Raw genomic sequence first — 288,358 nt, 5'->3', positions numbered from 1 at the left:
GTACATGCACCCTAAAAATACATGATCTCGTTTGACCCTCACAGCCACCCTCTGGAATAGGGCAGGTGTGTACATGCACCCTAAAAATACATGATCTCCTTTGACCCTCACAGCCACCCTCTGGAATAAGGCAGGTGTGTACATGCACCCTAAAAATACATGATCTCCTTTGACCCTCACAGCCACCCTCTGGAATAGGGCAGGTGTGTACATGCATCCTAAAAATACATGATCTCGTTTGACCCTCACAGCCATCCTCTGGAATAGGGCAGGTGTGTACATGCATCCTAAAAATACATGATCTCCTTTGACCCTCACAGCCACCCTCTGGAATAGGGCAGGTGTGTACATGCACCCTAAAAATACATGATCCCGTTTGACCCTCACAGCCACCCTCTGGAATAGGGCAGGTGTGTACATGCATCCTAAAAATACATGATCCCGTTTGACCCTCACAGCCACCCTCTGGAATAGGGCAGGTGTGTACATGCATCCTAAAAATACATGATCTCCTTTGACCCTCACAGCCACCCTCTGGAATAGGGCAGGTGTGTACATGCATCCTAAAAATACATGATCTCGTTTGACCCTCACAGCCACCCTCTGGAATAGGGCAGGTGTGTACATGCATCCTAAAAATACATGATCTCGTTTGACCCTCACAGCCACGCAGGGCAGTATCCCAGTCACAGGTGAAGAAACAGGTTGACGGGAGTGGAAAATACCGGAGATTTTGCGATGGCAATTGATGGCTTAGGAGTCAGTCTCAGGCCAACCAGCTTGGCCATCCTGAGGGATGCAGCTACAAGCCTAGGAATGCTGAGGACTGCCAGGAGCCACCAATAGCTAGGAAGGGACAAGGAAAGATTCTTCTCTAGGATCTTTAGAGAGAACATGGCGCCGTCAATACGTTGATATCAATGCTGGGAGAAAATACATTTTTGTCATTTATAATCACCCAATTTGTGAGCATTTATTCTAACAGCCCTGGGAAATGAACACACTTCTTCTCTTCTGCCCTTGTGGCCTGAGAACCATATCCTGCAAAAGAGCCATATGTGGCTGAAGATTATTACAATTGATGTACACAAGGTGAATAGGAATTGTTTAGGGGATGGGAGGGCATTGAAGAAAAGAGTTTAAAAGGACCAAGGAGAAAGAGAGAAAGTGTGCAAGGGTGGGGGTCTATGCCAAGCAGGAGAGGTAGCCACCTGGAGATCTCCTCCAGTCTCCTGTCCTCAGACAGCGTTGGGGGTACAAGATGAAGAGGCCGCAGAAGCACATCCAGATTGTTACCATCCTGTGGGCTGTTTATGATCTAACTGCTTAAACTTGAAAAACAGAACCACATTCAGTGGTTTCCTGATTTCTCTCTCTCTGAACTAGTAACACTAGCTTTCATGAAAACTGTATCCCCTCTCCTTTCCTTTATGGAGGGTGCTGATCTGAACACATCCCCCAAAGGGTGATGCTTTTCCCTTTCTCCAGAGGGTTTTGCCACAAGCTCCAAGGTTGGCACTCACCTCTTGTGTGCTGTGCTGGACACGATTTTTCATGGAAGATTCCAGCACCGTTGCTTGGCAAATCTAGAGCTTGTGTTGTATGTAGGGAGCCTCCTCAGTGTTTCTGTGTGTTATGGTCTGGGAGAAAATTCATATGACAGAATTAATAGCTATGAGACCCATGAGCTTCTTGCCCCACCTCATCCCACCATCCCTCCTATTTCAGGCTGGAGCTCTTGGCAGGACCCCACTCTGCTGGGATAGCAACTCTGCAAAGAAGGGGAAATTGCGCTGTTGCTTGTGGGCACAGGAGCAAAGGTGTACAAGGGTGCTTTCCTGATCTTGCTTCCTTGGGGTAAGATGTTGGAAGCGCAGACTGGTCTGGCTCCATTCTCTTTCCAGCCCCTGCAAGGTGCTCAGCAGACGTGATCGAGTCATTTTTCTTAGCACATTCTGACCGAGACGCATCCCCACCCCCAGACTTCCGATGACTCCTCGTTATGCTGGGGACCAAGTCGAGCTCCTATGCCTACCTTCCCGCTCTGCTGTTGGTGGGATCATCTCCCTCACCTGCTCCCACCACTTTAACCTTTGTGCAGTTCCTCTGAGCATCAGTCAGATCTCCCTGCCGGATCCCAACTGTTTTCTGCCTGGAATATTCCCTCCTCACTTCTTATTACCAAACCAAACTTGAGTCCGCTTGCCCAAGTGTGCAGTAAAGCCAGTCTACTGACATTGGGTGGTGGTGAAAAAAATCCCGTGTTTATTGCAGGGCTCCAAGCAAGGGGAATGGGTAGCTCGTGCTCAAAACACCCAAACTCCCTGATGGAGTTCAGGGAAGGGGTTTTAAAGGCAGTGTGAGGTGTACCTGTGGTCAATTCATGTTGATGTATGGCAAAAACTGTCACAATATTGCCAAGTAATTATTCTACAATTAAAATTAATAAATTAATTAGAAAAATAAAGGCAGTGTAAGGGAGGGGACTGCCGGGTGCATGACCAGCTCATGCACAATTCTCGGCTTGGTTGGCATCAAGGTGAAGTATTCAAGCATCATCAGCCTTCTGGTTTCAACTGATCTCAGGTCTATATTCTTGTGGTCAGCAGTTTCCATCTGGTGGGGGTCTGTGAATATATGTTCAGCTTTTATCTTTATCTTTCAGGGAACTGATCGGGGAGGGGGGTCCCTGATTCTATGATGGGGCTGTTTCATAGTCTAAATTGTTACTTGTTTTTTAAGCCTAACAGCTCTTCTTTTTTTCTGTTATCACCAGATTTCCTAATCATGAACTCTTGAGGCAGCACTTTGAGACACAGAGAAGGCTTGGGAGACTAAAGGAAAAGGCTTTTACTTCAGAAGACAAGGACACAGGGACTTGATACAGTTCCGTTCCTGAGCAGCACTCCCCTCTTCCTCACCCAAAGCCTTTCCAGCGTTTTGATGCCCTTCCCACTCCTTTTGCGCCTTCCTCCCTAAGGCTCTCTCTCTCAGCCCTGCGCTGCTCCCTGCGCGGTGTGGCATCACTCGCGCCTCTGTGCCTCCCCGCTACACTGAGCCTCTGTCTGCCCCACGGACGGAAAGTTCCTAGAAGATGGCGAGAATTGCTCATGGTTTAGCAGAGCACTTGGTGCCTAAGTGCTTCTCAAATGTGTGTTGAATGAATGAATAAATCATGTAATCTTAGAATTAGAGAAGTGGAAAAGATCAGCTGAGTCAATCCTCTCATTATTTACTAATAATGAAGAGTCTTAACGGGTTGGAATATAAATATGAGATGCTTACATTTTTCCCCCTTAACTGCCACCAGCTGTGCCCGCCGCACCCCCCACCGTGTGCTGAGCAGAGGACTCTTGTAAAGACAGCTCGAGTTGATTCCAAGACTGCCAGTTACTTTTGGTCTTTATTAGTCTTATTTTTATCATTCAGATTCAGATCTGCTTATTTAAAAAATTCCAAACTCATATTAGATTTCAAAGCTTGCTTTAAAACCCTAAACGGTCTAGAGCTGAGATCTCAGAGGTCTGGGTGGGGCTTGAAGGGGAGGGCCACATATCACACAGACCCACTCTCTCTCCCGGTGTGGTCTCCTCTGGCACTGTGGCAGGAGCAGAGACGAGAAGGGAGTGTGCTTTCCTCATCTCAGGTGATGATTAGTGGTTCGACTTGTGCCCTGTAAGCTCAGACTAGATGCAACCCCAACAGATCCCCCCGTCAATGCACCCTATCCCAAATGCATCTTCTAGGCTTCGGACGTGCCTCGTGTGGTGTGGTTGAATCCTCCCACTGAGCCCCTCCCGGCAGCCTGGAATGGAAGTACCTCTCGCATCCTCACAGCCACAGTCCTCCTCTGTTCCAGGATCCCAACCCTGAGATCTGCCACACACTCACGACCACCCAGCTAGTACGTTTTGATACTGAGACTACATCCCAAATCTTTTGTGTTCTGATCTCAGTTTCTTTCCATTAGATCACACTCTCTCCCCCGAGATAATGAGTCAAAGTCAAGAAGTAACCACAGTTAATATATACACAGAAGTACACTCAAAGGAAAAGTAATGAAAATAACAACAGAAATGAAATTCCATTTTTCACTAAAGATGAAAGCAATTCCTAATAGCCAGTCCTGGTGAGAATGCAGAAATGGGTCCTCATGCACCCAGGCAGACTCTCAAATGGACATCGCTTTTTGGAGGGTGATTTGGAGATATCTATCAAAATTTAAAATGCACAAGCTGTTTGCTTCTGTAACTCCACTTTTAGGAATTAAATTTGCACATCTAGCTGCCCACTGCCAGGTGGTCTTAGATGTTCACTGTATGTTGTTTGGAATCATGAATGTCAATGTCCTCAATGTCCATCAACAGGGAAATGACTAAATGACTTATCATAAGTGTTCTAAGTAATATTAGGCAACCTGCTAATTCTTTTTAAGTAGCATTTGCCTCTGGATTTATTGGGGCTTCCCTGGTGGCTCAGCAGTAAAGAATCTGCCTTCAATGCAGGAGAAGCAGGTTCAATCCCTGGGCCAGGAAAATCCCCTGGAGGAGGGCATGGCAACCCAGTCCAATATTCTTGCCTGGACAGAGGAGCCTGGTGGGCTATGGTCCATAGCGTCACACAGAGTTGGGCATCACTGAAGTGACTTAGCAAGCGTACGGATTTATTATATTGTCCCTCAACTCTACTTCCCAGATTGTGCACTCAATGCAGATAAGAACTGTGGGTTTGCTTGAGAACCTGAGATCTGGAGTTAGATTGCCTGGATTCAAATCCCGAATCCACCATGAACTAACAGGTGACATCATGTGAGTTAGTTAACTTCTTAACACCTCTGTTTCCTATTCTGAGAATGCAGGTGTTAACAGTACCCAAGTCATGGGTCATTCTGATAATAAAAGAAAGTCAGTGTGAAGGGTGCAGCATGTGTCAGCGGCTCAGATGAAGGTGATGATGATGGTAAGGACTGATTCATTGACTAATGTGCTTGGCACAGTGCAGAGCTCCATAAATAGTTAAAGAATGAATAAACTGCCACCCAAGCACTGGCAGAGGAGGCTGTCTAAGATACATAGTTGGAGGAAGAAAATCAAGCTGTGTTTGTCTAACATAATCCCACTTGCATCAAACATATTACAATTTCTGTGGGGGTCAAAACAGAAATTCCATATGTGGTTACCTCTGAGAAATGGGTTTGGGAGCCAGAGGAGAGGAGAGGGGCATTTGCTTTTTACTTCATTCCCTTCTGTACCACTTGCTATTATAACGGTGTCAGTGCCTTACTTTTGAAATTAAAAATTTAAAAATCTATCATGTTTGAAGGGCCACAGGATTAATTCTTTCCCAGGAATAATTATTTTGATCATCTTAGGATTTTATCTTTGACTTCAGTCTTCAGTGAAATTAAAAAGAGCCACAGGCATCCAGGAAGAGAAGTGGCCGGCGAGTGGGGAAGGCAGATAACAGAGAGAGTCTTCCTCCCCCTGAGCCTGGGGATGGTCAGACCCCGTGTGATGCAGCTTCCAGGGGTGGCTGGGAATGAACTGGCGCTTATTATTTTGTGGCAGAGGCTACATGTGAGATAAAGAGGGGCAGCCCAGGGGCCTTGCCTCATCGGATGACTGTGGCATCACAGGGTGGGGCACATGTTTTGGACTTGGCAAGCCTGGGCTCCAGGGGATGCATTCTTCCTTGACCTAAGCCTCAGTTTCCATGTCTGTGAAATGGAAATAAGTAGAATAACCCTGTAGGTTGTTCAGCAGATTAAATGTGATGATAATTCAATCTGTTACTCAAGAGTCAGCACTCCATAAAAGGCAAATTTTGATAATAACGATAATAATAAGAAGAAATGGCCTTAGAAAGCAAGCTAGCCACAGCTCCGGAGCCTCAATTTCCTCACCTACAAATGGAGGTGATGTATCTATTTAACAGATTGGTGTGTAAACATTTACGTGCTACTTGAGAAGGTGCATGTGCACATTTATAAATATTCGAACAATTTCATGGTGTCAAACACTAGCATCCTCACCATCCTCTTTGTCCAAAAGGCTCTGACTTCTGTTGTGCTGTTAATACCCTCTCAGTGAGGGCAGTACCGGCCTCCCTCTCTTCCAGGCGCCCATCAGAATGTGACAGGACCGAAAAGCAGAGGCCATGAACTCAAATATTGGTTTTGAGTTAACTGACTGCAACACCCATTAGCGAGGTGAGATGCTCCAGGAAAACAATAGCTGATCTGTTTAAATTTTTTGATCGGTTTCCATACTGATGGATCCAATTCCGTCTAGATAGTGGGGTGAGAGAACTCATGCCTGTGGAACAAGAAGTCACTCCAAATGAATTCTGGATGGTTCAACTGGAGACTGTTTACTTCAGGGACCACTTACAAAGGTGTGAGCCTGGATAAGAGGGTAAATGAGGGGAGCTGAAGCACCCAGAGACTAGCATCATGTGAGGAGCTGTTAGCATCTCTGGGGATGAAGGGACAAGGGGAGGACAGAGTGTACCTGGGGGAACTTGGTGGAAGCTGGAATGGTGTGTGGGGGGTGTCACTGATAGCTCAGTTGGTAAAGAATCCACCTGCAATGAGGGAGACCCCGGTTTGGTTCTTGGGTAGGGAAGATCCGCTGGAGAAGGGATAGGCTACCCACTCCAGTATTCTTGGGCTTCCCTTGTGGCTCAGTTGGTGAAGAATCCACCTGCAATGAGGGAGACCTGGGTTCGATCCCTGGGTTGGAAAGATCCCCGGGAGAAGAGAAAGGCTACCCACTCCAGTATTCTGGCCTGGAGAATTCCATGGACTGTATAGTCCATGGGGTTGCAAAGAGTCAGACATGACTGAGCGACTTTCACTTTCACTTTTCAGCCATTGCTAGAGGGTAGTGGTAAAAGAGGGGGGCGGGGCAGTGGGCCGAAGAACAGTGTCTGTTTCCTTCTCCTCCCACATGTTGATCTCCTGGGGGTGGGGTTCCCCGGGGCTGAATGCGGGCAGGAGGAAAGCTGATGGTGAAGTCCTCAGCTCTGAGCTTCCTGGGCCCTAGAAGTGGGGCCGAGGAGGGCCAGCATGGATCTGCAGAGGGGAAGGTGTGGCAGATGGTGAGTTGCCTGAGCCTTAATTAGGTCTCCTGTCTCCATCCTCCCTTCCTTTCCCTCTCTCTCCCTCTCATCCTCTAGCCAGCCTGCCCTCCTATTGTCCTCCCTTCCTTCCTTCTTGCCTTTTCTTACCCACCTTCCTTTATTTGTTCACTAAGTGTACTAACTACAATCCCAGTCCTGCCATTGAACCCTTTTGTGCCTCAGTGGGCTCATCTGTAAAATGGGCATACATCTGGCTGTCTCGCAGAGTTGCAGGGATCAATCAAGATCATGAATCAAAGTGCTTCACAAACTCTACCATGCTGTGCAAATGTAACAAATTATTATTAATATTTTACCTTAGAAGTATAAATGTGACTGGGGTGGGTAATTAGGACAATTTTGCATAAACTTCTTGCTTTGAAAGTGCCACCAGAGACCCCGTAAGATAAAAGAGACCGCTCTCTGTTCCAATTCAGAACTAATGTTGAGGTGATGATAAAGTTCTTTTTTCACCTGGGTCTTTTTTTTTAATTATTGCTGAAGGGTGAAGAAATATTTTTTTTCTTGTTCTTGCGTGGAAGCCACAATAATATTTCATCGCCACTGCTTACCCTAAAAAATAGATTTCCTTTTCATCCTCAGCTGGTGATTTGGTTTGCATTAATGCCTTTCATAACTCATACATTTTGCTATTAAAAATTAATGGTTGGCACTGACATAAACAAATGAAATTTGTATTATTAATGTTTTACATAGGTAAGGCTCTGTAATAACAGATTCATCACAGCAGACTGTTTTAATTAAAAGATTCACTGGTTCCATGAACACATCTGAGAGACTGGTTTGGGGAGAACCAGGGATGTGAAAAATGGCAGGTAGAGAGAGGGCATTTCTGATGACCAGGGATCAAGGAGCTGAAGGCCCGGGTGTTGGCAAGGGCGCCACCGGTGGTTGCCTTTGGGGGCGCACTGAGCGGAGGGCCCTGGCCCACAGCAAGCGTTCAGTTAATGGTGAGACGAGTGTTAGAGGAGAAGAAAAGGAAACAAACATTATTCCTTGGATACATATACCTATCCATGTGTTTATTTGAGAAGTATTTAGTAAACACCTAATGCATGTCAGGAACTGTTCTAGGAACTGGGGACACAGTAGGGAAACGGATGGCTGCTTTCATGAAGCCAGTATTTCAGTGAGAAGAGATGGACGATATATAGGATGTCAGACGGTGACAAGGCTTATGCAGAAAAGTGCAGCAGAATCAGGATTAGGGACGGCTTGGGTGAGTGAGAAGAGAGGTTTGAAAATTTTTTTAATTTAAAAAATTTTATTGGAGTATAGTTGCTTTATATTGTTATGCCTTTTTTTTTTTTTGCATCAGCGAAGTGCATCAGTTACATAGATACATATGTTCCCTCTTTTTTGGGTTTCCTTCCCATGAAGGTCACCACAAGGTACTGAATAGAGTCTCTGTGTTACACAGTTGGTTCTCATTAGTTATCTATTTTATACATTAAAATAAAATAGATGAACTGAGACCCCATGGACTGTATGGAATTCTCTAGGCCAGAATACTGGAATGGGTAGCCATTCCCTTCTCCAGGGGATCTTCCCAACCTAGGGATTGAACCCAGGTCTCCCTCATTGCAGGTGGATTCTTTACGAGCTGAGCCACAAAGGAAGTCCAAGACTATTGGAGTGGGTATCCTATCCCTTCTCCAGGGGATCTTCCCAACCCAAGAACTGAACCGAGGTCTCCTGCAGTGCAGGTAGATTCTTTACCAGCTGAGCTACCAGGAAAGCCCATTATATATGCTTCTGCTGCAAAGTCGCTTCAGTCGTGTCCAACTCTGTGCGACCCCATAGACGGCAGCCCACCAGGCTCCCCCATCCCTGGGATTCTCCAGGCAAGAACACTGGAGTGGGTTGCCATTTCCTTCTCCAATGCATGAAAGTGAAAAGTGAAAGTGAAGTCGCTCAGTCGTGTCCGACTCTTCGCGACCCCATGGACTGCAGCCCACCAGGCTCCTCCGTCCGTGGGATTTTCCAGGCAAGAGTACTGGAGTGGGGTGCCATTGCCTTCTCATTATATATATATACACCATTCCTACTCTCCCAATTCATCCTGCAATTTTAGATGGAGCAGTCAGGTTAGGCCCTAAGAGAAGCTGACCTTTGAGTAAAGACTTGGAGGAGATGAGGGAGAGAGCATATTGGTCCCTGGAGAAAGGTTAACCAGGAAGAGACGAGCAGGTGCGAAGGCCCTGAGGCAGGAGCACGTGGACAGAGTGGAGTGGATGAACAAGAGTCTAGGAGATGAGGTCTGAGAGGTGGGGGCAAGAGGTCACTGGGCTTGGTAGGCCAGGGTGAGGACTTCGGTTTTGATCCTTCCAAGTGCTCTGTGAGGCTGGATGTGTCAGCTCCATCTCACAGCTGGGGAAACTGAGACACAGGTGCTTTCTCCGCCAGGAAGGAGCCCACGCCGTCTTCTAACCCAGACCTGTCTGGCCGTCTGCCTCCCGTGCGCTGTATCAGGAGCCCACGCCGTCTTCTAACCCAGGCCTGTCTGGCCGTCTGCCTCCCGTGCGCTGTATCAGGAGCCCACGCCGTCTTCTAACCCAGGCCTGTCTGGCCGTCTGCCTCCCGTGTGCCGTATCAGGTCACCTTCAAGTGGGGCCTAAGGGACTCAGGTCAGTCATCTTCATCCAACAGCGGGCTCACACTTCTGGCATCTTACTCTAGGAGCTTTAAATGAAAAATGACCTTGGATATCGCCTAGTTCAACACCCCGATTTCACAGATGAGTAACCCAAGGTCTCAAATGTGATCTACCCAAGTTAGTGGCAGAGTTGGAACCAACATCACAGAACTTCTGGGCCATCTGTGCTTTTGCGGCCGAGTTCATCTCACCCCATCTGGATCAAGATGCAGGGTAGCCTGGTGGATAAGATCCTGAGTTTGAACCTGTGTTCTGTCACTCTGTGCTGGGTTATGTCAGGCATTATTTCTTAGCCTCTCTGGCTCTCCTTTCCTCATCTGAATAAAGGGGATGACGGTCACCTGATCTGAAAAGAACTGTTGGGAAGACGTGATGACGCAGGCACTCAGCACTCTTCGTGGCGCCTGATGGACCCTGCGAGTAACATTATTGACATTCATTGCAGGAGCTGGATGTCAGCACCTGCGGTTCATGGGTGGGCAAACTGAGCCCCGGAGGAGGAGTGCTTTATGTAAAGGCTCTCAGCACGCTGGGAGCTGTGGCCCAGTCTCCCAGGCTCCCAGGACAGTGCTAGCCGATCGCTGAGCTGGGAGCTGTGGCCCAGGCTCCCAGGCTCCTGGGACAGTGCTAGCCGATCGCTGAGCTGGGAGCTGTGGCCCAGTCCCCCAGGCTCCCGGGACAGTGCTAGCCGATCGCTGAGCTGGGAGCTGTGGCCCAGTCCCCCAGGCTCCCGGGACAGTGCTAGCCAATCGCTGAGCTGGGAGCTGTGGCCCAGGCTCCCAGGCTCCCGGGACAGTGCTAGCCGATCGCTGAGCTGTGAAGGACCCTTTGGCGTTCTTTGACCACAGTCAAAACCCCTGGGTTGCAAGTGTTGGGGACTCAAGATCGGGGGTTTGAGCAGGACTGAGATCACATTGATATTGGTGAACGCAGTGTGTTGAGAAAGCAATTTACCAGCTCAGCTCCCAATATGCACACATTAGTCCCAAGGTGCTAATGGACTTCCTCATCTGCAGGAAAATGTCAGCCTCACAGCACACGTCCCATCAACTCATTTCCTTAGGGCAGAAGTGGCAGGCTGTGTGGGGAGATTTTGCCTTATGTAATAATAATAACAGCCTCTGTTAATGAAGGCCTTACTATGTGTCAGGCTCTGAGCTAAGTGCTTTATGCACCTTCTTTCCAGTTCCCCCAACAGTCCTGCAGAGTGGATATGACAGTTGCCATTTTGCAAAGGGGAAATTGGAGGATCAAAAAGTATGTTTCCTGAGATCATACAGCCCTGTATTTGGTCATTAATTTATTCATTCATTCAGTTGTTTGATAAATTCTCCTTAAAAGCCTCTGTGCATGGGTCCAGGGTTGCTCTGGTGGCTCACTGGTAAAGAATCTGCTTGCAATGCGGAGACGTGGGATCAATCCTTAGGTCAGGAAGGTTCCCCGGAGAAGGAAATGACAACCCATTCCAGTGTTCTTGCCTGGGAAATCCTGTGGACAGAGGAACCTGGCGGGCTACAGTCCATGGGGTCTCAAAAGAGTCGGACACAACTTAGTGACTAAACAACAGCAGATGTATGGGTCCAGCCCTCTGCTAGGTACTGGGGATTTGTCTGTGAACAATACCAGTGTGATCATGAAGCTTATGGTCTAATGGGGAAGCCAGAAAACAAATAATCATTGCAGCAAGCCTATAATTCTGATCTGGGGGGCTATGAAGGATTCTTTGAGTGAGACCCAGAGAGGAGCTGCATGAGTGGCTTGCAGGAGGTTCCAGAGTGGTAGGAAGACCTCAGTGGGTGAGATGCGTGATCCTGTGGATTAGGAGGAAAGAAGGGGCTATAATTATTGCAGACACTGCCTCGGAAATGCACACTGTTCATTGACTTTGACACTTGCAGTGTAATTATATTAGTAAATGTGCTGTACTCTACTCGGGAAAGGTAATGAAATTTTAATTGCATGTGACTTCTCCCACCCTGCCCAGGGTCCAGGCTCTGCTGGGATGTGTGCGCAGTCAGTGGCATTTCTGCAGAGAAGGACCAGGAAACCTTGGAAATGAGTTGTGAAGAGTTTCAACCACACTGGGGTTCATGTTGTATTGTCATCATGACAGTCCAGGGAGGCAGCGCCATTTGGTAGATGGGGACCCATGACACCAGAAAGGAAAATGTCTCATCCGTGTTCTCAAAAATGAAATTAAAGCAAGTTGGTAGCCTCTGGGTTAAGAATTCTTTCTTTCATATTATGAAGCCAGGGAATGAAGAAGTTGGATCCAGTTTCCATCACAGTTACACAAAGGAAAAGGAGATGGAGCCTGGGGGTATTACCAACTGGAGATCAGGAGAGATAGATACAGAGAAAGGTGAGAAATAGTCATTTCTTCTCATTGAGGAGGTGTTAGTCATATGACATTAGAGACTTCAGAGGAGAGAATTCAAGATGCTGAGGGGTAATCCCGGCAGGCTTCCTGAAGGAGGTGATGTTGGAAGCTGATACCATCATGAAGGATGAGTAGCTCTCCTACCAGAATCTGCCACTCTGAGTTGAGTCCTTGTCTGTTTTATGGTAGACTATGGGCAGGGGCTGCCTTATGTATCTTGGTAGGTGCCTGTCACAGAGCCTGGCACACAGCACATGTTTAATAACCTCAGGTGAGCTCTAGTAAAAGAGCCATTTCTGTGAGAGCCTGGGCAGCTGAGCATTATATTGAAAGAACACCCAGACTTTGGTGGGAATTTCTGGTGGCAGCACTCTTTTTGATAGGAGCTAGATGCACACTGAATGAATAATTACTTCCATGCACAAAATAGATAGCTAGTGGGAACCTGCTGTATAGCATGGGGAACTCAAACCTCTGCTCTGTGGTTACCTAGATGAGTGGGATGGGTGATGGGAGGGAGGTCCGTAGTTAGGGATAGGGCCTCCCTGGTGGCTCAAACAGTGAAGAATCCGCCTGCACTGTGGGAGACCTGAGTTCGATCCCTGGGTTGGGAAGATCCCCTGGAGGAGGGCATGGCAACTCCAGTATTCTTGCCTGGAGAATCCCCAGGGACAGAGAAGTGTGGTGGGCTACAGTCCATGGGGTCACAAAGAGCTGTACAACACTGAGTGAGTAAGCACAGCACAGCACATATGTACACGCAGAGCTGGTTCACTGAATTGTACAGCAGAAAATAACACAACATCGTAAAGCAATTATTCATCAGCTCCAAGATGGTGGAGGAGAACAACATGTGCCCATCTTCTCCTGTGAGAACTCCAAAATTACAACTTGCTGCTGAACAACCATCGTCAGGAGAATGTTGGATTCCACCAAAAAAAGATACCCCACATCCAAGGGAAAAGGGGAAGCCCCAAATTCCCCTTCACCCTCCAAGGGGAGGATGCTAAGAGGGGCGAAATTTCATTTAGAATCAAACCCTATACCCACCAGAGATCCTCAGAGGGCTCAAACAAACCTTGTGGGCACCGGGACCCAGAGACCCCACAGAGACTGAGACAGAACTGTGTTTGAGTGTCTCCTGTGGAGGTCCAGGTCAGCAGTGGACTCCCGCAGGGGTGGGGCTCTGGGTGCAGTAGACCTAGGTATGGCTCTGTGGTGGGTTAATGGCAACTTCCTTCAAGAGGGCTTCAGTTCAGTTCAGTTCAGTCGCTCAGTCATGTCTGACTATTTGCGACCCCATGAATTGCAGCACGCCACGCTTCCCTGTCCATCACCAACTCCCGGAGTTCACTCAGACTCACGTCCATCGAGTCAGTGATGCCATCCAGCCATCTCATCCCCTGTCGTCCCCTTCTCCTCCTGCCCCCAATCCCTCCCAGCATCAGGGTTTTCCAATGAGTCAACTCTTCTCATGAGGTGGCCAAAGTACTGGAGTTTCAGCTTTAGCATCATTCCTTCCAAAGAAATCCCAGGGCTGATCTCCTTTAGAACAGACTGGTTGGGTCTCCTTGCAGTCCAAGGGACTCTCAAGAGTCTTCTCCAACACCACAGTTCAAAAGCATCAATTCTTTGGTGCTCAGCTTTCTTCACAGTCCAACTCTCACATCCATACATGACTACTGGAAAAACCATGGCCTTGACTAGACAGACTTTTGTTGGCAAAGTAATGTCTCTGCTTTTGAATATGCTGTCTAGGTTGGTCATAACTTTCCTTCCAAGGAGGAAGCGTCTATTAATTTCATGGCTGCAATAACCATCTGCAGTGATTTTGGAGCCCAGAAAAATAAAGTCTGACACTGTTTCCACTGTTTGCCCATCTATTTCCCATGAAGTGATAGGACCAGATGCCATGATCTTAGTTTTCTGAATGTTGAGCTTTAAGCCAACTTTTGCACTCTCCTCTTTCACTTTCATCAAGAGGCTTTTTAGTTCCTCTTCACTTTCTGCCATAAGGGGGGTGTCATCTGCATATTTGAGGTTATTGGTGTTTCTCCCAGCAATCTTGACTCCAGCTTCTGCTTCTTCCAGCCCAGCGTTTCTCATGATGTACTCTGCATAGAAGTTAAATAAGCAGGGTGACAATATACAGCCTTGATGTACTCCTTTTCCTATTTGGAACTAGTCTCTTGTTCCATGTCCAGTTCTAACTGTTACGTCCTGACCTGCATATAGGTTTCCCAAGAGGGAGGTCAAGTGGTCTGGTATTCCCGTCTCTTTCAGAATTTTCCACAGTTTATTGTGATCCACACAGTCAAAGGCTTTGGCATAGTCAATAAAGCAGAAATAGATGTTTTTCTGGAACTCTCTTGCTTTATTGATGATCCAGCGGATCTTGGCAATTTGATCTCTGGTTCCTCTGACTTTTCTAGAACCAGCTTGTACATCTGGAAGTTTACAGTTCACGTATGCTGAAGCCTGTCTTGGAGAATTTTGAGCATTACTTTACTAGCGTGTGAGATGAGTGCAATTGTGCAGTAGTTTGAGCATTCTTTGGCATTGCCTTTCTTTGGGATTGGAATGAAAACTGACCTTTTCCAGTCCTGTGGCCACTGCTGCGTTTTCCAAATTTGCTGGCATATTGAGTGCAGCACTTTCACAGCATCATCTTTCAGGATTTGAAATAGCTCCACTGGAATTCCATCACCTCCACCAGCTTTGTTCGTAGTGATGCCTTTTAAGGCCCACTTGACTTCACATTCCAGGATGTCTGGCTCTAGGTCAGTGATCACACCATCGTGATTATCTGGGTCGTGAAGATCTTTTTTGTACAGTTCGGTGTATTCTTGCCATCTCTTCTTAATATCTTCTGCTTCTGTTAGGTCCATACCATTTATGTCCTTTATAAAGCCCATCTTTGCATGAAATGTTCCTTTGGTATCTCTGATTTTCTTGAAGAGATCTCTAGTCTTTCCCATTCTGTTGTTTTCCTCTATTTCTTTGCATTGATCGCTGAAGAAGGCTTTCTTATCTCTTCTTGCTATTCTTTGGAACTCTGCATTCAGATGCTTATATCTTTCCTTTTCTTCTTTGCTTTTTGCTTCTCTTCTTTTCACAGCTATTTGTAAGGCCTCCCCAGACAGCCATTTTTGCTTTTCCATGGGAATGGTCTTGATCCTTTTCTCCTGTACGGTGTCACGAACCTCATTCCATAGTTCATCAGGTACTCTATCTATTAGCTCTAGGCCCCTAAATCTATTTCTCACTCCCACTGTATAATCATAAGGGATTTGATTTAGGTCATACCTGAATGGTCTAGTGGCTTTTCCTACTTTCTTCAATTTAAGTCTGAATATCTCAAAAATGACAGAATGATCTCTGTTCGTTTCCAAGGCAAACCATTCAATATCACAGTAATCCAAGTCTATGCCCCAACCAGTAACACTGAAGAGGCTGAAGTTGAATGGTTCTATGAAGACCTATAAGACCTTTTAGAACTAACACCCAAAAAAGATGTCCTTTTCATTATAGGGGACTGGAATGCAAAAGTAGGAAGTCAAGAAACACCTGGAGTAACAGGCAAATTTGGCCTTGGAATACGGAATGAAGCAGGGCAAAGACTAATAGAGTTTTGCCAAGAAAATGCACTGGTCATAACAAACACCCTCTTCCAAAAACACAAGAGAAGACTCTACACATGGACATCACCAGATGGTCAACACCGAAATCAGATTGATTATATTCTTTGCAGCCAAAGATGGAGAAGCTCTATACAGTCAGCAAAAACAAGACCGGGAGCTGACTGTGGCTCAGACCATGAACTCCTTATTACCAAATTCAGACTTAAGTGGGCCTTAGGAAGCATTATTATGAACAAAGCTAGTGGAGATGATGGAATTCCTTTCAAATCCGGAAAGATGATGCTGTGAAAGTGATGCACTCAATATGCCAGCAAATTTGGAAAACTCAGCAGTGGCCACAGGACTGGAAAAGGTCAGTTTTCATTCCAATCCCAAAGAAAGGCAATGCCAAAGAATGCTCAAACTACTGCACAATTGCACTCATCTCACACGCTAGTAAAGTAATGCTCAAAATTCTCCAAGCCAGGCTTCAACAGTATGTGATCTGAGAACTTCCAGATGTTCAAGCTGGATTTAGAAAAGGCAGAGGAACCAGAGATCAAATTGCCAACATCCGCTGGATCATCAAAAAAGCAAGAGAGTTCCAAAAAAACATCTATTTCTGCTTTATTGACTATGCCAAAGCCTTTGAATGTGTGGATCACCACAAACTGTGGAAAATTCTGAAAGAGATGGGAATACCACACCACCTGACCTGTCTCTTGAGAAACGTATATGCAGGTCAGGAAGCAACAGTTAGAACTGGACATGGAACAACACACTGGTTCCAAATAGGGAAAGGAGTGTGTCAAGGCTGTATATTGTCACCCTGCTTATTTAACTTCTATGCAGAGTACATCATGAGAAACGCTGGGCTGGAAGAAGCAGAAGCTGGAGTCAAGATTGCTGGGAGAAATATCAATAATCTCAGATATGCAGATGACACCCCCCTTATGGCAGAAAGTGAAGAAGAACTAAAGAGCCTCTTGATGAAAGTGAAAGAGGAGAATAAAAAAGCTAGCTTGGAACTCAACATTCAGAAAACTAAGATCATGGCATCTGGTCCTATCACTTCATGGCAAATAGATGGGGAAACAGTGAAAATAGTGACAGACTTTATTTTGGGGGCTTCAAAATCACTGCAGAGGGTGAGTGCAGCCATGAAATGAAAAGATGCTTATTCCTTGGAAGAAAAGTTATGACCAACTTATTGACAGCATATTGAAAAGCAGAGACATTACTTTGCTGATGAAGGTTCTTCTAGTGAAAGCTATGGCTTTTCCAGCGGTCATGTGTGGATGTGAGAGTTGGACTATAAAGAAAGCTGAGTGCCAAAGAATTGATGCTTTTGAACTGTGGTGTTATAGAAGATTCTTGAGAGTCCCTTGGACTGCAAGGACATCCAACCAGTCCATCCTAAAGGAAATCAGTCCCGAGTAGTCACTGGAAGGACTGATGCTAAATCTGAAACTCCAGTACTTTGGCCACCTGATGTGAAGAACTGACTCATTTGAAAAGGCCCTGATGCTGGGAAAGATTGAAGGTGGGAGGAGAAGGGCATAACAGAGGATGAGATGATTGGATGGCATCACTGAGTCTATGGACATGAGTTTGAGTGAACTCTGGGAGTTGGTGGTGGACGGGGAGGCCTGGCGTGCTGCAGTCCATGGGTCACACAGAGTGGGACACAACTGAGCGACTGAACGAGACTGAGCTGAGAGCAATTATATTCCAATTTAGAAATGAATTACTACTACTACTACTACTACTAATGATCAGGATGATACAGATAATAATGACAATATATCCAGTGATCATAGCTACTATTTATTGAGTACTTACTATACACTGGACACCTTGCTATGTATTTTACATAGATTTTTTTCATTTACTCTTCATGAAAGTTTATGAAGCAGGTACTATTATTATTTCCATTTTACAGATGAGGAAACTGAGGCCCAGATATATTATGATATTTGCCTTGAATTCCACGGTTAGGGAAGGACAGAATAAGGGCTTGAATTTAGGCCTGTTGGATGCCAAACCTCACACTGTTTCACTGCTCTGTACTATCTCTGGAGTCACGAGGGCATAAGGAATGGTCAGACCGATTTATGTTGACCTTCAGTGTCATTGAGGGTAAAGGCAGGGTGTTCTCAGAGAGACACGAGTGGAGGTTATCACCAGAGGGCTTTGCTAAGCGGGTAGAAATGTGCTGGTGACGCCGTGCTGTGATTTTGCCTAATTTATTTATTTATTTATTTTTATTTTTTAAATTTTATTTTATTTTTAAACTTTACATAATTGTATTAGTTTTGCCAAATATCAAAATGAATCTGCCACAGGTATACATGTGTTCCCCATCCTGAATCCTCCTCCCTCCTCCCTCCCCATACCATCCCTCTGGGTCGTCCCAGTGCACCAGCCCCAAGCATCCAGTATCGTGCAAAGAGTTCTCAGTTAAGCAAAATGATTTGGTTCCAGAACCCCTGCTGCCTTAGGGTATATTCCCGAGTAGCTGTCTACATTTATTTGAGGTTAAGATGTGAAACGAATCCTGCCTCCACACGGACCTTTGCTTAGTGCTCACAGGCAGGTTCTTAGCATGTCCTCCGAGAAACCACGAGAAGCTTGGAGGAGACCCCTGGGAATGGTACTGGGCCTTGCTCCTCCAGTCTTGCCCAAGGTTCCCCCAACGTTGCCGTGGGATGCTGGTCGCAGTGGTGATGGGAGGAGAAAAATGTCAGATCCGGGGAAGACTGAATGAAGTTGAGCGAGGCTCAGGTGAGAAGTACCAAAATGAGCCTCAGACCCAAGTTGACTACTCTTTCTTTTACAGCTTTACACGTTAGGGAACTAGTGAACAGAAGTGGAATCCCGTTTTAGCTCAGATTCTCTTTAATCACAAATGTGGAGGAACTTGACTCAGGGGGAGTCAATTCTCTTGGGACCAGCAGAGTTGGTGACCACAGAAATGATAGGATCTGTCAGCCTCTCCAAGAGTTGCTGAACTGCATGACAGACGTCACAGAGGGGAGCTCAGGATGGGCTGGACTCATTAGGAAGGCTTCCTGTAGGAGGTGGTATTTGCTAAGCAGGTTCCACTGAAATAGGCCTGGGACGGCCACAGCCTGCTTCCATGGTCAGACTGGCCACTCGGATCTCTGGATCCTACTAGCCAGATCGACCCCTCTCTTCGTTACCCAGAACCCTGAAGAACGAGATAACCGGTGAGGGGCGGGGACACTTGGTACAAGGACAGAAGGCGCGTGGCCTGGCAGTCAGGGGTCTGGGGTCTAAGCCCGGCTGTGCCCCTCTCAAGTGTCACTGTGGGCTTTTGGTCCTCCTCTGGGGTCCTTCAGCCTTGCGTGTGTGACATAAAGGCAGGGGACCAGATCATCTCTCCAGTCCCTTTTTGGTCCTGAAATTCCCTTATCATGATGTATCCATATAAAAATATATGTATCAAACCTGAACAGTGAGGTTTTTTATTATTTTTATATTAATTAATTTTTTAATTGAAGGATAATTGCTTTACAGAATGTTGTTGTTTCCTGCCAAATATCGACATGAATCCAAGTTTTTTCTTTTTTTAGTTGGAGTATCATTGTTTTGCAGTGCTAGCTTCTGCTGTACAATGAAGTGAATCAGCTCGACGTGCTCACATAGGCGCTCCCTCTCACGCCTGCCTCCCACCGCGCCCCGCCCCGCACCCTCTGGGCCATCGCAGAGCACCGGGTCACGCTGCCTGCTGAGCAGCAGCTCCCACTAGCTACCGACGTTACACGCGGTGGTGCGCGCGCGTCACTGCCGCGCTCGCAGCCCGTCCCCCGCCCCTCCCCTCCTGCTCTGTGTCACAGGCCCGTTCTCCACGTCCGCTTCTCTATTCCGAGCAGCAAGTATGGTGTCCGGGAAACGGTGCGGTCTGTTGAAAGGGAAGAAGCTTGGCTGAGGGCACCGTTGGCTTGGGAGCTGGCCGAGGCAGACTCAAGACCTTCCCAGGACAGGTGGTGTTGAGGGGCAGGGGCTCTGGACCATGAGGAGGCTTTCTGTAGACAAAAGATGAAGATGCAGAGGAAATAATCCAAGCAGAGAATCAAGGAAAGCGGGTCCAACAGGCTTTCTATAAACAGTGAAGGGCCAGCTAGTTGGAGCGAGGCTGCTGGGCATCCTCGCCCTCTGCTTCTCAGTGGCATCAGTCTGCCTGACCTCTGGACTCCTAACTTCCTCGGGCATGGAGCCGCCTGTCACCCCTGCATCCCACAGCCTGGCACGGGGGCTGACATGGAGCGGCCTATAAAAAATCCTTGTCTGGTGTAAGAAGGAATTTCTCTGCATCTCAGTGCCCAGCTGCATCTAACCAGATGCCTTTGGTTGAAAGAGGACGTGAGCAGAAGCAGAATTCTGCTAATATTTTAAAATACTGACCATGAGAAACTCAAATAGCATACCGTTTGGAAGACCGTGGCCCCCTTGGATATCCTATAGATTTGGGAAAAAAGTCCCTGGTTGACAGCCTTCAAGCCATTCTTAGATCCTGAGGGCTTTGAGAGTAAGGCTGCGGTGTTTTTTAAATATATACGTGTGTGTGTATGAATTATTTTATATATACTTCTTCTTCCACTTTAATTGTTGCTGAGCTCATGTTTTATTTTAATTAATGTTTTAATTTAGTACACGCACCATGAGGCACTTTCTCTGCGGGTATAATTAAGTTGGAAAAAACTGGCTACTCCAGCATTTGAGGCTGGGAAACCAAGGCTCAGAAAGGTTGGTGGCCCCGAAGTAGGGATGAGTTCAGGAGGTGAAAGGTCTTTAGGGAGCCCCGTAGGAGGTCACCAGCACCTTCCCTTTGCAGCAAGAGTCAGAGCGAAAGTGAGTGGCATTTATGGATCACCGCTACGTGACACGCTCCATACTGCGTGTTACACACAATTTTATAGTGTCGTTTTATCCTCTCGACAACCCGCAAAGCAGTTTTTCTTGTTCTCATCTCTCAGATGAAGAAAGGAAGCCTCAGCGATTCAGTTCCTCCTTTAGACTCTAGCAGACAGTAAAAGATAGAGTCAGAATTTGAATCCCTGTCACCCTGCTCTCTAACCCTGGGTTCATTTTACCAAACCACACTTTTTCATTTGGGGCACACGGGGAATCCTGCATGACCACCCTGGAGCCAGGCACAGGAACCTCTCACTAATCTAAGAAGGAGGAGGCTGTCTGAAGTCTTCAGTAGAATTAAAGTTCACTGGTAATGTTCAAAGTCAACTTCAGTCCCACGGATTTTTGAGAGTAGCTGTAAACTCTCTCAATATTTGGACCTAGAGATTATCCTACTAAGTGAAGTAAGCCAGACAGGGAAAGATGCTATATGATATCACTTATATTTGTGAAATCTAAAAAAAAAAATTGATACAAATGAATTTATTTACAAAGCAGAAATAGACTCGCAGACATAGCAAACAAATTAATGGTTACCAAAGGGGAAAGGAGGGAGAGAGAAGTTAGGAGTTGGGGAGTAACAGATATAACACTGCCGCCCGTGAAACAGATAACCAACGAGGTCCTACTGTACAGCACAGGGAACTATATTCTATAATTTGTAGTAACCTATGGTGTAAAAAAGATCTGAAAAAGAATGTATACAAAGAACTGAATCACTTTGCTGTGCACCTAAAACAAATACAAGATTGTAAATCAACTATAATTCAATAATACAAAAAAAATCCCCAAACTCTCACAATTCTGCTACCCCCACCTACAGCACCACCTCAGTCACTACTAACAGCTTTTCCTGAGCTGTTCGAAGCACAGTCTATAACAACTCTGGAGGCAGCTCTACTATAATCCCTGTGAGAGTCATGGCAGCTCATGTTTGCAGAGGTCACACCTCTCTCAAAGCTAGCCCCTTCTCAGATCATGGGGTCTGAGCACATCCTTGTCTGGAAAACTCTGGGTTCAGATCCAGTTGAAAACTCAGCGCCGCCCCCCCACCCCACCAATCTTCCTGGCCATGTGTCCTTCCCAGATACATTCCATGTTCACTGGCTCCTATCATGGCTGTTCCCCAGGCTGGGAACACTGGGACAACCCCAGCTCATATACAGCTTACCTTCCAACAGGCAGACACAGGCAATGAACTAACAAATATATATATTTACACACACATATCAGACAATGTTGAGTGCTTTGAGGAAAATAAACGGTGGTGCTATAGAGCACCTCAAAGGATGCTTAGGGAAGGCTGTTCTAAGGAGATGATGCCACGTTGAGGTCTAGGATACGAGGTGGACCCAGCCCTGTCCAGAGCTGTGGAAGGCATCCCAGAAGGGGAAACAGCACTGAGGAACATCCATTCACTCGTCCATTCACTTGTTGACTGAACGAAGAACCAAGGGTGTGAAGTCTTCCCACTGCCTTTGCCTTCCATTTCCAGCCTCTTCCTGCATTTCTCTTCCAGGACACACTTACCACGCCAGGTGATCACACATTCACTGTGGGACTATCTCATCAGTACCCACCTCTCCACTGACCGTGCAGCTAGAGGGGGCAGGGGCCAGGTTTGCCACGTTCACCATTGTAACCGCAGGGTATAAATAGGGCAGCTGGCTTGTAAATATTTGCCCAATAAGGGAATGAATGAATCCTCATAGGTGCTATTCCCAACCCCTGTTCACTTCTGCAGACTAAGCGCGATCAACTGAGAGTTGACAAAGGAGGCGGCTGAAAGCTCCAGAGCCCAGTACTCGCCTCCGTCTTGTGGAGCTTTTCACTTGACCATGAGCTTCCACTGCGTTCATTCACTCAAGACATGTGTTGAGTGTCTACTGTGTACCCGACCTTTCGCATTTGAATCTTGTGAGGCACAGGATACGGTGCGTGTGCCAATTCCTCAGGTGGGGAACATGCCCCAGGAATTGTACAGCCAAGGTCATTGATGCGCTAATGCTGCATTCATGCATTTTTGGGTTTCATCCCCTCATCTGTTCTGTCTGGGAAAGCACTTCCTAGAACTAACTCATAGACCTGACGTTTGCCTGGGGGATGGGGCAGGGCAGAGGTGCTTTAGGGGAGGGGGAGCAGAGATGTGAAGGTGTTTTTTTTTTTTTCCCTGCAACCCTTCTAGAACTTTCTTGGTGTCCGTGATATGGCATATGATTGATAAATACACTTCTGCTCAACCCTCTCCTGGGTCCCAGTCACCCCCATCCACTCAGGATAATGCCCACATGTCTGCAAGCCCTTTGCCCTCCGGGTGTGCCCAGTGCCCCTCACCGGGCTCTCCTGTGAGGAAAGCAGCAAGGACAGCAGCAGCATCGCCTCCTTGATTTTCTCTGCTCCCAAGAGACCAGATCCCTACTGCAGGGCCATCACTCTCACCCTGGTGTTTTCAGTGCTCACACAGGGCTTGGCACATAGTAGGTCCTCCATAAATGCCTGTCAGAGGGATGACTGAAGTCAGCACAGCCACCCAGGGAGGCTGGAGGGCTGGGAAGGTGCTCCTTGTTCATTCGCCTCACCGGACATTGGACTCTTCCCGTGGGGGCTACTGGTCTTGACCGCCCCTTCCGAAGTGCGTGGTGTCCTGCGTCTGCAGCTGCGTGTCTGGCGTGAGCTTGCATCCACCGCTGCAATTTGCAAGGCTGAAGTCATTTAATTAAAAGGGACAGAATTGAATCTGTGAGGCTGTGATCACGGATATTGTTTTCTGTGCACGGCCTGGCAGCCAGGGAATCCACAGGAGGCCTGGGAGCGAGCTCTCCAGTCATGCTGGGACTGCGCGCCCAGATGGTGCTGGGAGGCAGCTGAGACTCTGAGCCCAGATCTGAAGTCAGGGGTTCAAAGCCCCTCCACGTGTGCTTCCCCCGTGGTGGATCGGAGCCACCGACAGGCGTGTGGCTCTCCACAGGAGGCCGCCCGAGCTAATGTGCAGAAGGGAACCTTGCCAAGCCTGAGCCAGCTCTCATTTGCCTGAGTTTGCATCAATAATGAAGCCAACCTGGTTTTACACAATACTCCACATAAAGTTATTAGCTCTGAGAGCTTGTCTTCATCTCCCCCCAGAAGAGGCCTATTTGGAGCCTAAGAATTGATGATCCATGAGAGATCAGTGATCGTGGGTTCCAAAATCACTGCAGACAGTGACGGCAGCCGTGAAATTAAAAGACACTTGCTCCTTGGAAGAACAGCTATGACCAACCTAGATAGCATATTAAAAAGTAGAGACATTACTTTGCCAACAAAGGTCCTTCTAGTCAGAGCTATAGTTTTTCCAGTAGTCATGTATGGATGTAAGAGTTTGACCATAAAGAAAGCTGAGCACCAAATAATTGATGCTTTTTAACTGTGTTCTGGTGTTGGAGAAGACTCTTGACAGTCCCTTGGATTTCAAGGAGATTGAACCAGTCCATCCTAAAGGAAATCAGTCCAGAATACTCACTGGAAGGACTGATACTGAAGCTGAAGCTCTAATACTCTGGCCACCTGATGTGAAGAACTGCCTCATTGGAAGAGACTCTGATGCTGGGGAAGATTGAAGGTGGGAGGAGAAGGGGATGACAGAGGATGGGATGGTTGGATGGCATTACTGACTGGATGGACATGAGTTTGAACAAGCTCAGGGAGTTGGTGATGGGCAGGGAAGCCTGGCGTGCTGCAGTCCATGAGGTCTCAAAGAGTCGGACACGACTGAGTGACTGAACTGAACTGAATTGAACTGAACTGCGAGATCAGATGGGCAGCTTGGAAAGTCATTTTCTCCTTCCTCAGTTCAGGCTCCCTCTGGGGCTCCAGCAGGGTCTTGGCCATCGTCAGGCATGACTTTCAGAAGTCCAGGTCCTTCAGTAACTTTCCACCATGCTCCTAATTCAGCGCTGATTCACACTGGCATTTCCAACGTCCTCTGCTTTCTCTCTCACAGTTCCCCTCTATTACTTCTAAAATGCCATTTCTGTGGGTTGAACTCCTTCCTCCTTCAAGGCTGAAATCCAGTGATATCTCCTCCAGGAAGCCTTTTCTGATTTCTCCAGGGATTATCTTCTTCTTCCTGCCTTCTAGTCATCTCTGTTTTGAAAGGTACCCCAATCTGTTCTGTTTTACATCATCTAGTTACATGTTTTCATCCCCAAGGGAGAGTCTATGCTTCCAGAGGGAAGCTAATGAAAATTAATAGCGGAATCCCTGTTCAGTGTCAGCGGCTGTAACCGTGGAAGGAGGCAGAGGCGTGCTTGTTGTTCCCCCTGAACTGGCTTCTGATCTTACTTCCACGTTTGGCCAATAGCATCCGTAGCTTCTCAGTTACATGCACTTAAACCTTGTCCTTTTGACCATTTGCCTTTTTCTTCTTTCTCCAGCCAAACGGTCAGTAAGTCTTATCATTTGTCCTCACAAACATCTCTCAAATCTGGCTTGCTTTCCAGTTCCTCTGAATCTCTTCCCAAGCGAGGAAACAACATCTGACCTGCAGGCCTCACCTGGGGTCCCCACCACCTGGGTCCTTTTCCCATCTCCCCACCAGAGCCCTGTTCTGTTCACAAGCACCCAGCCCTGCCCACCCCCCCCCCCCCACCCCTACTGCCTAAGGTCAAAGCTCTGCCTGCCAAACCAGGCTCTCCTGGACCCATTCCTCGCTACTGACCAACCTACACCAAACCCCACAGAACCTCCATCGCTGCTCAAACATCTCTGCGTTTCAAAGTCTCTCTACAATTTCTTCTGTCTAGAAGAATCTTCGAGGCTCCTCACTCACCTCCCAACTCTCCACCCATCTGCCAAGGCCCATCTCAGAAGTCACCTGCCTTGTGACGCACTTCTCCCTTTGCAGAGTTGAGGAACATTTTCTGGGCTCTAACAGCACATTGCTCCCCCGATGATATCCGTGTTTGTGGTGTAAGTCTCCATGCCTGCGACCTCTGCACTGCATCTTAGCACCCTGATCCCTTTGAGGCAGGGCGGTGGCCACATCTTGGTTTTTATATCTCCTTCCCTAAAAGTCTAGTCTGATATTTGACCCACAGCAGGTGTTTGGTCAACATTTGTTGAATTATTAAGTAACTGCTGGAGAAGCTGGAAATGAGAGAAGGTGGTCTTATGATCTATGGGGCAAGAAGGTATCCACTACCGTTATTGTCTTTGGTTTGGTTCTGTTATTTCTGAGTCATCAAGAAACATGTACACTTGTTCATTTGTCCTAGGTGTTCAGACAAATTTCTGTTTTAAATATTTCGTGATTGGGACTTCTCTGGTGGTCCAGTGGTTAAGAATCCACCTTGCAATGCAGAGGAAGCAATTTCAATCCCTGGTTGGGGAACTAAGAGCCCACACACCTCGGAGCACCTAAGTTCCTGCACTCCAGCTAGAGAGGCTGAGCACCGCAGTGAAAGATCCCACAGGCCACAACCAGGACCAAGGCAGCCAAATAAGTCAATCAGTGCTCAAAAGTCTTTCATGGTTTCTCAAAGGACTTAAAGTAGAAATACCATATGACGCAGCAATTCTACTCCTGGGTATATATATCCAAATAAAACACAAAAAACCCCAAAACACTAATTCAGCATCCCAATGTTCATTACAGCATTACTGACAATTTCCAGGATGTGCATGCAACCTAAGAGTCAAGTAACAGATGAATGGATAAACATGATGTGGTGTGTACACACACACACACACACACACACACAATATTACTCAGCCATAAAAAGAACAAAAAAATGATGGAGAGCATTATGCTAAGTAAAGTAAGTCAGATAAAGAAAGACCAATAATGTACAATATCACTTATATGTAGAATCTAAAACAGCAAAAAGCTAGTGAATATAACAAGAAAGAGACTCACAGACACAGAGAACAAGCTAGTGGCTGCCAGTGGCGATACAAGGACAGGGATCAGAGAGTAGGAGGTGCACACTGGTGGGTATACACTGGGCCCAAGGATGCAGTGTACAAGTTGGGAATAGAGCCAGTATTTTGTAATAACTGCAAGTGGCATGTAAGCTTTAAAAATTGTGTGAAGATTAAATAGATAATTATTCCATCTCCTTGTCCCCTTAAAGAACATTCAGATTGGACATCCCAATATTTTGTTTTGAAATAAAGTCCCTTCAGAAATATATTAAATGCTATATTCTTGGTCCTGGATTCGGCGCTGGGAGAGGTACCCAAAACAGAACGGCCCCTGCATGCGGAGAAGGACGCCCTGTGCTTTTGGGACAGAGCGTGTCTGGTAATGATGCTTCTGATCATAAAGTCAGGCACCGAAAGGCAGCCTCCGTGGAAATTGAGCTGTAACTGTACTCTCGCTTTCATCAGCCGGCAGCAGTGAGAAGCCTTTCAAATGGAGAGTGAAATCACCGCATTTTGAAAGGCATCTTGGAGGTGCAGTTTGTTGAACAAGATGGATCGAAAGTGTCTCTATTTTCTTTGCCGGTTGGGCAGCACACTTTCTCCCACAACCGTCTTCTTTTCTCCCCCTTCCACTCCTCATTCAATCCCAACCGCCTTCTCTTTTCTTTCCAATACATCTCCCTTTGTTTCTCTTGAGATTCTCCTGCCAGCCTGTCAAGAACTCTGCACAAATAGTGTATTTCTGTCAGGAGTTCCGCGTGAAGTGCTAACTGCCTCTTGAACACAGGCGGCAAGCTCGGCAGTGTGTGGGGACAGTCCGGATGCCTGCTGACTGCCTTTCTGGTAAGCTCTGAGCCGACTCGAGCCTGCTGATTCAACACGGAGCCCACGGTCCTGCTCAGCTTCCAGATGCTCTCGCAGGAAGACCCATGGTGAGGAGACGGGGTCTGAGGGCTCCCCTGTTGTGGTCCCCGGAAACAATATTCCCGTTTCAGCAGCGGACAGCATGGCACAAGCAGGCCCAGGTGTCTCTGGACGGAGTCCTGCCCGTCTCCAGTTTCCCCACCCGCATGACAGTGGGAGTAGATAACCCCCAGGGTGCCTGCCTGGTCTGTCAGTGAATCGTTCCACGAAGCTACAGCAGCTACCACTTGTTGAAAATGTAATTCTCTCTCGGGAATCCAAAGTCAATAGAAAAAGAAATGGTCTAAGTAATTCAAAGACCCAGGAGGGACATTTCTTTTAGGGAAGTAAGATAATAATAAAATCTAAGATCACAGTGCTTTTCCATCTCTTATCTGATTCTCCCGGCAGTCCTATGGGAAGAAAGCCAGCTACACGGGACTTTTCCCTGGACCATCAGAGCCACGCTGAGCAGATTTTCCGGTTGGGCACTGCACAAGGGCAGCGTGTCTGAGGAAACGCCGTTTGTACTGGAAATACAGACGAACTTCTCGAAGAGGGTGTGCGCTTGGTCACAAAGACTCCAGGCTTCCCAGCTGGCACACGGGATTGTAGACATGCCTGGGGAACCCCCCGCAATACACCCACCTGTGCATATACATGTGTAAAGCTGTTCCTGACCTGACCACACTCGGGGTTCCTGAGAGCATCCAACTAGCCTCTTAGAGGGAAAAAGGTGTTGGGGTCTCAGAAAGTGTGCTCTGCCAAACACGTGTACCTGTGCCAAGTGAGGTGCGAATAAGACAGTGGGGTTTCTGTGGATTTGTTCTCTGATGTCTGATCTCTGAGACCTCCCCTGGGGCAGAGCCAGGCCAAGCCCAGGGGACACACCCAGACAGCTGCTAACGCGACTCACAATGGGACGAGTCTGACACCCTGGCACCCATTGAAAAAGGAGCTGTAGAGATTTTCTGTGATGGAGAATTTTAGCTAATGGGGAAGATTAAAGACAGGCCGAGAACTTCCCCCACCCTGGCCTTGTCCCCTCGCTTCCTTCCTCCACCCTCCCCTTCCTTACCTGAGGGCCATGACGTACCTGGAGGGGCCATCTGCCTCCTTGTCTGCTGTGCCAAAGCCAGACTGCTCATGGTTGCTTGGCTTAATATGCGTGCATGCATGCCAAGTCACTTCAGCCGTGTCTGACTCTTTGCGACCCTGTGGACTGTAGTCCGCCAGGCTCCTCTGTCCATGGGATTCTCCAGACAAGAGTACTGGAGTGGGTTGCCATTTCTTATCCAGGTGATCTTCCCGACCCAGGGATTGAATCTGTGTCTCTCATGTCTCTTGCATTGGCAGGAGGGTCCTTTACCACGAGCACCCCCTGGGAAGTCAATTATATGCTGACTCTGAAAATTGTTGCTGAAGGTTGGATGTCTTTTTCTAATTTGCACAAAGACACCATTTGGGTCCTAGTGGGCAGGCAGGCTATGGTAGTATGCATGGGGATTTCCTCGGTCCAAGCTTTGTTGCAGATACCAAGGATGCCTTCCCAAGACACATAACTCTTCCTACCTCAAACACCTTCTATGGCTCTCCATTACCAGTGAGAGGGTTTTGCAAGGGTGGAGGGAAAATGGCATATCCCAGAATTGCATGGCTCACATTATCAAAATACACATTTTCAGGGTCCCCTCAGATAGAAAATATTGGAGGTGATGGGGAGTGTGGAGAGAAGTTGAGAAGGGAGGGATGTGTATTATAAGAAGTTCTGTCCAGGGATCTGACACACTCCCTAAGAAACACCATTCTTCAGGATACAATTTAAACTCTGCCATGGCATTCAAGGTTTTCTAAGACTCAGTTCAGTTCAGTTAAGTTGCTCAGTTGTGTCCGACTCTTTGCAACCCCGTGAATTGCAGCACACCAGGCCTCCCTGTCCATCACCAACTCTCGGAGTTCACTCAGACTCACGTCCATCGAGTCAGTGATGCCATCCAGCCGTCTCATCCTCTGTCGTCCCCTTCTCCTCCTGCCCCCAATCCCTCCCAGCATCAGAATCTTTTCCAATGAGTCAACTCTTCACATGAGGTGGCCAAAGTACTGGAGTTTCAGCTTCAGCATCATTCCTTCCAAAGAAATCCCAGGGCTGATCTCCTTCAGAATGGACTGGTTGGATCTCCTTGCAGTCCAAGGGACTCTCAAGAGTCTTCTCCAACACCACAGTTCAAAAGCATCAATTCTTTGGCGCTCAGATTTCTTCACAGTCCAACTCTCACATCCATACATGACCACTGGGAAAACCATAGCCTTGACTAGATGGACCTTTGTTGGCAAAGTAATGTCTCTGCTTTTGAATATGCTATCTAGGTTGGTCATAACTTTCCTTCCAAGGAGTAAGCGTCTTTTAATTTCACGGCTGCCTAATGACCCAGCTCCTTCTCCTGCCACTCTCCTTCCCACAACCCACACACCAGATGACTAAGACTCCCCCCACTAGCTAGACACCACTGTCTAGATGCCACCTCCTCTGCGAGGCCCTCCTTGATTTTCCAGTGCAAATGGCTTCCTTCTTCCTTTGTGACTCCACATTCCTACCGGTCAAGAGTTGAGACCTGGGGGATCTGAGATATAAGTGATACTATTAATATTACTCCCCTGGATATCTCCATGGTTTCAACTTTTTGGAGAAGGAAGAGGAAAGAACAATGTGTATGTATATCTGTTTATGTGTTTGTGTGTGTGAGAGAGAGTGAGTTTGCAGGTGTCTGAGTAGGAGGGAAGAGCTAGAGAGAGAAAAATAGCATGAATCCAAGGCCTGCGTTCCCTGCTGTCCGCGGAGGAGACTGGTTTTGAGCGTTGGCGGAGGGAGACAGCTGGAGCTGGAGGTCCAGGCGCAGTGCCATTTGGATGGAGGTAAACGGTTTCTCCTGGCCCTGCCCAAGCAGGCCCAGACCCCGTTGTCCACACTGGGGGGCCCTTAGCAGATTTGAGCCTCACCGGCCGCTTGTGTGCATGGGGAAGTTGGTGATCTCCTGGTGTGAAGTTGGAGAACTGAGCGGAGATTTTCTGTGAACTGGTGTCTGGCTCCCAAGGGCGCTCTGTCTGTGATGGGTGCTTTCTGCCCTATGTGTCACACTGCCCGGGGCGACTGGGAAAGATGTTGTGAGGCAGCCTTTAATCTCACAAACAGTTCGAGATGCTTCTTGCTTCATTTTTCCCCCGGGCCACGCTGCACGGCTTTCGGGAGCTTAGTTCCCTGCTCAGGGATGGAACCCGGGCCCCGACAGTGAAAGACCCAAGTCCTAACCTTTGAACCACCAGGGAATCCCCTTGAGAGGTGGCTTCTTTACGTTGAACGCCTGGCGGAAGCCCGTCTATGCAGACATCATTCTCTCCTTACACGACTTGGATACTCCTGCTCATAAACATGGTGAGTACGACTAACATTTTTTAAACACCGGTGGTGTACCCATCCTTTATGCTGAGCATCTTATTTAATGCTTCTGATAATCCTGCCATATGGTTGTTATTCAGCCCATCTTACAGAGGGGGAAGAATATAGATCAGGAACTCAGTATCTCCTGTGTGGGGCTCACAGTTAGAAAGTGCAGGAATGGCTTAGAAACCCGTCTATTGGACTGAAGATCTGTTTCTTCCATGCTAAATAGGAGCTCGTTTTCCCTACCCCCAAGGTCATTTCTGAGTTTTTACCTGTTCCTACTTGACTCAAGGCAGAGTTCGGTCCAACCCCTTGCGTGTGTACCATGGTCCCAGCCGAGATGCGTCACATATTAGCAGCGTGACCTTGGACAAGTAACTCGACTTTTCTGAGCCTCTTTCTTCATAGAGCTATAATGGGGATTAAATAGGAAGGTAGACCTAAGAATTTAGCAGAGTGTCTGGCACATAGCAAGAGTTCAATCAATGGTGGCTGTTACAACACACACACACGCACACACGCACACACACATGCACACACGCACACACACACGCACACACACAAACACACACACATGTCTGTTGAATAGGCGTTAATGGAGGACAGACTCTGGGCAAGTGTAGCATCCACACCTCAGATGGATGCTGGGCCGTCTGCGTGTATCCTGGTCCATGACACTCTGCCCTCTCTCCCTTCCCTCCCAGTCTTTGCTGGAGCCTGCGTTGCATACAGAGTGGAGAACTTCCCTCCCCCGAAGTCGTGCAGTGAGCTGCCGCTCTTATTTATCATTTAGGAAGCATCTGCTCTTTGGTGAAATACCGCCATCATAAACAAACACAGTGCAGGCATTTGACCTTTCTCTGCCAGCGCCGGCCGCTTTGCTCACTGCTGGGAATGAAGCAGCTTTGAGGAAGAGACACGTGCCAGAGGACCTTTCAAAGGGGCCGCCAGATGGGTGCCTGGGTGATGACCCTGGGGCTGGGAGCAGCAGACGAGATGGATTGGGGGCTGCGAATGAATAAACCTGATCCCGTTACTCCGATGGGCCAAGAAATCTCCCCGCACATCCGCAGGTGACGTCAGCCAGGAAGATGCCGAGAGTGCAGGGCGGGGCCTGGCTGCCGTGACCCTCAGCACCACGCGTTGGTGCCCCTCTTGCGTCCTGGGCGGCAGCACTTGGCACCTGTCAGGTGCGACCAGGAGGTACGGCTGCCCAGGCCCTCTCAGGGGAGTCTGCAGGAGCCTCGCTGAGTCCACTGGGGTTTGCCTGAGCATCTGAGAACCCTCCAGCCCACACACCCTCCCAGGGTCTGTGACCAGTCCTCTGAGCTGGAGGCTGGGATCACCAGAAGAGGCAAAAGAAGCTCTAGACAATAAAACCCTCCGGAGAGCACACCTGGACAAGTGTAATCCTAACAGCTCCACCCAAGGGTCAGCTCTCCTCCTGAGGTCTTTAGAGGCTCTACTGAGAAATGACTCATCCATGATAATGGCTGTTCCAGTGTAAGGGGCTATTATTATCAATTGGCTTCCTTCATTCACAACCACTTGCTGAGACCTACTGTGTTCCGGGTTCTTTGCTAGGGACAGAGGGACGCAGAAACGAACTCATCAAAGTCATTGCCTTTGTGGATCTCCAAGCCTTTTGGGATCGGGGCAGGGGCAGAGGTGGGCAGAGGTGGGCAGAGGAGGGGTGCAGAGTAGCTGAGACAAGGTTCAAGTTACCAGCACAAAAGAATCGACTCAAGAGTCTCAGCGCTCTGTCTGAGAGACTGTGCTTTGGCTGGCTCAGGACCTGCAGAGTACGCTGGTTTGGGACTTGAGAACAGAAAACAGGCAGGAGACAGGTGTGGAGTAGGAAAGCCCTGTACATTCGCAGCAGATAGAATTGGCCGCATTCCTGGGTCGCAGGGTCAATGAGGCGGCAGGGTCTGAGATTTGAAATGTAGGTTGGGGCTAGTGCACTGGGACGACCCAGAGGGATGGTATGGGGAGGGAGGAGGGAGGAGGGTTCAGGATGGGGAACACATGTATACCTGTGGTGGATTCATTTTGATATTTGGCAAAACTAATACAATTATGTAAAGTTTAAAAATTAAATAAAATTAAAAAAAAATGAAATGTAGGTTGTGGCAGAACCACAGATACCCTGGAGAATTTCTTCCCAAGGCCAAAAAAAAAAAAAAAAAGGAGGTTACTGAAAATGTTCAGGTTGTGCTTGAGGGCATTGCAGGGTAGCATTTTATAGGCTGTGCTGGGGAGTGGGGTGCAAGACTAGAGGCAGGAAGGTGAGTGAAGCTGCTCTTGCCTTCAGACACAAAGGCTGGAAATGAATATCCCAGAATCTACCAATTTCTGCGGTCACCTTCCTGACCCATCCCCAGCCAGAGTCTGAACATGGATAAACCAGAACGTTACCAAGGAGGAAGTCAGGTGGCAACCTCCGGGAGAGTGGAGCCAACAGGAAATATTTTCAATACGAGGAACCACTGAAAGGAGCCTGCCTTCGGTCTCTCTGACCCCTCTTTTCATCTGCCTTATTTGCAGCCTGGATCTCGGATTCTGCAAATGCATTAAGAACAAACAAACACAGGAAAATCAATGCAAACTAGACAGGAGACCTTTCTAGGCTGGTGAGTGGAGATGGCAGGTGGTCTTCATTAATCCCCCTTTATCCAAAGGGTGGATGGGCTGGGCAGAAGGCAGGATCCAGGCAGCTGGAATGGAACCCACTCAGGTCTCTGCCACTTGCTCATAGGGTGACCTTAACCAAGTCCCTTAGCACCCTGAGCCTTAGTTTCCTTCTCTGAAAATGCAGTGGTTGCCATCTTATAATGTGAGGGTTACGATGTCTTGAGGAAAGTATACATCAACTGCCCAGTAAATGCTAGCTTCTTTCCCCGTGTCACTTACAAGAGCCTGGTGATCAGTGCTTGTTGTAGCTAAAATACTGCCAGGAGAGTATCCTTTTCCTAGCTCAGCTTTAAGTCAAGATGTGGATCTTTGTTAGGTGATGGTTCTCATGACAGAAGTTGAGTTTTTCAACTGTTAGCAGTCATTTACACCATAGTATGAATAAATCTTAATTTCCAATATGTACCAGCTGGAGAGATCTTTACAGATGATGAAAGACAACACACTTGTTTTCGTATTGGGATTCCTGTAGTCTAGGGAAGAGAGAGAGAGAGGTTCCCAAGATTTTAGAGGGACGTAGATAAAGAACCAGGGTGGAATTCAGGTCTCCTGTGGCCTGATTGCTCCTCCTTCCATTATTCACGATGAACATGTATTTATTGTTTTGATAGCAGGTGGATCCTGGAGCCTGAGATAGAAGCAAGGAGATGTTCATCAGGGAACACTCTTGGGAAGGAAACAGGGGTGGGCAGAGGCAGAAGGTGAGCTGTTCTGCAGTCCTGAGGACAGCAGCCAGGCCACACAGCACGCTGGATCTGGAGGGCCCTTTAGAATTGTCCTGAGTGAGAGCCACCAGCTTCCTTCTCCAGCTCTGCACGGTCACTTGGTGCAGACTGCATGAAGGCAGCATGACCAAAGCCAAGGCCAGCCTCCCTCAGCAGAGGGCAATTTCCAGAAGCAGCAAGGTGAGTGAGGTGTTCCACCAACACTTTCAGAGGCTGAGGGAACTGACCTTCGCTCTTGAAAAAAATTTTTTTCAATCAAAGTATAGTTGATTTACAATGTTGTGTTAGTTTTAGATACACAACAAATGAACATGTGTGTGCATGTGTGTGTGTGCGCTGTGTGCTGTGCTAAGTGGCTTCAGTCGTGTCTACCTTTTGCAACCTTATCAACTGTAGCCCACCAGGCTCCTCTGTCCATGGGATTCTCCAGGCAAGAAAACTGGAGTGGGTTGTCATACCCTTCTCCAGGGCATCTTCCCAACCCAGAGATGGACCCTGCATCTCTTACATCTCCTGGATTGGCAGGAGGGTTTGTTAGCGTTACATATATATGCATGCGTGCATGCTAATTTGCTTCAGTCGTGTCCAGCTCTTTGTGACCCTATGGACCATAGCCTGCCAGGTTCCTCTGTCCATGGGGATTCTCCGGGCAAGAACACTGGAGTGGAAATAGTTCTCTGTGCTATACAAAAGGTCTTTGCTGCTTATCTATTTTATGTATGCTGCTGCTGCTGCTAAGTCGCTTCAGTCGTGTCCGACTCTGTGCGACCCCATAGACGGCAGCCCACCAGGCTGTTAATCCCAAACTCCTAATTTATCCCTCCTCCACTCCTCTTCTGGTAACCATAGGTTTGTTTTCTATGTCTGGAGTCTGTTTCTGTTTGTCAACAAGTCCTTCATTCTTGAGCAGGGGTAGGCTGTGTCAGCTTTGCCTCTATGGCAACCCAGGACAGGGTCGTTACAGAGGGTCATATTCAGGGGCCTCTCACTAACCATCCTTGCAGGCACCCGAGCAGACGAGACTCAAATTCCTCAGTAAGGCAACGCTTATCTCTACAGATTTGGCTTCAGTCTGTGCATATTCTGCCGTCTCTCTTTTTCCTTCCCTGCTTCTTCACCCACAAAGAGCCTTCTGTGAGTCCTACCACATCCTTCCCTACCTCTGTGCCACTGTACACGCTGTTCCTTCTTCCTCCAATGCCCTTCCACCCCTTCTCCTCATGACTTGGGAAACTTATCCTCATTCCTCCAGACGCAGCTCAAATATCACCTCTTCTCATGTTCCATCACACTTTATACATACCCCGGACACTCGTTCATTCTGTCGTTCAGCAGATACTGGTCCCTGTGTCGAGACTGTGCCAGTCTACCACTTCCTGTGCCAGGACACCATCTGCACATGTATCAGCCTCCTTCTATTGAGGCGAGGAGTGTGCTGGATTCATCTGTAAGTTCTGAGCATCTCATCTAGCGCCTGACACAGAGCAGGTGCTGGGTAAAGGCTTGCCTGGTAAATGAATGGGAGGCAGCGAATTGGGAGTCAGGGCAGATGCGTTCCCTTCCCGTCTCCTTCCAGCTGGAATGGCGTGTGTGTTTGCAATCTGCAGTCTGATGGGAGACACGGGGATTATGCTGCCTTTGGCTGACATCAGCAAGCCCCTACTAGATTCCAGGCGCCGTGGGAAGCCTGAGAGGCAATGTCCCTGCTCTCAGAGGGTTTCTCTCTGATGGGACAGACACATTCGTTCCCAGGGTGCCACCTGAACACAGGATGGGGCACGCTCAGCGCCCAGAGACAGGGGCAGAGACAGTGCCTGTGGTTTGGGAGAAGGATGAGTGGCCTCAGGGCGGGCTTCATGGACAAGGGGCTGGTAAGCTGAGACGTGAAGCAGGGACAAGATATGGAGAAGCAGGCAGGCAGGCAGTCCCAGGGTCAGTTGTGGAAAAAGTACGTTTGCCACTTTGGAATGTGAAGTGAGGTGTTGGTCGCTCAGTCGTGTCTGACTCTTTGCAATCCCATGGACTGTAGCCCACTGGGCTCCTCTGTCCAAGGAGTTCTCCAAGCAAGAACACGGGAGTGGGTTGCCATTCCCTTTTCCGGGGGAGGGGGATGCTTTGGAATGTATTTATAGTAATTAGATACATTTTTCCCCTCCCTGTAAAACTGAATTTTGCCTTTAATATCATCTGGCCACATTACCTAAAATATGTTTCCATGGAAAATGGGTTTGGCGAAGTGTTTTTATTTATCTATTGATTTTTATTTGGCCCTTCACAACTTCTCTAGTTGTGGCATTCAGGCTCAGCTGCCCCAAGGCATGGGGGATCTTAGTTCCCCGACAAGGAATCAAGCCCCCATCCCCTGCATTGGAAGGTGGATTCCCAGCCACTGGATCACCAAGAAGTCCCTGGAGACTGTGCTGACAGGTGTTCTTCAAAGAGTAAAAACTTCCAGGGCAAAGAGAGATCCAGCTGAACAGGGCTTTCCTCTGCGAGCCTTACCGGAGCCTTTACTGTGCTGACTGGGAGACAGAGCGAGGAACGTTCCACAGGCTGATGGGACCTCAGAATCCTTTGTTTCGAGCCACGCATTTCTGCAAATGTGTTCTGGGGAGGGATCTGGCTTCTGTCTCTCTCCCTGTCAGTCCGGGTGTGTGTGTCGGGGCAGATGGAAGTCATTTGCTGGGGACAAAGGAGCCAGCTCCAGGTCTTAGCCTCTCAGGCTGATACTGTAAGGAGGGGAAGGGACCCAGCACTGGCTGAGGTCCTCCTTCGTGCTGTGTCTCTGGTTGATCGTGTGGCAGTTTTCTCCCCATCATCCCACAAGGCAGATATTCTTATCACTGCCCCACAGAAGAATGGGATTCAGAGAGGCCAGAGGATTTGCCCAAGGTCACATAGGCAGGAAGCCACAGTCTGGGGCTTGGACATATACCCCTCTGAGTCCAGCATCCATGTTTTCCCTGCAGTCTGCTCCCACACTGTAACTCCAGATTTCTTCCGATGAAAGCTCCCTACATCTAAGAATCAACCCCCCACTGAGCTCTCTGTGTGGTCCCAGACTCCCAAGGACTTCCTTTCCCCACTGGTGGGAGCCCAGCTTCTCAGGGTCTCCATTAGCTTTTGGAGGAAGATCCCTGCCCCCCTCCCCCTCCTCCTGCCAATGGGCTAAGAATGACTCTGCAGGACCAGGGGCTTTGTACCCAGACACCCCCATACTGCCCTTGGCTTCCTCTGTCTCTCCTGACCCCTCACCCCACACTCCAGGGAAGAAATGTGCCTTCATCATGGGGGGCCTGGTGCCAGCCTCCCAGCAGGAGGCAGGACACACCCAGGAGGGAGCCCTCTAATTTCAGAGGAAGGAGAGCAGACGCACTAAATTACCAGGCGGATTAAAGCTCCGTTTGCTCGGAAACTGAGTTGTTTTAGCAAAAGTCCGTCCTTGATTTCTGCATCGTCAGAGGCTGGTTTTAAATTTTATGTTTTCCGGTCTTTTAGCATTCTGCCTGGTTTGCTCTCGCACTTTACTGGGCAATTTTCAGACATTACACCTCAGTCCTGGCAGCCTTTGAAGGTGGGGGAGGGCAAAGCTTCCAGGCTCCAGTGGATGTGGAGGAGAGGGAAGGGGTTGGAGCTTAGGGGGACTGGGGAGCTGCACACCCCATCACCGTGAGAAACCTGACTGCCCTCCGCAGGGGAGGTCAGCTCTCTGTGCTCCGTGCCCCACCTTCATGGCAGTCAATAGGAGAGGCGGTCTAGCCCAGTGGTTAGGGCCATGGCTTTGCATCCCTGTGGGCCACCCTCTTGCAGTGAGGCCCTGGGGGAGGCATTTAGCCTCTCTGCGTCCTCTAATGAGGGGCAACAAGTGTACTTGCTTCACAGGGTGATTTTGAGGCCTCAGTTATTACATGCAAAGCGCCTGGAACGCAGCTGGCACATAGCAAGGCCTCAGTAAGTGTCAGCTCTCGTTTACGGAGCCTGCACTGGGTAGCTGACACATAGTCAGTGTCAGTCCTGTAAACAACGCCGAGTCTGATGTGGACTCCATTTGACAGATGAAGAAAATGTGCCTCAGAGAGACTGAGTATCTTTCTCCACATCACACAGCTGGTTAGGGGGACCTGAGAATGGAACTCAGGTCTCCTGGATTCCCATATCCAAGCACCTTGCCTTTCTTACCTGTGTGAAAATATTTGAGTAGGTGCTTTCTGATTCCTATGAGAATCATGGTTTCCAGGGAACAGAACCCTCTTCCAGCTTACCTTTTTAACCCCATGGCACCTTGCACGGAACCATTGCTCTGTAGGGCTAAGTGAATGGTCTCTGGGAGAAAGGAAACTCACATGCCCTGAGTCCCTACTGTGTGCAGACACTTTATCAGGCATCTCTTTAAAGTCTCACTGGTCAGGTGTTATCTTTGTTTTACAGCCGAGAAAGCGCCAGAGGACTCTCTTAGCTCCAAAGTTAAGAAAGGAGATTAGATGCTCGATGACCTTTTAATGGCCTTTGCAAAGATACACTTAGAAGAAAATGGAATTTTAATATGAAAGGCATGGCAGAAAGGCAAAGATAATGCACTCAGTCACTGCTTTCTAGTAGTGGGCGGCACTGTGGTAAGAAGAGAGGCTTGAGAAGCAATCAAAACTTTCCCTAACCTTGGCTCTGTTACTTTTTAGCTGAGTAGCATCAGACTTAGACTTCCCAGGCGGCGTTGTGGTAAAGAATCGGCCTGCCAATGTGGGAGATGCAAGAGATGTGGGTTCGATCCTTAGGTTGAGAAGATCCCCTGTAAGAGGAAATGGCAGCCCACTCCAGTATTCTTCCCTGGAAAAGTCCATGGACAGTAGAGCCGGGTGGGCTACAGTCCATGGGGTTGCAAAGAGTCGGACACAACTGAGCTACTGAGCACACTCTACAACATTAGATTAGCTCTTCGACATCTTTGAGGTTCACTTCTCTGTAAACTGAAGACGATCAGCCTACAAATACTTATTGAATGTCCATCACATGCCAACCCTAGTGCTAGGTACCATAAGTGCATTAGTGAACCAGCTGGAAGGGTCCTGCTGTCAGTGGGGCTGACACTATTGCAGAAGAGGGAAATCAAACAACACAACCAATCCTCACATCTGTAGTTTCAAGTATTCATTAGTACTTAAGACCAACTGACTAGAGTCAAAATGCCTGGGGTGAACCAGTGGTTCCTTCGTGGGATTGATACTTGCCTTGATCCCTGGATGGTGAGAAGAAGCCAGCCATGCAAAGTGCTAGGTTGGAAGAGCCTGGTGTTGGAAGGAGAGGCGGGCTGGAATGGTTGCAATGGGATGAACAAGAAGGGAGGAGAGAGCATGAGGTTGCAGAGGAGGTGCTGGCTAGGTGGCCTGGCACCAAGTAGACCTCAGCAGGACACATGGATTTCATTTGGGATGCTATAGGAAGACTCTCTAAGAGTTCCAAGATAAATCAGGAGGCAGTGGTAATTTTCCAGGTGAGGGCTGGTTGTGGTTTGGAAACTAGTTGAAGGGATGACAAGTTTTGGATTCACGCCATATCATAATGTTGGAGGTGGAGCCAACAGCCGGCTTCCCTGGTGGCTCAGACAGTAAAGAATCTGGCTGCAATGCCAGAGACCTGGGTTCGAGCTCTAGGTCGGGAAGATCCCCAGAGAAGGGAATGGGTACCCACCCCAGTATTCTTGACTGGAGAGTTCCTTGGATAGAGGAGGGTGACAGTCTATGGGCTCACAAAGAGTCAGACACGACTGAGCGACTAACACTTCCACTTCACTTTCAGAGCCACGAACATTCACTTACTTATTGGACTGAATGTGGAGTATAAGGAAGAAAGAGCAATTTAAGATGACTCCTGGGTCTCGGGTTTGGGCTGAGGGGAGACTGCTGCTCTTTATGAAGATGGGCTAGACTTGGGGTGAAGGGAAGGGGTAGGAATGAGTGGTCCTGATTTGAGGATGTTAAATCTTAGATACTTACTAGACATTCAAATGGAGATACTAGAAGGGCAGCAGATTGGGAAAAGATGTACTGTGGTTTAAACCATGGGGGCAGTTGACACCCTCTAGAGAGTGAGGCAGAGAAGAGGTCTGGACAAGAGGTCTGGTGGAGCAGAGGATCAGCAAAGGAGACTAAATAGGTGAGCTGGCAGAGTCAGGGAGCTGAGAGGAAAACAAAGGTAAGGTGGATGCATATCTGGAGAAGACCTTATCCCAAACAGGGGACTCAACCATGTCAAGTCTTGTGGAAGATCGAGTAAGAGGGGGACAGAGCCCTTGCTGTTGGTTCGGCAGAGATGAGCCACGGAGGACTCTGATAAGAGTCTTAAGGGGATGGTGGGATATAAGCCTGATTGGAGTGGGACAAAGTTAAGACTGGAGGTGAGAAAGCAGACACAACCCTAACTCTTCACCCTAACCCTAATGTGTATGGGCAGATCTTCCATATAATTTTGCTGAGAAATATGATAATATCTGGAAGGTGTTCTGACGTCAACAAGGTTTATAAAGCTATGTGACATTATGAAACATCTATGCCATTCTGAGGAACAAAAGGATTTGTATTTCAGCAAAACAATTAACACACAATGGCCCAGACAAAGAACTTGATAAATAGAGGCCATTATTATCATTCAACACATATACAGTGAACACCCATCGTGCTCCAGGGGCAATTTTTTTAAAGCAGATACATTTGTTAAAAATAATGCTATTATAGTCCTGGAGTCACTGATTCCAAAAGGGTGTTTGCTGGAGATTTTATTATAATTATGTAACAGCTGTATAATAAAGTCTTGTTTTTTTAACTTATAGAGTCACTAAATAATAGAGAGGGAAGATAGAGTAGGGCTGATCCAGTAGACACTGACGCTGGGATCCATCTTTTCTAAGCATCTGTTTGGTCGTCAGCCTTGGGCAAAGCTTGAATCTAAAGGGTTAATCAGGGTCCAAAGTGATTACCAATATTTGGAAGTCTACGCTTTCTGGATCCCTTGTGTAGTCATGGGATCACATGACTAGCTCTGGTCAGAGAACTGTGAGTGGAAGAGATATATAACACGGTTGGGCTGAAACATTTTATTATCAGAGTGAGACACCTCTTCCTTGGGTGGTGATCATGGAAGCACACATCAGGATGGGAATTTCATCAGCCTGACTGCAACGAGCAGAGTTCTCTGAAGACAGAAGTACCATAAATGAGAAATAACCCCCTTTTCCATCAAGCTGTTGTACCTTTGGGGATATCTGTTTCTGCAGCATACTCTAGCCTCTCCTGGTTGAATCAGCAGTGATCACCAGTAAGTTAGATGTTCCTGTGCCAAGATGCTCCCTGTCCAGGAGTCAATCTGGCAGCCTCTACAAAAGCATAGTCAGGGATACAAGTGTTCTTATGGGAGATGTCGGGTGTTTGGGGAATGGATGGAAGGGTGACCACACCTCCCAGGCTTGCAGGGTTGCAATGGCAGGGTTGCAGGAAGGCCTCCCCCAGGAAGGGATGTTCAAGCTGAGATTTGAGGGGTGAGCGGCAGTTAGCCAAGTGATGGAGAAGCTGGGGAGGAGGGGGCATTCTGGGAAGAGGGAATTGATGTCCTTGAAAATCTAAATGCAAGAGAAAGTCCAGCCCAATTCAGAGATAAAAAGAGCAGTGTGTTTGAAATGGGTAGGGTGTGAAGGAGAAGTGACTTAAAGTGGGTGACTCCAGGGCAGACGAAGTCAGGACTGAGATGGTAGATGGCTTTGTCATGTTTAAATGCCTTTTGTACTTTATCCTAGTTTTCCATCTGGGTATAGCACCTAATATTCCAGAATCCCAGCCACTGCCTCCGTCCTAAGTTGAGTCAAGGAGGTAGCTGGAGCAGAAGTGTTTAACAGGAGCCACTTCCCACGTCAACCCACCAAAGGCCTCCTGGTCCCTGCAATGGGAGCAGGAAGGAGCCTTGCGTCCTTGTGGCAACAGAAGGCGTGCTGATAAGTTATCTGCATGGAGCCCTTTGGAGCTCACCCTCATTCCCAGTGCATTGCCTCTAAACCTTGATGGCAGGAAGGCAGGTATTGTCACAGCTTTTCTAAGCCTGGTGGCCTAGATCATTTCAAGGATTTGAAATGCACCCTCTTCCTCTCTGGAACTTTGCACAAAGATCAACAGACAAATGGGAAGTCAAGCTTGACTTTCTGCAAAACAAAGTGATTCTCCATTCCCAGTGTCATTCCCAGCGTCAAGTTGATCTGAAGAATGTGCACATGGAAGAAAAGACAACAATAAAGAGAGCATTGCGGGTTGAGTACCTTCCTAAACCTTGGCACATTCATAATCCCATGAAGCAGGAAGTAAAGTTAAATGGGAAACAGGCCCCCTGCAGGTGAATAATTGTGAAGTATTGAACAAGAGGGTAGACCTTTAACATGCCGGGACCCACCATGCTAGTTAGTGAAACAGGGCCTGAAACTTCCGGTTCCTCCTGCCAATCATAGGAACAACCCCTCCTCCCGCAGGTGGGGCTAAGATAGGTTGGCCAGAGCCCATACCTGCTTCTTCAATGCTGTACCTGCAAGCAAGGCCGGCATCCTTTCCTCAACATAATGGGCTTATCAAGGCCACACAGAGGGTGTGACATTTCCCTTTCTGAGATGGTGCAAACATACTCAAGATCCTGCCCTCCCTTCTCACGACCTCTCTTTTGCAGTTCTCTTTGGACACGACTGAGCGACTGAACTGAACTGAACTGATTGTCACTAACTTCCATGCCCAAGTTCAAAAAGACAGTGAGAAGTGGGGCCCTGGGTTGGGAGGGCTGGTTAAGTAACTGCTCCACTTACATGTTTTGCTCCCACCTCAAGGCCTGGATGAGAGAGGTGTGAAACAGAGCAGCGCATTTCAAGCCCACATGATCCTAAATGTGTTTCTTATTTTTAAACTGGGCTTATTTATATATTCAACAGTTACTTTTTATAAATGCGAATGGAATAGCAATGAACATCCTCTTCTCTTTCTGTATCACGCATGGACTCCTCAAAGTTTTGTACACCCTGGGGTTTCTCCCAACCAAACAGCAACACTCTGACTGAATTACTCCAGGGTCCTTAGAAGTGGTCCTGGGCCTGTCTTTACATAGGCTGACGGAGGAGCCTGGTGGGCTGCAGTCCATGGGGTCGCTAAGAGTCGGACACGACTGAGCGACTTCACTTTCACTTTTCACTTTCATGCACTGGAGAAGGAAATGGCAACCCACTCCAGTGTTCTTGCCTGGAGAATCCCAAAGACAGAGGAGCCACTGGGCTGCCGTGTATGGGGTCGCACAGAGTCGGACATGACTGAAGCGACTTAGCAGCAGCAGCAGGATGTGGTTGGGGCTTCCCAGGGGGCGCTAGTGGTGCAGAACCCGCCTGCCAATGCAGGAGACAGAAGAGATATGGGTTCGATTCCTGAGTCAGGAAGTTCCCCTGGAGGAGGGCATGGCAACCCATTCCAGTATTCTTGCCTGGAGAATACCATGGACATTTCCAGGACTTGGAGATCATGTTGACACTGAGGACTTTCTTTTGTGAAATATCTGACCAGATTTATACTCTGGGAATTTGAGAAAGTGAGGAATGTGGATTTGGATCCAACCAGTGTTCTACTCATCCATGTCAACTGCATTTTCCTTGTCAGAGCCTCTCGGGAACTTCTTGTATTCATTCATGTGCTCTGTAGAGACAGGTTGTGCTCTGGTGTTAGGGGCACAATGTTGCCTAAGGCGGACTGGATCTTGGATTCCTTGGGTCTTACACTGTACTGTGTAAGAATGGACCCACCCAGCAATACAGACCCAGCTGCTCATTGTCATTAAAATAAAAGTCGTTCTACCTTGATGCTGTGCAGAGTACTTGAGGAAACACAAAAGGAGCATAATTATTATTATTCAGTAGGTCTGAACTGTACTGGAAGTAGAGCGTCAAGATGAAATTGAGGCTTTGAATGAGTCAGACTTGAGTTTGAAAGTTGGACTCATCACAAGTGAGCTGGGTGAATGTTGGCAAGTTGTTTCACCTCCTTGAACTCCAATTTTCATCCTTAAAGGAGGATTTGAAAATACTAGCTCTGTAGTGTTGTTACTAAAATGAAATAAGAAAGTGTTTAAGTATAGTGGCTTGAATTCAACAAGCATTTCATTCACATGTCTTTCTGAACTTCCTATAGCATTGTGCTGGGAAGAACTTAAGAACAGTTACCTTCAAGGAGCTCCTGGTCTAAACTGTAAGCTCTGGGAGAACAGGTGCAAGGTCTCCTTAGTTTTCTGTTGTGTCCTCAGGGCTCAGTCCCATACCTGGCCCATGGTTCACAGTCGATACGTATTTCCTACTTACTGACTCAAAGAACATGGATTTAAAGAACATCAAATCAAGGTAGAAGAAAATGACCCGTCTTTTGGGAGAGGTGCTCAGGGCAGCGAGCGGCAGAGACTGCATTAGAGCTTTAATTTCCGTGATGATCAGGGTGTAGCAAGATGAAGAGGATTACAGGGTACAGTATCACGCTGCACGATACTGATGGAGCATCAGGTGCAAGAGGACGGAAAAGGGATTGCGGGAAATGGGGCTGGAGGAGTAGGCAGCGACTGGGACATGGACGGCTCCGAACGTGACCGTTGGGAACCATCAAAGGCTTGTTACTCAAGAGTGTGACATGGCGGGACTTGCATTGTGGAAGACCACCTGCGATGAGTGGGGAGGATGCAAGTGTAGAGGCGAGGGGTCCAGCTAAGAAGCTGCTGCAATGGGCTGAGCAGGAGATGGCAGTGAAGTGACCTCAGGTGACGGCGGTGGGGACAGGGAGGAGAGGACAGTCCCAGAGAAGCGGAGGCTGCTCAGCGGCCACTCGGTATCCACGTCCTTGGGGACGGAGGGTAAAGCTTTGTGATCTGTGTCCCCACCAAGTAGGAACCGGGGATGGGGGAGGCGGTCTTTATTCCGCACTGAAGGATGGGCACTGTCCTGGTGGAAGGACCTTCTCAGAGCGCTCTGTTAAGGGAGAGGAATCCTCTGCTCCCTCTTTACTCACCAAGGCTGTCAGTCTGGTAAACAAAGTGTTGTCAAACTGCCTTATTGAGAAGTAGTTTAAATTAACCTTGACAGTGGATTAATAAATAATAAGGCCTGAATAGCTTATAAAGAAATCAATTACACTATAAATTTTAAAGCAGCACATGCTCAGCTCCAACTTAGTGGAACCACGGCATTCTTGAACCATTCAAAATGGGCCCAAACTCCAATTCCAGGCAATTCTGTCCCTCAGGGGATTGGACAGGATGCATTCAGTGTTGCAGATTGCCATGCCCTCTGGGAAGGCTCAGGAACATTCGGTAGGTGAGGATGATTTGTGGAAAAGAAGATAATTTACCTCATTCTGTGCCTGGAATGTATGGCACGTGATCAGGGCATGTTTCCACTTTGCATGATATCCAGACTTTGCAGGAGCTGAGAGGGACCCAGAGTCATGTGACCCAGTGGCTTTCAAATGTTCCAGACTAATATTTTGTGATGTGCCCTTTATTATTCTGAAATGGAATTCATAAATTAGATAACCCAGCCCCAGACATCTCATTTTAAAAATCTATGTAATGCCTGTATGACAAAGTAAATGAAAAATAAAAAGCAGAGTAATTTGTAATAAAATAATATGCATGTTGCTATGCGAATGAGAGGTGATGACTAGATGAGGAGAAGTAATAGCTGTCAGATGATGGAAAATGATGGAAATGGGAGTGAAGACGTGGAACTGGCCACTCAAATACAGGAACGGCCTGGCCTCCAGAGCTGTCATTTTCTCAGTGGAGATCGGAGCAAAGCAAGGTACAATCCTGCCTTCACGGCATGGTAGTTGCATTCCTGGAAAATTCAGGGTATGGTAAAATCATGCAAAAATTCTTCATGTCTGTTTGTGAAATGGAACTAGGATCTGGGCCCAGATAAGCACAGAAGGGATCTTGCACTTACCTGTCAGATGCTTGTGCATGCTTGCACGCCTGTTGTAGCCACGTGTTCCGGGAAACACACACACTCAGAAGGACACCGCAGATAGTGGAGTGCAGTTTATTACACCAGCGAGCCCAAGGCAGAGTCTCCTCTTAGCCAAGGACCCCAACCAGTTTTTATGAAAGCCTTATATACCCTAAGAGTACGTGCCCAAACCCACCTCCCCAAATTCCCTGAAACTAGTTTGAACAAAGGAAAAAGAAAGATACAATCAAAGTTAACCTTGATTCATATGCTTTAAGCCTAGGTAGTTAACAGTGGACAATTATCAATAGGACTGTGGTCATACCCCAATATAGAGAAGGCAGCGGCACCCCACTCCAGTGCTCTTGCCTGGAAAATCCCATGGATGGAGGAGCCTGGTAGGCTGCAGTCCATGGGGTTGCTAAGAGTCAGACATGACTAAGCGACTTCACTTTCACTTTTCACTTTCATGCATTGGAGAAGGAAATGGCAACCCATTCCAGTGTTCTTGCCTGGAGAATCCCAGGGATGGGGGAGCCTGGTGGGCTGCCATCTATGGGGTCACACAGAATCGGACACGACTGAAGTGACTTAGCAGCAGCAGCAGCATACCCCAATAAGTGTAATAGAATGTATGATTCTATTCAGTTACACAGATAATTAGGGTATTCTTTCAGGAGATGGAGAGCCCTGGGGCTCTTCCTTCTGGGGGCCTGGTTTTCCATTTGGTGTGTTGTTTCCATAGATCCTGGGCATATAGCTCACAGTCCACAGTCTGGCCCAAGACGGAGTCTTACTTTCAAGATAGAGCCTGTTCTGTTTCCTCCTTCATGCTCAGTCACTCAATCATGTTCAACTCTCTGCAACCGCATGAACTGTAGCCCAGTTTCTCTTGTTCATAGAATTTTCTAGGCAAGAATACTGAAGCAGTTTGCCAATTTCTCCTCCAAGGCATCTTTCCGACACAAGGATCGAACTCACATCTCCTGCATTGGCAGGTGGATTTTCTACCACTGAGCCACCTGGGAAGCCCATGTGTCAGTTGGGACATCCCCAGATCGAGTCAGGTGTAGTCCTGTTTATTGGGGCAGGCTGTAGGCTGCCTAGCATCCAAATGCCCACAGCGCCCCTTCCATCTTTGATGACAGCCAAAAGTACCTCTGGAAATGTCCAAACTGCCCCTCTTGAGAGCCACAGTTCTTATCCAACCCCTTCATGGTTCTGATGCAGATATAGAAGGCTGGAGATGGAAAAGTGAAAGTGAAGTGGCTCAGTCATGTCTGACTCTGCAACACCATAGACTGTAGCCTGCTAGGCTACTCTGTCCATGGGATTCTCCAGGCAAGAATATTGGAGTGGGTTGCCATTTCCTTCTCCAGGGGACCTTCCTGATCCGGGGGTTGAATCCAGGTCTCCCACATTTCAGGTGGACTCTTTACTGCCTGAGCCACCAGGACATGGGAAGGGACTTGCATGCATTGAGTTCTTGGTGGAGGGAGGCTCGGACTCTGTCCTCCTGTGTGTCAGGCGAGCCTTCCAACTGGCCTGACTTGACTGCAAAGTGGGCTGTAGGATGGGTCCTCCTGTGATGCCTCTGCAACCTGGCCTGTGGAGTGATCCTTTTGTTCAGGGGATGTTTGTCCCTTAACCTGTGTGCTATGAATTCAAGCTTCAGTACTGCGTGCCTACTCCTTAAGTGAGGTTCATCTGCATTTTAAGATACTACTGGGTTTTTTTTTTTCCTTCTTTTTCCCCCTGTTATCTTATTCTAAGCAAAGGTGGGTAAAAAACTATATATAACAATGTACACTTTATCATTTAAGGAATGTTGAAAGTGCTCTTTCTGTATCAAAATGTCTCCCCACCAGCTGCCAAGGATGTCCAAAATACCCCCATACCTTTGAGCAAAGGCATTTAAAATTCTTTAAAATGCAAACATTTCTTAATTGCTCATGTGCATTCTTCAGTAATCTCTCAGGTCCTCAGTTCCTTTATCTTTACAATGGAAATAAACACATATATTTCCTAGGGTTGTTATGAGGATAAAACAAGATTAATGCATACAATCCAAACACTTGCTCTGTAGTAGGTGGTAGAACTATGTTTACCTCCCACTTCTTCAGGAGGCATTCTGGTAGATACAAGGCAGTCTTTCTGCTCTCCTCCCATGCTCATCTCAGGTCAGACACCACTAATCTGTCTCACTGCAGCTCTCCTATGCACAGGTACCAATGTGGCTTCCGATCCCTGCTTGAATTAGAACTCCAGGCAGCCAAGACTAAGTCAGCACAGAAATTGATAGGTTCATTTATTTTTGCCTTACCTAATTGCTGGACATTAACTCCTTTCTTGTGAATGAGGGATGAGAGAATTCCTCCACTACCAGAGCCTGGAAGGATGGAGAAAGTTTCTACAGAGAGGCAAAAGATGGCAGGGGTAGGATAAAGGGGAAGTGCCTGGGCATGTCCATTGGAGGAGGGCATCGAATACATGGCAGAGAGTTGGCATGAACACCTGCCTGGAACTTGCATTGGGAAGTTAGCTTCATGCATGGCACCTAGGCTGTGCCATCACAACAGGGTGCCCAGGAAAGGTTGCCTCTTCTCTGCTCGCCCACCTCCTTCACTGCTTCCTCAGGCTTCTTTGTTCTAAGGCTCCTTGCTGCCATGTTGTCTCCGTGGTTCAATGCAGATTTAATGTGATGATCGTGACTAATAATCACTAATATTTATGACACACTGGAAACTCTTCTAAGTGCTTTCTGCGGAGCCCATCATTTTATCCTCAAAATAGTCTTGAGAGATGGGTGCTATCATGGTCCCTCATTTTACAGATCAGAGACATAAGGCCCAGGGAAATTACGCTGCTGCTCAGGGGGACAGCTAGCCCGTGGTGGAGCCGGGATGCAAAGCCAGGCTTCTGCTGTTGAGGATCGCAGTGCCAGGTGGACATCCAGCCCCACATGGGTCTGGCTTTGTGCTGGGATGTGGGATGGAGGGCATAGTGCTGAATCCAAGGGGCTTTCAGTCTGAGATCAGGGGTTCCAGAAGGAGAAGAGAGAGGGAAAGGGTGGAGAACTTATTTTTGAAGAAGTAATAGCTGAAAACTTCCCCAATTTGGGAAAGGAAACAGACATTCAGTTTCAGGAAGCACCAATGTAACATTAATAAGATGAACCCAAAGAAGTCTGCATCAAGACACATTACAATGCAAAATTCCAGGACCAGATGGCTTTACAGGGAGATTCAAAAACATTTTAAAAGAGTTAATGCCTATCCTTTAGTCATTAGGATATTCCAAAGTATTAAAAAAAATTTGAAGAAGAAGGAACATTTCCAGACTCATTGTATAGGGCCAGCATACACTGATACACAAACCAGGCAGACACTAAATGGATAGTTATAGGCCAATATCCCTGATAAACATAGATGCAAATATGCTCAAGAAAATATTAGCGAAACAAATTCAACAATACATCAAAACAATCATGTACCATGATAAAATAGAATTTATTCCAGGGATACAAGGATGGTTCAATACATGTAAGTCAATCAATGTGATACACCACATTAACAAATTGAAGAATAAATATGTAATCATCTCAATAGATGCAGAAAAAGCTTTTGACAAAATTCAACATCCATTTATGATAAAAACTTCCAACACAGTGGGTATAACAGGGATATAACAGGGATAAACCTCAACATAATAAAGGCTGTATATGACAAACCTACAGCTAATATCTTCCTCAATGGTGAAAAGATGACAGCATTTTCTCTGTGATCAGGAACAAGACGAAGATACCCACTCTTTTCACTTTTATTTGAAATAGTATCTAAAGTTCTATTTGCAGCAGTCAGACAGAAAAGGAATTCAAATTGGAAGGAAGAAGTAAAGCAGTCATTATTTGCAGATAAAAGATACTATATACAGAAAATCCTAGACTTCACTAAAAAATTATTAGAACAAGTAAATGAATTCAGCAAAATTGTCAGTTACAGAATCTTGTTGCATTTCTATACACTATGCTCATGGATTGTTAAAATGACTATTACCCAATGCAATCTCCAAATTCAGTGCAGTCTCTACCTAAATACCAATGGCATTTTTCACAGAACTAGAACACATCACTTGAAAAATTTGTATGGAAACACAAGTGACCCTGAGCATTCAAAATAATCTTGGGAAAGAAGAGCAAAGCTGGAGATATCAAGTTCCTCAATTTCAAACTATACCACAAAACAGTATGGTACTGATATGAACACAGACACACAGATCAGTGGAGCAGAATGGAAAGGTCGGAAATAAGCCCACACGTCTCTGGCCAATTAATCTACCACAAAGGATGCAAGAATATCCTGTGTGGACAGACAGACCTTTTAATAAAGGTGCTGGAAAAAGGGGGCAGCTACATGCAAAGCATCAAACTGGACTACTTTCTCACATCATATAAAAAATAAACACAAAATGGACTACAGATTTCAATGTAAGTCTTGAAATCATAAAACTTTCAGAAGAAAACATGGGCATTGGTCTCAGCAATATTATTTTAGATATGTCTCTTCAAGCAAGGGAAACAAATGCAAAAATAAACAAATTGGACCACATCAAACTGAAAAGTTACTGCATAGTCAAGGAAGTTGTCAAAAAAAATATATGATAAAATGATATACCTGATTTACTATATCTGATAAAAGGATAATATCCAAAATATACAAAGAACTCGTGTCAACACCAAAAAAAACACAAATAATCCATTTAAAAATGGGCAGAGGACACGTATACACATTTTTTCAAAGAAGACACACAGATGGCCAACAGACGCATGAATAGGTGCTCAACATCACTAATCATCAGAGAAATGCAAATCAAAACTACAATGAGATACCACCTCACACCTATCAGAATGGCTATCATCAAAAAGACAACAAATAAGTGTCAATGGGGATGTGGAGAAAGGGAAAGCTTTGTGCACGGTTGGTGGGATTAGAAACTGGGGCAGCCACTATGGAAAACATTATGAATATTATCCAAAAAGTTTGAAAATACAACTGCCATAAGATCTAGCAATTTCGTTTCTGGATATTTACCCAAAGAAAACAAAAACACTAATTCGAAATGATACATGCACTCCAATGTCCACTGCAGCCCTGTTTCCAATAGCCAAGACACGCAAGCAGCCTGAGTGTCTATCAATAGATAAATGAACAGACAAGATGTGGGATATATATATAATGGAATATTACTCAGCCATAAAAATGAAATCTTGCTATTTGCAACAACATGATGTAGCTAGAGGGTATTATGCTGAATGGATAAGTCAAACACAGAAAGAGAGTTACCATATGGTCTCACTTACATGTGGAATCTAAAAAAACAGACAAACAAAACAAAATAAAAACAAACTCAGATACAGAGGAAAAGCCGGGTGATTACCAGATGGGAGGAGAGTGGGTGGTGGGGGAAATAGATGAATGGGATTAAGAGGTACAGACCTCCCAGTTATAAAAATGTGGGTCACGGGGATGTAATAAACAGCATAAGGAATATAGTCAAGAATGCTGTAATAACTTTGCCTGGGGACAGATGGTTGGTGGACGTATAGTGGTGATCATTTCCCAGTATATGCAAATACCGAACCATTACATAGTACACCTGAAACTAACATAATATTGCGGTCAATTGACACATTAGAAAAATAAAGAAAAACTTAAAATTCGAGCTGAAAAAAATTAAAAAACCACCTTGTACAATGTTTCTAAAAACCTTCTCTGCAATGGATTGAGATGAGGCTTTGCTTGATTTCCACAACAAGGCAGGGATCACATGGGCAATAAAATCCACCAAGACTTTATCAGCCGAAAGGGGCCAGAGCTTCAGGGGAAGACGAATACTGATGTGTGGAACATCTGCCGTTCATTTCCTCTTCTGCCAGTGCTGTTGAATCAGTTTCCTAAGGCTGCTATAACAAAGTCCCGTAAAGTGGGTGGCTCAAAGCAATAGTCGTTAATTCTCTTACAGTTCCAGAGGCCAGAAGTCCAAAGTCAACGTACCAGCAGGGCCATGTTTCCCCTGAGGGCTCTGGGGGAGAATTTTTCCTTGCCTCTTTCTAGCTTCTGGGGCTCGCTGGCACTCCTTGCTGTACCTGGCTGGGAAACACACCACTTTAATCTTGGCCTCTTTCATCCCATGGTGTTCATCCTTTTCCCAATCGTTTCATCTTTATTTTTAAAACAAAGCCATTTTCAAAATATAAAAAAAGACCTCTTTTCAAAGAACCATTTAAATATGGCTTTGAAAACTGCAACATTTTATTTACAACAGATAGATGGTAGCACGAAAAGCACTCATAGATGTTTATGTAAATAAAAATTTTAGCATCATTTTGGCATCCTTTGGGGACAGGCTTTTATATTTATGGAAAATTACAATAACTCACAAATAAAATCAATAATGGCCTTTAGGGTAATTTGTATTTAAACTTGAATTTGGGCAACCAATGTAGATTGGTCACTTATCTGGGATCTGAACCCATATATCTGAAATCTGAAGGAGAAAGTTAAAGCATGTTTCTGTGTCCAAGCTTTCCTTTTCTTATAAGAACACAAGTAGGGCTTCCCTGGTGGCTCAGTAGTAAAGAATAGGCAGAGAACACGGATTCTATCTCTGATCTTGGAAAATCCTACATGCCACGGAGCAACTAAGCCCGTGCACCACAACTGTTCAGCCTGTGCTCTAGAGCCCGGGAACCACAACCACTGCAGCCCATGTGCCCGAGAGCCCGTGCTCAACAGGAAGAGAAGTCACAGCAGTGAGAAGCCTGCACATCACAGCTGGAGAGGAGCCTCTGCCTGCCACAACTAGGGAAAAGCCCACACAGCAACGGAGATCCAGCCCAGAGAGGAATAACAAACAAATAAGTAAACAACATGTTTTAAAAAAGAACACAAGTCATTGGATTAGAGCCTTCCCTAATCCGAGACAACCTCATCTTGAGCTCAGGTTTTCTAATCTCTAAAGTGGAAAAATAGACTTCTGCCATTTTCCTCCTGAGTTTGCTATGAGAACTGATTACGGTAATAGGTAGAGATGAGCTTTGTAAACTTCAAAATCTCTTGTACAAATGCGCTGTGAACTTTATGACATAAGAGGAAAGAGCCAGTGGGTTTTAATTTAAAACAAATCATTCAAGAGCGATTTGGTTTGTAAGATCCGAGACTCACAGAGGCTAAGTTGCTGTGTTGAAGGCAGCAGAACAATTCGTTGGCACAGGAGAATCACTGTGCCGCCTCCTGTTTCTGAATTTTTGGTCCTGGCTGTTTGTCCTGTTGAAGTGAGACAACCGAGCCCTTCTGTCTCCCCTACCTGCTTCCTCCCCACTTCCTGGGGTCGTGCTGAGGACAAGGAGGAAGCTTCGCCTTCCCAGCAGCGAGATTGTCATGAGTCTGTCGGAAATCTGTTTGGGGTTTACTTTATCACAGAGGGATGGGGGAGCCGGCCTGTCTGGAATGTGAAAGAACCCAAGGCTGAGAGCAGGGACCCGAATCTTGCCCAGCTCAGGGAAAGGCAGTCAGGGTCAGGGATTGTGGCTAGTGACAAGGATCCAGTGAAATCTCTTGGGGTCACACACCCCAAGCTGAAAGAAGATCTCGAGGCACCAAGGCATGCGTGTGTATGTGTGTCTGTGTATGTGTGTGTGTGTGTACGTGTGTGCCCACTGTTTTGTCTGGTTTCTCCCTGATGCTTCTCCACCTGTCCACAAGTTTTAACTTTCAGAGTATTTTCACATGCTACATTCTTGGTGATCCTCAACATGAGCCCTTGAAGAGGCTGATCTTTTTTCTCCCCACTTTGAAGGTTGGGAAACTGAGGCCCAGTATGGGAAGGGATTTCATCAAGGTCACCCAGCAGAGCTGGGAGAGTTCAGGGTTTCTTCACTATATGGCGGCTTAGACCACAGTCCCTGTCGCTTTCCTGGGGGTACCCTGCAAGCCGGTCAAGAAGATGCTTCCCTGCTCCATCCTGAGCCCCCAGATTGGTGCCCAGAGCCTTCTCTCTGGTTGGCTGCTTTAAATTCCAGCCCAGTCTCCTGAGTTCCGCAGCTTTCTTTGGCTTCTCTTTTCTCTGAACTAGGCACTACACAGTCTTCATTAGATATAAAATCATTCTCAACTTGTGTTATTGCTGTTTTTAAAAGTAGAGCTCAAAGTGCTTGAGAGTAGATATTAACTCAAGGAATGATGCGTTTTTCCACAGCACCTGGTAAGGGCTAAGAATGTATAGATGCTAAGTCAAGTTCTGGGGATGGGTGTTTTGCCGTTCTTGCTGTTTATTCGATAAGTCCTGTCCAACTCTTTTGGGACCCCGTGGACTGTAGCCTGCCAGGCTCCTCTGTCCATGGGATTCCCCAGGCAAGAATGCTGAAGTCGGTTGCCATTTCTTTCTCCAGGAGATTTTCCTGACTCAGAGATTGAACTTACACATCCTGCATTGGCAGGTGGATTCTTTACCCCTGAACCAGGGAAGCCCTGGGGATCAGTATTAACAGTAATAAAAACGGACTTTCATGGGATGCTTATAATAGCGGGAGAGATGTTAGAGCAAGGGTCCTAGAGATGGGTGATGGTTGACTGGGAGCCAAGGCATGCCTACCACCTTGAAACAGCTTTTCAAGATCTGGGGACTAGCATTCTGGAGCATCAAAGCACATCCCCTAGGCTATCATATTAAAGCCTCAGACTTGTAGGTGCTGTGATTCCCAATTTTCAGAGGAGAAGAAACTGAGTTTCAGAGAAGCTGAGAAACTTGGTCAAGACCCATGATTTGGGCAGGACAGAGCCAAGATTTAAACTCAAGCATGTTGGAGTTCAAAGCATTTTCCAGAGGGTTTTCTCAGGTATCAACTTAAGAACATCATCTTGTATGTACGTAGTAGGTACTTAATCTATGCTTATTAAGTAACATTTGATCTTGCAGTAGTTCTTAGAAAAGGCAGTTGGTGGGAGCATGTTTATCCGCATTTGTACTGAAGCCCTTAACACATACTGAGATCTCCACAAGCCCAAGTCATAGCAGAGGAAGCCCAGACCCAGGGAAAGGGGCGTCAAGCGTGCAGCTGGAGCTTGCTCCCAGCGCCCTTCCTCCCTGCCCTGCAGCGTGCTGCTGCCCACTCACCGGCAGAGACAGGGCTGAGCGCACAGTGCCAGGGGAAGGGAGGATTGCATTTCATCTCAGCATTTCTACTTCCCCGGAGTGGAGCCCACTGTGGTCCAGGACGGACATAAAGCACTTAATTGAAATCCGTAATTCCAGCTCTCATTAATAACCAATCTTGGGAAGTGGAGCGCTCCCTATTGCTGATGAGTACGATGCAGATGCAAGTCTTTGGAGGGGTCCAGCAAGTCCCCGGTTCATTTTGCAGTTGATTAGAGTGAGTGAAACTTTGCCCTGCTTGTAAGTTGTATATTTAATGTGAGACGTTGGCAATATGTGAAGTTATCCAAATACCACAGGTGCATTGGCAGGCCTCCAGCCAGCATCGCTCATCCTAAACAGCGTGGTGACCCCGCAGAAATGGGTCTGGGACACCATCACACAAGATGGATAATTCGATTGAATCTCATCAGTCCCAGGGAAATGAGAGGCCCTCATCAACTGACTGCAGATTCCCAAGGATCCTATAGGGTCGGCGAACCAGCCACGGCACCCCTGCCAGCAGAACCTACAGTGAGCCAAAAAAAGTGTGAGGGGGTCCTGGCTTCCTGCCGCTCATGTTCAGCATGGCCTTCGGTAAAGCTTCCTCCTTTGGGGTCCTGAGTTTTGCCATTTATACAATGAAAAAACTGGGTTTGATGGGATCTGACTTGCGGTGATTAAGCATATTGCCTCTGGAATCCACTTTTGTGAGAATGCTGTTCTTCAGACCTTGTTGTTGTTCAGTCGCTCAGTCATGTCCAACTCTTTGTGACCCCACGGACGGCAGCATGCCAGGCTTCCCCATCCTTCACTATCTCCCTGAGCTTGCTCAAACTCATGTCCATTGAGTCGGTGATGCCATCCAACCATCTCGTCCTCTGTCACCACCTTCTCCTCTTGGACCTCAATCTTGCCCAGCATCAGGGTCTTTTCTAGTAAGTCAGTTCTTTGCATCAGGTGGCCAAAGTATCAGAGCTTCAACTTCAGTATCAGTCCTTCCAATGAATATTCAGGGTTGATTTCCTTTAGGACTGACTGGCTTGATCTCCTTGCTGTCTAAGGGACTCTCAAGAGCCTTGTCCAGCATCACAGTTAGAAAGCACTTCTTCAGCGTTCACTCTGCTTTAGGGTCCAACTCTCACATCCGTATATGATTACTGAAAAAACCATAGCTTTGATTATACTGACCTTTGTCGACAAAGTGATGTCTCAGACCTCATGGGAAGTGATTTACAATAAGTAGATAGTGTTTGCTTTTCTCAGTCACTGCCCGCTTTCTGGAGACTTTTCTTCTTTAACATCTCCTTCCCTAACTAACATATTCTCAAACCTCTTAGTACCAAATTGTTTGCATTTTCTAAATACTTTGATGTTCTGGACATTTTGTTCCTGTTTTTGCATCTGTTTTTGATTATCCTTTTCATTCTTTGGACATGATCTCTACCTGGAAGACTCCTATTCATTCTTTAATACTCATCTCAAAATCCCATCCGACTGTACTAGTTTGCCTGGTACAGTGAAAAGATCCTGATGGGTGAGTCATTAGACCCCAATCTGAATCCTGCTTCTGACACTTATGACTTTGGGCCAGTTATCAAAACTTTTAGAACCTCCAGTTCATTAGTTGGAAAAAAATAAGTGTCCACCTATTGAGAGGACTCAGCACACAATAGGGGCTCAGAAACTCTCCCCTCTCCTGGCATCCAAGACAGTTAGCTTCTTCCTTTAAAGACTTTCTTTAAAATGAGTTGGTAAAAATTACCTGTGAAAGGTCCCATAATAGATAATACAGGCATTTCAGGCCATACGGCCTCTGTTGCCAGGACACAACTTCCAAGTTGTGATGTGTAAACAGCCCTAAATAGTGTGTGAATGAATGGGCATGACTGTGTCTTCAAACATATGTGAATGATGGGTGTGGCTGTGTCCCAAGGCAACTTTAGGGATAAAAAAGGTAGAGGGCTGGGCTCTGAACCTGGGTTGCAGTTTGCAGATCAGATCAGTCACTCAGTCATGTCCGACTCTTTGCGACCCCATGAATCGCAGCACGCCAGGCCTCCCTGTCCATCACCAACTCTCGGAGTTCACTCAGACTCACGTCCATTGAGTCAGTGATGCCATCCAGCCATCTCATCCTCTGTCGTCCCCTTCTCCTCCTCTCCCCAATCCCTCCCAGCAGCAGAGTCTTTTCCAGTGAGTCAACTCTTCGCATGAGGTGGCCAAAGTACTGGAGTTTCAGCTTTAGCATCAGTCCTTCCAAAGAAATCCCAGGGCTGATCTCCTTCAGAATGGACTGGTTGGATCTCCTTGCAGTCCAAGGGACTCTCAAGAGACTTCTCCAACACCACAGTTCAAAAGCATCAATTCTTTGGCGCTCAGCCTTCTTCACAGTCCAACTCTCACATCCATACATGACCACTGGAAAAACCATAGCCTTGACTAGACGGACCTTTGTTGGCAAAGTAATGTCTCTGCTTTTGAATATGCTATCTAGGTTGGTCATAACTTTCCTTTCAAGGAGTAAGCGTCTTTTAATTTCATGGCTGCAGTCACCATCTGTAGTGATTTTGGAGCCCAGAAAAATAAAGTCTGACACTGTTTCCACTGTTTCCACATCTATTTCCCATGAAATGATGGGACCGGATGCCATGATCTTTGTTTTCTGAATATTGAGCTTTAAGCCAACTTTTTCACTCTCCACTTTCACCTTCATCAAGAGGCTTTTTAGTTCCTCTTCATTTTCTGCCATAAGGGTGGTGTCATCTGCATATCCGAGGTTATTGATATTTCTCCCGGCAATCTTGATTCCAGCTTGTGCTTCTTCCAGTCCAGTGTTTCTGATGATGTACTCTGCATATAAGTTAAATAAACAAGGTGACAATATACAGCCTTGATGAACTCCTTTTCCTATTTGGAACCAGTCTGTTGTCCCATGTCCAGTTCTAACTGTTGCTTCCTGACCTACATACAAATTTCTCAAGAGGCAGGTCAGGTGGTCTGGTATTCCCATCTCTTTCAGAATTTTCCACAGTTTATTGTGATCCACACAGTCAAAGGCTTTGGCATAGTCAATAAAGCAGAAATAGATGTTTTTCTGGAACTCTCTTGCATTTTCCATGATCCAGCAGATGTTGGCAATTTGATCTCTGGTTCCTCTGCCTTTTCTAAAACCAGCTTGAACATCAGGAAGTTCATGGTTCATATATTGCTGAAGCCTGGCTTGGAGAATTTTGAGCATTACTTTACTAGCATGTGAGATGAATGCAATTGTACAGTAGTTTGAGCATTCTTTGGCATTGCCTTTCTTTAGGATTGGAATAAAAACTGACCTTTTCCAGTCCTGTGGCCACTGCTGAGTTTTCCAAATTTGCTGGCATATTGAGTGCACCACTTTCACAGCATCATCTTTCAGGATTTGGAATAGCTCAACTGGAATTCTATCACCTCCACTAGCTTTGTTCATAGTGATGCTTTCTAAGGCCCACTTGACTTCACATTCCAGGATGTCTGGCTCTAGGTCAGTGATCACACCATCGTGATTATCTGGGTTGTGAAGATCTTTTTGTACAGTTCTTCTGTGTATTCTTGCCACCTCTTCTTAATATCTTCTGCTTCTGTTAGGTCCATACCGTTTCTGTCCTTTATCTAGCCCATATTTGCATGAAATGTTCCTTTGGTATCTCTGATTTTCTTGAAGAGATCTCTAGTCTTTCCCATTCTGATGTTTTCCTCTATTTCTTTGCATTGATCGCTGAAGAAGGCTTTCTTATCTCTTCTTGCTATTCTTTGGAACTCTGCATTCAGATGTTTATATCTTTCCTTTTCTCCTTTGCTTTTCACTTCTCTTCCTTTCACAGCTATTTGTAAGGCCTCCCCAGACAGCCATTTTGCTTTTTTGCATTTCTTTTCCATGGGGATGGTCTTGATCCCTGTCTCCTGTACAATGCCATGAACCTCATTCCATAGCTCATCAGGCACTCTATCTATCAGATCTAGGCCCTTAAATCTATTTCTCACTTCCACTGTATAATCATAAGGGATTTGATTTAGGTCATACCTGAATAGTCTAGTGGTTTTCCCTACTTTCTTCAATTTCAGTCTGAATTTGGCAATAAGAAGTTCATGATCTGAGCCACAGTCAGCTCCTGGTCTTGTTTTTGTTGAATGTATAGAGCTTCTCCATCTTTGGCTGCAAAGAATATAATCAATCTGATTTCGGTGTTGACCATCTGGTGATGTCCATGTATAGAGTCTTCTCTTGTGTTGTTGGAAGAGGGTGTTTGTTATGACCAGTGCATTTTCTTGGCAAAACTCTGTTAGTCTTTGCCCTGCTTCATTCCGTATTCCAAGGCCAAATTTGCCTGTTACTCCAGGTGTTTCCTGACTTCCTACTTTTGCATTCCAGTCCCCTATAAGGAAAAGGACACTTTTTTGGGTGTTAGTTCTAAAAGGTCTTGTAGGTCTTCATAGAACCGTTCAACTTCAGCTTCTTCAGCGTTACTGGTTGGGGCATAGACTTGGATTACTGTGATATTGAATGGTTTGCCTTGGAAACGAACAGAGATCATTCTGTCGTTTTTGAGATTGCATCCAAGTACTGCATTTCGAACTCTTTTGTTGACCATGATGGCCACTCCATTTCTTCTAAGGGATTCCTGCCCACAGTAGTAGATATAATGGTCATCTCAGTTAAATTCACCCATTCCAGTCCATTTCAGTTCGCTGAATTCTAGAATGATGACATTCAGACTTGCCATCTCTTGTTTGACCACTTCCAATTTGCCTTGATTCATGGACCTGACATTCCGGGGTCGTATGCAATATTGCTCTTTACAGCATTGGAACTTGCTTCTATCACCAGTCACATCCACAGCTGGGTATTCTTTCTGCTTTGGCTCCATCCCTTCATTCTTTCTGGAGTTATTTCTCCACTGATCTCCAGTAGCATATTGGGCACCTACTGACCTGAGGAGTTCCTCTTTCAGTATCCTATCATTTTGCCTTTTCATAGTGTTCCTGGGGTTCTCAAGGCAAGAATACTGAAGTGGTTTGTTATTCCCTTCTCCAGTGGTCCACATTCTGTCAGATCTCCCCACCATGACCCGCCCGTCTTGGGTTGCACCACGGGCATGGCTTAGTTTCATTGAGTTAGACAAGGCTGTGGTCTTAGTGTGATTAGATTGACTAGTTTTCTATGAGTATGGTCTCAGTGTGTCTGCCCTCTGATGCCCTCTTGCAACACCTAACGTCCACTTGGGTTTCTCTTACCTTGGGCGTGGGGTATCTCTTCACAGCTGCTCCAGCAAAGAGCAGCCAATGCTCCTTACCTTGGACGAGGGGTATCTCCTCACCGCCGCCCTTCCTGACCTTCAACGTGGGATAGCTCCTCTAGGCCCTCCTGTGCCTGCACAGCCACCACGTGGGGTTGGTCCTCCCGGCCACCACCCCTGGCCTCGGGCGTGGGGTTGCTCCTCCTGCCCGCCATCCCTGGCCTTGGGCTTAAGGGCATGGGGTATCTCCTCCCAGCCGCCGCCCCTGACCTCGGACCCAGGGTTACTCCTCTTGTCGCCGCCCCTGACCTCGGACATGGGGTAACTCCTCTTGGCCACCACCCTTCGGGCATGGGGTCCTCCCGGCTTCTGCCCCTGACCTCGGATGTGGGGTACGTCCTCTCGGCCACTTAACGCGCCCATCGCAGCCGCCTGTGCTTTAGCGCGCCCGTCGCAGCCCGCCCGCAGTTCGCAGACTCCTGCTCTAAAACATTTGGGGAAAGACGGCTCACTGCTTAGCCCTGGTGGATTATGTCAGTCTCTACTGTGCTTCCCTGGAGAACAGAGGTTGCTTTATTTTCCCCTGCATCTCGAGGACTGGGGTGATGCATCGTTTCATTTAACTCTATCAGCAGTCCCATAAAGTAGACGCTATTATATCTCTGTTTTTTAGATGGGAACACAGAGGCACAGAGGGGTGAATACTTTTTCTGGTAAATGTTAGAAGCAGGTTGGTTCCAGAGCTTCAGTCTCAACCATGACCCCACAGTGACCAGGACACAAAGCCGAGACAGCCGTTCGCTAGCTGAGGACTGAAGCCTGTAGCATTGCAATTTTCCTGTCCTGCATCGATGTGTCTGATTTTCAGAACCCAGAAACAGGACTTAGCATTCTCCCAAGCCAGCATTTATTGAGCATCTGTTCTTGTTAAATTCCACCCTGGGACATTGGCCTCATCTCTCAGCCCTGCCCTCTCAGGGGCTTGCTCCCTCTGTCTCTTGCTTTGGAAGTGACCACCCTTTTCTAGGTTGGACTTGCCCAAGCCAGAGATGACTGTTCAATTAATTTTGCATAGGTGAAGACCCGGACAGAGAGTGAGTTAGAAATTGTGCTGGTTCTTCTGGTGATTTGCCAAGCCCATTTCCTGTGGATTAAGTCCTAAATCCTCGCAGTTTAAAAATAAAGATCTGTGCACTTGGCATTGGAGGGCTGAAGGTTCTTGAAATTCTGGTTCAGTCTCTGAACACTCCTGGTTTAAGTCAGCGGGGCGGGGGCCGGGGGCGGGGGGAGGGGGTTGTTGTTTTGATATTGCTGCTGCTACCGCTGCTAAGTCTTGATGTTACAGAGGTGTAAAATGCAGGCAACAGAAACCGACGTGAATGCTGTAGGTTTCAGTGCTCGTGTACTTAGCATTTTTTATGAAGCAAAGCACGCTTAGTCGCTCAGTTGTGTCCAGCTCTTTGCCACCCCATGGACTGTAGCCCACCAGGCTCCTCTGTCCATGGGATTCTCCAGGCAAGAATACCTAGGTGGGTTGCCATTCCCTTCTCCAGGGATCTTCCTGACCCACGGATCAAATCCAGGTCTCCTGCATTGCAGGCGGATTCTTTTCTGTCCGAGCCACCAGGGAAGCAGGGTCTTTACTAAATGTGCTACATTCTGTCTTCTTTCATGTTTCCTGTAGGATATGACATCAGCCCCACTTCACAGATGGGGAAACTGAGGCTCAGCAACTTGCCCAAAGTAACAAATGTGTGAAAATGTGAAGCCAGAGTTCACACCTAAACCCCTCATTTTTATTGCAATCTACTAGCACTTGACCAGTTTATTTTGACTTCTTGGAATAGAAGAGCAAGTAGCATGAACCCAGGCAGTAACTCTAGGAGTTGTGGTGATTTAATGAATGTCTGTTTTGTGTTCTGTGCTCTGCCAGCTTTATTGCATTTGGCTTATCTGACATCTTTACAAGTCAAAATGTTTCTTCCCATTTTATAGATTGGGAAATGGCCATTCAGAGAGGTTGCACATTTCTTTCAAGGTCACAGGACTGGGACCAGAGGAACAACACTGACTCCAGGGATGTATGATGCCAAAAACCCAGCCCTGCTCCTTGAAGTAGAGTGCCTTTGGAAGCATGAGAAGTATTTTCTTTGTTTTTCCTTTCTTTCTTTTTTTGCTGTACCAAGTAGCAAGCAGGAGCCTAGTTTCCTGACCAGGAATTGAACCCATGTTCCCTGCAGTGAAAGTGTAGAGTCTTAACCATGAGACCACTGAGGAATTTATGGGGTTTGTAAATAGAGATGTCTGAGCTTGACCCCAGCAGATTTCTGATTTGTGGGGGGACAGAGGTGAGACCCATGCATCTGTATTTTGAAAAACTCCCAGGAGATTCTGATGTACAACCAGAGTATGAACTGTGCTCACTGGGCTGGGATAGAATTGACTAGGGGAACATCTAGGTTCTTTCTGTTCCCGAGGAGTCTGTTATTATGGGGAATTGAAGCCATAATTATGCTTAGGGTCAAGGTTAAAGATGAAAGAATATAAATGCATGGATTTGAGATTTGTATCCTCAGAGTTTTAATGAGACGCAAAATCTGCAATCATGAAGGCAAGGGCCCTGGAATTCCAAAGGTCCTCCAGGAAAGGGACCTGGAAGTGATGCCCGGGACAGGCAGCAGAGGGCAGCATGGAGAGCTCAGACCTAGACCCACCCACGAGGGCCAAACCTTTCCCAGCTGTGCAGCCTCCATAAAGAGCTCTACCTCTCTGCTTTCAGCTCCCACACTTGCACAGTGAGGCTGGAGATCGTGCCCATCCTGCAGGATGTTTAGGAAGATGGAGGAGATGCAGGGCACGTGTGAATCCAAGGGCAAGACTCTCTCCCTCTTCAACAAACACAAATCCAGTTGGCTCACCCATCCAAGGGTAGGTTGAGCATCAGAGAAACCAGCAAACATCACTGTGCTCCGACAAGGTGTCCCACACTGGGTGCTAAAGATCAGAGATCAGGAAACTGAGGTGTTTATCCTGTGCCAATATCTTTGTTCCTACGAGGGCCAGAAAGCAAGGCATGCAAAAGCTTGGGAACCCCAAGGATGGGGGCTAATGCTGCCTTGGGCCACCTAGCAGAGGGGACAAAGGAGCAGTGGTCCTTAGGGTAATAACCAGTCAATGTCCAGCTTCACTGCAGGAGTGACAGGCACTCTGCTGCGAATTGCTTTAACCTTTGAGTGAATTACTGTATTTAACCTTTTCCCATCCTCTGATTGGGCTTCTCTGGTAAAGAATCTGCCTGCAGTGCAGGAGACCTGGGTTTGTTTGATCCCTGGAGAAGGGAATGGCAGCCCACTCCAGTATTCTTGCCTGGGAAATCTCATGGACAGAGGAGCCTGGCAGGCTACAGTCCATGGAGTTGTAAAGAGTTGGACAGGACTGATTGACTATCACTTTCTTTCATGTTTTTTTCACCCTCTGATCATCTGTGTTTGAGGAAGTCCCCACCCCTCTCTCAGCTCAGGATCTTTCCCCTGTGCACCAAGGCTTTGAGAGCAGAATATCTCATTTAGGGGAGCAGGGGGGCAAGGCTCTTTTGTTTTTATGACCCTTTGCATTTTTCTGAATAAAAATTATAAATGCCAAATGTGCAAGGAAATAGTTTATATAGATGCTGGCTGATCCCTGAGGTCCCTTCTGGTTTCCAGATGGACAGTGAAAACTGTAGAGCATGAGGTTTACTTATTCACTCCTGTAAAGTATTTCCTGATCAAGGACTTTATCCCAAGCAACGTGCTGAGTGTTGGTAGCAAGTAATGACTGAAACTAACATATAAATGTTAGTTGCATATAAATTGTGAACTTGCTGTGTGTAGGCTTCTCGCATACAGTTATGCTTAATCCATGTAAAAGTTCTATGTTATTATCCTAAGTTTGTAAATAAGGAAACAGACACAGAGAGGCTATATGACATCTTTTAGGTCACATATCTGGTGCTAATAAATGGCAGAGTGTGGGCAATGATGACCCCTTCTCTCAGGGAACTTGCAGTTTAACATGGGAAAGATGGGCCAGTGGTTAAACTTGTAGGAAGGTTCAGGCATACACCTGTATGAGGGCGCCCAGAGAGGCAGTGCTTCACCCAGACGTAGGACAGCAGGGAGGATTTCCAGAGGCAGAGATGAATAAGTGGAAAATAAGTTTAAATATAATTTTGAGGGCCGAGGGCTGGGAGAGGTGGATTAGCTGTGTCTTCCAGCCAGAGGGCATGGGATATGAAGTATTGACAAAGGGAAAATCATGAAGCAAGGCAAGGAATAACAACAAAACATCTCGCAGCGCTACTCACAATAGGCAAGAAGCAAACTCAGTGTCCATTGATAGATGAATGCATAAAGAAGATGCGATATAAAATATGCGTGTATATACACACAATGAAATACTACTCAGCTACAAAAAAGAATGAAATAATGCCACTGTCGGCAACATGGATGGAACTAGAGATTATCATACTAAGTGAAGCTAAATCAGAAAGGAAGGGCGAACGATATACGATGTCACGGGTATGTGGGATCTAAAATACGACAGAAATGAACTTATTTATGAATAGAAACAGATGCACAGTCATAGAAGACACGCTTACGGTTACCAAAAGGGAAAGGAAGTGAGGGAGGGATAAAGTAGGAGTTTGGGATTAGCAGGTACAAACTACTATATATAACATGGATCAACAATGAGATCCTACTGAGTAGTGCTAGAAACTAAACTCAGTGTTCTGTAATAAACTGTAATGGAAAAGAAAAGAACAAGGAAATATCTCTATATGACCTGAGAAACTAAACTCAGTGTTCTGTAATAAACCATAATGGAAAAGAAAAGAACAAGGAAGTATCTCTGTATGACCTGAGATACCCATTGGGTTGCAGGAGAGGGCAGAGGCTGGGGATGAAAATAGGAGCTAGGGCACAGGAAGATTTTCAAGTCCTGGGTTCAAATTTTTCCATAACCAGAGTTCAGAGGGCAGGCTGTGTCTCCCTTCTGCCAGAGCCCCTTATTGGGACATGGGTCAGACCTCGAGCTCCCCTGCTTCTCCAAGGGCCATCAGGTTCTTATCTGGTTTCAGAAGCCTCTCCAATCACATCAGCTCACTTCTGCATCTGTTGTAGGCCGTTTGTAAAACTTCAGACAAAAAAAGAAAAAGGAAAAAAACCCTAACTCTAATAAAGAATCAAATTAGAATGTGATTCAGAAGAGAGAATCAAAGACAACTGGATTTTATTTCACAAGGATAAAATAAATTGGCTTCTACAACAGAACAAGCCAGAACCATTACCAAGTACAAGCCTCTGATGCAGGAACATTGAGCTATTGGGCTATAAACTTGATGGCAAGGGGAAAAGTCAGGGGACTTTCTGGATAGATGAACTGTCCATATAACTGAGGTATCAAGCACTTCACACTTAGCAAATCAGTCTATCCAGTGGTCTGGTCTATCCAGTATCATTCATCTGAAAGCAATGACCATTATTCAGCATGAAAAAAAAAAAAAGATGTACACTGTTCTTGCCATAAGACACACGCCATGATATATCTTGGTTTGGAATGAGTCCTTCCATTCTTGGCTCCCATGAAAAACTCCCCACATCTGCCTCTATCAAACACTAATTTTTGTCTGCCTTTTCTTAGAGTTGTGTATTTCATCTGTCTCCTTTAGGAGACTGTACGTTCTTCAAAAACAAGAACTGTGTCTTCTTTTATTTTTCTTTATATGCTCTCTAGCCCAGAGCATCCTCAGAGACCACTTAGTCAAACTTTTCAACTCGCCGCTGAGAACCTGAGAGCTATCAACTAGCCAGTGGGCCGGAATGAAGACCCAGACGCCCTCATTCCCAGATCTGTGATCTCTCACTAATCTCCTTCCCTGCTGCTGTGTCTGCAGCCTCCTCGGGGCTTCTGCATTGCTGTGTCCACAAGGCAGTGAAGGTTAGATCTCTGCTGTCAATTTGGCGCAAATAAACCAAGCAAGAGAAGGTGGTACTTGCCTTGGAACAGAACTCCCAAGCTGGTAGTTATCGCTTTGGGTTGTGAAGCTGCGACTGTTGTATTTTCTGTCTAACCGTGATTAAGCACATTCTGCTGTGGTACCTGGACCACCACCACTGTTTACTAGCTGTGCGGCCTTCATCAAGTCACTCAGGTTCTCTGAGCTTCTGTTTCCCCCTCGGCAACAGGGCTGCTCGTGAGGTTCAAGTGAGATGGAGCTTGTAAGTGCTTGCTGAACCTGTGTCTTTGGAGTTTGTGCCTCTGTGTGGTCCATATCAGGTTCTGAATGGGTGAGATGGTCAGTTTATCTAAATTCCCAAATAGGTGAGGAGTCGCCCTATTGAAAGGTATGTCTGCTGTCTCGGGATACTATCTAATAAAGACTGCCATTTCTGCGCCAAGCTCTCTGCTCTGTTTTCCCCACAGGACAGTGCGCTCAACTGCAGCAGCAGTTTCACACAAGCAGGACCTGGAATGACAATTTTTATTATCTAAACATATAACCCAAGGCTCTGGAAGTGAGCCAGAGTCAGGGAATTTAAAAGTAAGAAAAGATTTTAGAAAATAAAAGTGATTGTTGCTTACGGCTTTGAACATAGATTCCAAGGCTTTAAACATCTCAACTCACTCTGCAACCAGAGAGTAAAGCTGCCCTGTTGCTCAGAAGCTCCCAGCTCACTCTGCCTTGCTCTCCCCTGGACCTGGCCTCTATCCATTTGGAGGCCATATTGCCTGCTGGCTAAATGCATAGAGTTGGCTACGTGCCCGCTGGCACACAGGCTAAGTGCCCGCTGGCACACAGGCTAAGTGCCTGTTGTACCACTTGCTCGCTGTGTGACTGTGGGAATGTTACTTAACATCTCTGAGGCTCAATTTCTCTATCTGGTAACATGGGGGCTGAGTGTCTATGGCATTTAGTATATGAAAGAATCAGGATAAAGCTTCTTTTTTCCTTTTCTTATAGGAGATGATTTAATTAACATTAGCTCAAAAAAGACAAAAATGCCATTGAAAGACGTCCAGTTTCCTGGAAATTGCGGATCATCGCAAGTTTAGTGGACAGAACTTGTCCGCAGGATCTGAGTGCCAGTAGGTAGCAAAACGATCTGAAGAAATGTTGCACTTTTATACTTAAGAACGCAGTGGGGCTAAACATTTACTAATGTGTCTCGGTCTCTTGTCCAAGGAGCTCAATGATCATTACAGACATGATGAAATGCTTCCTCGTAATATGTAGGCAGGACTTGGACATGACTGTCACCATTTTAGAGCCATCAAGGTCCAAAGAGGTTAAGTGACTTACTCAAGGTCACACAGTGAGTCCAGCTTAAATCCCAGGTCCACTGACTTGGAGATGACCCATTAAAGCACTGTACCCTGTCCACCAAATAGAGAAGCCCGAATGAAACACTGATTGTTAAGGAAGGAAAATGGCTATCGAGCTACGGAAGTTGACATTTAGCCAGCCCGAAATCATTAATGTGGCCAGGTTTAAGGAGAGCTCTATTAAACTGTCCATCAAACACTTTACTCTTAAATGGATTTATTGAGAAAGGAAAAAGACCAGGGTAGAGAGAATGTATTAGAGGTGGCTTTTCTTTTGTCCGCTGGCAGTTCATAGTCCCTTGCAGGGAGAAGGTTATGTCTCTAGAGGAGAAGTTTTCTAAGAACAAAGGGAGGAATTTCTCAGCACTTTGGAGCCAGAGAAAACCAGCTTGGAATGTTGGTCATTAAACCAAATAGCTGAGTGTCATCAGATACATTTTTTTACTTCTCTGGGCACCAGAAAAACATTGGGAGGGTCCACTGTGATGATGCGAGTGAAACATGGAGCTTGGCTCGTATATGCATCCCCTGAGGCGTACCTGTCTGATGTTATTGTTTCTATAGTGAAAGTGAAGTCGCTCAGTCGTGTCTGACTCTGCAACCCCGTAGACTGTAGCTTACCAGGCTCCTAGGTCCATGGGATTTTCCAGGCAACAGTATTGGAGTGGGTTGCCATTTCCTTCACCAGAGGGTCTTCCTGACCCAGGGACTGAACCCAGGTCTCCCACACTGTAGGCAGACACTTTACTGTCTGAGCCACCAGGGAAGTCCTATTGTTTCTACAGTGAGTTGAAAATAGAAGAAGGAGAGCAATTGGGTCCCTGAAGCTACAAAGTGGTGGACCCAGCCCAGCCAACTATATCAAGCACGATAATAGGAGATGGAAAAGTCAAAGACTTGCTAGTTCAAGTTCAGGATCATTATCAGAGAGACATAGAGAGAGAGAGTCAGTGTACATCTCATCAGGCAGGAGCAGACCAGACTCAGGGTCCAGGGGGACATCCATTGGTAGAGAAAGGCTTTTAGACTGTTCTTTTCAAATGGCGTGGCAGGTTCTAATCCACCTTCTTGCCCAGAGTGGTCAGAGGATTAAGTTGTGCTGCCCACCATACATGCTCAGTTCAGTTTAGTTGCTCAGTCATGTCCGACTCTTTGCAACTGCAGCATGCCAGGCCTCATTGTCCATCGCCAGCTCCCAGAGTTTACTCAAACTCATGTCCATCGAGTCGGTGATGCCATCCAACTGTCCCATCCTCTGTCGTCCCCTTCTCCTCCTGCCTTCAATCTTTCCCACCATACGTGCTAGCCCCCTGTAATACATGCTGGCAAGGCATAGAAACCAAGTTCCAACCCAAATTGCCATCCTGGTCTTTGTTCTGAACCACTGACCTTAATCCAGTCCTCAATACAGACCTTCATTCTGAATCCAGTCCCTTCGGACACTGATTGTCCCTTCATCAAACACGGTCTGTGCCTCGTGGGTGTACAGGTCAGTGTCGTGGCTGAGCTAGGGGCTATGGGCGCACAGGGAGTTCCTAGTCTGGTCCGGGAGCCAGGAGACGGTTATGACTGGGCAGAGTCATCGAGATGAGAAAGAGCTCCCCAGATAAAGGGAAGGAGTGATCATCACAGGAAGAGAGAGGAGCACAAGTAAGCATCCACACACAAGGAATCGACTGGCTCCTCATGAGATTCAAGGTTACTGGGATGTCAGGGGTGGACTGGAGAGAAGCTGGAGAAGGCTTTAGAGAGGATGCCTGGGCTTGAATGATGGACAGCCTTGTGTGCCGTTATAAGAAGTTTGGGCATTTTTTCCCTGAAGGCACTTGTGAAGGTTTTTTTTTTTTTTTTTTGGTGGAGGGAGAGTAGAATATGACCAGATGTTTTTCTGAGAAAGGTAACCCGAGGACAGTGTGGAAGAGAGCTGGGGCTGGGGGGATGGGGGGCTGTAGTAGACAGAGGTGGGGACCAGTGAGAAGGCTGCCACATCCATCCATCATTCCTCTGGCCCAGCCTTTTCAATCTGACACCTTGCCCTGCGTGTCCTAGCTGAGACCTTCGCTCTGCCGGTCACGGGTCTGGATCTCTTCTCTGAATTTGCTTCATTGGATAGCATCAGGTAGTTATGTCTTCATGTTTGAAGAGGGTTGCCTTCATTAATCCATCCACCCATCCATTCATTCAGTACTAATTTGACATACAAGAATAAATAATGCTGAGACTTTGCTTTCAAGAGGAATTTGAACAGTCAGAATCCGCTAGATGTTAAGACATCGAAGGAGGCAGTGGGGCGAAAGGACGGGGTTAGTTTATCTGGACCAAGAAAGGTTTTCTAAAGGACGGAATGCCTATGGGGCTGCGTCTCTGGTGATAAGAAGATTTCTACCCGTTGAAAAGGGTGAGGGCATTCCAGGAAAAATGAGTTACGTAAATGAGGGACTCAGAGCATGAAACAGCACAGAACGTGAGGGACAAACCAGCCGTAGGACATGGAGGATTGTCGGAGAAATCAAGACCCCAGTGCCGTCCACTTAGGACTAGACTGTGCCTCCATTTCCGCCACTTCCCAGCTGTGTGACCTTCTGCAAATCACTTGACCTCCCTGAATTTTCTTATCTGTGAAATGGGGGAACACGATGCTTAATTTACAAAGTTGCAGAAAGGCATAAATGAGACGACGTTTGAAAAACATCTCACATAGGGCTTGCGCAATAAACGGTAGCTATTATTATAATTATTTTTATTCTGAGTGCCTAGAGGTTCAAAATAGAATCTACATCTGGGACTACAAAGCTGTTTCACCTTAAGTGCCAGTTCTTGTTGATCAGTCCTGGCTGTTTGGAGCAGAGAATGGTGAGGCTGCATTTGAGATCAGCAGGAACACATGCTCTGATCTATTAGTAATGTCTGTTCAGAGCAGGGAATGTCAAGTGTCATCGACCCTAAAATGGACGTTACTGAAGAGCTAGGAGGGGGCTTCACTCATGGCTCAGTAGTAAAGAATCTGCCTGCCAATGCAGAAGACATGGGTTTGATACCTGATCCAGGAAAGTCCCAGGTACTGCAGAGCAGCTGAGCCTGTGTGCCTCAACTCCTGAGCCTGTGCTCTAGAGCCTGGAAATTGAAGCTCCTGAGCCTACGCACTGCAGTTACTGAAGCCCGTGCTCCACAAGGAGAGAGGGCACCGCAATGGAGAGTCCAAGCTCTACAATGAAGAGTAGCTCCTGCTCACCGCAACCAGAGAGAAGCCTGCATGGCAATGAAGATCCAGTACAGACAAAAAATAAACGAAATTATTTTTTAGAAGGAAAGACCTAGGAGGCATGAGGATAGGCTAATGTGTTATGGGAGGAAACATGGGGGGACATTGAGACTTGAATTAACCCCTAAGGGTAGATAGGTATGGGGCAGGTACTGTAGAAAGGAGCCGGGCCTGCGGGGCGGGGGCGGGGCGTGGGGAACTAACCCAGCTCAATTTGGATTTCATCTTATTGCCAACATCACATTCTATTTTGGGGCCCCAGCATCACAAGCCAAAATATTAGATACTCATCCCTATCGAATGGCTACAAAACAAACATTCCTTGGCAATGCAGGGGCTGATAGAACAGAATTTGAGCGAGTAGGGCAAGAGGTACGTGCTTTATTCCCCAAACCCCCAGGTCTCTGGTAACTTTCCGGAATGCTAAGCTGTTTATTTTGGGAGTCTTTAAGCTTAGTCAGTTGGTATTTAGAGACAGCTAGGAATTTTGGATTTCACTCTCATTCCAATAGAAAAGAGAAAAAAATCTTAAATGCCTTCCAAATACTGGTAAGTCAAGTGAGGACAGCCTGGCTCCAATCTGGGCTACTCTCCCACCCTCCACCCGCTCCCAGAAACACAGAATGAAAAGGAAAAGAAACATAATCAATGCACTCAGCCACAAGTTAAAACTTCCCCTGGAGAACGCTAGACAACCAGGCTCCCTCTGCATTAGCGGATGCAGAAAAGCCTCTGTCAGTATTTGTGAGTGTTCAGGGCAGAGGAGGGGCTCGGGAAGCCAGCTGGTCTGAGCCGCGCTCCAATATCCGTAAAGGTGTCTCTCTTGTTCTTCGCATGGGGCTTTGACACAAGCCTTTGAAAGATTTTCATTAGCGATGTAATTGATCTTCTGATGAAAAGTAAGACAAAGTCCAGCAAAAAAAAAAAAAAGAGAGAGAGAGAATGCCTACAATGTACTGAAGTAGACACATATTAAGCTTCAGGTTTCAAGTTTACAGTCACAACCATCTATAAACCATGCTTAGATGTCACTTTCATTATTTCCTGGGAACTGTCCTTAGCTCGCGAGTCCTCATTTCTGCCAGAGGCAGGAAAGTTAATCTTGTACATTCAAATAACTCACTGATTTTCAGATTTAAATGTGATCGATTTAGAATGTAGTGGTGATTTACTCGCTAAGTCGTGTCTGACTCTTGCGACCTCATGGACTGAAACCCGCCAAGTTCCTCTGTCCATAGGATTTTCCAGGCAAGAATACTGGAGTGGGTTGCCATTTCCTTTTCCAGGGGATCTTCCTGACCCAGGAATCAAACCTGGGTCTCCAGCACTGCAGGCAGATTCTTTACTGACTGAGCTACCAGGGAAACCCCAGTTTAGGATGTAGACAGGTCAAAATTTGGTCTACTCCATCCTTCTCCTCATTTCCCCAAAGTGGGAAAGGTGAGCTAATTTCCAGTGGCCCTTACTTTTGTCAATCTGATATTGACAGGTGGAAATTTGGACCTCATTGGCCTCCATCCAGATGCTTCTGTTTTTATTGGTGGTCGCTCTCCCACCCAGGATCGTGGCATCCTCTTATTTCTTCCCCTGCTTCCCAGTTATGAAATATTTTCCAGTGGTGGGGGGCGGGTTGGGGGGGGACTTCCCTGGCAGTCCAATGGCTGAGACTTCACCTTCCAACGCAGGGGTGTGGGTTCCATCCCTGGTTGGGGAACTAAGATCCCACATGCCTCATGGCCAAAAAACCAAACCATGAAACAGAAGCAATGCTATCACAAATTCAATAAAGACTTTAAAAATGGTCTATATAAAAAAATAAAAAATTTCTGGTCCACCAGCACCTCCATGCTCCACTGGTCTGCTTTCTCAGTGTCCCCTGAGGGTGTATGGACTTTATGAGTATGTCCCTGGCTCAGCCCCTGGACATCTACTCAGCCAGGATGCCTGGCCTGTGCTGGGTCCTTGGTGGCCAGGCAACCATTCCCCTTGCTCTATAATCCCCTAGGCTCCCTTGGGTTCCCGCATTCTGCCCTGAGTAAATTGCATTATGGCCCCAAGGTCTTTTGCCACTCTTGATATTCATGCTTGTTGCCAGTGACTCTGGAATTCTTTTCACAAAGGCAGGGCACACACCTCCTCTGCCCCCCATCCCCAACCTTCCTGCTTTATTTGACTTTGAGCTCAGCCATGTGACTCGCTTTGGCCAATATAGTGAGGCAAACATAATGATGTGCTATTTCCAAGCCTGGGACTTCATAAACCCTCTATTTCCCCACTTGCCTTCTTTGCCTCTGCCATTACCAAGAGAACTTTTCTCAGCTTTCACTCTGATTCAAGGAGGATGAGAGATGTATACAGCAGAACCACCACAGACAAGCACAGTCTAAATAAGTTGACCCCTAGTTGACAGATAGATCTGAGAGCATAAAAGCTTACTGTAATGTGTCATCAAGATTTTGTGTTTGTTATGCAGCAATAACTAACCAATACATTCCTACATCCAGAACTTACTTGGGAGGCTGGAAAGCATGTTTTTGGACAGCAAAAAATCATTTCCTCTCTTTTAAAAATCCCGTTTTTGTAAGCTTCAGCTTTCCCATCTGCAGAATCAGTTAAGCAGTAAAAAACAAATTCATTCAGAAAGGCAAATCAATGGCTTTAGTGCCCTTGACTGTGTCTGATTTCCTTCTGAGGCTATAGCATGTATAGAAGTGTCTGCTTCTGCATATTGTCTAAAATATGGGGGAGGTTTATTTACACTGAAACTGGAGCTCTTAGGCACCACATAAAAAAACAACGGTAATAACATCGTGAATAATAATGACTGACTTTTACCAGTTGTTTACTTACTATAGGTTAAGTATCATCGTAAGAGGTTTGTGGACTAACCTGTCACAAAAGCTCTGATGGGAAAGTAATCTTCCCCCATGTTCAGAGATTAACAATTCGAGCCCCTCCCCAATCTCAGCACTTATTTTATCCGAGTGTGTTCATTCATTATTTGATGCAACTGAGTTGTCTGCCACAGAAGGCATTTTAACAGGGACTGGAAGAGTATTTTCAGGAATTTTGTGTGCTGGACAGTGGGGATTTTGTATGCTATCCAGTGACCACCGTGGCGTCTTTCCCTCTCTGACCTTTCTTATTCGATACCTCATGCTCAGTACAACCCTTCCATGTTCATGGACAAAGAAAGAATCCTTTCCACCTGCCGGTTTTCTACTCTGAGCCCGACACTAAGCCAAATCTTGTGTCATTACTGGCGTAAAGGGCAGGCTTTTGGACTCAGTGGGGGAAGGAGAGGGTAGGATGATTTGAGAGAATAGCATCGAAACACCCACATTACCATATGTAAAATAGGTAGCTGGTGCATTCACCGTACAAACCGGGGCACCCAAAGCCGGAGCTCTGTGGCAGCCTGGAGGGACAGGGTGGGGAGGGAGGTGGGAGGGGGCTCAGGGTAGAGAGCACACGTGTACCCGTGGCCGATTCACGTTAATGATTGACAAAAGCACCACAATATTGTAAAGCAATTACCTTCTAATTAAAATAAATGTTTTTAAAAGTGAAAAAAAAAAAACAAAACTCATCCCAATCCCCAGAGCACCTTGTTTTTGCCCATCATAGAAGTTGCAATTTGTTCACTAGACACCCATCTTTCCCACCAGGCTACTACCACTAGAGACAGTGAATCTGCTTATTTTCTTTTGGTCTGTGGCCTGGGGATATAGGAATGCCTCTCTAAGCTGCTGACCAAAGAGCGGGACCCAGGCTCACGGAGAATGACCGTCTTCAAAGGCAGCTGCATATGGTCGACAACAGCAGGGCTCTGAAGCCAGACTGCTCGGATTCATGTTTTAGCTGTGTGAATTTCAGCCAGTGATAAAGTCCTCTGTGCCCCAAGCTTCCCCACGTGTAAAGGAGACTCACATTTTTACTGCACAAGGATGTTAAGCCTGGAGATTACAGTCAGGGCTGTGGAGACACACCGCCTACAGTTGTACTCCAGCTCTGCACTGACCCCTGGGGCCTCTGGGGCAAAGCTGGTACTCCCTGTTTCTCCCCTGACCTGCACATAAGGTTAACAGCAGCTCCTATCTCAAAGAGATGTAGAGTCTAAATGAGCCCGTCCTTGCAAAGCGCTCAGAGCAGGCTCTGGCACTGAGTGGACTATGTGGACTCAAGGACATCTGGCTACGTAGCGTGCTGGTGGAAATTGGAGTCCAAGTTCACCGAGTCCATTGCTCTTCATACGACCCCCAGGTTTGGAGATATGTTCGTAGCTTACATTGCTTTCTCCCAGCCCCTCTTCCCTCACACTGTTTCTCCCATAGACACTTTCACATCCTAGAACTTTTTCTACATCAGTAGAGACGAGAGTATTTTCTACCCAGGGAGAGAGTGGGGCTTCTAGAAAGTAATGAAAAAAGAGTCATCAAGAAACAGTCCAGCCAAGGAAGATGCAAAAATAATTAAAATAGGAAGCGTGCCGTCGTCTTCACAGGATTTCAATTTTGCCATTGCCTGAGGGGAGGGGTGACAGACGTTCGCTTTCTCACACTGATACACATTTTGATAAAGTGTGATAAAGACTTAGAAAAATCGACAGATGAAACTGGAATAAGAGCTTCCCAAAGTGAGGAAAAGCAGCCCGTGGGCTGTGGACTCCAGGAAAACAGGTGCTGTGCTTTCCTGCTCTTGTAAATGGAGGTCTTTTCTCTTAACCTGCCCGATTCCCACTAATCCCTTGGATCTCAGTTCAGACCCCATTTCTTTGGGGAAGCCTGTCCTGATTCCCTGGACTAGCCTGGAGACCTTGCTATAAGCCCTCAGTGCTCACTGCACTTTCCCTCATGGCCCTTGAGGATTGCTGTAACTACTGTGGTTGTTTGAATTTTGTCTGGATCCTATAGGAGATTATTGGCATTGAGAGAATGGAGGATGGGTTTCCTTCCTTCACCACGTATTGCTAGTCTTTAGTACAGTGTCTGATGCACACTAGGCACTCCATAAACGCTGAAAGAAGGAATGAAGGTCCGAGACCTGGGGTTCGAGCCAGCAGGACAAACAGTCTTCATGTCAGGAGACCCACTGTGTGTACTTGTTCCAGAGTGTTCTTTTCTGCATGCCAATTCAATCTGAGCCCCAGAGTCCCACTGAAAATCTCTCTTAGCCAAATGGGATTCAGTGAGAAATGATGGCCTCTGCACTGCCTACAAGAACCAATGTAGACGTTGTCATGTCAGGGGTCAGGGTGAGGAACGGTGCCAGCTGATCTTGTCCTGGGCGTGGGGTTGTGGTGGGAGCTCTTGGCATGCCTGAGGTTGCTGCCTTAATCCTGCTAGATTATATCATAAAGGGGTTTCCAAGCTCTCCAGAATCACATAGCAAGGAGGCTGTGGTGCTCAGGCTCATGCAACAGAGACTTTCTGGGTCAGGGTTTAGAGATGAAGACATGGAGTCTAAGGGATTAAATCCCTTGGTAGAAGGATTTTGGCAGAACTGGAATTAGAACTTAGGTCTCCTCATCCCTGGCCAGTGTTCTTTTCAGTTATCATTCGTTCATTTATTCATCTGTCCATCCATCTATGCAGCTACCCTTCACTGATTTAACCACTGTTTATTAAAGATCCTCTAGTGGATACCAGAAGAAGGCAATGGCAACCCGCTCCAGTACTCTTGCCTGGTAAATTCCATGAGTGGAGGAGCCTGGTTGGCTGCAGTGCATAGGGTCTCTGGGAGTCGGACACGACTGAGCAACTTCACTTTCACTTTTCACTTTCATGCATTGGAGAAGGCAATGGCACCCAACTCCAGTGATCTTGGCTGGAGAATCCCAGGGACGGGGGAGCCTGGTGGGCTGCCATCTATGGGGTTGCACAGAGTCGGACATGACTGAGGCAACTTAGCAGCAGCAGCAGCAGCAGCAGCAGCAGTGGATACCAGGCACTAGATGTGAAGGAATTAGGATCAAGACCAACCAACACTAACGGCAGCTCATCTTCATTTTTATTCATTTAGTTTTATTTTCCTTTGTTCCCCCAAAGACTTTTGTCTTTCCGATTCCCTGACTCATGTGGGCCTCAGGACAAGCTGGTGGAGGTCACCTGAGACTCCCTCTGCCCCCACTGTCAATCCAGCCTTAGTGATAAAGTCTTTTGCCCACCACCCCTTGGTTTTTCTCCCTTTCCTGAGGACCAGGAAGAGACAAGACTGTGCCAGCATCCTTAGGGACTGGGGTCCACCTGTCCCAGGTATGCAGAGTAGACCATCCCTTGGTGTTGATTAGACCTCTGAGTCAAGTTGGGTACTTAAATTCTCAGAGTGCTGAGGCCAGAAGAGAAGTTGGGTGTTGACATCTCTGGCTACCGCATCATTTGTTCCAACAACTCATGTTTATTGAGAAACTATTATATGCCAGCCCTGTGTTGAATGGCTGGGGCTGTAATCTTTAGGAGCTTCCAGTTTGCCAGGGAAGAACTCTCAATAAGCAATGACAACATAGAGCTTAGGAAGACACAGGTGGTCTTACCAGGGAAGAACTCTCAATAAGCAGTGACAACATAGAGCTTAGGAAGACACAGATGGTCTTACCAGGGAAGAACTCTCAATAAGCAGTGACAACATAGAGCTTAGGAAGACACAGATGGTCTTACCAGGGAAGAACTCTCAATAAGCAGTGACAACATAGAGCTTAGGAAGACACAGGTGGTCTTACCAGGGAAGAACTCTCAATAAGCAGTGACAACATAGAGCTTAGGAAGACACAGATGGTCTTACCAGGGAAGAACTCTCAATAAGCAGTGACAACATAGAGCTTAGGAAGACACAGGTGGTCTTACCAGGGAAGAACTCTCAATAAGCAGTGACAACATAGAGCTTAGGAAGACACAGGTGGTCGTACACATCTTTGCATTTCAGGAGTTGGTTCAGAGCCTCAGAAGGTGGCATTTTTTGGAGTCAAATGAACTTGGGTCTAAAACCAGTGAAGACCTCTGTTCTTCCAATGAAGACCTCTGTTTGACTTCAGTTCAATGCAGTTCAGTCACTCAGTCGTGACTGACTCTTTGTGACCCCATGGACCACAGCATGCCAGGCCTCCCTGTCCATCACCAACCCCCGGAGTTCACCCAAACCCATGTTCATTGAGTCGGTGATGCCATCCAACCATCTCATCCTCCATCGTCCCCTTCTCCTTCTGCCATCAATCTTTCCCAGCATCAGGGTCTTTTCCGATGAGTCAGCTCTTCGCATCAGGTGGCCAAAGTATTGGAGTTTCAGCTTCAACATCAGTCCTTCCAATGAACACCCAGGACTGATCTCCTTTAGGATGGACTGGTTGGATCTCCTTGCAGTCCAAGGGACTCTCAAGAGTCTTCTCCAACACCACAGTTCAAAAGCATCAATTCTTTGATGCTCAGCTTTCTTTATAGTCCAATTCTCACTTCCATACATGACCACTGGAAAAACCATAGCCTTGACTAGACAGACCTTTGTTGACAAAGTAATGTCTCTGCTTTTTAATATATTGTCTAGGTTGGTCATAGCTTTCCTTCCAAGGAGTAAGTGTCTTTTAATTTCATGGCTGCAATCACCATCTGCAGTGATTTTGGAGCCCCAAAAAATAAAGTCAGCCACTGTTTCCCCATCTATTTCCCATCAAGTGATGGGATTGGATTCCATGATCTTCATTTTCTGAATGTTGAGCTTTAAGCCAACTTTTGCACTCTCCTCTTTCACTTTCATCAAGAGGCTTTTTAGTTCCTCTTCACTTTCTGCCATAAGGGTGGTGTCATCTGCATATCAGGGTTATTGATATTTCTTCTGGCAATCTTGATTCCAGTTTGTGCTTCTTCCAGCCCAGTGTTTCTCATGATCTACTCTGCATGTAAGTTAAATAAGCAGGGTGACAATATACAGCCTTGACATACTCCTTTTCCTATTTGGAACCAGTCTGTTTGACTTACTCCCTATGAATCCCAGATCCGTCTTCTATAAAATAAGGAGGTAATGTTAGGGGCAATACATTGACTAAAACTGCCCACCCTGGCCAGGCACCATAGTAACTATTTGTGTGAGTTATTTTATGACAGGAGGTCCTGGTAAGGAATATGGAACTAAGAAGCCACCATCAATTGGAAGAGTTCAGAAAAAGTTAAAAGGAGATGTCACAGTTCCTACGACCTCCCAGAATCCTCCTCTCTGGCATCCATCTTGGCTCAGCAATGCATGTGCCACCAGGAAGAACCCGGAATCAGAGTAATTGGCCAGAAACAATCTGGAAACTAATTCCATCACCATAAAGCCTGAGACTGCGAGCCACACGGCAGAGCAGTTCTCCTGGGTTCCCTTTCCCTGCTGCTCCTCGCCCAGGCGCCCCTTCTCAATAAAGTCTCTTGCCTTGTCAGCACATGTATCTCCTCGGACAATTCATTTTCAAGTGTTAGACAAGAGCCCCCTTTCGAGCCCTGGAAGGGGTCCTTCTTTCTTCCGCAGTCATACCTGAGTCTGTGGGTGGTTGTGAGTAGTCACATGAGATCGTGTCGGTGAGGATCCTGGAACACGGTGGGCCCTTGTCAACGCCAGTTTCCTTACCCTTTCCCACAAGAGCAGACGCTCATCTCATGCCTGCAAACTGAACCAGGCCTGGCTGTGAAATGGCCAGCTCCTTGAGGACAGGTGAAGACTCCCTGCTGGCTGTGACCTTGGGCATCTCATCTGGAATTGCAGCATCGTCAAGCTTCATCTGAAGAGTTACGTTGACTAGGTCAGGACCAGGCTGATAGGAGTGAGGCGTGTCGGGCCTCAAGTGTAAGGAGCTGGTCAGGGCTGCATCTGTTTGCACAGGGTCAGCACTTGTCCTGACTGTGACACTGAATCCCCCCACCGAGGCAAGGTGGGGTGCCCCCGGCCAGGGAGAAAATGGGCGCTGCTTTTGTCTGGGGTTATTTTCTGGGAAGAGACAAAACCCCCTTCAAACTATTTCAACAAAAGTGAGTTTATTTTAAAGATAGGTTTGAGGTTAAAATGGGGAACAAGTTCTCATGGAACTCATCACAGATCTAGCATCCAGGAATGGGCCAGGCCGCAAGCATGCTGGGCTAGGAGGCTGGTCCTGGAAGCATGGTGGCCCCGGAGCCGCGGCAGGAGTTCAGGGCCTCCAGGCCCCCGTGGCCTCAACTCGGAGTCCTGTCCACTTTCAGACTGAAACTGAGCAGGACCCTGCTGGGCTCCTGGGAACAAAAGCCTTTTTGTGTTTCTCATTTCTTGATGACCGGAAAGAAACAGCACCCCACTAAAGTACTGTCGCCTGAAAAAGCCAGTGGACGGAGGAGCCTGGTAGCCTACAGTCCATGGGGTCTCAAAGAGTGTGACACGACTGAGCGACTTCACTTTTCTTTCAGCCTCCAAGATCTCCCCTGAGTTCCAAAAGGCAGGTTCAATAGTTGCTGATTAGGCAAGGGAAGGGATGCAGAGACCAAGGAAGGACAGTTAAGAAACAATAGTACAGCCTTGGAACAGGGTCCGGGCTCCCCCTCAAGGAACACACAGAACAATTATCTTTGAGCTGTTTTGCAGATACTGAAACCCCCACCAGGTGGGAGCACAGGGATTCCAGACTGGCGTTTTGATGATGCTGACTCCCACTTACGTCACCATCAACCAGTCAGAAGAACGTCCATGAGCTGATCCCCTCCCCCTCTTTGAACCATTGCTATGAAACTCCTCACTACCCGCTCCAGGCTGGGACACAGTTTTGAGGGCATTAGCCAGATATGGCTCTCTTCCTTCAGCAAACCAATAAAGCTATTTGTTTTTACTTCACCCAAAACTCTGTCTCTGAGATTTAATTCAGTGTTGGGGTACAGAGGCCGGATTTGGCTTCAAGACTAAGCTTCTGGAGCTTCCCTGGTGGCCCAGTGGTTAAGACTTTGCCTTCCATTGCAGGGGGTTCTGGTCTAATCCCTGGTCAGGGAGCTGAGATCCCACATGCCTTGCAGCCAAAACATCAAACAGAAGCAATATTGTAACAAATTCAATAAAGACTTTAAGTTTAATCATCCACATCCACAAAACAAAACAAAACAAAAACCACGAAACTTCAAAAAAGAAAGACTACCCCTCCGTCCACAGCTTTCCTTTAGCCCCTGAGTACCTGGGTCTTTCCTGCCTCCGTGCCTTCCTGCATCTCTGCCTGGTCACTTTTGCCTCTTCTTGCCACCAGAAGATCCTTGCTCCTTTCTCAGGATCTAGCTTCACTGCCCTTTCATCTAAGAGGCTTTCACCGGCCCTCCAAATGATGTAGGGCTTCCCCGATGGCTCGGTAGTAAAGAATCCACCTGCAATGCCGCAGGAGATGCGGGTTCAATCCTTGAGTTGGGAAGATCCCCTGGAGGAGGGCATGGCAACCCACTCCAGCATTCTTGCCTGGAGAATCCCATGGACAGAGAATCCCATGGACAGAGAATCCCATGTAACCTGGTGGGCTACAGTCCATGGGGTCGCAAAGCGTCAGACAAGACTGAAGTGACTTAGCACACACGCATGCCTACAACATAAATAGCCTGCAAGTCTCCTTCAGAGCCCTTTGTGAAGCTACACTTTTACTTGGATAGCTACTTGTTCCACATCTTGTATTTCCCACTAGAACATCAATTCCTTGATGAAAAGAACTGTCTCCATTTTGTTATTTACACTCCAGTGCCTGGCAGAGTGCTCAGTACGTGGGAAATCCTCCATAAATATGTGCTGAATGAAGAAAGGGCCCTTTCTTCACTCCGATAAAGTAGCTATTGCCATGCTTCCAGCTACACGCCATTATCTGTTTTCTGTTGCCGTTTGCTCTTCTCTGCTCCCGCGGTTTCTGAGACCCTTTCCTCCACCCTGAAACTCGCTCCCAGCCCCTCCCAGCCTCTGCAGGTCTTCTCCTCACCTTTCCGCTGCAGCCCCTCCAAACACCAACTGGCAGTGTTCCTATGCTTCTTAGTTTGAATTCAGCTTTCTGTGCTTCTTAGTTTGATTCAGCTCATCTCGTCGGGAGAAATCATAGGGCTGATTCTCTGGTAGACAGCCGATCTATGGACCAGTCACCCCCAGACAGCTGTCAAGCTAACCCCACTCCGTTGTCACCAGCCACATGAGGCTATTGAACACTTGAAATCTGGCTGGTGCCATATGTTGAAACGGTATTTTTACATATTTGTTAAACCAAATATTATTAAAATCAGTGTTGTCTTTTTACATCTTTAACGGGTCTACGATAAAATTTAAAACCACATACCTGCCTCACATATTTTTGCTGCTCAGGGCTGAGCCAGTTGTTGCTGGAGGGAGTCAGGTGACATGGTGTGAACAGGGGCTGTGTAGAGGGGCATTTCCTTTAGAAGGAGGCGCTGAGGGACATCTCAGTTATGTCTTGATGACTACAATTATTATCACGGTTCTTTCAACAATTATTTATTGCAAACTCCACAGTAGTGTTAGGGCTTCCCTGCTGGCTCAGTGAGTAACGAATCTGCCTGCAATGCAGGAGATCCAGGTTCAGTCCCTGGGTTGGGAAGATCCCCTGGAGAAAGAAATGGCAACCTACTCCAGTATTCTTGCCTGGGAAATCCCATGGACAGAGGAGCCGGGCGGGCTACAGTCCACAGAGTCACAAAGGGCAGACGTGACTTAGTGACTAAACCACCATTATCCTACAGTAGTATTATTTAAACATTTTTTTCCTCATTGTATTAGTTATCTATTGGTGTTATCAATATTAGGAGAAGCTTGGTGGCTTCAAGAAGCACATGTTTATGATTTCACAGTTTCTACGGATCAGGAGTGCAGACACGGTTTACCTAGGTCCTTGCCTTTAGGGGCTCATAAGGCTGAAGTCAAGGTACTGGTTGGGCACCCTCTCTTCTCAAGGCTCTACTGGGTGGTTGTGGGGAGTTACGGGCTTGTGCGGCTTTGGAAGAACTCAGTCCCTCGCAGCTGGAGTACCAAGGATAGCCATTCCTTCCTTCCTTCTCATTATAGAAGTGTCAGGTGCACAGCATCCTCGTTTTACTCCGTGTGCATTACAAGGCGCTCATCTTCTCAAGTCTGGTTGCTGTTCATCGACATACAATTGACCCCCTCACCCATTCTGCCCACCACCTAACCCACTCCCCTCTCATAACCACTAATCTGATCTCTGTATTTATGAGTTTTTAGAAATTTCATTTGTTTGCCTTTTTTTTTTTTTTTTTGCATCCCACATAGGAGTGAAGTCATTTGATATTTGTCTTTCTCCTTGGAGATCCTACAGGACATCCAATTAGCCATACTTGGTTCTGCCTCTGATTTCATGACTGTCTGGCTGGAGACATGCTAACATGCTTCCAGAGCCCTGTGGAGTGATCCTCACCACATGCTCAATCTGGTCAGCCAGGAGGATGTGTGCATGTAACCCTGAGAGGTGCAGAGTATCACCCGAGGGTCTGAGCATACGGACAGTCCTTCAGAGCTATCTATCTTTAGAGCATCTATCTAGTCACTTGCTTTTCACTTATACACAGTAATACAGTGCTGAAGGGTTTCCCCAGTGGCACACTGGTAAAGAATCCACCTACATGCAGGAGACTTGGGTTTGATCCCTCGTCAGGAAGATCCCCTGAAGAAGGAAACATACTCCAGTATTCTTGTCTGGGAAATCCCATGGACAGAGGAGCCTGGTGAGCTACAGTCCATGGGGTTGCAAAGAGTCAGACATGACTTAGTGACTAGACAACACCAAGTATGGTTTTGAATACCATGCTCCATGTAGCACAATTTCAATCTCAACAGTGTCCCGCCCTTTCCATTTGCCATATGGGGAAACTGAGGCCAGAAAAGCCAAACAGACTGAGCTGGAGCTGGAACCCAGATAACTTGCTTCCTGGGCTGGCTTTCTTTTTCCAAGCTAATGGCCTTTCTATGTCTCTGGGAGTCCTGCCTCTCCACGGAGAGGATGCAGGATAATTAAAATCCCCCTTTCCCACCCTTCTCTCCCTTTCAACACTTTGTAAACTATTTTTTTCCCCAGTTCTACCTTTTTAGCCTTTCGCAGCTGCTCATTTGGATAAGATCTGGTACCCACGGTTTTCTCTGATGAGCAACATCACAGCCCAGTGCCCTTCCCATGGGAAGCAAGAGGAGGGGACAGGGAGAACAGGGAACATTTCCCATTAAATTGGCCTCCTGCAATCTGCAGAGTTTAATCTGAACTTGAAAGTGTTTTTGATCAGCTTTCAGGCTGCTCCCTCCTTGCAGCCCACCCCTGTCTTTGGGCCCAGCACCCTGTCTCTCCCCTGCATTAGTCTGCATTCAAAGTTATGGGCAATGCGGGGTGGAGGGGTGGAGGGAAGAAATGAGTGGCCCTTCTTTTATCTGCATCTTCCAGCTGCCTTTCTGGACAGACGGAAGTGCTAACTCCAGTTCCTTTTCTAGTAGCCGAGGATCAGCTGCTGTATTGAGAACTGACCTGGTGTTTCTGTTTCAAAGGCATCTTCAGCCCTTCGCTCACAGCAGCTGCTCCCTCCTTCAGCCTCTTTCCTCCCCTCTCCTGCTTTCTCCTCCCACCTCCTTCCTCCTCTCCCCCTACTCCCCTCTCACCCCTGCCCTTGCCCTTCTTCTCTGTTCTCTTACACCATGTTTCCAGCGCTGTCCTTCTATGCTTTGGAACAAATCACTGACACAGCTTCCCTGCCAAGCAAACAAAGACTGATCTCCTTCTAAACGGTCCAGGATTTGCAGGAAAAATAATGTCTGAATGTTTCTGAGGCCTCATTATTAATATATTTGTTTGGTGGAATGTAGGTTTACAGAGAAAGGGAGACCATTTGATTATTCCAGAAGTGAATTCCTGGCAGGGCAATATCTATCCAGACTGAAGGTGCTTGACGATCCTCTTTTCCCCAGAGGTACTGAGAGGTGTTATTATTCCAGATGAACTAAATGCACCTTTACGGTCGCAGGGTGGGAAAACTCCTGACCGGGTAAGGCTAGCCATGTCCTTGGTGTTTACCAGACTTCTGTCTGAGATCTGGTTCTTCTGCCTTCTCAGGGTGACCTTGGGTAGGTTTATAACCTCTGTGAACCTCAGCTTATCATCAGTTTACTGTGGATAAAGATAGTACCTACTTAGATTTGTTCCAGGGAGCATGTGAGGCGATGATATTTAAAAGCTTCCTTTGACTATAGTAAGTGCTTAATAAACACCAGCTCTGTCTTCCCCTTTGTGTGTGCTCAGTCACTAAGTCATGTCTGACTTTTTGCGACCCCAGGGACTGTAGCCCACCAGGCTCCTTTGTCTGTGGGATCCCAGCAAGAATACTAAAGTGGGTTGCCATTTCCTTCTCCAGGGGATCTTCCCAACTCAAGGACTGAACTTGCAACTCCTGCATTGACAGACAGGTTCTTTAGCACTGAGTCACCAGGGAAGCCCTCTGTCTTCCTTTCCTTGGGATCAATTGCAAGGAAGAGGTCTTGCCCCTTGGAACTCCACCCTCTGCCCACCGTCCCCTATCTTGTTCAGCTCAGTTCAGTTGCTCAGTTGTGTCCGACTGTTTGCGACCCCATGGACTGCAGCAAGCCAGGCCTCCATCACCAATTCCTGGAGTTTACCCAAACTCATGTCCACTGAGTCGGTGATGCCATCCAACCATCTCATCCTCTGTAGACCCCTTCTCCTCCCGCCCTCAATCTTTCCCACCATCAGGGTATTTTCAAATGAGTCAGCTCTTCGCATCAGGTGGCCAAACTATTGGAATTTCAACTTCAACACCACCCCTATCTTGATAGCTGTACAATTTGAGGAAGGACTTTGGGCTAGTTACTTTTCTGAAGCCTTGTTCTTTTCTTTGGTAAGGTAAAGTAATTCTACTTCTGATTGTAGGGAGGACTCAACTGCAATACAATCAGTGCATTGTGAGAACAAAACCAATCCAAACAATCATGTTCAAGAAAACATGTCTGCAGTGCTTTCTAGAGCTTTTTCACCAACTTCATCTTATTAATCTAAAGTATCAGAGAAAAATTCAATTTCACTGCTAATTATGAACCATTCTTATGTCTTCATTAAAGCAGGCCTCCTAGACATTTCTACTTTCCTGTGCTATATGAGTCCAATCCACACTCTTGTATATTTTTAAATGTAATCAATTGCCTTTTTTTACATTGCCCTATTGTGCAAAACTTTCACTAGTTTGAGTATTCATATGTATACACACATATACCTTATATTTAGATTTTAATTTTTTGCTAAGAAAAAATTGGGGAAACCATGCCTACTTTTCCTGCAAGCGTCCCCAGTGAAGAAAAGGCTGCTGAGGAGGGCAGTAGCAATGGGAGTTCCGGTGACTCAGGCGCTTCTCCCTTCTGACGGTGATGGTTGACATTTTGCCATCAAAATAGGATCATTTAGACTGCCTTGGATTCCCTGTATGAATGCAGCTGTCGTCAGCCATCTACACTGCTATTCGTCATTCGCACCTTATTTATGCATAGCGTAAAAGGATGGATTGCAGTGAGGGATGTCGAGAGTGAGGACATTGACTTTTTGCAGCAGAGGAGAAAATAGTCCCCAAACCATGAAAATGACTTCAGAAGCTTGATATTTTAGAAGCTTTACTGATGTTTGCTTGGGTCATCCCTTTTATTCTATCCGGCTTCACTTCTTTAGTCCAAGACACTGGTGTTCATTATGTGAATGGTTGAACTGGCCTCTGTACTGACTTCTTTGCCTCCAGAATCAACCTCACTGGTAAAAGTGAGCCCCTAAGATGTGGTCTTTTGAGCCCCTATCACACTATGAGAGATGAGAAGCATTCTAACTTTATGTAGCTTGGAGCGAGGAATCGTTCCTCGGGCTGCTTCCATCTCTGATAACTGGGTGTCTGGGTCATTGGTGTCCTCTGTGTTGAGCGCCATTCACCAGTGCCTCTTCATTGCACAGGAGGAGGGAGCAGAGATTTGACCTGAGTCTCCTTGGAGTCCCAGACTTGCTGCTGCTGGGCCACCTCAGTTTCCTGTGTTTCAGAAGATTCCCACCTGTGTGCCTCTGTGGCCACCTGGCACTTTCTGCCCCCTTCAGAGCTGCTGACCCAGTCCCTGTAATTCATGAGTGTGAATTTGCTGTGAAATCTGCCTCCGTCATCTCCTGTCACTGCTGAGTCCATCATGTGGGGGAGGGTAAGGGTCATTGTCTCTGCTTATTCCCTGCCACATATTTTAGAGAGAAAAATAGGAACAGGTGGGTGATTAAATAAACATGTCACTAGCAGTCAAGGTAACATGAGCAAAAATTTGGTCTCTATTCGATCTAGAAAGGGACTCTTGATTTACAGGAACAATTCTCCTCTTGTCTCCGTTGCTGAACTTGGAGAAGTCATTCCTCCAAGCTGGGCCTCAGTTTTCCTTTCTTCAAAATAATAATGGGAGGATGGGTAGGTCTGACGAATTTTAAATCTGAACTCTGTGCGTCACTAAATTTTGCATCTGCATATTTCATAGGTTGTTTTTCCCTCACATTTTAACGTTTCTCAAGTTGATTTGCCTCTTAGCATCAGTGTCATGGCATAGTTTAATGGCAGCTTCTTTTCTTTGTCAGTGAGACAGAAGATGAGATTGATGACAGTGAGCGTCTGATGAGTTAGGTAATGCCCGTTACGCCTGGCCTCTTCTTGTGACCGCATGAAGCAAATGCAGGAACCAGGTCTCATAGTTGGTAGAATCTCCTTTCTGCATCACTTCTCAAATTAAGACATCTGGTTGTCATCACTAGGGTTAAGGGGGTGTGTGTGCATGTGTGTGTTTAGTCACTAAGTCGTGTCTTAATCTCTGTGACCCCATGGACTACAGCCCTCCAAGCTCCTCTGCCCATGGGATTTCCCAAGCAAGAATAGTGGAGTAGGTTGCCATTACCCTCTCCAGGGAAACTTCACAACCCAGGATTAAACCTACATCTTAACATTGGCAAATAGTTGGAGAAACAGTGGAAACAGTGACAGGCTTTATTTTCTTGGGCTCAAAATCACTGCGGATGGTGACTGTAGCCATGAAATTAAAAGATGCTTCCTCCTTGGAAAAAAAGCTATGACAAACCTAGACGGCATATTAAAAAGCAGAAACATCACTTTGCTGACAAAAACCTATAGAGTCAAAGCTATGGTTTTCCAGTAGTCACATATGGATGTGAGAGTTGGACCATAAAGAAGGCTGAGTGCCAAAGAAATGATGCTTTTGAACTGAGGTGTTGGAGAAGACTTGAGAGTCCCTTGGATAGCAAGGAGATCAAACTAGTCAATCCTAAAGGCTATCAGTCCTGAATATTCATTGAAAGGACTGCTGATGAAGCTGAAGTTCTAATACTTTGGCTACCTGATGTGAAGAGTCGACTCATTATCAAGACCCTGATGCTGGGAAAGATTGAAGGCAGGAAAAGGGGATGATAGAGGAGATGGTTGGATGGCATTACCGCCTCAATGGACATGAGTTTGAGTGTGCTCTAGGAGATGGTGAAAGACAGGGAAGCCTGGCATGCTGTAGCCATGGGGTCACAAGGAGTTGGATATGACTGAGTGACTAAGCAACAACTCTAACATTGGCAGGCAAGTTTTTTACCACTGAGCCACCTGGGAAGTCCAGGATTTGGGCTAGTTGCATGTAGAAGTCCTCTTCCAAGTAATAGTGGCTTTACAGAAATCATATTTTTCTTTCTCACATAAAAAAATTCCAGAGAAAAGCTAGCCAAGTGTTGGCATGGCCACCGTAGGATCCTCAGGCACTCTGCATCCCATTATTATTCTGGCTTTATCCCAGTGCCTGGTTTTGTCCTCAAGGTCGCCTGATGGCCCAAGATGTGGATGGAACTTCTGCTTTTCATGGCTAGGGCTCATGAGGATGGAGAGGGGGGTTGGTTCTGCTCTTGTTGGTTCTGGTTCCATTAAAAGGTCTTCTTGGAATCACCCCACAAAAGTCTACTTATCCTTGGTCCAGAACTTGGTCATATGATCAACCCTTGTTGAAGGGGAGGCTTGGAAACACTGGCTGATAAACGCTCAACATTGGGTAGCAATCACTGTTGTTTTCTACTTAATGGCTTGCTGCAAATGAAATAAGAGTCTGCTACTAAGGGAAAAAAAAGGAAACATAGCTCTTGGGTAGCCAACCAGCTGTCTCTGCCACATCAGTGAGGCGTGAAAACTGAATGTGGGGATCAGGATGCAATTTGTCTAAAACTGGCTTGGCCTCAGTTTTCTCACATGTGTAATGAGGCTCATTATGTTTCTATATAGTGAAAATAATTTTCAGGCAATTTATAGGAGACATAATAATGAAACAATTTCTTAAATAAAATATACTCTTTAAAATGAAGGGATTGGGGTTTTAATTTTTTCGAGAAAACCTATGAGACGTTAAAGACCATCATGAATAAGTTTGCTTCTCATTCTGCTCATCTTCGTTTCCAAACGTTACTCTTTTCCTCTAACATTCAAAGAGGCTTTCAGGCCTCCTAGTCTGTGCCAGTGTCCAACTTGGACCAGATTCAAACTTTCTGGGCTTAAGGGCACCTGTGTCTTTAGAACTGAATCTGTTCTTATTTCCACTCTGGTACCTGCGTACTTTCAGGCCATTTCTTTTTACTCCAATTTTAGTTTCTCATTCTGCAGCTTAATCCCTTCCCCTTCCTTCTGCTAGAGCTGACGTAGGATGCTCTGTGGGCTCTGGGGGCTGGCGGGGACGTTTGCATACACTGTGGAGATAATTCTGAGGTCAGAGAAAATGTTGCCCTAGTCAGACCCCCCTGGATTTAATCCAGTGCTGCCTTTGATATCTGTGTGAATTCGGAATGTTCACTCCCCCTTCTATGCATCCCCTTGCAGTTTCCTTGTCGGGAATATAAGGACTCGTGGGCATATTGAAATCTACAGAGATGTGAGGCTAGACAGCAGACATGAGAGGACCCAGTAGAACTGCTGGCTCAGAATAAGTGTATCTGTTAGTCTACAATGGGGACTTTTGAATATTAGAGCCACATGAGGCTTTTAAAATCGTCAGTTCCTTCCTCCTCACACTGGAATAGAGTACAGAGTGATTGACCTATGCCCACAAAGCTGGTCTGAGTATCTCCAATCCAATCCAGTCGGACTAAAAATCGCCAACTTTTGCCCATGTCCCAGCTCTGAACGCCATTAGCCTGTACATTTGGATCTTTAAATTTTGCATTAAAGCCTTAAGTGCCTGCAGTAGAAAAGAGGATGGACTCCGATTCAGCGCCTGGGCTGCATCTAACATGGGAGAAACGAGTCCCAGTGGCTGGTTTCATTTGTCTTTCTTAGATCATTTGAAGCCATCTTCAGTAATGACGGAAGCCACAGAGCACCCATGATATCACCTGGACCCCCAGGACCAGTGGGGTCAGGGTGGGCTTGTCCACTGATGAGATTCAGAGCAAGGCAGGCATTGCCCAGACCTGTCCACAGGGTGCTAACAGCTGCCGCTGTGGGGAAGTTCTGGGCTGGCAGCTGATAACGGGGTGAGGCTGTGTGACAGCCGTGGCTGCCACTTGGGGCCTGGGCTGGGAGATGCCTGTGACAGTAACGGACTCCCGTGGGATGCTGCTACAATGAAATAGGCATGTCCTGCCACATGTCGAACCCAGGGGCACCAACTTACAGAGAGCATTGGCTAATCAACGGCCAACCTTGGGTAACAACCTCAGTTGTTATTCTGATCCTCCGTCAAGAAAGGACTTGTGGTCCAGCTGCAAGGGCTGCAGTTAGGTGACCACGTCCAATTGCTGGAGACTTTGGGCTGACCTCAGCCTTGGTCTTCTTGTGGCAGCCCCTGCTTCTGAAATGATGTCTTTCTCTTCCTCATTGCTCAATTCATCCAATACACATCCAGTAGACTTTGATTAGGTGTGTGGCACAATAAGAGAAATCAAAGGAGGAGATCAAAGGTGTTCTTGGATCAGGGGAACTAGTGTGTTGTAAGCTGGGTGATGGGGAGACAGAGATGAGGGGGAGGATGTCACAGCCCCGCCCTCAGTGTAACATGTTTGTAACATGCAAAGAGGGGTGCTGAAGACACGTGTCTGCTCATGGCAGAGATGCACAGGGTGAGGGGAGGAGCGGAGTCAGTTCCTTCTAAGAACAGGGCAGGTTTCCTGGAGGTGTTAGCATTAGGTTCGGACTTTGATGTAAAGAGCGTGTACTCCAGGAGTGAGAGGGCATGGCTGGCAATCAAGGGCCAGCCATTGTATAAAGAAAGGCAAGGAGGCAGGGAACTGTGTCTGTGATCAGCAGAGTGTGAAATGGCCCACTTTGCTCTTTCGTTTGGAGCTACCCCTCCAGCTCATTGTGCCTATCTCATCTGCACGTGTAGCTCGAGCCTCAAAGATCTTTCAGTGTGTTGATGGGCCAGCCTCATGTCCACTGCTGAAGCTCATCCGTATCGATCCCTATGCCTACAGTCTTCCCCCTCTGCCTCTTGGTCTCGCAAACTGTCACTAGATTTGAATGTCATTTCCTTGCGGAAGTCTTCTCCATTCTCCAGTGAAGGTTATAATCCCACATGGCATTCCTGTTACACCCTGCAGCCAACTGTTATGACAACATCACACGTAGAATGCTGGAGTAGGTTTCCCTTCTGTCCTCCGGGGGATCTTCCTGACTCAGGGATCGAACCCGTGTCTCCTGGGTCGCCTGCACTGCAGGCAGATTCTTGACACTGGGCCACCAGGGAAGCCCTGTGTGTTGTTATGCCATCTACATTTTCTTTGCCATACACCAGGGCCTATGAGCTCCACCGCTGTTTGTTTAGTGCCCAGAGTGGGCCGTGGAGCACACGATTATTCTTTGGATGATTGAGCAACTAGGGTAACTCTGCACACACAGGTAGCAGCTCCTGGAAGTTCCTAAGCGCGCAGTCAAGGACTTTGGGTTTTCCTACCAAGTACAATGGGGACTCTCGTACTTACTTAGGACAACTTAGTCCAGCAGATCTCTGTGGTAAAAATTAACAATATTTCTTCTCTATGTGGTATTTATTTCATAATGCCTTCCAGGGCCATCTGTGTTGCATGGATTAATTCTTCTTCATCTATGGGGAAGGATTTCCTTCTTTCTTTTGACCGAGTGCTGTGTGTGTGTGTGTGTGTATACGTATGCCACATCTTCTTTATCCATCATCTGTTTGTGGATGGACACCCTTAGGTTGTTGCCATATCATCTCTTGGCTATGTTAACGGTGCTGCGATGAAGATGAAAGTACAGAGACTTTTCAGAATAGCTCTCATCTCCTAGACTATGTACCTCGACGTGAGATTGCTGGGTCCTATGGTAGTTCTATTTTTAATTTTTTGGGTAACCTCCATTTTGTTTTCCATAGCGGCTGCACCAGTTTACATTCCTGCCAGCAGAGCCAAGGGTCCGCTTTTCTCCACATCCTGGCCAGTACTTGTTATCTCTTGGCTTTTTGATGATGGCCATTCTAACAGGTGTCAGGTGGAATCTCTTTGGGGTTTAATTTGCATTTCCTTGATGACTGGTGATATTTGAGACTCTTTTTAATGTACCTGTTGGCCATTGATACGCCTTCTTTGGAAAAATGTCCATTCAGTTCCTCTACTCATTTTTAATGCAGGTTTGAAAAATTATTTTAGTTCTTCATATAGTTTGCTTATTAATTCCTTACCAGACATGTAATTTGCAAATATTTCCTCTCACTCTATAGATTGTTTTTTCACTGTGTTCATGGTTTCTTTCGCTGTGCAGAATCTTTTTAGTCTGATATAGCCTCACTTAGTAATTTTTGCGATCTGAGAATAATAGTGACAACATACAAAGCTGACAAGATCTCAGAGAAACTGAATTACTCAAACGTATGTCATAGAGAATGCACTCATAAGCATCTATTCCCGAGAAAGGAAAGCTTGTGTTCACATACAAACTTATACATAAATGTTCACAGCAGCTTTATTCATAATCACAAGAACAGCCTAGATGTCATTTAACAGGTAAATGGTTAAACAAACTCAAATTCTGGTGTAACGACACTATGAAATTGTACTCATTTTCAGCAGGAAAAAGGAACAAACTTCTCATACATGCAACAACCTGGATGACTCTCCAGGGAATTATGCTGAGTGAAGAAAATCCATTCAAAATTGTTACATACTGTATAATTCCACTTACGTAACATTATTGAAATCAGAAAACTTTGTAAATCGAAAACAGATTCGTTGTTACCAGGGGTTAAGGATGGTGGCGATAGGCTGTCGTAGGCATGCTTATGAAAGGAGAACATGAGAGATGCTTGAGATTTTGGAAATGTTCAGTTTCTTGACTAAGTTGATGGAACTAAAACTGTATAGAGTTTAGCACAAACAAGTACAGTAAAGTGGGGGAAATCTGAATCAAATCAGTGGATAACACCAACATTTGTATCCTGAATGTGTTTTTATACTAAAGTTTTACGAACTGTTCACTGGAGGAAACTGGGAAAAGTCCACTAGAGAGCTCTGTGTTATTTCTTACAACTGCATGTGAATCTACAATTATTTTGTTGTTCAGTCACCAAGTCGTGTCCCACTCTTTGTGAGCCAGTGGACGGCAGCATTCCAGGCTTCCCTGTCCTTCACTGTCTCTTGGAGTTTGCTCAAGTTCATGTCCATTGACTCAGTGATGCCATCCAACCATCTCATCCTCTGTCGTCCCCTTCTCCTTCTGCCATCAATCTTTCCCAGCATCAGGGTCTTTGACAACGAGTTGGCTCTTTGCATCAGGTGACCAAAACATTGGAGCTTCAGCTTCAGCATCAGTCCCTCCAATGAATATTCAGGGTTGATTTCCTTTAGGATTGACTGGTTTGATCTCTTTGCTGTCCAAGGGGCTCTCAAGAGTCTTCTCCAACACCACAGTTCAAAAGCATCAATTCTTTGGTGCTCAGCCTTCTTTATGGCCCATCTCTCACATCAGTACATGACTGTTGGGAAAGTCATAGCTTTGACTATCTGGACCTTTGTTGGCAAAGTGATGTCTCTGTTTTTTAATACAGTGTCTAGGTTTTTCATAGCTTTTCTTTCAAGGAGCAAGTACCTTTTAATTTCATTGTAGCTGTCACCATCCACAGTGACTTTGGAGTCCAAGACAGTAAAATCTGTCACTGTTTCCACTTTTCCCTCATCTATTTGCCATAAAGTTCCGGGACTGGATGTATACAGTTATTTAGATAAATATATTGATTAAAAATGAACTATATCACTGTATCTGGGACTTCTCCAGTGGTCCAGTGGCTAGGACGTTCACGACTGTGGCCTGTGTTCAGTCTCTATGGGTCAGAGAACTACGCTCCTGCAAGCAGTTTGCCACTGACAACAAAAAAGAAAATAAAAAGGAAAATGGAGTAAGTCTATTTTTTTTTCTCCTGCCTGGACTCGGGTCGTTCCCAGCCTTAGAATAAAGCCAACATCCTATAATTAAGGGCAGAAAGATGGGGGGAACATTAGATCCGTTATGACTTTTCTGATCTCCAGATCCAGTCAGTGAAGTGAAGTGAAAGTTGCTCAGTCATGTCTGACTCTTTGTGACCCCCATGGACTATACAGTCCATGGAATTCCCCAGGCCAGAATACTGGAGTGGGTAGCCTTTCCCTTCTCCAGGGGATCTTCCCAACCCAAGAATCGAACTCAGGTCTCCCATATTGCAGGCGGATTCTTTACCAGCTGAGCCACAAGGGAAACCCCAGAATACTGGAGTGGATAGCCTATTCCTTCTCCAGCGGATCTTCCTGGCCCAGGAATCAAGCTGGGGTCTCCTGTATCGCAGGCAGATTCTTTACCAGCTGAGCTATGAGGGAAGCCCCAATCTGTCTCTGTGCTTGTCAGTCACATAAGCCAGTGAATTTCCTTATTGTTAAGGAACTTGTCAAGGGGTTTTCCTTCCCTAATACTAAGCAAGTTCTCACTCCTGCCCCTGGGAAGTGAGCCAAAGAGAAAGGTTATGGAATTCACATTGGCAAGGCAGTGAGAATAAACCAGAAGTACAGTCTTTAGGAGATGACTTGAGCTCGAAGCTCTTTAATAGCAGGTTACCTTGGACTTCCCTGGTGGCTCAGATGGTAAAGCGTCTGCCTACAATGCAGGAGACCTGGGTTCAATCCCTGGTTTGGGAAGATCCCCTGGAGAAGGGAAAGGCTACCCACTCCAGTATTCTGGCCTAGAGAGTTCCATGGACTGTGTATAATTCATGGGGTCCCAAAGAGTTGGACATGACTGAGTGACTTTCACTTTCACTTTTCACTTTCTGAAGAGGCTACTGATACTTCTATAATTCTTTGGTTTAAGTTTCCAAAACAAATATTCACTGTGTGTCTTTTCTAGGTTTTGGAACAGCAAGTTAAATGGATAAAGTCCCCACTGCATGGAGCTTACATTCTAGTATAGGGAGAGAAACATTAAACACAAAACCACAGAAATAAAACACAATACGTGTAAGTGGCTTGCCTGGTGACTCAGACGGTAAAGAATCTGCCTGCAATGCAGGACACCTGCGTTTGATCTCTGGGTTGGGAAAAGTCTCTGGAGAAGGGAATGACAACCTACTCCAGTATTCTTGCCTGGAGAATTCCATGGACAGAGGAGCCTGCCTAGCTACAGGTCATGGAGTCGCAAAGAGTCGGACACAACTGAGAGACTAACAGTTTCCCTTTCAAGGGTTATAAGTCCCAAAGAGAGAGACACATCAAGGGCCAGAGCATCATGGGTGTGAGCAGGGAAAGTGGTGGTTGATATTTTGCTGTGAGGTCAGGAATGATGTAGACTATAATGTGTCATTTGAATAAAGATGGAAGGAAGTGAATGAGTGAGGCCATGTGGATTTCTGGGTGAAGTGCATTCCAGGCAGGAAGAGAAAATGACTTGTCTCTTTGGACATCTGTTTACAAAGCTGTAAAAGATGGATCCGATGATCTATTTAGGAAGTCAATCTGCTTTTTCAAAACATTATATTGACTTGGGGCTTCCCTGGTAGCTCAGCTGGTAAAGCATCTGCCTGGAATGCAGGAGACCCCAGTTCGACTCCTGGTTCAGAAAGATCTGCTGGAGAACGCATAGGCTACCCACTCTGGTATTCTTAGCTTCCCTTGTGGCTCAGCTGGTAAAGATTCCACCTGCAATGTGGGAGACCTGGGTTCGATCCCTGGGTAGGGATCACCTGGAGAAGGGAACAGCTACCCACTCCAGTATTTTGGCCCAGAGAATTCCATAAACTGCATAGTCCACGAGGTCACAAAAAGTCAGACACGGCTGAGCGACTTTCTTGTCACTTGTCATATTGACTTGGTGCAGAGTAAGAAACCAAAGTTTTAATTTAAAAGGTTACTTTTAAACTGCCTGAGTCAGTTTCATATGAATAACCTACATATGACCTCATGACTCAAGGAGGTAGAGAAAATGTGTGAAATTCCCTATGAAGGCAGTGGGCTCAGATGTCAGTGTCTCTTCTTTTTCCATCACAAGAGAGTGGCAGGCAGGAAAGAATAAGTGGGTGTTAGTGGATATGAGCTTAGACATATCTGTGCTCCGTTTCTATGTCTATCAAAAAGTCATAATTGCAAGGGGAGTGCCACAGCATTACAGATGTGTGAATAAGTGAGGAAATGGAGAAAAAGACATTTTATAAGCTTTATATTCGTTAGTGTCTTGAGTGTCAGACTACTGAGATTGTTCCCATGACTTGGTGGTCCAAAATCTCTTTTTTTTTTTTTTTTTGAGGAGAGAGAGAGACATAAGATGAAATCCATAGATATGAACATCGAGGGAAAAAAATGCATGCACACCCAATTTCAGAGGGGAGTGGTTCAGAGATCCTCTGAAACTCATCCTATGAGGTTCAAGTTTAAGAGCCCTATAGAACCATTGGGTCTGACATATCTTGTTTATTAGATAACACATGGGTTACTTCGGGAATAAAGTGGAAAAATGGAGGTAAAAGGACTGTGTGTTGTAAAAACGGTGCATTGACCATTTGTTAAATGCCTAGGAGGATGCATTTGTGTGTAGACATGTATGTTTTTACATTCGTCTGATTTTGTGCTTGCCATGGCGGTGAAGGGGGCAATATATTGCTTGTTTGTGAAAAGATATGCATGAGCACATTTGTGAGCCTTGCTGGGCATAACTTTTCATTCAAATGCATCTGTGTGTGTGTGTGTGTGTGTGTGTGCATGCGCGTGCAGGTGTGGGTGTGTTTCATTAGCGTTTGTTGAAAGTGAAGACTTTTGGATCAATACACCAAAAGATGAATCTCGGGTAGAGCAGGACCTGGCCCCAGGGGCTGACATCCTGCAAGGTTGTCTGAAAAATCCTTTTGCAGGCAGATGCTAGCATAGGCTAAAAAAAACACTGACCATGTCTAGAATCGTGTCTGACTATTTTCTGTAAGTTTTAAAGAGAAAAGGAAGACATAATCCTCTCTTTGGTCTTTAGTTGTTTTCACTTCTTTTGTTCCTTATATTGATGGAGAGCCAGAAAGGAGAAAAAAGTTTCCATCAGGAAATAAATTCCTTCTGCATCTCTGTGATTTTCAGGGCATGGAGCACACTGGCAAGAATTTGAATTTGTGAGTTAAACTAGGTTAGTTCTGATGCTACTCTACCATTACTGTGACACACACTGGGCAAGGCATTGCCCTTCCCAAGCTGCAAATTGCTTGTCACTAAGATGGAGGATAATATCTATTTCACAAGGTTGAGTCATTGTTGAGAGTGTCATATAAGATAATATATATATAATGGTTTGCACAGAACAAAACTATGTTTATTTAAGTTTAAAATACTCTAAAGAGTTAAACAGTGTTTTTTTTTCCCTGTGGTAGACTTTCCAGATTCACTTTGAAAAAGAGCTTGGAAAACAATCATTAAATATTAAAACAGATATTTCTCAGTGCTGACTTTATGCCAGGCACTGTGTTAGGGGTTGGGGATACAGGGGAAAACAAATTCATAATCCTTACATAAAAGCATTTGCAGTCTACTGAGGGAGAGAAGCAAGCAGACAAACAAATAAATATATATTGGAAACTGTAGCAAAAGGAATAAAAATAATAGCAACTCATGCTATGAGGCTGATGAACAGGAAGGGTCTAATTTAGCCTAAGTCATCAAGGAAGACTTCTTGGAGGAAGGAACTGTCAACTTGAGACCCAAAATGTGTGCAGAGCTGAAGTAGTGGCTAAAATCTTCCTCTTAAAAGCTGCTTTTCTGCCTGTGATTCTGTGGAACAAACATGAAATTGAATTCTTTTCCCATGCAGAAAAGTAAGTGAGGGAAAGGGGTGGAAGGATATAGGTTAGGAGGATATTAAGAGACAAATCTTTTTTTTTTTTTTATTGTAGTCTCTTTCCTTCACACTGTGGCTAATCCCCTGATTTTTGATTCATAAATAGATAGAATTTTCCCTCACGTCATAGCCTTGCCTAAAGACAATGAGTGCATTTAACAAAAAATGATTTATAGACTAAAATCTGGAGAGATTCTGCTCGTAAATGTACTCCAGCCGTTTATCTCGATCATCTGCTATATCAGGGCCTGGCTTGGATGCTTTTGAATTAACTGCAGATTAAATGATTCAAGCCAGTTTGAAAAGTACAAAGGCAGAAGGGTGGGGGGGCACATGGAGGGAGGCTGATCATCACTGCGATGGTATCCTAATTAATTTTAGAAGGCAGAGAACTTCTACCACTCACCTCAGGATTAAAAGCAGGAGAGGTGGAAGGGAGTGTCAGATCCTTGGGGGTTAATGGGTGGATGAGCGTTCAATCAGCAATGCATGTACTGAGCACGTATTGTGTGTCAGACATGGAGGGCTCAGTGGGGAGCACCTAAGCCACGGGTGCAGTTCTCAGGGAAAGTACAGTCTGGGGGCAGGAGGAGAAAATACAGCAAACAAGAGAACAAGAGATCTACTGATCTATCTTGAGCCCAGTGTCAGTTCAACCTAGTGGAATCTGAGCCTGGCTCAGATCATGTTGCAGCCTTCCAAATAGCCCGGTTTCATTCCCTCTGCCAAGTTATTCTCCTTCCTCATGATTATTCATTCATGCAATCATCCACCTGCAGTTTGACAAGTGTAGATCTCGAGCTTCTATTCTGCTTTTTATTCTGTGCAACTGGTGGGAGTCCCTGAAGATGAATGAGATGGGACCTCCATCTTCAGAAGAGCTCAGAATCTCCTAGGAGTAAATAGGATTCCTGCAAATCATTACAGTGCAAGACAGATTTGGGTAAGTATGTCAAAAGAGTTGCATTAGGGGAAGTTGTGAGTGTTCACAGGGAACAGACGTCTTATTTAGTTTGGTGAGTGACGATGAATGAAGCCAAGAATTCAACCACTCTATCCTGAGTGTTTTACTCTGATACAGGCTCTATGCTAGATTCTCAGGCTATGTAGATGACCAGCCAGTGGTGCTTCCCAATAGCAGGATTTAGTGTAGAAGATGAGACAGACATTTAGATAATAATTTTAGTAAAATGTGGGGACATTCACCCACTTAACAACTATTTCCCAAGTATCTACCATAAAGCAGTCTTTGTGCTCTTGTATATGGATACAAGGTGAGTAAATAGATATCCCTTGCCCCACGGCATTTATACTCAGGCCTATAGTCTGGTAGATGTATTCTGTTATTTTACTACACAACAACAGTTTTAGTGACTTCAGATGCAGTCGGTGCTGAAGGGTCCATGGAACTATTAGGGGAACTAACTTGTCTACTTCCCTGGAGGCTCAGATGGTAAAGCGTCTGTCTACAGTGCAGGAGACCCGGGTTTGATCCCTGGGTTGGGAAGATCCGCTGGAGAAGGCAATGGCAACCCACTCCAGTACAATTACCTGGGAAATCCCATGGACAGAGGAGCCTGGTAGGCTACAGTCCATGGGGTCGCAAAGAGTCGGACATGACTGAGCGACTTCACTTACTTACTTACTTAACTTGTCTACTGGGGTCAAAGCACTGGATATCCAATGGGCAAGATTCTAACTGGGGATGGTTCAACAAATATCCCAGTGTATGAGGGTTTTTATTTCTTTATATTCTTATTAATATCTGTTAGTATGTGACTTTTTGGTTCTAACTACCTTAGTGTGTGTGAAGTGATAGCTTGTTGCAGTTTCCATTTCTATTTTCCCTATTACTGATATTGAGCCTCATTTCATACGCTTACTAGTTTTTGCGTGTTATCCTTAGAGAAATGTCTGTTCACATCATTTGATCATTTGCTCATTGCTAGTAGGTTAATTGTTAATTTTATTGTTGAAGACTATTTTTGTCTGAATAGTCTCAAGATACTATGGATTTCAGGTAAGGCTAGATCTAGTGGCTCAACAGTATCACCAAAGATCATTTTGTTTATGTATCTTATTTGCAAGGGGTGTCTATTTTACTCTCCTTGTATCCATATACAAGAGCACAAAGACTGGTTTGTGGTAGATACTTGGGAAATAGCTGTTAAGTGGGTGATACATAAGCCTCCACAGTATAGGCTTCCTCTCAGAAGTTGAAAATGGCTACTAACTATGCTGCTTGGTCACATGCTGCCTCAGCATATCCAGTGGCAGAGAGCAAGCATTCTCTTCCCTGCTGTAGAAGCCCTGGGCTTCCCTTTGGTTTGATTGGTTTAGGTCACATGACCACCTCTGATGCTGGACAGAGTGGAATGGAAATTACAGTTAACCTCAGTGATGCTGGAATGGGAATTACAGAGATTGGATTGGGCCACTTAGGATGCATGTGAAGACCTGAGATTGGGTTCAGCTCCTGCTCCCACCCCAAATGCACGTGGCTACTATGCAACGGGGGAGGGTAGAGACAGACGTTAGAAGGGCAACCAACACAATCTACTGTAGAACTTCTGTAATTATAGGTTTACATAGCTATTTGATTAGTGTCTATGTTCTCCATTAGAGCATCAAGGTGGGGATCATATTTCTTTTGCTTGAGTTGCATGTTAATGGATAGCCATGAGCTAGATAATGAATTCTGTGCTTTATATGGATTAAAATGCTATTAATATATGGTTGATATTATTCTTGCATTGTTTTTGTCATCATCCCTATTTTCTCACATCCAACGTAAGATCCATCATCTCACACCCAATAACAGGCAGAACTGGGATTTGAACCCAAGCAGTCTAAGTCCTGGGTATTCATGATTTCTCTCCCCAGGAAATAATTTTTGTCTTTGTAACTCTCAGCACAATGTGTGGCACAAAATAGGCATAGGACCTCAACAAGTATCTGTTGAAATGAAATTATAATTAAATTATAACGTTTTAAAGCCACGGGCTCTTCCCTCTCATGGCAAGAAAAGTAGTAGAAGTCAGAGCCAGGTGGCTGGAAGAATTTCCCAGCGGCCCTTCCACCACACTGATGCTCCTGACCATAGCTTGGAGACAGAATTCTGAGTCAGAATGTCCGAAGGCTCATGTGTCCGTTGAATACATCTTCTGACCTGCCCTGAGCTCTTCTCCCAGTGGTTCAGACCAGCCTCCCAACATGCACAAGTGAGTGTAGAAATCTAGATATCAACTTTGAATCCAGGCCTTAAATGCCTTCTACGATAAATAATTCAAAAGTCCTGTAGGTTTTTTCCCCCTTTCTTTGACTCAAAAGAGAAATAATGTGAGATCAAAACCCCCAGAGGAATATGAAGAAAAGTATTCAGAAAAGACATGGGTGCTTGGAATAGGAAGCATCTTTTTCCCCATGCATCAAAAGAAGCTTTCAGTTTATCAGACATTTCCACGTGGGCTGTAGCACACTGGGATGAGAATAAAAGCAGAGCAGTGAATTCTAGGTCATTAGACTGGAAAGTCAGCTGAAATGAAGCTAAATCTTGTCTTTCCTTTGAGACAGGCGCATTTGCAAAAGCGCTATTCAATTTATGACTGTTCCCTAATTTGTTTTTTCCACATTTGGGATTGAGAGATACCTTAAATGACCTGAAAAAATAAAATCCTTTGGTGGAAGGTATTTTATACTTTTTAAGGAGCATTCATTTGCATTATCTTGTATGCTATCACAAGGATTGTACATCCACTTTGATATAAGAAAGGCTAGTATTATTGGTCCCATTTTACAGCAGATATAATTGAGGCTCATACAGGTGCAATGATGTATTGAGTGCGATACAGCTGCTGAGGGCCAGAGCTGAATTTCTATCAGGTTCCCGAGTTGTTAATTACAAAATTGCTATGTGACTTAGCAATTTCACTGCTAGGTATACATCCAAGAAAAATAAAAACATGTCTACACAAAAAATTTGCATGCCAAGGTGAATAAAAGCATTCATTCATAATAGTCAAAAAGCAGAAACAACCCAAATGTCCATCAGCTGATGAATGGAGAGGCAGAATTTGATATATTCCTGTGATGGACCATTATTAAGCAATGATATATGCTATGCTACAACGTGGATGAATTTGGAAAATGTTATGCTGAATGAAAAATGCCAGACACAGAAAGTTACCTGTTATCTGATTACATTTATGTGAAATGTCCTAAATAGGAAAACCGGTAGCAAAAGGTAGATTAGTGATTGCCTAGGGCAGGGAAGGCAAAGAGTGTTGGGAGACAGTGACTGCTAATGGATTCACGGTTTCTTTTGGGGGTGATGGAACATTCTAATATTAGACTATGGTGATTGTTGCATAGTTCTATAAATACAATAAAAACCATGAAACTGTAAATCTTAAGTGGATGAATTTTCTGGCATGTCAATACTGTCCCAATAAAGAGGTTTTATGTGTATAGATAGATAGATAGATAGATATATCAGCTTCAATTCTTTTGTGTGTGTGTATAGGAGGAAAGAAGAATGATTTAGAAAATATGGCGAGGAAAAAAGATAACCATCAAGCTCAGCTGCTTTAAGCACAGTGAAAGAGAGGACTCTTAGAATAAGCTTCAGGGAAGAGTTCAGGTCATTCCAAAGAATAGCAAGAAGAGATAAGAAAGCCTTCTTCAGCGATCAATGCAAAGAAATAGAGGAAAACAACAGAATGGGAAAGACTAGAGATCTCTTCAAGAAAATTAGAGATACCAAGGGAACATTTCATGCAAAGATGGGCTCGATAAAGGACAGAAATGGTATGGACCTAACAGAAGCAGAAGATATTAAGAAGAGGTGGCAAGAATACACAGAAGAACTGCACAAAAAAGATCTTCATGACCAAGATAATCACGATGGTGTGATCACTCACCTAGAACCATACATGACCAAGATAATCACGATGGTGTGATCACTCACCTAGAACCATACATCCTGGAATGTGAAGTCAAGTGGGCCTTAGAAAGCATCACTATGAACAAAGCTAGTGAGGTGATGGGATTCCAGTGGAGCTATTTCAAATCCTGAAAGATGATGCTGTGAAAGTGCTGCACTCAATATGCCAGCAAATTTGGAAAACTCAGCAGTGGCCACAGGACTGGAAAAGGTCAGTTTTCATCCCAGTCCCAAAGAAGGGCAATGCCAAAGAATGCTCAAACTACCGCACAATTGCACTCATCTCACATGCTAGTAAAGTAATGCTCAGAATTCTCCAAGCCAGGCTTCAGTAATACGTGAACTGTGAACTTCCAGATGTACAAGCTGGTTCTAGAAAAGGCAGAGGAACCAGAGATCAAATTGCCAACATCCGCTGGATCATGGAAAAAGCAAGAGAGTTGCAGAAAAACATCTATTTCTGCTTTATTGACTATGCCAAAGCCTTTGACTGAGTGGATCACAACAAACTGTGGAAAATTCTGAAAGAGATGGGAATACCAGAGCACCTGACCTGCCTTTTGAGAAATTTGTATGCAGGTCAGGAAGCAACAGTTAGAACTGGACATGGAACAACAGACTGGTTCCAAATAGGAAAAGGAATATGTCAAGGCTGTATATGGTCACCCTGTTTGTTTAACTTATATGCAGAGTACATCATGAGAAACGCTGAGCCGGAAGAAGCACAAGCTGGAATCAAGATTGCTGGGAGAAATGGCAAATAACCTCAGATATGCAGATGACACATCACCCTTATGGCAGAAAGTGAAGAGGAGCTCAAAAGCCTCTTGATGAAAGTGAAAGAGGAGAGTGCAAAAGTTGGCTTAAAGCTCAACATTCAGAAAACAATCATGTCATCTGGTTCCATCACTTCATGGGAAATAGATGGAGAAACAGTGGAAACAGTGGCTGACTTTATCTTCTGGGGCTCCAAAATCACTGCAGATGGTGACTGCAGCCATGAAATTAAAAGACACTTAATCCTTGGAAGGAAAGTTATGACCAACCTAGATAGCGTATTAAAAAGCAGAGACACTACTTTGCCAACAAAGGTCCGTCTAGTCAAGGCTATAGTTTTTCCAGTAGTCATGTATGGATGTGAGAGTTGGACTGTGAAGAACGCTGAGCACCGAAGAATTGATGCTTTTGAACTGTGGTGTTGGAGAAGACTCTTGAGAGTCCCTTGGACTGCAAGGAGATCCCACCAGTCCATCCTAAAGGAGATCAGTCCTGGGTGTTCCTTGAAAGGAATGATGCTGAAGCTGAAACTCCAATACTTTGTCCACCTCATGCGAAGAGTTGACTCATTGGAAAGGACTCTGATTCTGAACTGAAGGCTGTGGAAAGAACCTCTAGTGAAGTAGTAGAAGCCGTCAGTTCAGTTCAGTCACTTGGTTGTGTTCAACTCTGCAACCCCACGGACTGCAGCACACCAGGCTTCCCTGTCTATCACCAACTCCCTGACCTTGCTCAAACTCATGTCCATTGACTCAGTGATGCCATCCAACCACCTCATTCTCTGTTGTTCTCTTCTCCTCCTGCCTTCAATCTTTCCCACCATCAGGATCTTTTCCAATGAGTCAGTTCTTCACATCAAGTGGTCAAAGTCTTGGAGTTTCAGCTTCAGCATCAGTCCTTCCAATAAATATTCAGGGCTGATTTCCATTAGGATTGACTGGTTGGATCTCCTTGCAGTCCAGGGACTCTCGAGAGTCTTCTCGAACACCACAGTTCAAAAGCATCACTTCTTCAGTGCTCAGCTTTTTTATGGTCCAACTGTCACATCCACACTTGACTACTGGAAAAACCATAGCTTTGACTAGATGGACCTTTGTCAGCAAAGTAATGTCTCTATTTTTTAATATGCTGGTTTGTTATAGGTTTTATCTAGGTTTGTCATGGCTCTTCTTTCAAGGAGCAAGTGTCTTTTTTTTCGTGGGTGCAGTCACCATCTGCAGTGATTTTGCAGCCCAAGAAAATAATGTCTGTAACTGTTCCCATGGTTTTCCCATTTCTTTGCCATGAAGTGATAGGATCAGATCAGATGCCATGATCTTTGTTTTTTGAATGTTGCATTTTAAGCCAGCTTTTTCACTCTCCTCTTTCACTTTCACCAGGAGGTCCTTTAGTTCCTCTTTGCTTTCTGTCATAAGGGTGGTGTCACTGCATATCTGAGGTTATTGGTATTTCTCCTGGCAATCTTAATTTCCGCTTGTGCTTCATCCATGCACGATGTACTCTGCATGTAAGTTAAACAAGCAAGGTGACAAAGTACAGCCTTAACGTAATCATTTCCCAATTTTGAACCAGTCTGTTATTCCATGTTTCAGCTTGAACATCTGGAAGTTCTTGGTTCATGTACTGTTGAAGCATAGCTTGGAGAACTTTCAGCATTACTCTGCTAGCGTGCGAGATGAGTGCAATTGTGCAGTAGTTTGAACATTCTTTGACATTGCCTTTATTTGAGATTGGAATGAAAACTGACCTTTTCCAGTCCTGTGACCACTGCTGAGTTTTCCAAATTTGGGGGCATATTGAGTGCAGCACTTGCACAGCATCATTTTTAAGGTTTTGAAATAGGTCAGCTGGAATTCTATCACCTCTACTAGCTTTGTTCATAGTGATGCTTCCAAAGACCCATTTGGCTTCACGCTCCAGGATGTCTGGCTCTAGGTGAGTGATCACACCATCATGGTTATTTGGGTCATTAAGATCTTTTTTGTATATTTCTTCTGTGTATTCTTGCCACCTCTTCTTCACTTCAACTTAAAAGCTCTGCTTCTGTTAGATCCATGCCATTTCTGTCCTTTATTGAGCACATCTTTGTATGAAATGTTCCCTTGGTATCTCTAATTTTCTTGAAGAGATCTCTAGTCTTTCATTTTATTGTTTTCCTCTATTTACTTGTATTGATTACTTAGAAAGCCTTTCTTATCTCTCCTTGCTATTCTTTGTAACTCTGCATTCCGATGGATGTATCTTTCCTTTTCTCCTTTGCCTTTTGCTTCTCTTCTTTTCTCAGATATTCATAAGGCCTCCTCAGATCTTTTTGGCAAAAATCATTTTGCCTTTTTTCATTTCTTCTTCTTGGGGATGGTTTTGATCACCACCTCCTGTACAATGTTATGAACCTCCATCCATAGTTCTTCAGGCACTCTATCTACCAGATCTAATTCCTTGAATCTATTTGTCACTTCCCCTGTATAATCATAAGGGATTTGATTTAGGTAATACCTGGAATGGTCTAGAGGTTTTCCCTGCTTTCTTCAGTTTAAGTCTGAATTTGGCAATAAAGAGTTCATGATCTGAGCCGCAGTCAGCTCCCGGTCTTATTTTTGCTGACTGTACAGAGCTTTTCCATCTTTGGCTGCAAAGAATATAATCAGTCTGATTTTGATATTGACTGTCCATTGATGTCCATGTGTAGAGTTGTGTCTTGTGTTGTTGGAAGAGGGTGTTTGCTGTGATCAGTGCATTCTCTTGGCGAAACTCTATTAGCCTTTGCTCTGTTTCATTTTGTATTCCAAGGCCAAACTTGCCTGTTACTCCAGGTATCTCTTGACTTCCTCCTTTTGCATTCCAGTCCCCTATAATGAAAAGGCCATCTTTTTTTGGTGTTAGTTATGGAAGATCCTGTAGTTCATCATAGAACTGTTCAATTTCAGCTTCTTTGGCATTAGTGGTTGGGGCGTAGACTTGGTTTACTGTGATATTGAATGGTTTGCCTTGGAAATGAACAGAGATCATTCAGTCATTTCTGAGATTGCACCCAAGTATTGCATTTCAGACTCTTTTGTTGACTATGATGGTTACTCCATTTCTTCTAAGGGATTCCTGCCCACAGTAGTAGATATAATGGTCATCTGAGTTAAATTCACCCATTCCAGTCCTTCCTAGAATGTCGACATTCATTCTTGCCATCTCCTGTTTGACCACTTCCAATTTGCCTTGATTCATGGACCTAACATTCCAGGATCCTATGCAATATTGTTCTTTGCAGCATTGGACTTTACTTCCATCACCAGTCACATCCACAACTGGGTGTTGTTTTTGCTTTGGCTCTGCATCTTCATTCTTTCAGGAGTTATTTCTCCACTCTTCTCCAGTAGCATATTGGGCACCTACTGGCCCTGGAAGTTCATCTTTCAGTGTCATATCTTTTTGCCTTTTCATACTGTTCATGAGGTTCTCAAGGCAAGAACACTAAAGTGGTTTGCCATTCCCTTCACCAGTAGATCACGTTTTTTCAGTGCTCATAGTTTCATTGAGTTAGACAAGGCAGGCTGTGATTCAAGTGATCAGTCTGGTTAGTTTTCTGTAATTGTGGTTTACATTCTGTCTGCCCTCTAATGGATAAGGATAAGAGGCTTGTGGAAGCTTCCTTATGGAAGGGACTGGCTGTGGAGGAATCTGGGTCTTGCTCTGATGAGTGGGGCCATGTTCAATAAATCTTTAATCAAATTTTCTGTTGATGGGTTGGGCCGTGTTCCCTCCCTGTTGCTTGACCTGAGGCCAAACTATGGTAGGGGTAACGGTGACCTTCCAAAGGGCTTTTGCCAGGAATGTTGTAATCAGTGCCCCCAACCCCATGGCAGCCACTGTCAACCCACATCTCTGCCAGAGACTCCTAGAGACTCCCAGGCAAGTCTGACTTAGTCTCTTGTGGGGTCACTTCTCCTGGGTCCTGGTGCACACAAGATTTTGTTTGTGCCCTCCAAGAGTCTGTTTCCCCAGTCCTGTGGAAGTTCATAATCAAATCCCACTGGGCTCCAATTTCCCTGGGGATTCTCAGTCCCTTTGCTGGATTCCCAGGTTGGGAAATCTGTTGTGGGCTCTAGAACTTTCACAACAGTGTGAGAACTCCTTTGGTATAACTGTTTCCAGTTTGTGGGTTATCTGCTCTGTGGTGGGGCTTACAGGTCATGCCTCCTAGGTCTGTGGCAGCCAGAGCCCCTGTTTCCATGGCAGGCCACTGCTAACCCTTGCCTCCATAGGAGATACTCAAATAATCCAAGACAGGTCTGGCTCAGTCTCTTGCGGGGTCCCTGGGTCCTGGTGTGCAGAAGGCTTTATTTGAGCCCTCTGAGTGTCTCTGATGGGTATGAGGGTTTGATTCTAAATGGGCTTTGGCCCTCCTACAATCTTACTGGGGCTTCTCCATTTTCCTTGGACGTGGGGTATCTTGTTTTTGCTGGGATCCAACATTCTCCTGTCAATGGTTGTTCAGCAGTTAGTTATAATTTTGGAGTTCTCACAGGAGAAGATAAGCACAAGTCCTTCTTCTCTGCCATGGAAGCGATAGGAGTTTTTTTTTTTTTTTTTTTTTTGGTGTGGACCATTTATAGTCTTTATTGAATTTGTGAACATTGCTTCTATTGTGTGTGTGTGTGCACCTCATATACACATGAGGCATTTGGGAGCCCAGCTCCCAGATCAGGGGTCAAATCCACACCTCCTGCATTGGAAGGCTAAGTCTTAAGCAGTGGACCACCAGGGAAGTCCCTATAGGAGATTTTCCTGAGGGAAAACCCTGACTTGCAGAGGGCACTGTGGAAGGGTCTGGGGAGTAGGGAGGAGGGGTGGGATTGGGGGATATATAGAATGGTGAAGAGAGTCTGGTTATGAGAAATGACTTCAGAGTCCCAATTTTCATGGTGATTGATATAAAGAAGGATGCAGGGCATGACAGGATTCAGTCTGAAGGTTTGCAAGGCAGACTGTGACGAGGAGTCTGTGACTATCAGAAGGAAGAAAGCTTGTCCCCTCCTAACTCTTGTTAATGATGGTGTCAAATGAGAGGAAAGAATGGTTCTACCAGAAATAAAGTTATTTATAATGTTGTTTACTTTGATAGGGGAAGAGAACATAGGAGATGATGTAGGTAGGGCTGCTTGAATACAACACCGTGGGTAGCACAGTGGTCCTCTAAGGAGAAAGGACTCCACTCCCTGTGGAACCTCGGGAGAGCCCTTCTCTTCACAATGGCTGGGGTAAGTGGTTTCTAAAGGACGTGTGGAGTTCTCTCTGCATATCCCAGTCCTGTGTTTCTCTCTTGCTTGGTGTACACGGGGTGGTCTGTTGGTGTCTTCTTAATTTGGGAGCTCCCAGAGCAGTAAGATAGAAATACCAAGGGGGATATAAATACTGCCTGGTTCCTCTGAGTTTGGCTTCACATGGGCCTCCCTCTTTGAAGAGGTGCTTCCAGCCTCAGATCCATCTCTTCTCCATGCGTGGGGTTTCTGTAGAAGCAGAGACCAGCTGTAGATGTTAGTGACACTGATTACTGATGTCCAAGGCAACAACTGAGACAGAAGACAATTGCTTAGAAACTGGCAACATTGTTCAAATGCTCTCAGGCCCTCTCATACTACAGGATACTTCTGGCACCGGCAGATGGGTTGATGATGTGAGGTGAAACTATTAGACTGGATTGTATGGTTATCCCATAGCTTCCAAAGGCAGTCCTCTGAACAAGAGAGGAGGAGAGGCCAACCCCAGTAGTCCTGACTGACAGATATCAATCCCGTATTCTGTCACTGAAGTCTGCAATTTACATACTTCTTCTCTTTATAATAAGCCCACAAGGTAGGTATTGTTATATCCATTACACGTGCCTGATGCCTCGGAGTGTTTAAAATACTTGCTGGTTTATTACTGTCAGTAGTGGAGAAATAGAGATTAGAATCCAAGTGCTTTTATTCTGGTGTCCATATACTCAACCATCACACACAAAAATATGTATTCTAACATAAGTCAGGCCACCAATTCAGTTCAATCCCACAAGCATTTATTGAGGAAATGCTGTGCTGAAGAAAAATATCAATAAAACGAACAGTTTGGAGATCCTTCTGTAAGGGATCAGTATTCATCCTGCATAAGTAATATTTTGTACCTTAGACCATATCTCCTCATTTCCCTCTCCCCCAGCCCCTGACAACCATGATTCTGCTCTTTGCTCCTATGAATTTGTTTTAGATTCCACATATAAGTGAGATCACGAGGTATTTGTCTTTCTGTACCAGGCTTATTTCACTTAGCATAATGTTTTCTGGCTTCATCCACGTTGTGGCAAATGGACGGATTTCTTTCTTGCTTGCTGCTGCTGCTAAGTCTCTTCAGTCGTGTCCGACTCTGTGCGACCCCACAGATGGCAGCCCACCAGGCTCCTCCGTCCCTGGGATTCTCCAGGCAAGAACACTGGAGTGGGTTGCCATTTCCTTCTCCAATGCATGAAAGTGAAAAGTGAAAGAGAAGTCGCTCAGTCATGTCCGACTTTTAGCAACCCCATGGACTGCAGCCCACCAGGCTCCACCGTCCATGAGATTTTCCAGGCAAGAGTACTGGAGTGGGGTGCCATTTCTTTCTTAAGGCTGAATAATTTCTCTATGTCTATGGCTGTGTCTATCTCTATATCCATCTCACATTTTCTCACACCTTCATCCATCAATAGATACTTGGGTTGTTTTCATATTGTGACTACCATGAACAATTCTGTGATGAACATAGGAATTCACATTATCTCTTTGAGACACTAATTTCATTTCTTTTGGATATACACCCCAAAGTGGGATTTCTGAACCATGTGGTAGTTGTATTTTTAGGTTTTTGAGGAATTTCCATACTGTTTTCCATGGCAATTGCACCAATTTACATTCCCACCCACAGTGCTCATGGATTCTCTTTTCTCCCCCTGCTCACATCATTTGCTCTTTTGTTGTCATTTGCTTTTGTAGCCATTCCACCAGCTGTGAAGTACTGTTTCATTGTGGTTTTGATCTTAATTTTCCTGATTAGTGATGCCAAGAGCACCTTCTCATATACCTGTTGACCATTTGTGTGTCTTCTTTTGAGAAATACATAATCATGTCTTTTGTTCCATTTTTTGTTTGTTTTTGGCTATTGAATGCATGAGTCCCGCAACATCTTTATATATTTTGGGCTTGACGCGTTGTCAGATAGCGGTCGACAACATCTCCTCCTGTTCCATAGGATGCCTTTTCGGTTGTTTCCTTTACTGTGCAAACGTTTTCAGCCTGATGTCATCACACGTGTCTAGGTTTGTTGTTGTTGCTTATGCTTTTGATGTCATATGCAAAAAAATCTTCGCATAATTCAAGGTCAAGAAGCATTTTCCTCATGTTTTCTTCTACTAGTTTCATGGTTTTAGGTCTTCTATTTCAGCCTTCAGTCCATTTTGATTTCGTTTTGGTATATGATACAGCAGTCTAATTTCACTCATCTAATGTGGATATTCAGTTTTCCCAGCACCATTTATTGAAGACATTATCCTTTCCCCATTGTGTGTTCTCAGCACGCTTTGTTGAAGATCGTTTGACCATAAATTTGTGGATTTGTTTCTGGGTTGTCTATCCTATTCCCGTGGTCTTTATGTCTGTTTTCATGACAGTGCCACACTCTTTTGATTACTGTAGATTTGTAACATGTATTGAAATCAGAAAGTATAATGACTCCAGCTTTTTCCTTCTTTCTCAAGATCGCCTTGGCTGTTGTGGTCCTTTATGGTTGCCAGTGAATTTTAGCCTCATGTTTTCTGTTTCTGTAAAGAATACCACAGGGATTTTTATAGAGAGTACCTCAAATCTGTGAATCACTGTGGGTAGTATGGACATTTTAACAATGTTCCAATCCATGGGTGTCTTTCCATTTATATATGCATTCTATAATTTTCAGTGTATGAGTCTTTCACATTTTTGGTAAAGTTTATTCCTATGTATTTTATTTTTGTTACTGTAATATTATAAATGGGATTGTTTTAATTTCCATTTCAGATCTTTTGTCTAGAAACACCACTGATTTGGTAAGTCAATTTTGTATGTTGCAACTTTACTGAATTTTTTAATTTGCTTTGAATTTTTTGTTGTTACTATTGTTGAGTCTTCAGGGCTTCTACACATATGTTGTCATCTACAAACATTTTAAATGTGCTTTCTCCTTAACTCTTCTCATCGAGTGTTGGGAAGTGAGAATTGTGATGTTTGTTGGACAGAGGGGAAAACTGAGATTTTAAAAGTGAATCTCATGGCAGAGCTAGAGTGGTTCAGGAGTCTTCAACTTGAGCTCTGTGGTCTATTTACCTCCTTTGACATTCACAACTTGCTCAAAGGTCAAAGGTTATATATGCATATAAATAAAGATAATAAATAATATAAATATAAAAATATTTAACACGCATCATCATTATCCCCATCTCAGAGAGCAATTGAAAAGACCAAATTACTTACAAATGAATGTGGAAACACATTATAACCTATAAAAGATTATAAGCAGGTTGTTATTTATTATTACACTTACAGTTATTATTACAGTTACAAAATACAGCTACTCATCTGTGGAGGGTGCTCCTTGACCCACAGCGTGTAGGGTATCTGGGGAGCCCTGGAAGACAGAATTTTGCCTTTCTCACCCTTTCCTGCTCACTTCACAACTCTGCTTCAGCACAAATAAAAAGAAAATACTGATTAAGTGGTGTGATGTTGACTTCAGCTCTATTAAAGTCACAGAGGGATGGTGTCAAGGGAAAAGAGATCAGCCTATTAGAAGCAGGTGGGGAAATGAGATTTGCAGTTGGCTGGCTCACAGTCCTTTCACTGCATTGGACTCCTTCTCTTTCTACCCTCAGAGCTTCTCCCAGGTGCAGAAAATCCCAACAACTGCTTGGAGACATGGTATCTATATAGATTTTGAAGCTGAGCAGGGACTTTTGGAGATAGCAATGGGGAAGATATTGAAGACTGGAGGTAGAGGGTGCCTTACTGACAGGTACAAACAGTTCTGAGCCAGAGTAGTTGTCTTCACACATGGCTTATGGAGGAGGCTCTCCAAATTCAAATCCTAGTTTGTTCATTGTGACTTTTGGGAATTTAGGTAGGCTAACTGCCACTTTTCATCTCCATTTCCTAATTTTTAAAGGATTCTATTAGAATGTAATGCTGTAATGTTGATGGAAGGAAATCACATATGTAAAGTTACTAATGCTGAGCCTCGCACATAGTAAGTACTGAGTGAACGAGCTACCATTACGTTATGCAACCAGCCAGATGTGTCCCACCACGATAAAAGCAAGGAAAGCAGCCCCATCAGTTCCCTTCATGGCGTTTCAAAACGAGATGTGTGAGTGTATCGCAAGGATTCAGAGGTTTGACATCCAATAGGCCTGAGTTCGAATCTCTAACTACCTCACTATTCTCATCAATAAAATGGAAATAATAGCTACTGCTCTTAGAATCTGAACAAATCGAAGATCGGATCCCTCTTTCATTCCTGACATGGGAAGGAGACTCAATCAGAATGAGAAGAAAAGAAGCCACATTTATTCATTGCCTACTGTGTGCCAGTTTTGAGGTCTGACTATATGTGCAATGCCTGCACACAGTAGGCACTCAGGACAAGGTATTGGTGCCCTGGGGGTGAAATTTCAGCAAGACATCCATAAAGGCTTAGATCCTACTGTGCTATCTGCCCTCCTTTTTCCAGGATCCCCAACTAAGGAGTTACAGCTATAGAACAATGAAGAGACTGGAGTCTGGGATCACACTTTGTAAATAATCCCACAAAGTCTGTTCTCCCAGGCAAAGGCTTATTGACCAAAGGGAGAGGTGAGCACATGGCTTAGGCTGCTGCTGCTGCTGCTGCTGCTAAGGCACTTCAGTCGTGTCCCACAAAGAGGGCCCAATACATCCACTCCATCTGCATCAGACCTGCCTCTTAGGAGCAGCAGGCTGAGCAGAGAGAGGGATGACCAGGACTTGAGAGCCACGCTGCCTCTCCGGCTGGTGTAGAAGCTGGGACTGCCAGAGAATGGTGGTCTTCTCCCAAGGGGGAAGCCTTGCCTGAGTGTGGGGCAGGATGTACAAGCAATGGGGAGAGCATGGGGCCTGTCCTGGAGGCTCAGGAACCACCCTCTCTAGAAAAAGCTGGCCCAGCGAGTGCCCAGGCTCTGACTCCTCCTACCCTGTGGATGTGGGTGGGGCTGTCGGAGGGGACTCTAACGTGGAGAGGGTGGTGTCCCCTCTTCCCACGCTCAGTATCATTCCTTCCCACAGGGACCCGGTAGGCTGGTATGTGGGGCATCCTTTGCCCCCTCACGGTCCTTGTGCCTGGATGTTATCTTCTTTCCTGGAATCTGAATCCACCTAGGAGTTGGAGGAGCTGCACTCAGACCTTCCACATCAGCCTCCGACTCTCTCTCTCTGTCTGATGCCACAGGCTTCTAATGCATCTGGTCTCCAGATTTTCAATCCTCTCCCATTCACTCTTCTCATAGTCTCTATGGCTTCTCAGGAATACACTCTGCAGCCCAAGATCTTTACTGGCTGCAAATTCAAGGTCAAATCTCTCTACTCGGTGCTCTAGACCACTGCGTGCTGACTTCATCTAGCCTTTCCATTCAGGGAGTTGTCAATTTAATCCACTTCTCGCGTGTTCCAGGGCATTGGTTTCTCGAAGCAGACTATAAACCCTGTGAGATGGGAACTAGAACTACAGCTTATTAATCTATATAATTCCTACAACACCAAGTACAGTGCTTGAAGCATAGTAGGCGTTTACTCTATTGGAATGGAATCTCAGATTCAGATACAGCTGAACTACTGCATGGCTTTAGAAAAATTATTCAACATCTCTGTACTTTTGAAGTTGTACAGTAATTACCACAAATTTTTGCCATCATGGCAAAAATTTGTAGGTTTATTGCTATCATCACATTTCACATCAACAATTTTAAATTATTTTTATAACCAACTATGTGAAATCCTTTCCTTGAGATGAGGAAACTTAAACAGAGATGGGTTCAGTGGCCTCCCAAAGAAACATAGAAAATGCTCAGGATAGCATTAGATATCTGGTTCATTACTCTTTCCATTACACTGTGACCATCCTATGACTTCCAAGAAGAAATTAAATATCAGTTCTTCCCTGGTGACTCAGATGGTAAAGAATCCTCCTGCAATATGGGAGACCTGGGTTCAGTCCCTGAGTTGGAAAGATCCCCTGGAGAAGGGAATACTACCCACTCCAGTATTCTTGCCTGGAGAATTCAATGGACAGAGGAACTTGGCAGGCTACAGTTCATGGGGTTGCAAAGAGTCAGACATGACTGAGTGACTCACACTTTCACTTTTCTGTGCTAAATTGACTTCCCTTACCCTTTTATTTTTAAAAATGAGATTGTGTATTTCTTGAGTGTCAAGACCATATTTCATTTTTGATCCTCCTGATCTCATACAGTACCTGGGACAAGGCATACACTCAAAATGTTGTTGAAACCAAAAGAAAGAAAGAAAGCAATAAAGCAGAAAATATTTTAGGGTATGAAAAAAATCCCCCCTCCATGTTTTGAATACTTATAATATCACTTAAATTTACTATTCATTACCAGGAATGAAGGTCCTTTTCCTTTATTCTTGTGGATAAATAGGCACTGCTTCCAGGTGGCACAGTGGTGAAGAATCTGCCTGCTAATGCAGAAGACGCCAGAGACTGGAATTTGATCCTTGGGTCAGGAAGATCCCTTGAAGTACGAAATGGCAACCTGCTCCAGTATCCTTGCCTGGAAAATCCCATGGATAGAGGAGCCTGGTGGGCTGCAGTCCATGCGGTTGCCAAGAGTCAGACGCAGCAAAGCACACACAGGCATAAACGGGCATTAGCAATCATCTTAACCCAATTCCCCCTCAAAAAATGCAGAGCAAGTGAAATAATTATCCCTATAACAGTCCTCCATTTCTCTGACATCAGAAAAGCATTCATAGTATAGCTCAGTATGAAAGAAACATTAATTATATTCATAACTCTTGAGTATGTTTCTCAGTTACTGGAGATGAAATTAGCAGACTCCTTTATTTTAATAAAAATCATAAACTCAGAGAAGAGACTCTTTCAGCTGCCTTTCTCAGCCTTGGAAAGTCATCTTAGCCAAAGTCTTGGAAATGAGCACATCTATAAGACACTTCATTAAAATAAACGCTCCCCAAGAGCCCTGTCTGTCTGTGTCTTCTGGCGTCCCAGGTGCCTGGAATAGTGTCCGGGACACAGTCAGAGTGTAGTGATTACTTACTGGGTAAATTAAATGAGTCCAATAAGAACTTTCGAACGAGAACTGCCTATTTAAGATCAGTTCAAGTTAGGGAAACTGGCCTTTGTATGATTATCATCTTTTTTTAAAAACAAGTTAATCCCAATTCTCCTAACCATTCTGTGAAACCAGGCAGATCTGGCTGGATATTTATGGTCGATCATACCAATTAGCAAACAGATAGACTTCCCCATACAAACCATAATACCCGACTTGTGTATTCTGCAAATCCAAATGTATTCAAATTGTTCACACCGCCATGTGCAGCTTACCAGAAGACTTGATTGCCTTCTTTCGAGCAATGCTCGATGGAGTCGCATCTCAAGCTGCTTCCATGAATCACGCCAGCTTGTTCTCTTTGGGGCTCAGAACAAAGGCGTTGTCTTTAATTCTAATTGAGAGCTTCAATTTGGGGACATCTCAAACATTGCAGGTGACACATGCTGTCTCTTCCAAGGCCACATTTCGAAGGGTTTTCTAACAAGGAAGCAGCCACATTTGAATATGGTGACATTAGACCTTGTCAGACAAAAACATCGATATTGGTGCATAATTAATGCTTGGAGCTTATCCGTCATGGACAGAGCAGGCCCAGAGTGCTTTCAAAAATCAATTTGCTACCTGAATTACAAACATCGTAGATACAACCTGACAGGCTGATGGTATTACAACATGGGGGTGTCTAGAGAAACATTTGAGCAAATCAAAGATGTGATCTTTCTCTCACTCTTGATATAAGAAGAGACTAAACAGGATTGACAAAAAAGAATTTACTTTTATTAAGGCTCCATAACAATTGGATGAAGTGAGGGTTGTAATACTAATATTAAAGAAGGGGGGACTTCCCTGGTGGTGGTCCAGTGGTTAAAAAATCTGCCTTGGAATGCAGAGGACATGGGTTCGATCCCTGGTCTGGGAATTAAGATCCCAGGTGCCACGGAGCAATGAACCCTGGGTACTCCACCTATTGGAGCCCACGCAGCACAGCAAGCCCGGAAGCTGCAGCCAGAGTCCTGAGCTGAAAGATCCTGAGCACTGCAGTGATGACCTGACACAGTCACATAAATAAACAAATAAAAATATTTTTTAAAAATAAAAAAGGGAAAACTAAGTCTCCAGGAGCTTGAAGAATGTGACCAAGATCACATTGCTAGTGAAGTGACGGAGGTGAAATTTGAACACAGATAGGCTCACCACGTTCTTGTCCTACATTCCTTCCCAAGATCACACGTGTTTATATTCCTGCATCCTCTAACCTTTCGGCAAAGTTCTTACAAAGCTGGATTCTAGGGAATGGTAGGTACTCCTGTAGGACAATTGGAACTACACAAGTCATAAGTTAACTTTTAAAAAATTTACTTTATAAACTATAATTTAAAATAATGTGCATGGTTCATTAAATCACCCAACAAATTTTCATACAAAAATGGCTACCAAAAAGTTAACTGGTTTTGTATGTGCATGTACGTAGACTTTGAAGTAAATGGAATAAACCTACTTCCGTAGTTTGTGTACATCCCTATCTATTCTCTGGATCTTTGGTGGCTCAGATGGTACAGAATCTGCCTGCAATGCGGGATGCTTCAGTCTTCTTGCCTGGAGAATTTCATGGACAGAAGAGCCTGGCAGGCTACAGTCCATGGGATCAGAAAGAGTCAGATAAGACTGAGTGACTAACACTTTCACTTTCACATCTATTCTCCATCTATCTCTGTATCTATCTGTTTACATACCTTTGAAATGTAAAGTGAAAAGTGAAAGTGAAGTTGCTCAGTCGTGTCCGACTCTTTGTGACCCCATGGACTGTAGCCTATCAGGCTCCTCCATCCAAGGGGTTTTCCAGGCAAGAGTACTGGAGTGGGGTGCCATTTCCTTTTCCAGGGGATCTTCCCGACCCAGGTATCGAACCTGGGTCTCCTGCATTGTAAGCAGACACTTTTACTGTCTGAGCCACCAGGGAAGTCAAACATGCCATTAATAAGAAGACAGTAACCCCATAGTAAGATTTTGTTTTAACCCCAGGACACTGATTTTTCACTCATATAAAACTCTGTAAATGAATATGCTTATCTGTGTTAAAGGTTTTCCTCTTTCAATTAGTACAACTTAAACAAAATACCAAAATATATTAAAACACTCAGGCTGCTTTAAGATCATAACTCCTGAGTTAGTGTTTAATCAGAACAACCTCATTGTTTTTAATGATGGGTTTTAAAATAAGTGTTGTAAAAAAGGAACTTAAGAAGTGAATACATATTGCTAAGATATGCTTTCATTGGCGTTCCGTATTAGGGTTTCTTGTAAAATTTCATTTTTAATAAAAGGGTTCCGTTATTAAAAAGAGTTGAAAATCACTGAGATAAAGGAATTGGGGCACCCATGAGTTCTATTTCCTTTGGTCTCAAGGATTTCGGTTAATTCTGTGTCTAAGAATACATATAGTGTTAACTATAATACCAGAAGTGCCTAAAGTGGATTTTGTATATTCAATTGACTCATCTTCCAAAGCTTAACTGAAAAAAGAACCTCTTGATGAGTTTTTCTTCTTTTCCTAATCACATGGTTTTCCTAATGTGTAAATGGCCCCCGGAGTGGGATTGCAACAGGAGGAAATGTGGAACAGGCTAGATACAGGACTCAACAACATTTTCTCTTTGCATGTCAGTTCAGTTCAGTCACTCAGTCCTGTCCAACTCTTTGCAACCCCATGAACTGCAGCACGCCAGGCCTCCCTGTCCATCACCAACTCCCGGAGTCCACCCAAACCCATGTCCACTGAGTCCGTGATGCCATCCAACCATCTCATCCTCTGTCGTCCCCTTCGCCTCCTGCCCTCAATCTTTCCCAGCTTTAGGGTCTTTTCCAATGAGTCAACTCTTCACATCAGGTGGCCAAAGTACTGGAGTTTCAGCTTCAACATCAGTCCTTCCAATGAACACCCAGGACTGATCTCCTTTAGGATAGACTGGTTGGATCTCCTTGCAGTCTAAGGGACTCTCAGGAGTCTTCTCCAACACCACAGTTCAAAAACATCAATTCTTTGGCACTCAGCTTTCTTCACAGTCCAACTCTCACATCCATACATGACCACTGGAAAAACCATGGTCTTGACTAGACAGACCTTTGTTGGCAAAGTAATGTCTCTACTTTTTAATATGCTGTCTGGGTTGGTCATAGCTTTCCTTCCAAGGAGTAAGCGTCTTTTAATTTCATGACTATTATCACCTTCTGCAGTGATTTTGGAGCCCAGAAAAACAGAGTCTGACACTGTTTCCACTGTTTCCCCATCTATTTCCCATGAAGTGATGGGACCAGATCCCATGATCTTAGTTTTCTGAATGTTGAACTTTAAGTCAACTTTTTTACTCTCCTCTTTCACTTTCATCAAGAGGCTCTTTAGTTCTTCTTCACTTTCTGCCATAAGGGTGGTGTCATCTGCATATCTGAGGTTATTGATATTTCTCCCAGAAATCTTGATTCCAGCTTGTGCTTATTCCAGCCCAGCATTTCTCATGATGTACTCTGTATAGAAGTTAAATAAGCAGGGTAACAATATACAGCCTTGACATACTCCTTTTCCTATTTGGGACCAGTCTGTTGTTCCATGTCCAGTTCTAACAGTTGCTTCCTGACCCGCATACAGATTTGTCAAGAGGCAGGTCAGGTGGTCTGGTATTCGCATCTCTTTCAGAATTTTCCACAGTTTGTTGTGGTCCACATGGTCAAAGGCTTTGGCATAGTCAATAAAGCAGAAGTAGGTGTTTTTCTGGAACTCTCTTGCTTTTTCAATGATCCAATGAATATTGGCAATTTGATTTCTGGTTCCTGTGTCTTTTCTAAAACCAGCTTGAACATCTGGAAGTTCACAGTTCACATATTGCTGAAGCCTGGCTTGGAGAATTTTGAGCATTACTTTACTAGTGTGTGAAATGAGCGCAATTGTGCGGCAGTTTGAGCATTCTTTGGCATTGCCTTTCTTTGGGATTGGAATGAAAACTGACCTTTTCCAGTCCTGTGGCCACTGCTGAGTTTTCCAAATTTGCTGGCATATTGAGTGCAGCACTTTCACAGCATCATCTTTCAGGATTTGAAATAGCTCAACTGGAATTCCATCATCTCCACTAGCTTTGTTCGTAGTGATGCTTTCTAAGGCCCACTTGACTTCACATTCCAGGATGTCTGGCTCTAGGTGAGTGATCACACCATCATGATTATCTGGGTCATGAAGATCTTTTTTGTACAGTTCTTCTGTGTATTCTTGCCACCTCTTCTTAATATCTTCTGCTTCTGTTATGTCCATATTATTTCTGTCCTTTGTTGAGCCCATCTTTGCGTGAAATGTTCCTTTGGTATCTCTAATTTTCTTGAAGAGATCTCTAGTCTTTCTCATTCTGTTGTTTTCCTCTATTTCTTTGCATTGATCGCTAAGGAAGGCTTTCTTGACTCTCCTTGCTATTCTTTGGAACTCTGGATTCAGATGCTTATATCTTTCCTTTTCTCCTTTGATTTTCGCTTCTCTTCTTTCCACAGCTATTTGTAAGGCCTCCTCAGACAGCCATTTTGCTTTTTTGCATTTCTTTTTCTTGGGGATGGTCTTGATCCCTGTCTCCTGTACAGTGTGACAAACCTCTGTCCATAGTTCATCAGGTACTCTATCAGATTTAGTCCCTTAAATCTATTTCTCACTTTCACTGTATAATCATAAGGGATTTGATTTAGGTCATACCTGAATGGTCTAGTGGTTTTCCCTACTTTCTTCAATTTAAGTCTGAATTTGACAATAAGGAGTTCATGATCTGAGCCACAATCACCTCCCAGTCTTGTTTTTGTTGACTGTATAGAGCTTCTCCATCTTTGGCTGCAAAGAATATAATCAATCTGATTTCGGTGTTGACCATCTGGTGATGTCCATGTATAGAGTCTTCTCTGATGTTGTTGGAAGAGGGCGTTTGCTATGACGAGTGCGTTCTCGTGGCAAAACTCTATTAGCCTTTGCCCTGCTTCATTCTGTACTCCAAGGCCAAATTTGCCTGTTACCCCAGGTGTTCTTGACTTCCTACTTTTGCATTCCAGTCCTGTATAATGAAAATGATATCTTTTTTGGGTGTTAGTTCTAAAAGGTCTTGTAGGTCTTCAAATAACAATTCAACTTCAGCTTCTTCAGCGTTTCTGTTTGGGGCATAGACTTGGATTACCGTGATATTGAATGGTTTGCCTTGGAAACCAACAGAGATCATTCTGTCGTTTTTGAGATTGCATCGAAGTATTGCATTTCCGACTCTTTTGTTGACCATGATGGCTACTTCATTTCTTCTGAGGGATTCCTGCCCACAGTAGTAGATATAATGGTCATCTGAGTTAAATTCACCCACTCCAGTCCATTTTAGTTCGTTGATTCCTAGAATGTCAGTGTTCACTCTTGCCATCTCCTGTTTGACAACTTCTGATTTGCTTTGATTCATGGACCTGATATTCTGGGTTCCTTGCAATATTGCTGTTTACAGCATTGGGCCTTACTTCTATTACCAGTCACTTCCACAACTGGGTGTTGTTTTTGCTTTGGTTCTGTCTCTTCATTCTTTTTGGAGTTATTTCTCCACTGATCTCCAGTAGCATATTGGGCACCTACTGACCTGGGGAATTCATCTTTCAGTGTCCTATCTTTTTGCCTTTTCATACTGTTCATGGGGTTCTCAAGGCAAGAAGACTGAAGTGGTTTGCCATTTCCTTCTCCAGTGGACCACACTCTGTCACACCTCTCCATCATGACCCGTCCGTCTTGGGTGGCCCCACACAGCGTGGCTTAGTTTCATTGAGTTAGACAAACTGTGGTCCGTGTGATCAGGTTGGCTAGTTTTCTTTGGTTGTGGTTTCAGTCTGTTTGCCCTCTGATGCCCTCTTTTAGTGCCCACCGTCTTACTTGGGTTTCTCTTACCTTGGACGTGGGGTATCTCCTCTCGGTCGCTGCTCCTGACCTTGGACCTGGAGTATCTCCTCTTGGCCACTGCTCCTGACCTTGGATGTGGGGCATCTCCTCTCGGTCGCTGCTCCTGACCTTGGATGTGGGGCATCTCCTCTCGGCCGCTGCTCCTGACCTTGGACGTGGTGTATCTCCTCAAGGCTGCCTCTGCTGACCTTGGACGTAGGTTATCTCTTCTGGCCCGCTCGCCGCTCCAGCGCCACATAGGTCCATTTTCGTTGCTGCAAATGACAGAATTTCCTTCTTTTTATGACTCAGTAATATTATATTGTGTAAATTTACCCCATCTTATTTATACATGTGCTTTGTCTTGGACACTTGAGTTGTCTCCATGTCTTGCTAATTGTAGACAGTGCTGCTGTGAACGTTGGGGGTACGTGTATCTTTTCAAATTAGTGTTTCTGGTTTTTTTGAGATAATTAGATGCTCCTGTGTTTTTTTCCATATACGTTAACATGTATAATACTTTCTTCCTGTATTAATAGGTTTATCTCTATATAATGCTCTTCTTTATCTTTTGTTATAGCCTTCATTTTGCAGTCTATTTTATCCTGATATGAGTTTTGCTACCCTTGCTTTTTTGTCATTTCTGTTTGCATGAAATATCTTTTTCATCCTTTCATTTTCAATGTCTGCATATTTAGTTCTGAAGTGAGCTTCTTGGACATAGCATATTGAAGGGTCCTTTTAAAAAAAAATCCCATCAGCTACCCTATTTCTTTTGACTGGAGCATTTAGTCCATTGACATTTAAAGTGGTTATTGATAGGTACATACTTGTTGCAATTTTATTACTTGTTTTCTGATTGCTTTTGAAGTTCTCTGTTCATTCCTTTTTCTTTTTACCTCCTCCCTTGTGGCTTGATGAGTTTCTTTGGTAGTAGGCTTGTGTTCCTTTATTTTTAGGTTTTGTGTATGTATTGTAAGTTTTGATTTGTGGTTATCATGGGGTTCATACATGTTGACCTGTAACTATAGCTACTCATTTAAGCTGGTAGTCATTAAAGTTCAATTACATTCTGAAAGATCACGTTTTTTTACCCCCTTCCCCCATATTTACTGTTTTTGATGCTATATTTTATATCTTCATGTTTATCCTTTAATTGTTTATTATAGATATAATTTCTTTTTACAGTTTTTTTTTTTTTTTGCTGTTTAATCTTTGTATTGGCTTATGTGAGTGGCTGATTGTCAATCCTTATTATATATTTGCCTTTCCTAGTGGGATTTTTTTCTTTCCTATAAATTGTTATTTCTTTTTCATTTAAAGAAGACCATTTAACATTTCTTTTAGGGTAGGTTTAGTATTGATGAACTCTCAGTTTTTGCTTGTCTGAGAAGCTTTTTATCTCTCCTTTTGTTCTAAATGGTAATCCTAGACTGCACGTTTTTCCTTTCATCATTTTGAGTATATCATGGCATTCTATAATGGCCTGCAAAGTTTATGCAGAGAAATCAGCTGACAGTCTTGTGGGGACCCCCTTGTATATGACTTTTGTTTTTCTCGTGCTGCCTTTCTCTCTCTATCTTGAACTTTTGCCTTCAAATGATAATGTCTTCGTGTGAGTCTGTTTGGGACCCTCTGTGCTTCTTGTTCCTGGATATCTGTTTCCTTCTTTGGATTTAGAAAGTTTTAAGCCATAGTTTTCTCAAGTACATTTCATTTCTTTCTCTCTCTCTTCTTCTGGGACCCCTATGATGCAAATGTTGGCAGGCTTAATGTTATCCCAGAGAGCTCTTCAACTGTTTTTAGTTTTTAAACTTGTTTTTCTTTTTGCTGTTTTGTTTGTGTGAGTTCCATTATTCTGTCTTCCAGATCATTTATACATTCTTCTCTGTCACTTAATCTGCTATTCACTCCTTCTAAGTATGTATTTTATTTCAGCTATTGAATTATTCATTCCTAATTGTGTCTTTATATTTCCTAGTTCCTTATTCAAATTTTCACTGTATATACCTATTCTTTTCTCTAATTCATTTAACATCATTACCACCAATGCTTTGAATGCTTTATCTGGCAAGCTGCTTATTTGTTTGGTTATTTATTTTGGGGGAGATTTTCTCTTGCTCTTTCAAATGAGAGCAGTTATCACTGACTCAATGAACATGCATCTGAGCAAACTCAGGGAGACAGTGAAGGACAGGGAAGCCTGGCATGCTGCGGTTCATGGGGTCACAAAGAGTCAGACACGACTTAGAGACTGAAAAACGACGAACATTCTGCTTTTTTCATTTTTCTTAGCATTCTCTGCCTCTATGAATTTAGGTGAAACAGTTATCTATTGTGGTCCTGAAGGTGTGTTCTTATGAGACAGTGTCCCTGTACAGGCTGTGTGTGCCTAATGTCTTCAGTGAGAGGGCTGGATCTGCTGTGGAGCCAAGTTCTGTCCTTCCTCAGTCTGTGCCAGTAACTATCGCCTTGGTGGGGGGAGGGGGGCTGGAGACGGGAGAGGCTGGAGCTGGATCCAGGGGTACGGTGGGAATCGCCCTGTGCTCACTGGCCGTCACTGCCCTGTTGGGGGTGGAATCTGACCACAAGTTGCTAAAGCAGAGCCTGGATGTTTGGGCCTGGGTTGGCTCTGCTCTCTTTGGACTGGTGTTCCCCACTCTCCCATCCTCAGGCCATTTGTCCCAGAGAGGTGGAGGGCTGAAGCAAGCGAGGCCTGCAAGAACCGGAGGCTCGGCTCAGGTCAGACGGCAGCCCCAGACAGGGGTCTGGGCTGTCTCCTGTGTGTTGCGATGGCGTCCTTCACTCCACTCAGAGACTCGAGTGTGAGCCCTCCTTGTCCCTCAGAGTGACAGCTGTCCCCAGTCTCCATGGTCACCTCCCCCTGCCCCCCACCCTGTAGCCACATTGCAGGGCTGCGGGGCCCATGTGGACTCTCAGCATGCATCAGGGGATGAGCTGAGGAAGTACCAGCGATGGCCACCAGCACCCTCCTGGCCTCCACCCCGGCCTGGTTGCCTCTGCGTCCCCTGGTCCGCTGGTCCGTCGAGTCCTCTCCCTGCCTGTGGCCGCCCCAGATTCAGTGCTATGCTGTGACCGGGAGTGCAGCCAGGGCACTCACTTGGCTTGGGCATGCTGGCTGAGGAAAACCTGGCTGCCAGAGCAGATCTGTTTCTGCCCTGCCTCGGGGTGAAGCCAGGGCACACGCCCTCCTCAAGAGCAGAGTCCAGGCTTCCCTCAGCCTTCCTGTAGTCCCAGTGTTTCTCCAACCTCCAATAAAGGGGGCTTGAATGCAGAACCCCAGAACGGGGCACCCAATCTACGGATCTCCCCACTCACTCCCGAGGCCAGGTGTCTGCCCAAGCAGTCTCCCTTTTCCTCCGAGTCCCTTCCAGCAACATAGGTCCAGATCCAATCTCTCTTCGTCCCTTCTTACCTGGTTGCCTGTGTATTTTTCTTACAGCCTTGGTTGTACAGGAGCCCTTCTGCCAGTTTCCAGTTGGTTTCCAGTGGTGCTTGTTCCACATACAGGCTTTTGTTTTTGTTTTCATATGTGCTTGCAGTGGGAGGTGAACATCATGCCTCTCACTCTGCCATCTTGATCAATGGCACTGGGCTGGTCTCGTGACTTGCTTTAGCCAGTTACATGCAGCAGAAGGGACCCTGTGCTGTGTCTGTGCTTAGGTCTCAGGAAACCTCATCTACTTTCTCTTACGTTCTTGCATAATTTTCTTTCTTTCATGATGGCCTTGACTTGAGAACATGATAGAAGGAGACGAAAGACACACGGAGGCCAAGACTTACTGAGAGCAGAGCCCCTCTAGCTGACAACCAAGCAAAAACCAAAGGAACTGCCCAGCTGTGTCCAGCATAAACTGACAGCCATCGAAACTGTGGTAAAAACCCAGTTGCTGCTTTCCATTACAAAGTCATAGGATGGTTTGCTATGCGCAAGAGCTAACTGACAGAGCAGTGCTCTTGGACTCAACTCAGCCCCGTTCCCCCAGTGGCCTCGGCTGAGTCCTGCCATGTGCCTGGACGTGCAGTCTTCTAGCTGCCCTTCTTTCATAGGAGCTAGCCTTTTTTTTGCAGAGAAGGTGATGGCACCCCACTCCGGTACTCTTGTCTGGAAAATCCCATGGATGGAGGAGCCTGGTGGGCTGCAGTCCATGGGGTCACTAAGAGTCAGACATGACTGAGCGACTTCACTTTCACTTTTCACGTTCATGTATTGGAGAAGGAAATGGCAACCCACTTCAGTGTTCTTGCCTGGAGAATCCCAGGGATGGAGGAGCCTGGTGGGCTGCCATCTATGGGGTCGCACAGAGTCGGACACAACTGAAGCGACTTAGCAGCAGCAGCCTTTTATTGAGGCAGTGGGTAAAGGATCCACCTGTAATGCAGTAGAGACACAGGAGATGTGGCTTCAATCCCTGGGTCAGAAAGATCCTCTGAAGTAGGAAATAGCAACCCACTCCAGTATTCTTGCCTGGTAAATTCGATGGACAGAGGAGCCTAGTGGGCTACAGTCCATGGGATCACAAAGAGTTGGACACGACTGATCACACACACACACATATATACCTTAAATTATCATATAGATAGACAAGATATAAGGTACTGAGTTGACAAAAAGTTTGAGTTTTTCCTTACCATTTTATCAACACCCAAACAAACTTTTTGGCTCACCAAATACAGGGAGATATATAGATATAATTAAGGTATCTATCTATGTCTTATCTTGTCTACTTGATGGAGAACATCTCGCAAAAGAGATTTGTGCCTAAATCATTCTCCAGCTTGCTCTGTAAGCCCTAATCACATTGCCCTTCTAGAATAAACCCTATTGTATCTTGTCTTGGGCTTGTGGCACTCACGGTTTGGGTTGACAGAAGCACTTTCCCCCAAGCATCTCCCATTCTTCTCATGGCCAGCTTCTTTGCAGCTTTCAAATTTCAGTTTGAACATTACTTCCTCAAAGAGGTCTCCCCAAGGATACTCGCACTGAATCATATCGTCTCCTCAGTCTTGGTGTTTCCTGTTACAAGGCTGTGTTCCCCTACAGGGTCTGACCATGCACAGTTATTTTCTGTGTTTATTAGTTTTCTTATTAATTATGAAGTTCCTTCACTAGAATGTAAACTCCGTGAACTCAGGGACCATGTCTGTCAATTTCTTCACTCTGTCCAGAGTGCTTACCCAGTGCCTGAGATAAGGAGTTATATTGCTAATATTCATCCAATAAGTGCATTCATAGTGCCTTTCTGTATCCTTGCACATTGTAAATATTCAATGTACGTGTTCATTGACTGGTTGACTGGATGATTTCTTTCCATCACTCAAAGCCTTATGAGGTCAATCTAACCCAGAGTAATGCCTTTACTCTCTGGATGAGAGAGGCCCAGTGAGGTTCCTTACTTACCTAGAGTCTCTGGGTAAGGTCGGAAGCAATATGATGAGGATCCAGATTTTCACAGCTCCTGACTCGGACTGTCTAAACCACGCCACCGTGCTTTTGCAGAACAAGCTCAGTGGAAGGTTTGCTCATTTAGAAGAACTAAAAGGAAGCAGTGGTGAATTACTCAAATCTTGTAATTTAATGAAAAGATAGTTCTTAATTTTCAAGTACCCACTACAAACTCAAACTTGGCTAAGCCACTGTATTTAATATAGCTCCTCAGAGGTCCTTTAACAGTGAGTAGATGAGAGTGGTTTCGTAATCTGGTTTTATTTGCATGGGTATCTGAATCCAACCGTAAGCTTTGGCCTTCAGGCCACACCATCACTGTGGTTACGCTGGTCTAGAGAACCTGGCTCACTGAAGCTAGTTAGCTGGTCTTCCTTCCTGTCCTGCTTACCAAAATGTTTACAGCCTTGGTTGAATTTTTATAAAGTCTAAATGAGTTCATTTGAAATTGTGAAGTTTGGTTATTCTTGGAATGTTGGAGGTTGGCTGAGAAATGAGGCAAACTTTTTTAGGGACAGGTTTGGCTGCCTGATGTGAAGAGTTGACTCAGTGGGAAAGACTCTGAAGCTGCAAAAGATTGAGGGCAAGAGGAGAAGGGGGCAACAAAGGATGAGATGTTGGATGGCACCATGGACTCGATGGACATGAGTCTGAGTGAACTCTGGGAGTTGGTGATGGACAGGGAGGCCTGGCGTGCTGCAGTCCATGGGGTCACGAAGAGTCGGACACAGCTGAGTGAACAGCAACAACCACCTAGCCGCACGCCCCCAAGCAGGCGATGGAGGTGGTGCGGACCCGGCTCACAGGCGCTGTCGGAAAGGGCGGCGGGCAGGGCTCTGACAACTGTTCAATCAAACGCACACTCACTCTGCCCTCCAGTTTTAATTCTGTCTGTGGAAGTCAGATGCTTAAGCAACCCAGGCAAAGTGTGTGCTCACTTTAAGTAGGGGTGATTCCAGGCCAGGCAGGAAGGTAGGGAAGGAGTCACAGGCTGTTCTAGTTGGAGGGTGCTTAGCAGCCACCTCGTCAGAAGAACAGATTCAGACCAGAATAGAGGAGATAAATAAAATGTGGTTAATGTGAGAAAGCCAGAGACAGGCACAGACCGCTTTCCTTGCTCTGGTGGAGAGAGTGCTGGGTTCAGAGCCAGGGAACCCCTGCGGCCTCCAGAGCGTCCACTTGTGACCTCGTCACCCTGGGCAGGGTGTGCCCACTGTAGGCCTCAGGTTTGGGGTTTCTAACCTGAGTCAGGGTGTGTGTGCGTTATTGATTAAGGCTCTCGGGTGTCTTCTAATGCTGGCTTTCTTGGAGTAAATCAAGATGATAGAGAACATGTCAAGGAGAGACTGAGAGAACCTGGACCCCAAGAGGCAGAGAGCTCCCAAATCTGGCCTTTTAGCTCTGACCTCACCTCCTTTCCCGCAGAGGTTTGCAGAGACTCAAACAGATATCCTGGAGTGAATAATTCACAAGATTTAAGCATTAAAAAAATCCAGAGAGTTCCCTGGTGGCTAATGGTTAGGATTCTGAGCTTTCACCACTGAGTCCTGGGTGCAATCCCTGGTTGGGGAACTGAGATCCTGCAAGCCTCACAGCATGGGGGAAAAAATGTCTCATTAATTACTTCTTAACTTTCACATCACTCTAGCCTCCAACCCGACTGGCAAGAAGGGGAGAGGAAAGGGAGATATTAAAATTTGGCAAAAATAATGAGAACCTGGTCTCCAGTTTTAAACAATTCATCTTGAGGGAACCCAGCTTCTTTCAAGTTTTAATATCTGTTCTGCCTTTTGGTGTTTCTCTTCTTTCCTCTCTCTCCTTTCCAAGATAGCGGAAGGGTGCAAGGAAGAGCTGACTTATTTGGTTCAGCAGAGAGAGGGAACCTTGGAGAGCAGAGAGCCTTTGGCCTTGCTGGCTCGGGGGTCCCAGCCTGCTTATTTCTGGGCACTTGTCTCTGTCCTCGCTCAATCTTCACAGGTCCCATGGGGCCTCAGGACCTGCACTGCATTGACTGCTGACCTCAGAGTGCCCAGGTGAGATGAGAGGTCCTCACAAGCTGACTGCAGGGAGTCGGCAACACTTGCTGTACTGCGGGTGAGAGCACGGGGTTCCTAGCTCCTTACATCTTGGCATGTTTAGTGATGAGGTCAAACAGCAACCTGAATGCCCTCAGATTCCCCATGACCCTATCTGGGTGTTCTGGTGAAGATTTCATTGTGTTATGTCCTCTTCCTGATCCTTCTTTGGGCTTGGGACCTGGGGGTGGGTGAAGTCAAGATTTTCTTCCTAAGGGCTCTGACCTCATCTTGACCTTTGTCTTATCTCTTCCAAATCTCTGTCCCTTGGCAAAACGTTTTCCCTTCCTTCTCCTGTCTGGTGGAAACTCAAATTATGTCATACCCCAGGTTTTTCTACCTACGATGTAGAATATAACTAAGATTGGTCTGCTTAAGTTGATGTCTAATGGGAGTGTGAAGAATTCAGAAATCCTTTTTCTTTCCAAACAAATATCTGAAGACAACTGCTACACTGAAAAAAAAAAAATCTCAACTGATAGTCTAAGTTGAGGAGTAGCTTCATTATTTTAGCTGGCAACTGTCTTTCCTCTAAATTTCAGCAACCTGCTGATTCCACATCTAGGAAGCAACAGCGCATTATGTGTTGAGAAGCGTGGAAAACACAATGCTCTGTTTTCTCAGAAACACTGTGTCCTTTACACAGAGAACAGAGAGAAAAAGGAGGAGCGTGGTGGAGGGTGTATAAAGAGCCCGCCATCTGGGACTTAGGATACCCCAGTGTCAGTCTGGGCCCCTGACTCTAACAGACTGTTGTTTCAGCAAGTCTGCTCCTCAATTTTCCCTGTAGATGAATGAAATAGTTGGGTGAAAGAATCTGGAAAGTTCTTTTGTGTTCTAACGGCCAAGTCTGTAGATGGCTGCTAGTCTTTCCCGGGTTGAGCAGAACCCATTTTTAAGGACAGGAAGGAGCATGGTCAGGCAATGCTGGTTTTAAATGTCAGCTCTGCCGACTTCCTCTCTGTGTTATGGGCCAGTAACTTATCCTCTCTGAACATCAGTTTTCCTATCTGTAAAATGGATATATTAAAACTTGCTGAGTTTGTCATGAGGCTTAAATGATATTATTGGTCTTTCTCACTATGAGGGCAGTGATGTGTTCATTTTATCCACCTCTACATTTCTAGTGCCTATCATAGAGTCTGATGAATAAAAAGTTCCCATAAATATTTGTTTAATAAGTGAAAAATTGATGCTTTCAAACTGTGGTGCTGGAGAAGATGTTTGAGAATCCCTTGGACTGAAAGAAGGTCAAACCAGTCCATCCTAAAGGAAATCAGCCCTGAATATTCACTGGAAGGGCTGATGCTACAGCTGAGGCTCCAATACTTTGGCCTCCTGATGTGAAGAACTGACTCATTGGAAAAGACTTTGATTCTGGGAAAGATTGAAGGCAGGAGGAGAAGGGGACAACAGAGGATGAGACTGTTGGATGGTATCACCAACTCAATGGACATGAGTTTGAGCAAACTCTGGGAGATCATGAAGGACAGGGAAGTCTGATGTGCTGCAGTCCATGGGGTTGCAGAGAGCTGGGCACACCTTAGTGACTGAACAACACACAACCACACATGAAAGAATGAATGAATGACTTATTTAAATGCATAGCATGAAGCTTAGGCATGCTGAATCTTCCTCTCCTTCCTTCCTTCTCCCCCTGCTTCTCTGTCTCTACCTTTCTCTCTTTCTTCTTTCTCCCTTTTTACTCTATTGGGACAAAACTCTCCCTTACCAACTGCAGGAAATCCTGAGGTGATGGGTCTCTCCAGCTGAAGACCCCAGGGGATACTGTTGGGCTGACCTGAGCTGGGGGACGCTGTCGAGCACTCGGAGGAGGAGCAGCAGAAGTCACAGCTGGGGCTGTTGGTGCCTGTCACCCAGGCAGCGAGCTGCGCTGCAGGTAAAAATAGCCTGCAGGAGTGGAGAGCGCTAGAGCTGCCACCTCGGGAGCGAGCGGTTCTCAGCATAAACAAAGCAGCATATGGTAAGTTGTCGATGGGGAGGGGCAGGCGGGGTTGAGGGGAATGTAGGAGGAATCACGGAGCAGGAGGAAGGAGGCAGGGCAAAAAACTCAATGATCTCTTTGTCCCAGCTTCCCAAGCTGCCTGCTAACGCTCCTTGGCATCATTTTAGGCAGTTAGGATTGGGAGGTTTCTAAATGAACCCAGAGCCTGACTCACCCATTTTACAGATGCAGATGCAGAGACTCAGCAAGGGGCTTGACCTGCTGAAATCACAGAGTGAGATCAAAGAAGATCAATCTGTTTGTTCATTCCGGATGCCCAAGCGGGATCGTGGAGGCCACAAGCTTGAAGGCAGGTGGCCAAGGCTGGCCTGGGCATCAGGAATCAGACACTCCCGGCCTGAGAAAGCACACATAAAGAATGGGCAAGCTTGGAAAAGGACACACTTGAAACACACAGATGTGGCAGGTCCCTGGATATTCCTAAAACTCAGTATCTCTTTCTAGGATACCACACAGTCTTAGAAAGCAGCAAAGCCAGGCTGGGCCAGCAGACTGTGGCTGCAAACAGCCACAGATAATACAATAACCACATCTTATCAGGGTCAGTGACAAAGAATCTGCTTGCCAGGGCAGGAGATGCTGTTTGAACCCCTGGGTCAGGAAGATTCCCTGGAGAAGGAAATGGCAACCCACTCCAGTATTCTTGCCTGGGAAACTTCACGGACAGAAGACCTGGGGGGCTGCAGCCCATGGAGTCGCAAAAGAGTCAGACAGGACTTAACAATTCAGCAAAAACAATTGGGGTCCTAGGTCTGAGATGCTGTGGTTTGGTTTTCTTGCCTGCTGCTGCTGCTGCTGCTAAGTCGCTTCAGTCGTGTCCGACTCTGTGTGACCCCATAGACAGCAGCCCACCAGGCTCCCCCATCCCTAGGATTCTCCAGGCAAGAACACTGGAGTGGGTTGCCATTTCCTTCTCCAATGCATGAAAGTGAAAAGTGAAAGTGAAGTCGCTCAGTCGTGTCCAACTCTTAGCGACCCCATGGACTGCAGCCCACCAGGCTCCTCCGTCCATGGGATTTTCCAGGCAAGAGTACTGGAGCAGGCTGCCATTGCCTTCTCTGTCTCTTGTCTATATGGCCCATTTTAGAGATGGAGGAATCGGTGGTAGTTGGGGGAGGCAAGAAATTTAAAACAGAACCCAGGAGCCCAAAAGCCTCAGTATTCTCTCTCTCTGACTCACTCTCCAGTTACATGGGAGACAAACATAGATTTACAGACTTTGAGCTCTACGAAGATAGAAATTTCTGTCTTCTGTTTGATATGGTACAATCCCAAGGCCTAGAATAGTATTGTAATTGTATTGTAGGTGCTCAATAAATATGTATTTGTGGCATGAATGAATGAATGTGTCCTGGAATTAGGTAAGGTTAAATTCTAACCTCAACTCCAAATTTTATCAGTTGTGTGGCTTGGGTAGGTCACGTCCCCTTTCTGAATCCTCATTTGTTCATTAGGAAGTGGAATCATTACTTGAGCTTATAGAAGTGTTGAGAAGATTAAATAAAATGGGTTGTGGGGGAGATTTTGCCGCATGATCGGTACACAGTTCCATAACTGTAGCCAATGTCCGGGTGTTGTGACCATCATCCCCACTGAGGGAACTTTTCACAGGACTGGGAGAGGGCTTCCCCTTTGGGTAGGGAAGCTCATTCAGAACTCAGATCCACATTGGTTAATATTATGTTCCCCTCATGCTTTTCTAAAAATAAGAAGATCTCAATCTATATTTCCTTTTTCTATTTAACAGGGACTCTTGGTAGCACCCTGGACTTTCTTTTGTCTTAGAACGTCTCACATTTTTCTCATTGACATGTTCTGGTCATAAGAGAGACCAGAAAGTCAATGTCCTTGGAGGGCTCATGACTATGCAGATTGTTTCCCAGAGCTCATGGAGGGGTCGTATATGCCACAAGATGTAAAGAGCCACCAAGAAAAAAACAGTGCCTGAATGGAACCCCTGAGGATAAACAGCTCAGAAGATATTCCTCCTGCCTCCAGTAATGACACGCCCACTCCTGCTGGGTTCGTGGAGATGGACTGGGCTGCTGATAAGGGAAGGGTTATGCAACCTTAAGATTAGTGAAAGGTTTTTGTAGTTGGTGGTACTGTGGTCTGGACTTACACGTGAATTGACCAAAATGTACTCTTTTGAAATTAACATGGGACATTCATTTGGACATAATACAATTTCCAAAGATTCAGTGAGCTAAGTAATTTCTACCTTCCCTACATTATTCAGAATTGAAGACATCTTTTAAGAAAGTTCTCATGCCGGTTATATCACCTACTCACCCATTCAGGCAAGAGGTCATTTTCAGGTCAGTGGAGGAGAAATAAGTCTCTAACTATATAAAGATTTCCAATTTTGATCAGTGTCCTAAAGTAAAAGTATAGGGTGCTATGAAAGAAAGTTACACAGGAGAAAATTTGGATGTGGGTCTCTTGGAGAGCTTCTTTGAGGATATTACATTTAAGCAGGACCTAGGGATGACTAGCCAAAAGAAGAACTGGGGTGGAACGTGCTCTAGGCAGGTGGGTGGATGAGTATGAATCTTCCAGGCTTGAGGTGAGAGAGCACGTGCTGTGTCTGAGTTCAATATTAGCACCGCATGGACCTCACGCTTCTCTTCTGGGAATCTTGGGTTCTGCCTCACCATGAAGCCTTGGGAAGCCCCTGCTTTCTTGGAGCACCACTCTCCTGTATGATACAGTCGCACTGCATGGTCATGGACCGGTCTTCCTCTTCCTCTTTCAGTGATGATATATCCTAGAGGAGCTCTCTTCATAACAGATGTGCCTGTGACCTTTAGCAGGCTGCTCTCAGGGCCATCCTGGTGTCAAGGAGAGAAGCCATCTCCCCTTCTCTAACCTTAGCTGCTGAACAAGACACAAGCTTCTCAGGTTCTGAGCTGTCACAGGTCAGTGTCACCCCGGGGCTCAGCATTGCATTCGGTACCCATGACGAGGGGTAGGGGGGAGGTTTGTTGACTAAAGGAGAGGATGAATTATTGCATGGATGAAAAAGAAGTGCCTGAACTCTTGAGAGGAAGAGGAGACTGTCCAGAGGGGATAGGACTGCTCTTTAAGGAGACGCCAGATGTGCCATAAACCTCTGGAAACATTTCTGTTCTGAGCAGAAACTGACAATTGAGCCATCTTGAATGACCTGTGGGGACCTGGGAGTGTCAAGAAGCAGATGGTCCTGGTCGATTTGCAGCAACCATAAAACGCACAGAGGAGAGCCTGCCGGTGGGGTGGGCCCCATCCACACAGCAGGGATTTACATCCTTGCTTCTGAGACCTGCACATGTGTTCTGGGCTTTCTGACGTGTCCCAGCTGGACTTGCACTCAGATCGCATGCTGCTGTTCTAGCTTGGGTTTCCCTGGCAGGCAGCATCTGACAATGGTCTCAACTTTAACATTCTGTTTCTGATTTTGCCCCATTGGTCAGTTTTCCTAGCCAAAGGAGTCTACCCTTCTCCCCTCTTATCCTTAACAGCCACGTGGAAAGAAGCACTATGAGGCTCAAGTGGGGCTGGGAGTAACTTTCTATACGACCTGACCCAGTCCTGTTCAATGCTTGGGTCTCAGGCTTTCAAACCATAAAGCAGGTTAGATTGGTGGTTTTCAAATTTCTTTCTTTCATCCTTCCTTTCTTCGTTCTCTCCCTCTTTCCTTCTTCTTTCTTTCCTCTTCCTTCTGTCTCTCTCTTTTCCTTCCTTCCTTTTGTGCAGAACAGAATACTTTTATCCTAAATCAATATTTGATGAGTGAATAAATACAACAAAGCTTTATTTGAAATTCAAATATATAGAGCAAAAACAGGGAGCTTCTCTCCTGTAGACAAGTCTGGGGGCCCTGGTGTTCAGTCTCCCAAACAACTCCTAAGCCACTTTCAAAGAGTCCCAGAACTCTGGGGACTGCAATTTGAAAAGAACTGAATGAGATAAATTCCAAGGCACTTTCTGGCTTTAAATTTCTGATTACTCATTGTTGGGCTTCATTTGAAAATATCTTGACTGTTCTGACCACCTCTAAGGTCAGCAGGGAGATATGAATAACCTAAGTCACTCAGCAAAATGTCAGAATCACGGAGCATAGACTTGAATGAAGCCTGAGTTGCCATCCACGGTGGCATTTATGCCATCTATTTGCCACTGATATGTCCATTAACATACACTTAATGCCACATACGGGAACCTAACGCACCAAAGGAACAAAATGTGATTGTAGCCTACAGGTAGCGCGCGGTAGACCTGGAACTCAACCCCAGTCTGTCTGGTTCTGGTTTTCCTGCTTCATAACTCAGAAACCCTGCAGGGCTCTGCTGTTTGGAACCGTGATCACGATGGCGGCAGGCTCTGCTTCTAGCCTGGGTCTGCAGGATGCCTCGGGCGGGGCTCACCGTGCTGACACTCCCAGCAGCTGGGTTCCTTTCTCAGACCGGACTGCTTCTCTTTTTGCACCCTCTTCCCAGGAACCACCAGAAGCTTCTTGACTGCTGTACTGAGGTTCACTCCTGGGTCCCGTACGTCTCTGCTACTACCTTCCTTCGGGTCCTTTCCTTGTTGTCTACTCTTGACTTCTCCATTACTATGCACTCCCCATTCCCGTTCATGAAGAGGATGGGCTTCCAGGTGAAATGGAACCAGTTCTGGAGCCAATACTAGCTGAGCGACCTAGGCAAATCAGTTAAAATCTTTGAACCTCAGTTTCCTCATCTGCCAAATGGGGACAATACTAAAATAACAGTATCTATGCCAAGAATGGTCATTAAAATTTTTCTTTTTGAGACAGTATAAGGTCAGTTTTCATTCCAGTCCCAAAGAAAGGCAATGCCAAAGAATGCTCAAACTATCGCACAATTGCACTCATCTCATACACTAGTAAAGTAATGCTCAAGATTCTCCAAGCCAGGCTTCAGCAATATGTGAACTGTGAACTTCCTGATGTTCAAGCTGGTTTTAGAAAAGGCAGAGGAACCAGAGATCAAATTGCCAACATCTGCTTGATCATAGAAAAAGCAAGAGAGTTGCAGAAAAACATCTATTTCTGCTTTATTGACTATGCCAAAGCCTTTGAATGTGTGGATCACCACAAACTGTGGAAAATTCTGAAAGAGATGGGAATACCAGACCACCTGGCCTGCCTCTTGAGAAACCTATATGCAGATCAGGAAGCAACAGTTAGAACTGGACATGGAACAACAGACTGGTTCCAAATAGGAAAAGGAGTATGTCAAGGCTGTATATTGTCACCCTGCTTATTTAACTTCTATGCAGAGTACATCATGAGAAACACTGGGATGGAAGAAGCACAAGCTGGAATCAAGATTGCCGGGAGAAATATCAATAACCTCAGATATGCAGATGACACCACCCTTATGGCAGAAAGTGAAGAGGAACTCAAAAGCCTCTTGATGAAAGTGAAAGTGGAGAGTGCAAAAATTGGCTTAAAGCTCAACATTCAGAAAATGAAGATCATGGCATCTGGTCCCACCACTTCATGGGAAATAGATGGGGAAACAGTGGAAACAGCGTCAGACTTTATTTTTCTGGGCTCCAAAATCACTACAGATGGTGACTGCAGCCATGAAATTAAAAGATGCTTACTCCTTGGAAGGAAGGTTATGATCAACCTAGATAGCATATTCAAAAGCAGAGACATTACTTTGCCAGCAAAGGTCTGTCTAGTCAAGGCTATGGTTTTTCCAGTGGTCATGTATGGATGTGAGAGTTGGACTGTGAAGAAGGCTGAGCGCCGAAGAATTGATGTTTTTGAACTGTGGTGTTGGAGAAGACTCTTGAGAGTCCCTTGGACTGCAAGGAGATCCAACCAGTCTGTTCTGAAGGAGATCAGCCCTGGGATTTCTTTGGAAGGAATGATGCTAAGGCTGAAACTCCAGTACTTTGGCCACCTCATGCGAAGAGTTGACTCATTGGAAAAGACTCTGATGCTGGGAGGGATTGGGGGCAAGAGGAGAAGGGGACGACAGAGGATGAGATGGCTGGATAGCATCACTGACTCAATGGACGTGAGTCTCAGTGAACTCTGGGAGTTGGTGATGGACAGGGAGGCCTGGCGTGCTGCGATTCATGGGGTCGAAAAGAGTCAGACACGACTGAGCGACTGATCTGATCTGATCTGAATGTGCTTAGTGGGCTTCTCTGGTGGCTCAGTGGTAAGAATCCGTCTGCTAATTCAGGAGATGTCGATTTGATCCCTGCATAGGGAAGATCCCTTGGAGAAGGAAATGGCTGCCCACTCCTGTATTCTTGCCTGAAAAATCCCGGGGACAGAGCAGTCAGTCCATGTGGTCCCAAAGAGGCAGTCGACTTAGTGACTAAACAACAGTGTCTTAGCATAAGGTTGATGCCTGAGAGTTGATTAAGAAATTCTAGTTACTATACTACTAATGATGATAATAATAACGGATAAAAAGTGTTTCTATTGTGCATCATCCTTGACTTCTTGGATACCAGCTTCTCTCTGCTCACATTTTCTTGAAATGGTTATAAATAATAATAGCAAAAAAGCAATTCATAGCAATTCTTCCATTTATCGAGTCTTTACCATTTGGCAGTACTGTACATGAATCTATCTTTCTCTCTCTCTATCTTCCTAGCTTCTCTATATCATACTCTCAACACCCCATAAAGAAGACACTGTCAATCTTATTTTACTAGATAAAAAGGAAGCTTAGAAAAGAGGAGCAACTTGCTTAATGCATATGGTTAGCAACTGGCCATCAGCTGGACCTGCACGCAGTCTGTCTAATTCTAAAGCCTGTGCGTTAGCCATCAGGCTGCACTGCCTTCCAATGCCTACCCAGTCAAGGATTTGGACTTCGAAAGCCCTTTCTCCTAGGTGAATCCAAACCCTTGCCCATCTTTCCCATTTTGCCGTATACTTGTCTCCATTCCTTTTTCCCAACAGAAACAGAGGCCAAGGACGTGCAGCAGCAAAGGAGACCAGAGAGGGGAAGGAACTTTCCCAGCATCTCCCAGCCACCAAGGGGCATATTCTGTCCATTAGCTCTCACTGTCTCTTTCTCACTGGGTGGCAGCTGCCTGCCTTCTTCTTTCGCCAGCATCTGGCAAATGGGAAGCCACGTATTGGATACTTCAGAATGTCACACACCTCCCCGGGGTTCGGATGGTGGTGGGTCCTGTGACATTAACACCACTGTTTCCCCGCCTGTGGAAAGTACGGAGTCAGGGAAATGCCTGGGTGTTTTCAAAGGGCGAGATAATGCCTGTGACCAACAATAACATTTACAGTAATTTAAGCTTAGATAAGGGTAATTAAATCTCACGCTTCATGGGCTCAGCTGATTGCCTGCAGGGGTCAAGGAGGCCCCCCTGCCCAGCTCAGCATCCACAAACTGATTATCCAGGTGCATTGTGGGTCCTCACAGAGGGTCTGGGTTTCCTCTAAGGTGGAGCCTCAGAGAAAGTGGTTCCCACGTCGGCACCTCAGGGGAGGGTCTCAACCCTCCTCTGATTCAGAGCTTTTCTGTACTGGATGGCATTTAGTCTCTGGAGGCAGACAGTCCTGGATTTGAATCTTAGCCCTGCCATGTGCAGTATAACTGTTTAAGCCACTTGACTTCTATTAGAATTAGTATCTTGGCCTGTAAAGTGGAGGGAGCACTACATCACTGTGCATTTAATTACATGAAGAAAAATGAGCATTTTTGGGTGTTTTTTAGAAACCAGACACTGTTTAAGTGCTTTTCCTTACTTAAGTCTCACGACATGCATTTCATTCTCCTTCCTTTCACCATCCGGGTGCTTTCTTCCTCGTTAGGCAGATGGAGGAGATTCAGACTCAGGAGGAGTATGACTCTTCCAGTATCCCATTCTATTTTATTGATTGACTGAGACATTAATTGTCCAAAAACATTTGCAAATTTAAGGAGTACAGTGTGTTGATTTGATAAATTTATATATTGGGAAGTGATTAACACCATAGTTATGCTAACATCTCTTGTCACCTCCCATAATTATCTTTTCTTTTTTGTAGTGAGAATATTTAAGGTTTAGTCACTCGGTGACTTGGGAGTATTTAATGGTGTTGTTGACTGTAATCACCATGCTTACATTAGATCTCAGAACTTGTTTCTCTCCTCATTGCAAGCTTTTACCCTATGACAAGATTACCCCAGTTCCCCATTCTAGAAGTCAGAGGGTAGCTGGAAGTGGATGACACACTCCCATGGGAGTAACTAGGCAGAGTTCAAGCAGGAGTCTATTTACAGGGCTTCCCTGGTGCTGCAGTGGTTAAGAATCTGCCCTACGATGCAAGGGACAGTGGTTCAGTCCCTCGTCCAGAAAGATCCCATGGACCGTGAGGCAGCTGAGCTTTGGTGCCACAGCTACTGAAGCCTGCACGCCATGGAGCCTGGGCTCCTCAGCAAGAGAAGACATCGCAATGGGAGGCCCAAGCAGCGCAACTGGGGAGTAACCCCTACTCTTCACAGCTAGAGAAAGCCCGCCTCAGCAGTGAAGGCCCAGTACAGCTATATACATACATACATACATATATATATATTTATTTATTTATTTATTTAAAGAGTCTATTTACAAAGAGGTGGGCCCAGGAGGCGGGCAGTGAGACATCCCAGGCTGGGGGGTGAAGGGAGGAGCAGTTTCCAGAACATGGAGAGAGCAGCGGTGTCCTAGGAAAGGGCTCCCTAAGCTGCTTTTGTCTTGACCAGGTGGGGAAAGCCCTGGGATGGAGTGTGGATGGTGATTACTCTCCTCCGAGGCACTGGCTGAACCCAACCCCAACCTGATCACAGAGGTCAGCTCCCAGGGAACCGAGCAGGCTAGAGAAAGGTGAAAAGGATTCAAAGGAGCAATAAAAAGTCTCCAGTCCTCTGACTGGTGGTGACAGAGCCCAGAGGGGAGCCGGGCCAAACTCCATGCTATGACGCTACCGGCAAAAGGCATATATTAATAGTAAGTAATGAATTAATGACAGCTGTCAGAGTTTGCCTACATCTTTCCCCATCCCATAAGAAGAAGGGGGATACATTATCGTCTCATCTCAATTAGAGATTAGAGCCACCCCCACCTTAAGTTGAGAACAGAGACTTACTCCTTGTGGGGAATGGACATGAACGTCCACCTCCATGAAGAAGACGGACAATTTCCATCGCACCCCTGGGCTGACAAGCACTCTGACTGCAGTGTGAAGACGAGGGGGACCGACTGGAAGCAAGGTGGGCAGGCATCTGGGGAGGAAGCTCCAAGCCTGAACGCTGAGGCCTGACTCAGGGCAGAGGTGATGAGAACGGCAAGGGAGCAGCAGAACCAAGGACTGTATCATGAGGACTGGGTGCAGGAGCAGAAGGAATCCGGAGTGAGTGAATGAAGAGAAGGGGGATTGTGTCCTTCCCTGGGGCCAGAGAAGAGGGGGATAGTCAGTTCAGTCGCTCAGTCGTGTCGGACTTTGCAGCCCCATGGACTGCAGCACGCCAGGCTTCCCTGTCCATCACCAACTCCCAGAGTTTACTCAAACTCATGTCTATTGAGTCGGTGAGGCCATCCAACCACCTCATCCTCTGTCGTTCCCTTCTCCTCCCACCTTCAGTCTTTCCCAGCATCAGGGTCTTTTCCAATGAGTCAGTTCTTTGTATTAGGTGGCCAAAGTATTGGAGTCTCAACTTCAACATCAGTCCCTCCAATGTACACTCAGGACTGATTTCCTTTAGGATGGACTGGTTGGATCTCCTTGCAGTCCAAGGGGCTCTCAGGAGTCTTCTCCAACACCACAGTGCAAAGCATCAATTCTTCAGCTCTCAGCTAAGTAGACCATCCTTAAGAAAAACCTTAGTGTTGGTGACCCAGTAGCTGATGCCCAGAGAGGGAGATGCTGTCAGAGAGCAGCTAATTGTTTCAGGAGGATGACAGAGTTAGGGGATCGATTGATAGAGACAGGTTTTCCAGCCCCTGCAGGTAAAGGCAATTCAGTCCAATTTATGTCTGGTGAAAATGGACACTTAAAAAGAAAATATTTGCAGATCGGTATAAATTCAATCTTGCCCCTTATGCCAGCCCCAAGCTGAGGAGGAAGCGTTTTCCTTCTTCCCTTCTTTCTTTCTCTCTCTCTTTTTTTAATCTCAGAGTTTGGCCAGTACAACTTCTGGGTGGAAAGGAAGTTCAGTTTGCCTGCCTTCTTTCTTCATCTGCAAAATGGGGAGAATGAATTGGATCCTCGCAGTGCCAGAGGCTTCTATGAAGATGGAATGAGTGGCTGAGAAAGCCTTTTGAGAACCGAGGTGTGGTGTATTCATCCAATGGATACAGTATGTAACTTTTGATATTATTAACACATCTCATGCAGTAACAGAAGAAAAAAATTGGTGACTTGGATACCTAATGAACTGGGTTCCAAATCTTAGCTCTTCCAGTTCCTGGCTGTGTGCCTTAGGATGAGTTTTTTCACCTCTCTGAAACTCTGCTGCCTTATCTGTAATGTGGGAATAATGCACCTTCCGTGCAGGGCTGATGTATCCTATGAGGACCTGTATGTAAACAGGCTAAGACCATGTCTGGCACAGAGATGGGAACAAGTGTAGACATGGAGGATGATCAGTTTTAAAGAAAGCCTCCTGCAGTACTTGCAGCTTGCCTCCTCTGAACTCTGGAGCTTGTCTTTGGCTTCAGAGGAGCTTCTGAAGAAACATGGAATGAGTTCGTTTGGGGAATAAGAAAGTGGTCAGAGATGAGCAGCTTCTGGGTAGGAGTGGAAGAGGAGAAAATCAGATGTCCTAGAATGAGAGTGGGACTGAGGATGGAGACGATTCCTTTGGGAGGCTGGAAGATCACTGAGTCTAGAACCTGTGGGCTAGAAAAGTCATTAAGGTGATTTAGTCCGGAGGTCAGAAGGCTGAGCACATGCAGGGGCCAGACAGGTCATGGGCATAAGGTAAGATGTTCAAGAAGACAAGAGGAACGGTGAGGACTGTGGTCCCTGGTAGCTCGCATGTTGTACTTAAAAGCTCCAAGTGCTATAAAACCCCGTGGAGGGACTTCTCCCCTGGTGGTCCAGGGATTAAGGCTTCCCCTTCTGATGCAGGGGGTGCGGGTTCCATCCCTGGTCCAGGAGCTAAAATCCCATATGCCGTGAGGCCAAAACCCAAAACAAATGAAATAAAACAGAAACAAAATTATAACAAATTCAATAAAGGCTTTAAAAGTGGTCCACATAACAACACTTTAAGAACTCCCTGATCACTGTGGGGCCAAAGCACACAGTACCTTGGAGCACAAGTTTGAGACCCTGATTTACAGCCACACTTTCTCAGCTTCCAGAAAGCAAGGATGACACTCCAAGGACAGTGGCTTTCCAAGAAGGTTAGCATCTGAATGGAGATGTGAAGGATGAAAGAGGATGAGCTATTACAGAAGAGGGACCTCCACCCACCCCGGGAAGCCCTGGACAGATTTAGTGATAGGAGGCGATTTCTAGAGGAGTTTGGGAGGTAAGCTTGGCCAGTGAAACAAAGTAAAGTCGCTCAGTCGTGTTCGACTCTTTGCAACCCCATGGACTGTAGCCCACTGGGCTCCTCTGTCCATGGAGTTTTCCAGGCAAGGGTACTGGTGTGGGTTGCTATTTCCTTCTCCAGGGGATCTTCCTGACCCAGGGATCGTACCCAGGTCTCCTGCATTGTAGGCAAATGCTTTACCATCTCAGCCACCAGGAGTGGGATGGGAATAAACACGCATAACCCCCCAGCAGTCACCAGGGCATCTCCTGTGTTTCAGGTACATCTCTCTCATTTAATCTTCATAGTAATCCTATGGAGACAATGTATCACTGTCTCCACTGATGAAGACACTGAGGCTCAGAGAGGTGAAGTGGTTCCTTATGTCCCCGCACCTGATGGGTGTAGCAGCTGGGATTTGATCTGAGTCTGCTTGGCAACCACACTCCAGTTCTCTTCCTCCTGCTCTTGGTGAAATGTCCTCCCGCTTTGTACAGCCACCCTTTTTTCTTTCTTTGTGCTGTGGACCCTCCATTCCCTGGGCAGCCTCCCCTCGCTGCTATAAAAGGACCGGGGCCTGGTGTGTTCTCTTGACTCTGTCCCTGGGTGGCTCCCCGCCTTTGCGCCCTCAGGAAGGTGTGGGCTGTGGACCACCCCCGGACACTTTCAATGAAATGGAATAAGAACTAGGCCAGTGAGTCAGATGCTGCTGGAAACCTTGCGTCACCATCTGAAATAGCCCCAGGGCAGCGCCGCAGCGAGAGTCAGCCCAGACCCAGGGCTGTCTGTGATTCAGCCCTTCAGGTCCCATCTCGGCTTCTGTGTCCCCCAGCCTTTTTATTTTTCTGGACTACAGTGAGCTCTGAGACATACATCATCATGCCTGCAGAGCTGCCTGCTGGTCAGCTTCAAACATTTTAGAATTCCAGAAAGGCCCTTCTGTCACCAGACTCACGGCTGAAGACAGACCCTGTAGGTCCTACAGTGGAGGACATGTCATCAAGTCCCCTAGCCCAGCCTGCCTGTCTAGGCTTATCACTCACCATCTTCTGTGCACACACACACCCACACACACAAATATACACATAAAACCACACACACACAAATACACACATACATCCACACACCAAACACATGCCCATACATACACCCAGGCTCACATACACATAAACACAAACAGATGCACACCTGTACACACATATACACACCCCACACACACCTTTGGACACACACCCATACACATATGCACTGCTGCTGCTAAGTCACTGCAGTCGTGTCCAACTCTGTGGGACCCCATAGATGGCAGCCCACCAGGCTCCCGTCCCTGGGATTCTCCAGGCAAGAACACTGGAGTGGGTTGCCATTTCCTTCTCCAGTGCATGAAAGTGAAAAGTGAAAGTGAAGTCGCTCAGTCGTGTCTGACTCTTAGCGACCCCATGGACTGCAGCCCACCAGGCTCCTCCGTCCATGGGATTTTCCAGACAAGAGTACTGGAGTGGGGTGCCATTGCCTTCTCCAACACATATGCGCATACACCCACAAATACACATAGATACACATACAAACACATACTTGTCCACACAAACATACACGAGCTTACAGGTGCTCATACAAACACACACATATGTACAAACACAGGTATGCACATCCATACACACATAAGCTCAGACGCATACACACTCATCCTCACACATACACACAACACACACACATACACACAGACACAATATACACACAATACACCCAACACACCCACACACAAATGTGTGTGCACACATACGTGGGAGAAGGCAATGGCACCCCACTCCAGTACTGGGGATGAATCTGGGATGCTGCCAATCATGTGACCTTAAGATGAGCCACAGTCTCTAAAAGATCACCCCACTTTCCTTCCCCTGCCGCCCCCCAGGATGTGCCCCGTGATTGATTTGGGGGCAGAGAGTCTTTCTTTCTTTTTTTTTGAGTCCTGATGCGACATTGAAGAATCCCCTTGCTCTGCAGCCATGTCACTAGAGCTGCCCAGAGATCCGTCTTGTCCAGCCTGTGGGAGATCCCTGACTAAGGATGACGTCAACCAGGGTCAAACTGGGTTGAGAGAAAGAGGGAAGCACCTAAGGACATAATTTCCTTGGATCCAGCCATTGTGAAAGTCAGCTCTGTCCCTTAGACTTTCCAGTTATATCAGTTAATCGATCCTTCTGTGTTTTAGCTTGAGGTACCTGAAGATTTTGTCGTTGTTTTAGTTACTTGTAACTCAGAATTCTGGCGTTATAAATAGTACAGTGCCTATTGTTTTGATCTCTGTTCTGTCTTTTAATTCTCCCAGCAGTCCTTTGACATGGATATTATGCCCATTTTGGTGATTAGACAACTGAGGTTCAGAGAAATGAAGACAAATGGTCACATCTCCCCTGTCCTTCTAACAGCCTCCATCATTTAAAGGCTTCTTTTCTGAAAGTGACACATGTTTCATTGGCTAAAGTCAGTCATGTCTCTGCCAGAGTCCAGTAAGTGGGGAAGAGCAGTACTACCATCTTCTTAGAAGCAGAAAAGCCAAAATATGTACAAACAGCCCTAAAGACTACACATGCCACCAGCACACAACGAGCACCACAAAGGACGGATTTTGTCTTACTCATCCCCGAATCCCCTGCACCTGGCGTGGGGGCTGCTTCAAACAGGAAGACTTAGGAGTGTGTGTTCAACGGATCCCAGAACTTACCATGGAGCGGCCGTCATTCCCATCAATGGCAACTGTCTCTAGGGCATGGGTTAGCATTATCTCTGCTCCTCAGCACCTGGCACAGCACCTGGCGTCGAGTAGATGATCACTAAATATTTACCAAGGGAATGAATGTGGAGTCAGTGATAGGTGATCCCTGCACACAGTGGTGACTGGGGTTTCTTTATGCCTGGTTAGGCACCATCTGAGTTGCTAGGCCAAGGCCAGAGCAACACACTTGGAAATAGGAAGGCATCAAGCTCAGATCCCAGAAAGAGATGGGATGGCATATGCCAGGCCAGAGCAAAAGGAAAGTAGGAACCAAACCAGACACCAGGAGACCAACACTCCACTGGGCTGAGATTAGAAATAAAACTGTGCTGTCTCCAATTTAGAGAAGGTGGAGAGTAAGGGGAACGTGATCAAGGGAACCAAGAATATATGTGAAAACTCAACTGTTCTTTGGTGGAGGGGCTTGTCTATTTTTCATGTGTTCCATATCCTTTTCCTTTTTGCTGAAACTGTGGTCTTGCAGCATCGGGAGAAAAATAGAGGTCTTGAGCTGTGTCTGAATCTGATTCTTTCCCAGATCATCAACTCCTTGAGGGTGAGTGCTGTATCTTATCACCAGTCCCAACTTTTCATAACCCGGCCCAGGATGTTACATACAGGAGTAACTGAGTATGTGTTAGCCTGTATTGAACATGCACACGTGAATCCCCAGAGAACAGGGAGAGGATTCCCTGCCAAGTCAGAAGACACAGCTTCTGCTGCTGCTAAGTCGCTTCAGTCGTGTCCGACTCTGTGCAACCCCATAGACGGCAGCCCACCAGGCTCCCCCATCCCTGGGATTCTCCAGGCAAGAACACTGGAGTGGGTTGCCATTTTCTTCTCCAATGCATGAAAGTGAAAAGTGAAAGTGAAGTGGCTCAGTTGTGTCCGACCCTTTGAGACCCCATGGACTGCAGCCTACCAGGCTCCTTCGTCCATGGGATTGTCCAGGCAAGAGTACTGGAGTGGGGTGCCACTGCCTTCTCCACAGAAGACACAGAGTAGCAGGTAAAACAGAGGGGCCTCACTGCAGCATTACTATGATTAAAAAAAAAACTATTGTGTCCCCATAATCCTCAGGGAAAAGTGAGTCTGCAGAATAGAGATCATTAGACAAATAAGAGCTAACATCTTCGAACACAGAGAATTGAAAAAAAAGGAGGAAGGAAGGGGATAAGGGAGGAAGGGACCAAGAAAGGGAACAAGGGAAAAAGAAAGAGAAAGAGCACGGGCAGGGTATCCCTCCAACCTGAGGTCTAGGATCACATAGTAATACTGCCCCGATTGTTTTTTTTTTTTTTTTTTGCCCCGATTGTTAGACCTACCCTCCACTCCACCATCTTGTGAGGACTCAGCATTGCCACCGCAGTCATCTCATGCTCGAGGAGGCCATCACACATCAGTGATCTCACGGGACTCTTGGTGTGTGTAGGACCGCCAGAACCAACGTTAAACGGGACTGGACCTCTGTGCTTTGTGCATTAATTGGGCTGATGTTTACCATCCTTTGGCTTCTTATTACTGCCCTCTCTCTAAGTCGGCTTGTCAGCTGTTACTCGTCATTTCTCAGTGGTGCTGGGTTCCTTGCTTACCAGTCTCCTGGGACTTGTAAAGGAGAGGCCTTCACAGTCATTTGGACAAACGCCCAGTGAGCACACCTATTTTTGAGACACTGCACAGAATGCAATTTGGAAGCTATGAGGTCTTTTCTCAGACAGCGTAACATCAAAGTTAAGAGTGTGAGTTGTACCTGATGCACTCGGCAGTCTTCTGGTTCTGCCTTTAGTCACCAGATGACCTCAGACTAATTAACAGCCCTTCTTAAGATACAGTTCCCATGTCTGGAAATTGGGGATAATAATAGTGCCTACCTCAGAGGTGTCTTTGGGAGAATTAATTGAAGAATGAGTGTAACTGCTGAATATTGTTTTATTTGTAAGTAGCTTGGAGTCTGCAAGCTAAGACTTTTGAATAAAACATGTATGGGAAAGTCATTTCTTGAGGGGTCACCAAGGAAGAGGTAGTGGATTTGAGGAACCAGAAGATTGTGTGGGAAGGATGGAGAAAACTAATACAGGCAGAAAAACAGGCTGGTGGTACAGAATCTGGACGTGAAGGGGCTTGTGCATGGAAAAGACGACGCTTCATATGAAAAGAACCAGAGGAGCCGTGAGGTGGGTGAGAAATGCAGCTGAGTCTAATCCAGGGTTTTGAAAACTACAATTCCAGTGCTCCCTTGTTACCTAAAGAAGACTGACAGCTATTTTTTTTTTCATTTAAATAGTAGGAAAAAACAATTAAAAGAAGAATAATCTTTTGTAGTACATGATCATGATGTGAGATACACACTTCAGTACCCACACATGAAGTTTTATAGGGACAGTCATGACAAACCGAGCGTGAGTGCTTGATAAGTCGCTTCAGTCCTGTCCGACTCTTTGTGACCCCGAAGACTGTAGCCCACCAGGCTTCTTTGACCATGGGCTTCTTCAGGCAAGAATACTGGAGTGAATTGCTATGCCCTCCTGCAGGGGATCTTCCTGACCCAGGGATTGAACCTGGGTCTCCTGAACTGCAGGCAGATTCTTTACCATCTGAGCCACCAGGGAAGCCCTTGACAAACGTAGAGGAGTATTAAAAAGCAGAGACATTACTTTGCCGACAAAGGTCCATATAGTCAAAGCTATGGTTTTTCCAGTAGTCATGTACAGATGTGAGAGTTGGACCATAAAGAAGGCTGAGTGCCAAAGAATTGAGGCTTTTGAATTGTTTTGCTAGAGAAGACTCTTGAGAGTCCCTTGGACAGCAAGGAGATCGAACCAGTCAATCCTAAGTGAAATCAACTCCAAAGGACTGTTGCTGAAACTGAAGCTCCAATACTTTGGCTACCTGATACAAAGAACCGACACATGTATACCTGTGGCGGATTCATTTTGATATTTGGCAAAACTAATACAATTATGTAAAGTTTAAAAAAAAAAAAAAGAACCGACTGTTTAGAAAAGACCCGCTTCTGGGAAAGATTGAAGGCAGGAGGGGAAGGGGATGACAGAGGATGAGATGGTTGGATGGCATCACTGATTCAGTGGACATGAGTTTGAGCAAGCTCTGGGAGTTGGTGATGGACAGGGAGGCCTGGCGTGCTGCAGTCCATGGGGTTGCAAAGAGTCAGATAGGCCTGAGTGGCTGAACAGAACTGAACTCAATGAACATGCATTTGAACAAACTCCGGGAGATAGCGGAGGACAGAGGAGGCTGGCATGCTGCAGTCCACGGAGTTTTCAAAATGTGGGACACAACCTAGCAACTGAACATCAGCATCATGACCTGTGGTGCACGTTGATTTCTGCCTGCTTTCTGGCTACAAAGGTAGAGTTGAGTAGGTAAGATGGAGCCTAAGGGCATCTGATGCTTCAAATATTTTCCACATTGCCCTTAACAGAAAAAGTTTTCTGGTCTCTGGTTTAGACCCTAAAAGTGACTCGAATCAACTAAAGGATTAGGCTTGAACCCATGGGTGACAGAGAGACACAGAGAGGGTGGAGGTGGCCAGGTCAGGAACGAAAATACAATTTTCTTCTGACGATCACAGACTCTCCATCCTCCCATTAAGCACCCTCTGTAATGTCTTCTAAACATGTGCCTCCTTCCGCCAAACTTCTGTCTTTTGAAGAGGCAAATTTATTCTTCTCCCTTTTCATGTTGGGAATTTTTTTTTTTTTTTGAGAATATTTAAATGGGCTTTCTACCTTACATACTAAGTTCAGAGAGCCCTGGGCCCCGCGCTAATCAGACTGGGTGCCATTCTGTAAGTCATTTTGTGCAATTTCATGTTCTCTTTCCCTGAAAGAAGGAGAATTACTTTGATAGATTAAAGCCGTTTCCTTATTGGAATGGGCATTCTGTCTCTTTCTCCAGGCTCCCGTCCACGTCTCGTGATGCCTCCCAGATAGGAAACCTTCATTTCCCGGAGTTGCTCTTGGGGAAGCAATTTCCTATCTACGCCAGCCCTCCAGGGTCTCATTTGTAGCATGAAGGGGACTCTGGTTAAGGTGGGGAATGGAAGGGGCTAGAAGGTGACCCTTTCCTTTCTACCAGTTTCTTTCTGTGGTTTTATGTTGTAAAATACTTTAGACTCAGAGGCATGTGCTCTTGGTTGTTGGTCAAAGGACTTGCTTGTAACTCTGGTCTTTGCAAGGGCTCTGGAAGGACATATGGAGACTAATTGGGCTCCCACTGCGGATAAAGTGGACGCTGGGCTCAGTGAATTTAAACCTAACTAGCTACGTTTGCAATCCAGCGTAATACACAATGTAATGTGATAATAGCCTGGTTTTAATTGCTATTTCTTCTTTCTGAGGATTTTGATGAACTTTCTTGTTGTTCTGCCGCTTAAGTCATGTCCGACTCATTGCGACCCCATGGACTGCAGCATGCCAGGCTTCCCTGTCTTCCACTGTCTCCCAGAGTTTGCTGAAATTCATGTCCATTGAGTCGGTGATGCTGTCACTAAGTTTGAGGAACTTATCAGTGTTTTAGACTTTAGTTGTTTTTAGACTTACCTGGGGAGCATGTTAAAAGGCAGATTCCTAGTCCCTACATACAGGGATTCCAATTTACTAAGTTTGAGGTTAGAAGTAGGAATCTTTACATTTAACAAAATCCCTGGATGATTTGGATGCTGGTGGTCCCAGAACACCCCTTGAGAAATGCTGTCTCAAGATCACATTTTGTCCTGGATATTTTTTTAAGCATGACGTGAGATACACTTAGTTCCTGGCACATAGAGGGTGCGTAATAAATGGCAATCGTTGCCATTACTGGCTTCCCTGGTGGCTCAGAGGTTAAAGCATCTGCCTTCAATGCTGGAGACCCGGGTTCGATCTCTGGGTCAGGAAGATCCCCTGGAGAAGGCAATGGCAACCCACTCCGGTATTCTTGCTTGGAGAATCCCATGGACGGAGAAGCCTGGTAGGCTACAGTCCACTGGGTTGCAAAGAGTCAGAGATAACTAAGCGGCTTCACTTTCACTTTCACTTTCACTTTGTCATTACTGGAGTAGGTTTTGAGATGTCATCATCGCTACTCTTCTGGTTTTTAAACTTCTGATCCCTGTGGTTTATACTTATGCTCTATGGTGATCAACACTAGGCTCATGCTGAACTATTTGGAACTTCTGTTTCCTCCTCCATGGAACAGAAAGAGGAATACCTGACTTCTAGAGAGTCTGTTGTTAGGCTAAATGCTAGAAATTCTTAAGTAATTAGCTGAACCTCTAATGCATTATTCCAGTTCCTAATTACTTGTGCATAAATTCACATACATGAAGGGAGTTTAGGGCACCTCTTTCCTAGGCACGAGCATGTGCTTTGCCTGGCAAAGCTCTCTGCCAAGTTAAGGGCTGTTTGGGGAACCTCCTCCCACGAAACCCATGCAGTTTTATTAATCACTTTCTGCTCCAGGAGGTGAAGATGATGCTAGGAGTCGGAAAACCCAGGTCTGCCCAGACCTTACCCCTGCTATGGCAGCTAGTTCCTATCCACGCGCAGCCATCAATAACCCACACTGTTATTTTTCTACTCATATCATTTTTTTCTCTTCATACAGTTTATCTTTCTATTCATTACTGTTTCCTATTCACTATTTTGCAACTATTCAGGATTGCCAAACTGTACTCCTGAAAGAAATAATTAGAGCTGGATTTAAATACTCACCTGGGTCCATTGTTATACCTTGCACACTAATCTAACCTTTAATTGTCTCTATAACCACTTCATCCTATCTTGGCTTCCAAATGCAGAGAAATAACTTCATTTGACTCTTTCTTGGAGAATGTAACTTCTCCAAGGTTTGTTCAGGGTTATAATGAAGTTCATTTTTGCACTATAAACCCGTGGAAAGTGTCAGTCACTCAGTTGGGTCAGACTCTTTGTGACCTCATGGACTGTATAGACCCTGCCAGGGTCCTCTCTCCATGGGATTCTCCAGGCAAGAATACTGAATGGGTAGCCATTCCTTTCTCCAGGGAATCTTCCTGACCCAGGGATCAAACCCAGGTCTTCTGCATTGCAGGCAGATTCTCTACCATCTGAGCCATCAGGAAAAGAGTTCTTATACCTGAAAGGGAACCATCCAGTGTTGCCATACTGCTCTGTACCCAGGATTGTTCTGGGCTACAGCAGGGCCACAGAAATGAACAGGCAGCATCTCTGCCTTTGAGGAAGACACATCTAAGAGGAAGAAGAAGTTTGAAGGGCTAACCTACGGATCTGTGCACATCTTTCTCCTGGGGAAGGGAGTGGAGGGAAAAGCTGTTGGTAGGTGATGCCACTTGGAATCAGGTTTGAGAGGAAGAGGAGCCCCTGCACGAGCTTTAGGACTCAGGGAGAGTTCAAGCATGGGAAGGGGCAAGCACAAACGCCCTGAGGCAACTCACCCATTTAGTCATTGACTTAACCATCACACACACACACACACGCACGGCAAAGCGATTCTTCAGGGGGCAGCCCAGATCAGGAACAGTGTTTTGGGTTTGCATAAAGGCAAACTGCACATGTATGAGAACAGGGTGAGGCTTGTTTTGGCAGCAGCGGGTATCTACAGAAGACGAGGGTGATAAAATGCTTTAGGTCACGTTACACAGAATTTTAATAAGTCAGTAGACGATATCTGGGGGGCAATGTAGAGACCTTGAAGAAAGACCGTGAAGAAAAGGAGGGACCCAATGCAAGTAATGCAATGGGTACTGTAGAGAGGCTGATGAGAAATGTGGAAGCAGACAAATAGATCTCTGACATCCTCAGGACTCACCTCCACCTTGCCCTTGTCAATCAAAGACCATGCTTGAAAGTACCCACTTCACCCTGGCTTTGAAGTTATCCCCCCGGAGCCTGGATTCACATCAGCCTTCTTTGGGTGTCTTTGCTATGATTGATAATTTGTACCAAATCCATTTTGGGAGGTTGTTTTCCTCCCCCGACATACATCACAGGATATTTTTATAGCTTGATGAATCTAACACATCTGTGTAATCACACAGTTTCCAGAAATCCAGATGTTCCCCAGAGCACCTCTGGCTCCCGCGCTCTTGCAAACATTTGCTGTAAACACCAAAGGCTGTTTGTTGGTTTTAATGTTCTAGCTCCTCTCATTACCCAGTGAAGGTGAAAGATTGAAGCCAGATAGTGTTGCCAGTAAATGTTTTCGTCCCCAATGCATCTATTTCTAGGGACTGATTAGCATGCAGTGGGGCCCACAGCCCGATGCTGCCTAGATGGCCAGTCGTTCTCTGCCTGCCGTGGTGCAGAGAAGGAAGGCAGGCCAGGTGTGCAGAGCCCCTTCTGTTTCCTGGCCTGAGGTCCGCAGTGGATTAGAGGGCTCAACCAGCTGAGAGGGGACAGGGAGAAACGAGGGGTCAGGATCAAACCCTGTACCACTGGGTTACTGGGATGACTCTAAAAAAGCTAATGCATGTACAATGTTTAACTGTACCTGGAATATAGACACGTCTTAACAAAAGGTGGTTTTTATTATTAATGTTACAGTCATTCAACAGAAGGTGCTCACACCATCTTTAAGAGGCTCTGTGGTAATGCAATTTACCTTTGAAGCTGGGGAAATAGCCCGGGCTGGGAGGCAGGGGCTCAGGCTGGAATCTCCTTTGGCCCTGGGCAAGTCTTCCTCTTCTCCAGGCACCAGCTCATCTGTTTGTAAAGCAAAGAGGTTATTTCAGATGATATCCAACAGCCCTCCTAGTTCAAATGCAGTTAATTCTCTTATCCTAAAGGATGTTATAATGTAAAGCCAGAAGAAGCATCTCTAACCCGAGAGGCTGTTAACTGATTATTTGAAATGGAAAGTATAGTTGCTTTCGTTCTAGAGAGCTTTAAGCAGTAGGTAGGAGGTAGTTTAGGGTGAACAGCATTTCCCTTCCCTGTCCCTTCTGCTGGGAGGTCCCATGCAACCTCCCATCTATGTTCACTCCTATGTCATTACGAGGCTTTATTTTGACTCTGCTCAATGCTTCCCTGGTGGCTCAGTTGGTAAAGAATCTGCCTGCAATGCAGGAGACCTGGTTTTGATTTCTGGTTTGGGAAGATCTCCTGGGGAAGGAATTGGCGACCCACTCCAGTATTCTTGCCTGGAAAATCTTGCCTGGACAGGGAAGCCTAGAGGTATAGTCCACAGGGTCACAAGAGTCAGACATGACTTAGCGACTAAACTGCCAATGAACACCACCCATGGGATAAGTTAGAGTCTCTCTGTTACTGCCTTGCTCATCGCAGCAAACTGAGACTGTATATTTTATAATTTTGATCTCTCCCACTAAACTGAGGTCTCTCCCCCTCTGAGAGAGCTGGGACCATGTCTATCTTGCTCATCACTGTATCCCCCATGCCTGGTGAGCCTCAATCTGCACTTATGGAATGAGTGAGTAAATAAACGAATGAAGTCTCACCTGGAAGAAGGGAGATGGATTAGACAGCTGCCTTCTGAGAACAGAGAGCCTCGGGATCTTTCACAAATATGAGGATGCAAAGTGATGAGAAAAGGCAAAAAACAAAACAAAACAAAAAACAGCCCGAGGAGCAGAAAGAGACCACCTATTATCCAGGGTATAATTGAGCTTTAGAGCAAGAGAGAGAATAGACAGCAAATGGAGAGGAATGAAGACGTCATTAGGGGAAAGAAAGAGAAGAGCAAAGAAAAATAAGTGCAGGGTATCACGTTTGAGTGAGGAAAGAATGAGGAGTGATTTTCAGACTGAAGCTTGACGATCAAAGATGCCACTGAGCACATTAAATATTTCACAATGATTATCAACTTATTAAGACAGAAAGATTGATTTATCTTTATGTTCTTGGGAGAGAATTGAGAAAAGCAATAACCCATCTTGAGCACAGTAAGCTTGCCTTAATCGGAACAGCTAAGGCTTAGAGGATTGAGGAAGCTCAAACAATGAAAGAATCAGTCCCTTGGGTTTCTTGGGAGGCAGTGCGATAGAAGAGCGCGGGGGGGCGGGGGCGGAGTCTGACAGATGTGGCTGGAAGCCCAGCTTTCCGCTGCACAGCTGGGTGACCTGGGCATCTCCTTCTCCATCTTAACCCCAGGTTCCTTTTCTCTAGAACGGAGGTTAACAAATTAGGACCCATGGGTCAAATCCAGTCTTCCACTTTTTTAAAAATAAAGTTTTATTGGAACATGTATTGTCAGCACGTGCTTTTGTGTTACCATGGGAGGTTAATTGTTACAAAGACCCCCCGGCCCGCAAAGCCCCAAATCTTTACAATATGACTTTTTTTATAGAAGAAGGTTTATTCTGTATATTCATTCACTTGGTGTCTGGCATGAGAATGTACTCAACAAATGTTGGTGGGATTTGCTAAAGTCCATGGATCAATGAATCAAGGAATAAATGACATGCTGTACTGGAAGGGTAAAGACAGACGTGGGGTGAGCTTTCAACCTAACTCCCTAAGAGCTGTTACCTCCCCTCTTTCTGTAAACTGGAGACAACAAATCTATCTTGTATAATGGTGGCTGGTAAATAAAACAGAGTCTGATTACTTTGAACATAAACACTCAATAATTTTTTTTGTTCAGTTAAAGGCTTGGACAAAACAAAAATAATCACCATTGGTCAATCGTTGCCTTGGAAGCATCAGAGTCTCGGGGCATGTTGCTGGTATTCTCAGCCCTGGGTTAGAAACCACCTCTGTTAGTTCAGAAACAGGAAGTGTTTTTGCTGGAGTCATCACCTGAGTCTGAGTGCCATGCCTGGCACATAGTAGGAACTGAATATTTGCGAATAAATAAATGAGTGCAGGTTTAGGTATCAGTTCTCATTAGGACTCTCCATTGGGTGAAGTCGTGCCTTTCAGGTCCTCTTAGAGTCAGGTCTTACTCCTCCTAAGCTATTTCAGAACAGTATCTCAATCCTTTCCACCCTGGTTGGGCTGGAAGGGAGTCTGGGGCGATTAGTCAGAGGATCCTCTGACAGGGCTTTCCGGTGGGCATCTATAGTTGGCACTTCCCAATCCTGGCTATACATGGGAATCCTGTTGTGCCTTGTAAACAGAGGACTGGTGTAGCAGCGTCGAAGTTCTGGAAATACATCTTAATTACAGTAAGGAGAGTAACCTGGAGGATGTGGCTATGACATTATGTAGAGAATAAGGGGACTTCTGCAACCCAAGGTCCAGACAAGAGATAATGCTTGCTCTTCCAACAATATGTGAGTGTTTTCCATGTGCCAGGCATTCACTGGGCTCGATTTAGGGAATCAACCCTGGCCGTGGCTCCTCCCCTTGGAGGAGATCAGATTTGGCCGGGAAGACATCATTCAAGGGATGAAGCTGAGGAAGGGTACTGCAGTGAGTGTCAGGAGTGGGAGTCTGTAGGAGGCTCTGTGCACGAGCGCTCTCCACAAAAGGAGACCCGATAGGATGCATTTAGCCACACAGAAAGAACGTTTATGAGAGAGTGGCTCGTGCAGTTACGGAAGTTGAGCCTAAGAGTTTGTTGTCTGCAAGCTGGAGCCCCAGGAAAGTTGGTGGCATTGTTCCCGTCCAAACCCTAAGGCCAGGGACCCAGGGAAGTCAACAGTGTAAGGTCCAGTTGGAGTCCAAAGGCCTAAGGACCAGGAGTCCTGATGCTGGAATGCAGGAGAAGACGGATGTCCAGCTCAAGCAGAGAACAACTTCACACTTGCTTGGGCTTCTGCTTTCTATTCAGGCCCTCAACAGATTGGATGAAGCCCACCTGCACTGGGGCATCTTTACTCAGTCTACCCGTTCAAACGTTAGTCTCAGAAACGCCATCATGGGCACATCTAAGAACAACGTCTCATCAACTATCTCAGCATCCCTGGGCCAGTCGAACTGACGCATAAAGTTAGCCATCGCATCTTGTCATGGTATATTGTTTACTCCAGAAGGGTTTGTGATTGGTGCCCTGACCTCGCCCTTCTTCATGGAAGGGGAGGAGGAGAAAAGTAAGTTGCATTTGACTCTGACCATGACCATGATAGCAGTAGCTGTAATAAAACAGTGACCCTTTATTAAGTGTTTTTAAAATTTATTTAAGATGTATTTATTTTTATTACATACTTTTTAGACGTATTTATTTCTATTTATAGCTGCACCGGGTCTCTGTTGCTGCAGGCAGGCCTTCTCCAGTTGTGGCTAGAGGGCTACTCTCTAGCCACAGTGAGTGCGCTTCTCTTTGCTGTGGCTCCCTTTGTTGCAGAGCACGGGCTCTGGACCTCGGGCTCAGTAGTTGTGGAGTGTGGACTTAGTTGCACCATGGCAAGGAGGATCTTCCCAGACTGGGTATCAAACCTGTGTCCCCTGCATTTGCAGGTGGACTCTTTATGACTGAGCTACCAGGGAAGTTCCTTACTGAGTGTTTTTAAGTGCCGGACATGATGCCATACAGTTCTCGTAAGGTTTTCTATTTAATCTTCACAACAACCAAAGGATTTGGGGTTATGTTGTTCTCATTTGGAGGCTGACGGAAACTCATCATGGTTCAGAGATGTTAGGTAGCTTGGCGAAAGCCTCGCAGCTGATAAGCAGCCGCCCTGGGACTTGAACTCCAATCTAGCCAGACTCAGAGCACACACGCTGTCGCCTGACACCACCTACGTCTGTCTGGCATCAGCCGCTCCCGTGGGCCCATAGACTGGCAGGCTTTTTGATTCCTCCAGGACACTGCACGCGGCTGTTTCTCCTTAGCAGTTGTCTTCCCTTGCTCTGTGGGCACTTGGTTACATAATACCTGAACGTATTAAATTAGTTTTCCTTTACAGGAAATCATGTTCCATTAGGGCCACTGACATAGCTATTCCGAGACCTCCACGAGAGTTGTGTGCTTTTTGGAAATGTCTGACAAGTCTGATTGCTCGAAAGCAAGGAGCTCTCCAAAGGCCTTGTGGCTGGTTGAGTAGTCATTCTTGTTGTTCAGTCGCCAAGTTCTGTCTGACTTTTTGTGACCCCATGGACTGTAGCCTGCCAGGCTCCTCTGTCCATGGGATTTCCCAGGCAAGAATACTGGAGTGGGTTGTCATTTCCTTCTCCAGGGCATCTTCCTAACCCAGGGATCGAACCTGCATCTCCTGCATTGGCAAATTGATTCTTTACCACTGAGCCACCTGGGAAGTCCAATTAGGCATTAAGTGACCTTAATAATAGGCGCATGAGGCCCAGACAAGGGGGTTCCACCTGTGCTCAGCGCTGCCGTGGTTTCCGCTTCAGGCAGAGAAAAGGAAGAGGGCAGAGGCACAGGGTGATCTGCAGAAACCATCCTGTGATGTCACCCCCCACTGCCCGGCCTGTCGCTCAGTGCAGGTGGGAGACTTGCTCCAGGGACCCTCCTTTTCGGCCTCCCTTCCTCTAGGGGATGCTGCGGTGGTCGCTCTAGGATGCTGCTCGGCTAGAGTCATGCACAGGCTCAAATACTTTCTCGAAATGCAGGGCAAAGTTGACCTTGATTATTTGACATCGAGATCCCTCAAGATACGGCTGTGTCTCGTTTTTCGGAATGCTTCTGCACCCAGAGCTGGCGGCCTTTGTGGTGTCCCGTTTCTCCCCACACTCGCCTCGTAACCTATCACCCTCTAGGCCTCGCCTGTTCTGCCTCCTCCGCAGGAAGGCCTTCCTTCTGTCTCTGCCTTTTCAAATCCTACCTAGGATTCAAGTCTCAGCTTCAAGACCACCTCTTCCAGGAAGCTTATTTTAAATACTCTTGCCAAAGAATTCTCTCACTCTCCTTTGCATACCCATAGTGCCTTACAGCATGCAATCTAATCATCTTACTTCCTCTCACCTTATATTAGAATTATCTGATACAAATCTCCTCTCTCTTGATATATGACAAATTCTTCTAATGGAAGGAATATGTTTAACCTCTCTGTCAAGTTTCCCTAGCTTTGCATACAAAGCCCTGCTGGCAGTAGGCGTTGAACAAATAACATACTTTACATATTCATCAGTTTGGTGATAACTGGACACTGAGGTCCCATGGCCATCTGTCCATCCGTTCCTTCTTCAGCTAATGGCCCTTATGGATACCTCTCAACCTTTCTCCACTCTCACGCATGGTATTTTTAGTATCGAATAGTATTGATGTGGGTGGGGAGATGGGCTATGGGATGGTGGAACTCGGGAGGTAGACGTGCTTTGAGCACAAGTCTCAACACACAGATTGATAAGCAGCCCTCTTAAGACTGGATTCCTATGTCCCAAAAAGAGTGTGTTAGTCTCTCAGTCGTGTCGGACTCTTTGCAACCCCTTGGCCCATAACCCACCAGGTTCCTCTGTCCCTGGAATTCTCCAGACAAGAATACTGGAGTGGGAAGCCAGGGACTGAACCTGGGTCTCTTGCATCACAGGCAGATTCTTTACTGTCTGAGCCACCAGGAAAGCCTCTATTTGCCAAAGGGAGCATGCATTTCAAACTTCAGATGGAACTTGATACTTGGTATGGGGGAAGATCTCTGAAATTGTCTGGCAGCTTGGATCTCACCTGTTCCATTTTCTAAGTCCACCTTCCCAGACTCATCTCCACCATTCCTCACCTGCCCATGATCTGCTGCTGCTGCTGCTAAGTCACTTCAGTCATGACTGACTCTGTGAGACCTATAGACAGCAGCCCACCAGGCTCCTCTGTCCCTGGGCTTCTCAGGCAAGAATACTGGAATGGGTTGCCATTTCTTTCTCCAATGCATGCATGCATGCCAAGTCGCTTGTCATGTCCGACTCTGTGTGATCCTGTGGACAGCAGCCCACCAGGCTTCTCTGTCCACAGGATGCTCTAGACAGGAATACTGCAGTGGGTTGCCATTGCCTTCTCCAGCCCATGATCTAGGCACAGCCAATCCTGCACCGCCTCTGTAGCACAGAAGGGGAGGCCAGGCCTGCCACTCCCTGGCTCCTATCCCCCTCCAGACTGAATGCAAAGACACACACAAAGATTCAGGTAGGAAATTAAACCAGAATCAGATTCTCTGAAGGTTCAGCTGCACCTGGAACTTTTTACCTGTGTCTGGACTGTGGAAGTCACCCTCCTGGGACAGATGGACAAGCCACACAGCAAATATAGGTTTACTGCAGTAGAAACACCCACCACTTCTGGGCAGAGGCGGGTTGGGGGAAGCCCAAAGCGATATGTCTTTACCCATCCCTAGAAGACACTGTTCTTGCTCGCTGTCGCCCATAAATGGCCTTTGGACAACAGAACCACTTGCTGGGAGTCTGATAGTTCTAGGTCTAGACTCTTGGAAAGTTCTTGGTGTGAACAAGTGATCCATAAAGGCTGGTTTCCTTCTTTCTTAAGCTGGAAAAGGGGCATCACTTTAATTGGCCCTCATGACAATCCTGGAGAGAGTTGTTATTATTGCCATTACTAGTATTCGCTTTCTCACTGCTTGGTTTAAGTGGATGGAAAGAAAAATCTGTGCTTTACAACAGTGAAAAAGAGAGGATATTTATCCAGTGTTTAGGAAACCAAAGGTTACATTAGATGACACACAGGAAGCGCTTAGCTCGGCTCACAGCGTAGATACTCAGTACACGGGAGCACTGCCATTATCTTTATTATCCGAGGGGAGAGTGGCTCACTCAAAGCCACACAGCTGGTTAATGACAGAGCCGGCCCGGACTCACACCTGGACTGTTAGGCTTTGGATCCGTTGCCTTTCTCTTGCCGTCTCCCTTTCCCATGAACCTGTGTGTACGACCTTCCTGATCCCTTTTAAGTCTTGGCCAGACTCATTCTGCCACTCAGCAAGAAAAAAAAAAAAAAAGGAAAAAACCTCTTCTACCATGATGTAGGGAAAAAATTACCCTTAATTACTGGGGCTTCTCTACAATTATAGGACGTGCATTTGAACTCTGAAGGGTCCTCTCCTGAGGATAACCTTTATTTGCCTGATTGCATCTGTTCAGTTAATTCTAGCTAATTACTATTTTCTTCCTATTAGATTCTAATTATATACAGTATTTTCATTATAAAGCGTAATGTTTCCCAGAGAACCATGTCAATTATACAGGCAATATTACCGGAGGTCTAGTTTACCTCATTAAGCCCAAGCGATGAAGCCATGCATCTGATTAAACCCGCAGTTTCCGAAGTGGACTTTAACCGTGTGTGGGTACCAGCCCCTCTCACCTAGGACTTGCTGGGTGTGAGAGAGGGCTCAGGTGCTTTTGAGGAGGCCCATGAGGAAGGGGGGGCATCCATTTGGTCTTCTTTGACTTTTTTCTGGGAACGCAAGCACTGATATGTGGTGTCCTCGGCGTTTGTGGATTTTATAGTCACAGTTTTGTCTGTTTCTGAGAACTGTATGATTTTAGTTTGGCTGAGGCGTGGATTTAATACTGTGGTATAAATGAAGACTTACATTAAATCCAAGGGCTTCCGATGGGCCTCCCAGCCCCCACCTCCAGCCCTCAGTATGCTGAGCCCTCAGTATGCTGAGCCCTCAGTATGCTGACCATGTAGCATCTTTCTTAGGTCCTGACCCGCCCATCCACCCACTGTCTGCTATCCCTCCTTGGATGTCAGGAGACATCTCACCCTTCACGTGTCCAAAACAGAGTACTTGACTTCTGCCCTCCCTGGACCCAGTCCTCCTTGTACAGCTCCCGTCTCAGTAAGTGTCAAAATCATCCACTCAGATGCTCAAGCAAACTGCCAAGAGGTCATTCTAATCCCCTTCTTTCCTTCATGTCTCATAAGTATCCCATGAGCATTTCCTGGGAACCAGACGCCCCCAAACTCTGGGATCTAATGCCTGATGATCTGAGGAAGAGCGGAGGTAATAGTAATAATAATAGGAAAAAAAAGTATACGATCAACGTAAGGCACTTGAATCATCCTGAAACCATCCTTCCTTCATCCCAGTCAGTGGAAAAATTGTCTTCCACGAAACTGGTCCCTGGTGCTAAGAAGGCTGGGGTCTGCTGCTGTGAGCTCCAGGTCCCAGCTGCATCCTGGATCCGTCCCTCCTTCCCCTCCCCACTGCTGCCCACTGGTCCAGGCCACTGTTGTCCTGCTAGATAATGGCCTCTAACTGATATCCTATTTCCTTCCTCTGCCTACTCCTGCATCCTGTCTCCTAACAGTAAATTGAGGTGATTTACAAAACACACACACACACACAAACCTACAAGGCAAGTGAGACCATGTTACTCTCCCATTTAAAACTCTTATATTTGAGTTAAATCCAACCTTCTTACCATGTTTATAAAACATGATTCTTCTCTTGCCTACTTATTTGATAAATATCTATTGAGGGCCTACTGTGTAGCAGGTACTGTCATGTACAAATGGTTCCTGTTTGTATGGGAATAAAATTGACAAGGCATTTTATTCCTTGCCTTGGAATGGAGAAGGCAATGGCAACCCATTCCAGTACTCTTGCCTGGAAAATCCCATGGACGGAGAAGCCTGGTAGGCTGCAGTCCATGGGGTCACGAAGTGTCGGACACGACTGAGTGACTTAGCAGAGTAGCAGCAAAATTGACAAAGATCACCTTGCTAAGTACCATTTTCTCGTATCACATTGATAGGGCTCAATATTTTACCTGTTTGTCTTATCTAGTTGGCTTGTCTGAGATCTTCCTTGTCTGTTCTCCACACTCCTGATCCAGGTCTGAAAGAGTCTCAAGAAATGTGAGCTACTTTGCTATGATTTAACACTCAGGCAGGAGCTGGAAAACAAAGTTGATTAAAAAATACACTTTTATTGGATTCTAAAGGAATTAATAAAATCCTCCCTTTGGGGATTAATAAAACAGGATTTTTTAATATTAGCTGTATTTTTTCCTCTTTATAAAGGTATTTTAATCAACATTTTAGGCTTTGAAGGGTGGACTCAAGCTATGTTCTTTACTGGGGGGAAGGGGATTTCATCAGCTCATTTGTAGATGACTTACATTTTTTATATTGGCTGCCTTGTCTGAAAAATGTCACTATTAGTTCCCTAGTAAAAATTTCTGAAAACTGTGCATTTCAAGCAAAAAAGGAAGTAACTTTTCCTGAATATCTCATCATCTAAGAGATAGGTTTTTTGCCTTAATTGTAGGCCATGATAGTATTGCTTTTGTTCAGAGAAACTGAGTACATTATTTAAAGTGCTTGCTGAATTCGTTGTAATAAAGATCGACCCTCGGCTCTGGAGCCAGGGTGCCTGGGTTCAAAATCAAGGTCCTCCATTTTTTTCTTGGGTATGACCTTGAGGTCATTTATGCAAAGTGCGCTTCACTTTCTCCATTTGTAAAATGAGGATCGTATCAGTTCCTAATTTCTAGGGTTGTTTTAAGAATTAAATGAGTGAGTGCACTTAAAATAGTGCTTGGCATATTTGTGCTTCCTTAAATGCTGGCTGTTACCGGCAGTGTCTAGCCTAGACTGGTCTTACCCCCGACCACCATTCCTGCCATCAGTAAATACCGCCAGCAGCATCTGTACCGTTCAGTGAGGGCTCGATACAACTCATTCTCTAATCCAGCCGAGACATTTGCAATGCACACGTTACTGTCTCAATTTACAGACAAGTGAAACTGAGGACTCCTAGGTCCCTTGTCCAAGATCAAGCAGTAGGTAAGTGGAAGATCCCAGAAATCACACCTGGCTTGCCTGTCCCCATAGCTCATGTTCTTCCTATCAGGTAAACTGTTTTGTAAACTTTAAAATGTCGCATGTTCTACAGGTGTTACCGACTGAGCTGTGTCTGCTGCACATTCCTGTGTTAAACCTTAACGGGCAATGTGACTGTATGTGGAGATGGGGCTTTTAAGGGTTTAATTCAAAATGGGCTTCCCAGGTGCTAGTGGTAAAGAACCTGCCTGCCAATGCAGGAGACATGAGACAGGGGTTCGATCGCTGGGTCAGGAAGATCACCTAGAGGAGGCACAGCAACCCACTGCAGTATTCTTGCCTGGAGAATTCCCATGGACAGAGAAGCCTGGCAGGCTGCAGTGCATAGATTCAAACAGAGTTAGACACAGCTGAAGCAACTTACCACACATGCATGTAAGTCAAAATGAGGCCATCTGGGTGTTATCGTTAGGAGAAGAGAAAGACGCTAGAATTCTAGTGCCTCCAATAAAATGAGTTTTGTGCTTTCAGTAAGTAACTTACACCAACTTCTCGCCTAAAGTAAAGATGTTACTTGTCATTCTCATCTCTGGAATTGTCGTTGTCACCCAAGCTAGGGCTTCCCTGGTAGCTCAGCTGGTAAAGAATTCGCCTGGAATGAGGGACACCTGGCTTCGATCCCTGAGTTGGGAAGATCCCCTGGAGAAGGGAACAGCTACCCACTCCAGTATTCTGGCCTGGGGAATTCCATGGACTGTATTGTCCATGGAGTTGCAAAGAGTTGGACATGACTGAGCAAATTTCACTTCCCGGCTAGATGAGATCTACAAGTTCTATGCTTCTTCTCCTTAACACTCACTGTATTCGTGATGCCTTGTTTTGAGATGATGCTGATGGGAGAGTTTGTCACGTTACTATCATCTCATAGTACGCTTCAAGAAAGCAGGGACCACACTTTTAGAATTCAGCCGTATTTTCCTCACCTTCCTGGAGAATGCCTGGAACACTGTAGATGTGCAATAAACAACTGTTGATTGAATGAAGAAATAAATATATAAATGGACTTAACCTTTTTGAGCCTTAGTATTATCATCTATAGACTGGGCATAATGCTAGCTGTATCTTGGGGTTTGGTAAAGGTTAACTGAGCTCATACGTACCAAACCCAGCCTCACTTAGTACCTGCCGTGTGACAATCCCACAGTATTAGTTATTTTCTGTCTTGATGGGTAAGGAATTTCTCAGGCTGAGAGGGGAAAGAGCTTTCATGGTGGAGGGAATAACATTGTACAAGGGTGGGGGGACGCATGTTTTTTATATGGAGGCTGATCAGGGAGGGAGGCCCACTCTGCACTGAAGGATCTTTTACATTTAGTGTACAAGGAAGAGAAATATATAGGTCAAAACTCTGACTGAAGTCACCAAGAAGTGATGAGATCACAAACACTGAGCAAACACCTCCATTCTAATAGCCAGGGCATGGAAATAACATGAATGTCCACTGATGGATAAAGACGTGGTACAAACATACAATAGAATATTACTCAGGCATAAAAAAGAATGAAATAGGACTTCCCTGGTGGTCCAGCAGTTAGAAAGCCGTCTACCAATGCAGGGAACAGGGGCTGATCCCTGGTCCAGGAAAAGTTCACATGCCACCGCACAGCTAAGACCGTGAGCAGCAGCTACTGAAGCCCATGTGCCCTAGAGCCTGTTCTTTGCAACAATAGAAGCCATTGCAACGAGGCGTGCACACACCGCAACTAGAGAGTGAAAGTGAAGCTGCTCAGTCGTGTCCGACTCTTCGCGACCCCATGGACTGCAGCCCACCAGGCTCCTCGGTCCATGGGATTTCCCAGGCAAGAGTACTGGAGTGGGGTGCCATTGCCTTCTCCAGGAGATCTTCCCGACCCAGGGATTGAACCCGGGTCTCCCGCATTGTAGGCAGACGCTTTACCGCCTGAGCCACCGGGGAAGCCCGCAACTAGTTAGTAGACCCACTTGCTGCAACTGGAGGAAGCGGCAGGGCAAGGAGACGCAGCGCGGCCGATAAATAAATGCATTTAAAAATAACGAAATAATGCCATTTGCAACCACACGGATGGACCTAGAGACTGTCACACTGAATGAAGTAAGTCAGACAAAGACAAATATCATATGATATTGCTTATATGTGAAATCTGAAAAAAAGAAAATGTTAGAAATGAACCTATTAACAAAACAGAAATTGAGTCATAGATATAGAAAACAAACTTATGGTTACCAAGGGGGAAAATGGGGAGGTGGATAAACTGAGATATTGGAGTTGACTTATGCCCACTACTATATATAAAATAGGTGACTAACAAGGACCTACTGCATAGCACCGGGAACTCTGTTCAGTGCTCTGCCATGACCTATGTGGGAAGAGACTCTGAAAGAGAGTGGATATATGTATGTGTATAACTGATTCACTTTGCTTTACACCTGAAACTAACCAACACTGTAAATCACCCATATTCCAGTAAAAAATGTAAAAAAAACGCATTAATACCAATTCACATGATGAAGCCCTGTGATGTGGAGAAGACCTGCAGGGGATGGGAATTTACTCTGAGCCTTATCAGATTTCTGAAGAGCTGGAGGGAAGTCACACCAAGTGGGAGCTGGAGTCTGGGCAAATGGATAGAGGTTAGGAAGAGTGAGGAAATGCATTTTGGCTGCAGTGGAGCTTCTGTTGCAGGTTAGGAGGAGATTAGACTGCACGGAAGCCTTCCCAGGTAGCTCAGTAGTAAACAATCTGCCTGCCATGCGGGAGACCTGGATTCAATCCCTGGGTCAGGAAGACCAAGACCCCTTGGAGAAGGAACTGGCAACCCACTCCAATATTCTTACCTGGGAAATCCCACGGACAGAGAAGCCTGACAGGCTACAGTCCATGGGGTTGCAAAAGCGTCGCACACAACTTCGTGACTGAACAACAAGGTGACGTGGACCCAGATGACTGGGGACCCCGGACGCCAGGCTGAAATATCTGGGCTGGATCTGGGCTGCACGATGAGCCGTAGGGAAGCCGGAGCTCTAGAGAGCCAAGTGTTGCGAGTATCAGAGGAGGCAGAGGGTTGGATCAGATGTCCTCTAGAAGTTTATTCCAGCCCCGGTGCTGTGTGGTAGTCATAAGACAGATAGAAGAAAAGGAAAACCAGGGACCTTGGCCTGAATCTCTCTCCCTCATAAATCTCCTCTGCTTCCAGGCATCATCTCTCTGTCCACAGATTAATCTTCCCTGGCTTCCTGCAGGAACAGAGGACCTATTGACCTCATCCTGTTCTCCAGGTTGCGAGTGAGAAATGGGGAGCTCAGACTGGCAAAGGCCTTGGCATGGACAGAGGGCAGCTGAGCCCGAGGCATAAGCCCACAGGGGAGGGCAAAGGAAGCAGGTAGACGCTGCAGTTCCAGAAGCTTTCCCCCCAGGACCGTCCCGAGTGTCTGGGCCAGGTTAGGAAGTACAGCCTTTCCTTTGGCGTGAATGTCTTTGTCCCAAAGTTGGTAACTGTTGGAGGAGGTTGCAAACTCCAATCAGATCATTTTCAGATGCAAATAGTCACCTGAGCTCAATTTCCATGGGTTTCTTTTCTCTTGGTTCTTTCTTTCACACCATTGGCGGCTCAGATGTGAGGCTCTGTGGTCGAGTAGAATGAGCAGGCTCTTTAAACAGGAAATCCCATGCTCTGGTCTCAGCCTGTGGGGGGTGTGTGCCTCAGTTTCCTCACCTGTGAAATGGGAATAAGAATAGTACCTGTATCAGACAGTTATAATGAACATTAAAGCTCTTGGAATCTGACCAGGCCGACAGAGTAAGCACAGAAAAAATGATAACTCTTATTCTTGACTTCATTATTAATGTAAAAAAATGAGGACAAAAGTGTCTGTCACACAGGGTTGCTGTGACAGCCACATTCATGCCTTCATTTGTCCAACGAATATACACACAGCACCCATTAGGTGGCAGGCAGTGTTCTGAGCAGGGAGATGCGTTTATAAAACAAGATGACACAGTTCCGCACTCCGGAGCTGATAGACTGCTGGGGGAGGTGGATACGAAACGTGCAGAGGCACAGCATAAATGTACACGTTGTAATAACACTGAGTAGGAGCAGAGCAGGTGCTGTGGAGGGAATAATAAGGGGGGAGGTCCCTGTGGTAGGAGGGTTGCAGAAGACAGCTTCTGCGCTTGCATGTGAAGGATGCGAGGAGTCAGAGCTCCTGGTATTGCTGGAAACACAGATGCAAAGACTCTAAGGGGAGACGGGGTGTGGCTCCCTGGAGGGGGTGTGAATGGGGCAGTGAGGTTAACAGAGACCAGATGGGACAGGAGCTGACGTTTATTCTGAATATAAACTGCAAAAGCAGTGGAGGCAAATGCTTTTGTAAACAGTAAAATTCATGCACCTCTAACTCCCTTTATTTTCCAGCATAAAACAGTAGGACTTGGCATTCATAGCATTAAAGGTCAGGTAAGGAAGGGCTTTGACTCCCTTTGCTTTTAGAGTTGACGCTCAAAGAATTAAACAGTTGCCTAAAAACTACAAATATGGCACCACAAAAATCTGTGTGTGTGAGATTCTAATTCCCCAAGTGGTGTTTGGAGACCTGTCACTGAATCTCGCCTTCTGGGTGTGCATTAGCTCTTCCGAAACCCAGTTTCCTGTTCTGTAATAATGGGGCTGTTTCCTCTTTTTTGCTTAATGGGGTTGCTCTCTAAGAAGGTTGTTGTGAAAGCTCCAACAGATTCTGGTTCCCTTTTCCTCTTCTTTCCTCTGTGGCTCAAGCCTTGCTGTCCGGTGCCTCTGACGGCCGTCTGCTTCGGAGGCGGGTATTAAACATTCATAGCTGACATACCAGTGTGTCCTTCCCACCACGCAATCTTGGAGGACCTATTGGAATCTGACTACTCTAGAAACTGCCCCATTCTTAAAGGAGCCGCCCTCACCTCCCCCGTCCAGTCCTAAAATCCATCAAATTCACACACCATTGCTGTGGAGGTTAAGTCCCTTCTTTAAATTCTGATCAAGTGAGCAAAAAGGGAAAATAAGGGAGGATCCATCAGAACAACTTGTGAAAAATATGTATGTTCCTTAAAGGAAGACGGCATACAAATGGGATATATATTTTTTCCAAAAGGGAGGAAAAAAAAAAAAAAGAAACACGTAGGCTTTTAAGCAGAAGACTTTAAGCGGGGAGTGAGAGAGGAAAAATATGTCTCTTAAATGCATTCAGGGCCATTGCCACAAGGCTGCCGAGCTGGGATTGTTTATTAGAAGATAAGATAGTGAAAAATGTATTTTGCAGAAAGAAAATAGTAAAGTCAGGTCTGAGGCCGATAAGAAACCAAATTTCTATTTTATGCTCAATTGAGTGACTCAGTTACATTATCTGGGAAGCAGGGGTGAAATAACACCCTTCGGAAACGAGGCCTGGGCTGTGCCGGGTCTCCTTCCAGCCTTGGCCACGCTGATCCCAGCCCAGCTGGGCTGCTGCCTCCTCTGAGCAGGATGCTTGCGGCTGGGAATGAGGGGAAGAAAGGGTCGGCTCTTTCTTTTCAGCTCCTTCTTGTCTCCATCTCTTTATGTAAGTGCTTTATTTTGGCTTTGCACCTCCTCTTCTGCTGCTGGAGGTGGGAAAACAAAGACAGACACCCATGTAAGACGAAGCGATGCAAAGGGCAGCAAAGGTTAGAGCTGGACGAGGCCTCACTGGAGACGGGAGGGGCCTGGGGACACAGGTCCTGGCCTGCGGTCAGTGCTGAATTTGGCAAACACAGATATGTGGTTTGAATGCGCTTTATGTTTAATTTTAGGATAATTTTATTTATTTATTTATTTTATTTTAAAACTTGTTTTATTTGGTGGTTCCAGGTTTTAGATGTGGACCGTGGGATCTTCGATCTTCTTTGTGGCGTGTGGTTTTTTTTTTTTTTTTTTTAGTTTCAGCTTGTGAAACCTTTAGTTTCCTAATTTTGGCATTTGAACTCTGAGTTGAAGCCCTTGGGATCTAGTTCCCTGACCGGGGATTGAACCTGGGCCCCATGCACTGGGAACAGAGAGTCTTAGCCACTGGACCACCAGCGAAGTCTTTTGAATGCTTTGCAAGTGGGATGTTGTTCTTAGGTTTGCCAGGATCTCATTTCTCCCTTTCTTTGTATTTCGTTGAATTATAGTTTAATTTATAGTGTTGTGTTGGTTTCTGGCATACAGCAAAGTGATGCAGTTATACATATATATGTATCTTTGTTTTTATATAATCTTCCATTACAGTTTATTGCAAGATATTGAATATAGGTCCCTGTGATATACAATAGGCTCTTGCTTATCTATTTTATTAATACATATAGTAATTTGTATCTGCTACTGCCAGACTCCTAATCTGTCCCCCAACCCTTTCCCTTCGTAACTAGGAGTTTGTTTTCTATGTCTGTGCGTCTGAATCTCTTTTGTAAATAAGTTTCTTTGCATCATAGTTTAGATTCCACGTATAAGTGATATCGCGTGATATTTGCCTTTGACTGACTCCACTTACTATGATAATCTCTGGGCTCATCCGCCATCACAAGTGGATAATAACGCTGAGAAGTTTCAGAGGCTTGGTGGCCGAGTGGTCTCTCTGTCTGCCAGTCTTCTGTCTGCTCAAGTGTGTGCCAGTTTGTCCCCATTTTCTCATTCCAGTGTCTGGGGTTTTTTGGGGAAATATAATTGCTTTACAAGACTGAGTTAGTTTCTGCTGTACAATGGAAATCTCTTTTTGTTCACATGACCCTCAATAAAAGTGCTGAGCTGCCTTGTCCAAGGCTTCTGGTCATCGTGGATTTGAAGGCCCTCCCTTCAGGGAAGTGGGGTTTGGGTGCCCCTTGGAGAGACCAGGACACCATGGCTGTCATTACCAGCGCCTGCTGCACTCAGGTGTGAGGAGGCGGCGTCACGTGAGGAGGCGGCCCCTGAAACACAGCCCGGAAGCTCCATCATCTCCACGCCTGGGGAAAAGGCAGAGAGGCCCTGAGACAGTTGCCAGGTGGCCCCGCGCTGAGCGTATGCTGGGACTGTTTATGCCTTGTAGATAAAAGAGCCTGGAGTAAATATTTACAGTCAGGGATTTGGGCTGATGCACCGATGGAGTGAGAAATTGTGTGTGTGTGTATGTATGTGTGTGTGAGGGTGGGGGGGGGGGAAGAGGGAGAAGAAAGAATTTTACCCCCTTCCTCTGCCTCTGGAGAGCTGCCAGGTGAAGTAGGAAGAGCCACTCCCTGGGGTTCCAGTCAGGCGCCCTTTCTGACCCCTGTCCTGCTGCTTCTCTGGTTCACCAGGTAGGAGGCAAGATCCTTCCTCAGCGGAGAGGGGTTTATTGTTCGGGTGAGTTTGGTGCCATGAAGAAGGATCAACACTCCCACCAGTGGATAAAAGAATAGGAAAACCTAGAACTCATCTAGACTTCCCTGTAGCTCAAACGGTAAAGCATCTGCCTGCGAGGCAGGAGACCAGGGTTCGATCCCTGGGTTGGGAAGTTCTTCTGGAGAAGGGCATGGCAACCCACTCCAGTATTCTTGCCTGGAGAATTCCATGGACAGAAAAGCCTTGGGGGCTACAGTTTGTGGGGTTGCAAAGAGTCAGACACGACTGAGCAACTAACACTCACACACAGAATTCATCGAGGCCCAGACTGGCTGGTGCTTCAGAATCCAAAGACATGCCGGGACCTTTGACAACAGGATTCATAGATCTGATGAAGCCTGCAGACTCCGGGGTCGACTGCCAGGGTTAGAAATGGGGCTCCAGGCTCTGTGAGCTTGGACAAGATATCCAGCCTCTCTGAGACCTTTAACTTCATCTTCTGCACGATCAGAGTAATGGTACGACCTCCTTCAGAATATTGTAGGGTGGGATAATGCACACAGAACGTGCGTTCATCCATTCCTTACATAGCTTGCTTTGTAAAAATGCTACCATGGCTGTGCATTGCCTTTAGAAAAACATCTAAATTTTAGCCACATTCCGAAGGTGGTTATGTGACCCGGACTTTGCCTTCTCTCCAATCTCCAGGACTCCTTCTCCCTCTCTCTCACTGGCCCCCACCCCCCACACCTTTCCACCTTCCTGGCTGTTTTTCTGATCCTTCAGCACACCAAGGACTTATGAGCCTCTCTACTTAGAATGAAATAATCTCCCTGCCAGATCCTTTCTATTCTTTAGGCTTCAACTCACATCTGCCCTCTCTCCCTTAACCCACGGAAGCCTCGCCTTTCACAATATCAGATGAGCTTGTTTCACTGTTACCGAGGGTTTTATTATGACCCCCCATTTCTGAGTTTGTTTCTAAGTTTGCTGACTCTCTTCCTTACTGGAAAATGAGGCCCTTGAGAAGAGGGGCTCTGCCTGCCCTCCTGCCAGTCTATCCCCAAAGCTTAGAGAAGTGCCTGGCACAGAGTAGGCGCTCTATAAATATACGTCAGGAGAATGAGGAGCCGGATGCATGGATGGAGAAATAAAATGGTGGGACGTTCTAGCAGGATGGCGATGGAGAGCTGGCACTTCAGTCCCTGCTAGTCCGTGGTTCCTCCCCTGCCTGGTTTGTTTAACTCACGGGTTTGTACATGTGGCACCTGCCCCCACCCCCACAAAGGCAATTTGAATATGTGGGGCATTTTGCAGCCCTACTGACCAGGGAAATAAGGGCATCAGGCATCAGTGGGTGGGGCTGGGCAGGCTAGACACCCCACAAGAAAAGTTGGATTCAATAATGCAGGGACCCTTGCACTCTGCCCCGCACATGCCCACAGCATTCCGCTTGAGGACGAATGGCTGAGTCTAATTATCCATTTTATAGTGGTTGGAGGAACCCCAGGTGGAACAGTGGTAAAGAATCTGCCTACCAACGCAGGAAACACAAGAGATGCAGGTTCGATCCCTGGGTCAGGAGGATCTCCTGGAGTGCTAAATGGCCAACCACTCCAGTATTCTTGCCTGGAAAATTTCGTGGACAGAGGAGCCTGGTGGGTCCATGGGCTCAGAGAGAGCTGGACACGACTGAGCCCCATCCACACACACACGCACACACGTAGTGGTTGGAAGCTGGGCTTTGCAGGTATTTCAAACAGCCCCTCCTGTTCTGGCTAGGGCCTGTGGAACAGACTTCACAGCTTCCCTGAAGCAAGCCTCACACTGGCTCAGAAACGGTTAACCTGGCTCTGAGACAGCAACTCTTTTGCTTGTGAGATTTTCCTTTCAGTGAGTAATAGGTGAGAGGGACAAGCATCCTCCCGGCCTGGGGAGGTTGAAGCAGAAACGGCGTCTCTGAGGCCCCTTCCTGTGATTACTGAGTGAGGATGAGCGATGGTATGTTGGAGGAAGTAAGAGTGTCTGACCAGCTAATAACCATCAGACGCCAGGATGGGACGGAGTGAGGGTGGGGAGGAGAGGGAACATGGCTCACTTGGAGACAGAGAGGCCCTGGGGGGGAGTCACACACGTGTGCCCGAGCACACTCACAGGTCAGGCACATAGGCAGTCTAGACACTCAGAGATGCAGTGTGAACACTCACACACGCACACACACCTAGAACACGGCCTAAAAACACTAAATGCACCAGGAAACACCGTATTTTAACCCACGGATGCAGACTACACAGGTAAACTCACACCCACCCTATATATATGTACTGTGTATCTATACCCAGAAGACGCACTCCCTAGACACATGGCATATCCACATACAACACAGCCTTCAACACCAAGACACACCCATATGGCAGAGGCATTTAGAACACACCTAACAACCAACTCATGCAACGGATGGGCACACGTTTAACACACACCCAACACACACACAACTCATGCAACAGATGGGCACCCATATAACACACACAACACACACACAACTCATGCAACGGGTGGGCACACATATAACACACACAACACACACACAACTCATGCAACGGGTGGGCACCCATATAACACACACAACACACACACAACTCATGCAACGGATGGGCACACATATAACACACACAACACACACACAACTCATGCAACGGATGGGCACACATATAACACACACACAACACACACACAACTCATGCAACAGATGGGCACACATTTAACACACACACAACACACACACAACTCATGCAACAGGTGGGCACACATGTAACACACACAACTCATGCAACAGATGGGCACACATATAACACACACAACACACACACAACTCATGCAATGGATGGACACACATATAACACACACAACTCATGCAACAGATGGGCACACATATAACACACACACAACACACACACAACTCATGCAACGGGTGGGCACACATGTAACACACACAACACACACACAACTCATGCAACGGATGGACACACATATAACACACACACAACACACACACAACTCATGCAACGGGTGGGCACACATGTAACACACACAACACACACACAACTCATGCAACAGATGGGCACACATATAACACACACACAACACACACACAACTCATGCAACGGGTGGGCACACATGTAACACACACAACACACACACAACTCATGCAACGGATGGACACACATATAACACACACACAACACACACACAACTCATGCAATGGATGGACACACATATAACACACACACAACACACACACAACTCATGCAACGGATGGACACACATATAACACACACAACACACACACAACTCATGCAACGGGTGGGCACACATGTAACACACACAACACACACACAACTCATGCAACGGATGGACACACATATAACACACACACAACACACACACAACTCATGCAACAGATGGGCACACATATAACACACACACAACACACACACAACTCATGCAACGGATGGACACACATATAACACACACAACACACACACAACTCATGCAACGGGTGGGCACACATGTAACACACACAACACACACACAACTCATGCAACAGATGGGCACACATTTAACACACACACAACACACACACAACTCATGCAACAGATGGGCACACATTTAACACACACACAACACACACACAACTCATGCAATGGATGGGCACACATATAACACACACACAACACACACACACAATTCACTCCTCCAGACAATGGTTAGTACATCATCTCCACAAGTAACCACAATACCCAGATACATACCAACACAGAATCCCATGTGATACTTAAGAGACGCGTGCATATAAATGCAGATCCCCTCAGCACAGGTATAAACACGGGCAGCACACATGCACAGGCATGCACATACACACATGCACCCGGCCCACAAGCATACACACGCTCTACAGGTCCACGCATAAGGCACGGCGGACACAGGCCCACACGCCTCTTGGAGATACACAGCCCGCTGCCTGAGACCCGTCCTGTACATGCATGGGTAGCTCCCCTTTGTTTGCACTTTTTAAAATTATCTCTTAGACCCATGTTCCAACAATAACAACCAATCAACACAATATACAAAACGCACTTTGGAAGGGTCAGATTAAAAAAATGATCATGCACAGAAAACGAGTGTGTTGTTTGACCCTCTCTCACTTTTGCGGATATGAATGCTTGCGGCAAGCATCCTTACCAAAGGCAGAAAGTCAGGCCTCGTACAGTGGAAGTGGGGCTGGCTCTTCTCCAGCTGTGGGATGGGGAGGGCCGGAGGAGGAGAGGAGGGGCCCAGGACCCCTAGGAGGCCAGGGCGACCGTGGCCTGGGCAGCTGGACACTGGGTCATGGTTCTGCAGTCTGTGCTGTTCTCCTGTTTGACTTCGGGCACATTGTTTCCCTTTTCTGAGCCTCAGTTTCTTCACCTGTGAAATGGATATGAACCTACCTCAAAGGGTTAAGGCAGATAAACTCCAGGATATAATCCAAATGTGAATTGTAGACGTGACTGCTTCATAATCCTAGGAGAAGATGAACAGGCCTGTGACAAGCTAATTAAAGCATCAGTTTTCAGTTTGATCTTCCTCCTTTGTCTTTTCTCCCAAAGCAACTCTTGGTTGCTGGGCTTATCCACAGAAAAAGCTTTAGTTTGTTTTATTATCCTTATTGAGTCTTTATTAAGTGCAGATCCTATGCTAAGTGATGTAGCTGTGCAAGCGGTGTGCTCGGTCATGTCCGACTCTTTGCAACCCCATGGACTGCAGCCCACCAGGCTCTTCTGTCCATGGGATTTCCCAGACAAGAACACTGGAGTGGGTTGCCACTTCCTCCTCCAGGGGATCTTCCCGTCCCGGGGACTGAACCCATGTCTCCGGCACTATGTAACTTAATCCTCAAGACAACCCACTGAAGTCAGTCCCATTATTGCCTGTCTTTTACAGATGAGAAAATAGGCACCGATTGGTCAGGAGCCTTGCCGGAGATGTCACCAGTTGACGGATTTGGAAGCCAGAGTTCAAACCCACTTGGCTGGGATGTAAAATGCTGTCGCTCTCCCCACGCCCCACCAACGCTGATCACGAAGGTTCTACTGAGTTGGCAGGTGAAACCAGCTTGAAGTCAGAGCTCAGGATGATTCTAAGGAGCCTTCTTATGCGGGCTCATCTAGTCTGGAAGCTCCAGGTTCATCTAGGTTATAACTTACCTCTCACTGAGAGCAGTCTCTAAGTTCATCACATGCTTTCAAGCCTCTTAAGCCCGCCTCCTCCACCTAGAACTCTTACCCTTCTCAGTGGTCATGATATAGTCAATGCATCCCATCTAATAACTCTGGGCAGTAGGTCTTTCTCCAAGTATGCCCTTGGCCCACTCTCCACTCCCTGTGATGGGTGACTTTAAGTTGATCAATATACAGTGTTTCTATAGATGACACTGAAGGCCCATGTGGGAGTTCGGACTTTCCTTTAGGCATTTAATATTGCTTTTTGTATACCCCACACTGCAGCATGGCTGGTGATTCAGAAACGAGAGTTTCGAATCTGCCTCCTTGGGTTCAAATCCTGTTACTCTTTGTAACCCTGAATATATTACTTAACTTTCCTGAATCTCATTTTATTTCTATGTAAATAAGGCTTTCATCCCAGTACACAGACTTTATGGGGTCATTTTGTGATCTCAGTGAGTTAATACTCGTGGAAGGTTTAGGATCGGACCTGGCACATAAACATCAGCCATCTGCATCGTCCATCCAGGCCTGCAGCTTCTTATCCTGTTTCAGTTAACGACGCTCTTCGATCTTTGTTTTCTATTTCAGCTTCTTCGAGTTAGAGTCCCTCCTCTGGGCGAGCGTTTCTCCAGCCACCTTTGTCTTCTTGATCACCATCCCTGACATCTCATTTCCTGAAAATAACAGAAGGTCTCTGGCGCACCTTGACTTCCTCTGTCTCCTTAAGATTCAGTGCAAGCTCTTCTCTAGGGAACTGCCTTGATTCTTTTTCAAGGAACCGAGGGTAAATCAATGGACCCAAATCCAGATGTTCGAGGTGCCCAGTTCCTTGCCTCTGCCGGTGGGCACGTGACACCACAGGTGGCATGGGTCATTTGAGTGACAAAGGGCGCTGAGCGTGTGCTGCTGTTTTCCACTGAACCTATTTCATGATGCTCTTTCCCACCTGCTCAAACCTGAGCGCCTCGGTCTCCATTCTCCTTGCTCTTCCTGAATTACCACCTTCCTTTCCTTCCACTTGCAAAAGCCTCCCGCCAATTTTGCTACATCATGCTGTGTTTTGTCACAACAAGCCTTGTGTTTAAATTACTGTGCAATCCAAAGACTTAGAAACTTTGATTTCTTTGATAACATTTAATCTTATCCACGCCTATACTTTTGGTAGAAAATTCACTGTTTTCCTAGTCATCAGCTGTACTCTCTCAGTGTTCAGAGGGAAGTGACGTGGTTTGGTAAAAGTAAGGGGGCAGCTCCCTCATATGAACAAATTCAGGTCATGCGTGTCTGTGTAGGCATGCGCGTCTGTGTAGGCGTGTGTGTCTGCGTAGGCGCGCGTGTCTGCGTAGGCATGTGTGTTTGTGTAGGCACATGTGTATATGCATTTATGTGTTCAAACCAGTCCAATCTGGGCAGTGTTACGCAGTTCATTCTGATAAGCTTTGCCTCCATCAGGAGAGCACCCAGGATAACAAGGGTGTGGGGTTTCCTGCTTCATAAATAGACTGTACTTGGCCTTATTTCTTCTATTTCCCATATTTTTGACCTTGGCTTCACAGTTCATGTCTTTGTCACAGGACCTCTAAGGCTGAACCCCAACTTCTTAGAAGCCCTATACATATGCAGATCCTCATTGTTTCTTTTTATCACCCTCAGGCCACCTAAGATCATTTGGGAATATTAGAAAATCTGAACAAACTGATATCAAGGATTATTAAAACATAGACATCATAATTGATGCTAGAGAATGCCACAATCTTTCTCTAAATCTTACTTTCTTTATCTGTGAAATGGGTATAAAGATTAACACCATCAGATGTTGTGAAGATTGGAAGGATCTGGGTGAAGATCAGTTCAGTTCAGTCACTCAGTCGTGTCCGACTCTTTGCGACCCCACGGATTGCAGCACGCCAAGCCTCCCTGTCCATCACCAACTCCTGAAGTTCACCTAAACCCACACCCATCGAGTCAGTGATGCCATCCAGCCATCTCATCCTCTGTCGTTCCCTTCTCCTCCTGCCCCCAATCCCTCCCAGCATCAGAGACTTTTCCAATGAGGTGGCCGAAGTACTGGAGTTTCAGCTTTAGCGTCATTCCTATATATATATATCTGAGGTCGTATTTCTGAGGCTGGAACTGAAGTCAGAATGAGCTGAGCTTCGGACAGCACAGGAAGCCTTGGATTGGATTCTGTGGATGATGGGCAATGATGTGCACTAGCTTGTGAATTCTTTTATTCCACTTCTATTCACTGGAAAGATGATGGTGAGCGAGACAAGCAAGTTCCCTGTACTTTTGGAACTGAGACTGTTTACTGCTGAGGCTTCCAAGGTGGTGCCAGTGATAAAGAAGCAACCTACCCAAGCAGGAGATATAAGAGATGCAGGTTCCATCCCTGGGTTAAGAAGATCCTCTGGAGGAGGGTATGGCAACCCACTCCAGTATTCTTGCCTGAAGAACTCTGTGGACAAGCCACCCTGGCCGGCTACGGTCCATAGGGTGGTGAAGAGTCAGACGTGACCCAAGTGACTTAGCATGTACGCACATTCTGTTTAGTGCACAATAGTCACATAATCACACAAATAAATGTGTAACTTGGTAGAAGTTAAGAGAGAAAGGGCGATATAGACCGGGGGTGGGGAAATGGGGAAGATCTCCTTGAAGGAGAAACAGTTGAGCTAAGACGAGAAGGTGAGTAGGAGAAAGGGTGGCTGATCATTCCATAAAGAACAAACAGTATCTTTTAAAAAAATTTTTTTTTAATTTAAATTTATTTATTTTAATTAGAGGCTAATTACTTTACAATATTGTATTGGTTTTGCCATACATCAACATGAATCTGCCATGGGTGTACACGTGTTCCCAATCCTGACCCCCCTCCCACCTCTCTCCCCATATCATCCCTCTGGGTCATCCCAGTGCATCAGCCCCAGGCATCCTGTATCCTGCATTGAACCTGGACTGGCGATTCATTTCTTATATGATATTATACATGTTTGAAAGTCTTCACAAGGTGACAGGTGACATGGCCCATTCACAGAAAGGACCAGGATGATTAGAAAGGATTGTGTTTGAATCCTGGCTCTGTCATTTCCAGTTTGTGACTTTATGTCTTTTCCACCCCCTGAATCTCAGCTTCCTTATCTGCAAAATGGGTCTAGTGATACCGCTCTACCTCACGGGAGTGTTTCTGATGATTAATGGGCAGTGTGAGCACAGTGCTTGATTCTCAAAGACAGGTGGAGATTCCTATGGCTATTGTCGCCTAGCTGTCAAGTCCCAGCTTTGCTGTCATGCACTCCAGTTTTCTAAATTTCCTTTATGATAATTCTGGGGTGCTTTTTAAACCCACAGCTTCCCTACCTCATTTCCTGGCCCTTCATTAGAGATCGGGCATAGGCTATTGTTGATGAACTTGTATGTAAGTTGGTGAACTTGTATATAAGTTGGTGAACTTGTATGACTCCTGAGTGATGCTTATCGTCAGGGAAGTGAGGCAAACACTGACCCTGTGTGCTCAGTTGGAAGCAGCTGTCTCTTTCTTCTTTGATCTAGCTGAGAACTCCTTGTATTCTTGTTAATCCTTTCCTACTTTGCATTATTATTATTTTTGTAATGTACATGTCTTTATCTCTACTAATGATAGCCAGCACTTCTAGAGTGCTCATTAGGTGCCAGACAGGATGTGAAGTACTTTACATACATTATCTTACCTAATCCCTTATCCACCCTTTCATCAGCTGCTGCTGATGAAATTAATAGTAGATGTTCTACCTTGTGCCTTTAAAATGCACCATGCCCAAAGTTAGGCACTTCTTATGCATTATCTCATCATTTCCACACAGCAGCGCCCTGGGATAGGAATTAGGATCCCTAATTTTAAAGGAGAGGTAGTTAGGTTCAGAGAGGTAAAGCGACTTTTCCAAGGATGCTCAGCCTGGGGGAGGGCGATGGTGATGAGAAAGAGTGAAGGAGCTGATCACAAGCAGATGGGACGAGCAGTATAAAGCTCCTGGTGTCTTCAGGGAGAATGCAACTTCTGCAAGCTGACGCCGCTTGTGATAACTTCATAGACGATCCGTACCCAGAGGCAGTAACCAAACAGAGACAATTTACTGCCTGTGTTCGTGCGTCACTGGAGGTGCAGACAGCTGTGGCACCTGGGGAGGCGAATGGGAGAAAGGAAAGAAGCGCCTATGCACTGTTCATTATTGTCTAGTTTAGGGGAGAAAGATAAGAATGGCCTGTCTTGCTGGGCATGGGTCAGGACTGACCCCCATTAAAAGTTTCTGATGCCTTTAGGGACCTGAATATGTTTGGAAAATCTTCATATGATTATAATGGTTTCTTGTTAACAAAGCATTTATTAATCAAATATTTACTGAACACATAAAGCGAGGAATTTGGTGCCAATTCTACCCTCAAGGAACAAGAGAGAAGAATTAACCATCGCTCCTTTTGCAGTTAAAGAGAATAAAAGAGGGCTTCCCTGGTGGCTCAGTGGGTAAAGAATATGCCTGCCAATGCAAGAGACACAGATTCGATCCCTGATCCAGGAAGATCCCACATGCTGCAGAGCAACGAAGCCTGTGCACCACCGCTGTCTAACCTCTGCTACTGGAGCCCGATGCCCTAGAGACCGTGCTCCACAGAAAGGGAAGCTACTTCGATGAGAAGCCTGTGCACCACACCTAGAAAGTGGTCCTGTTTGCCACAACTAGAAAAGAGCCTGCACAGCAAAGAAGACCCAGCATAGCCAAAAATAAAAAAAAATAAATAAGTAATCAATTTTTTTTTTACAAAGAGAGTAAAAGAAAAAGCAAACAACCCTTCTCCCCCCAAATATTTTTTAGTTCTGTGTATATATGGAATGGCAGCTTTCTGCTCTGAACCCTAAGAACTTGACTGTTCCTTCCACACTCTACGTCCTCTGCCTTGGGTCCCTCCGTTCTGGTTGGAGCCTTCGTTTGCCCCTGACTGCCAGGGACCAGCCTTTGTTTGGAGGGAAGCCGAATTGTTGCAGGACGATTCCATACTGCGAAGAAATGCAATCTAAAGCTGTCAATGTACGCAGAGTGTAGAATTTAGGAGCCTTGTCAGTCCTGTATGAGCGACGAGAGTAATTGATCAGCAGCGACCTTCTCTTTAAAAACACTTCACATCCTAAAAGATACTATCATTTACATACGAGACGGCACTCTGGAGTTTCTGAGCACTTGGTGCCCGTTATTGCACTGAGCCACCCAGAAGTCTAGGGAGATGGATTAGGAGAGAGAGACTCCAAGAGGCTGGGTACCTTCCCAGGCGCCTCCTGGAGTCTGGAAATCCATTTCTTCATTCGCCAGCCAACCTGCTGCTCTAATTAAATCACCCTTCAGATTTCTGTTTGCTTGACTGAAAACCCTCATTTCTCATAGGAATATTTTCCCCTGCCTTCAATCATCTCTGATGTGGGGTAGAAATGCAGCTATATTAAAGAATGATTCCATCAAATTCTGGAGCAGAAGCCTAGCAAGAGATGAAGTGTTTCTGATTGAGAGCTCCGCGTTCTTCCGAGTTAGTGCCAAGTCCGAGAGGCTTCTTGTATCATCATCGAGGAGAAGAAATCTCCAAAGAGTCCTCTGAGAGGACCAAGCTCCAGACTCTTCCGATAATTAGAGTCACCAGGTAGAACCACTGACTTCTCAGCAAGCAGCTCACGTTCAAGTGAAACAGATGGTGGGTATATTTGGAAATAGATCTTTCCAGGATTTTCCCTGCAACCAGATCCTAAGAGCCAAGCAGACAGCTGAGTCATTATTTCATCAACTTGGCCTGTGTACCCTGCCAACCTGGGGAACTCAGGATTAGGATCCAAGTCGTGTCTGATAGACCAGAGGGTCAGGAAATGTCTGGAAGATACAGGGCATCAAAGATGATGAGGTTAGCTGTGTTAGGACACCTCAGAGCTGGGATGGTGAGAAGGCAAGTGTGAGCATTCCCGCTGCTCTCCAGGGGGTTCACCTTCTGTTCTGTGTGGTTCGCCTGACAGATAGAGAAAAATGGCAGGGTTTGTGCTGGAATCAGCTCATGAGGATGCCACGGAGATCCAGGGAGCTTCTCTGCAATGTCTCATCCCCTGTTGTCTTCATGTATCTATCGTGATCCTGCTTCTTCACAGACAGACACTGCCCAGCTTTCTCCCTGCCCCACTGCGTCTCATTGAATAGGTTCTTCCGTGGGGTCCCAGCATTTCTAATATCCGAACAGGATCAGTTCTTAGCAACAGATTTTATCCAGAAACATCAAAGGAGTGAAAGCTTTTACAAATATTTGGTGTAATCTCTGACTGCGGCAGGCAGGGTGTCCATGTCTCGGAATCACCAGGACAAAGTTTACATCTGGCGTCCTGGTGTGGTTATTACTAGCATCCCCTTTCATTCTTTCCCGTCAGGATCATAAGTTTTGGATCACTGCACTGATAGGGATGGGATCATCGCCTCAATGGACATGAGTTTGAGCATGGTTAAGGACAGGTAAGCCTGGTGTGCTGCAGTCTGTGGGGTCGCAAAGAGTTGGACACAACTGAGTGACTGAACAACAAACATTGATAGGGAAATGTGGGTGCAGAGAGAGCTAAATGTCCTGCTCAAGCCCCAGGGTGGGTCAGCGATGGACCCAGGGGTGACCAGCTCTCCCTCTCAGATCAAGACCGTCCCCTGCACCCTTCTCTAGGTGTCATTTATTTATGCCTTGCCTCATTCTGGAGAGGATTTGAGGCAGGCACTCCCCCACAAAGTTTAATACCTTGTCGTTACCATTTACCACCTTTGAATCATAGAAGTTTAGAGCTTCCCCTCATAAAACCAACTTGGAAATGTGGTCTGATTGTATATCAGGAACATACATTAATTCTAACCTCTCCGGGGATTTAAAAGTTTTCCCGGAGAAGTCATTCTTTATTCTGGAGTTTTACAATGACTTTGGTCAGAAGCAATAATGCCTTTAGCAGGATTCTAGCTCTTGGGAGGTGCTTCAGAGACATCTGGAACAGTAGTTAGGGGCACAAGACAGGGAACTGGAATTTTCTAAGATAAATCCTAGCCTTACCATGTATTAGGTGTGTTCCCTGGAGCAAGTTTCATTGCCTCTCAGGGCCTTGACTTTGCTGTCTGCACAATGGGGTGTCTGATAACTGTCGGGTTCTAGGAGTTAAACATTTTATGAGAATTACTTCTTTTTTTAATATTTGTTTATTTACTTGGCTGCACGGGGCCTTGGTTGCCACATGCAGGATCTTTGTTGAGGCACGTGAGATCTAAGTCTCTGAACAGGGATCGAACCAGGGACTCTTGCATTGGGAGCGGAGAATTTTAGCCACTGGCCTACCAGCGAAGTTCCAGCATTATCTCTTTTAATCCTTACAACAACCCAATGAGATAGACACCATTAGGATGCCAAATTTATAGACAAGCAAACTACGGTTCAGACTGGCTAAGTAACTTGCTGAAAGTCACACGGCAAGAAGATGGAGAGCTGGGATTAAATCCAGGTGGTGTTTGCCTAGGCCCACTGATGTTCACTCTCATCCCCAGGGTTGTCCTGAACTGGCTGCTCTGAGACGACACCAGCAACAGTCACGGCAGTGTGTACTGAGCACTCACTATGCACCAGGAATTATGCTGCTCACTTAACCTACGTAACCCTCACGCTACGTCTACAAGACATCTACCTGCTAGCGTGTGCTAGCTGCTAGATACAGAGAAATTCACTTTATCTTGCCTGCCTTTTCTGTTTATAGAGGGAGAAACTGAAGCCCAGGGTGGGCAAGTGATCTAATTTCCCAAAATCATACGGTAAGGAATCAAAGCTGGGATTAGAAGCCAGTTCTTGGCTCCAGCTAGGGTGCCAGCTGAGAGCTGGCCTCAGCAGGAGAGGGGGGTACAGGGGCCCCAGGAAGTGGCATGGCTTCTGCTTCCAGCCTTGGTCGGGGCTCATCACTCCCTCTGGATCCTCCCCCCGCCTCCTCGTGCCTCCTTGCGCCCTCCCTTTCGGTCACTCAGGCCCCTTTGAGCTCCCCAAGCCGACCACACACCTCTGGACTGCCAGCCTCACTTCACGACGAGGTCTCAGCCTAAAAAACGCTGTTCTTGGTTTTGCTCCCACAGGCAATGCTTGTTCTTACTCCTAGGGTCAGCCTAACTGCAAACCCTGTTCTGACTCACTGCTCTGCCTCCCGCTGCAGGCAGAATGCATGCCACCTCTGTGCCGCTCTGCAATGCTAGTATCTCGCTTAGAGGAAAGTGGTCAGGCTGGGCGTGAGTCAGTTCTCTCCCATCGGGTGAGTCATTTAAGCGCTCTGTGTCTCAGCTTCCTCATCCATGGAAAGGAGGTCTGGCAACTTTCAGGCTGCTGCCTGGAAGTGAGGTGACTGCTCCACATGTCTCTCATCCTCCAGGAGGCTAGCCCGGCTTGTAGTGATCACATGGTCTCCGAGGCAGCAAGAAAGAGCAAGCTTCAATGTGCAGATGTTTGTGCTTAGTCACTTCAGTCGTGTCTGATGCTCTGCGACCCCATGGACCGTGGCCACCCAGGCTCCTCTGTCCATGGGATTCTCCAGGCAAGAATATTGGAGTGGGCTCCCATTTCCTTCTCTAGGCAGATGATGTTTAAAGCTCTGTTATATCGTGTTTGCTGTGGTCCTTTGGCCAAAGAACATCTTATGGTCGAACTCCGCATCTGTGTGACAGGAGATTATTGGTGTTGTGGATACAGGGAGGGGAAGAATTGGGGTCCATTTCTGCAAATGTACTAATGATATCTTCCCCAGTGGCTCGTATGGTAAAGGATCTCCCTACAGGGCAGGAGACCCGTGTTTGATCCCTGGGTCAGGAAGATCCCCTGGAGAAGAAAATGGCAATCCACTCCAGTATTCTTGCCTGGAGAATTCCATGGACAGAGGAGTCTGGTGGGCTACAGAGTCCAAAGAGTCCTAAAGAATCCAAAGAGTCAGACGTGACTGAGCGACTAACACTTTCACTTTTCACCGATGACATCATCAGAGAAATTTCCTAGCACCTGTCACTTCTATTGCCGTCATCCCTCCACTGAGGTCCAAGACGCCACCTTCTCTTGTCTAGCCACCACTTTCCAACCCTGCTTTGATCCAGCTGGTCCCCTCCTCAGTGGCCAGAGTAACTTTTACAAACCACAAAGCTCGCTTGTCACTCTCCTTCTGAAAGCCCTTTGGGTAACCCCTTCTCATTCCGAGAATAAAAACCAAGAGCCGTACCACGGCTGCAACACCTCACGTGATCTTCCCCTGCCTGCATCACCAGGGTCTCCCTGCTTCCCAGTCACTCTGGGCATCCAGGGACCCTGGTGTCCTGCCAGCTCTTCGAACACAGATGCTCCCCCTGGCCCATGGGCTTTGCCTGTGATTTTCCTTTATCCTGGAGGACTTTGCCCCTCCTCAGCTGGCTGACCCCTAGTCATCACTCTTCAGGTACCAATGCTAATGCCCCCACTTGGGGAGTCTCCCTGACTCCGACTGTATCAAGTTCCAGTTGCAGGCTTTCCTAGCGCCATATCCTTTCCCCCTGGAACAGATGCTCTAGGTTATAATTATGAATGCGGTGGCTTATTTGGTCGTGTCTGTCTCCTCCATAGACTTTAGGCTCCAGGAGTGACAAAGTATCTGTTTTGCTCGTTCTGATATCCCTGGCACCCAGCCCAGGACTCGGCACACAGTAGGTGGTCACTTAATGGCCATTTAATGATGAACAATTAGGCACCCCATACATCACCTCTCATCTCCGCTTGCCTCTTCTCTGTGCTCGTGTGGAATTTGTCAGCAAGAGAGCCGAGAATTTGTCCTGAATTTTAAATAACATTTGACTCTAAAATGGGGAGATTTAGCAGACAAAGCTCTTTCCTTCATCTTTTTTTTTCTCTTTTTTTAAACTAAGGCTGAGATACTGCTCACCCTCTGGGGACACTTCCACCCCCCTCTCTCCCCACCAAATGGGCGCTGTGAACGGCACTCTCGGAAATCTCGTGAAAAGGGCAGGGTATTGGAATTTGAGACAAAGGGAAGAAAAATGAGCTGGCTTGAAAAGTCTGCCGGCATCGTAATGAGCAAGATTATTCCGGGAAATGCAGGAGTCTGCTGTAAAGGCCCTGGTAAGAGGCAGTTTATAACCAGCCTCGGGTCAGACACACAGCCCACCACACACACACACACACACACACACACACACATACACACATGGCCACGCAGTCAGCCTGTGGTCAGTTGCCTCACTCCAAGGTGGGCCTCATTTGACGGGAGAAGGTGCTAGAGGACCGGGCCTTGAACAGAATTTACCTGGAATCATCTGGTGCCACCAAATTCAAGAATTGGGCTCTAGTTTTTCTGGAGCCCAAACACTTCCAGTTTCTGGATCTAAAATGTGGGACTGGCTTCACTGGTGGCTCAGACAGTAAAGAATGTGTCTGGCAAAGCACATCGGACCCCAGGTTCGATCCTTGGGTTGGGAAGATTCCCTGGAGAAGGGAATGGCAACTCACTCCAGTGTTCTAGCCTGGGGGATCCCATGGACAAAGAAACCTGGTGGCCTACTGTTGATGGGATCGCAGAGCTGGACACAGCAGAGCGCCTAGCACTTTCACAATGTGGGATACAGTGGGGAGGAGCTCCGTGGGACCTGGGTCTGGTGGACTCGGCCCGGGGACTTTGACTTGAATTTCAGCTCTGCTATCAGCATGCGGTGTGATGGGTATTTATTTATTTCTTTGGTTGTTCCAGATCTTAGTCGCGCATATGCAATCTAGTTCTCTGGCCGCAGATTGAACCCGGGCCCTGTGCTGGGAACACGGAGTCTCAGCCACTGAACCAACCGCCAGAGAAGCCCCATGTTGTGTGTTCTTGGGCATGCCTTTCTTCTTGCCTTAATTTCTTCACCTTTAATAATTTGTATTTTTAATCTTCATATTCATTGAATACTTGACTGTATGTCAGTGTTATGGACTGAATATTTGGGTCCCACGAAAATTCATATGCTGAGACTCTGACCCCCTGAGTGACTGTTTTGGGAGGTGGGGCCTCTCAGGAAGTAATTAAAGTTAAGTGAGGTCATCAGAGGGCTTCCCTGGTAGCTCAGCTGGTAAACAGTTCGCCTTCAGTGCAGAAGACACCAGTTTGATTCCTGGATTGGGAAGATCCCCTGGAGAAGGGATAGGCTACCCTCTCCATTATTCTTGGGCTTCCCTGGTGGCTCAGATGGTAAAGAATCCACCTGCAATGTGGGAGACCTGAGTTCGATCCCTGGGTTGGGAAGATTCCCCTGGAGGAGGGCATGGCCTCCCACTCCAGTATGCTTGCCTGGAAGAATCCCCATGGACAGAGGACTTGGGCAGGCTGCAGTCCATGGGGGTGGCAAAGAGTCGGATATGACCGAGCAACTAAGCACACAGGAGATCATAAGGAAGGGGTCCTGATCCCTTAGGACTGGTGTCTTTATTAGAAGAGACAGCAGAGTTCACTCTTTTCCCGCCACGTGGGGACAGAAGGGAGAAGGTGGCTATCTGTAAGGTGGGAAGGGAGCCCTCACCAGGGGCTGATCCTGCCGGCACCCTGATCTCAGACCCCCAGCTTCCAGAACTGTGAGAAATGAATTTCTGTGGCTTAAACACTCCCGTCGGTGGTATCGTGTTTTAGCAGCCTTAGCAGACTGAGCCAGCCAGGATCAAGCACTTGGAACTTGCTTCATCTTCAGGACAACGTGAAGGGTAAGCATTCTTTCCATTAATAAACGTAAACACTGAAGCTCAGAGAGGTTGAAATAGTTGTCCTCGGTCTCATAGCAAGTAAGTGGGAGCGTCAAGATTCAGACTCAGGATTGTTTGCCTTTAAAGCCATGCACTACGGGGGAGACTTTGGTCCTTTTGTAGTGAGTCCTGACTCATCCCCAAGGCTCACCTTCCTATCTAAATCTAAGTGGAGCTAGGACCTTCAGGCTCCTTGCTGGTTCTCATTTAGACCCTGGATGTTGCCTGGGTTATTCCCATGGTCTGAAAATCATACTATCTGTGGATATTGGTCTTTTCCCTGAACACAGAGGCTCAGGGGAGTGAACTGAGTTCCTTCAAGGTTTCACAGGACAGCCAGATTCAAACCTGTGTTGATCTCATCCTAATATCCATGTGTATAATCCACACACTGTGATGTAGAATTATGGGAGGGTTGAGCTAGAGGAGGGCTCCGGGTGACATATATGAGATGGTGAGCACAATGGATTAAGAGTCTAGACCAAAGTGGGCTCTTCAAAAGATGCAGCATCCTCCAGACTCTAGGAGCAAAATTATGGAGATATCAAAAAGCTCAGTAATTAAGATAAATCATGTTCAATACTTTTTTGAAAAAGTTAATGCAAAAAGTTGGTTCAGAGTTAATGCAAAAATTATCCAGATTGTTGAAGATGGAATCAGACCCTGCACTGACCAAACTCACCTCCCTGCTCCCCCTGACTCTGCCCCGCACGGGAGGAAGCCTTTTGTTGTTGTTGTTGTTTGGAGGAAGCCTCTTACTCTGAGGCCTGGCTGCTGATTGTGGGCGCCTGTGGTCTGTGGTGGGAAGGGGTTCCCTGAAGCTGTGAGCAGAGCACCGGCCACCTGGCTTCAGAGGACTAGGCTATGGCTGGGCACTGCAAGGACCATCCTTAGAGGGCGATGGTGAGGAACAGGAAAACATGGAGCTTGGTGACTAAGTCTCACTCAACTTACACATTTCTCCCTTAGGAAAAGTGGGTGCACAGGCAAAGATGTCCAATCTATGGACCCTCTTGGAACACCGCATAAGTGCCATATGGCTTTGTCGGGAGCGGTACCCCAGTGGTTTTTAAGCTCCCAGGGATTTCATTTCGCCCAAGAGTGTTGTAAAAATGTTGAATTTGTTGCCTAGAAATAAAAATGCCCACACATGAACACATACAAAATTTGCACGAAAGCTCCAGAAATCCAAGCATACCTAGGACCCCATTCATGGAATTTCAATAACTGCCATTTGGGGAGATTGGTGACGTAGAAAGCCCACTGCATTTGGACAAAGAAAATCAGAACTCACCAGTTATTATCCAAGCAGGCCTCTCTAGTCCCTGAGCCTGTCTCCTCGGCCAGTAAATGCAGGTGTTAGGGATACACCTACCTGGTAAATATGGTGAGGCTCAAACGAGTTAATGAAGGTGAAAGTGCCTTGTGAGCTGTAAAGTGTTTTCTTCCCAGTGGGCTGTCAGTTGGAATGTCACTGTTATCTCTGCTGGTTTTTGAAAACTTGGCTGGCTTAGAGAATCTACTGCCCAGGAAGGCAGGGGGCGGCTGCTTCTCCGATGGGTGGGGAGGGTGGGCCTGGCTGGCTCAGAGGAGGGTTTGGCCCCCCTTCTCCTGTCCCTGTCCCTCTTCACCAAGCACCCAGGGCCCCTTGGTGAGCTCCTCCATGCAAACATGCACCTCTGTCTCCGCAGATTAGTCACAGTAGCAGATAAAGAGGGCTGAGTGACTGAGTGAGGCCACAAATGAGCTCCCATTAGCGTGGGTTGCGCGTCTCTGGTGGAAGGGGTTGGTAAATAGTTCGGACTTATCTCTCTCCTCAGCATTTAGCTGATTTCCATAATGAGCTCCATTGAACTGCTAGGCCCCAGAGGGGTCCCCAGGCTTCCGAAATGCCCTTGTTCTGTAAATCTGATTTCTGCAGAGGTGAACACGTGGGTGAGCAACGGGAAAGAACACATGGATGCCAGGCTGTAGCTTCTGGGGACACTGAGCCTGGGCGTCTCTGGGGGGATAGTGTGGCTCTGCCAGCACTCCTCCCAGAGATAAGGCGGACTGAGGGGTCTGTAGGCATTGACCAGCTAGATGTGGGTCACAGGTTCTGGCTAGAAGAGACTCTGTCAACCTCTCTGTTTATTTTCAAGGGCAAATGACTTAAAGGGGACAAAGTGTACCAATTCCTCCTGTATCAATAATTCAAGTTATGGTTGGCTTAACTGTAGTAGGAAGGGCCAGCTTACAAACTAAAGGCAGAGACCATTCATCACAGGCATTTACCAGCCCTCCCTTCTTTTCTTCCTTCTTTCCTATCTTCTTCCCTCCCTCCCTCCCTTCCTTCTTTCTGCCTTTCAGTCATTTAACAAATATCCATTTAGGCCCTTCAGTGTGCCAGAAACTGATATGTATTAAGGATAACAGATCTGGACCCTGTTCCCATGGAATTTACAGTTCAGTGGGAGAGATGGAAATTAATCAAATCATTAAATAAATAAAAGTAAGATTGCCACTTTGAGAAGAGCTGTAAAGGAGAAACACTTGATAAAATGAGAGCCTCTGATAGGAAAAGATGGCATAATTAAGGAACACTTCCCTGAAGAAGAAGAAATGCTTGAGTTTTGAGCTCTGAGGGAGATATTGAAATGGAGAGGGAAGAGGCTTCCTGAAGGAGGGGCCAGCTTGAGAAAAGACCCTGTGACTGCAGAGAGGATGCTTAGTGTATTAGTCACATAAGGGTAGTTTTTGCTGCAGCAACAAAGAGCCCCAAACAGTTGAAGCTGAAAGTAATGAAGATTTATTTCTAACTTGTACTACATGTTCATTGCTAGTGAGCATAAAAGTTCTGTTTCAAAACATTCCCAGGCTGAGAGATCTGACTTTATCGGGAACTTTGCAAGTTGCTGCAAAGGAGGAAGACCAGGAACACTTGGTGAGCCATGCTGAAGACTCTACAGCTGGTGTGATGCAAAGAGCGCAGATCACTGTGACAGAATTGCAAGGATGAGGGAAACTGTGATGTGAGCTAATCTGGAGAGGCAGACAGAGGTGGGGTCCTGCAAATCTCCCAGGCATTGTCAGGATTTGGATTCTTATAATTGAGAGAACTATGGGCAGCTGTTGAAGTTTTTTGAGCACAGAGATCTTAAGAAGAGGAAGCTACCAGCATTCTCATTTTACAGATGATGGTGTTGCTATGGATAGTAACCAATTATTGATACCTCCTCCTCACCAGAGGATGAGATGGTTGGATGGCATCACCAACTTGATGGACATGATTTTGACCAAGCTCTGGGAGTTGTTGATAGACAGGGAAGCCTGGTGTGCTGCAGTCCATGGGGTCGCAGAGTCACACATGACTGAGAGACTGAACTGCACCTGACACTCATCCCTTTCTCCCCAGCAACTGAGATACTTACTGTTTTTATCTCTGTTTACCAAGGAGGAGATGGAGACCTAAAGAAGGAAAACAACTTACTCAATGTCACAGCTGCTATGTGGTCTGTGCTCTTCCCAGCCCATCATCTTGTCTGAGAGAGAGTCAGGCATCACTAAGGCTTCTGAGGCTGTAGGTCATTAGAGGAAGAACAGCCCTTCAGGCAGAGCCTGGTTAACAGTGGGCAAGGCGGGGGGAGGCAGGGAGGTGGCACTCAGGGCAGCCATGTGCCCTGCCTGTCTTGGTCTCAGCTGCGTCACCAGTCTGAACAGAGTGGACGGTCCTGGAAGGATACTTTATATGTATGCAAGGGGAGTATGGAAGGATGCAGGGAGAGAAGAAAGAAAGGATGGATGTTTGGAGGGACGCATAATGTTAGGCAGCATCAGGAAAGATAATGAGCAGATGGCAGCTTCCCAATCTCAGGATTAGGCTTCATGGACAGCATCTCAGCTCTGCAGATGGGAGGCAGGAACTGAGAAGAACAAGAGTTGGTTTGCATGTTAGGGGCAAAGGAAACCAGTCTGAACAGGCCTACAGTTTGGAGAGTCTTGTGTGTGTGAGGTATTCCAAAACATTGTCTTGTTTAATCTGTGTGTTTGAGGCCCAGAGGGTAAAAACAGACCTGCATTCACTAGAAAGACCAGATTCTGTGTCCCTGAGAGTCACAGAATGATCAAATTTTTGCACCATTAAAAAGCCAAACACAGGAGAGAGGAAACTCCCCTCTGCTCTCTGAGGTTGGGTTCGGTGCAGGGCTTAATGCAAATGAATCAACAAACAAAGTGTTCATCAAAGTGGTGCTGCTGACATTGTTGGGAGCTTTGTATCTCTCACATCTTATTTTAGTCACTATTGATGGGGTTATTGTTCCATAACACCCTTCCAGAATACACACCTTGACATCCTGTGTGATTTCTATCTCTGGCAGCAAAGTAACAACAAAGCGTGTCATTGGCATGCAGGCTGTTTGTTAGTCAACGCGTTACTTTAGGAGAGATGTCCTTCATGCCTCCTGCCCTGGTATGCACTGCTGCTGGGGAAAAAATGCATTCAGATTCCCTGGGCTGTGGGAGAAGGCAAGAAGGTGGAAAGACAAAGGAAGAAGGTCTTGGCATTGTCTTTCCTCGTGAACCACGTCATCCAGTGTCCTAAGTCTTGCCAATTCTCCCCACAGGCACTCAGCCCAGGTCTCACACCTTGAGGTAGCTGGTGGTACTCCAGCTACCAGTATCTCCCTCCCTACAGTCTCATTTGCCTATTTAATTCATCCAGTCACTCAGATACACACTTAGTAAGTGCTTTTGAACTGTGGTGTTGGAGGAGACTCTTGAGAGTCCCTTGGACTGTAAGGAGGGATCTCCAGCCCATCCTAAAGGAGATCAGTCCTGGGTGTTCTTTGGATGTTGAAGCTGAAACTCCAATACTTTGGTCACCTGATGCCAAGAGCTGATTCATTTGAAAAGACCCTGATGCTGGGAAAGATTGAGGGTGGGAGGAGAAGGGGACGACAGAGGATGAGATGGCTGGATGGCATCACTGACTCAATGGACGTGAGTCTGAGTCAACTCCGGGAGTTGGTGATGGACAGGGAGGCCTGGCGTGCTGCAATTCATGGGATCGCAAAGAGTCAGACATGACTGAGCAACTGAACTGAACTGAAAGTGCCTCGTGTGTATCAAGCTGACTGTGAGGGCTGGGTTCCCTTCACAAAGTCCTTCAGTGTTCTGTGTGCAGTCATGGTTTTATTTTTTTACGTTGCTTATTTATTTGCTTGCGGTTGTGCTGGGTCTTCACTGCTGCGTGTGGGTCTCTCTGTTTACAGTGAGCGGGGCTGTTCCTCACTGTGGTGAGCAGGCTTCTCACTGCAGTGCCCTCTCTGGTCGTGGAGCACAGGCTCTAGGCTCACGGGCTTCAGCGGTTGTGGCGCACAGGCTTAGTTGCTCTGCACCATGTGGAACCATCCTGGCCCGGGGATTGAACCCGTGTCCCTGCAGTGGCAGGCGGATAATTATCTGCTGTACCACCAAGGACGTCCCAGAGTCATCCTTTTTAACACGCTCTCCATCGTGGCTTTGCTGAGCTCAGGACGAGCCATGTTGCCTTTCTGCCCACGGGCACTCAGGGGCCGCTGCAGTTCTCTCCCCCAAACCTGCAGTTGGGTCTTGCACTTACGCTACTTCCCTCTCTGCGGCTCCCTGGTTGTTCTTACTCCTATATCTTTACTTATGCATCTCCTGCTTTGTCCGGTTTGACGCTTAAATCCTACCAGGCCTTTGAGACCTGTAGCGATCCTTCACTTTCTTCATAAAACTTTTTCCACCTACCAGGCAGGCTTTCCTTGCTGTGACCCCCAGTGGCAGTGATTTGAGCTTATCACTAGAGATTCAATTACTCTCTTCTGGAGCGTTAGTTTGATTTATGAACTAGAGGGAAGCACTTAGTGGTGGCAAACTAGACTCTGTGCTTTTTTTTTGTTTCATTCATTCATGGTGTAGTGGAAAGAACTCAGTTTTCAGAGCTTGAGAATGTGCGGAGTATTTGACTTTTAAAAATTTACTAGCTGGAAAAAACTGGGTGAGTTATTCAGACTTCTCAGAGCCCGGTTTCTTCTTCCGGAAAACCTGAACAGTAATACTCATCTCAAGGCCTGTGGGACTGCTCTTGAGTTGGTTAAAAGAATCTGGAACATAGTAGGTGTTTATTTCGAGTCAGCTACTTTGGAATACATCCTTCTTATGAGAGCTTACTATGAGTCAGGGTCTCTGTGGGGCTGGCTTCTAATCTTGCCATCAGGAAACCTACAGCCCTCTGTGGACAATGACAGAGGCAAAAAGATTAAATGAGAGTTGAAAGGAAAATGCTTAGCATAGTCCATGCATCTACTGAGGACTCGGTCAGTGGTGTTATGATTTATTGATGTGCATTTATTCCCCCATATCATTGAACATAAAGCATGTGTGAGAAAGTATGGCTTGGTGAGGAGTCAGAAATGGTTGCTTTTTAATCATATCAGGGTATTGAGTTGGAGCTGATTTTGGAATGCAAAGCCGGCTAATGTATATTTGCAGCTCTGCACTGTTAATGGACAGAAATGGTGTGGGTGAGAGAACAGGTTGCTAAGAAAAAATATGATGTCTCCTAGGAGCAGAGTTTAGATGACAAAGAAGTCAGGGTAGCCGATAAGAATCATGCCAGCAGCACCTTGTACCCCTGGGCTGGGACTGTGGGGTTTTCTTTATGGAGCTTCTTCCAGTCAGAATGGGCTTTCAGAGGCAGAGTGTGAGTGTACCTTAGACTGGCCAGCAGGGTCCCAGCAGAGGCCACGGAGTTCCCGGGGACCCACAGCCACCCTCTGATCACCAGGAGGAAACTGACATGGTAGAGGAGCCCAGCCGAGCAATCTTCACTTCTGTGAATTTCAATTTTTCATCCGTGGAACTGGGGCAAACTCATCCACCCAAATGGTTACAGAACTCAGAGAAAGCTAAGTGAAGTGGTTTTGTAGACTGTGGATGAGACTGTGCGTAAGGGATCCAGTGGGGTAGGGGAGGAGCTTCCCTGGTGGTCTAGCGCTTAAGAATGCATGTATCAATGCAAGGGACGTGGGTTCAATCCCCGATCCATCTCACATGCCATGGTGCAACTAAGCCTGTGCACCACAAAGGCTGAAGCCTGCGTGCCTAGAGCCTGGGCTGTGAAACAAGAGAAGCCACTGCAATAAGAAGCCCCTGTACTGCAATGAAGAGTAGTCACCACCTGCTGTCAGCAGAGAAAGCTCGAATGCAGCCGTGAAGACCCGGAGCAGCCAAAAAGAAACAGATAAACCAACAGTAGAAAAATGAAAGGGATGGGGAAGACATTTGAAGTCATATATCTGATAAAAGTTTAAGGTTTGGAATATATAAAGAACTCCTAAAACTCAACAACAAAAAGACAAAAAAAAATTAATAGGCAAAGAACTTGAATAGACATTTATCAAGAATATATGCAAATGACCAATAAGCACACAAAACATTGCCTAACTTCATTAGTCACAGGGAAATGCAGATGAAAACCACAATGAGATATCACTTCACACCTCCTCGGATGGCTACGATGAACAAACAAACAAACAAGATCCCAGAAAATAACAAGTCTTGGTGAGGATGTAGAGAAATTGGAACCTTTATCCACTGCTGGTATTCCCTGTTGGCTCAGGCGGTAAAGAATCTGCCTGCGACGTAGAAGACACATGTTTGATCCCTGAGTCATGAAGATCCCCTGGAGAAGGGCAGGGCAACCCACTGGAGTATTCTTGCCTGGAGAAGTCCATGGACAGAGGAGCCTGGTGGGCTGCAGTCCATGGGGTCACAAAGAATCGGACAGGACTGAGCGACTAGCACTTCAAACTGAAGTTTATACATAGCTGGTGAGAATGTAAATGGTGACGCCACTGTGGAAAAGAGTTTGGCAGTTCCTGAAAAGACCCACGCAGAGAATTATCATACGATCCAGCAACTCCACTCCTAGGCATATACTCAAGAGAAGCGGAAACATACATTTACACCAAATCCTGTACACTAAAGTACACAGGCAGCATTACTCATAATAGCTAAAATAGGGAACGACCCAAACGCCCAGCAAAGAGAAACAATCCAAAAGAATAAACAGAACATGGTCTACACATGCACCATTATTGTCATAAATATGGATAAAATCTGATACGTGCTACAACATGTATGAGCCTTGAAAACATAATGCTAAGTGAAAGAAGACAGATACAAAATGATGAACACTGTCTCCTTTCACTTCTATGAAATATCTAATATCTGCACAGAGTAAACACTCAATAAATGGCAGTTATTATCATGATCTTCACTATTATTATGTAAAATAATTTACAACGATCGACCTAGACTAATAACCATTGAAGTAGGCAGAACAGATATTAATGATTAGTGAAATGGGAAATTATTGGATTTTAAAAATTAATCAGGATCTGCTATGTTCATGACAGGAGGAGACACTGTAAAGTTAAAAAAAAAGAGTGTATCTGCCCGGGGCTGGAGGGAAGAAGAATAAAGAGTGGCTTCATCCTGCGTGCGGGTTTCTTTTTGGGGTGATGAAAAACTTCTGCGACTAGACGCAGGTAGTGCTCACACGACATTGCAGATGAACTCAATGCCACTGCACTGCACGCTTTAAAATGGTTAAACGATTAAATTTTCTGTTAAATTTAATTTAAAATATTCAATTTCCTCTTGCCACAGTTAACACCAGTCATGGATTGGGCAAGTTCTATGTTAAGGTGCTTTATAAAGGCAGAGGGAGCGTGGTTGTCACATGGATAATCCTCACCAAGGTGGTGAGATTTCAGAAGAGGGATGGACCACATTGTGGTCCATAATGTGGTGGAAGGACAGTGGCTCAAGGACGTCTTAAACTCAGCTGGTCATCTTGCCTTTGTAAAAGCTAGGAGTTCTGAGAGATGATCAACTCCACAAGGAAAAATGTGCGCGCGCGCGCGTGTGTGCGTGCGCGCGCGAGTGTGTGTCAGCAGAGGGAGGTGACGATGGGCTGCCTGGGTGTAACTGTATACTCTGAAGTTTGTGGAAACTATACCACGAGCTTTTCTCCCCACCCTCATTTAATATTCCACAAACCCTCGCCACGTAAACAATGCGTTTCTTCTCAAGCCTTATTATCATTCCCAGAACCACTTGCAGGCTTTCAGAAACCCATTATTATAATTATAATCAAGAATCTTAGGACAGAGCCATTTGTGCCAAAAATACATTTACACTTGGAGTTGTTTGCAGAGGAATAAGAGCGAGAGATGCCGGTTTACAGCTCTGAAATCTATTGGCAGGAACTCCTACGCCATTCAATTTCTTTTTCTCTGTTTAATTTCTTAATTTAAATTTTTGTTGTCAAATTCCTAATATTTGCTTTTGTCTGTCTCTCTCTTTTTTTTTTTTTTACCCCCCTTGGGTCTTAATTTTTCAAGGCCAAAAAACGTAGTTGTTATCTTTACCCTCTTGTTACAATAAGGGACAACCGCAGTCAAAGGCAGAATGAGGCTGATTTCAAAAGTATCAGCGGGGTCTCCTGTCACCCTATCCCCCCACTAAAAATAACTGCCTACACCCCTGATTCTTTTATATTAGAACAAAGGCTTTCATTCCATAAATAGAGATAAATCAATGTAGAATTACTTTAATTTGGGTCCCATTTATTTAGGTTTTTTTTTTTTTTTGTCTGTAGACATATATAGATGAATCAAACATAGCTCTTATCCTCAGAAAGAACATGGTTCATTATGGGACACAAACTATGAATAAATATTCGTGATAGGAGGCAGAATGTAATGAAAACTGCAGAAAATGAAAAAAAAAAAAAAAAAAAAAAGAATCCTATGCTGTGCAACGAGAAGACAAGATGAGTTTTGAGCTGAGAGCTAATGCAAGAGTGGGCTCCTCTATTATTGTGTTAACGGGTGCTTACTACTTGGTCAGATTTAACATCAGATCTTGGCTTTATATTTTTCAACAGGGTCACTGCAGGCGAGTTATATAGCATCTCAGAGGCTCCATTTTCCCACCTGCAAAATGGGTATATAATAATACCTACCTCATAGGTATAAACATTGAGAGATATAGCTATCATTTGCCTAAAGTCTCACCAATTCTGCAGCCCGGGGGAGTCCAAAGGTCTTCTGGGGGTGGTAGGTCAGTTTCTCCTGGAGCAGATTCTGAGACAGAGGTTAGCATGGGGGATGCTGAGTTCAGTTCAGTTCAGTTGCTCAGTCGTGTCTGACTTTTTGCGACCCCATCGCCGGGGGAGGAAGCAGCGTTGGGCAGAGAGAGAGACTGAGCTGTGGAGCAGCCCCAGTGGCAGCCATCTCTGACACACAGCAATCTCAGCAGCTAAAAGAGCTCTCAGAATTGTCCCACCCGGACCTAGTTTGGCTTTTATACCCCTGAGCCTGTCAGTCCCTGCATGTGACCTGTCCAGGCAGGGCTTGGTTGTGGACCAGAGGCCTCCACTGCTGGGGCAGTCCTTGCAGGCACGGACTTGCCCAGCAAGTCCTTCCCTGAAGGCACATGGGGGCCGGGGTACGTCAGTGCCATCTCCAACCATCACACTTGGGGACCAGCAGACTTCCTTCCATCATGTGATAGTCACTCTTTAGTCTTACATTCAGAAGTACACTTAACTTTCCTAGGACCTCGCTGATTCCCGGGCTCCTGGTCTCACGTCAGGTTTGCCATTTCGCAGGATTTCCCGAGACGCACACATGCAGAGCATACACTGCAAGGTCACTAGGCTTTACTGACGGCCTGGAGTCCAGGGCATGGGGCACATTTCAGGACGTGAGCCTCTGCCACCTGCCGATGCCTTCCCCTCCTCTGCCTTCCCATCCTCTCTCTGCCTGATGCACAGCAGGGCAGCAGGCAACTTCTGTTTCTGGGGTGGACCCTGCACCTGGAGATTTATCCCGAATACAAGGCCAGCACTTCTGCAGAATCTGGGAGAGTAACTTTTCTGCTACCCAAGTAGAACTTCAAGCACACAGAACACATGAGTTATGAATATGATTTATTACTATGAATCTCTGTTTTACAGGGTCAGGCTCACCCAGCGAGGGGGCATCTCAGCTCCTTGTCCTCTACCTTTTCATCCTCTTGCTTTCTCCCTTCTCCTGACCTCCTGGTAATCATCTGTGAATCCATGGTCCCTCGAACCTGTAAATCGAAGCCAATATAGTTTGATTTGGGGCTTCCCTGGTGGCTCAGTTGTAAGAATCCTCCAGCGATGCAGAAGACATACGAGACACAGGTTCGACTCCTAGGTCAGGAAGATCCCCTGCAGGAGGGCATGGCTACTCACTCCAGTGTTCTTGTCTGGAGAACGCCATGGACAGAGGAGCCTGGTGGGCTTCAGTCCATAGGGTCACAAGAGTCAGACATGACTGAAGTGACTGAGCACACACACGTAGTTTGATTTAGTGAGAGGCGCACTGCGTTAGACCCAGAGCACCTGGGGTGGACGCCCTTGGGCCCTACTATCTATTTTCTTTGATCTCAGTAGCTTCCGCTTGTTCACTTTCAAAGGGGGATGATAATGCTCACCTCTCGGTGTTGTTCTGAAGACAAAGTCATCAAAGTGATCCATTCATTCACCGATTCACTCACTCACCCCTCCTCATTCAACAATCATCAAACACCTGTGGGTGCTGGCACCGAGGACACGGCTGGATGCACCCATTCGCGTTCCTCTGGAGTGTTCATGCCACGGTGGCAGAAAGACAAGAAGCAGTAATTAACTAGTGACCACAGGTAGCAAATAATTCTGTAAAACAAAAAAAATGTGAGCAGGACACACAACAGGGAAAGATGTACAAGCCAACCAATGTAGATGGTAAGGTCAGAAAAGGGCTGTTTAAGGGCACAATTGGGCTTCTAGGGGACGCCATGTCCAAAGACCCCATGGCAGAAGTCCGCATTGAAGCTTCCTCCTTCCCCTGAGCAGCTAAATCACTTGGCACCTTTATGGCAGTGCTTGGCACCTTTCGCTGTAATTATCACATGGTAAACCTAGTCATTGACCGCAGACCGTCCGCCTCACTCCTCCAAGATTAGAAATCCTATTAAAAGCAGCATGGGACAGTGTGGAAAAACATCACTTCCTAACCAGATAGATGTGACTCAAAATCATGTCAATCACATCCCAGCCACATGAGGGATTACAGAAACGGTGCATCGGCATAAACTGGAGATTAATAACACCTATAGAGTGAGGCTGAGAGGGTGAGATCACTTGAATCTATGGACAAGCACACAGTAGGTACCCAACATATGCTGACTGACTCTGTGACTTTTAAGCATTGGCTGGTGTTCAAGGTCAGCCCAGCCTACACCTACCTCACAGGCTGAGAATTACACGAGGCTTGTGATGGTGACAGCGGCTGCGCTTAGTAGGTGCTCAGTAGATGCCACTGGGTGATCTGATTGGAGAGGGTGGCAGAGCCCCAGGGAAGCTACTGCAGCAGTTGCTGGGAAGTCTGGGGTAGAAGAGACTTTGTGGGAAAACACAAATGCAAGCAGTTTTTGGATTTTTATTAGCCTGTCACCCACGTCTTCCCTCTTGAAACACTCCGCAATCAAAAGAGTTTGGAGTGGACTATTTTCAGCCCTCAGCCTTCACCCTGAGCTGCACTAAGAGGAAAAGCTGATTAGGGAAGCTGTGCGGCGTGCACATAAGTCAGAATCACCAATATCCATCCTCTGCAGGATTAGACCGTTAATTTTTCCCCCAGAAACATTACAATCATGTTTTCAATACCCTGGTGTCACTCTGGGTAGAATTCATTATGGCAAAGACCCTGAAATCTATGACTCCTTTTAGCCAACTTAAAACTTCTTTCGAGACCCGAATCAAAACTTCTCCTTGGCTAAGACACCTGCTCTAACTAACCCCTGCCTCCCTGGAAAGTTCTCCTCACTTTTCTGCCGCCCAGAACTTCCAACTTGTACTTACAGCTTATGCCATGATAATTGTGTGTGTGACTAAGTGTTTCCTCTTGGGTTTTCTCTGTAAGTGAAAGCACCCTGGGTTTGGAATGAGACTGCCTGTCGCTGTTTGATCTCACTGACGCTTCATTTCATCATCAGAAAAAAAATGACGTGTAAAACAGGACCTGTTTTTCAGGGTGGTTGTGTTGATTACACACAAGAGTGGATGTCGGTCTCCTCAGGGAACCAGTGAGCACTCCGTAAGTTGGCCAATATGCTTTTTTTTTTTTTTATGGATATATGTTGGATATGACTGGTCTTCCTAAATGACATTGTTGGATTTGTGAGATCCGGGACCAAATGTTCTGTCCCTGGCTTTCTGTGTGGTATTGTGGAAGTTTCTTCATTACAATTATAACTTTGAATTTAATAGTTTTCAAATTTTAGTGCCCACTAAAGTGCACTAGAGGGATTGGTGAAAAACATGCATGTTCCTAGGCCCCCAGGCAGAGATTCTGGTTCAGTAGTACTCAGATGCAGCCCAGGAATATGCATTTGTGCATGCTTGAGAGATTCTGACACATGCTATCTCCAGACACAACTTGAGTACCATTTTCAAAATTTATTTATTTATTTATTGGCTTTCTAGGTAGTGCAGTGGTAAAGAATCCACTTGCCACTGTAGGAGACACAAGAGACATAGGTTCGATTCCTGGGTCAGGAAGATCCCCTGGAGAAGGAAATAGCAGCCCACTCCAGTATTTTTGCCTGGAAAATCCCATGGACAGAGGAGCCTGGCGGGCTGCAGTCCATGGAGTCGCAAAGAGTTGGACATGACAGGGCACACACACACATTTACTTATTTTGGCTGCACCTCACTGTATGTGGGCTGTTAATTTCCTGACCAGGGACTGAACCCGAGCCCCCTGCATTGGAAGCTCAGACTCTTAACCACTGGACTGCCAGGGAAGTCCTGAGTACCATTTTAATGGATGATTCCTCAGCTCTATCTACCCTTCTCCATATTTGAAGGGAAAGTATGACTGGTTCAAGACTGACCCCTGGCAGGCTGGCCGCTTAGGAAAGGAGTTGGCAAAATTCCTTGGAAACCAGAGATAGCTCAGTGCCTAGTCAATCAATTCAGGTAAACCACAGGAGACTCCCAATCATGAGGGAGGCTGGCACTTCCTCAGCCACAAATGCAGAATTGACTAGTATGTCTCAGCCATTATTATACCAGTGTGTGGACCTTAACCACAGAGCTTCAGGAACCATTAGGGAAATGCAAATCAAAACCACAACGAGAGATCTCTGCATACCTGATAGGGTGGCTATTCTAAAAACAAGACAAAACAAAAGACAACAAGTGTTGGCAAGGCTGCGAAGAACTGCAGCCGTTGTACACTGTTGCTGGGAATGCAAAACGGTGCAGCCATTTGGAAAACAGCATGAAGGTTCCTCGAAAAATTAAAACTAAAACTACCTACGACCCAGGCGGCACTAGTGGTAAAGAACCCACCTGCCAGTGTAGGAGACTTAGGAGACACGGGTTCGATCCCTGCGTGAGGAAGATCGCCTGGTGGAGAGCATGGCAACCCACGCTGGTATTCTTGCCTGGAGACTCCCATGGACAGAGGAGCCTGGAGGGCTGCAGTCCACAGGGTCACAAAGAGTCAGGCATGGACTGAAGCGACTTAGCACACACACATGACTCAGCAATCCCACTTCTGGCAATTTCTCTGAATGTGTTGAAGTCCGGATCACAAATAGATAATAGCATCCCCATGCTCACTGTGATATTCATCACAATGGTGAGGTATGGAAGCAATTACATATCTACTGACGGATGAACAGATAAAAGAATGCTGCATATACATACAATGGAATATTATTCAGTCTCAAAAAGGGGAGCGCCTGTGACACGTGACATCCTAGATGAACTACTCCGTCGAGCTCCCTGAATTTCTTTCCCCGATGAATATTATCAGTAAGTCTGGGAAGAGCTGCCTGAACACTTGCCTTAATGTGCATAGCATGTATCTTCAAACCTGACCCTCCCTGTGTGATATGCATGATATCACACTCTGAACTCTGAAGGTGAATTTTGAATTACTATCCATTTCCTTTAGGTCTGGGACCTGGTTCTGAGTGTGTTATTCTTGAGATTTTTCCCATCCTCAAACTCAGTCCTTAATACTTAGCTGAATTATTAATAGTTTTCTATTGTTATTGTAAGAAGTCACCACAAATTATATGGCACAAAACAGCAAAAATTTATTATTTTACACTTCCAGAAGTCAGAAATCTGGATCTTTGGAGCTAAAACCTAGGTGTTGGCAGAGCTGTGTTCTTTCTGCAGGTTCTCCAAAAGAATTTATTTCCTAGTCTTTCAAGTTTCTAGAGGTTACCTGGCTTATGGTTCCTCCACCATCTTCGAAGTGCATCCCCCCAACGTCTACTTCCATTGTCTCATCTCTTTCTCTAATTCTGATCTTTTTGCCTCCTTATAAAGATCATGGTGGTTACATTGGGTTTGTCTGGATAATCTAGAAGAATCTTTCACCTCAAGACCCTTAACTCAATCACATCTGGGAAGTCCCTTTTGCCATGTGGAGTAATATAGTCACAGGATCTGAGATTTGGGAGGCCATCATTAAGTCTACCACATTAATCCAATATCTAATGGGCTATTGCTGTGCGTCAGGTGACTGGGACATGGCAGACAATATGATGAACAAGGTCCTTGCCTTGAAGGGCTGTAGTGTCTAGCTGGGACGACAGAATAACACACAGGCAATGAAAGTAAGGGAGAAGGCAATGGCACCCCACTCCAGTACTCTTGTCTGGAAAATCCCATGGATGGAGGAGCCTGGTAGGCTGCAGTCCATGGGGTCGCCAAGAGGGGTGAGGAAGGTTTGAAAGGGAGGATAGATAAGAAGATCTATTGAGTACCAAAAGGACTTCCTGATGCTCACCACATGCCTAAACTGAATTGTCTCCCAGGCCTGTGTTCTGCATCCCTGGCATACTATCCACTGTCAAATATGGAAAACTGCTAGTTGACTTGAACTACCATCTATTTGCCAGTCTGCCAGTGGGACCTCATGTCTGTCCATCAGATTGGACAGGCAATGCTGAGTTTCCAATACCTACATGGTACCAGAGCTTCTTTTGGGGATCTGCCCTTATCCTCCTCCAGGACACTGGGTCATGTCTAGTCCTAAGCCACAGCACAGCTAAAATAAGACAATCAGTGCAGAATAGTTACAAAATGGACACATAATCACAGGAGATCCTTGTCGTTTCATAGAAGTGTGATTACATCTCCCTCTTGCTTCCCACCTCGTCATGGCTCCATCTCGGCCGCCATCAGTTTTAGCTGCTTACCGCCGTACTCAAGGACTCTCATGTCCCGACACCTGGCTCCCTTCCAGCTTCATTCTCTTGCCACGTACACTTCCAAAACAGATGTCCTCACAATGCATTCATGGCTTAGCACGCCCTAAAAGGCCAGGCTCTTTGATGCCTCTGTATCTCTGTCCTTGCTCTCATTCTCCTGTTGGAACTCCTGCTGATGGCTTAAGCCCCATTGCCAGCTCTCCCCACATCATCCACCTAAAGAACTCCTACCCACTTTTTCAAAACCCGAGTCAGACATCCCTATTGTCAAGATGCCTTCCCTAAACCTCTCAGAGATGGCTTTGCATGCTTTCGGGATATCTGTCTACCCTGAATATGCTTGTATTTCACTCCTGCCACCTGGTTGGTAATTTACGTGCTTCCAATATTACTGCCCTACTTGACCATGAAATTCTTGAGAGAAAGACTTGTATCTTACTCATTTCTGCCTCTGTCTCTTGTAGGGCTGCCGTGTCAGGAAGTTCAGTCCCCGGGTGGTGAACCACCATTTTATAGATCATATGAACAATGCCTCTGGAGTTGTGCAACACGGTTGTTCTGAACAGAGTATAGATTCTCGGCAAGTATTTGTTGGATGAAGGAATGGAGGACTGGCTAGACGCCTCACTGGTAAGTGTCTAATGCTGTCCAAAACTGCATCTGTCTGACTGACGATGATAGTGACACACTCTCAGCACCAACGTCATCTCCACAATCAGTATAAAAAGTCGGTACCTGCTGGGTGCCCTTCTGAACACAGTGCGCCTCACCTGTGCCATTTGGCTCCAGTTCCCAAGCAGACATTGTTTGGAGAGGTGTGCCTGTCTCTGCTGACACCATTAGTGCAGCCAAAGAAGCATCTAAAAGTCACTTTGGCTCCTGCTTCATTAGAAACTCAAAGGGAAGGGGGAGAAAACCATCAGTGTTTGCCACTCAGAGATCATGTCAAGCGAGGAAGGAATTTTCACTTTCCTGTGTTAGTGAGAGGTTATTAAAGCAGCACAAAGTAAATAAAAAGTTGGGTGTCACTGAGACACAGGGTCCCTCCTGACTCAGAGTGACATCCATGGAACACTTCACTCGGATGCCTCCAAACTGGGATAAGCCACCAGCAGCAGAGAACGCTGGAAAATGACTCTCTCTCCTGACTTAGGAGGCTTCAAACAGATTTATTCATTCATTTAGTCATCCATTAAATATTCATGAGCATCTATGCAACCCACGCTGCGTTAGGTGGGTAGGGAATTCAAAGACGACTAAGATCAAACCCCAGAGCTCGAGAAACTCACAAGTCGGTGTAGAAGACAGGGCGATACACTATTGTCATTACACAATTTCAAGTGTAGATGATAACAAACATTGACTGAGTGCTCAATCTGGGTGTGGACCCACTGTCGGCATTTCGAGCCCATGAGCTCAAACAACCCTGTGAGATAGGAACTATCTTTCTCTCAACTTTGCAGCTGAGGAAATGGATACGCAGAGAGGCTGAACAGCGTGTCCAACATCACACAGCTGCTGAGTAGCAGAGGAGGGATTTGCAGCCAGACTACCTGTCTCTAGAGTTAGTGCCCTTAACCTTCCTGCTGTATTGCTGGAATGATAATTTATGCATTAGCTCTGGGATTCATTCATACAAGGATTCATACTAGAATTCATATGAATTCTGGGATTCATACTAGGGAAGTGGGCTTCCTAGTATGGAATCATACTAGGAATCATAACCTAGTAGCTCAGTTGGTAAAAGAATCCGCCTGCAATGCAGGAGACCCCGGTTTGATACCTGGGTCAGGAGGATCTGCTGGAGAAGGGATAGGCTACCCATTCCAGTATTCCTGGTCTTCCCTAGTGACTCAGATGGTAAAGAATCTGCCTGCAATGCAGGAGACCCTGGTTTGATCCCTGGGTTGGGAAGATCCTCTGGAGAAGGGAATGGCTACCCACACCGGTGTTCTGGCCTGGAGAATTCCATGGACTGTATAGTCCATGGAGTCACAAAGAGTCAGACACTACTGAGTGACTTTCACTTTCAGAGGGTTGGACACAACTTCTCAAAGGCCACTCTGGAGTCAGGCATTGATGGTTAAATCAAGGTGCATGTGGGCATGGGAATGGGATGCAGGGAGCCACGAGAGTAATCAAAAGTACCAATGTAGGTGTGTGTAGAATGTGTTCACCCAGCAGCTGACAATACTGTGACCAAAGCAGGAATCATAACCAAAGCAGGAACCGTAACCAAAGCAACCTTGTCTTTCTACACTGTTATATCTAGGGCAGATATTACCAATCATACACAATACCCTTTTTAAAGCAATATTCTGGGCAAAGAAGATGCCCGTTATTAATGATCCATTAGTAACATGTAGAGATGAGCTAGGAGTCAGAACCACCATCCCAGTTGCATTTGCCTTTCCCAGTCTAGGCTGTTGAGTGCTTGAGAGAGATTGACGAAGAATGAGACTGGGAATTAGGCTGAGCGGACTGTAGCAAGTGCTAAGGACCATGTTCAGAACTGGAGGCTCTGTCCTGCAGGTGATGGGATTCAGGGAAGGTTTGCAAAAGTTGAGAGGAGAGTGGATCCATGCGTGGAGGGATCAGATATTTCAGTCATTGCTTCTCTGTCTGTTCTCTCCACACTGAACTCTGCCCAGGAGCAAAGTCAAAGATCAGGGATTCTCAGGAACGATAGTCCAAAGAAGGGGTGTGACCTTGGAAGCGTCACTCTCTTTCTATGACCTCAGTGTCTACAGCTGTAAAATGAAGGGGTTGAATAATAACATGGAGGCATAGCTCTGGCATGCATGCCCCTACTCTGCTAACCAAGCCCATGGCAGACGTTCTTAATCAGCTGTGGCATTCTTTTACCCAGTGGGCCTGGAACAAACTTCAGAATCCTTCTAAACCCAGTGATGCCAACCAGAGTTCGCAGATGATTCCAATTCTACTTGCCAGTCCTGGAACAGATGATCTCAAAATTCCCTTCCACTTCTGATATTCTTGGATTCCTTGAAAGATAAAGCATGGGAGTAGAAGAAGAAAGTTCTGGGAAGATATACTGGTGCCAGGTATTTCAGGAAAGCCTTGAATGCCAGCCTGAGTGTCAACAGCGTTGGCATTACAAGCAGAGCCACTCTTCATCATGCTCAAAGGGACACGGCAGATGACAGCCCAGTGGCTTCATTTTAATCGGCCAGGGCATAAGAGGCCATGTTTCTATTACAAGGAGATCTATAAGAAATCACACCCATTAATGGTTCCCATTAAATTCAGGACATGTGGGGAAAATTGTAGTTTGATTTAGTTTAGCAACACGAAGATATTGGCAAGATAATCACATAAAAGCGACACCTTTTATGACTGGGCTATTTGATTTTATGTCAGCAGGTTTCAATTTCCCTCGTTTTTATGATGGCAGATAGGCTACCCCACCTCATGTATGCATTAGCCCGAGCAAAGGTTACGTGGACTGTTTTCACATTCAGGGTTCAGACCTGATAATATGGACAAAATAATAACACCCCTGGTTCTAGAATTCATCCCCCCACTAAAACACACACTGTATTTCTCACCCAGCCCTAAGCCTTTCTCAGACTGAAGGATGGAGGGGGCAGGGGAGAGACTAGCCAATCAGGGCAGAGAAAGGAAGGAAGAATTTGGGGTGTACAGTCAGAGGCCTGCGTTCCAGTCAAGCAGGGTGACCGTGGTTAGGGTGCTTTCCTCTCATCCATGAAGTGGAGAGTGTGAGAGCTCACCCAAGGGCTCCCATGAGGGTTAACTGGCAGACGATACGCACAGGACGGTGCGGGGTTACAGAAGAAATCCAGCCAAATCCACACTCACTCATCTCCTGTGAGACAGAGGGCAGGCAGAAGTGTGAAAAACATCTTCTCAAATTAAATTTCTTATTAAAAAAAAAAGAGAGAGAGATAAAAGGGTCATTATTTCCCCTTTGGACTGTAGTTCTAAAGGCCCTGGCGGCTTCCTGCCGTGTTTTGGGAGATAACAACTGGGCCGGGTCATCCGACCTCTCGGGGATGCTAGAAATTAGCTCCTTGGTGACAGGGACCAAGGCAGTGAAGTTATTTAACGGGTATTGTTTTGAGGCCTGAAAGGAGGGAAGGCAGAGGGGAGACCCGCAGAGCTATTCTCTTTTAATATCCCTCCAAGTCCTTGGGTACATTTAAGCCCTAATTCACCTTTATGCCTCTTCTTTCCCTGTAAGTTTTGTGAAGAGTCTTTAAAAGAAAGATTGATCTCACCCAGGCTGGATGTAATTGGCAGCCCCCGCCCCCTCCCCTCACCATTGTCACCACCGGCTCCTTTCAGAAGCTTGGTCTCTATCGAGGGCTGAATCTCCAGCATTTATTGGACTGGCTCCTGGAGGACAAGTTGAGCTGTCCCTTTAAAATCCATTCCTCTGACTCTCAGTTTGGGTCTATTTAAATATTCCAGACAATTTCAAGACTTAATAATGATGCATACGATTAAGATTAGGGTTTAATAAGAGTGTTAAGAAAAGATTTTTCATGCCGATGGAGGTGGGTTGCTGTGAAAATTAAATTGGCACCAGGCTTCCCAGGCCACACTGACCGGGATGGTTCCTCATGTCTCCCAACAGCTTTAACTCTCTCGGTCGAGAATCCTAGGAGGAACCCCAGGCAAGAGCTCACATCCCTTGCAGATTAGATGCCCTGCCTCACCAAATCGGCCACCAGTCATCCCTTCACGCTGAGCAACAGTGAGGTCATCCTGAAACACAGCCTCACCTGGGCACTCTGCCCTTAGAGTCCTCTGTTATGATTTAGGGGGAAGCTTGAATGAAGAGGGGCTGCCCTGGTGGCTCAGACGGTAAAGAATCAGCCTGCGATGCGGGAGACCTGGGTTCGATCCCAGGATTAGGAGGATCCTCTGGAGAAAGGAATGGCTACACATTCTAGTGTTCTTGCCTGGAGAATCCCCATGGACAGAGGTAACTTGTACCTTTTGCTTTCATTTGTATACTCAGTCCCCAGGGGCACCATCAACTTTTTAAAATTGCTCTCCAGGGTCCTGAAATGGCCCTCTATCTTGGAGACCAGCTTAAAGAATAGCCTGGTCATATCTATAGAGAAATCAGTGGTCATGCTTTATGCTACATTTATACCCTCCCTCCTCTTTTGCCCATGGGGCCTAGGAAGACTGAACACATAGAAAACATTCAATAAATACACATTGACTTGGATGGTTATTCTATCATACAAATAGGTGGCTTTCCACTGAGCTTAGGAAATAGCTCTCACTGTCTAAGATTATTGATAATGAGACGTTTCATGATCTAGCCCTTGCTTACTTCTCTGGCTTCATCTCCCTCACACCTTCCATCTCTCTCTCCACCTAACCTGAACTTTCCCAGGTTCCTTCCACTCACCATGATCCCTCTTTACTCCATTCCTTTGCACACTGTTCCTGCTGCCTTGCCCTCTTCTCCCTATCACACATCTAATTCTTATTCAAACTTTATGATGTCTATTGAAGAGCTTTTTTGTATAAGAAGCCCTCCCTCCCTGATAGTCACAAGACTCGACCTCCTTCTGAGTCTCACGTAGGTGTCTTGTTTTGGCCCTCCCCTCCTGGTGTAGCAATAACAGGCACTCTGGGATCAGGGGCTTTGTCTCCTCGTTCATTCCTGTATCTTAATGCCTGGCATGGGGTATAGCACCTTTGTAGTTAATGCTTAATAAATTTTTTTTTAACTGAATGAATTTGGAATTTGAGAGTAAAAGGCTGGAAGATTTTTCTTTGTAACATTCCTTCCGGGACCAGAAGAAAGTATGTACTAATAAAATATGAGTACTATGAATTTTTATGACAGTGGGTGATACTTAGAAGGGTAAGCTGGGGATCAGGAGGAGAGAAGGGCTATAGAGCTGATGGTTACCCAGTGAAGTAAAGAGTTTTGCAAATCAGTCCTGGGAGAAATGAAGGAGGCCGATGTAGAACACACCAGGATCTGGCTCACCTTCCTGAAACTCATTCCCTTCTTTGTGGGAAAGAAGCTGAGACAGGGGAGGAGGGTTGGCATGGTCCTCTCTGTACCAGCCACCACACTCTGACCAAGAATTACCAGGCCTGAGGGTGGCAGAATATGTCATATGTCATGTTGTGGTGCAAGAAGAACTTTCTTATTTAGCTGAAGATTGGCTTGTGTTAAAATTTTCAGGAGTTGCAGCACATGGGATCTAGTTCCCTGACCAGGGATGGGACCTAGGCCCCTGGCTTTGGGAGCATGGAGGCTTAGCCACTGGGCAACCAGAAGCCCCTTGGTTCCTCTTTACAGATGAGGAAGCTAAAGTTCAGAGGGTAAAGTTCAGGGTTACCCTGCAGGTAGTGGTGGTGCTGGACTTGAACTTGGGTCTGGTTTCAGAGCTAAGCCCAGCTATCCCGTAGAGTCCTTAGGCTCCAGTGCGGGCAGATGGTCTTCTATTGCCTTCTCACAGGTCTCTGGGGAGAGTCTTAAAGCATCAAGAGCTTATGTATCAAATCCCCAGGTAGGAGGTGAGGTGGGTCACAGTGGTTCACAGGGCATGGATGGAGCTGGTGGAAATTTGACTGGGAAATGGTGACCAAACACCCATGAAGCCCCAGCAGAGGCCAAGAGCCATTGGATTCTGGAGATCAGAGGTGTGAAGATGCCTAGTTCTGGGGTTCAGGAAAATTGGATCCTACCTATAACAGGGTCTGACACCCTGGACAGGCCATAGCTCTTTTCTAGACTTCTGTTTCCCACCTGAACTTCAGGATGTGGTCCCCAAACCCCTTCTTGTTAGACTTTGATCCACCATGATGGTGGAAGAGCAGTTTTGGCACTGGATCCCTTCATGCCTCCTCCCATCCTGTTTTAGTGTCAGAGCTCCCACAAACATTTGTGCATAGTAAGATGTTTAGGAACATATCTGACCTCTACCTGCCAGTAGCACCCACTCCTCCTCCCCACAGTGGCAGCAACTAAAAGTGTCTCTAGATGTTGCCTAGACAGCATATTAAAAAGCAGAAGCATCACTTTGTCAACAAAGGTGCCTATAGTCAAAGCTACATTTCTCCCAGTTGTCACGAACAGGTGTGAGAGTTGGACCACAAACAAGGCTGGTGCTGAAGAACTGATGCTTTCAAATTGTGGTGCTGGAGAAGACTCGAAAATCCCTTGGACTGCAAGGGGATCAAACCAGTAAAGAAAACCCTAAAGAAAATCAAGCCTGAATATTCATTGGAAGAACTGATGCTAAAGCTGAAGCTCCAATACTTTAACTATGTGATGTGAAGAGCTGACACATTGGAAAAGACCCTGATGCTGGGAAAGATTGAGGGAAGGAGGAGATGGGGTCAACAGAGGATGAGATGGTTGGATGGTATCACGTACTCAATGGACATGAATTTGGGCAAACTCCAGGAAATGGTGGAGATCAGAAGAGCCTGGCATGCGGTAGTCCATGGGGTCACAAAGAGTCAGACATGACTCAGCAAGTGAACAGTGATAAGACATGGCCAAGTCTCCCTTGGGTGCAGAGGATCACTTCAAATTGAGAGTCACTACTGTAGGGAGTCCACAGGTGTTCTCTTCAAACTCAGAGGTGTTCTGATCCCACAGATCATTTAGCCATGTCCCTCACTGTGACAGTAAGGGTGCTGTGAAACCAGAGAGGAGACAGGGTTTGCTCAAAGACTCTGCCTTGAGCCTCCTTGCATGCTATTCCCTCTTCCTCCTGAACTTGAACTACACTCAAATGCTCAAGCCATCCTCATTTCTTCAGGCCTCCATGCCTTTGCATGAGATGTCACCTCCATTTTTCTCCTGTTTTTCCCCTCAACTAAAGAATTCTTATATGGACTTCAAGATACAGCTGATACTGTCCTCTCATACCTCTACTAATGCAGTCATCTTGGTGCATCAGAATGGCTCACTCACTCTCTCTTTCCTCTCAACTGCAAGCTCTCAAGGTAGAAGGACCACATCTGACTTGGCTTTTTTTTTTTTTTTTCTGACTTGGCTTTGATTAGGTATGGAGGCTGGCATGTAGCAGGCATTCAGTAGCTATTTATTGATTAAGTAAATTAAAGTTCATCTAGTTCAGCTGCTTTCAAGTTTTGTTTTGTTTTGTCTTGTTTTAAAAACTAGCCCAATCTTCATTCAAATGCATCTCGTATGAGAGCATAAATGAACAGAAGAGATAAAAGGACAGTGCTCTGATTAAAACTGGGAGGGTGTTTCTAGACATTATACATTCCTTCCCATCACCCCTCCCTTCACACAACCTCCTTTGCCCTCATCACCACCGTCGTGCAGCAGCCCCAAAGGAGCTCCAGGAAAGAGCTTGGTTTAAAAATCACTAATTTGGTCCAACATCAATTTGATGCTTGAATTCTTGCCAATTAAATTCATGATTCTCAAACTTAGCTCTCCATCAGAATTACCTGGATCATGGTAATCAGATGGACAGTTAAAGGTACAGATTTACAGACCCTATGGGCAAAGATACTGATTCACTAGGTCTGTGATTGACAGCACAACTTGGTCTTAGGAAACTCTACACACACATCCTACAGTTCCACCAGTGATGACCACATTCTCCTCCTGCAGCCCACTCCTTTTGAAACTGTTCACATTGTTAGAGAGCTCTTATTACCTTTAAGGCTGTCTTGAGCTGTAAATTTTTTTGCATCCTCCATGGCACCTTGGGTTCAGACATTATAGAAAATATTATCTGGTTGGATGAACTTTGTAAGCAAGCTTTAAAAGGGAAGACCAGAAGGAAGGGGAAGAGTTCATTGATGTTATTTTGGTGAATGAACGTGTCAAATATGTGAGGCCAACTTCTGACCAAGAGCCTACAAGGGACAGAATCCCGCCAGCCTACTCGGTGAACTTCGAAAAAATCTTTCCTCACTCAAACCGTAAGATAAAATGACAGGCCTCACTGAGTAAAAAGACCTAGCAATAGATGAAAGGAAGGAAGAATAAGGAGGGAAGGAGGAAAGAAGGATGGAAGAGAAAGAAGCTATAGACCCTTACCTTCAAGACAGGGGAGGAGAAAACGATTTCTATGCATGAAGCTCCCAGAGACTAGGACAAAACAACCTACAATTTAAGATGAGACTCCTTGTTAAGAACAATATACCCCATAGGAACCCAGAGAAAGGCTTAGGATATTCAGAGTGTTGGTTAAAATACAGCATCCTAAGTCAGATGTGGGTTTTAATCTTGCCCTTGGTACACTTAAATGTGTGCAGAAGGACAGAGGGTAAAGCTTCCTGGTATCTGTTCTCTTCTTCCTTCTCCATAATATCCTAAGTGTTAACTGAATTACCTAGTTGTCACTGTGTAATAAATCACCTCAAAACTCAGCAACTTAGAACATCAGCAATTACTAACTAGTTTTCATGGCTTCTGTTGCATCAGGGATTGGAAGCGGCTTGGCGGTGTGTTTCTGGCTCAGTCTCCTGGGTCCTTTGGCACTGTAGTCATCCGAAGGGCTATCCTTCTGCAGACCTCACGTTTCTAGTTTGGCACACTCAAGTGGCTGAAAGATTGAGGTTTACTTCCTCTATATGTGGACATCTCCCTGCAACTGTTAGTGTCTTCATGACATAGGGATGAGCTTTTTCTAAGGGATATTGTTTAAGAGACCAAAGTAGAACCCGAAATGCTGCTTATGCCCAAGTCTTGGAAACCACACACTATTACCTCTATTGTATATCTGTTGGTCACAGACATGAACTCCAACTGGATGTAGGAGAAGACTGCACAAGACCACCAATATCAGGTGTTGAAGATCATTGGAAGCCATCTTGGAGTATGGCTCCCAAAACTGGACACAGTCTTCCGTAGAAGAAAGACTGCATTTCCCAGCATCCTCAGATGTTAGGTGTGACCATGTGACCACATGTTGGCCAATGGGAAGAGAGCTGAGGCAGTGTGCCCACCTTCTGAGATTTGTCCTCAAGGTGATGGACATGCTCTTCTCCTTCCTTTTGCTCTTTCCAGGAGTTTGTGAACAGCTGGAGCTGAAGTAGCCATCTTGGACTAAGGTGAAAGCTGGGTGTTGATGTTGTTTGGAGAATCAAATAGAAAGAGTCAGACCTCATGATCACATGAGGTGATCACAGACTCCATGATGGAGTCTCTGTGCTGCCTAGACAAGAAAAACAGAAGCAAGTTTCTTTCATGTTTAGGTCACTGTCACTTCAGGTTTTGTGTCACACACAGGCAAACCTCTGAACTGATACTGGCAAGTTGCTTGTGTGCTAAGTCACTTCAGTCATGTCCCCCTCTCTGCGACACCATGGACTGTACCTGCTGGGCTCCTCTGTCCGTGGGGTTCTCCAGGCAACAATACTGGAGTGGTTCACCATGATCTCCTCCAGAGGATCTTTCTGACCCACGGATCAAACTCACTTACCTCTCCTGCATTGGCAAGTAGTTTCTTTACCTGTAGTGCCACCTGGGAGTCCCAGAAAGTTCTTACACATTGCTGAACACGTCTCCCTCTTGGAGCTTCCCTGACAGTCCAGTGTAAAGTCTCTGTGCTTCCACTGCAGGGAGTGCAGTTTCGATCCCTGGTCAGGGAACTAAGACCCCATATGCTATGTGGCACCAAAAAATCAAAACAAGCAAGCAAAAAAGGTTGCTTCCCTCTGTACAAAATGAAGACAGTTACATGGAGAGTCTAGGAATGGTAAATAATGCTATATGTATAAAATGCATGGCACAAAACTGAGCTCCTAGGAAACACTCGATACCTTTTTGAGTTATTATTATCCCCTTTTTACAGATAGTAAAACTGAGCCAGGTGACAAAGCCAAGGCTAGAAGAGAGATAATTCCTCAAAACCTGTTCTCCTAACTATTAGGATGCAATGAGTTGCTCTTTGGGTAAAAGAAGATAAATGAAAGTCAAGCAATAATGGTAGGTGAGTCTGATGTGGGTTTGGAATAGGAAACCAGAGTCTGTGGGTAACGAGGAGCCTTCAGATGCTCTTGGAGGAAGAAAGGCAGGATTAGAGCCATGGAAGTGAAGGCCCCGTGTCTTCTCTTATGCAGGCTCTTTCATTAAGCCCAGCCTCACAGTCCCGATGCTCAGAGCACTTTTTGTCTTTGCCATCAGGTTCTTGATTCTGTCTCCCAAATGCCCTCCTAGGGCTGGATGTGGAAGACCAGAAGCGGTGCCTTGGACGTCATGTACTTTTGACTTGGTTCTTTGCCAGCACTCATCATCAACCCTAAAATCAGTCTTTTCACCCTCGCTTGGACGATCAGGTGTAAATATACATTTTAATTATTTACATAATTAAGTCAGTGATTCGCTGCTGATCCGATATGTTTGACAATATTTCGGTGCCATCTGTTTCCTAATTGGACTTAATCTCCAAAAGATGTTATCAAAATAGCCACCAAATAATTTAAAACATAAACCAAGCTACAAACCCCCTGCACTCCCCTTCATTGCATTCATAGATACACGTTAACATGCAAAACACAATTTACCCCAACATCTGTAGTGGTTTTAGGCATCATGTCCGTGTGTGACCTCACGGCTTATGTCATATGTAGAAGGTCTAAGGTGACGCAGAAAAAAGCACTTTGGCCCTGAGAGGCAAGTTCAAGATCTGACTTCCTGTGTGACCTTGGGCAGGTCAGCTTCCCTCTCTGGGATGCAGTTCTGACGTGCACATAACCCTTGTCCCCATCTGGTGCTCAGACTTCATAGGATGCTGTCCCCATCATACGGACACCATTCATAGGGTACCTTTTATTACTAAAAGAGTTACTGGAACAGCGTCTGGAGACCTGGATGCAGGCTGACGGTTGCTCTGTGACCTTGGGTGGCCCCTTTCCCTTCTGTGAGCTTAAAGTATATTTTTTCTATAAAGTGGAAATAATTGTATCCCATATATATTATGTAACCTTGCCTCGTTGGTTGGCAATGCAAAATAGTATTTTGGTCAAGAGGACAGGATGTAAAATCAGAGTTGGAATCCCCACTTCCCATTAAAACAAATCATTCGTTTCTGGCTCTATCAGGTCGTAGCAGCAGCGGCACTCAGGCTTGGTTCCAGAGCGCATGGGCTCTGTAACTGCGGCCCAGTGGCGGGCAGGATCCTAGTTTCCCTGCCAGGGACTGAACCAGCATCCCCTCCATTGGAAGGTGGATCCTTCACCACCGGATCACCAGGGAAGTCTCCCCACTTCCCATTTATTAGCAATAAGCCCTTATGAGAAAGTTACTTAACCTCTCCCAATCTCAGTTTCCTCATCTAGAAAATAGGGTTCAGGATGGTACCCCGCTTCTGGGAATATTGAAGGTTTAAAATAAGAGAATGTCTGGAAAGTCACCAGCTTTCAGCTAACTGTTAATCAAGATTATCACGATTGCAAGGTTGTTGTAAGGATTTCATGTGAAAACCTATTTTGAAGGACTATGAAAAATTTTCTAAAGAATTTCTCTTAAGTATGTGATACTTCTACTTCAATTCAGAAACATTGTCCTATGGACTTTAAAATAATTTTAACTACATTTTTAGGTGAACAAAGAGGCACAGAAGATGCAAATGATGTATGTAAGGAGTGATTTTAGCAGCTGATTTGTTTTTTTTTTTTTTTAATCTACAAACTGACAGCCCAAGAAGACTTCATTTCTGTTTGCCAGAAAACCATTCTCACAGGGCTGCCTTGTTTTCAGCTTTTATTGAGAGATTTCTTTAAATTTCACATTTTTTTGAGAGTGGTCCAGTTTTCTGTGCAGCTCAACCTTCTGGAAAGATTTGATTAATTGATTCAATAAATATTTTTGAATTCCTCTTGTGTAGAAGGTACTCTCCTAGGTGTTGAGAACACAACAATGGATAAGACAGTCCAAATCTCCTCTACTTGTGCACATTTCTAATGGGAGAAACACACACACACACACACACACACACACACATCATGTCTTACAGTAGATCAGGGTGTGGGAGTAGAGAGTGATGGTGGGGGTTACATTTTCAGCAGGGCATTAAGGGAAAGTCTTTAGGAGGAAGGGCTGTTTGAAGAGCTTGATTCAAGCAAGGCAGTATGCATGTGGGTGTCAGGGAGAAGGGCGCTCTAGGTTGAGGCCACAGTAAACAAAGACCCCAAGGTGCAATCTATTTGCTCATTAGAGGACCCCGAGAAGGCCAGTGCAGCTGGAGCAGAGGGAGGGCAACAGTGGGAGGAAATGATGTGTCATTTGACAGCCAGAGACTGAATTTGTGGGCTATGGTGATGACCTGGTCCTTTATTCTGTCTGTACGTGCAGCCTTAGTGATGGTGGTGGGGCGGTTCTTCACCTGAGAAGGGGCGTGGCCAGATTTACCATTTAATGTGATGATTCTGGCTCCTTTGTCAAGACCAGACTTCCTTGGCAGTTCGGTAGTTAAGACTCCATGCCGCAAATGCAGGGAGTGTAGGTTTGATCCCTGATCTATCAAGACAATCAGAGCAGAGGATGGCCCCTACTGTAATACAGTCATGTAAGTGAGATGATGTTGGCCCAGTGGTGTGTGAAGGATGGAGGTGGTTAAAATGATGAAATTCTGGATGTGCTTTAAGGGTGGATGCAACAGGATTTGCTACCGGGATTGGTGGTAGATGTGAAGGAGCTTCCCAGATGGCTCAGTGGTAAAAATTAAAATCCCGCCTGCCAATGGAGGAGACACAGGAGAGTCGGGTTCAATTCCTGGTTCAGGAAGATGCTCTGGAGAAGGAAATAGCAACCCACTCCAGTATTCTTGCCTAGAAAATGCCATGGACCCCGGCAGGCTACAGTCCACAGGGTTGCAAAGAGTCAGACACGACTGAAGCGACTTAGCATGCACACACAGGAGAAAAAGAGGGCTCAAGGGTGACTCCTCGTCTTCTGACCTGAGCAACGTGGCGGGAATGAATTGCTCATTCTTGAGATGGAGGGTTCCAGGTGAGGAGCAGGGCTTTTCTTTAAAAAAAAAAAACAAACAAAACAAAACCAAAAACCAGCTTTTAAGGATAAGACCTAAGTTTCCACTTAGGACACACTAAGGGCATCTTACATACGCCACGTGGGCTCATCAGCATGGGGGCGACAGTAATCAAGTCAAGGCCCGGCTCTGGCCGTTTTGTAGCATCTGTGCTGTTACAGCGTTAAGAAAAAGTTTCCAGACCTTCCACCTGGGGCACTCCAGCATTTAATGGTCAGGAAAGGAACAGCCAGCAATGGAGAGGAAAACTCTGGTAGCCAAGTAGATTAGATTCTCCAGGCCACCATCACAAAATCCCACCAACACAGGCGGCTTGGACCAGGAGAAATGTATTCTTGCATGATTCTGGAGACCAGAAGTCTGAAGTCAAGCTGTTGGCTATACCCCATGCTCCCTTGGAAGCTGCTAGATGCCAGTTTTTTCCGGCCTCTCCCAGCTTTGGGTGGTGACAGGAAATCCTGGTGTTCCTTGGCCTGTGGCAGCATAGCTTTGATCTCGGCTTCCATTTTCACACGGCTTGCTTTCCTGTGTCTGCTCTGAGGGGCTCCACATCTTCTGTTCTTCACAAGGACACCAGCCACTGGATTGAGGGTCCACCCTAAACCAGTATGACCTTATTTTAACTCGACCCAGTTTCCAAATAAGGCCACATTCACAAGTACTGGAGTTTAGGGCTTCAGCGTGTCTTTCCCAGACACAATTCACCCCACAGCAGAAGGTAACACAATCTCCAGTTAACGCTTCATTTTATCTTCTGGTAGCATGTCCTGACAACCACGGTGAATGTTCAGATTTTTATCCTCCCTTCATCAGACATTTTGGGGAATTCCAAACAGCAGGATTTTTTTTTTTAAATAGTAATTATGTGGGACATTAATAAGATGTTAACCTTAAAAAAAGTTTTCTTTGGTTAGACACCTTGGAGTAGTAGTATTAAATAAATATATTTTTAAATTGCACGACTTTTCAGTGCCTTTATTAGGTGGATAGGCATTGGGAATGTCCAAGAATGAGTATAGAATACACAGCATCCCCTGTAGTCCCCGGAACCTTCGGATTACTGAGCGTATAGTGTTCTGATGGAAGGGAAAACATATAGTGTTCTGATGGAAGGGAAAACAAGAGTTGCTGAAATTCGGGATTCTGTGGGGGCTAAAAATCTGAGAAATCAAAGGACATAGCCTTACAAATGACACATAAATAACCTTCAGTCCTTTATCCTTCAATGAATGCTCCTGTGCACACCGCGCCGTCTATTCAAAATCAGCAAATTCCATTATGCAGATGAAATCCTTTGGAAACAAATCTGACACAAGGAGAAAGAGAGAGAGAAAAAAGTTTAATCTACCTCAGACATTTGATTTCATTTTAACCTTCTCAGGAAAATGTTTCCTCTGTAATGTGTCCAATGGATTTGAGCTGATCCTATTATGCTGGCCACTCATTCATTCTTCACCAAATAATATCTAAAATGTTGATCTGAGCCCACAGAGGGCCGAATACATTATGTATATTATTCCATTTAATCCTTCCCATACCCTAAAATGCTTTCCTTTATTTATAAGTGAGGAAAGTGAGGCTCAGAGGGTTGAAACAATTTTCTTAAGACTGCACAATTAGTAAGAGCAGCTATGGTGTTCAGTCCTAAGGCTGTCGCTTTAAAACCTGTGATTCTCCTTTGTGATTCTGAGAGTTTTTCGTTTATTCATTTGTTTTAGAAGGAGGAAGAAGAGAAGGTAACCTTACAGAGAACCTCAAAGAAGAGGAAGCAAATTATTAATGATAATGATAATAACTAATAATGCTTGTGTTTTTACTATTTGGCAGATGTTTTCTGGTTGAAATATCTCAGCTCTCCTACTAAATGGATATTTCTATGATCATTTTATAAGTAAGGAACTGAAGTGCAGAGTAATTCTAGTAAGTGTTACTGTTGGGATTAGTATCCAAGTCTGGGTCCATACACAATGGAATATCACTCAGCCGTAAAGAGGAACAAATCTGAGTCAGCAGTGGTGAGGTGGATGAAACTAGAGCCTGTTATACAGAGTGAAGTAAGTCAGAAAGAGAAAAATAAGTATTGTATATTAATGCATCTACATGGAATCTAGAAAAATAGTACTGATGAACCTATTTTTCTTTGTCAACAAAGGTCTGTCTAGTCAAGGCTATGGTTTTTCCAGTGGTCATATATGGATGTGAGAGTTGGACTATGAAGAAAGCTGAGCACCAAAGAATTTTGAACTGTGGTGCTGGAGAAGACTCTTGAGAGTCCCTTGGACTGCAAGGAGATCCAACCAGTCCATCCTAAAGAAGATCAATCCAGTTTTCACTGGAAGGACTGATGTTGAAGCTGAAACTCCAATACTTTGGCCACCTCATGCGAAGAGCTGACTCATCTGAAAAGACCCTGATGTTGGGAAAGATTGGGGGCAGGAGGAGAAGGGGACGACAGAGGTTGAGATGGTTGGATGGCATCACCGACTCGATGGGTGTGAGTCTGAGTGAACTCCGGGAGTTGGTGAGGACAGGGAGGCGTGGTGTGCTGTGGTTCATGGGGTTTCAAAGAGTCAGACATGACTGAGCAACTGAGCTGAACTGAACTGAACTGAACCTATTTTCAGGGAAGGAATGGAGACGCAGATGTAGAGAACAGACTTGTGAACACAGAGAGGGAAGGAGAGGGTGGAACGATTTGAGAAAGTAGCACTGAGGTAGATACACTGCCATGTCTAAAATAGATAGCTAGTGGGGAGCTGCTGGGTATCCCACGGAGCCCAGCCTGGCACTGTGATGACCTGGCGGGGTGGGATGGGGGGCGAGGGGGAGGCTCACGAGGGAGGGGAGATATATGCAATTATGACCGCTTCGTGTTGTTGTGCTGCAGAAACCAATACAACATTGTAAAGCAATTTTCCTCCAATTAAATCTTCTTTAACTAAATAAACAAAGTCCTTCTTTCGATAGTGTGGGAGGTACTGACATAACCATGGTGGTTACCTGGAGCACTGGGTCAAGAAGGATGCTGAAGCTCCATGTAGGCTCAGTGAGAGGGAGTGACGTTTAGATTTGGGGAGGTCTGCCCTGGGCATTGGGACCACAGGATTCTGTGCCTCATCCCTGTGCTGGCAGAGCTTCTCCACTGCTCGGGGGCACCTGCCAGGTTTCCTCCTATTGCCCTTTTCTCTAAAGCACAGAACAGGCAGTTTGCAGACGGAGGGCTAGGTTAGAAACATTGGGAGAGTAGTTTTGCTTTAAAGATGTGTCTAAATTGTAGACCCAGTCAAAGTGGGGCTCTCAGACAATGATAATGCTACCACTGCAACAGCGCCCTGTCATCTAAGAGCCCCCTTTTAAAAACATTTACTTTTATTTTATATTTGGGTATAGTTGATTTGTGTTGTGCTATTAATAGTTTAGGTATACAGCTAGGCGGTTCAGTTATGGGAGAGTGCATGCTAAACTGATTCAGTCATGTGTGACCCTTTGTGACCCCATGGACTGTCGCCCACCCAGCTCCTCTGTCCGTGGGGACTCTCCAGGCAAGAATACTGGAGTGGGCAGCCATGCCCTCCTCCAGGGGACCTTTCCAACCCAGGGATGGAACCCATATCTCTTCTGTCTCCTGCGTTGGTGGGTGATTATTTACCAGTAGCGCCACCTGGGCAGCCTGAGTGAGTTATGCATATGCATATATGTAATCTACAGGAAATCTACTCAGTATTCTCGAAGGGCGCTTTCATAGGATGAGTTAATCCCTCCAACGGGCCTGCAAGGCAGGCAGGATAGTGTTAATTTTCCCACTTTACAGATGAGGAGACTGAGGCTCCAGGAGGCACCGTGACTCCCTGGCGCTCTCGGAGTTTGTAAGGAGCGGTAACAGGCTTGGACGCAGGCTCTCAGCCTTCGGATCCTGCAGTCCTGCTGCTACACTGGCATTTGTCCTCTTGGCTTACTGCAGGCAGCGTCAGAGTTGGGATAAGACCAAGCGAGAGGTGCGTGAGCCCTCAGCATAGTTTGGAGGGAAGGAACAAAGGGCAGGGTCAGGAAGGAGTGATGTTTGGAGACGGAACCATTTCAGTACTTTTCCGTCTCTTCACAGTCACCAACTCTTTCCTATAATGAATAATAATAATGTGATTCTAATAACCAACAGTTATTGGGATGCTTCCTAAGAACCAGGAAGTGTGCTGAATGGTTTAACTGGCTGATATCATTCAATCCTAAGGACAATCTAGCAAAGTAGGCTCAATTCATACCCCACCTGCCCATTTTATGGGCTTTCCCAGGTGGCACAGCAGTAAAGAATCTGCCTGCCAGCGTGGAGACTCAAAGAAAGGTGAGTTTGACTCCTGGGTCAGGAAGATCCCCTGGAGTAGGAAAGGGTCACAAAGAGTTGGACGTGACTCAGTGACTGAGCAGACGCACTCCCCATTTTACAGATGACAAAACTGAGTCTCAGCGAGGTTTACTATGTGCTCCAGCTGGGAAGTTTCTGAGCTGGGGTTGGAAAGCAGGGGATTCCGGAGGCTGCTCCCTTATCCAGCAGTCCCTTCTGCCTCTGTTAGCTCCACTGTCAGACTGGCTGGGAACCACGGACACCCTCTTGGTATCTATTTTAGGATTAAAAAGCTGTTGTTTGCTTATAAACATCAGATCTGCAGCTGATATAATGCTGTGCACAGATTCACGGCACGTCATGGAGCTGACTGCACCAGGCCAGGCCAGGACTCAGACAGGCAGGCCGTCACACGCCTACGATAAATCCTGCCCTTTCAGCTGATGTAGGAGCGTCTCAAAGTCTCCACTTCCAGAATCCTGACTTCAAATACGTTTCCCCCTCCCACCTCCCCATCCCCCCAGCAGGCTATTTTTTCTCAAATACCCATATAAATCCTCAAATTTGTTGTTACCGTGCCTGGATCTTTTTTCTTCCTCTTCCTGTATATTGTTTTAAATAGGAAGAAAACCGCTTTTTTAACCCAATTTAATACCCCATTTACAGCTGTCTTGCCAATCAGGAAATGAAATACAGTCACGTCAGGCCAGGCTTTAAATTCAACTCTGTCTTCATATTTTGCCATTTGAGCCCTGAAATTTACACAGCCTCGTTCTCACTCTAATTGATTCTTCTAACCTGACCGTGACTTTTACCATCCTGTGGTTAGAACACTCAACTGGCCTTATGTCTCTGCTGTCAGGGCATATATCACCTTTAAAGGGACCCACGCTGTCAGGAAGTTTATGTCTCAAATTTAAGATTTTTTAAATGAAACAAGAACTGCCAGGCAGTTTAAAGAGCTTAATACGAAGAATAAAACATTCAAACATGAGGGGTGCTTTTTTTTTCCCCTAAAAACTTTATAAATAAAGACATTGACATTTCCCTGAATCATGGACACCACACCAGATGTAGCAAATTTCCTTCAACATGTGAAATGACTGAAATGGGACTTTCATCCTATAAGTAAAATTCATAACTTGGGCTTCCCTGCTGACTCAGTGGTAAAAGAACTTACCTGCCAGTGCAAGAGATGCACGTTCGATCCCTGAGTGGGGAAGATCCCCTGGAGAAGAAAACTGCAACCCACTCCAGTGTTCTTTCCTGGGAAATCTCACGGCAGAGACTAGCGGGCTACAGCCCATGGGTCCCCAAAGTCAGACATGACTGAGCAACTAAACAACAGCACAAAACTTGTGACTACAGACTCTGACTCTAACTTGAACGATAATATCAGTAGACTTGGGGGTGCCAAGGGTGGTCCTTGCTTTATCTGTTAAAGTAAGGAGAGATTGGCTAAGGTGACGGGAGGTCTAAGAGAATGTGCTTAGTGTATATAATCTGCTTCAGAAATCACACCGCTTAGAACTTAGGGAACACTGTGCATTACTATATGTCATCACAAAAGCAAATATGACCCATAATTCCAAAGAGACATGAGTGTCTTGTTGGATGCACATAGGCTGAGAGATAAGTCCTAGACTCCAGATTCAGTTGTGTCGCTGAGGACCACCGTTCCTACGTGATGGACTCTTTTAACATTGAACTAAACCTTCACAAAAGTTTATGTGCAGTATTATTATCCTCATCTGACAGACAAGCAAACAGCATCATTCAGTAAAGTTGCTTTAAAAAGCCCGGTGAGGACAGACAGCGAGTTCGTGGGAGAACTGGGAGGTCAGTCAGGTCTGCCTGATGCCAAGTCTCTCCTCTCATTTCTTCTGTGTTCTTGGACTAGACACTTCCCACCTGGGTCTCAGTTTCCCTCCAGGGGAATGGAGAAATTGACCTAAGTCACCTTAAGACTTCTCACAAAATTAAAATGGATGTAGAAGACCTGTCCCTGAGATCCAAAAACCCCTTTATGGTATTGTCACCTTGAACGAGTTGTTCAATCTATTCAAGCCCCAGTTTCTACACCTATAACATGGAGGATAAAATCCTTACATAGAGATCTAACAATGGGAACACGAGCTTCCTTTCCAGACATACCTGTGTGTTCTGTCACAAACTAGTGACATTATCTTGCTGCTGCTGCTGCTAAGTCGCTTCAGTCGTGTCCGACTCTGTGCGACCCCATAGACAGCAGCCCACCAGGCTCCCCCGTCCCTGGGATTCTCCAGGCAAGAACACTGGAGTGGGTTGCCATTTCCTTCTCCAATGCATGAAAGTGGAAAGTGAAAGTGAAGTCGCTCAGTCGTGTCCGACTCCTAGCGACTCCATGGACTGCAGCCTACCAGGCTCCTCCGTCCATGGGATTTTCCAGGCAAGAGTACTGGAGTGGGGTGCCATTGCCTTCTCTGGACATTATGTTGGGTAAGTGGTTAAACCTCTCTAAGGTTGGTACCCTCTGTGAAAGGGTATCAAGTGGGGCAGCCCCAGGCAGTTGGTTTGAGAATTACCTGGGGTGAGAAAGCTTAGAAGGCGCTGAGCTGGGGGCCGGGCATGCAGAAGAGGGCTCTCTGCTCGCATTGGCGAGTAAGAGAGCAATAGGTCCACAGCACAGGGAACACCCCGAACTGCAACGCCTCCTTTTGATTCTTTTCATCCTTTGATTCTTTTGATCACTTCCTTCATGAAATTAAATAATCCATTTAACCCCCCAGGGCTCATTGATCTCCTGACCCTCCTGTCAGCACCAAGATTAAACCTACCTGAAGTGAATCTTTCTACAGGAAGGAACCAGGACAGGGCATCCAAATGGAGCAGAAAACAGGCATGATTGAAACCTCAGATTCAGAGATGCTTCTTCACTCTTTCACTCTTAGCCTCATCTAGTCCTGTGCGCTGTACCCAGTGCTTCTGGGTGCAAGACCCTATTTCTCCACAGGGAGCCCTAAGGGTAGCAGGACTGACATCGAGGATGCTATTTGAGAAGCCAGATGGCTGAGACCGAGGAGTGATGGATGACTTGCTCAAAAGCTGCAGAAAATCAGTGCTAGAGCCAGCATGATAGCCAAGCATTCAATATAACAATGTAATATTAATATGATATAATCATGCATATGTATGCACATGTATGCATTTGAGCCACTCCAGTATTCTTGCCTGGAGAAATCTACGGACAAAGGAACCTGGTAGGCTACAGTCCACGGGGTTGCAAAGAGTCAGACAGGACTGAATGGCTAACACTTTCACTATGCCCACATACATGTATAGATATAAAATAATCTAAGCATGCAACTATATATATATATACATATATACATACTCTATGTACTGGTCATAGCAAATACCCTCTTCCAACAACACAAAAGAAGACTCCACACACGGACATCACCAGATGGCCAAAACCAAAATCAGATTGATTATATTCTTTGCAGCCAAAGATGGAGAAGCTCTATACAGTCAGCAAAAACAAGACTGGGAGCTGACTGTGGCTCAGATCATGAACTCCTTATTGCCAAATTCAGACTTAAATGAAGAAAGTGGGGAAAACCACTAGACCATTCAGGTATGACCTAAATCACATCCCTTATGATTATACAGTGGAAGTGGGAAATAGATTTAAAAGACTAGATCTGATAGGCAGGGTGCCTGATGAACTATGGAAGGAGGTTCATGACGTTGTACAGGAGACAGGGATCAAGACCATCCCCCCAAAAAATAAATTCGAACAAGTAAAATGGCTGTTTGAGGAGGCCTTACAAATAGCTGTGAAAAGAAGAGAAGTGAAAAGCAAAGGAGAAAAGGAAAGATATACCCATTTGAATGCAGAGTTCCAAAAAATAGAAAGGAAAGATAAGAAAGCCTTCTTCAGCGACCAATGCAAAGAAATAGAGGAAAACAATACAATCGGAAAGATTAGAGATCTCTTCAAGAAAATTAGAGATATCAAGGGAACATTTCATGCAAACATGGGCTCAATAAAGGACAGAAATGGACAGAAAAGGGACCTAACAGAAGCAGAAAATATTAAGAAGAGGTGGCAAGAACACACAGAAGAACTGTACAAAAAAGAGCTTCATGACCCAGATAATCACAATGGTGTGATCACTCATCTAGAGCCAGACATCCTGGAATGTGAAGTCAAGTGGACCTTAGGAAGCATCACTATGAACAAAGCTAGTGGGGGTGATGGAATTCTAGTTGAGCTATTTCAAATCCTAAAAGATGATGCTGTGGAAGTGCTGCACTCAATATGTCAGCAAATTTGGAAAACTCAGCAGTGGTCACAGGACTGGAAAAGGTCAGTTTTCATCCCAATCCCAAAGAAAGGCAATACCAAAGAATGCTCAAACTACTGCACAATTGCACTCATCTCACTCTAGTAAAGTTCAAAATATTCAAAATTCTCCAAGCCAGGGTTCAACAGTACATGAACTGTGAACTTCCAGATGTTCAAGATGGATTTAGAAAAGACTGAGGAACCAGACATCAAATTGCCAACATCCTTTGGATCATCAAAAAAGCGAGAGAGTTCCAAAAAAACATCTACTTCTGCTTCACTGACTATGCCAAAGCCTTTGACTGTGTGGATCACAACAAACTGTGGAAAATTCTTCAAGAGATGGGAATACCAGACCACCTGATCTGCCGCCTGAGAAATCTGTACGCAGGTCAAGAAGCAACAGTTAGAATTGGACATGGAACAACAGACTGGTTCCAAATTGGGAAGGGAGTATATCAAAGCTGTATATTGTCACCCTGCTTATTTAACTTATATGCAGAGTACATCATGAGAAACGTTGGGCTGGATAAACCACAAGCTGGAGTCAAGATTGCTGGGAAAAATATCAATAACTTTAGATACGCAGATGACACCACCCTTCTGGCAGAAAGCGAAGAAGAACTAAAGAGCCTCTTGATGACAGTGAAAGAGGAGAGTGAAAAAGTTGGTTTAAAACTAACTTTAAACCAAGAAAACTAGGATACAGAAAACTAGGATCATGGCATCTGGTTCCATCACTTCATGGCAAATAGATGGGGAAACAGTGGCTGACTTTATTTTTGGGGGCTCCAAAATCACTGCAGATGGCGACTGAAGCCATGAAATTAAAGGATGCTTACTGCTTGGAAGGAAAGTTATGACCAACCTATACAGCATGTTAGAAAGCAGAGACATTACTTTGCTGACAAAGGTCCATCTAGTCAATGATATTGTTTTTCCAGTAGTCATGTATGGATGCGAGAGTTGGCATAAGAAAGCTGAGCAGCGAAGAATTTATGCTTTTGAACTGTGGTGTTGGAGAAGACTCTTGAGAGTCCCTTGGACTGCAAGGAGATCCAACCAGTCCATCCTAAAGGAAATCAGTCCTGAATATTCATTGGAAGGACTGACGCTGAAGCTGAAGCTTCAATACTTCGGCCATCTGATATGAAGAACTGACTCACTGGAAAAGACCCTGATGCAGGGAAAGATTGAAGGCAGGAAGATAAGGGGGCACCAGAGGAGGAGATTGTTGGATGGCCTCACAGACTTGATGGACATGAGTTTGAGCAAGCTCCGGGATATGGTAAAGGACAGGGAATCCTGGCGTGCTGCACTCCTTGGGGTCGCAAAGAGTCGAACTCGACTGAGTGACTAAACTGAACTGAACTGATACATGTCAGATCAGATCAGATCAGTCACTTGGTCATGTTTTTAGAAAAAAAACAGCTTGAACATGTACTGATATATTATGTGTGTGTGTGTGTTTGTGTGTGTGTGTGTGTTTATGTAAGATTTCACTTTTTCCATGATTGCTTGCCATTCAGTGACTGCTCCTCTCACTTTTAAAAGAGGATTGTTCACCATTGGGGTTTACAAACATGTAAGAAACGTTTAGAAATTTTGGAATAGGCAGTCAGGAAAAGTGTGTGGACTCTACAGCACAGAACGTAGACTCTAAAGTATATACAGAACCCACGCTTTCCATCTGCACTGTTTCCCTTTCCTGTGCAGAATAATTGCCCCCCAAACTGGCCTTGCCCTAGAAGCTGTGAATGTTACCCCATGTGGTCAAAGGGTCTTTGCAGGTGTGATTAAGTTGCAGATCTTGAGATGGAGACTATCCTAGGTTACCCGTGTGGGCTTCATGCAGTCACAGGGTCCTTAGAAGAGGGAGATAGGAGGATTGGAGTCTGAGAGATAAGATGCTTCATTGCTGACTTTGAAAATGGAAGAAGGGGCCAGGAGCCAAGGGATGCCGGTGGCCTCTAAAAGCTGGAAAAGGGAAGAAAATGGATTCCATCTAGATTCCTCCAAGAGGAATGTAGTCTGGTTGATATCAGATAAGAGCCGTATCAGACTCTGATCTCCATTGGTAACTAATACACCACCACCATCCCCAAGTAGCTTGGGTGACTTCAGCTACCTCCAGACTCGTCTCTCCTTCTACTTGTCCCAACCTCTACCCACCAGACCTGTTCTCTGTGCAGCCACCAGAGGGATCATCTCAAACCTTAACCAGCTAATGTCCCTCGTGTGCTTAAAACTGTCACACTTGAAACACTTAGAAGAAAATCTAGACCCCTTATCGTAGCCTCATTTTCCAAACTGAGACCAGAAGGTTATTCGATTTGCCCAACCAGACCTTGGAGGTTAGGGGGAAAGCTGAGTCCAGAACCTCAACATCTTGCCCAGATTCTCCTGCTCTGACATATATAAGCACATCCTGTGCTCCCAGGTGGTAAAGAATCTGCCTACTAATGCTGGAGACATAAGAGACACAGGTTCGATCCTTAGGTAGGGGAGATCCCCTGGAGAAAGGCATGGCAACCCACTCCAGTGTTCTTGCCTGGATAATCCCATGAACAGAGGAGCCTGGCGGGCTATGGTCCATAGGCTCACAGAGAGTTGGACATGACTGAAGTGACTTAGCACTCTGATCTGGAACTATCTCCTTAAGAGAAAGGGAATAAAGAGCTTTCCCAAAGATGTATCATTGTGCCTGAAGTTTTGAGAAGAAGGGCTGGAAGAAGTTGAGAAACATATTTTGGAGTGTTCTCCCTTCTGCTCTCAGAACTTTCTATACTTAGAAGTCCACAAAGTGCTGGAAAAATCAGTGATTCAATGGACTTCTCTAGGGAAAAAACTAAGAATCATTTTAATCAACAACTTGCTCCCTTAATTCATAAGTAATAACTAAATAATAACAATGAAATATATACTTATTTCTATACAGTTATAAACTCCAGTGTCTGCACGACCAGACTGGAAACATATGGGTGAGAATACAGGCCAAGTGTTGCTAGAGCTTCTGATTTTTCAAGATAAAATAAAAGTCTGGAGTTTTGTGAGAAAAAAATCCCAGTTTTTAAATACAGGCAATGGGTTGTAACAATTTGACAATTGTTTCAATGGTGGAAAGATCAAACAGAACATTTCTGGGGACTGGATGCCACCATGGCCATCTGTCTGAGATGCTGGCCCCTCACACTAAGATCCACATAATGTTTGACACACTGCAGCCCTATGGTCAGGTGGGACCTCAACCACTTAAATGTCTTTCCACCTTTTGAAGTTTGACAGGGAAAAGGCCACTTGCTTCAGTTCTCTGAACTTGAGCTTCTTTACCTTTCATCAGAATTAAATGTCAGTGCCTCTCTCATTGGATTTCTATGAAGATTAACTAAGACTTGTTGTTCAGTGGCTCAGTCATGCCTGGCTCTTCGTGAACCCCTGGACTGGAGCATGCCAGGCTTCCCTGTCCTTCACCATCTCCCAGAGCTTGCCCAAACTCATGTCCATTGTGTCGCTGATGCCATCTAACTATCTCATTCTCTGTTGTCCTCTTTTCCTCCTGCCTTCAATCTTTCCCAGCATCAGGATCTTTTCCAATGATTCGGCTCTTTACATCAGATGGCAAAAGTATTGGAGCTTCAGCTTCAGCATCCATCCTTCCAATGAATATTCAGGGTTGATTTCCTTTAGGATGGACTGGTTGGATCTCCTTGCAGTCCAAGGGACTCTCAAGAGTCTTCTCCAACACCACAGTTCCAAAGCATCAATTCTTCAGCACTCAGCTTTTTTATAGTTCAACATAACTAGTGGAAAAACCATAGCTTTGACTAGATGTATCTTTGTCGGCAAACTAATGTCTCTGCTTTTTAATACGCTGTCTAGGTTTGTCATAGCTTTTCTTCCAAGGAGCAAATGTCTTTTAATTTCACGGCTACAGTCAACATCTGCAGAGATTTTGGAGCCCAAGAAAATAAAGTCTCTCACGGTTTGCATTGTTTCCCCATCTATTTGCCCTGAAGTGATGGGACCGGTGCTATGATCTTCGTTTTCTGAATGTTGATTTTAAGCCAGCTTTTTCACTCTCCTCTCACTTTCATCAAGAGGTTCTTTAGTTCCTCTTCACTTTCTGCCATAAGGGCGGTGTCATTTGCATATCTGAGGTTATTAACATTTCTCCCAGCAATCTTGATTCCAGCTTGTGTTTCCTCCAGCCCAGCGTTTCTCATGATGTACTCTGCATAGAAGTTAAATAAGCAGGGTGACAGTATGCAGCCTTGACGAACTCCTTTTCCAGTTTTGAACCCGTCAGTTGTTCCATGTCTGGTCCTAGCTGTTGCTTCCTGACCTGCATGCAGGTTTCACAGGAGGCAGCTGGGATGGTCTGGTACTCCCACCTCTTTAAATAAGATTAATGGGTAATAAAATACTACACCAAGAAATTCCTAAATATTAACCATTACTTTTTTTGAAAACTCCTCAATTCGCAGTCTTCTTGTGGGAGCCCAGTGCATCTCTGATAGTGCTTGGCTCGCCTTGTCTCGCAGCGCAAGTGCTTGCTCTCCTTTCTAAGCGGTGCTCCCTTTGTAGGCGGTGTTTCTGGTGCAGGGGTGAGGTGGTAAGAGTGAAAGGAGGATTCTAGACAGGTCAGGGGTCATATCTGAACTATGCTATTGGTTAGTTGTGCTAACAGGAGCAATTGTTTCCCTGACCTCTGCTTTCTCATCTGATAAATGGGTGCAGCAACACCGACAGCATCAGTTTGATGGAAACATGCAACCAGATCCCATTTGGACCGGGCCTGGAACACATCTGGTGGTTAATACTGATGAATGGCCAGCTTTCTAAAACTTCTTACAGGAGAACGAAGTATCCATTGAAACCAGCGACCTCCCCCTACCCCCATCCCGCTTCCCTTTGGGATCCTAGACCTTTTATTATATGCCCTTTTGCATTTCATGCAAGCTTACTGCAAAAGGAAAGCTGGATGAAAATATCTCCCCACCTCTTGTGGGTGATTGGTTTACACCCAAATCACAGAATCTGATTACAAGTTTGTAAATGTCTTTGCTTGCAGAGAGAGACCCGTATTATTAATGGTCATAAAATTAAATTGCCCAGTGCATTTCTTTTTTTTTTTTTTTTTAATTCTTCCAATTTTATTTTATTTTTAAATGCCCAGTGCATTTCTATCCTGAAAGAAAAACTGATCCACGTTCCCCCGTCAGCCTGCTTAACATGGATGCACAAACAAAAATGGGGGCAGGGCGGAACGCCCACCATGTTATTTATTCAGTTCCAAAACATTTTCCACACACCATATGGCAGGACTTTTTTTTTCTTTCTCGAGCCTTTTTCACAGATGTAATTATAATTCTTTTTACCTTCCCCAGAGAGATCATCCTGAGTATTGTAAAGACTGCGTGAGAGTTGAGACCTCACAGGGAACTTCAGTCCTGTGGCAATCGGTCTCCTCCTTCTTTGCCAAGTTCAGCCGCTGGCCTCTGGACAGGGCCTCTATGGAGCATGCAGCCTGGCAGTCTTCCCTGGGGACAATTCATAGTGGGTGAAGGTTGAACATTATCTTGATCATTTCTTCATCTGCATCACCATCTTGCTAGTAGGGATGCGTTTCAGCTGGACCAATGATGTACACGATTAGCCTGAAACATGCCCCAGCCCACTCTTTCCCTGGCTTCTTGACCATCTGTATGGCATTTTCTGATCCCATGCACGCACAGACGTTCGCAACATTTCTATACCACGTTCTTAGCACAGGGACCTTAGCATCTACCTCTCATTTATGTCACATGGAACCAATGAAGGGACTGAACATAAGGGAGGCATCTGCTAAACACTTGTTAATTTTGACTTTCCTGGTGCATGATTATGTATAGGGGTTGATTCAGATTAGCCCAGAAAGCATATGCAGCTATGGGCAAGCTTTCCTGAAATGGCGAAGACCCGCCCCTCATTGACTGAACACTCACCTGTGTTGGGGTTTGTGCTGGGTGCTTTGTGTACACAATCCCGTGCATGTCTGTAATAACATGTGGGGTAAATAGTCTCACCACATTTTTACAGAGATAGAAGCTGAGATTCTGAGGACTCAAGTGCTCAAGGTCACAGGCATCTTCTCTGCTCTGATGTTAAAACAGCCACACTGACCTTGTATCTGACTCTCTGCACGCACAGCATCTCACACCGACTCCAGCTCAACTATAGGAAGGTCATTCTCAGTGAGTCATTTGGCAATGAGGAATTAGGGCTCCAGAAGTGTAAGAAATTTATACTTAAGTGTCACACACCCTCTGAGTTGTATAACATGAAAACCTAATCTCCATTTATATCCTTATTTCTATGGGATGATGCATTCCAAACTCCAAACATCTGAGTTCCAGAGGAACTTTTGGCAACATAACCTGTTTATGTGGTGAAGACTGTCTGTATCTCCCATATTGATAGGGTGCGTCTGGCAACCACAAAAATCGTCTTGTGATTTACCAGATGGCTTTCTGTTCTCCAGCTGGACTGGGAATCCCGGAGGACCCATTCCTTCTTGCAGGATTCCACCACCTCTGCCCTGTGGCTTTTCCCCCAAACACAGTGACCCCCGAGGCTGAGGCCACGTTGCTCCAGTAGAATAAGAAGGAGGTGACCCAGGTCAAAAGGTCCCACACTTGATGTAAATAGACATTCTTGGCCATCAGCACAATCACAGCCCCGTGCATCCTCCAAAGTTGCAGATTTACAAACTGTTTGTGCTAGAAGGTGGAGAAAGCTCCACACGGGTCGTCCGGGGAGAGCCCTGCTCTGTGGTTTACGGCAGCGTTTCTCCGTTGTTTTTGACCACAGCTTCCAGAATGCTAAGCAGGTTTTTACTCTGACCTGGTGCCTATATGTAAGTGTATATGCATATGATCGAAATATATATTAAACATAAAACATGTATGTGTGGTTTGAATAACTGAAATAAAAATTTCTCAAGGCAATACTTATTATTATGGGAGACTCACATCGATTTTTCTATTCTAATCCATTTGTTGCCACTAAAAAAAGGTACTGGTCACAACTCTCAAATTTTAAAGTCTGTAGTTTGAAAAGCATTGTTTTCCTCCAGGTTCTAGTAATAGTTCTGGGGTATTGGACCTAACTTCTCTTAGCCCCAGTTTCCTCATCTGTACAATGGATATAATGCCTCTGGGCATGTGTGCTAAGTTGCTTGAGTCGTGTCCAACTGTTTGTGACCCTATAGGCCATAGCCCGCCAGGCTCCTCTGTCCACAGGATTGTCCAGGCAAGAACACTGGAGTGGGTAGCCATGCCCTTCTCCAGGGGATCTTCCCAACCCAGGGATCGAACCCACGTCTCTTATGTTCCCTGCATCGGCAGGCAGGTTCTTTACCTCTAGTACCTCCTGGGAAGCCCTCACAATGCCTCTCCTTTTCTCATATGATTGTTGGGAGAATTAAATATGATGATGCTTATCTGTGAATCCACAGGAGGTGATACCTTTTATAATAAAAATGCTCAATTATGATCTAATCCATATCCTTCACTTTAAAGATGGGAAACTCAGAGTCCCTAAGGAAAAGAAGAAGGGCAGAGGTCACTGCAGCCATGGGCAGAGTCTGGGACCAGGATCCACACTTCTGACACCTGCTATTACCCCAGGCCATGTGCAAAGTGCCCTGCTTTAGAAACTGCATCAACCTCTCCAGATGAACAGGGCATCTTCAAATGGATGACTCCTTCTGTGCCTTTTCCAGCCTCTCAAGGACCCATTCGCAACGTGTCTCCTGCTGAGAGTGTTCAAAATGGCAGTGCCCCAGGGAGAACACGTGTTTTCCACCCAGTGAGTGTAATAACCAGTAAATGACTCCATAGGCCATGGGAATGGGGCCCCCGGAATGTTGAAATGGGAGAAAAAGAACTCCCAACTGGCCTCACAAGTGCTTTCTTAGTCCCTCAGAGAGATTGGCCTGGAAGGATATGACAGTAGAGAGTGGTTAAGTCCTGAGCCTGGTCTGTAAGAGCTGCAGTGAAACCCAGGGGTTTTCAGGGAAGCTGGTAGCCATGAGCAAAGCACGTTTACACAAAGAGTAAAGCCTCTTTGTGCAGGTGAAGGATGGGGGCCTGGGCCAGCCTCCCAGCCCCATCTTTGCCTGTGATTACCCAGCACTTCCTCACCTCCTTGCCTTCGCTGGGGCTTTTCTTCCCGCCTAGAACAGCATCGCTCCTTCTGCCATGAACTCAAATCCTTCTTATCCCAATGCCTTTCTGTAATGCCTACCTAGCTGGAAGATGCTTCATGGTAATGGACATCTTTGGCAGGGCGGGGATTCCTCATTCCTTACCTGTGATTAAATATAGTAAGTGTATTAAAGTGTTCTGTCCAACTAATATGGAACCTACTTTAGGGGCAGAATCTCTGAGTTATCTTTTGTCTTTCTCTGCACCTAGCAAAGAGTTTTACCAGTGCATAAAATGTGTGCATTGGGTGAATGAACGAGTGAAAAAAAATAAATGAGAGTGTGGGTAGTTGAGTGCTCTAGTATCATCAGGATAAATTACTGAGGATGTTTTTACATGTGCCTGTGTGTGCACATGTGTGTGAGTGTAAGCTGGAGGTTCTAACTCTTGTGTGTTCATGAACATTCCCTGGGGAGTTTATATAAAGCACTGAGGCCTCACCACCAGAAATTTTGCTTAAACTGGTCTGGGCTAGATTGTGGGGCAGGCATACAGTGAACATTCTCTCGTAGTGATTCTGATCTGCAGCCATGGTTCAGGGCTACCGCTGTTAGCTTTTTGATTAATAGGAAGACAGTGCGTGAAAGTGCCGAATAAAGTAGCTGGCCCAGGGCAGTGCTCTATAAATGCATATAAACGCTTCCTCTCTGCCATCCTCTTGAGGGTTGGGACTTTATATCATGCCTCTTTCTGTTGTGCAGGGAGCTGAGCCCAAGGGACAAGTTAAAGAGAGGGCAGCGATGCTTCAGTGGAGAAGATGACCGAGCGTCCAGTGAGCCAGTCTGGAGAATGAATGCTCTACGCCCACGGAACTCGGGTAGGATCATTGGAGACTAGGGTGTTCACGGAAAACTGTGAATAAGGTTAGATTTGAGTTGGGCTTCAGTGCATGGGCAGAATTTAGCAAACTGGTGAAGAGCAAGCTTGAAGGACATTCTGGAAAAGGAACAAAGCATCATCAAAGACAGGAAAACAAAGAAGGACTCTTATGTGCCAAGCATGGTGCTAAAGACCTTACATATATTATGCATGACCTTCTCTAAGGCTCATAGAACCTGTTATTGCCATCACTTTACAAGTCACAGAATGAGGTTTAGAGAGGGCAGCAATTAGCTTAAGGTCACGTAGTTAGGGGGCAGTGCCTCTGAGACTAAAATGGGGGATTTTCTGAGATGTTGCAGGCTGAAAAGAGATGGAGATGGGCGCCATGCGCAGACGGTCTGCCGGAGTAGGTGTACGTGAAGAGGGGAGAAGAGGCAGCTAGTTAGAAAGGCACGTTTGGGCCATAATATAGACACCAGCAGACCTCCAGATTTTGAACTTTACCTTGCAGGCCACAGGGAGCTGTAAATTTTTGAGTGACACCACAAATATGGCTACAAGTACAGACAGTTGAGTTATCAGGGTTGGCAGGAGGCTTGGGATAAGCCATTGAATCCATGACTGGTTTAATGGGGAAAACTGAATTTGCCTTTCCTAAATTATGTCTGTTGGGGATCAAGCCCTACAATTCAACCCTTTCTAGAAAAAGAGATTTGACCTTCAAGCATCAGCCTGAGAAGGTTTTGTATTCTCACTTCAATGTGTTTCTCTAGAGGGCATTCAACAAGAAAGGTTTTTACTGAACACCTACTCCATGCCAGAGCCCGTGCTGTGAGCTGCAGAGAAAGAATTGAACAAGACTTCCTCCCTTCTCCTCTTCTTACCATGCGTGATGCCCTTGGAGACCAGTCCGAATTGACTCATCAGAAGTTTTCCATTATTTCCCAGCCATCTTTTTGCTGAGCTGAAAATGCACAGAATTACCTTAACATTCCCAACTGAGTCTTATTTTCCAAGCCGCTTTCATCCGTTGTCTTGCTTTCCTTTGAACTACATCCAATTTATCACTTTTTTCTTTCCTTTCTGAAAACATGATGCTCAAAATTGAACACAGTCGTCCAATTAAGTCTTAACCACAGCCAACAGGAGCATAGTAATTGTCTAGCTTGTTTTACATGTTCAAATCTTATTAATAGGTAGATAGGGAGGGGGACACGAGTGTACTTGGGTCACTTGGATTTTTTTTTTTTTTTGGAAGCATCACATGCAGAGATGGACAACAGAAACTGGTAAGCCATCAGTTGCTTTAGAAATACTCTTATTTAATTTTGGGGTGTGTGTGTGTTTTATTTGGGAGGGTTTTGCAGTCACTCATTTTATTACTTGACATTTTTATACCCCTGGTAACAATTTTTTTTATAAGTTAAGCTTTTACTTAGGTACTGTGTAAAGCTGTTCTTGAGATGAAAGCTGTTATCTGATTCAGAGCTTAATGTTTAAAAGTTCTCAAGCTGGTGAATCTAAAGACATTCCCTGCATAATTGTGTACTTAGAATTCACTGGCAGTGTAAAAGAGAGAGAGAGCTTCATGTTCTGTCTGGAATTACAAAAAAAGACAATTTATTTTTAAGTGAACTGGGGGAGAAGGGGGAAAAAGACTGCGATGGAGGATGTTTAGCTGAGTTACTGAAATACCATCTGGAGGCTTGGCTGGAAAAGAAGAGAAACCCTAGAAGGAACAAGAAATGGGATGAGGAAGCTGAGAAAGGACCAGCATGCTCTGGGGAAGGCAATCTCCACCAGCGATGTGGACTTGCATGGAGTGGAGGGGGGCGAGCTGATGCACCCCTTGGGTGAAAAAGAACAATTATTAAATTTTTTGAAAAGTGTGGTATAATATACATAACACAACGTGTACCATTTTTAAGTGCATAGTTCAGTGGTATTAAATACATTCATTGTTATGTAACCAACACGTCACCCATCTCCAGAACTTTTTTCATCTTCCCCAACTGAAACTGAAGCATCGTTAAAGAAGACTTCCTCATTCTCCCTCCCTTTAGTCCCTGGCAACCATCATTCTAAAGAAGGCAGTTGTTTTTTAATGAGCAGAAGGAGGAGAAGGGTCTTTCTGTCAGGGCACAACTGGTTACTCCAGTTTTATGAAACATCTTCAAACCATTCCAATGCCACCGTGTCCCCCAGCCTAGTTCAGTCCTGTCTTTTATGTGGCTGTAATTCTGGAGTTGGAGAAGGAAATGGCAACCCACCCCAGTATCCTGGCCTGGAGAATCCCCATGGGCAGAGGAGCCTGGTGGGCTGCAGTCCATGGGATCACACAAGAGTTGGACACGGCTGAGCAGCAGCAGCAGCAGCAGCAGTTCCGGAGTCCTGTCCTGTCTGTCAAGGGTGCCCTCCCTGGCGCTCTGGGCTAGATGACAACAGCTAATGCTTCTTTGTATTTTCCATCTGCCAGATACCGTGATCATGATCCATACTTTACATATTTTATCTTTAGCATCTTCACAGTAATCTCGATAAGGAAGTACTGCTAAGCCTGTCTTTCAGATGAGGAAATCAAGCATATGACAATTTAAGTCATTTCCTCAAGGTCAAGGGGAGGAATCAGACTTTCAACACAAGTCAATATTTTTACCAATCTCCAACACTTTTTCTTCCCAAAGCTGGACTTCATCCACATCTTCTTCTGCAGAAAGATGTGACTTTCAGACACACATGCCATTGGGTAATGGAAATTCATTTCCTTAACCTGAGTTCCACAGGAATGTAATAGGTGTTCCTTGAAACTGAAAAAGAAAATTTCAGGAAGAAACAGCACTGTTCCTGAATGGTCTAATAAGTTGGGAAACACTGAGTTAAGCACAGCTAATCAGAATCTTCCTTGCAGATCTTCTCAGCAGCTAGTTTATTCATCCAGTCCTCAAATTTATTTTTCCTCTTTTAAAGACAATCTTGTGAATACAGTACTTCACCGGAAAACTTTGGCAAATGCCAGTGGTGACATTCAAAATATTTGACGGCAGTTACAGCCTGGACATTGGCCAATCAGACTGGACAGCGGCCAAGAGAACAGACGCCAACGACTGAAGTGGGCAGGGGAGGCTGATGGGTGCTGATGGGAAGTGCCACCTGCAGGGCATCAGGACTCACCTTAACCAGTCACGGCTCTCGGAAGCTGGGCAGTTCAGGGAGTGGGGTGCCACCAAACCGCCCAACTGTCCCAAGGAAGAAAGGCCACTTCCCTTTCTGAAAACTCTGTTGGAGCCATCCAGGATTCTCCAACTGGAAATAAACTTTGGCTTGTTTGATGTAACCCCCTGCTCGCCTAACAGTAAGTGGCACTTGGGGCGTCTCAAGCTCTTCCGTGGTGGCTGTCTGCTAGCCCCCGTTTTATTATGAGAGGGTGCTGTGTAGGCATTGGAAGGAGCACTGGACGGAAGCAGAGGGTCTGGGCTCTGCCTGGGAGGCGTGGTGACTGGAGGCCAGGTCACGCTCCTTGATAATCCCTAGTTTCCTCTCTTGGTAGCGGAGCAGGTGGTCTCGGTTATCAAGTTTTCTTCCTGCTCTGACATCTTACAACTCTATAATCTGAGTGGCTCTTCAATTTTCTGATTCCCATTTTTAGTAAGTAACTCTACTTCCCCCTCCTCTCAAGTAAACACAATATGTGTTTTCCCCTTACCTTCAGATGATGTTGCACAAAGATAAAGACCTCTGACTTTTGAATTCCTGTCTGATTCTCTTCCACGCTTGATGCACCACCAGGAGTGGAGTGGGGAAATGTACTTTTAATATTTATTAAAGGGCTCCAAATCTCTGTAATCTTCCATCTTTGATCCTGTTGAATATTCTAAACTCCTTTTTATTTAAACATGTTTGACTGGTTTAATCGTGGGCTGACGTGCTTCCCCAGCTCTCTCTGCATCTTCTGCAGTGAGTCAGGAGGAGGGGGATGAGGTTTATGGGAGACGTTCAATGCTTGTGTCAGTCCCATTTCTACTTTGTCCAAACGGAAGCAATCTAACCTGGAAAGCCCTCCACTGAGATCAATACTCAGGAAACTATCCTCCTCCCCAAATCTAAGTTCTTTATTGGAATATATTCATCACACACATTAGTTACCATGTTATTTATAAGGGCACAATATTGGAGACTGTGTAGAACACAAAGAACATGTTTTAGTAAATAATATTAACATGCTAATTTTATACAGTTATTGAAATTTTAGTCCTGAATACATCATAGATTTTCAGGGAAATTCTATGACTGTATGTACGTGCACTTTACAATTGCCTACACAAAGAATTGAAAGAGAATGTGGACAAATAATCACGGTTGATTGATTAGGGTGATGGGATTGTGGATGACATTGCTTTTTTTTCTGTCATTTTGGTTATTTTAGTTGCATTTTATTTAAATGTTGCTAATATAACATTTAAGATATTGGAAATCATATATTATATAGAGTGGATTAACTGTTGACTTCTGTTGTTGCTGTTGTCCAGCCACTCAGTTGTGTCTGACTCCTTGCAACCCCATGGATTGCAGCACACCAGGCTTCCCTTTCCTGCACCATCTCCTGAGCTTCCTCAAACTCATGTCCATTGAGTCAGTGATGCCATCCAACCATCTTGTCCTCTGTCGTCCCCTTCTCCTCCTGCCTTCAATCTTTCTCAGCATCAGGGTCTTTTCTAATGAGGTGGTCAAAGTATTGGAGCTTCAAGATCAGTCCTTCCAATGAGTATTCAAGGTTGATTTCCTATAGGATTGACTGGTTTGATCTCCTTGCAGTCTAAGGGACTCCGAGAGTCTTCTCCAACACCACAGTTCAAAAGAGTCAACTTTTGAATTGTTGACTTTAGAGTTGGACAAATCTATATTCAGGTACATATTTTTTGTTACCTCTTTGTGTAGGATTTTGTGTAAAATCTCTTATCGTTATAGAGCCTGATATGTGGAAACTGACTTTTTTTTTCTTTTCCAAAACCAAATCAAATCAACATAAATGAAGCTACTATATTACTATAAAAATAGCCAGTATTATCATAAGCCACAGAGTTTGATCTTTGCTCATTCCTGACCATCTCCACTTTAAAGCTCTCCTGTTCTGGAATCAGTAGGAAACACAAGAGCATCATAGTTCTGGGTTTGAGTCCTAGCTCCTCCACATCCTAGTACTGTGACCTTGGGCAGGGGAACTCTCTAGCTCCAATGTTCTCATCTGTTTGGATTCAGTCTGATTAGTAAGCAACATTCCTCTTTTTTTTTTTTTTTTGCCTGAGTTCAGAACCAACAGAGAAAGAGACATCTAGTCAGAAAGATTAGATCAGAATATTATCTTTATTCCTGCAAAACTCTTTGGAGAATGTGACAAGGATGCAGAGCATCCTTCCCGGCCTAGAGCTTCCCCTCTCAGCTGCATGTAGCACCCCACAACCACAGGAACCTTGGACTCAGGGGAGATCAGTTTCCAAGTTCATAGAAAGGGAGAGCAGAAAGCAACTTCCCAGAAGGTTGCAGATCCCAAGAGAAACAAGACTTGCAGACCCATGTCCATCTTCCTAATACACCCTTCAAAATTCAATGGTGTTGTGCCTGTAGTTTTTCTATACAGTCATTGGCATATAGTTAGTGTGCGATAAACACGGACTGCTACTGTCTGTCCAACACCTTCCCCAGGTAAACTGCCCTGGATGTCTTTGTGGATGAATTGCCAGACCAGTGTGTGGCCACATAAAGAGGCAATTTGGCCCAGGTCAACAGCAAGGCTGCTGAAACCACACAGCGTGGACACGAATCCTGCCTCCACTCCTTCCCAGCTGCATTACCTTGGGTAAATTAACCTCTGTGTATCTTACTTTCTCTATCTGTAAAATGGGGAGAAGAGCATGATTACTCATAAAGTCCTTATGAGGATTAAACAAGCTAACACTTGTAAAGCACTTAGAATAGTTTCTGGCACATAGTAAGAATTTTTGCTAAATATAAATTAGTAATGCAGACCTAGACGTTTACTATGCGGGCCTCCGCACTTCACAAGATCAGTGGATTTAGGGCAAAATGATGACATGCTGGACCATCTTTATTAATGGGCATATTAGAGGGATTTTTTTATCCCTCTGAAATCTTTCACCCCCATACGCTTTGTTCAAAATAAAAAATAACTCTGTGGCTGGCAAAGGGAATGCTTCTGAGTTAAATTGCTTTTCTTAGCATGTGCAGAGTTTTAGATTTTGGGTCCACAGCCTTCTTTCTCCCTCCCACCATCCTAAATTTTTTGGTTAAATTCCCAGGAAGATGAGGATTATTTATAATTTGGCCCTAACTGCAGCCCAGCAGGAGAACATGTTAATGAGTTCATTAATTAATTAGCTTGCATTTGCATAGTACTGTAGCATTTGCAAAGCCCTTTCAGATTCATTATTTCGTTTTATGATCACAATACCCTAGTGAGGAACAAGGGAGGGGTTAGCCAGATTTTCAGACAAGGAGACTGAGGCTCTATGAGTTAACACTGGTTGGCCCCAGAAACTTGTTCAGTGGCAGAGGAGGTCAAATGCAGCTCTCCATTCATGAGGGGCAGGGACTGTAGAGTCTTATAGATGCTCATTTAGATCCTAGCTCCAGTCTAGAGTACCTGTGCGGTCCTAATCAAGTTATTCAGTCAGTATGACTTTTAGTTTCTTCACCTGTAAGACAAAGTTAAGGCTATGGTTTTTCCAGTGGTCATGTATGGATGTGAGAGTTGGACTGTGAAGAAAGCTGAGCACTGAAGAATTGATGCTTTTGAACTGTGGTGTTGGAGAAGACTCTTGAGAGTCCCCTGGACTGCAAGGAGATCGAACCAGTCCATTCTAAAGGAGATCAGTCCTGGGTGTTCATTGGAAGAACTGATGCTGAAGCTGAAACTCCAATACTTTGGCCACCTGATGCAAAGAGTTGACTCATTGGAAAAGACTCTGATGCTGGGAAGGATTGGAGGCAGGAGAAGGGAATGACAGAGGATGAGATGGCTGGATGGCATTAACTACTTGATGGACATGAGTTTGAGTGAACTTCTGGAGTTGATAATGGACAGGGAGGCCTGGTGTGCTGCGATTCATGGGGTCGCCAAGAGTCGAACACAACTGAGCAACTGAACTGAATTGAACTGAACTGAAGACAAAGTTAAAACTAAGTATCCTCATTAGGACTAATATGAACACTAACAAAGATAATACACAGAGACCACGCCTTGTAAGTGCTTGGTCAGCGCTAAGTCCATTATTATAGAGTGACAGTAACTTTCTACTAAATGTAACTATGGAAGCATCACACACACAAAGTGTGTTGGGAAAAGAAAGCTGGAGTAAATTGGATCCACTTTATATGGTGAAGAATTGGGAAAGTCTTCTCTGAGGTACAGTTAAACCTTGACCGGTGAATATAAATTTTTTTATTTTTTCCAGAAAGAGAAAGCTGAAAGAAAATTCCAGGGGGCAGAACTGATGGCCCGAATCACAATGGGGTGACCTTACTTGCTGTCTTTAGGGAAAGGATAGTGACACCAAGGTTAGGTGCTGGCAGAGGATAACTCATGGTCAAAGTGGTGATGGGTGGGTAGAAACGGATATATGATAGGATATCTAGCAGCTGCAGAGATTGTTACTTCGTGGGCATAGTGATAGCCTAGTGAGCCTAAGGATGAAGGTAATGACCGTGCTAGGTGTAGAGATGATATACCATACCTAGTGGTCGAGGCGACGGTAGGAGTGTGGGTATGGTGAGCACACAGGGTATACTTACTAGTTGTAGGGGAGCAAAGTTTTACCCCTAAATGTGTCTCTTTGGCATGAAGATTAATTTAGGTTGATTATTTTTAGGCAACATAATACTCTCTTTTTACTTCCCCTTAGCTTCCAAACAATTTACATAAAGAGTCTTTTCCCTTGGAATAGAGTTATTCCCAGACATATTGGGCTGGCCAAACAGTTCATTTGTAATATCTTACAGAAAAACCAGAATGAACTGTTTGGCCAAGCCAATATATGCCAAGACTATGGGTTTGGTGAGTATTCAGTATTCTTGCCTGGAAAATCTCATGGACAAAGGAGCCTGGCAGACTATAGTCCATGCTGCTGCTACTGCTGCTAAGTCACTTCAGTCGTGTCCGACTCTGTGAGACCCCATAGACCGCAGCCCACAAGGCTCCCCCGTCCCTGGGATTCTCCAGGCAAGAAGCTATAGTCCATAAGATCACAAAAAGAGCTGGACGTGACTGAAGCAACTGAGCAGAAACGCACGCACGCATAGGCTTCGTGTGGGGTGTTGGGGCCTAGCGTTCAGAGTCCACTCTGTCCCACTGTCTATTTCTGGCTCAGCAAACATTGGTTGAACACTTGGTTTTCCATCTCCAAGTGAACTGTCTTCCTCCGTTTGGATATCCCAAACAGCTACTCCCAACATTCTGTTTTGTCTTTAAGATGGTATTTAAGGTGAAGGCTTCTACCATTTTGGTGAATTGCTCACTTTTCCATGTACACATGCTAGTAAACCTTGGTTTGATTTTCTCCTTTTAATCTACCTCTTGTCAATTTAATTCTTAGACCAGCCAGAAGATTCTAGAAGGATTGAGGAAAATTTCTTCTTCCCCAACATGGTTGAGTTGGTGTGGGGAGTGTGAGCACAGATGTGGATAGACTCTAGGGATGAGATGAGCCAGCATGACAAGAATTAAATTATGAAGGTCTTAGAATCCATGAGAGTAGATTTTTACTTTTATGGGAAATCATATGAATGATGCTTATCTGTTTTTTTCAGAAGAGGAAATAATGTTATCCAATATGTGTTGCAGAAAGATTACACTGATGGCATGGGCATGGAAGACTGAAGATGAATCTTTGCTATCACAGGAGCAATATTCCTGGCTTAGCCTGGAATACCTATTAAAGAAGAACATGTTTTCTTTTTTTCACTTAAAAAATTTACTGTCTATTTCCTAACGGTTTGTTAGATTTTTAAGCCTGGAGGGTAAGGTTTGCAAGTGCAGACTTGAAAACACAAAGAATTTTCCCATCACCAAAAGGCGTAGATTCATAAATTCATAGAAATTTAGGCCAGCCTGGGACCTTAGAGAACTCTAACCCTAGATGGAACAATTGGGGTAACACTAGGCTTCACACATTTTCCCCAGACTTCTGACTCTGCATGCATGTGAACTGGAAGTTCTGACATGTCTTGGAGTCATCTGGAAATAAATCAAAGTTGTGGATTACTGCTATATACATGATGGGCATCAGAGCCCATTCATCCCCATGTCTCCTACACTATAAAATATTATAGTATCTGTCCAAACAATTGTGAGGAATTGTTGTTGTTGTTTAGTTGCTAAGTCATGTCCAACTCTTTGCAACCCAAGGACTGTAGCAGGCCAGGCTCCTCTGATCTCCATTTTCTCCCAGAATTTGCTCAAATGCATGTCCATTGAATTGGTGATGCTACATAACCATTTCATCCTCTGTCATCCCTTTCTCCTTCTGCCTTCAGTCTTTCCCAGAATCAGGGTCTTTTCCAATGAGTTGACTCTTCGCATCAGGTGGCGAAAGTATTGGCGCTTCAGCTTCAGCAATAGTCCTTCCAATGAATATTCAAGATTGATTTCCTTTAACATTGATTAGTTTGATCTCTTTGCAGTCCAAAGGACTCTGAAGAGTCTGGCACCACATTTTGAAAGGATCACTTCTTCAGCACTCAGCCTTTCTTATGGTTCAATTCTCACATCTGTACATAACTCCTGGAAAAACCATAGCTTTGACTATACAGACCTTTGTTGGCAAGTGATGTTTCTGCTTTCCAATACATTATCAAGGTTTGTCATGGCTTTCTTTAAAGAAGAAAGAGTCTTTTAGTTTTATTGCTGCAGTCAACATCCACAGTGATTTCAGAGCCCAAGAAAATAAAATTTGTCACTGCTTCCAACTTTTCCCCGTCTATTTGTCACAAAGTGATGGGAAGAGATGCCATAATCTTAGTTTCTTGAATGTTGAGTTTCAAGCCAGCTTTTTCACTCTCCTCTTTCACGCTCATCAAGAAGCTCTTTACTTCCTCTTCACTTTCTGCTGTTAGAGTGTTATCATCTGCGTATCTGAGGTGGTTGATACTTCTCCCAGCAATCTTGATTCCAGCTTGTATCTGTCCAAATAAGTATGGGTAATGCCTTATTCTAAAACCTCAACTTTGTCTCACCACCAACATACATGCATGTGTGCACTTACGCACACATACACACACACGCACTTTTATACTTTGAACAGTCAAAAATTCACATTGGAATGTTAGAGACTCTGCAGGAAAGATAGCAAAAACAGCAACAATACTAGAACAGTGTTTCCCAAACTTAACTGCCACAGTCAGTTCAGTTCAGTTCAGTTGCTCAGTCGTGTCCAACTGTTTGTGACCCTGTGAATCACAGCACGCCAGGCCTCCCTGTCCATCACCAACTCTTGGAGTTCACTCAAACTCATGTCCATCGAGTCAGTGATGCCATCCAGCCATCTCATCCTCTGTCTTCCACTTCTCCTCCTGCCCCCAATCCCTCCCAACATCAGAGTCTTTTCCAATGAGTCAACTCTTCCTTTGAGGTGGCCAAAGTACTGCAGTGTCAGCTTTAGCTACATTCCTTCCAAAGAAATCCCAGGGCTTATCTCCTTTAGAATGGACTGGTTGGATCTCCTTGCAGTCCAAGGGACTCTCAAGAGTCTTCTCCAACACCACAGTTCAAAAGCATCAATTCTTCGGCACTCAGCTTTCTTCACAGTCCAACTCTCACATCCATACATGACCACAGGAAAAGCCATAGCCTTGACTAGACGGACTTTTGTTGGCAAAACATCTCTGCTTTTTAATATGCTATCTAGGTTGGTCATAACTTTCCTTCCAAGGAATAAGTGTCTTTTAATTTCATGGCTGCAATCACCATCTGCAATGATTTTGGAGCCCCCAAAAATAAAGTCTGACACTGTTTCCACTGTTTCCCCATCTATTTCCCATGAAGTGATGGGACCAGATCCCATGATCTCTGTTTTCTGAATGTTGAGCTTTAAGCCAACATTTTCACTCTCCACTTTCACTTTCATCAAGAGGCTCTTTAGTTCCTCTTCACTTTCTGCCATAAGGATGGTGTCATCTGCATATCTGTGGTTATTGATATTTCTCCTGGCAATCTTGATTCCAGCTTGTGATTCTTCCAGCCCAGCATTTCTCATGATGTACTCTGCATAGAAGTTAAATAAGCAGGGTGACAATATACAGCCTTGACATACACCTTCTCCTATTTGGAACCAGTCTATTGTTCCATGTCCAGTTCTAACTGTTGCTTCCTGACCTGCATATAGGTTTCTCAAGAGGCAGGTCAGGTGGTCTGGTATTCCCATCTCTTTCAGAATTTTCCACAGTTTCTTGTGATCCACACAGTCAAAGGCTTTGACGTAGTCAATAAAGCAGAAATAGATGGTTTTCTGGAACTCTCTTGCTTTTTCGATGATCCAGCAGATGTTGGCAATTTGATCTCTGGTTCCTCTGTCTTTTCTAAAACCAGCTTGAATATCAGGAAGTTCACTGTTCACATATTGCTGAAGTCTGGCTTGGAGAATTTTGAGCATTACTTTACTAGCGTGTGAGATGTGTGCAATTGTGCGGTAGTTTGAGCATTCTTTGGCATTGCTTTTCTTTGGGATTGAAATGAAAACTGACCTTTTCCAGTCCTGTGGCCACTGCTGAGTTTTCCAAATTTGCTGGCATATTGAGTGCAGCACTTTCACAGCATCATCTTTTAGGATTTGAAAGAGCTCAACTGGAACTTCATCACCTCCACTAGCTTTGTTCATAGTGATGTTTTCTAAGGCCCACTTGACTTCACATTCCAGGATGTCTGGCTCTAGGTCAGTGATCACACCATCGTGATGATCTGGGTCATGAAGATCTTTTTTGTACAGTTCTCCTGTGTATTCTTGCCACCCCTTCTTAATATCTTCTGCTTCTGTTAGATCCATACCATTTCTGTCCTTTATCGAGCCCATCTTTGCATGAAATGTTCCCTTGGTATCTCTAATTTTCTTGAAGAGATCTCTAGTCTTTCCCATTCTTTTGTTTTCCTGTATTGCTTTGCACTGATCACTGAGGAAGGCTTTCTTATCTCTTCTTGCTATTCTTTGGAACTCTGCATTCAGATGCTTATATCTTTCCTTTTCTCCTTTGCTTTTTGCTTCTCTTCTTTTCACAGCTATTTGTAAGGCCTCCACAGACAGCCATTTTGCTTTTTTGCATTTCTTTTGCATGGTCTTGATCCCTGTCTTCTGTACAATGTCACGAACCTCGTCTATAGTTCATCAGGCACTCTGTCTATCAGATCTAGGCCCTTAAATCTATTTCTCACTTCCACTGTATAATCATAAGGGATTTGATTTAGGTCATACCTGAATGGTCTAGTGGTTTTCTCTACTTTCTTCAATTTATGTCTGAATTTGGCAATAAGGAGTTCATGATCTGAGCCACAGTCAGCTACTGGTCTTGTTTTTGCTGACTGTATAGAGCTTCTCTGTCTTTGCCTGCAAAGAATATAATCAATCTGATTTTGGTGTTGGCCATCTGGTGATGTCCACGTATAGAGTCTTCTCTTTTGTTGTTGGAAGAGAGTGTTTGCTATGACCAGTGTGTTCTCTTGGCAAAACTCTATTAGTCTTTGCCTTGCTTCATTCCGCATTCCAAGGCCAAATTTGTCTGTTACTCCAGGTGTTTCTTGACTTCCTACCTTTGCATTCCAGTCCCCTATAATGAAAAGGACATCTTTTTTGGGTGTTAGTTCTAAAAGGTCTTGTCAGTCTTCATAGAATCGTTTAACTTCAGCTTCTTCAGCGTTACTGGTTGGGGAATAGACTTGGATTATTGTGATATTGAATGGTTTGCCTTGGAAATGAACAGAGATCATTCTGTCGTTTTTGAGATTGCCTTCAAGTACTGCATTTCAGACTCTTGTTGACCATGATGGCTACTCAATTTCTTCTGAGGGATTCCTGCCCACAGTAGTAGATATAATTCCTGCCCACAGTAGTAGTTATCTGAGTTAGATTCACCCATTCCAGTCTATTTTAGTTAGCTTATTCCTAGAATGTTGATGTTCACTCTTGCCATCTTCCAATTTGCCTTGATTCATGGATCTGACATTCCAGGTTCTTATGCAATATTGCTCTTTACAGCATCAGACCTTGCTTCTATCACCAGTCACATCCACAACTGTGTATTGTTTTTGCTTTGACTCCATCCCTTCATTCTTTCTGGAGTTATTTCTCCACTGATCTCCAGTAGCATATTGGGCACCTACTGACCTGGGGAGTTACTCTTTCAGTATCCTATCATTTTGCCTTTTCATACTGTTCACGGGGTTCTCAAAGCAAGAATACTGAAGTGGTTTGCCATTCCCTTCTCCAGTGGACCATATTCTGTCAGCCCTCTCCACCATGACCCACCCGTCTTGGGTTGCCCCACGGGCATGGCTTAGTTTCATTGAGTTAGACAAGGCTATGGTCATGTGATCAGATTGGCTAGTTGTCTGTGATTATGGTTTCAGTGTGTCTGCCCTCTGATGCCCCCTCGCAACACCTACTGTCTTACTTGGGTTTCTCTTACCTTGGATGAGGAGTATCTCCTCACGGCCACCCCTCCTGACCTTGAATGTGGAGTAGCTCTTCTCGGTCCTTCTGCGCCCACGCAGCCGCTGCTCCTTGAACGTGGGGTTGCTCCTCCCTTCTGCTGCCCTGACCTCGGGCGTGAGGTAGCTTCTCTAGGTCTCCTCCCCTGACCTCGGGTGAATTACCTTTTTATATCCCACTTTGGGACACTTTGATTAATCCACCTTTCTAATAATCAGGTGAGATCAGTGAGTTTCCTGGAGCTACGCTCTCTGCTACCACTCTGATGGGTGGTAGTCAGTGCTACCACTCTGATGAGAATCCAAGTTCAATGTCTGGATATTCTCATTAAAAAAAAAAAAAAAAATTCCAAGTTCTGAGCCTCCTGGCCTGAGTCTCCATTATAAAGATGTATTCGGGAGAGTGGCAGGAGACATGAGAGCATGGCTATCTATCAGTTATGAGTGAGTCACTGGAGAGTTCTTCTTCTCTCTAAGTAGCCAATCTGCACTGGGACTCTCTTGTTACAAAATGTCTTGAAGAGTGAGATTTTCATTTCTGTCTCATATTCTTCCTGTATTGGTAGTTTCTGTTTTGTCTAAACAAATTATTCTTTCAGAGGATGAACTGCTTGTCTGAATTTTTTTTTTTTTTTTAGTATTATCTTGTTTAATTGTGTTGTAGTAAAGTTCATGGGAGGAATTAAAAATATAGCTTATTCTTATGAAAGCAAAGGATAAAGAGGAAGTCACTGTCTTCTCTAAGCTTGAGAACATATACAATGGACACAACTTAGACATCAATATTTTGGTAGAGACGGACTAGATGCTAACCAGTCCCAGTTCTTGGACCTAAAGGAAGTCTACATTTCTCAGCCTCCCCTGAAGTTATTTGGGACCAATTTGGTTTTGATCCATAGGGTGTGGATTAAAATGATGGTACTCAACTTTCAGTCTTGGTTCTGAAATCTCATGCATTTTTTTTCCTCCTCTCTTTTCATTTGCTTGGTGACCACAGAGGTCTTGGGTTTAAAATGGGGGCACCCCCGGGTAGAAATTCTTGAGGCATTACTGGAGAAAAGACATCAAAAAAGATACTCAATCAGTACAGACTTAAGAAAGGACAGACATTTGCAGGGTTGAATCAGTGGGATGTCAAGGTTTATCACTTACTCCAGCCTCATACAGGTGAGATGGAATTCTCAGCTCAATTCTAAACTTAGGCTTCCTGTCTTCAACTTTAGCTCACTCATCACTTTTTTTTTTTTTTTTTTTGCAAAACTGGCATGGAATTAGCAGGATGGCAAAGCTAGTCTGGTGCATCCAAAATGGTTCAATTCAAATTACCTGCGTTCTGAAGTCTGGAGGAATAGAACTGTCACAACTCTAGAGTCAAGCTGGTTTTAGTTCTTCTAAGACCTTCTTTGTTATTGCTGTTTTTTGTTTTAACTTGACATTTCTTTTCAGAGTAATGTTAGGTTCAGAACAAAATTAAAAGGAAGGTGCAAAGGTTTCTTATATACCTCCTGCTCACATGCATAGCTTCCCCCATGATTGATCTCCCCCATCTGAGTGGTATATATATTTTTTTAATAATTGATTGGCTGTAGCCCACCAGACTCCTCTATCCATGGAATTCTCCAGGCACGAATACTGGAATGGGTAGCTATTTCCTTCTCTAGGGAATGGATCTTCCCAAACCTGGGATTGAACCCAGGTTTCCTGCACTGCAGGTGGATTCTTAACCATCTAAGCCACCAGGGAAGCCTGTAGTGACATATAATTAACTCCTACAGTCTACATTGGGGCTTACTCTTGGTGCTATACATTTTATAGGTTTGGATATATGTAAATGACATGTATCCACCATTATAGTTTTATACAGAGAAGTTTTAAGAGCTTCTTTAGTTCTCATTTAACCTTATTCTTGGGATAGAGTCTTTCAAAAATCCCAAGAAAAAATTCCTCCTTGGCAAGCCCTGAACTCTAATTTTAATTACTTCATCCTTACAAGATTACTCCATTCGACTTCTTGGCCTCTAAGTCACCACTTTGCGACTAGCTTCTATGCCACTCAGATACCCCACTGGAGTCATCAAATACCTCTAGAAGTAAAACAGCTCAAATGGTTGGCTTGCCTCTCTAGATTTGCCTTCTCTCTAGAATCCTAGATTTTCAGGCCTTAGTAGTTCTCGGATGTCTTCAAAAATGATTAATGATTTTATAATTGACCAAATTGATATAATTTTCTGGTTGCTCTCCATAGGATCACTGGTCTGAAACAAACTAGACCGCCATAACCAGAAGTAGAATTCCCTTCCTTAGCAGTTTTTGGGAGTATTTCAGGTTTCTTTCATTCAGTCATTTTCTATTGCAGAGTCTCTTGCTGCATTTAAATGTAAACATGTATCTTCACTCCAGATTGGGCAGTGATGGCTCCAGAATAGAATTTATGAGGAATGGTATAATTATAGGAAGAGATCATAGTTATAAAAAATAGTTCAGGTCTGTGGAAGCACAATGAACTTGGGATGAGGAGAGGCAGAATCATAAGCTCAGTATTGGAGTCGTGTTAGATCCCACATCTGGCAGGTGTTCTATTCTCCACCAAGAAACCACCCTCCACTTAGTCAAGGGGAGCCCGAGCTGCCTTTTATTTGGTAATGGAGATGGGAGACATTTGTAAAGAAATATGGCGTGCTGGAATTGAAAAGGATGAAGGATGGAGTAATGGGAAAGGAAATTTTGCCTCAATTTCTACTTTTCAGACACAGACAGAGATTGAAGATCATCAAACAAGCCAGTTAAGTATAAATAAATAAATGGTAGCACCACTTGCAAAACAGTAGCCAATTCACCGTCTACAGGGTCTACAGGAACATCGGCTTCAGCAACTTTTCCCACAATTACATCCAGGGCTAGCCCAGTGCCCAACAGAGCATCAGCTTCAGTGACTTTTCCCACAATTACATCCAGGGCTAGCCCAGTGCCCAACACACCGGAGCTGCTCAGTAAGTTTCCTGCTTTGTTTTGTTTTTCAAGAAACAATGGTTGCAACTAAAAACCCTCTGGTGTGGCTTCCTTTTTTAGAGCTGAAACTAACAACTTTGTATGTCGCCAGTTTAACTCTCTTATTTCATAAATGAGAAAGCTGTGGTTTATATTTGTTGGGTTTTTGCTGAAACCACATTATAATCAGCTATAATCAGCAGACAACAGAACCTAAAAACACAGCCTTATGATTTAGACTTTGTTATGAAGTTACAAATGTAAAAGTAGGTGTACAACACTGTAGGTACATAAATATGCAGAAATACAAGTATACATCCACGCAAATCATTTTGCCTAAGAAGCCGGATGAAGGACACTTGGGAGTTATTGAAGGAAATTCTGAGTGAATCATCCAGAAAGCAGAGGAAGCTGCCCTCCCCAATGTGCCCTCTGGTGTCCTGGAAAGAATCTACCTGGGAAGACGCTTCCACATATTTTCTTCTGCAGTGAGTTTGAGCAAGTTGGTTAAAGTGATTTAATACAGGCAAACCTTGTCTTTTCTTATTGGATGCTTGCCTTCCACGGTTTTGACAAAATTGTCTCTAATTCTACCTTCCAGGGGAGAATCATCTGCTGTCAATGTTTGGCCATTGTCATTTAAGCTCATGGAAATGTGGCCTTAAATGACAAGATTGTGTTTAAGTCAAATGTCCAGTCTGATTTTGGAAATCAGACTCTTATTGCTGTCTGGGATAATTATCAAAATGTGGATCCCAACAAAATAATTCTATTTCACCCAGCGTCTATAAGTTCAGATCAGGAAGTGGGTGATGACTGAATTTTTCTTTTTTCTTTATTAGATTCTCTACGGAGAAAAAAATAAAACCCCTCATTTTAAATTTGTATACAATGATACTTCGCTGACATATTATCTGCGGAAATCAATGCAGCAGCACGCCAGCTAATTCGGAGTGGAGTTGTTTTGCAACAATTTAGAACATAGCCTGGGAATGAGCTATTCAACCAGCCTACATTAAAATTAATTTGATAAAGTATACATTAGCACTCTTGACAGTTCTCTGAGTATGCATTTTAATAGATCAGGGTACAGGGGGCTTGGCCAGTAAAATAAAAACCTCTTCTCCGAATTGGAGAAAGAAATTTGCCATCTCACCCTCCCACACTGCGGGACTAAATCCTTCAGCTATCAGCACAGTACATCAAATTTAAGAGTCTTTAAATATTAAATATCAGTGTGCACCATGGAATGTAATAAACCCACTTTTCAAATAATGTTTCATTCCCCGACATCAAAATGTGTGAGGAGTTTTCTTTTAAATATACTGTAGAAGTTAATTAAGTTCACTCAAGTTTATGGCATGGATTCACTAAGACTACATTGGGATATTTACGACCCACCCAGAATGCAACTCAGTGAAACTTTTGATATGTTGATAAGTGATAAGGATGTCATTTGAGGTTTATTTTTTAATAATAATTTAATTGTCATTGTAAAATGCCTCATAGTTAGGACAGATTAAATTGCCACCAAAACCATTACTAAAATTCATAACCTCTATAAATGTAAAGTGTTTGCTGCTGTATCATAAATAACAGCACTTGTTCCAGGAAAATGAGGTGCCTGAAATAAATTAAGGAAACCAAAACATATAAATGCATTAGATTGCAACAGTTTCTGGCTGGCAATGGGAAGGCAGCTGAGTGGGGAGGTGGATTCTTTTACTGAGCAAGGGTTACTTATGATCTCAATAAATCTTGGGTCCTGGAGGATTTCTTGGGTGTTATTTACCTTATTGGCACATTTGGAGGGTACTGCCTCTCTTGAGTGAGGATGAGCGAGAGAATCTGTAAACTGGAAGAAACTCTTATCACTAGCAAGGTGACCTTGTCCAAGTTGCACTGTCTTCTTGAGTTTCAAGCTTCTTGTCTGCAAAATGGGACCGTGTTTTCCCACTGTTCTGAGGGCAGAGAGCCAAACTGAGTCCCTTTTTGTTCTAATGTACCCACCAGATGTGTCTGAATAGTCCCTTTTCTTGGGAGGCCTTTTTTTAATTTCTCAAGCAGGCCTGGACCTTCTCTTTTTGCCATTCGTCTAGTGCCATTTGTCATGGGGTTCTCATCATCATCATTATTTTATTTTAAAAAATCATGGTATTTTAAAACAGTTTCACACTCAAAGAAGAATTTTAAGAATAGCATTGGAGTTTCAGCTTCAGCTAAAACTTGGGCCACCTGATGTGAAGCACTGACCTTGGAAAAGACCCTGATGCTAGGATAGAAGATAGAAGGCAGGAGGAGAAGGGGATGGCAGAGGATGAGATGGTTGGACACCATCACCTCAATGGACATGAGTTTGAGTAAACTCCGGGAGTTGGTAATGGACAGGAAAGCCTGGGGTGCTGCAGTCCATGGGGTCGCAAAGAGTCAAACGCCACTGAGTGACTGAACTGAACTGACCTGAACTGATGGAGAACTCTTGTATGCCATTTGTCCAGAGATTCCATTTAATAATTCCCAGTATCCTCCTTTTTAATAGAAAGGGTCAATCAAGGATCATGTGTTGCATCTAGCTATCATGCCACTCTAGTCTTTTTCAGTCTGAATCCATTTCTTGGTGTGTCTTGGCTTTTATAACCTTAAAATCTTATGGAGTATAGGCCAGGCATTTGGGACAATGTCCCTTAATTTGAGTTTTTCATGTGTTTGCTATTAAATGCTCAGAGACTGGTTTTGCTTATCAGAGTAGGAGTCAGTCAAGGTCAGAGTCTGGGCTGTTCATCTTTGTAACCATGTACCCCCTACATGAAGAGACATATAGAAGTTGCATAACAGATCTCAATGGGATAAGTATATCAATAAATCCCTTGGTGTATTTAGAAATATGTTTTCATATGTTTAGGAGATATGTACAGGCTCTGTGAAAGAAATTCTCTTAAATTTTCTGATTTAACCTTTTGGTACCTAGAGATTCTGAGTCAGGGGCAAGGTTGCTTTGGTGTTGGAATGGGTGGCTTTTAGGAATAACTGGGATAGAATATTGAAGAGAAGGACTGGCTGATTTACCCACAGAACTAGCATCTACCTTAAACATACTGAACTGATTATCAACGCAGCTGCTGTGGAACTCACACAGAGAAGTAAACATGGAGACCATGTGTAATTCATCATCTGTGTTCATTAGAAATTTAAAAAAATTACAAGAAAAGCAGAAAGTGCTTCTGATCACTGAAGCCATGGGTCATTAGATAGATTTGGTACTCACCCTGGCTCAGAGACATTGTCTGGACTGATTTCTGCTCTTGAAAGAACCCCAGGACTTTATTCAGTGGGAAGAAGAACCAACATTGGGTTGAGAGCCAAAAGATTTGGATTTCAGTTTTGACTCAGCTTCTTTCTTTCTCTGTGATCTTGAAGAGATCACTTTCTGTCTCTGGACCTCCGTTTCCTCACATGCAAAATGAAGGGGGTTGTGATGATCCATCGGTTCCCTTCCATCTCACATGGACTGTGACTGATCTCTGTGTGGCCTGAAGACTTGGAGAGATGAGGAAACTGTCAGGTCACTTCTGAGGAATTTGATTGTGGAGTCATTCAAATTGGGAGGTGGCGATGACCCAGCATGTTCACTGTCTCCTAGCTGAGTTCTTGTTGTTCTTTCAAAGTCAGAGCCCAACTAGAGAATGATTATAAACTTGTGAGACACTCAGGATAAAAGGAGACTGAGAAAGAATGAGAAAGTTTAACTTCCTGGCCCTTGCAGCCAATTACAGCACATACCCTCCAAGTCAGGCGTCCCCACTGCGTTTAACAACCCAGCATGAAATAGCCTTGAAGAGACTTCACAATTCCTCTCTCAGACATGAAATAAAACAAAAGATTCCTTATTAGTGCGCTGAAAACCTAGGGACAGTAACCAGGAAAAAAATAATCAAGTTATAAAAGTTCTTTCCTTTTTAATAGGATTTTGTGTTAGTATTGTAAATTAATGTAAATGTCACTTTAAAAGAGAAATCAGAATAAAATCCTAATAAAGTTGGATAGCACCGCAGGGGTGGTGAGTAAATTGAGAGAATATCTGATTAGATTTCAAACGTTGCTTTTTAATTTGTGGGCTTTCTCTTCTCCCAGTGTATTAGATGTGCTGGTTCAGAGTGAGTTTCTTGGGCTTGAAGGAACTGCATCTTACTTCTAATTCCATATTAACCAGTAGATCACAGAGGTTTCTGTTTAGCATTTGTTTGCATTATGTTTTTGCAAGTGTTTCAAATTATTAGTGAATTCCTTTGAGAAGGTCAAATGGAAGGTTCAACCAACAAATGACCTGCAAAGAATTTGGAGCCAAGGAGGCTAAGCAAATTGAGAACAATGACAAACAAACAAAAGCAGACCCGTTTCCTGGTGTGTGTCTATCAGGGCTAGTCCAGCTTCTGGGCGGTGGAGATTGAGCCTCACTCACATATCTCATCAAGTAGATCTGTATCTCCATATCGTGGCCTTGTAGTAAATGTTGATGGAGTTAAAGGTTCTGCCAGCACTGGGCTTTACTGGGAACTTTTTAACAGCAGAGAGATTCACATAGACAATTTACATTTGAGTCTTTGCTAATCCCACCCTCATCAACATCTCATGAGGATCTCTCAGGAGCCCTGGGAAGGAGACCTCTCCATAATCACTGGAAACTATAATTGGCCGCAGAGCCAGGAAATTAGAAGTTTAGTTCTGACTTAGCCACGCACTAGCTGGGTGACCATGAGCAAGTCACTCCTTTGCTGTGATACCCATTTTCCTTCTCTGGAGGAGTGGGTCAGACTAGATCCATCGTGTCCCACCCAACGCTGGTCCCATGAGATACTTCTTGACTAAAGGGCTCTGTGGTTAACCATGTTTGGATAAAGATGTGAACCATACGCATTTCGAAGAGATGCACAGCACACTTGAGTACATTAAAGATTGTGAAAAGGCCAGAAGCAAAGAAATCTGTTGGGCAGCTATTGCTACCAAAACGTATATGATCTAAGGATTCTGTTTCTGAGAAAAACCCATTGACATCCTTTAGATGTTTTGTAGAGCATCTCAAAGAGCTCTTCCAACTCTGATATTTTTTGTTTATGGGTAACTATTTCTCTTTTACAGATAAGAAAATCTGAGACTCAGAGAGAACAAATAACCAGATCAAAGACACATTTGAACAAAGAGTTAAACTCCTGTTTTAGAACCTTGATATGAATTCCTTTCTTTGACAAATTTTATCCTACAGACACTGGAGAACCACATGACCTATCTATTTCTTGTGGCCACATTTACAACTAAATCTATAATTCAGTGTCTAATAGGTCCAAGGCTGCCTCTAAGAGTCTTCACTGTAGGAAACCATCTCAGATATAGGGTAGGATTAGAGCAAGAAAGACAGTAAGGCTTAGGGTAGGAGATAGCCCTCATGTGTCCAGAGCAGGGCTTTCTGTCTCCTCCAGGCTGAGTTAGGTAGAGTTTTTGTACATGTATCTCTATTAAGGCTCTTCTGTGTGCTCTTTTAAAATTATATATTCTTAATGTATGCATTTTCTAGGTATCCCTTTAGAATTCAGGGTTCGTAGGCTAATGTTCTGGCACAGAGATGATACTCAGCATCATTTTGAGACTGGATGAGTGAATCAATGAATGAATGAATGAACAAATACATCAAATGCTAATTGGAACTCTAAACATTTTAAAGCCATGTCATCACTGTCCTTGCTGCGTGGGAGAGGACTGAAGCTACTTTGCCTGAGCATCTGAGCCCAAGCTGACTCCTTGTATCTCAACTGTCTGCTGCAGAGCCCACAATCTTCTGCTATTTTTCAGCTTTGTTTTTCCCTTTTCCTTGGGCTATATTTTACCGTGGAGATCTTTTCCATTAACACAACACATCGATCCTAAAGACAGACAAGGTCTTTCTTGGCTGTGTCTTCTTTTCTAAGGAAGGATTTGTTTGTGTTTTTATGAAACTGAAGACATCCAAAAAATATTTCCAGCGGGATGACACTGTGTCAGCAAATAATACCAGGTACCAAGGATATGGCGATTAGTAAAGTAAATAGAGGACAGAGAAGGTGCTGGAATTCAGACTCAGTTTTGGAGGTCAGGGAAAGAAGGATTTATAGAGGAAATAAGAGACACACTGAGATCTGAAGAATAAATAGGAGTTAACCAGGAAAAAAGGTAGGTGGAAGTATTACAGACAGAAGGAAATGCAGGCAAAAAAACTGGATGTGAGAAAAAAAAACCAGGTTACTATTGGGCAACTCAAAGGTGTTATGTATGACTGGAGTGAGAGAATGAAGGAGGTGGTGAGAAGGCTGTTGCTCTTGTTTAGTTGCTAAGTCATGTCCAACTCTTTTGTGACCCCATGGACTGTAGCTCACCAGGCTCCTCTGTCTACAGGATATCCCAGGTAAGAATACTGGAGTGGGTTGTTATTTCCTTCTCCAGGGGATCTCCTGACCCAGGGATTGAACCCATGTCTCCTACATTGGCAGGTGGATTTTTTTTTTTTTTTTTAACCACTGGACCAGAAGAGGCTGGCTGGAGCTATAAACCCTTAGCAGATAACAGAGTGAATTGCATACCATGTCTGGGTGTATTTGTGGGTATTGGTGGGAAGGGCCCTGGAGAGTTTCAAGGTATATGATGAGAACAGATTGACACTTTAGAACAGGTTGACCAGATTTACATTCTGGCTGCAGAGGGGATGCTAGATTAAGGCAAAGACAAATTTCAAGGAGCCTAATTAGGAGCTTGCTATAATTATTGAAGAAACAATTGCATCATGGGCTAGGGCAATGACAGTGGAAATAAAAAACTGTTTGGCTTTGAGTTTTTTAAGGAAGTTGAATCAATTTGATGATTAATTAAATGTGAGAGATGAGCCGAAGAGATGAATTAAATATGAGTCCCAGCTTTGTAGCCTGACAACTGGGTAAGAATTGATAGACACCACTCATTGATAATGGAAAGACCAGAGGAGGAGTAGGTTTTAATGTCGGGGATTTCATGAGCTGGGATCTAAGTCATGTCTTCTCTTCCTTTTCAGAACCATTTGTTAGGAGCTGTTGCTACTTCCTTGTCTAAAGGATTTACCAGTCAGTGCACTGCTGCTGTTGTTCGGGTTGCTAAGTTGCGGCCACATCTTTGTGACCCCATGGACTGTAGCACGCCCGGCTTCCTTGTCCTCCACTATCTTCTGGAGTTTGCGCAAGTTCATGTCCATTGAGTCAGTGATGCTACCTAACCATCTCATCCAGTGTACAAAGTGCAATATGTCAAAAGTAATTTAGATTCCATAGGAGGAAAAGAGCCTATTTATACAACTACCTGTCTACTTACAAATGGATTAGGGGGACTAGCCCAATGCAAGCAAAGCATTAGCCGTATTTTGAAACAATTAACGGCTCATCAAGTTTTGTAAGTGCGATCACTCACACCAAAATGATAGAATTTTTGGCAGTAGAATCACCAAAATAATAAGAATAATAAAATTACTTTAGAAAGTACTTGTGAGCTATCTGGATTTTATGTGTTTTTGATGAGTTGGAAAAATAGTGGAACATCTGCTTCAGTATTTTACCTCACAATTACAGTATTGGTTTCAGGGAGGAACTCTTTAGCTCAAGTGTGACCTGTTTTTCATTGGTGTTCATTTGGAAAGTCATGTCCAGCACTTTGTGACCCCATGGACTTCAGCACTCCAGGCTTCCCTGTCTATCACTATCTCCTGGAGTTTGCTCAGACTCATGTCCACTAAGTTGGTGATACCATCCAATCATCTCATCCTCTGTCACCCCCTTCTCCTCCTGCCCAAGTGGACCTGGGCTGTTTGAAATTCATCTAGATGCATGTGACCAGAAGGCTGAAGAAACTTAGGCTAGGGGATATAAGGCACTATTGGAGAAATCTGGAGTATTTTCTCCTGAGAAGCAGGATATGCAGAGAGGTAGGAGTGAGCGTTCAAAAATATGCAATTGGCTCTTACAGACAGGGCATGGTTGAGGTTTCTAGATGGTGAAATGGAAAGACAGGAGCTGCAGAGCTGGATACAGATGGACGCTTGGCTCAGATAGGAAGTTTGACTTTGGCAAGTCTTTCAACTATCTTGAGGCCAGATTCTTCATCTATAAAATGGAGATAATAATTACCTTCATTGCAAAGCTGAATTGGGTAATAAAGAGAACACGGTCACTTGTCAACTCCTGTAATTCTATGCTGCTGCCTCCTAATCTAGTTCATGTCATTTATCTTCTTTCTGACATCCTTGTAAACATCCTTATGACATCTCATATCTATGACTCTACCCTACCCTAACCGAACTCTTGGCCTCTTGTCTTGTTCTCTCTAGCCACCAACTTGTGCTGTTCACAGAATGATTGTTCTAAATCACAGAATCCTCCTGAACACATGATCGTGTTTTCCACTGGATAAAACTTCCCCCCAAAGCTCCCTTTAGCTATAAAGTCCAGACTCCTTAGTATATGTTCCAAGTTCCTGAATTATCAGGCACCTCAAATCATCACTCAAATCACCAACTTAGATTTCCACCATATAAAATTATTGATGGTTTCCTCAAACTTGACTGTATTTTTCAGACCACTATGCTTTTTCTCAAATTATCCCTTTATTTGATATTTCCTTCAGTTCAGTTCAGTCGCTCAGTTGTGTCCGACTTTTTGCGACCCCATGAATCACAGCATGCCAGACCTCCCTGTCCATCACCAACTCCCAGAGTTCACTCAGACTCACGTCCATCGAGTCAGTGATGCCATCCAGCCACCTCATCCTCTATCATCCCCTTCTCCTCCTGCCCCCAATCCCTCCCAGCATCAGAGCCTTTTCCAATGAGTCAACTCTTCACATGAGGTGGCCGAAGTACTGGAGTTTCAGCTTTAGCATCATTCCTTCCAAAGAAATCCCAGGGCTGATCTCCTTCAGAATGGACTGGTTGGATCTCCTTGCAGTCCAAGGGACTCTCAAGAGTCTTCTCCAACACCACAGTTCAAAAGCATCAATTCTTCGGCGTTCAGCCTTCTTCACAGTCCAACTCTCACATCCATACATGACCAAAGGAAAAACCATAGCCCTGACTAGACGAACCTTTGTTGGCAAAGTAATGTCTCTGCTTTTCAATATGCTATCTAGGTTGGTCATAACTTTCCTTCCAAGGAGTAAGTGTCTTTTAATTTCATGGCTGCAGTCACCATCTGCAGTGATTTTAGAGCCCCCCAAAATAAATTCTGACACTGTTTCCACTGTTTCCCCATCTATTTCCCATGAAGTGATGGGACCAGGTGCCATGATCAGCTTTAAGCCAACTTTTCCACTCTCCTCTTTCACTTTCATCAAGAGGCTCATCACTTTCTGTCATAAGGCTGGTGTCATCTGCATATCTGAGGTTATTGATATTTCTCCCGGAAATCTTGATTCCAGCTTGTGTTTCTTCCAGTCCAGCGTTTCTCGTGATGTACTCTGCATATAAGTTAAATAAGCAGGGTGACAATATACCCCTTCCCTTTTCCACCATCACACCAACATCAAATATCTACTGTGATAGAGAATATATGATGTTTCACTACACCAATTTCATTTTACTTCTGGGAGAAAGCCCTCCTGAAATGCAAGAAAGGCAGATTCAATCCCTGAGTTAGGAAGATCCCCTGGAGGAGGAAATGGCATCCCACTCCAGTATTCTTCCCTGGGAAATCCCATGGACAGAGGAGCCTCGTGGGCTACAGTCCAGGGGGTTGTGAAAGATTTGGACATAACTTAGTGACTAAAAAAAACAACAAACATGTTTGCTATATGCAGATTAGGCTGCCAAAACCTTTTGTGCAAACCTTCACTATATTTCTCTTTTCCCTTCTCCCTGGATCAAATGCAGGTGACTCAGAGATGGACACTCAGGCATTAGAAGATGGTGGAGTTCTTCAGTGGAAGAGCTTGGATGGTTGTATGTTAATATGGAGCCCAGATTCTGGTCAACCATCAGTGAACTATGAGGAATAAGCAGTAAACCTTTGCTATAGTAAAGCAAAGATGTTTGAGGGTGATGTTTGAGGTAGCCGTTAAACTACCTTCAATAACTATACCTCCTTAGCTTTCAAGATCTCTTCCAAGAATCTTTGTTTGGGTGATAATCTCAAATCTAACGTTTTCCCTTCTGTGGCATCACCCAGCTGATCTATAATTTGCCAATTGGTGGTAATAATACCCTTTAGTTTATGGTGTTGATAGAGGATTAAATAAGATAATCCATGCAAAATCTCTGGACCAAAGTGAATACAGTGTAAATGCCAGCTTTCATTATAATCTCCAATGTCATTCCAACCCTGAGACTCCATAACTGATGATTTTTAAAACTCAGAGTCAACAATCCTGAGAAACAGTCTTAAATGTTTTCCCCACATTTCTGATGAAACAGTTTTAGGATATGGGCCATGAGAAATCCATGGAATGTTAGTGAATACGAACATCACTGGGAATGCCTTTCACAAAAACGGTTCGTCGAAAAGACAACTTTGGATGAATGACCATCAGGGTGTGATTTCAGAGCAGAGATGCTGAGGCAGCAGTTAGGAGGAGGAATTGAGCACTGAAGATGACAAATATCAAGAGACCAGTGTTATTGTTATCCTTAGTTGGCTTGAAACTCTGTCACTGAAATAACACACACCACTAACCATCTGTTCCCTAAAAGCCATGACTCATGCACTTCATGCTCTTCAAATCTAGTGCTTAAAAAGTCATCAAGTATGCAAAGTTGTTCCAAGAAATCCCTACCTAGTAATTGTATTCAGCGCAGCTATTTGTTATGTATTCTCTCAGCACTTATTGGGATGTTTTGTTGGCTGTGCAACCAAAGTTGTTATTAACTCAGTTTCTATGGTGTCATGGAAAAGACATGGCTTTGGATATAGACAGAGCTGCATGGAATCCTGGATTCACCCTTTATTATGTGTCTGAAGATGAGCCATTTACTTTACCTCTCTGAGTCTCAGTGTCACTACCCACGAAATGGGGTTAATGTCAAGTATTTTGTCACTAGACGACCAAGGTCTGTCTAGTCGAAGTTACAGTTTTCCCAGTAGTCATTTATGGACGTGAGAGTTGGACTATAAAGAAAACTAAGCACTGAAGAATTGATGCTTCTGAACTGTAGCGTTGGAGAAGACTCTTGAGAGTCCCTTGGACTGCAAGGAGATCCAACAAGTGCATCCTAAAGGAGATCAGTCCTGAATATTCTTTGGAAGGACTGATGTTGAAGCTGAAGCTCCAATACTTTGGCCACCTGATGCACAGAACTGACTCATTGGAAAAGACCCCAGTGATGGGAAAGATTGGAGGCAGGGGGAGAAGGGGACAACAGAGGATGAGGCGGTGGGATGGCATCACTGACTTGATGGACACGAGTTTGAGCAGGCTCTGGGAGTTGGTGATGGACTGGGAAGCCTGGCGTGCTGCAGTCCATGGTGTGTCTCGAAGTGTCGAGTGAGCAACTGAACTGTCCTGTGGCATTTCTGTAATAATTGAAGATAGTTAATGCAAAGTGACATTGGCACATGGTAGGTACTCAATAAATGGTGACATTATGATATCAATACCTATAGATATCCACGGTGCTACGCTTAGTTGCTCAGTGGTGTCCAACTCTTTGTGACCCCGTGGACTGCAGCCTGCCAGGTTCCTCTGCCCGTGGGGATTCTCCAGGCAAGAATACTGGAGTGGGTTGCCATACCCTCCTCCAGGGGATCTTCTCAACCCAAGGATCGAACCTAGGTCTCCCACACTGCAGGCAATTTTTTACCGTCTGAACCCCAGGGAAGCCCATAGATATCCACAGATATATCTTTTCTCCTCTTCCATTTAGATTATATGGAGTGGAATGCTGAGATAGCTAAATATTATAAGGCTTATACTATAAACAATCATGCATAGTTTGGCCCAAGACATCTTCAAAATATTTCAGAACAATATTCTGTGTACTGATTACTTCAATATGAAGCAACGTATACTCTATATACTATATTGTATACAATATTTACACTCCTTTACATATCTCTATTTATTGGGCTTAACTAAGATCAGCAGAGATCCACAAAGTGGATTAAGTCAAATCCATTTACTTTTTAAATCTACTTATTATTTAAATCCACTTATTATTAAATTAAATTACTTATTCTGTTTTATTGAAAAGAAATCTGTAGATGGTTTTCATGGCTGTTGTAATGCCTCCAAAGTGTGATCAAGGATACAGGCTTCTATCCTTCTACTTTACCCTTCTAGGATACTGATTTCATCCTCAGGCAAGTCCACAGTTATATATGCTGTCCAGGTCTTTGTCCACTACATTCCTAATCCAAGTTGTAAAAACTACGAAGGTAGAAGGGCTGAAAGGCTGTAAGATGAATCCGCTCTCCTTAAGGGGCCTTTCTGGAAGTTCCACGTAGAACACACTTGCATCTAGAACTTGGTCGTACAGCTGCAACTAGCTGCAAGGGAGTCTGAGAAATGTAGGCTTTTACTTCTGGGTTTTGGCATGCCAAACTAAAAAGCTGGGTTTCTATTAACTGAAAAGAAAAAAAAAAGAAAAGACACGTTAAGAGAAGATGCTGAATAGGACTGGAGGAAACTGGAAGTATAACCCAGAAGTTGTTAAATGGTTTTAACCCAGGGACCAACTCCAGTTGGAACAGAGAGTTGAGGGGGCTGCTACAGTCATAAATAAGGACCCTATGGAAGAGTGCCATAGCTGGTGGTCCCCTGGGTGCGTGGTGACAGTGGTCACACCATGAGCTTTCTCTCCTTGGCTTAATCCAGAGGCATGAGAGGATTTCAGCCTGAGTACTTCTGGAAGAGTGGGTATTTTTCAAACAGTTATGATAGAAAATATTTGTGCTTTTCACTACATATTGAAAAATGTTTCCCAAATCATTTTCTTGCTCAATACACTCCCTCTCAAAGATGGAAGAGGCAGACAATTATAATCTGCATTTGGTAGTTGAGAAAATAAATTCAATTGGAGAAGCAGAATGCATAAGGTCATGGAGCTATCAAGTAGCAGAGCTAGGGTTTAAACTGCAGCCTCCTGGCTTTAAGTATGGAGCTATTTATATTGCACTTGACAAGCACTTAGAAGCAGTTGGCTTTGGGGTAAGGCAAATGGAGGCTTGAATCTGTGCTCTACCCTTATGGGGTCTTTCTGTTTTCAAATGCAGTAGTATTCACTTCTGGGGGCTGTACAGTTCTATGCGTGTTAACACACGCATAGATTCTTGTAAACACTACCACAAACAGGATACACTACATTTCAAACATAGAAAATAATCCCCTTGTGGGGGCCTTTGGAAGGCTTTGCTGTGAAACTAGTGAGATGCTTCAGCCTGTGTTACTATTGACAGTCAGAGTTCAAAATGACAGTGAGGTGCCAACTCATTATGAGCATATGATAGGGATATGCATCAGGAAGATTTGGGCTGCTGGTGACAGAGGGTATAAATAAGGATGGCTCGAGGCCAAAGGGCACATCTTATCCCACCTTATAATGAGAAGTCCACAGGTAGAGTAGGTTGCAGGTGTTCCTGGCCCACTTCTTTATGGTCCTGGCTCTATATACTGGCCACAGATGGTCCAGGTGTCACTTTCAGACATCACATATTCAGAGGCATGAAGGCACCAGCTTCTTCTCTTTCCTTCTGAGGATTAAGATATCCTTGTCTAAAAACCCCAGGGTAGAGCATCCTTCCATGTCTCAATGACCAATACTGAGTCACAAGTCTTTGGTTAATTAATCATGGGCAAGAAGAATAGAGGTCGCCTGATTGCCTCATGCCACTCAGGATGCAATGACATGAGCTGAGATGCTGCCTACTTCTTTTGAAGTGCATAATTGTATCCTGGGTTCTGATAAGACATGGGAAGTGGTATTATGAATAACGAGTAGGCAGCAAACAGGAATTACACAGGTAGGTTCCTGCTGACAGCTCACTTCTCCTTGCCTTAGACCAGCAGTCCCCAGTGGTTTTGGCACTGGGGACCAGCTTTGTGGAAGACAATTTTTCCATGGACCTGGTGGGGGTGATGATGTTGGGATAATTCAAGGGCATTACATTTATTGTGTACTTTATTTCTATTGTTATTGCATCAGCCCCACCTCAGATCATCAGGTATTAGAACACAGAAGTTGGGGACCCCTGCCTTAGACCACTGCGCCCCAGTCTTAATCAGCACAAGAGTCAACTAGCAGCCAATTGGAGCCTTTCACTCTCACTAGAGTTTGTGTGTGTGTGTGTGTGTGTGTGTGTGTGTGTGTGTGTGTGAAAGGGAGCAAGGAAAGAGAGATGAGAAAACAACTGCTAGGAATATTTGGAATGTACATTACCCTATGCTTGTTCCTTGGAAGGGAAGCTACGACAAACCTAGACAGTGTGTTAAAAAGTAGAGACATCACTTTGCCAACAAATGTCCACATAGTCAAAGTTATGGTTTTTCCAGTAATCACATACGGATATGAAAGCTGGGCCATAAAGAAGGCTGAGTGCCAAAGAATCTATGCTTTCAAATTGTGGTGCTAAAGAAGATTCTTGAGAGTTGCTTGGAATACAAGGAGATCAGTCCAGTCAGTCCTAAAGGAAATCAACCCTGATTATTCATTGGAAGGACTGATGCTAAGGTTGAAGCTCTGATACTTTGACCAGTTGATGCAAAGACTCAACTCATTGGAAAAGACCCTGCTTCTGGGAAAGATTGAAGGCAAAAGGAGAAGAGGGCAGCAGAAGATGAGATGGTTAGATAGCATCACCAACTCAATGGACATGAATTTGAGCAAAACCTGGGAGATAGTGGAGGACAGAGGAGCCTGGTGTTCTGCAGTTCAAGGAGTTGCAAAGAGTTGGACACAACTTAGAGACTCAACAACAACAATAACAACACATTACCATACTGTGACACAAGTGTCTTTTTTTTTCTTATTGTAAACAAAATAGACATCCCACCAGGAAGCTATTAGCCAGGAATCTGTATATCTTTCCATTATGTAGTTCCAGCAGACAATCATTCCAAATCCAGACAAGGTCAAAAAGAAGTAATTAGTCGATTTGGATAAAGAGAATATATATAATTTATTCAAGAATTTTCATTATGTTAAGTTGCAGAATAAAGTTGCTGTACAATTAGGGCATAAATGATTAATCAGAGAGTTTGAATGTTATTTTCCTTTTATTCTTTTATTAGGACTCGCCAGTGGTTGGTTGGTAGGGGGCAAATGTTTCCAACAAGTTTTAAAACAATGTTTTATGGATTTTCATTTAGTGCAGACAAAGGATGGACACAAAGCAATAAGATGTCTAGAAAGAGGTCAACTAGCAAATCGGCATCAACTTCAGGACTGGGATAGTTATCTTGATTTATGATCCATTTAATCTTGATCACTCTCAAAGAGTGTTCATCAATAAATGGGCTCCTTGAGAGCAGAGGCTGCGTCCTATTCACCTTTATGTCCCCAAGCACAGCTGACCACACTAAGTGCTCAGTGGACACTGGCAGAATTGCACTTAGAAATGTTACGTATCTGTCCTTTATATTTGAAATCCTGTGTCTATCTTAACTTTAGTGTATCTTTGCACAGATGAAAACACATTTTATTTCCCACACCTGTTCTTTTCCTTGGGTCTGCCTCAGCAATGGGAAAATCAATAAATAGGAAAATATTTTTATATGGCAGGATGGAAAATAGGTTTTGGCAAGACCAACATAGGGTAGAATGAAAGAAGGGATTGAGTGATCTTGTCCAAGGCAACCAAGAAAACAGTGTGCTAATACCAGAATTGTGGCCAGTTGAAGAATGCTGTTCTATTGTCAGTGTTATGTGGTACAGTTTAGGGTATGAAATTTTTAAGGAGAGTTCTCAATTAAAAGACACATGGAAAGAGACACGTGTACCCCAATGTTCATCGCAGCACTGTTTATAATAGCCAGGACATGGAAGCAACCTAGATGTCCATCAGCAGATGAATGGACAAGAAAGCTATGGTACATATACACAATGGAGTATTACTCAGCCATTAAAAAGAAAACATTTGAATCAGTTCTAATGAGGTGGATGAAACTGGAGCCTATTATACAGAGTGAAGTAAGCCAGAAGGAAAAACACCAATACAGTATAATAACGCATATATATGGAATTTAGAAAGATGGTAACAATAACCCTGTGTACGAGACAGCAAAAGAGACACTGATATATAGAACAGTCTTATGGACTCTATGGGAGAGGGAGAGGGTGGGAAGATTTGGGAGAATGGCATTGAAACATGTATAATATCATGTATGAAACGAGTTGCCAGTCCAGGTTTGATGCACGATACTGGATGCTTGGGGCTAGTGCACTGGGACGACCCAGAGGGATGGTATGGGGAGGGACGAGGGAGGAGGGTTCAGGATGGGAAACACATGTATACCTGTGGCGGATTCATTTTGATATTTGGCAAAACTAATACAATTATGTAAAGTTTAAAAAAAAAAAAAAAGATGCATCCTGTCTATTTCCTGATGGCTCAAGCGGTAAAGAATCCACCTGCAATGCAGAAGACCCAGGTTTGAACCCTGGGTTGGGAAGATCTCCTGAAGGAGGAAATGGAAACCCATTCCAATATTCTTGCCTGGAAAATATCATGGACAGAGGAGCCTGGCAGGCTACAGTTCATAGAGTCACAAAGATTTGGACATGACTGAGCACTGTGTATACCTGCCTATTCATGCCTGAAATTTCCCCATTAATATTTGGTCCCTTTGTACTAAGCTTTTAATTTGACATTATATTTACATAACATTTTAAATTTGCATATTACTTTATACTTTATGTCCCATTCATTTGATCCTCATAGAAGCAGGAAGAAATGGGTAGTGGAAGGCAAATTAATTCATCTTGAAGATTAGGAGACTAAAGTTCAGAAAGTTTAAACTACTTGGGAAACCAAAGGACCTTGAAATCTATGAGTCTGTTGGCTTCAAATTAACCATCTCTTTGTTCACTTCCCCCCATACTGTGTGAACCTTCCCTATTTCCACTAGTTGAAATTAATTCTTCCATGACCTGTGTTATAGTACATCTTATAGATCGTATTATCATTTGACTAGTCCTGCTTTTTTCTTATAGACTCTCAATACTTCTAGGCAAGTTAAAGTTGGTCTGGTCCAAACAAACATCTGATGCTTGAATTCCATTTATGATTATCCATTACAAGGGGTGGCCTGGGCTCCTTGAATACTTCCATTAACAGTGATCTCACTACCTATGCCAATAACCTGTTCCCTTAAAAATCCCTCTTACAAGATTCTCCATTTTAAATAGATTTCTGCTTCCCTGGGAGAATATGATCTCTTTAGAGACAAAGCTTGTGTCCTTATCATCCCTGTATCTCATCCACTTCTTCCTGTTGTAGCAGAAGCTCAATAAAAGTTTGTTGAATGAGTAAATCAGTAGATAAACAGCTGGATGAGTTTCTAATAAAAGCTTCAAACAGTTGTGTCTAGTATCTTTCAGAAGCTATTGACGACACCTAAGGTGTTTTTAGTTGCTAGTTTATTTTCCTCTGGTTGGGGTTTTGGAATTTCTAATGCAAATATTTTTCAAATACAAAGCATAAACCATCGGTCTGGCCTTTCATAAACTGGATGCCTATCAAAACTTAACGCAAGGACATGTGAGATATGAAAGTGTAATAATGTATGGAGCAGCCAGCAGCAGGGAGATTGAACTGATAACTGGCTGCAGGGAGATAACAGCTAATTCAGAGGGAAGACAAGGATGCTGTCTGGTGATGGAAAGCAGTGAACAGCAGAATGCTTGGTTGCAGGTGGCAGGGCATGGCAGGAAGGCAGAGGGGGGACGTCCTGGAGCTTACTCTCCCGCGGGCTGGCACAGCTTGCATGTGTGTGCCTCCGGTTCTATCACCAGCTGCCTGACCCCGGGAGAGCCATTTACCTCCTCTACTATCCAGTTTCCTATATGGGAAACTAGAGATCAAATGAGTTAGAGAATAAAAAGCACCCAGGACAACCGCACGCATGGCACCTAAGTTATCTTTATGATGGGATTGATGGTCCGGCAGCCTGGGTTCGAGCCCCGAGTCTGTCTCGAACCAGCTGTGTGAGTCGATCTCCATGAGTGGTGGTACCAGATCCTCCATAATGTGGGGGTGATCACGTGCTGTGTGGGGTGGTGATGGTGATTAATGAGGTAAACACAGTATCCTGTTCATTAGCGAGTGGTTAACTGCTCTGAGATTCAGATAAAGTTACTTATTTTTCATTTTGTGGATACCCAAGCCTTTCCCAAGATACCTGGATATTTCTGGTGTGCTTACATCCATAGCGCCACCTGGGACTCAGAGCTCCTGCATTGTTGAGAACTGACTCTTGAGCATCATGTCTATCCTGATGCCAGGCTCAGCTTCATCTTTGACTTTTAGAATAATCACAAGTACTCCTCATTCCAGGTACTTGTGAATTAGGTAGCCACTGCTGATGTCTCATGGAGAAGGCAATGGCACCCCACTCCAGTACTCTTGCCTGGGAAATCCCATGGATGGAGGAGCCTGGTAGACTGCAGTCCATGGGGTCACTAAGAGTCGGACACGACTGAGCAACTTCACTTTCACTTTTCACTTTCATGCATTGGAGAAGGAAATAGCAACCCATTCCAGTGTTGCCTGGAGAATCCCAGGGACCCGGGGGAGCCTAGTGGGCTGCTGTCTATGGGGTTTCACAGAGTCAGACATGACTGAAGCGACTTAGCAGCAGCAGCAGCAGCTGATGTCTCGAGGGTGTGCATGTGTGCATATGTGTTCTGGGGATGAGGAAAAGCCACATCCTCAACTTCCAGTCTTCCACCATGTACATGGTCTTCTGCACACCTGTATTGTTCAGGAAATCTCAAATATTGGGTTGGCCAAAAAGTTCATTTGGATTTTTCCATAAGCACAATCACAAAAATCCGAACAAATGTTTTGGCCCGCCCAATAATTCTCCTTTTTCATAAAGAGCAATTGATCTTTTCCTCAACTGCTACTTTGGTACCAGCCGATAATCACGTGTGTGGCCCCATGTTCCATCCCACACATTTTTTAAGGAACTTTTCCCCAAAAAACCCTTTATTTGTCCCCCAAGATAACAAGTAAGTCAATAAAATTTGACTAGGTTTTCTGTAACTCTTACTTCATACAAATTCACCTTCAGTTAAACAGTCCTCACTCCTGGTCTCTTCCTTTTGCCCGGTGAGCTTCTATCACATCTGAATTCTGCTCCCTGAAGAATGGAGCTCCATCAGCCTAAACACTGAAGACACAACAGCGTTCAGCGGTTTCCCTGAGGAAGCCAGGATTAAACTCACCCAAACTTGCACTAAACCCTGACTCAGGCCCGTCTGATGCTGATAACAAGGGAACTTACTCTGAACTAAGGATCTAAAAATGTTCAAGGAACAAAGGAACCAATCAGGCAATTAATACATGAAGAGCAGTTATCGAGCACAGAAGAAAATAGGAAGGAAAAAAACCGGTCTGAACATTTCTATCCAGACTTTTGACACCACCCCTCCTATCACGCTCCATTGACTCCCCAAAGGCCGTGCTGCCCATCCATGTGGGGAAGAAAACAGTTGGTCAGATTCCTCTTTTCTGAGAAGGAAACAATATTTCTTCCAGATCGGTTTTACAAAATTTCTGAAAGGTGATGAGCAGGTTTACTGAGAATAAATAGAGGTTTTAGAATGAGAGAGACCCATGCATCCGTTCGTAAGTTGCCACCATGGCCTTTAGAGAACAATTCTCAAAAAAGGTGAACTTTCATGCATTCAGCTAAATGTGAATCGACTCTGAGAGGAGACACTGCACTAGGCTCCACGAGTCCTGAAGACCGAGACAGTCCTGCCATAGCGGTGGTTGTTGCTGTTCAGTTGCTAAGTTGTGTCCGAATCTTTCCGTGACCCTATGGACTGTAGCCCACCAGGATCCTCTGTCCATGGCATTTCCCAGGCAAGAATACTGGAATCGGTTGCCTTTTTGTCCTCCAGGGATCTTCCTGATCCAGGGATCAAACCTGTGTCTCCTGCATTGCAGGTAGATTCTTCACTGCTGAGCCACCAGAGAAGCCTGCCATAGTGGTACTTACACCATAAGCAAATAATCATATGGTTACTTTAGTGCATATCTTGGAGGAGAGCTACAGGCTGCCATCAGAGTACAATAGGGGGCTTTGATCTTGCTTGAGGGGCCAGGGAAGGTATGCTCAAGGAAGGAATGTTTATGTTGACATCTGTGGTTAACTGAATGTGCCAACATCATCAGGCTCAAGTCCCCAGTTATTGAACCACATTTATTTAAGTGATTCTGCAAAGGCATTTTGTAGGTGTGGTGAACATCTACCAACAGTTGACTCTAAGTAAAGGAGCTTCCCCTCAATAATGTGGGTGGGCCATACCCATCGGTTGAAGGCCTCAGGGACAAAAACTTTCCAAAGAAGAAGAGACTCTGTTTCAAGACCACAACAGCAACTCCTACCTGTGTTTCTAGTCTGTCAGCCTGCCCTATGGATTTTGGAATTGTCAGTTTTACAATGCATGAGACAATTTCATAAAATAAAGATATTCATATATATATATGTTACATACCTGCATACATACATCCATTCACAAACATATGCACAGTGACAGACAGAACACAGACACACCTGCATGCACACGATCTCCCCTTGGTTTTGCTCTGTTTTTCGAGACTGCAGGTGTTATGTCTAAGGACGTGCAGGATTTAGGCAGGTGCAGTGTGACGAGAAGTTGAGGGGCAGGTTCCACGCGGAAGGAACGCCCTCAGGAACGTCCTGCCCACCACTTCACACACAGTGTCCTTCACGCCTCCCCTGGCCCGGCTCTGCTTTTCAGATTCATCGGCAGATTTCTCCTCCTTACCTTCCTTGCAGCCAGCTTGGCGAGGCACTAACCCCTGCAGATCTTGCCTGTCTTATCCACAGCAGGCTCTCAGCAGGGCGTCTAGGGAGGCGTTGCTGCAGGCAGTTCCGTGGCCTTGAGGTCTAGTGGACTGAATTTGAGCCCAGATCCCTGCTTCTTCCCTGGGAATCCTTGGACACGTACCTGTCTCTCTGAGATTGAGTTGCTTTTGCTGTTCTATAAATAAGAAATGCAGAAGGACAAGGCAACCCACTCCAGTGTTCTCGCTTGGAAAATCCGATGGACAGAGGGGCCTGACAGGCTTGGCGTGCTACAGTCCATGGGGTCGCAAAGAGTCAGACACAATGGAGCGACTAACACTTTCACCTAAAACAAGAAAGATAATAGTAAGAGTTAATATTCATTGAGCTCCTAATATATTCCATGCACTATTCTAAGCATGTTAGTATTGATTCAGTTAATCCCGTCCACAATCTTAGGACCTAAGAACCATTGATACTCACACTCCATGGATTCGGGGCTGAACGGGTGAGGAGGTGCCCAAGGCCGGCAGCCAGCAGGTCTCAGGGGCAGGCTCTGAGCTCAGTGGGGTCCAGCTCTGTTCTCTTTGCCTGCATCACCACCACCAATAACCCCTGTGTCTCCCACCTTACAAGGCAGTTGTAAGCAACAACCATCAAGGGACTTTTTAAAACCCAGAAAGCTTCATGGATGGAGATTAATAGTTTACTATTTTTTTTTCTTTGTTCTGCAGAAGGCTCTCAGGTGTTTCCCCATTTGTTTTAAGATTTGCCTTAGTTTTACTGGTTATTCGTTTTCAGGCTCTGCGTGATGGACTTTCGATTATGTTATTGGTCCTTCAAGGAAGCCGTTTTACCTTTGCTTTGGGGCTGGGGGCACTCCATGCCTTGCCCCAAGTCACACAGCTGCTATTTGGACTGCAGTTTGATGGGGAAAGCCAAGCTGATCACTGTTACTTCCTACTCTTCTGACCCCCTGCCAGGCTCTCTGCCATTTATGCTTGATGGGCATGGTGGTACCAGTCCCAGTCCTGGGTTTCTTCCTTTCTGGACTTTCTACTTTGAGGGAAGAAATACTTACATCAGCCTTTTTTTCTGTTTTTAAACCAATTTGCATTAATCATTTTGAACACACGTTCTCCAACTATAATTTTGTTTCATGGATGTGAGCTGCCTTCTTTCTTCAGCAGCCTCTGCGGTTTGCTCCGATGTGGAGACACAGGGTGTCATCTGTGTCTCCCTCCTGCCCTCCTGCCCAGCCTGGGGTCCCTTCTTTCTTCGTTGTGGGTTTGTTTTCTTTCTCTTCCCATTCACATCCCTGCTAGCCTGTTCTTCATCTTGCAGCTGAAGCTCCTGCTGCAATGGGCTCGGAAGCTATTTTGATGTTCCGCTTGTTGTGGAAATAAACTCTCCCTCACACCCTCACGCACAGCTTGTATCCTGCTAATGCAGTACGTGGTGTGTGTTTGTATGCGGTTCTGGTACAAAAAAGGACTGTGGACTCCAGAAGAGACCAGGCAGATGTTCCAGAAGCAGAGGTGTTTTCGTCGAGTTCATCTTGCAATTCACTTGGGTCTTGTTTTAATTCAGTTACCAGCTGACGTCCTACTGTGTGTGCAGACTACATTGATGTTTCTAAAGCATACATATTGTGTAGCTCTCTTCATGTAAGAATTAATAAGGATACTTGGGAATAAGTGAAGAGATCAGGGGATGGGGAAAATAGAGATAAATGGGACGGATTTTGCAATGCATCCTGGAAAAAAACAAACAAAAAGGGAGCAGAGACACAGAATGTGCAGGTCAAGCCCACAAGCTTTAGAGACTGTGGGGCGGTTCTGAGAAAGTGTAGGGATATATGGAAGGGGACTAGCAGAGGGGTAAATCTATGAGGCTTATAAAATCCCACATGCTGTAGAAGAGGACTGAAAAATGAAACCAGGACACTTTGATGTGACTATTTTGATGTTATCAGTTTGCAAACAATATGATGTGGTCTAAAACAGAAACCTTTAAACCTTCAGGTTTTATTTATACTGCACATCACTACGACAAGAAGTCATCATGAGCCCACTCCTGATCCTGTTCTTATGCCTCAGTTCATGCATAAGATTTACCCCTCTTCTCATGGCGTCTTTAGTTCTCCCCACATCCCCATGTCATGGTTTATCCCTAAGCTTGTAACTGCCAAACCTCGATTGGTCGTGCCAAAAAGACCCGCTTAAAGAGTAACACCTGCGTGAACAGATATTCTTTTATAGCCATGCTGAGATGAAAAGGTAAATACAAAGTTCCCAAAGCTTTTATCTGCCTGAAGCAACGGAGATACTCTGTTGTATTTCTTGGCATATGCGACTCTCGCAAGGAAGGCGTCAATAAGGAAGCTGTGACACTTTCTGACTTAGGGTCTACCTTACTGGATATAAATATAGCTATCCTTGCTTTCTCTTGGTTACCATTTGCAAGAAATGTCCTTTTCTATCCTTTTACTTTCAATCTATGTGTGTTCTTAAATCCAAAGTAAGTCTCTTATAAACAGCATTTAGTCCAGTCTTAAAAAAAAAAAAAATCCATTCAGTCACTTTGTATCTTTTGATTTGTGAGTTTAGTCCATTTACATTTAAAGTATTTTAATACTTTAAACAGATAGAGAACTAACTGTTGCCATTTTGTTAATAGTTCTCTTTTTTCCCTGTAGTTCTTTTGTCCTTTCTTCCTCTCTTGTGTCTTTATTTGTGTTTTATTGACTTTTTTGTATTGATATACTTTAATTCTTCTCTCTTTTTCTTTTGTGTACCTTCTACAGATTTTTTCTTTCTTCTTTTTTTTTTTTTGTGGTTACCATGGGGCTTACGTAAAACATCTTGCAGTTATAATAGCCTATTTTAAGTTGATAATAATTTTGCAAGAGCCAAAAAAGACACTATATAATAAGAAAATGGTCAATTCACCCAGAAAATATAACAATTAAAAGTATCAGTTCAGTTCTGTTCAGTCACTCAGTTGTGTCTGACTCTTTGTGACCCCATGAATCGCAGCACACCAGGCCTCCCTGTCCATCACCAACTCCCGGAGTTCACTCAGACTCACGTCCATCAAGTCAGTGATGCCATCCAGCCATCTCATCCTCTCATCTCCTTCTCCTCCTGCCCCCAATCCCTCCCAGCATCAGAGTCTTTTCCAATGAGTCAACTCTTCACATGAGGTGGCCAAAGTACTGGAGTTTCAGCTTTAGCATCATTCCTTCCAAAGAAATCCCAGGGCTGATCTCCTTCAGAATGGACTGGTTGGATCTCCTTGCAGTCCAAGGGACTCTCAAGAGTCTTCTCCAACACCACAGTTCAAAAGCATCAATTCTTCGGCGCTCAGCCTTCTTCACAATCCAACTCTCACATCCATACATGACCACAGGAAAAACCATAGCCTTGACTGGATGGACCTTTGTTGGCAAAGTGATGTCTCCTTTACATGTACCCAATATCAGAGTCCTAAATATATAAGCAAATAGTGACAAAACCGAAAGGAGAAATGGACAGCAATACATTAATAGTAGAAGACTTTAATGTTGCACTTTCAATAATGGATAAAACATCCAGACAGAAAATTAATAAGGGAACAGTGGGCTTGAACAACACTATAGACTAAGTAGACCTGATATATATAGAACACCGCACTCAATGGCAATAGATCATACATTCCTTTTTAAGTGTATAAAGAGCATTCTCGAGGACAGATAACATATTAAGCAACAAAATGGGTCTTAACAAATTTAAGAAGGTGGAAATCATATCAAGTGACATTTTTGTCTAGAATGGGATGAAATTAGAAACCAGCATCAGAAGAAAAATTGGAAAATTTATAAATCTGTGGAAATTAAATTCAAAAATATGTGGAAATTAAACAAAACATTTCTGAAGAACCAGTGCATCAAAAAAGAAATCAAAAAGAAAATTTGAAAATATCTTGAGACAAACAAAAATGAAAATATAAAACACCAAAAGCTAGAGGATAAAGCAAAAACAGTGCTAAGGTAGACGTTTACGGCAGCAAAGGCCTATGTTGAAAAAGAAGAAAATTTTCAAATAAACAACCTAACTTTACAGCTTGAGGCATTAGAAAAAGAAAAAAAAAATACTAAGCCAAAGTTAGTATAGGAAGGAAATAATAAAACTAGAGCAGAGATAAATGAAATAAAGAATAGACAAATCAATGCTGGCTAAAAATTAAGAGGGAAATCTTACCATGTGTGACAACATGGATGAACCTTGAGGACATTATGCTACAAAAGAAGCCAGTCACAAAAGGACAAATACTTCATGATTCTGCTCTCATGACATATCTAATAGCTTCATAGACTCAGAGAATGGAGGCTGCCAGGGGTGGGGTGGGGAGAAATGAGTTTCTATTCAACAGAGGCAAAGTTTTGAGTTATGCAGGTTAAATAAGTTCTAGAGATCAGCTGTAAAGAGCCTCTGGATGAGGGTGAAAGAGGAGGGTGAAACAGCTGGTTTGAAACTCAACATTCAAAAAACTAAGATCATAGCATCTGATCTCATCACTTTATGGCAAAAAAAAGGGGAAAAAGTGGAGCCAGTGACAGATTTTGTTTTTCTGGGCTCCAAAATCACTGTGGGTGGTGACTGCAGACACGAAATTAAAAGATATTTGCTCCTTGGAAGGAAAGCAAACTAAGACAATACATTGAAAAGCACAGATATCACTTTTCCTGAAAAGGTCTGTATAGTCAAAACTATGGTTTTCCCAGGACTCATGTACAGATGTGAAGGTTCAACCCTAAAGAAGGCTGAGTGCTGAAGAATTCGACGCTTTCAAATTGTGGTGCTGGAGAAGACTCTTGAGAGTCCCATGGACTGCAAGGAGATCAAACCAGTCAATCCAAAAGGAAATCAACCCTGAGTATTCACTGGAAGGACTGATCCTGAAGTTGAAGCTCCAATACTTTGGCCACCTGATGTGAAGAGCCAATTTGCTGGAAAAGACTCTGAGGCTGGGAAGCACTGAAGGTGTAAAAACAGGGTGGCAGAGGATAAGATGGTCAGATAACATCATGAACTCAATGAGCGTGGATTTGAGCAAGCTCTGGGAGATAGCTGGAGAAGAAGCCAGTACTCTTGCCTGGCAAATCCCATGGGTGGAGGAGCCTCATGGGCTGCAGTTCATGGGGTTGCAGAGAGTCAGACATGACTGAGCGACTTCACTTTCATTTTTCACTTTCATGCAATGGAGAGGAAATGGCAACCCACTCCAGTGTTCTTGCCTGGAGAATCCCAGGGACGGGAGAGCCTGGTGGGCTGCTGTCTATGGGGTCACACAGAGTCAGACACGTCTGAAGCGAAGCAATTTAGCAGCAGCAGCTGGGAGATAGCTGAGGGCATCAACTAATGCTGCAGTCCATGGGGTAGCAAAGAGTCAGACACAACTTAGCAACTGAACAGCAACAGAGACCCTCAGTACAATGCTATTCCTATAGTTAACACTTATAATTTTGTTGAGAGCAGATTTCATATTAAAAATTCTTATCACAATAAAATCAAAGTAAATAACTTACAAAAATGGGAGATTCACATTGCAGTTAATTTGTTTCCTTTGTGGGAGAAAGATGGCATGCTACAACGCAAAATTCAAAAGAAACTCAAGATATGTGGTTACAAGCCTCGGTTCTCCTTCTTGACATTTTTGAATCATTAAAAATAATTTTGTCTTTCTGAGTTTTGGTTTCTTCAGTCTGTCAAATGGGAATAAAATGATCTGTCTTAATTGTGTCACATTATTATTTGTGTAGCTTACTTTCTAAATTCCAAAGCTTTTCTAAAGATCCACCATCAATTTTGGTCCAGAAATAACTTTCTCACTTTCCTCACGAGAATTCCACAACTCAGTGAGGTTTAGTGACATGTTCAAGGTCACACAGCTAGCAAACAATGGAACTGAAACTAGAATCCAGTTGTGGTCTCTGACTTTATTTTTGGGGGCTTCAAAATCAATGCAGATGGTGATTGCAGCCATGGAATTAAAAGACGCTTATTCCTTGAAAGGAAAGTTATGACCAACCTAGTCAGCATATTAAAAAGCAGAGACATTACTTTGCCAACAAAGGTCCGTCTAGTCAAGGCTATGGTTTTTCCAGTGGTCATGTATGGATGTGAGAGTTGGACTATAAAAAGAAGGCTGAGCACTGCAGAATTGATGCTTTTGAACTGTGGTGTTGGAGAAGACTCTTGAGAGTCCCTTGGACTGCAAGGAGATCCAACCAGTCCATCCTAAAGGAGATCAGTCCTGGGTGTTCATTGGAAGGACTGATGTTGAAGCTGAAACTCCAATACTTTGGCCACCTGATGCGAAGAGCTGACTCATTGGAAAAGACTCTGATGCTGGGAAACATTGAAGGCAGGAGGAGAAGGGGTTGATGGAGGATGAGATGGTTGGATGGCATCACTGACTCAATGGACATGGGTTTGGGTGGACTCCGGGAGTTGGTGATGGACAGGGAGGTCTGGTGTGCTGTGGTTCATGGGTTGCAAAGAGTCGGACACGATGGAGCGACTGAACTGAACTGAACTTCTGGTTTCTTCTGTAGTGCTTTCTTGGTATGCAGCTTTCATGTTACACAATTTGAGGATGGATATTCCTCTCTTCAGAAGTGTTTTCTTATTACCCTGCCACTGTTTATATCAGCATTAATCTTGATCAGCTTTCTGGAGACATGTGTTTTCCTACTGGGTTAAGGAATTTGAGAGATGATGAAAGTTGGGTGCTGGTTTAGTGAGGTCCCCTAGAAAGGTGTGTGTTTGTGTGTATGTGTGTAAAAATATTTTCTCCTTTAAGGGGAAGGTACAAGAGAAATTAGAAGGTTTGAGCCCTCTGCTTCAGTTTTCCTCAAGGGGATTACTCACTGAGGATGTACAGACAGATTGAGAAATATTCCACGTGTCAGTGGGCACTTTTATTTGAAAATTATTTTCTGAGCAGTCCTTACATATGATACATGAGCCAAAAATTAGCCTACACACAGAGAACCCACATGCATTAAGAGTACAAATTATATCCTCAATGGGAACAAAGAAGCTTTCCTCTCAGAGACCCATGAAATGATCACCTTGGCCAGAACCCCACGGTTTCATCTTTTAGACTTGCTTGATCTGGGGAGCTCTCAGAAGTAAGATCTTCTGGGCTAGGATCCAAAGTTTTGCTGGTATTAAAAGGGTACATCGCTACATAAAGATAACAATCTTATTATGGAAACAGTTGATTTATCCCATCACCTCATCCTGGAAAATCACACAGAATTCACAACTCCATTTATAAATATCTCAACAATATTCTAAACAATTTTACCATGAGCGACTCCTGCTGTGAGGGTCCTTTTTCATTCTTAAGTGCAGACATCCAGCTCCTGGGGTCATCCATAGTGTCTGAGGCTAGGAGATAGGCAGAGGATGGATGAGAAAATTTAGCAATTTTCACAGAGAACTTGGGGGAGCTCCTGGGGCATCAAAAATCTCTTAGAGAAAAGTTGACAGATGACTTCAGAATAAATGAATCCCTAAAACATTCAGAGTGTGAAATATTAATGGAACCAGTCCTTGGCCCCAGAAGCATTTGGGATTTTTTTCATTGATGCCAAAACATTTGAAAAATAGTTAAGCAAGGTTTAATGACCTGGAAAAGCAGAGCTGTTCACCTAGTCCTGTGTTATTTGTGAAGTGCTTGAAAGAATCTCCTGACAGAACAGCGTTATCTGCAGGGTCTCCATTAAGGATGGCCCCTTGGCGGTTCTTGAAAAGGGGGTGGGAACAAGAAGCTGAATAAGAGTCTCAGCAGAGAAACGAAAACATTTTGCAAGTGCTCCAGTTGAGTTGCATTAGTCACTCCCCTGGAAGAGGCTTCAGTGTTACCAGCAGAACAAAGAAAGAAAAACTAAAATACAGAGTACAGTCTGCGTTATAATGACTATGGCACTGAGAGAATTACCCATCTGTTTTGATAAAGAAACAATAGGGTGTAGTTTGGAGTTGCAGAGACAATTATTTATGTGAGGAAATGATGAATCTTGGAGCTTCCCAGATGGCTCAGTGCTAAAGAATCCACCTGCAAAGCAGGAGACCCGGGTTCGATCTCTGGGTTGGGAAGATCCCTTGGAGGAGGGCAAGGCAACACAGTCCAGTATTCTTGCCTAGAGAATCCCATAGACAGAGAAGCCTTGCAGGCTTCATGGGGTCACAAAGAGTAGGACACGACTGAAGCAACTGAGCAGGCAAGCATACTGAATCTTGCCCCACCCCCAAATTATCATTGGAATGATTTAGAAAGCACAGGCAGAAAAAGAGAGGTAAGTTCTGAGAACCTCTTGTGTCTCCAGCACTGTGCTAAATGTTTTCATAGTTTTTTCATCTTAGTATTAATTGTCATTAAATATGACTGTACCAGTTTTACAGAACTAGAAAACTGAAGACTAAGATGTTGAATCATTTGCATACGGAAACACAGCTGATAAATAACAGTACCTTGATTTGAATTCAGATCTATTTGATTTCAAAGCCCATGCTTTAAAAAATAAATAGCATGATGGAATCTCCTTTCCTAAAAATCTACCCATTCTTCTAAGTTCGGGTCTTCCTATGGAGAACCTAGGTTAGGTCTAATTTCAGGATTATAGACCAGTATCCTTAATACCTTCTATTGACACCAGAATATATTCAGCAAGACTTGAAAATCTGTAATAGAGGTTTATTTATCTATCTGCTTATTTATTTGTGGCAATACGAGACCCGAGTTTGATCCCTGGGTTGGGAAGATCCCCTGGAGAAGGAAATGGCAATCCACTCCAGGACTATTGCCTGGAAAATCCCATGGACAGAGGAGCCTGGTAGGCTACAGTCCATGAGGTCACAAACAGTCGGACACAACTGAGCGACTTCACTACTTCACTACTAGAGCTGCAGATCTCTTGCTTTTTTCCTCAACTGTTGTTTCTCTTCCTCAAGATAAAGGAGAAAAAAACCTCTGGGCTAGGATGCATGCTTTTTTAAAAATTCTAACACTGGCTCAATCATTTCTAATTTTATGAGTATGGGTAGCTCATATAACATTTCTTAGAATTTTATAATCTGTAAAATAAAATAACATTTCCTATGACTTACCTATATAGTTGTATGAAGACCAAATAAGATTGAGCAAGGTGATCAATCAAAATATGAAGCTACTGTTGTGACAACTGTGAAGGTCCTTATATTGTTTCTTAAATAGGGATATTTTGGTATATGCCTAAAGAAATGTTACACTGAAAATGAAAGATGACCATTTTTAAAATTTTAATGACCTTCTCGGAAACCTTTATATCTCTTTAGATTGGGTGTTATCTGGAAATTAATGGGGAGCACTTCACAGAATCTATAAACATGTTGGTACTGCATTCAGAATTTTGTGAATATTTGGTTTATAAGGGGAGGGTCCATTACATTCTTCTTATTTCCAAAATGAGTACATGACTATAAAAATGTTTGAAAAGCACCAAGGGCTGAATTGTATACTCCTATAGCCGTGGGTATTGAGCTATGGCTTGAAGGGACAGGTGCACTTTATCAGTCAAGATCTGGTCAGGAAAGCAGAAAACACACTATGCCTTTCAACAAAGGCTGTCTAACACAGGAGATCAGTTCTTCCAGTTTTAGAGCTGTACGAGAAAACAAGGAAACACTAAGACTATTTCAGAGACAATAAATGTTGAGAGAAGCTACCAAGTTTAGGGACGGAGAACTGAAGGAATACGTTTGGGTAACAGGCAGTAGAGCTGCTGGTCAGACTCTGAAAATAGAAGTGCCGTACGAGCTCTGAAAAGGCCTGGTAAGACCAGCCCAAGAAGAGGAGAAAGAAGCCTGATGCTGGAGCAGATCCCACTGCAATGACTGACGACAGAGCAAACAGAAAAGTGGCCCCTTTCCTCACTGTTTCTCCCAGTCTCCCTCCACACATGCGCGCTAAGTCGCGTCAGTCCTGTCTGACTCTTGGCGACTTATGGACAGCAAGCCCACCAGGCTCCTCTGTCCATGGGATTCTCCAGGCAAGAATCCTGTAGTGGGTTACCATTTCCTCCTCCAGGGGATCTTCCCAACTCAGGGATCAAACCCATATCTCTATGTGCCCTGCATTGGCAGGCCGGTTCTTTACCACTGGAGCCACCTGTGAAGCCCTTTGTCAGATCTTAGCAAAAAGCCACAGAGTTGGCAAAGGAGTCAGGAAATGTAGTTTGTAGATTCCCTAGCTCTGACATCACAGAAGACAGTATATAAACTTAGGCTTTGGTAAACGATTTCTATACTATGCCTTTTATTATTGTCTATAAAGAGAACATAGCAAGAATTTCTTTGTCATCTGTTTGGCAGGACCTAATCAATATACCTGAAACTGTGTATCAGTGATCCTGCTATTTCACACACATCCAGACTTAATAGCATTAAAATCCTGTGCATATTTCAAACTTTCCCTGATGCTTTTTAAGGATCCATGTCAGGACAAAGATTACTAGTTAGATGATCTGATGGGACCTAGGAATGGGGAGGCATTGTTGCCATTCTGGGTGGCTTAACCAAAATGTTGAAACTGATACCAGTTCAGTTCAGTTCAGTTGCTCAGTTGAGTCCAACTCTTTGAGACCCCATGGACTGCAGCATGCCAGGCTTCCCTGTCCATCACCAACTCCCGGAGCCTGCTCAAACTCATATCCATCAAGTTGGTGATGCCATCCAACCATCACATCCTTTGTCATCCCCTTCTCCCATCTTCATTTTTTCCCAGCTTCAGGGTCTTTTCCAATGAGTCAGCTCTTGGCATCAGGAGGCAAAAGTATTGGAGCTTCAGCTTCAGCATAGGTCCTTCCAATGAATATTCAGGACTTATTTCCTTTAGGATTGACTGGTTGGATCTCCATGCAGTTCAAGGGACTCTCAAGAGTCTTCTCCAACACCACAGTTCAAAAACATAAATTCTTTGGTGCTCAGCTTTCTTTATAGTTCAACTCTCACATCCATACATGACTACTGGAAAAACCATAGTTTTGACTAGACAGACCTTTGTTGGCAAAGTAATGTCTCTGCTTTTTAATGTGCTATCTAGGTTGGTCATAACTTTTCTTCCAAGAGCAAGCATCTTTTAATTTCATGGCTGCAGTCACCATCTGCGGTGATTTTGGAGCCCCCAAAAATAAAGTCTGACACTTTCCACTGTTTCCCCATCTATTTCCCATGAAGTGATGGGACCAGATGCCATGATGTTAGTTTTCTGAATGTTGAGTTTTAAGCAAGTTTTTTCACTCTTCTTTTTCTCTTTCATCAAGAGGCTCTTCAGTTCTTCTTCACTTTCTGCTTAAGAGTGGTGTCATCTGCATATCTGAGGTTGTTGATATTTCTCCCACCAATCTTGATTCCAGCTTGTGCTTCTTCCAGCCCAGCGTTTCTCATGATGTACTCTGCATAGAAGTTAAATAAGCAGGGTGACAATATACAGCCTTGACGTACTTCTTTCCCAACTTGGAACCAGTCTGTTGTTCCATGTCCAGTTCTAACTGTTGCTTCTTGACCTGCATACAGATTTCTCAGGAGGCAGGTCAGGTGGTCTGGTATTCCATCTCTTAAAGAATTTTCAAAAGTTTGTTGTGATCCACACAGTTAAAGGCTTTGATGTAGTCAATAAAGCAGAAATAGATGTTTTTCTGGAACTCTCTTGCTTTTTTGATGATCCAGCGGATGTTGACAGTTTGATGTCTGGTTCCTTTGCCTTTTCTAAAACCAGCTTGAACATCTGGAAGTTCACAATTCACGTACTGTTGAAGCCTGGCTTGGAGAATTTGAGCATTACTTTGCTAGTGTGTGAGATGAGTGCAATTGTGAAGCAGTTTGAGCATTGTTTGGCATTGCCTTTCTTTGGGATTGGAATGAAAACTGACCTTTTCCAGTCCTATGGCCACTGCTGAGTTTTCCAAATTTGCTGGCATATTGAGTGCAGCACTTTCACAGCATCATCTTTTAGGATTTGAAATAGCTCAACTGGAATTCCATCACCTCCACTAGCTTTGCTTGTAGTGATGCTTCCTAAGGCCCACTTCCCTTCACATTCCAGGATGTCTGGTTCTAGGTGAGTGATCACCCCTTCGTGGTTATCTGGGTCATGAACATCTTTTTTGAATAGTTCTTCTGTGTATTCTTGCCATCTCTTCTTAATATCTTCTGCTTCTGTTAGGTCCATACTATTTCTGTCCTTTATTGAGCCCATCTTTGCATGAAAAGTTCCCTTGGTATCTCTAATTTTCTTGAAGAGATCTCTAGTCTTTCCCATTCTATTGTTTTCCTGTATTTCTTTGCATTGATCACTGAGGAAGTCTTTCTTATCTCTCTTTGCTATTCTTTGAAACTCTGCATTCAGATGGGGATATATTTCCTTTTTTTAAAATGAGACTGATATATAAGCAGCAATTCAAGTATCCATGAGGCCAAGATAAAGGCAGGGGAGTAAAATTTTCTGAGTAAGAAAGAGAAAAGGAGAAAAGCATCTGGAGATTCAAGATGAGGCGGAAGAAGAAGCTATCTTTCTTGCAATCCTCATACCAAAGACTTCCAGGAAAGCAGATATGCTAGTGACAGATACGGCCAGAGATCCAAATACCTGGTCTGGAAAAGTAACTCACCAGATTCAAGGTTCCTGACAGGGCTTATATATTTCGTATTCTTTTAGATAGACTTAACCTTCCTTATGAGCCCTGATAGTTCCTTGTTAGATAAATCTCATCTTCTGTTATGGCCAGAAGAGTGAACCAAGAAGGTTGGGGTGGGGTCCCTTAGGGCACAACGTGGCAGAGGAATTCAGGTATCGAGGAGAGCCATAGCACCAGGCAGAGCCCTCTGTGGTTCTGACAATGAACCGCACACACGAGACCATGTGCTCACAGCCCTGACACTGCCTTGTTTACTTCCTAGGTTCTACCTTAAATCTCCCTACTCTGGTAAGCTTGCTATTATCCTCACCTGGATGCTTAGCCTTTATATTGAACTTTATTAATAATAAAAACAAAAATTACATGGTGCTTACCCCTCTTAAAAGGCCTTTAATGTCTATTAATATATTTAATCATCCCATTAAGCCAGTGAAATTGGAACTGATGATTTCAATTTCCTTTACAGGTAAAGAAATTGAGGCTTCAAGGGTAAGTGACACCTGAAGGGATGTTTTTAAATGGCTCATCAGGGACTTGAACCCAGGCCTTCTAATCCAAAGCCTGTGATGTTTCTACCTCATGTGTTACTTTAGGGATTAAAATACTCAGACCCTGTGATTTCTCCAATTGTTCTTATGAGTCATTGTGATAGATCTACACACATTGGAAAAACAATCCATGGTTCAAATGTATTTGTGAAATGTGGGATACTATATCCCTATCTATGTAACTCATACTACATAGTGGGATAGCAAAGACTCCTAAAAGCCTTACGGGAGAAAAGAAACTCTAGTTTTTATGTGAATTAGAATTTTCTCATTTCTTGACCACAGACCATTCACCGATGTGAACCATCCATGCATATCAAATGCTATGTGTGTGTCTGCTCAGTTGCTTCAGTCGTGTCTGACTCTTTGCACCCCTATGGACTGTAGCCCACAAAGCTCCTCTCGCCATAAGATTCTCCAGGGAAGAATACTGGAGTGGGTTGCCATGCCCTCCTCCAGGGGATCTTCCTGACCCAGGGATCAAACCCACGTCTGAAATGTCTCTTGCACTGGCAAGAGGATTCTTCAGCACTAGCGCCCCCTGGGAAGCCATCAAATGTTATCCCAGGGGTTAATAAAACACTGGGGAGGCATGTTCTTAGCCCATATTCTGAGAATCAA

General features: G+C 45.1%; 1 long non-coding RNA gene and 1 other non-coding gene across 2 annotated transcripts in view; both read left to right on the top strand.

Moving 5' to 3' along the window:
• Window positions 1–3,207, top strand: part of LOC133253225 (uncharacterized) — a 90,840-nt gene extending 87,633 nt beyond the window's left edge. The window contains exon 2 of the long non-coding RNA XR_009738243.1: window positions 2,777–3,207. This is a non-coding gene — a long non-coding RNA (uncharacterized LOC133253225). The remainder of the gene's footprint in view (window positions 1–2,776) is intronic.
• Window positions 3,208–95,589: 92,382 nt separating this feature from the next.
• TRNAC-ACA (transfer RNA cysteine (anticodon ACA)) lies at window positions 95,590–95,661 on the top strand. The gene has a single exon. It is a non-coding gene; the product is annotated as a tRNA-Cys (tRNA).
• The last annotated feature ends 192,697 nt before the right edge of the window (window positions 95,662–288,358 follow it).

Source organism: Bos javanicus, chromosome 8 (genome assembly GCF_032452875.1).
Source record: "Bos javanicus breed banteng chromosome 8, ARS-OSU_banteng_1.0, whole genome shotgun sequence".
Taxonomy (NCBI): domain Eukaryota; kingdom Metazoa; phylum Chordata; class Mammalia; order Artiodactyla; family Bovidae; genus Bos; species Bos javanicus.
The sequence above is the reverse complement of the archived record's forward strand: the minus strand, read 5'-3'. Positions and strand labels throughout refer to the sequence as shown.